The 288,358-nt window shown below is 42.8% G+C and overlaps 1 protein-coding gene, 1 long non-coding RNA gene and 3 pseudogenes across 4 annotated transcripts in view; 1 reads left to right on the top strand and 4 right to left on the bottom strand.

Moving 5' to 3' along the window:
* The first annotated feature begins 613 nt into the window (after positions 1-613).
* Positions 614-230,966, top strand: LOC119542515 (annotated as a pseudogene).
* Positions 26,692-27,298, bottom strand: LOC119541676 (small ubiquitin-related modifier 2). The gene has a single exon (XM_037845781.1). It carries the CDS (start codon positions 27,204-27,206, stop codon positions 26,919-26,921), a length of 288 nt encoding a protein of 95 aa, XP_037701709.1. The 5' UTR covers positions 27,207-27,298; the 3' UTR covers positions 26,692-26,918.
* On the bottom strand, positions 39,503-45,078 carry LOC119541528 (annotated as a pseudogene).
* On the bottom strand, positions 104,495-124,866 carry LOC119541529 (annotated as a pseudogene).
* A 43,812-nt stretch (positions 230,967-274,778) lies between the features above and the next one.
* LOC119541678 overlaps positions 274,779-288,358 on the bottom strand; it is a 24,157-nt gene continuing 10,577 nt past the window's right edge. For 2 of the 3 annotated variants that reach the window (XR_005218312.1, XR_005218311.1), the window contains exons 2-3: positions 285,065-285,303; positions 280,459-282,110 (exon numbers count right to left, since the gene is read on the bottom strand). This is a non-coding gene — a long non-coding RNA (uncharacterized LOC119541678). Of the gene's footprint in view, positions 275,550-280,458; positions 282,111-285,064; positions 285,304-288,358 lie in introns of those variants that run through there. The other variant, XR_005218313.1, reaches the window with a different exon arrangement.

Genomic DNA, 288,358 nt, shown 5'->3' on the forward strand with positions numbered 1-288,358 from the left:
GATATCAACACCCCTTTTCAACATGAAGAAATTAGAATGGTCATTGCCCAAAAATCCCTGAAGATTGAGAAAATGATCAAACCAGAGGGAGGAGTTGCAACAGAGAGGTTTAGACTTAACAAATGATTGTCTAGTTAATCATTATACAGATATTTCTTATCCTAGTGTATTAGGAATGCCAGAAGGAAAAACCTAAATTGTCGATCTGTATTCCATGCTATACTTTGAAATTTGCTCTATAATTATCTATTAAATTGTATTTTGAAATTTTTCACTTTTCTGTATATCTGTTATATTTCACAAAAAAAAAGTTAAAAAAAATGCCAAGGAACCTGTGGCGCCCTTACTTTGTCTCTGAGTTACGCGATGAACGGGAAAATATTTCTCACCAGGACTTTCCTTGTCCTTTGGAGTTGGGAAAACTCTCTCCTGACTTGGGGGAGGAGCGGGGTGGGGGTGGGGGAGACAGGCTGACGCCCACCCCCGCAGGTCCGCCCCTCCAGGGCGCGTCCTGACCGCCCATTGGGCCTCCCGCCGACTCATTTGCGTGGGGCGAGGGGGCTGGGCGGGTCTCAGCCCAGCAATCCCTGGGCCACCGCAGGGACCCGGGCTCAGAGCGCGAGGGCGCCCAGGCAAGCAGCTGCGGACCCCGATCCCGGCCCTGACCTGCCCCGGCTATGTACGACCCCGGGCGCGGCTGGAGCCTGTCCTTCGCGGGCAGCGGCTTCCTAGTTTTCTACCACTTCGGGGTGACCCACTGCCTGAGCGAGCGCGCCCCGCACCTCCTCCGCGACGCCCGCATGTTCTTTGCCTCCTCGTCCGGGACGCTGCACTGCGCCGCCTTCCTTGCCGGGATCCCGCTGGGTGCGTCTGGGCCGCCGCCGAGGCTCCCAGGGAAGAGGGCTCCCCGGGAGAGGGCCCCCCGTGAGGCTGGGATTGGAGGAGGGCACAGCGGGGGCTCCCGGGGCTGCCCCTCCCGGACAGATGCATCCTCCGCGGCGCCCTCCCGCCTCGCGCGGGGCGCTCTGTCGCCGGCCAGAGAGGGGGGGCTCCTGGAGGGTTGGTTCTTCCGAGTCCGGGATCCATGAGTGGTCGGGGCCGGAGCGAGGATGCAGGAGTCAGGGACGCTCACGCTTTACCCCCGCCCCAGGACGGAAACCCGGGTCTTGTGGCACCCACTCTGGAAGCGCTGGCCAGCTGAGCTGCCAAAAGGCCGCCCTGTCCTGGGTCCGACTAGGAGGGGAGTTTGGCCCGGGTCCCAGGGTGGGCACCTCCTTCCCTCCGGGGACTGCAGGGCCTGGAGTCACCCCTGCCCCATGCGGTCGTCCCCTTCCTGAGGCCCAGCAGCTGCTGGGAGTGGGCCACCCTTGGGATTTGGGGTCGTGACCACTGGGGAGTTGTGGGGGAGGAAGGGAATTGGGAGAGAAAGTTTTCTCCTCTCCCTCCTTCAAAAGTTTGAGGGACCCTTCCTGGGGGTCACTGGACATCCCCCATTGTCTTCTGTAATCTCCACTGACCCGGGTGTGGGGTTTGCGCCTGGCTGGCCCAGCTACTAGGGGGACTCTCCCCACCCCACTCCCGCAAACAGTTGCAGATGTGCCACAGGTCTGCCGGATGACAGGGGGCAACGCCTGCGTCAAGTGGCAGGGTGGAGCTCTTGGCACCTAGAGGTCCCAGGCAGGAGGATAATGCCCCTTGTTAGCCCCCATTTATCTGGGCTTCCTTAACAAATGTATTCTTTGTTCTGGCTGGTGACTGCTGTATGGAGGAAGGCACAGCCAGCAGGGAGCGACTTTGGTCCTAGGATGTCCCCTGGGCAGATGTGCAGTCTTGCCATTGGGCAAGAGCAGTGAGCAGACCCTGGGCAGACCCAGAGGTGGGGATTGGGAGAGGCTGCCCTGGCTGTCAGCCTTCCCCAGCCAGGGGGAGAGGAGCAAGGGGTAGGAAGTGTGGCATCAGGGGAGGATTAGCCTGGCCTCAAGGCATGTCTGCATGTCCTGGGCTTTAGCAATGACAACAGCCACCCTTGTATCCCAAGGTGACCCACAGGCACCCACCTGGACCAGTGTTTAATTAGGACAAGGTCTGAAAGTGCTGGGAGCAAGAGGACAGTTCCAAAGGTCCCCTACAGTGTAGGGGGGCTCCTAAATGGGGAGAGGACTGGTGGGCTGGGGCCATGCCTGGCAGGGCCTGGGGGAGGCTCAGGACCACTAGGTCCCTGGAGAGTGGATCTGCAGTTTTGACCAGGAGCTGCTACCAGTGTTCTGGGAGACCCAGGTTCCCGACTTCACCCCTTGTCTCAAAGAGGACTGTGCACCGGGGACTCCTGGGTGCTGCTGAGGAGCATTTCCCAGGGACCGTGACCTAGAGCACACCTGAGCTGTGCTGACATGGCCTGGAAGGATGGGGGGAACCAGCTGTGGGCAGTTCTTTCTCCTCTGCCAGGCTCAGCAGGGCCCTGCATGGAGGGAGAGCTGGGAGAGGTCGGAGTTGAGTCAGGACAGGGAGGAGGTGAGGTCTGTCCTGCAGCAGCCCAGGATTTATGGCTGCCCAGGTCTCAGGCTTGGAGAGGGGCCCTGCAGGCCAGACAGATGGGCCAGGCCAGTGAGGGAGGGCAGAGGGAGGCTGAACATGCCCCATGCCCACTGGACAGGCTGCTGGTTCTAGTGTCAGAGGCTTTCGGTTAGCACCAGTGTCGAGGAGCCCCCTTTGGGACAAGCACCTTACAGACAGCATCTTATCTAATCCTTTCTGACCCCAAACAGTAGATAAATACTCTCCCATCTTCAAGAGGCAGTGTGAACCTTAGAAAGATGGTAACATCACTTGTTGAGGACACTCAGCTAATGAGCTGGTGGAATCAGGATTCTAACTCAGGTCCAAGCCTGCATTCTTTCTCCTGCACCCTGCAGTGCTAAATGAAGCTCTGGTGCCAAGGAGTCCCTGGCTTCTGTCTTGTGGGGAATGGGGATGGGGGCTGCTTACCTGGGCCTGTGGCAGTGGGGGCTCATTCCTGTGGCAAGAGCTAGAGCAGCCCTGTCTGATAGAAATACAGTGCAGGCCATGTGGATAACTGTACATTTTCTAGTGGCCACACTGAGAAAACTAAAAGACTAAAAGATGCAAGTGAAACTAATATTAGTAGTATATTTTGTTTAACTCAATATATCCAAAATATTATCATTTTCATATGTAATCAAACTTAAAATGTGATTAATGAGATATTTTATACTCTTTTGGGAGTGTCTATGCCTTTGATATCAGGTACATGTTTTATACATCCCAGTTTGGACCAGTCACAGTTCAAGGACTCAGCACTGGCTACCGTATTGCTCAGCACAGGTGGAGAGAAAAGTGGGGCAGCCTGCTTGCTCTAAGGCTTCATCTGTGGTACATTTTTGTGTGTATTTGTCTTCTGCCACCAGATCGGATCTTACAGATCCTCGTGGATTTCATCCAGAATGTCAGGAAACGGAACTTTGGCGTTCTGCACCCATCCTTCAATATGAGCAACTACCTTCGGGAGGGACTCCACAAACACCTCCCGGCCAACATCCACCAGCTCGTCTCTGGCAAAATGTGCATCTCACTCACCAGATTGTCTGATGGGAAAAATGTGCTGGTGTCTGATTTTCAGTCCAAAGAGGAAGTTGTAGACGTAAGCTGTTTACTTCCCTGGGTGGTGTGAAGTTTAATTCTGGGAGCAACACAGAGAGGGATGTCCTAGGCCCCCTACCTCATCTCATGAGATACAAAGGAAGTTGGCTGCATGTGATGCTGGGTTGTTGTTTGTCCAAGAGTGGCATAGACTATGTGTTCATCAGGGGGTCTGGTCTGTAGCATCTGTTAACCCTGAATATTCTAGGACAGTGTCAATTTCAAGTAATCCCTACTCATCCTTCAAGATTTGGCTCATGACCACCACTTACAGGAAACTTTTCCAGGGTGTGGTCCTCACCATGACACAGTCTATACATGCTCCATCATGAGGACACCTTCTAGACTGAGGCCACACAAGGGTGGTGGCATTTCTTCTTTGCCTCTGTTCTCAGGTCCCAGAACAGAGATCACCTGCAATATCAAAATACCATTTAATTTGGTGGATGCTTAATAGATCTTTTTGAGATGGCAGCCTTGCCCCCTGTAGCAGCCCTGTAGCATGTCAGCAGCCCATTTTTGCCCTCTCTTGTTTCTGGAAGCTTTTGATGGGCAGCCAGCACCTGTCCATTCCTACATGGCAAGCTCTACATGAATCAGTGTTCCATCATGCTTAATTCTCTCTAACATGGCACAGCTCAAAGAGTTGGTCCTTGTAGCGACAGAATCACCTGGGAGTTGTTAGAAATGCAGAATCTCCAGCACCCACCCCAGACTGGCTGATCAGAATCTTGGGAGTGGAGCCTGTTGTCTACAAGCTCTCCAGATAATTCTGATGAACATTGGTATTTGAGAAGCCCCCCAGTCTATCCTCTTCTCAATCTGCCAATGAGCCAGTAACTCTTGATCCTGTCTCCAGTGGCCAGCACAGCTGTCTTGTGGGGAACAGGGGCTGGAAGTTTAAATCCAGCACAGATTCTGTTGCTAAGGAGCTTACACTGTGGGGAGGACCCATACACCAGAAATTCATGTCCTATGTTGGTTCATCATTCACTCAACCCATTTAACAAAGCACCTCCCATGTGCAAAGAGGGTTTTCAGCTTTGTTGCCTGCTTGTTTGGAGAAGGCTTATAAGAAGCCAGGGGGGGAAAAGGCAGGCAGACTGTGTTCTGGCTGGTGGATTCACTCCTTTGTGTCTTTATAGGTCTTGGTTTGTGCCTGCTTCATCCCCTTCTACTGTGGTTTAATCCCTCCTACCTTCAGAGGTGTGGTAAGTCTTCTTGTTGGTGGTTGCTAGTGCTGAGTCCCAGGTCCCTGGGCTTTTCCTTAAAGGTGTGATTGCACAGCTCCTTCCTGCCAGACACCAGGCTCAATGCCACCCCACCCTTTCCCCAGTTCCCAGACATGGAGCCTTGTGCTTCTCAGCATTGCAGAGAAGCCACAGCTGTTCCCCCTCCAGGCCTCCTGGGCAGCCAATATTTGGTATAATTAATTACCTGGCTACCTGTCAGGTAAGCTGGCTGATTTACTTAATCTTTACCCAAGCTGTAAATACAGGTTCCCAGTGGCCGACTTAAAGTATAAGATGCTTTTCAATATGCTACATGTGTAAGGTAGAACTTCATTCTTAAGGGGAAACATAACAGTTACATGTTTTCTAAACCAAAGGACTGTACGTCTGGCTTCACACAGCTTTTTGTCTTATTTTGTTTCTCTACAGTGTGGTGCAAAACAAAGTTTAAGCTCTAAAATCTTAGCATTTTAGGGACATTTATGAACTTATGGGAATAGTAGCAGAATACCAGATACAGGCCTGTTTGTGGAATAAGCAGAGCCAACTTGCAGAGAGAGCTCACATTTATCAGTCAGCTATTATGAGCCAAGTATAGCCGATCTCAGAATTCATAGGAGCTATGTTCTCTGAAGTCTCCAGAATGTTGCACTGGCCAGGACTGAACCACTGTCCCTAGGGGAAATGCGGGGGTTATGTTCCTGGGATCCTTTGGTCACAACCTTCTCTCCACCTTACCTTGTCCTAGGTGTGTATCTATTTAAAGACACCTTATATCTTTTGCTTCCTCCTGAAATTTGCATAGAATGATTCCCTAGGACATTCTTTGATTCACTGCATTTTAGATACTGCCCCCCTTGAACCCCATCTTCAGACAGTGCCATTGCATTCAGGACACTGTAGAGCAGTATTTGAAGAAGGCTTCTGATTGTCAAGATGAGTAAGTTTAATCAGCAACCACAATTAGATGGAGGTAAAGGGAGCTCATTAAATTAGGAGCTGGTTTATTAACACTGAACTCCCAGCTTCAAGGAAGCTTATCCAAGGCACCTATTTTCTCTGAAAAGCACATTACAACTTTCTTGCACTTAGGAACACTAGACAGCACTTCAGCACTAGGCTGCAAAAGCACAAGAAATGCAAAAAGTGTGGCACTAAATATATCGTAAAAAAGACACTTGTTTACAGTGTGAGACCTGAAACAGAGAGGCTGAGCACAGCCTTCCTGGCCATCCCCTGGGAAAGAGAACATCAGACATTGCCAAAGCACCAAAAAGGAGTCCATGAATAAGGAGGATCAGCTACATTTCATGGGCAGTATCTTATTCAGTACTTGCCACTAAAGGGAGATGTGGTTATTCATCCCATGTGATGGGGGGGTGGGGGGAATCAAGAATCAAGGATACCCAGGACTGGCCTGGAGTCAGGAAGGTTGGAGCCTGTGTCCCACCACCCCCAGAGGAGGGGGTCTGAATTAGTCCACCTGGAGGGCAGCTGGTCTCCTCCACTCCCAGTCCCACGAAGCTCAAGTCACCACAGGGCACTGACCAGGCCACAGAGGGCTCAAAGCATGGTTTGGATCCTGGTGTTGCCACAACATGGCCTGGCCCAGGCACAGCCCCATGTTCTGCCAGTGGCTGCACATGGATGTTCTTATTTCCCCTAGAACTAGGCACAAGGGCACCCAGCAGCCTCTTGCTTAAGACCCCTGACTTCCCACCACTCAGTTCTGGCTCTTCCTCCTGGTTGAGAGTTTTGAGTCCCTTCAGGGTCTGACTTTGTCCTTTTCAGCCCAAGCTGTTGGTCAGAAGATGCTGGTAGTGTTGGAATTTGGTTCAATTCAATACATAAGTGTCCTGACTGATTCCTGGGCCATGCCAGGGGTGAAGAAACAGGAGTCGAGTTGATCTCCAGGCTGGACTAGGCTTTGGGTCTGGGCCGGGCTACCTGGCAGCATTATTCTAGGCAGTGGTTTTCAACCAGAGATGATTCTGTACCCTTTACTCCCACTGCCATCATCACTGGGCTGTCAGAAGTGGGGGGCTGCTACTGGCATCTAGAGGATAGGGGCTGGGGATGCTGCTTAACATTCTTCAGGGCACAGGACAGCCCACACCACAGGCTTACATGACCCAAATGGCCATAGTGCCAAGATCAAGAAGACCTCTTAACCCTGTTCTAGGGAGGGAGGTCATGAAATCCCACTGTCCAAGAGCAGGAAAGCACTTTAGAGACCCTCTCAGCTCATACATTAATACAGGTATAGGCCATATGTCTGCAGAACAGAGGCATTAATTTACACTCTCAGGGTGTCACTCATGGCCCAGATGCACTGTCATCCCTGTTTACAGGGAGAAAACCCAGGTCTAGCATGAGGATGTGGCTATTCCAAATCTTCACAGGCTCTGCATGACACACAAACCTAGAACTGAATTCCTGCTCTCCCACTTATGAGATGGGCCACTTTGGACAAGTGTCTTAACCTTTCTGAGATTGACTTGTCAGATGTGGGTTTATAGCACAATATCACACAATTGTTTTGGAATTGAATGTGACAAGGCAGATAAAGTGCTTCACACAGAGTCTGGCATATATAAGTGTTTGGTAATGCAGGCTATGATGTTATTACCTTTCCCCTCCCACAGGCCACTCTGGCCAGAGCTGATATGCAATCACCATTCAAAGATAGTCATGTAAACCCTGCAGAAAAGTACAACAGGCCTTTCTTCAGAATCCACTGAGCAAACTCAGAACATTACTGTAGGAAACTTCAAAATGGAAGGAAAATTTTTATGTGGTAGAACAACTGGGCTTGGAATATGCCTTAAGTAAAAAGTAGTAAATGTTGCTTCCTCCATCTTCAGAGTCAACTAGACTTCTGACATTTAGTTCCACATTCCCATAGGCCGGTAAGGTTTGATGCCTTCCTACATCTTCCAGAGAAATTGGGTGGCTATGACTTTGAAGATGTTACTGTGTACATATGTGATAATTTTGATACTCAAGAGAAGTCTCCCTTAATGCTGAAAACATGTGTAACTATGGCAAGTTCTTTTCTGGACCTCATTACAGCCAAGCTCTGACATTCTCCATTTGGAAGGACAAGCTGAGGAACATGTTCTAGTTCTAGTGTTTGAAAGCAGTTTTCTGGGAACATCCTGACAAGCAGGTGGGCTGGTTGTGGTTTGGGAATCATTCTAGACACCAATTCCACAGGTAGAAACTCTGTCCAATTGTAACGACAACTGCCTGTCCCAACTTGGCTGTGGGCAATATGATTATTTAAAGATGTAGATGAAGGAAAACTCATCCTCAAAATGCCACTTAGTTGGAGGATAAGAGGGCATCTCCTAGGGGTCATCTGGGTCCTGGCTTCACTATTTCATTTAAGTCTCAATGTCTCCCAAAGTGATGGTCATCTGTATAGAAGACCCATAGAGGTTGAGTATCCAGACCAAGATTTCCCAAGCATGAAGGGGGTTTGCCTTTGAACCCAGGACCACCTGTCTCCTGTAAGGCAGTGGCTGGGTCTCCATCAACTCTCTCCCCAGTCCCCCCAGGGCCCATCATTCACATGCTTCCTGTAGGCACATTACAGAAGGCACTTGAATGAATGCCCCCCTGGGCATAGGACTTGGCTAGCAGATGGTGGGTGGCCTCCAGCCTCCATCTTGCCTCTTGGCCAAGCACCTTTGTGCATTGTACAAGCTACATAACAGTTCAAGGCAGTCCTGAGTGCCTGGCACAGAAATTCTCAGTAAGGATTTGTTCAAAGATTGATTAAGTGTGATTCTAAAGCCCCTGGTCTCCCACCACATCGTCTGCTGGGAACTCTGAGAAGCCTCTATAGTCAGGAAAACGTATGAGTCTCTAGCCCCAACTTCCCTGCTACCTGTCCTCATTTCCTCCCTTAACAGCAATACCTGGATGGAGGTTTGACTGACAATGTGCCTTTCACTGATGCCCACACAACCATCACTGTGTCCCCCTTCTATGGGGAGCATGACATCTGCCCCAAGGTCAAGTCCATGAACTCTCTTCATGTGAACATCAGCAAGCTCAGTCTGTGCATCTGCTCAGAAAATGTCTCCCTTCTGTTCAGAGCAGCATTCCCCCCAGAAGTCAAGGTGAGTGGTATATGTGAGTGTGTGCATGTGTGTGCTTGTGTGCACAGTTCTTTTGCCTCCCTGTTTGCCAGGAGTTACCAGTTGTTGTATATTCAAATAAATAGAAACAATCATTGAAAAGCTGAAGTGAAAAGCAAATAGCTTGTCTCAGAAGCTCAATGGTTCTCCACCCCACTCCCTGTTGGAATCACCTGGGAACACCTAGCCACAACTAAAGCTCAGACCACACTCCTAGAGATTGTGATTTAATTGGCCAGCAGTAAAGCCTGGGCATTAGAATTTTTTTAAGTTACCCAGGTGATTATTATTTCTGGCTGTTCTGGTTTGCTCAAGCTACCAAAATGCAAGATATCATAAATTGGTTTTTCAACGGGAATTTATTAGGTTGCAAATTTACAGTTCTGAAGCCATAAAAGTGTCCAACTAAGGCATCAACAAGAAAGCTGATGGCATCCAGAATACCTCTTTCAGCTGGGAAGGCACAGGGCTGGTGTCTGCTGGTCCTTTGCTCCCAGGTTGTGTTGCTTTCAGCTCCTGTGCATCCTTGCTTGTTTCTCCCAGGGCATTTCTCTTTAAGCATCTGGGGGTCCTCTCTTAGCTTCTTTGGGTCAAACTTTGTATTTCATCTCTTGGCTTCACTCCTGGTTCTGGTTTCAATGGCTGTCTCCAAAATGTCTCTGGGCATTTTCTCTCTAAGTGTCTTTGAGCTCACTTCAGAATGTCTCTGTCTTTTATACTCTCATAAAGGATGCCAGTAAGCTAATTTAGATCTACCTTGACTGGGCAGGGTCACATCTCCATGGAAATAATCTAATCAAAAGATTCCATCCATAATAGGCCTGCCCCACAAGATTGGATTAAAAGCACATGGCTTCCCTGGGGTACATAATGGATTCAAACCCACACAGTGGCCATGGTCAAGAGACACAGCATTCAGTTGTTTAACCCCTTTGAATCATTTTTGTTTGAGCATGATTTCCACCTGAACAGAGTAGGGCACTGACAGTCTGTGCTCTCAGAGAGAAAGAGCCTAGGGCAATACAATATATACCAACAGCTGACACTCCTGGGGAGAAGGAAGCCTGTACAGCGTAACTGTTTTCTTTGTTTAGTTTCTAGAAATCAGTCATTAATGGAACCACCCCCCATGGTTGCTGCCCTTGCCCTCAGGGAGCAGGGGAGGGTCATCCAATTAGGAGAAGAGGCAGCTGCTGTTGGATGCGTGATAACTAGGACAGGTTCTGACATGTGTCAGAAGAGAGGCTTGTCCCACGGACAAAGGGAGCACAGAAAAACATGCCGCTGTCCTGCCTGGGCTTCCACAAAAGGCTCCATGGAGGAGGCAACATCTGAGCAAAGTCCCACTGATTAGAGAAAGTGCTGTCTCCTGGGAGCACAAAGTCATTCATTCAACTTTGTGGTGGCCCTCTAGGCACATGCAGGGGCTCAGGATTTGAAGAGTTCTTCATTGCATCACTGCAGTCTTCAGGTGATGCTTAATAAATGGTGTATACACATTCTTCTCTGCAGTTACCTTGTTTGGTTTGCTCCCAGGTACTTGGAGAGATATGCCTTCAAGGATATTTGGATGCCCTTAGATTCTTGGAAGAGCAGGGTATGTATGCAGCCAAAGTCAGATGATCCCTTTTAGCAGGTTTTCTTGTTGCTGGTTTTTGGAAACAGAAGACTGAACTTCAGTTACATCTCCCAGGACTCAGTGATTTCATGCCAGTCTTGCTCAATCTGTGTATTAACTAAATGAGATAGGAAACTTTTCCCCACTTTGTAGATGAGGAAATGGAAGCATGGAGAGGTGAGCAAGGACCACATGGTCCTGAGGTGCAGGGCTGGGATTTGACACCAGGAACTTAGACCCCCAGGTCTCTTCCTCCTCCTGTGGGTCACTTCATCTGCAGGCATTTATGCTTGTTTCCCTTTCCTGCTTGGATGATAATGAACCTTTCATTTAACAGGGAATTAAATTGAAAAGAGTTTCTGGACTGTTGTCAGAATGATGTAATCAGAATGGCTGGCTCCAGCCAGGTGGGGGTCATGCCTGGTAAACTAGTTCTCCTACCCAGGGCTGGATGGCAACTTTGAGTCATCTGAGCTCTTCCAGAATCTGGGAACCTTAGAGGGGAGGCAACTATTAGATGTCTTTGGAGCTACTATTCTTGAATACTAAAAGTTGGGTGGATTACTGGTTTATTTATTGATCCTCTGGATTAGGTTTTGGCTAAGATAAAGGACACAGTGTGATCAAAAGGACATATAGCTAATCTGCAATGTCCATGGATTCTGTGTTTGCAAATTCACCTACTCATTAAAATGAGCAGGTAACCCTGAAAGCATCACTAGCGACACTTTTGTGGTCATGCACGGTGATGTGCAGAGAGGTGTAAGATTTGAGTGGCCCGGCTCACACTTTCCCAGCTGAGGTCAAACAAGGTGCACTCAGCACCCTTTTCTCAGCTCATAATGCAAATGAATGTCCTTTTCGCAGTTTATTTAGTGCCATGTCTTTTTGCATCTTTGTTCTTACTTTTGGAGAGTTCACTTTTTAAAATGACCCTAGAGGTGTCTAGTGTCCCTGAGCACAAGCAGGCTGTGATGAGCCTTACAGAGAAACTGTGTTAGATCAGCCTCATTCATGCACAAGTTCTTGTGCTGTTGGCTGTTAGCTAATGTTAGCAACTGAATGATATAAATTAAATAAGGTGTCTTTTATCAGAAACAAAACAAGTTTATGGACTGATCTATTGCTCACAGGAACCTAAGCCTGTGTATCCCCAGGAGAAGCAATTCATTGTTTGCTAACTCAGTGTTGGTAGTGACATTATAGAACTTACATTCTATAGTAATGAGAAGCACACACATGAGGTGTGACTTGGGGAAGAAGGTGACGGCACTCAGGAGCAGCCCCTGGTCTTTGACCCTGAGGCTGGTTGGAGAGTTGAACCACATGCAGCCCTGGACATCTCTACCTGTCAGGGACCACTTCCTGGTACTGGCTACTGAGTCCCAGCACCTAGGACAGTGCCAGGCCTGCAGGCTGCCCCCTTACCTAGGGCTCCTTCTGTTTATTTCCCCAGCAGGTTGCTCTGAGTGGCAAGAAAAGAGTACCACCTTGGACATCAGTCCTGGGTTCATTTCCAGGCTCTGCCATGTACTGGCTGTGTGACCTTGGGCAAGTCACACAACCTCTCTGTGCTTCTGATTCCTCAGCTGACAAATGGAGATGATGATAATGATAGAGGTTGAACGGCTGCTATCAAGCCTGACTATGATGTTCCTAGCTCAGGGCCTGAGACAGCTTAACCAGTGGGTCAGTTATTAGAAATTTCAGTTAACAGTTTCCTCTGTGTTTCTGCCTAACCTCCAGTTCAGTGGGTGGGTGAGTAGGTAATAGTCTCTGTTTCCCAAATTATCCTGATGGGTTTGTTGCCCCACTTCTTTCATAGGCATCTGCACTAGGCCAGGGCCAAGCCTGAATTTACCCTCTGAAGAGAGAAAGTCCAAGGTTATTGCTCCCTGTGAGGAAAACATGAGCCAGGAGGCTCCCTGGGAGGCAGCTGCCTCGGAGATGTGGCCTGAGGGAGATGAGCTGCTGGAGACCCTGTGCCCCAAGCTCCTTAGAGGTACCATCTGTTCAGGGGCTGGGAACAGGCACAGGAGGCTGTGATCTGTGGATGTTTGGAGGCAAGAACAGTTTCCTGTGTGTTGTGGAGGTTGGTGATGCTGCCAAGTCAGGAGTGGGTGGGGCAGAGCAACCAGGGACAGGCTGACTTTGGGCCACCACCTCCCACAGGCACAGGCAGGGTCCCAGACCACCACCTACCTTAGGCACAGACCTTCCACCTGTCTAGGTAATGGGCTGAGTCTCCCCACGGGGTCATGACTTGAAGGAAAACTCACACTAGCTGAGCACATTTTGTCTTCACCCATGAGGACCCTCACATCCTCCCCACCTGGCCCTCTGCTCCCCTTCCTGCCAGCACCACCCATGGCTCCTGAGCTCCAGCTGCTCTGCACCCATGGGTGTTCTGCCTTGGGGCCTGGCTCATTCTTTCTGAGTGCTGCTCCAGTCACTGCTCTCTGCCCACTGACCGATCCCAGAGCCTCCTTCCTCAAGATGACTCTCCTAATTTCCCCTTTCCTCCAGATGCACACTTTTAAACCTCCATGGGAAGGTGGGATATTTCATAAAGTCAGCAAATATTGGATGGACTGGTACATGGATGTATAAGCCAGCTTCCATGTCAGCATCTGGAGAAAGAAAAGGATGCACTGAGCACAATTCCTTGCCTTGAGGCTCTAATGATCTAATAGATGAGAAACAGCAACTGCTCAGGGTAATATGATTTGAGGCATCATGAGGTGATCGCTGGAAATAAAAAACAGTGGGGGCTCTGGGAAGAAAGAGATCAATACAGGTGAGAGGTGCAAGGAGAAGCTCATAAAGCAGTGGGTATTTGAGAGAGAAGTTCACTTATTCCTCCAAACCCATTTGTCAGTGTGAAAGAGAGTTGTTTGTTGGAAACCTGGGGGCCATCTAGGGGCTCTTCTGGCCTGTGTTCCCAGTTTGATTGAGACAAGCCCTTACCGTGAGTGGGAACAGCCCATTTCTCACTGGGAATGCTTCTGACTCGGGCTCAGCCTTATCTTGCCAGTTCTGCTATGACAGACACCAGAGACTGGCTGGGTTCCTCCACATGAACTTGTCTCACAGTTTTTCAGACTAGTAGCCTGACATTGAGGTGTTAGCAGGCCTTGCTTTCTCCCCCGGAGTCTGTAGTGTTCTGGCAATCCTCTGGCTTTGGCTATTTCTCTGTTTCCTTGTGTTTGCTCCTTGACTTCCATTAACTTCTGCCTTCTACTTCTGGGACCAGTTTCCTTGGCTTATAGGGACTTCAGCCTCATTGGATTAAGGTCACCTGTACTTAGTTTGGGCACCTTAAGAAGTAACAGCATCTGCACACCCACAGGACTGGTAATAAGGATTTCAATATGACTATTGTGGGGGATACAATTTAACTCCCCTCAGGATGCCAGGACTATTTCATGGAAATTTCAAGCACTACTAGGGTAAAAGGGTTTGTTTTTTACCCTGGTGGGAGACATGTCTTACATGGTGTGACCCAATTTCTTGTTCAGCACTGAGTGAAGCAATGAAGGATGCAGATGGCCATATGAGTGACATGTGGAACTTCTTCCCTCTGAGGATAATGTCCTATATGGTGCTACCCTTCATGCCACCTCGGGAGTCTGTGGTTGCTCTTGTCGAGAGGTGAGAATTTCATGTGCTCTGAGTCTCCCTCAGGGGTTGGTGTGAGGATGAAATGAGATAGCACAGGTCAGGCCCTCAGCCTGGGCATGGCTCCCAGCCAAGCAGGACAGACAGAGGCCCTGCTGAGTGGAGCTCACAGTCTATATGGAAGGCCCCAGAAAGGTGCCTAACTGTCCTCCTGGAGACATGAGTATCCTATCACCTGGCACAAGCTCAGAGACTTCCTGGAGACATAAACTGGCCATGGCCTCATGCAACATCTGCTCCAGCCCCTCATCACCACTTGGGGAAACTGAGGCCCAGAGATGTTGGTGCCTCAGCTCTTAGGGCACAGAGCTGACTAGAATGTTAAATCACATTAACATGGTAGAATATACACAATCTCTTCTTTCATTCTAGGCATAATTTGTTTATGTGATTCATACTCAGCAAGGGACATGGAAATGTTAAAGGAAGATGTGGATAGAACTTATTATTGGGGCTCCCTCAGGAACAGGGTGACAGCATGGTCAGGCACATGGCTCAGGAGTCAGACAGCCATGGTTCAAATCTTAGTTCCATGAGTGACTGTAGCCGTGTGACCTGAGACAACTGAATCTCTCTGTGCTGCAGTTTCCTCAACAAGAAAACATGGGTGATAAGAGAACTCCCCTAGATCAAGGGCAGTCATGAGAATCAATGGGTAGGATGCATGATGTTCATCCTGTTGTAGTGAATTTTTATTTTCATATAATAGTAATGACAGCAAAAAGTTGCTGATAGATAAGAGAGTTTGGGCCTTAGAAATAGGCAGACCATGGTGCTACAGGGAAGTTAATCAGTCTCAAGTATCAGTTCTCTCATCTGACAGCTGGATAAGAAACCTTACCTCTTTGGGGTGCTAGAATATGGAACACACTTGATTTTTTTAAAAGCAATTGTTCTGACTGACTGAAATAGGAATTGAGCTTAGAAATATCAGGAATTTGTGGTGGGGTTGGGGAGGCTGTTGGGAGTCCAGGAAATGGTGAGCAAAAGTGCATAAAAGTTGGAGGGGGTCTGAGTGCTGACCCACTGGCTGAGCAGAGCCTACTGGACCCTGGGCCTCCAGTGCACTTGCCCTTTAGACAACTAACATTTAAGCTGTTAAAATCTCAGACTCGGGGCTCCCCAAGGAGTAGGGACTCATTCCTAGGGAAATGCTGCTGAAAGCGAGAATGAGCTGACCCCTCAGCAGGATCTCAAGGACCGCCTGGAAGTTTGTGCCCTGTGCAGGGCAGGGGTCAGGCCTTCCAGTTGGCTTCCCTTGCTGGACTCGCATATGACCAAGTAGGGCTTGAAGAGGGGGGCGGTATCTTGACCACAAGTACTTTCCACCAGCTGCCATATTGCCACACTTTTCTACAAGAGAAGTAGAAACTAGGAAAGCCCAGGACTTCTTCTTTCATTTCCATGAAAATACAGTGAACTTCCTGTATCAAAGTGATCTAAATTTACTTTAGGGCTTTTTGTTAGGCTTATCTTTGTCATTTAACTGCAAATTCACCTTCTTGGATTTAGGTTAGAGGTGACTGCAGCAGTTTGCCCAGACTAAGGGTACTGTTTAAAGAAGTCTGCATTTGATTTTGGGTTGTTGTCTTCTTTTTGTTTTTGGCTTGTCTTCGTGCTGATACAGTGAACAGCTCTTGCATGTGTGCACATGTGTGTGCAAGCGAAAGCATGCTGGCAGTGGTTTTGGATTTATACTCATAGGCCAGTGCTGTGGTTATGAATGTATACACATTGAGTGCATGCTTGTGTGTGCACGCGTGAGCATGCTGTGGTGTTTGGGGGTTCTTTTTATAGGTTTATTTGTTTTTAAATTTTTTTAGTGAGAATTTGCATGTTATAGAACAATCATGCATGAACTACAGGATTCCCATACACCACACCACCACCACCATCTTGCAATGGTATGGAACATTTGTTATAATTCATACATTTTTATAGTTGTACTATTAATTAAAGTTTAACTTAAGTCTTACAGTGTAGTGTAGTTCCATGGATTTTTTTCAATTTTTATTCTGTTGCCATATATACAATCTAACATTTCCCCTTTTAATCATATTCAGATATATAGTTCAGTGCTGCTAATACGTTCACAGTGTTGTGCTACCATCACGACCATCCATTACAAAAACATTTCCATCATTCCAGATAGGAACCCTGTTCATTTTAAGCCTTAACTTCCCATTCCCTTTCCCCACCCTGTCCCTTTGTAACCTACATTCTATATTCTAGGCTCTGATTCTACGAGTTTGCTCATTCTAATTGTTAAAACTCGGTGAGATCATACATTTGTCCTTTTGTGTTTGGCTCATTTCACCCAACATGATGTCTTCAAGGACTTCATTCCTTTATATGGCTGAATAATATTCTATTTTGTTTATATGCCATATTTTATTCATCCATTCATCAGTACATACACACTTGGTTGCTTCCATATTTTGGCTATTGTGAATAATGCCACTATGAACATTGGTATCCAAGTATCTGTTTACCTCCCTGCTTTCATTGTTTTGGACATATATCCATTAATGGGATTGCCAAGTCATATGGTAGTTCTAAACTAACTTTCTGAGGAATTGCCATACTGTCTTCCACAGTAGCCACACCATTTTACAGTCCCACCAGCAATGAATGAATGTTCCAATTTCACAACATCCTCTCCAACACTTATTTTCTGTGGGTTTCTTTTTTGTTTTTTCAGTTTTTATTGAGATTGTTCACATACCATACAACTACCCAAAGAACCAAAGTATACAACAAATTGCCTATAGTACTATCATACACCTGTGCACTCATCACTACAATTAATATTTTCTTTCAATTTTCAGAATATTTTCATTACTCCAGAAAAGAAATAAAGACAAAAATATGAAACTCCAATCCTCTGATGCCCCTAACTACCCTCACTCCATTATTGATTCATAGTTTTGTTATAGTACATTTGTTACTGTTGATGAAATAATGTTATAATATTACTAATGGTAGTATATAGTTTGCAATAGGTATATTTTTTTGCTATATGCTCCTCTATTATTAACTTCTAGTTATAGTGTCATACGTTTGTTCTAGTTCATGAGAGGAATTTCTAATATTGTACAGTTAATCATGGACATTGTCCACCAAAAGATTCACTATTTTATACATTCTCCTCTTTTAGCTTCCAACTTTCCTTCTGGTGACATATGTGTCTCTGAGCTTACCCTTTCCACCACCTTCACACACCATTCAACATTGTTAGTTATTCTCATAACATGCTACCATCACCTTTGTCCATTTCCAAATGTTTAAGTTCACCCTAGGTGAACATTCTGCTCATAATAAGCAACCACTCCTCATTCTTTAGTCTCATTCTATATCCTGGTAACTGATATTTCATGTTTATGAGTTTACATATTATTATTAGTTCATATCAGTGAGACCCTGCAATATTAGTCCTTAGTGTCTGTCTTGTTTCACTCAATATAGTGTCCTCAAGTTTTCTTCATCAATCCATTTTTTAAGACATTCCATCCTAAGGAAACAATTGTTGGCTCCCTGTATAGTCACATATTTATGTATTCAGCCCCATTGCCACTATCTATATGAGGACATTTCCATTTCTTTCATGGGAAAGAGTCAAACAAGGTAGAGAGACAAAAAAAAAGAAAACAGAAAGAGAGAAAAAGAAACAAGACAGCTAGAAACCAACAAAAGGAAAGAAAGCATTAAACTAAAGTAGAATAGTCAGACAACATCACCAATGCCAGGAGCACCATACCCTTCCCTTATGTCCCCTCCTCCCATATGCATTTAGCTTCAGTATATTGCCTTTGTTATATTAAAGGAAGCATAATACAATGTTTCTGTTAATTATAGTCTCTAGTTTGCATTGATTGTATTTTCCGCTCAATCCCACCCTATTTTTAACAACTTACAATGTGGAAATTCATTTGTTCTACCTCATGTAAAAACATATTTGTACATTTTATCACAGTTGTTGAGCATCCTAGGTTTCACTGAGTTATACATTCCCAGTCTTTATCTTTCGTCTTTTGTTCTAGTGTCCCACATGCTCCTAACCTTCCTCTTTCAACTATACTCACAGTCATCTTTGTTCAGCGTACTTGTAGTGCTGTGATACTATCTCCAAAAATTGTGTTCCAAACCTCTCATTCCTGTCTTTTCCTTTCTGTCTGCAGTGCTTCCTTTAGTGATTCCTGTAGAGCAGGTAACTTCTTCACAAACTCAGTCATTGTCAGAGAATATTTTAAGCTCTCCCTCATATTTGAAGGACAGTTTTGCCAGATATAGGATTCTTGGTTGGTCGTTTTTCTCTTTCAGTATCTTAAATATATCATCCCACTTCCTTCTAGCCTCCATGGTTTCTACTGAGAAATCCACACAGTCTTATCAAGCTTCCTTTGTATGTGGTGGATAACTTTTCTCTTGTTGCTTTCAGGATTCTCTCTTTATCTTTGATGTTTGATAATCTGATTATTTATTGTCTTGGTGGAGACTTATTCAGTTATATTCTATTTGGAGTATGCTGCACTTCTTGTATCCACAATTTCATGTCTTTCATAACAGATGGGAAATTTTCATTATTTCCTCCATTATTTCTTCTGCCCCTTTTCCCTTCTTGTCTCCTTCTGGGACACCCATGACACATACATTCCTGCATTTCATTTTGTCCTTAAGTTCCTGGAGATGTTGCTCATATTTTTCCATTCTTTTCTCTATCTGTTCTTTTGTGTGTAGGCTTTCAGGCACATTGTTCTCCAGTTCCTGAGTGTTTTCTTCTGCCCCTTGAGCTCTGCTGTTGTATGTTTGCATTGTGTCTTTCAGCTCTTGTGTTGTGCCTTTCGTTTCCATAGATTTTGCCAGTTGTTTTTCAAACTTCCAATTTTTTTCTTATGTATGCCAGTGTTTTCATTATATCATTCATCTCTTTTGCCATATCTTCCCTAAACTTTTTGAATTGATTTAGTATCAGTTGCTTAAATTCCTGTATCTCAGAAGTGTAAGTTTTTTCCTTTGACTGGGCCATAACTATGTTTTTCTTAGTGTAAGCTGTAGTTTTCTGTTGTCTAGGCATCTGATTTCCTTGGTTACCCAACCAGGTTTTCCCAGACCAAAATGGGCTCAGGTTTGTCTTAGAAGATTGGTACACCATGTGAAGCCTTAAGTCACTGTGCTTTTCTGCCAAGCAGGTGGTGCCTGTCAGCCTGTAGCTCCAGACTGGTGTAAGGATGTATGGCCTATAGCTCCTTTCCCCCAGGCTCTGCGGTCTGGTTCTGAATGGAAGGCATGTAGTAGAGCTTGGCACCACTGGCTTCCTCTTAGGGAAAATACACCCACTAGAGTGAGGTCATTTATATTTGAACAGACTCTCTGCCTGTGCTATCTCCACCCTTGTCTGGTCAGAGTACTGGGAACAGTGCTTTCTGCACTGAGCCAAAAGGGACAGAAAGCTACCTTCAGGGCCAGTCCATGGCCACCCTCTGGCTCTCCAAGGTCAGTCATCACCAAAAGCCTCTGTCTGCTTGTTGGGGATTCATATCTTGTACTGAGCAGTCTGTGTTTGTTAATTGAAACCCCAGTTGGAGCTGAGCTGACCTATATTTACTTGCTCAGAGAGTTCTAATCTCTAACACCATGAGGCTTTGCAGTTCAGGCAGTGGGGGAAGGGGACTCCTGGCTTGGATCTGCAGTTTTTACTTACAGATTTTATGCTGTGATCTCAGGCATTCCTCCCAATTCAGGTTGGTGTATGATGAGTGGACAATCATGTTTGTCTCCCCACAATTATTCCACATTATTTACTAGTTCTTCCTGGTTGCTTATTAGTTGTTCCAGGGGGACAAACTAGCTTCCACTCCTCTCTATGCTGCCATCTTCTTCTGTGGGTTTCTTTATAATAATAGCCATTCTAAAGGGTGTGAAATGATATCTCATTGTGGTTGTTATTTGCATTTCTCTGATGGCTAATGATTTTCAGCATTTTTTTTTTTTTTTGTGCTTTCTGGCCATTTATGTATCTTCTTTAGAGAGATGTCTATTCAAATCTTTTGCCCATTTTTAAATGAGTTCTTTGTCTTTTTCTTAAGTTGAAGGATTTCTTCATATATTCTGGATCTTAAACTTTTATCAGATGTGAGGTTTCCAAATATTTTCTCCCATTGTGTGGGTTTTTGTTTTACTTTCATGATAATGTTCTTTAAGGCTCAAAAGTTTTTAATTTTGATGAGGTTCCATTTATCTATTTTGTCTTTTGTTGCTTGTGCTTTGGGTAGAAAGTCTAAGAAGCCACTGCCTATCTCACAGTTTTGAAGATGCTTCCCTATGTTTCCTTTTAGGAGTTTGATAGTCCTAACTTATATTTAGGTCTTTGATCCATTTTGAGTTGATTTTTGGATATGGTATCAGGTAGAAGGGTCCTCCTTTTTTTGGCACATGGAGATAAAGTTTTCCCAGCATCATTTGCTGAAGAGACTATTCTTTCCCAATTGAGGGCCCTTTAAAACCTTGTCAAAAATCAGTTGGCCATAAACATGAGAATTAATTCCTGAACTCTGAATACAATTCAGTTGGTCTATATGTCTGTCCTATTGCCAGTACCATGTTGTTTTGTTGACTGTGGCTTTGTAACAAGTTTTAAGATTGGGAAGTGTGAATCCTCCAACTTCTTTCTTCTTTTACAAGATGGGTTTACCTATCCAGGGCCCCTTACACTTCCATGTAAATTTGGTGATTGGCTTTTCCATTTCTGAAAAGAAGGTTGTTGGAATTTTGATTGGGATTGCATTGAATGTATAAAATTCTCTGGGTAGTGTTGACATATTAATGATATTTAGTCTTCCAATCCATGAACATGGAATGTCCTTCCATTTATTTAGATCTTGATTTCTTTTAGCAATGTTTTGTAGTTTTCTGTGTACAATTCCTTTACATCCTTGGTTAGGTTTATTCCTAGATACTTGTTTCTTTTAGTTGCTCTTGTGAATGGAATTCTTTTCTTAATTACCTCTTCCATGTGTTCATTGTTTATGTTTAGAAACACCGCTGATTTGGGGGTAATGATCTTGTACCCCAACACCTTGCTGAATTCATTTATTAGCTCTAGGAGCTTTGCTGTGGATTTCTCAGGATTTTTTGTGTTTAGGAACATATCATCTGCAAATACGGAAATTTTACTCCTTCCTTTCCAACTTTGACGCCTTTTGTTTCTTTTCCTTGCCTATTTTCTCTGGCAAGAACTTCCAGTACAATGTTGAACAACAGTGGTGACAATGGGCATCCTTGTCTTGCTCCTGATCTGAGAGGGAAAGTTTGTGATCTTTTACAATTGAGTATAATGTTCTCTGTGGGATTTTTTTTTTTTCCTTGTTTTTGACTATTTTGATTCTCATTAGAATTCTCTAGAGAGCAGTTTGGGCAAGTTTCATAATCTTAATATTCTCTGCTTTCTGAATTAAGGGCTTTTGGGGATTTCATTTCAGGAGTGGGAATAAATGTTTGCTGAATCAACCACCCTTTCTCCTTCAATCTCTTATAAATAGTTGCCTAGGGATGGAAGTGTGGAGACTTCGGAAATACAATTTACTTCCAAAAGGAATTGCTTTTTGCTGTTGGGAGAACTATCAGATATCAGGGTTACTCCTTCTTTTTTTTTTTTTTTTTTCATTATTAAATTATTCTTTTTGTTTTTCTTTATTAAATTATTCGTTTTTTATCATCATTTTATTGAGATATATTCACATACCACGCAGTCATACAAAACAAATCGTACTTTCGATTGTTTACAGTACCATTACATAGTTGTACATTCATCACCTAAATCAATCCCTGACACCTTCATTAGCACACACACAAAAATAACAAGAATAATAATTAGAGTGAAAAAGAGCAATTGAAGTAAAAAAGAACACTGGATACCTTTATCTCTTTGTTTTCTTCCCCTATTTTTCTACACATCCATCCATAAACTAGACAAAGTGGAGTGTGGTCCTTATGGCTTTCCCAATCCCATTGTCACCCCTCATAAGCTACATTTTTATACAACTGTCTTCGAGATTCATGGGTTCTGGGTTGTAGTTTGATAGTTTCAGGTATCCACCACCAGCTACCCCAATTCTTTAGAACCTAAAAAGGGTTGTCTAAAGTGTGCGTAAGAGTGCCCACCAGAGTGATCTCTCGGCTCGTTTTGGAATCTCTCTGCCACTGAAGCTTATTTCATTTCCTTTCACATCCCCCTTTTGGTCAAGAAGATGTTCTCCATCCCACGATGCCGGGTCTACATTCCTCCCCGGGAGTCATATTCCACGTTGCCAGGGAGATTCACTCCCCAGGGTGTCTGATCCCACGTAGGAGGGAGGGCAGTGATTTCACCTTTCAAGTTGGCTTAGCCAGAGAGAGAGGGCCACATCTGAGCAACAAAGAGGCATTCAGGAGGAGACTCTTAGGCACAAATATAGGGAGGCCTAGCCTCTCCTTTGCAGCAACCGTCTTCCCAAGGGTAAAACTTATGGTAGAGGGCTCAACCCATCAAACCACCAGTCCCCTATGTCTGTGGTCATGTTAGCAACCATGGAGGTGGGGTAGGCGAATACCCCTGCATTCTCCACAGGCTCCTCAAGGGGGCACTACATCTTTTTTTTTTTAACTTGTTTTTCCTTTTTTTTTTTTTTTTTTTTAACTTTCCCTTCTTTTTTAAATCAACTGTATGAAAAAAAAAGTTAAAAAGAAAACAAACATACAATAAAAGAACATTTCAAAGAGACCATAACAAGGGAGTAAGAAAAAGACAACTAACCTAAGATAACTGCTTAACTTCCAACATGTTCCTACTTTACCCCAAGAATGTTACATAATATAGCAACATTTCTGTGAACTTGTTCCTACTATATCCATCAGAAATTAACAGACCATAGTCATTTCTGGGCATCCCCAGAACGTTAAATAGCTTATCTGTTCTTCTTGGATTATTGTTCCCCCTTCCTTAATTGCTCTCTACTGCTAGTTCCCCTACATTCTACATTATAAACCATTTGTTTTACATTTTTCAAAGTTCACATTAGTGGCAGCATATAATATTTCTTTTGTGCCTGGCTTATTTCGCTCAGCATTATGTCTTCAAGGTTCATCCATGTTGTCATATGTTTCACGAGATCGTTCCTTCTTACTGCCATGTAGTATTCCATCGTGTGTATATACCACATTTTATTTATCCACTCATCTGTTGAAGGACATTTGGGTTGTTTCCATCTCTTGGCAATTGTGAATAACGCTGCTATGAACATTGGCGTGCAGATATCTGTTCGTGTCACTGCTTTCCGATCTTCCGGGTATATACCGAGAAGTGCAATCGCTGGATCGAATGGTAACTCTATATCTAGTTTTCTAAGGAACTGCCAGACTGACTTCCAGAGTGGCTGAACCATTATACAGTCCCACCAACAATGAATAAGAGTTCCAATTTCTCCAGATCCCCTCCAGCATTTGTAGTATCCTGTTTGTTTAATGGCAGCCATTCTAACCGGTGTTAGATGGTATCTCATTGTGGTCTTAATTTGCATCTCTCTAATAGCTAGTGAAGCTGAACATTTTTTCATGTGTTTCTTGGCCATTTGTATTTCCTCTTCAGAGAACTGTCTTTTCATATCTTTTGCCCATTTTATAATTGGGCTGTCTGTACTATTGTCGTTGAGTTGTAGGATTTCTTTGTATATGCAAGATATCAGTCTTTTGTCAGATACATGGTTTCCAAAAATTTTTTCCCATTGAGTTGGCTGCCCCTTTACCTTTTTGAGAAATTCCTTTGAGGTGCAGAAACTTCTAAGCTTGAGGAGTTCCCATTTATCTATTTTCTCTTTTGTTGCTTGTGCTTTGGGTGTAAAGTCTAGGAAGTGGCCGCCTAATACAAGGTCTTGAAGATGTTTCCTACATTATCTTCTAGGAGTTTTATGGTACTTTCTTTTATATTGAGATCTTTGGTCCATTTTGAGTTAATTTTTGTGTAGGGTGTGAGGTAGGGGTCCTCTTTCATTCTTTTGGATATGGATATCCAACTCTCCCAGCCCCATTTGTTGAAAAGACCATTATGGCTCAGTTCAGTGACTTTGGGGGCCTTATCAAAGATCAGTCGGCCATAGATCTGAGGGTCTATCTCTGAATTCTCAATTCGATTCCATTGATCTATATGTCTATCTTTGTGCCAGTACCATGCTGTTTTGGCAACTGTGGCTTTATAATAAGCTTCCAAGTCAGGGAGTGTAAGTCCTCCCACTTCGTTTTTCTTTTTTAGAGTGTCTTTAGCAATTCGAGGCATCTTCCCTTTCCAAATAAATTTGATAACTAGCTTTTCCAAGTCTGCAAAGTAGGTTGTTGGAATTTTGATTGGGATTGCATTGAATCTGTAGATGAGTTTGGGTAGAATGGACATCTTAATGACATTTAGCCTTCCTATCCATGAACATGGAATATTTTTCCATCTTTTAAGGTCCCCTTCTATTTCTTTTAGTAGAGTTATGTAGTTTTCTTTGTATATGTCTTTTACATCTTTGGTTAAGTTTATTCCTAGGTACTTGATTTTTTTAGTTGCTATTGAAAATGGTATCTTTTTCTTGAGTGTCTCTTCAGTTTGTTCATTTCTAGCATATAGAAACATTACTGACTTATGTGCATTAACCTTGTATCCCGCTACTTTGCTAAATTTGTTTATTAGCTCTAGTAGCTGTATCGTTGATTTCTCAGGGTTTTCTAGATATAAGATCATATCATCTGCAAACAATGGCATTTTTACTTCTTCTTTTCCAATTTGGATGCCTTTTATTTCTTTGTCTTGCCGGATTGCACTGGCTAGCACTTCCAGCACAATGTTGAATAACAGTGGTGACAGCGGGCATCCTTGTCTTGTTCCTGATCTTAGAGGGAAGGCTTTCAGTCTCTCACCATTGAGTACTATGCTGGCTGTGGGTTTTTCATATATGCTCTTTATCATGTTGAGGAAGTTTCCTTCAATTCCTACCTTTTGAAGTGTTTTTATCAAAAAGGGATGTTGGATTTTGTCAAATGCTTTTTCAGCATCTATTGAGATGATCAATTTATTTTTCCCTTTCGAGTTTTTAATGTGTTGTAATACATTGATTGTTTTTCTTATGTTGAACCATCCTTGCATGCCTGGAATGAACCCCACTTGGTCATGGTGTATGATTTTTTTAATGTGTCTTTGGATTCGATTTGCAAGTATTTTGTTGAGGATTTTTGCATCTATATTCATTAGGGAGATTGGCCGGTAGTTTTCCTTTTTTGTAGCATTTTTGCCTGGTTTTGGTATTAGATTGATGTTAGCTTCATAAAATGAGTTAGGTAGTGTTCCATTTTCTTCAATGTTTTGAAAGAGTTTGAGTAAGATTGGTGTCAGTTCTTTCTGGAAAGTTTGGTAGAATTCCCCTGTGAAGCCATCTGGCCCTGGGCATTTATCTGTGGGAAGATTTTTGATGACTGATTGGATCTCTTTGCTTGTGATGGGTTGGTTGAGGTCTTCTATTTCTTCTCTGGTCAGTCTAGGTTGTTCATATGTTTCCAGGAAATTGTCCATTTCTTCTACATTATCCAGTTTGTTGCCATACAGTTGTTCATAATATCCTCTTATAATTTTTTTAATTTCTTCAGGATCTGCAGTTATGTCACCTTTTTCATTGATTATTTTGTTTATATGGGTCTTCTCTCGTTTTGATTTTGTCAGTCTAGCTAAGGGCTTGTCAATCTTGTTGATCTTCTCAAAGAACCAACTTTTGGTGATATTTATCCTCTCTATTGTTTTTTTGTTCTCTATGTCATTTATTTCTGCTTTAATCCTTGTTATTTCTTTTCTTGTACTTGGTTTAGGATTGGTTTGCTGTTCATTTTCTAGCTTCTTCAGTTGATCCATTAGTTCTTTGATTTTGGCTCTTTCTTCCTTTTTATTTTATTTTATTTTTTTTAAACAAGAAGTTTATTTAATCAACAAGACGCTTGACTTGAAGGGAAAACTATCTAGGATTCATTTCTTGTAGAGTAATTTATCCCTACTTAAAGACAGATTGCCCTACATGTAACAGCTACGTACAAAAAAGTTATAAAATTGTCCTTGGTTTTACAATGATAAATGAAAAACATTAAAATTCTCCAATCGAACAAGGTATGCAAGGATTTTTTATGTTGTTGGTTTTTGTTAACAGTGAGAGCAAAATAACTTACTGGAATATAAAGATAAGAGTTGAATGAGCATGCCACTAATGGAGAAAGGGGGTATTTTCACAGAACCAGTATTTTTTTTCCCCATCCTATCTCCATTTGATGTCAATCAAAACATACCATTGGCCATTTAGTAAAAAAAAAAAAAAAAAACAAAAACAAACAAACAAAAAAAAAACAGCAATATGCTTGTGCACATACACCAGTTACTTTATGTACAATAAAGGAATGGGGAAGGGAAAAATGAAAGAATAGAGAAAACTATACTGTAGTAGTCAGGATGTGGTGGAACCAAATTGCAGTTTTTCTAATTGAGAATGTATTCTTGGTGTGTAGGAACAGAGTTCTGGAGTAAAGTAGCAGGCTCCCTTTTTAATAGACACCTCCTGTCTGCTGCTGGAACACATCAATTGTATCTTCATCCTCCATTTCCAACTGTGCAGGTGTGTCTGTTTCATTGATTGGCTGCCCGTCAAACCGGAATCTGATCTGCCTCATTGACAAACCCTGTCGTTCACAATAGGCTTTCATTAGTTTACTAAGTGGTGTATGCCTCTTAATCTTAAACTGCACCACAGAACCATCCTGCCCCGCCACCTTCAAATTAATATGATCGTTGTTCTCAGTCTTGACTCCTTCCTTGGGTTTTTCGTCGGCCATGACGAGAGCCGGGGTCTCCTCAGCTGCCGCTTCACAAAAGAGGTACCAGGTCCACACCGAACGAGCACACAAGCAGCACCAGAAGCGGCAGAAGAAGGCCTTTCTTCCTTTTTAATATATGCGTTTAGTGCTATAATTTTCCCCCTTAGAACTGCTTTTGCTGCATCCCATTGGTTTTGGTATGTTGTGTTCTCATTTTCATTCGTCTCTATATATTTAGCAATTTCTCTTGCTATTTCTTCTTTAACCCACTGATTGTTTAGGAGTGTGTTGTTTAACCTCCAGGTATTTGTGAATTTTCTAAGTCTCTGATGGTTATTGACTTCTAATTGTATTCCATTGTGGTCAGAGAATGTGCTTTGAATAATTTCAATCTTTTTAAATTTATTGAGGCTTGTTTTATGTCCCAGCATATGATCTATTCTGGAGAAAGTTCCGTGAGCACTAGAAAAGTATGTGTATCCTGGTGATTTGGGATGTAATGTCCTGTATACGTCTGTTAAATCTAATTCATTTATCAGATTGTTTAGGTTTTCAGTTTCCTTATTGGTCTTGTGTCTGGTTTATCTATCTATAGGAGAGAGTGATGTGTTGAACTCTCCCACAATTATTGTGGAAACATCAATTGCTTCCTTTAGTTTTGCCAGTGTTTCTCTCATGTATTTTGTGGCACCTTGATTGGGTGCATAGACATTTACAATTGTTATTTCTTCTTGCTGAATTGCCCCTTTTATTAGTATGTAGTGGCCTTCTTTGTCTCTCAAAACATCCCTGCATTTGAAGTCTATTTTATCTGAGATTAATATTGCTACACCTGCTTTCTTTTGGCTGTAGCTTGCATGAAATATTTTTTTCCATCCTTTCACTTTCAGTTTCTTTGTGTCCCTGTGTCTAAGATGAGTCTCTTGTATGCAACATATTCATGGTTCATTTTTTTTTTATCCATTCTGTGAATCTATATCTTTTAATTGGGGAGTTTAATCCATTTACATTCAACGTTATAACCGTGAAGGCATTTCTTGAATCGGCCATCTTATCCTTTGGTTCATGTTTGCCATATTTTTCCCTTTCTCTATTAATATCCTTTATTGTACCCATACCGAATCTCTTTAGTACTGAACCTTTCTCCAAGTCTCTCTGTCCTGACTTTGTTTCTCTGTCTGTAGGGCTCCCTTTAGTATCTCTAGTAGGGCTGGTCTCTTGTTAGCAAATTCTCTCAGCATTTGTTTGTCTGTGAAAAATTTAAGCTCTCCCTCAAATTTGAAGGAGAGCTTTGCTGGATAAAGTATTCTTGGCTGGAAATTTTTCTCACTCAGAATTTTAAATATATCGTGCCACTGCCTTCTTGCCTCCATGGTGGCTGCTGAGTAGTCACTACTCAGTCTTATGCTGTTTCCTTTGTATGTGGTGAATTGCTTTTCTCTTGCTGCTTTCAGAACTTGCTCCTTCTCTTCTGTGTTTGACAGTGTGATCAGTATATGTCTCGGAGTGGGTTTATTTGGATTTATTCTATTTGGAGTTCGCTGAGCATTTATGATTTGTGTATTTATGTTGTTTAGAAGATTTGGGAAGTTTTCCCCAACAATTTCTTTGAATACTCTTCCTAGACCTTTACCCTTTTCTTCCCCTTCTGGGACACCAATGAGTCTTATATTTGGATGTTTCATATTATCTATCATATCCCTGAGGTCCATTTCGATTTTTTCAATTTTTTTCCCCATTCTTTCTTTTATGCTTTCATTTTCCATTCTGTCATCTTCGAGGTCACTGATTCGTCATTCAACTTCCTCTAGTCTTGTACTATGAGTGTCCAGAATCTTTTTAATTTGGTCAACAGTTTCTTTAATTTCCAGAAGATCATCCATTTTTTTATTTAGTCTTGCAATGTCTTCTTTATGCTCTTCTAGAGTCTTCTTGATTTCCTTTATATCCCGTACTGTGGTCTCATTGTTCATCTTTAGTTCTTTGAGTAGCTGCTCTAGGTTCTGTGTCTCTTCTGGTCTTTTGATTTGGGTGCTTGGGCTTGGGTTATCCATATCGTCTGGTTTTTTCATATGCTTTAGAATTTTCTGTTGTTTTTGGCCTCGTGGCATTTGCTGAACTTGATAGGGTTCTTTTAGGGTTTGTAGACCTATTGAAGCCCTTATCTCTAATTTATCAGATCTACAGCTTCGTGGAGTACACTTTCTCTAACTAACAAGCAGGTGGCGTCCACTAGCCACCTGTTCTCCACAAGCCAGTTCTCCCCTGCTTAGCCTTTGTGGTGGGTGGGGGAGTGAGTCTTGTGGGGCCCAATTGGTGTACCAAGCTTGCGTGTGTAGTTGGTGTTGCCTGCCCTGTATGTGGGGCGTGTTTCTGGGCAGTCGGGGAGGGGGGGTGGCCCTAACAATCAAATCTCCCTGATGATCCTAGAGTTTTAAAGCTGCTGCAATAGTCTAATCCTTCAGTTCAGTCCTGCCACAGTTTGTCTCTGCCACTGACCCACAAGTCCTTGGTATTGGCGTATGGCTCCTGAGGCTTGCAAGTGGGCCCCTCTTACAGACTGTGCACCCCGGGTCCTCTGTTGAGGGATGACTGTGCTATGTCACAGGTGAGTGCCATCCCCCCAGGGCAGTTCTGGGCTGCTGAGCTGTGTAGGGAGGCTCCCAGTCTGCTGAAATGATGGCTGAATGGGGCTTTGTTAATTCACACTGCTCCACCTTCCCAACTCTGGGACAATCAGCTGAGGTTGCAGGGAAGGCTAATGTCCACGCCAAGTTTTGTGGTGTGTGCCTGTTATTTGAAGCACTTCCATCACACTGGGTTGTCTGGGGCATCTTTGGGCTATGGGGCTGGCGATAGGCAGGAGTGTTTCCTGTCCACCAGGATGGTGGCTGTGAGCGGACACCCCCCTTTTCTTGGGAAGTTGTGGTGTTTAGTGAATTTTCTCAGCCACTGGATTATTGCCTTTTGTCTCAGAGCTCTCTTAGTTCTGCTCTTGACTTGATGTGCCCAAATTGCAATTCTTTGAAGCTTTCTGTCTGTGGGATTTTTATATATGTTTTCTCATGTTCAGAAAATTTCTTCTATTCTGAGTGTTCTAAGTGTTTTTATCATGAAGGGTTTTGCCAAAAGCTTTTTCTGCATCAATTGAGGTGATTATGTGGTATTTTCCCCTCATTTTGTTTATGCCATGTATTATATTAATTGGTTTTCTTATGTTGAACTGCCCTTGTATATGAGGGATAAATCCTATTTGGTCATGGTGTTTAATTCTTTTAATGTGCTGTTGGATTCAGTTTGCTAGTATTTTGTTGATGCTTTTGGCATCTATATTCATGTATTTGTCTATAGTTTTCCTTTCCTTAAGGTATCCTTATCTGGCTTTGGTATGAGGATGATGTTGGTGTCATGGAATGAATTAGAAGTGTTCCCTCCTCTTCAATTTTTTGGAAGAGTTGGAACAGAATTGAAGTTAATTCCCATGTGGATACACATGGTCCTGAGCTTTTCCTTGCTGGGAGCTTTTTGCTTACAGACTCAATCTCTATAGTATTTGGTTTGTTGAGATCTTCTATTTCTTCTTGGGTCAATGTATGTACTTGGTGTGTTTCTAAGAATTTGTCCATTTCATCTAGGTTATCTAATTTATTGGCATGCAGTTGATCATAGTATCCTCTTACTGTCCTTTTATTTCTGCAGGGTTGGTAGTAGTCCCCCCTTTTCATTTCTGATTTTTGTTATTTGTATCCTATTTTTTTCTTTGTCTTAGCTAAAGGTTTGCCAATTTTATTGATCTTTTCATGGAACCAACTGTTGGTTTTGTTGATTCTCTCTATTGTCTTTTTGTTTTCTATGCCATTTATCTCCACTCTAATCTTTGTTATTTCCTTCATTCTGCTTACTCTGGGTTTAGTTTGCCCTTCTTTTTGTAGCTCTTCCAGCTTTAATGTTAAGTCTTTGATTCAAAGTTTTTCTTCTTTTTCAATATAAGCATTTAGAGGTAAGAATTACCCTCTCAGCACTCCCTTCACTACATCCCAGGAGTTTTAGTAGGTTGTATTTTCATTTTCATTTGCCTCAAGATATTTCCTAATTCCTCTTCTGATTTCCTGTTTACCCTATTGGTTGTTTAAGAGTATGTTTGATTTCCACATATTTGTGAATTTTCCATTTCTCCCTCTGTTTTTGATTTCTACCTCATTCCACTGTGGTTGGAGAATATACATCTATAATTTCAATATTTTTAATTCATAGATTTCTGTTTTGTGACCCAACATATGGTCTATCCTGGAGAATTATCCATGTGTACTTGAAAAGAATTTGTATTCTGTTTTTGTTGGGTGAAGTGCTCTATGTATGTCTGATAGGTCTAGTTGGTTTTGAGTATCACTCAAACCTTGTACTTCCCTACTGATCTTCGGACGTTCTATCCACTATTGAGAGTGGTGTATAAAAGTCTCCTACTATTAATGAAGAACCATCAATTTCTCCCTTCAAACTGTCACTATTTGCTTAATATATTTTGGGGCCCTGCTCTTAGGCGCATATATATTTATAATTGTTACATCTTCCTTTTGAATTGTCCCCTTTATCAGTATGTAATGACCATCTTTGGCCCTCATAATGGTTTTTAACTTAAAATCTAATTTATCTGTGATTAGGAAAGCTTTATGGACCACACTCCCCTTTGTCCAGTGAATGGATGGATGAGTAGAAAAATAGGGGCAAAAAAAAAAGGCACCCAGTGTTCTTTTTTTACCTTAATTGTTATTTTTCACTTTAATTTTTATTCTTATTATTTTTGTGTGTGTAATAATGAAAATGTTCAAAAATTAATTTTGGTGATGAATGCACAACTATATAATGGTACTGTGAATAATTGAATGTATGCTTGTATTACTGCATGGTATGTGAATACACCTCAATGAAAATGAATTTTTAAAAAATCTAATTTATCTGATATTAAAATAGCCACCCAGCTCTATTTGGGTTATGACTTGCATGGTGTATTTTTTCCATCCTTTCACCTTCATCCTACTTGTATAGTTGATTTTAAGGTGAGTCTCTTGCAGACAGTGTGTAGTTGTGTCATGCTTTTTTATTCATTCTCCAAATATCTGCCTTTTGAGTAGAGAGTTTAATCCATTTACATTTCAAGTCATTATGGATAATGCAGGATTTCCTCTGCCATTTTGGTATTTAGCCTTTGTAAGTTTTATACTTCTTTTGTCCCTCACTTCCATTAATGCCTACTTATCTATTTGAATTTTTTGTGTTGTATCCTATTGAATGCTGTCTCATTTCTATCTGGATATATTTTACATCTGTTTTCTTTGCAGTACCCATGGGGTTAAAATTTAACATCCTAAGTATTTAACAATCATATTTGGTTTGATACAAACTTAAATTCAACAGCATATTTTTCCTGTACTCCTCTATCACCCCATCAGGTTTTCTGTACTTGTTATATTGTATGTCCAAAATCATAGATTTATCATTACTGTTTATGCATTTGCATTTTAGCACCCATAGGAAGTAAGAAGTGGACTTATATACCAAGCAACACACTACAATAACACTGGAATTTGCAATTACTCAAATGGTTACCTTTACTGCCAGCTCCAGTCTGCTCTTGAAACCCTCCTGGGCATTTTTTCTTATCAATTATTGTTGTCTTTAACTCAAATAGTTCTGTTTGGTTCTTTTAAAAATTTCTGTCTCTTTACTTAGACTCTCATATTGCTGACTCATTGTTTTCCTGATATCCTTTAGTTCTTTCTCTGTAGTTTTTCTCATCTCCTTGAGCATTTTAAAGATCATTTTCTTAAAGCTTTAGTTCAGTGTGTCACATTCTTGTCCTCTTCTTAGGTGTTTTCTGGATTTTTATTTTCTTTCACAGGATGGGCCATCATTTTCTGTTTCATTGTTTGCCCTTTTTTTTTGCACACTGTGCATTTTAATATTTTAAAATGTTTACTCTGGGATTTATCCCCTCTAATGTCTGTTTCTTGGTTTTATAACCAGCTGGTAATAAGATAGGAATTTTCTTGAGCTTCAACCCTCCTATCAGGAAAGTCTGCCTAAGATGAATGCAATGTGCAGGGTTTTGCTATCTTTCATGGCCTCCATCTAGTCCTGGGCTTTTGATTGTTAGTTGTTTTGGAGTTCCCCTGTTTCCCATGGAACAGAGCTCTCCTGGATGTCTGAAGTCCACAGGTCTTTCCCCCAGACTGTCCATCTCTGTAGTTTTTTACACTCTTTGTCTCAAGCTACTTTTTCCTGGAGGGCAAATTTTGGAAGGAGGACACAATGGAGAGGACTTTCCCAAGCCAGTTCTTTCCTAGCCAAAAGATGTCCAGCGACCCACAAATGGGGTGCAGACCAGTTCCAAGGTGCCCTAGGGATGGGATCAGGAAGGGTGCTAAGAGCTTCCCCAATGGCTCTGCAAAGCTGAGCTCTCCTGGCCTGCTCAGCAGAGGCAGCCATTCAACTAATTATACCCCTCAGCCCTGGGGAAGAACAGCTTCTCCAAGTCTTCACCACCACAGCCCCTGTTGGGGTGGGTTGAAACAACAGCTGCCATTAAAGCTGGTCTCCCAGTGATCTGAATTTGCTAAGAAGCTGTGATCAGTGATCAGCTGTGCCCACCTCTGGTCATAGGGAACAGGATTTTTATGCCACTTTCTGACATCAGTGATCTAGGCAGGGACTGGACCCCAAGGCGGTGTCTTTTGTGAGAGTGGGGGATGGGCACTGCAATTTATCAGCCTCTTCCTCCTTCACTTCCCTAGATGCTATACAGTGTTCTTCTGCCCTCTGGAGTTTCAAAATAGTTGTTCCAAACAGTTCCAGCCTGATTAATAGTTGTTTTGGTGGTGGGACTGAGCCCTGGAATTACCTACACTGCCAACTTCCCACATTCCTGCCTTTGGGACTTTGGGCTTTATTCCTACAGGCTGGTGACATGGTTCCCGGATATTCCTGAGGGCATCCAGTGTCTGCTGTGGGTGACCTGCCAGATTTATTCTCATATGGTGGCTTGTCTGCTCCCCACTTCCAGGTAAATCATCTGACTGTAAGTGTGGGGGCTACAAAGGCACCCCCTTCCTCTGGGCAGAAGACCCTGACATTCCAGAAACCTTTTGCTGAGCACATGATTGGTGGTGAGACCCTTGTCTGCTAGTGGAAGGATCCTCTGTCTTGGGGTGGCAGCTAGGTGAATCAGAGGTCACAGTGCTGACAATGGTAATCAGCACCTCATGGAGTGCCAAGGAGTCCTGCAGAGAGATGTAGGAAGACTTCCTATAGGAGGAGTATTTTGAACCCAGTCTTGATGGCAGCATAGGACAGAGCTGGATGATAAAGCAGGGGAAGGACATCTCAGGCAGAGGGAGCAGGATGAAGGTCAGAGATTGTCAGTAGTCTGTGCTTTGCTTACAGGACACAGCTCTGGATGCCTGCAGCCCAGGGAGGGTGGTGTGGCAGGGATCAGCCAGGCTTCTCAGGATGGGTGAGGGGGAGCCAGCTAATGTGGATTCCCCTCTGGGGGTAGAACCTGGCAATCTGCATCCTTAACAAGTGGCCCGCCCAGGCAATGCGGCCACATTCTGAATTCAGAAAAATGCCAATGCAGAGCAGGAAGTCCATTCTGAAGATGTGGGGACTGAACATTATCCTGAAAATCATGGTGTCTGTTCCTGACCTCTTCAATGGGGAGGATCCTTACCTCAGGAAGTGGGGCCTGATTGTTTTCCTTGTTTTTAGGATTATTGGCATCCATGGGAGGGTTTAAATGGTGAATGTGAGGATTTGGTTTACACTGTGAAGTGGAGGGTGGATTACAGGGCCCACCTGGCAGCAGAGGCTCCAACCAGGGGACTGCCACCATGCCTGGGCAAGGGCAAGAAGCACCTGGTCTGCATAAAAGGATGGGGGAGGCTGCCATAGACTTTAGGGAGAGCCTTGGGCAGTTGCATTCTGAGGGAGTGGTGACAGCCAGCCAGCAGTAGTCTGTGTTGGTGGTGGGTGGTGGCAGGCTGCAATGTGATGCTGCTGGTGAGCTGGTTTGTGTGGATGCAATGGATAGACCCATTCAATTGGTGGGCTTGCTGGTGGATGTTCAGTGGGTGATGTCTAGGGCACTGAGAGGACAAGGATGGCCATGTCACCCCAGCACATGGAGTGGCAGGAGCTCTGTGTGGGGGCTGAGTTTTCGTGGTTAAGAACTCAGTGTCAAGTGGGTCGACCTAATCTGTGATGGAAGATATCAGAGCTGCAGGAACAGCAGCTAAGCTGGCTTTCTTCCTGTGGTTCAGATGCCGATCTCCAGCACCAGAGCACCGGCCTTTCACACAAAAACCAGAACATGACTGACTGATGGCCTCCCAAGACCCCTGTGAGCCTGGACACCTGTCCTGTGGACTGTCCATTAGGGCACAAGCTGAGGCCACACAGTGATCCATCTTCCAATGTGGTCTGACCTTCTTAGGCAGCAAAGTAGCTGCCAGGGTGGGAGGGCTGGAAAAGAGTTTCTCAGTCATTTCTGGAGAAGAGTTTAGGAAATTCTTTAAAGGGTGATAAATCTAACCAACTTTTGTAATTTTACCTATCCTGGGCCTTTTAATGAGCTGATGCCTCAGATATACAGAACACTGGCTTCTGCACTCAATTTACTGTTTATCAAAGACACATGTAATGGAAGTCTTTTTATGAAAAACTAGGAAGATACTTTATTATAAGTGGAAGTCTACCTTTCCTGGAAAGCTAACATGTAAGTGTGTGTGTCAGTTGGTCAGTTGCTTGGAATATGCCACCTCAGGAACAAGCAAGAGGGGTCCATTGCTGGCTCAACATCACAGCCCTGTTAATGTACTGACCAGTGTGGGGTTCCTAGAATGGCTGGTGTTTGGACAGGTGGGTCCTCTTCCTGGGGACTGGGCTGGCCTTGGTCTTTGTACACCCCTGGGGTTGGAAGGAAGAGAGTGGCATGATTCTACTTCCCCATATAAGAGAGGTTCTGGGCAGCATGAGGGTTGTGATGCTTCTCCAAGTAGGGCTGCCTGCAAGTCAGAGTCCTGCCTGTCAGTACTAAAGAAATAATTTTTTTCCATTTGAAAACCTCTATTTTGACCTAGCTAAAATATTAAAGGATCCTGTATAAAAAATTAGGAAATTTTATTATCTGTTGGGTTGTGTATTGTGTGAAGCAGTGAAATGTTAATAGAATAGGAGATTGAAAATCCCTACTGAGCAGAGAGTCATCTCAGAATGCCAAGCTTAAACCAAACAGAAATGAAGCAACAACTCTCCTTTCTACTTGTCCTCTCAGACGTGAACTTGGCTTATTTCCTGTGACTTCTGACCTGTGTCATTTTCCCATCCCATACTCCCAAACAATAACCTTCTCTCTGTCCTCTCTAGTCCTCCAGCTTTATTGACAAAGAACACTTGATTCAGGGAACTGACCTTTGCCCCAGGTATAATGTATTATTAGCAAACTTAAGGTAATGTTACTCAAAGTGAAGTGGGTGTGGATTTTCTTATTTATGTCCTTGAGTAGGACAATTAAAAAAGGATACACTCAAACTCCTAGGTATTGGCAAAGTCAAAACTCTCACCTACATTGTGCAGCAAAAGAAAACCAGTTGGGAAATTCCAAAGTAAGAGGTTCTGATAAAGGTGTGAGGAGGTGTTACAAGTGCTTAGGCCATAGGTAGGGGATATTCACCCTTAGTTGTGTAAGTATCCTGGCATTGAAGAACTAGTAACTTCTTAGAAAGACCTTCATCAAGAAGCCACATAATTTAAATTCAAAGTGGTTCCAGGGTAAACTCTTGAGAACACATCCTCTTTTCTGTGATTAGATTTTGGACTCCTTGAATGCATGGGTTACTTGTAAAAACAGGGGCCTAAAAGCCTCCCCTTCAGGGGCAGAAGTCTGACTTTCAACTCTGGCTCCTTATTTCATGATGGTCTGAGTGAGGGGCCAGGCTCTCCAAGCTACCCAGGCCTCAGAACAAAGCAATTGTCACCTCTCTGGGATGGACGGGGGGGGGGGGGGGGGGGGGGGGGGGGGGGGGGGGGGGGGGGGGGGGCGGGCATTAGCCAATCCTGACACCTCCTGGAGCCCTCAGCCTAAGTTCTTGTAACATCTCTTCACACCTTTATTGGAAACTCTTACTCTGGAATTTCCCAGCAGATTTGCTTCTGTTAGAACCTCATCATGGGTCATTAGCAGTTGTAACTAAAGTTACCAGTATTCATAATAAGCAAATTATTTATGTACAGATATATACACTAGCTTTGTGAAGGTTATCAAGAAAGAAAGACATTAAATGGCTGATAGTACTAAAGGGACTCATTTTCTTTCTGGTTTTTGAAATACTCTTTACAATGGGCATATGGTTTGTTTTTTATAAATGTGCACTAAGACAAGGAAGTGTCATACTCTTTGAGAAGTGGCCAAGACTTCCCTCTGCACCTGAGCCTTAAATGCTACCCCATCCCACCTCCTCCAGCTGGACCCATGAGGCTCTTCTGTCCTGCCACCTCCACCACTCCTGGACTGTGGCATCTCTCTTCAGCAAATCCAAATATTCTTTGGTTTCTCCCACCTTCCCAAATAAAGGCTTCTTCTAATTTAAGGGTACATGCACACTCGAATATTCCACTATCAAGAACAAACATTTCTATTATATTTGATGTGAGGGATCAATAGTCTTTGGTTAACAAACAGATTGCAAAACTTGAAGAAGAGTATTGGCCAAGTATGGTTAAAAATAAATAAAATTATATTGGTGTCTATGTATATATGGGTATATAGATAGAAAAAAGACCAAATGTATATATTCTGGAATATTTACACAGGTTATCATTTTATGATTACTCATAATTATATTTTACTCATACACTTTGTTTTCTAGATTTCTATGTTGAACATGTATTACTTTTAAAATCAGCATATAACTCATAATAAATGTGATTTTTCAATTGTGATATGTTTTCACACACACAAAAATAACTGGCATCCAACAGTTGTCCTGAGGTGAAGCAAGTCACCTTATCAAAAAATTGTTGCAAATATTTTCACCTATGTTAAAAATTAATGTTTATCCTGAACATGAAAACCTGTAACAAATTTAATTTTATAAAACTCATTACTTGTAGTTTTCCCTGTGCAAAGATCAAAAAACAATTTACAAGTAACTAATATTTATCAGTCATGACATAATTCTGGATCATCATCTCCACACCAAACCAGATGCTCCTTTAATTTTAAACCCATCATCAGAGACCAAGAGAATCATTTAATTTTATACAAATTTCCATGTGCCAAAAATGAAAGACCCAAGAGAAACCAAAACAAAACCCCAGGACTGACACCAATGTTCAGTAATGCTGATTAAATAGTGGCCCAAAATGCCATTGATGAAAAATAAAATAGTGGCTATATATTATTGAAATGAAATCCAAGTGGTTTAACCCTTTGGCATTAGGAGTCAGGATTTTTCCAATTGTGTGAATACACACTTCCTATGTGCCAAGAACAGAGAAAGTTGACATGTCAGTACAGAAAGGAAAAGAGCTACCATTTGCTGAAACACCCAGAGAATTGGCTTTGATAGCAACTTCTTACAAGTTTAGGCAAAAAAACAAAAAAACTGGTTACTAGCTGCTTGTGTCATCAATTTAAGTAGAGGTGACTGAGACTTAAGGTTAATGTAAAAATTTAGGGGGGTGGGGAATGTATGTTGCAGCAAGTCTTATCTTAAAGCAAAAACAAGAAAGTATAAAAGTACCCACCCATGCTTGCCTACACCATAGTCAGAGAGCTGTGCCATTAGGATGGGCAGAAAATATCCTGATGCACACTGGTTTTTTTCTCATAAGAAGTCAACAAAATGAATCTTTACCTACTTGAACTGCAGGGGAAGGATCCCAAGAATGCAGAATATCAGAATATAACTTTTAGTGGAGTACCGTCAGCCTTTGTGCTGATTTATTGAACAAACCACACTTTATTAGGAAAATAAAAGAAAAAGACATAGAAAGGACCATACTTCTATATTTCATTTACAGTGTTTGAGTTCCAGAAGGACTGTATAATGGAAGCAGAATTCAAATAAGAAATGATGCCAATCAAGTGTCAAATTCTCATTATAACTTTCTTAAAAAGCTGTTTTCCCCCATATAACTATTAATAACAAAGAAACATAAGCTGTGAAGGTACAGTTCAGAAAACAAAAACAAAGAAATGATTGACATTATTGTGACCAAGATGTTTAGAAAACAGTGAGATAAGAGACAAAAGATTTTTAAACAATCCTTTGGATTTCAAAAAACTTCTTCATGTGGTAGATTTCTCCCAATGTCATGGCAACCAGAACAAGAGCTTCAAAGAAGGGCCAAAGGACCACTCTGCTGTTTGTGTTCTCATTGATCACTCTGTGTGTATTATTCCAAACTCCCATGTACTCCTGTTCTTGTTTTACAGCTGTCATTGCCACTGCTAGTTCATTAATCATTTCTTCTAGCTTGTTCTGGTGAACTTTAGTTTCCAGCTCTTATCTTTTTGGGGCCTCCCCAATATTGGTGGAGAACATCACTCTCTTCGAAGTATTGGTGGACATCCTGTTGCTAAAACAATACTCATATGTTCCATCCATGTGAGCAGCAAATCTGTATTTCCCACTGGATTCCTGGTCTTCTTTATAAATTTTGTTATTGCCAGGCCTTGTAATCACCATGAGATGTCCAAGAAGCCACCCTCAGCCACCTCAAAGATGAGAACCTTCTTGGTGCCCAAGGTGACCCACTCAAAGAAGCAGGAATGTGACCTCCAGAGCAGCTGCCACCACCATCACTGCCTTCTCAGCCACCACCACCTACATAAATGTTATTTTTAAAAATCTTTCCATTGTCTTTATATCCATTTCAAGTCCCAGCCAGGGTTGTCCAGGGAACAGAACCAATAGGATAAATGTGTATATCTATTAAGAGATTTAGTTTAGGAAACTGGCTGATGCAATTGTGGGGGCTGACAGTCTGAAGTTTGTAAGGCAGGTCAGCAGGCTGCAAATGCAGGCAGGACTTGATAGGGAAGACTTAAAGGAGAAATTGTACTCTGGGAAACTTCAGTTCTTTGTTCTGTAAGTGTTCAACTCATTAGCTGAAGCCCACCCCCATTACTGAATCTTTTACTGAAAGTCAACTGATTGCAGATGCTAATCCTATCTACAGAATGTCTCTGCAACAAGGGAACACCAGGGTTGGGATATACTTGGAGAGTGAAGCCAACAGGATGATATAAGCTAACACATGGAAGGTGTTTGGCACGGACCATGCACAGAGGAAGTGCCTGATAACTTTAGCTGTCATTGTTATCATTGTCAGCATCTTGGTTACTTCTCTCCCTGCCATCTGCCATTCTGCATATGGGGAGGAGGTGGTAAGGACTTTGGAGTCACATTTTAACAATAGGAAGGGATTCACTGGCCCAGCTTCTGTGAAGCCCACCAGTGGACTACTATGTTTTGGCCAAGGGGGACCCTTATGTTGATGAGGGTTTGAGGATGGGGAAAAGAGACAGGCACTTTCCAAGAAATGGGAGCATATGGGGAGGTGGTTCTGAGCATGTCTTGGAGTTGGCCATGTGGATGAAGGACATACACAGGAACAGCTGGATAGAACTTTCCCAAAAGTGCTGTCAGACACCAGAGCCAACACCAACCTCGGGTCAGAGTGATAAGGGATGACACCTTGAAGCTGTCTCAGAGACAGCTGGAATTTTTAAGGGATTCCTGCAGAGAAGGTGAAGTCAGAGTGGAATAGAGGAAGGACCAGGTGATCCAGCCTCCCCTACCCATGGCCTCCCAGGCTTGGGGTTTGAGTTCATTAAGAGAACCAGGGTCACCACTGAAACTGCCTTTCCACCTCTGACTGGGCCAGGTCACATTCTCAGGAATACTGGTGTCCCTGCAGATGTTACCAGGTGGTTTTTATCACATAGGATATGGTTCAGCTGCATTAACAAGAAGCTCCAGAAGTTTACTTCTCCCTCATGCTCTGTGTCCATCAGACCTGGCTGGGGCTGCTTTAAGTTGTCTTCACTCCCAGACCATCATTTGGAGGACCACAGATCACCATGGAGGGATGAAGGGAATATGGTTCTTAAGGTTTTCACCCAGAAGTGATGTACATCCCTCCTGCTTATGATGTGTTCATGAGAGAAAGTCACATGGCTGGGTCACAGGAAGGCTGTTCTACCCTGAGCAAAAGAGGAGCAGTAGAAATGCTGGTGAACAGCACCACTGAAGGCCGCAGACAACTTGCAAACAGGAACAAGGAAAACATCTATGATCCAGTAAATTCAGGAAATATCAAGTTAAGGCAAGTTAAAGAGAGATAGCTACAGCAGGACTTCTCAGAGCCTTCATTGTGCTAATGTACACTGGGACCCTCAGGACAGTGTTTGCCTCTCCCACCCTGGCCCAGTGTCTGGCACACACTGTGTCAGCTGCCAATCCTCCCCCTTCTTCAAAGCAATATCTGTCTGATGTGAGCAGTGGCACAACCCACACATGTCATTGGCTCTCACCTTTTCTTCTGAGGCAAAAGTTCAATAGATGGGGAGAAGCATTTTGCTAGGTGACAGTGAGGTAAAAGAGGGGATGTTTATGGTTCACTGTGACAGCACCGAGGGCAGGGCCCCAACAGAAGTGGTGCCAGGTGACTCTTCATAAAATGTCATGGTGGATGCATGAGTGTGTGAGAAAGAAACAAAGACTCAGAGTGACAGAGAGAGAGGGGAGGAAGGAATTCATACCAGAGAAGTGTGGACCCAGATCCTGTGCTGGGTTCCAATGCTGCACCCACTGCTTACACACTCCGGGCAAAGATTAACCTCTCCACGTGGCTGCTCAGTGGGTCACAGCGGGAGTGTGTGCACAGAGGGTGAGTGGCATGTAGGCATCTGCTAAGGGAACCAGGATAAACTAGTCCTGAGCCTCCAAAACTCCCCACCTGTCTGCACACACAGCCCCAGCACGTGATACTCACAGTGCTTGCTTACAAGTGATTTGCTAAAGAGGAACCTTTCTGTCACTATCATAAATGAAAAAGCCTTACCATGTGCCATGAATCCAAGACAATCATACAACAAAACTACAAGGAAGTAAAGCAAAGACCTTAAATTCTATTTCAATACTGGTGCCTGTTTAAGGGAGATTAAGTGTCAAAGGGACACTAAGGAACCCCTGACATCAACTGAGATTTTTACCCTGATTCAGGGGATTAAAGGGAAAGCATTTCTCTCCAAGACCTTCCCTGTTCTTTGGAGTTAGGTGTGGGACAGAGATCAACTGCATGGGGTGGGGCAGAAGCTGGTGCCCATAACGGGTCTCAGCCTGGGAATCCCCAAGCCTTGGCGGGACTCCAGGTTCAGGGCGCACCTATGCCAGACTGAGCAGCAGCAGAACAAGACCCCGGATGACCTGTCACCACCATGTATGACCCTGAGCATGGCTGGAGCCTATCCTCAGGCTGTGGCTTCCTGGGTCTCTACCGTGTTGGAGTGACCCACTGCCTGAGCGAGTGTGCCCCGCACCTCCTCTGCGACACCCGCGTGTTCTTCAGCTCCTAGGCCCGGGCACTGCACTGTGCTGCCTCTCTCTGGGATCCTGCTGGATGTGCCCAGAATGCCTCTGAGGCTCCCAGGGGAGGGGGCACTCCCAGGACTGGGGTGCACAGTGGGCCTGGGATTGGAGGAGGGCACAGAGAGGGCTCCCAGGGCTGCTCCTCCCAGACAGATGCATCTTCCGCAGCGCCCTCTCGCCTATAGCCTGGCCATCTGAAGCCAGCCTGAGAGGTGCATGCCTGGGAGTGGCTTCTTCCCAGCTGGAACCCTTCATGGTCATGGACTGAGCTTGGATCAGGGATGTTCAGGTCTTTACCCACCCCCCCAGGACTAAGACCCCAGCCTATCCGGACTGATAAGGAGGAGGGAGTGGGGACTGGGATGAGGCTAGTCCCTGCAGTCTCAGCAGGCCCAGCACCTACTCTGGAACCTCTGTGTGGGCTGGGATGCTGAAAGACCATTTTGCACTGGCTCCCACTGGGAGGGGATAAGCCTGGGTCCCAGGATGGGCACCTCCTGGAAGGCCTGGGGCCATCCCTGCTCAGCACAGTCACTGTGAACCATCCCTCTGGGAACAGGTGACCCTTCAGTGTCTTCCAGAGGATAAAGAGCAAGGGTCAGGAAGTGTGACCTCAGGGGAGAGTTAGCCTGGCCTCAAGGCATGTCTGCATGCACTGGGCTTTAGCAATAACAGCCACCCTTTTAGGTCAAGGTGACCTGCAAGCACCCATATGGATCAGTGTTTAATTAGGACATGGTTCTCATACACTGGCTGACCCAGGAGCTAAGACACTGGTCCTGCAGGGTAGGGAGACTCCTAACTGGGCACACAACAGGTGTGTGCTGGACTGAGCCTGGCAGGGCCTGGGGGAGGCTTAGAACCACCATGTCCTTGGAGAATGGTTCAGCAGGTTTTGCCAGAAACTTCTCCCTGTGTCCTAGGAGACCCAGTTTCCCAACTTCACCCACCCATCTCTAAGAGGGCTGTATCCAGGTGACTCCTGGGTACCACTAAGGAGCATTTCCCAGGGGCTGTGGCTTAGAGTGCACCTGAGCTGTGCTGATGTGGCCTGTAAGGACTGGCAGAACCAAATTTGGGCATTTCTCTCTCCTCTGCCCAGCTCAGTGGGGCCCTGCAGGAGGAAGAGCTGGGAGAGGAGGTCAGACTTGAATCAGGACAGGGAGGAGGTGAGGTGTGTCCTGCTGCAGCCCACGATTTATGGATGCCCAGGTCTCAGGCTTGGAGAGGGACCCTGCAGGCCAGGCAGATGGGGCCAGGCCAGTGAGGGAGGTCAGAGTGGGGCTGAACATTCCCCATGCCCACTCAACAAGCTGCTGGTTCTGGCATCAGAGGCTTTCAGTTAGCACCAGTTATTCTTGCAGAGCCCTCACTGGGTCACACACCTTACAGACAGCATCTTATCTAGTCCTTTCTGAACCCAAATGGTAGATAAATATTGCTCCATCTTAAAGAGGGCATCTGAACCTTAGAGAGATGATGACATCACTTGCTGAGGGGACTCAGCTAGTAAGCTGGTGGAACTGGGATTCTAACTCAGGTCCAAGCCTGCATTCTTTCTCCTGAACCCTATGGTGCTAAACAAAGCCCTGGGACCAAGGAGTTCCTGGCTTGTGGCTTGTGGGGAATGGGGATGGGCACAGTATACCTGGGCCTCTGGAAGTGACAAAAGCTGGATTGGCTCTTTCCAATAGAAAATACAGAGCACATCACATATATCATTATGTGTTTTCTAGTTACATTGACTTAAGTAAAAGACACAGCAATTAATATATTTTGCTTAACCCGACATATTCAAAATGTTATCATTTTCATATGTAATCAATATGACACAAGATTAACGAGATATTTCACATTATTTGGGTGTGTGCCAAGCCTCTGAAATCAGATATGTGTTTTCCATATCTTGGTTTGGACTTCCACATTTCAAGGGCTCAGCACTGGCTACTGTCTTGGACAACATGGGTGGAGAAAAGGTCAGGAAGCCTCCTTGTTCTAAGCCTTCACCTGTGGTACATTTTTGTGTGTATTTGTCATCTGCCACCAGGCTGGACCTTACAGATCCTTGTGGACCTTGTCCAGAGCTTCAGGAAACAGAACCTTGGCATTCTTCTCCAATCCTCAACATAAGCAAGTACCATGAGAGGACCTCCACAAACATCTCCCACCATTATCCACCAGCTCATCTCCAGCAAAATGTGCATTTCACTCAACAGAGTATCTGACAGGGAAAACATGCTGGTGTCTGATTTTTAGTCCAAAGAGGAAGCCATGGACACAAGCTGTTTACTTCTCTGGGTGTTGTCAAGTTTAATCTTAGAAGCAACACAGGGAAGGTTATCCTAGCTCCCCTACCCCGCCTCATGAGATTAAAAGGAAGTTGGCTGTGTGTGATGCTGGTTTGATGCACACCCCAGAGCAGCACAAACTCTGTGTGCATCAAGTGGTGTGCTCCATAGCATCTGTAAACCCTGAATATACCAGGACAGTTTCAATTTCAAGTAATCCCTACCCATCCTTCAAGATGTGGCTGGTGACCACCTCTTCCAGGGAACCTTTCCTGGGTATGGTCCTCACCTTGGCACAGTCTATCTATGCTCTGTCATGAGGAGGACTTCTAGACTGAGGTCCCACAAGGGTGGGATCATAACTTCCTTGCCTCTGATCCAGGGCCTAGTCAGAGAAGGTCACCTGAAATATCAAAATACCATTTAATCTGGAGGATGCTTAACAGGTCTGTTTGAGACAGCAGCCTTGCCTCTAACCAGCAACCCAACAACACCTCAGCAACCTGTGTTTGTCCTCTCTTGTTTCCGAAAGTGTTTCTAGGCAGCCAGCACCTGTCCATTCCCACATGGCTATCTCTCCATGAATCAGTGCTCCATCTTCCTTAATTCTCTCAAAGTGACACTTTGAGTTTGACTCAAAGTGTGGCCCTTGTAGAGGCAACCTTACCTGGGAGCTTGTTAGAAACGCAGAGTCTAGGGCAAAACCTCCAGACCTGCTCTATCAGTATGTCAAGGGTGGAACCCTGAATCCTGGTGTCAACAAGCTCTCCAGATTATTCTGATGAATATCAGCAATTTAGAAGCCCCCAGTCTAGCCCCTTCTCAATCCATCAATGAGCAGTTGCCAGCATGGCTCTCTTGTGGAGAAAAGGGGCTGGAAGTCTAAGTCCAGCATAGACACTGTTGCAAAGGAAGTTACACATCCTGAAATCCAAGTCCTATGTTGGTTCTGTAAGAAAGGGTTAAGTTTAGCTTTCACACAAAGGCAACATGGAATAGGGAAAATGGAGATTCAGTGGCAGAACTGGTATAAGCTGGCTCTGTGGTAAGGGGAAGGAGAGAGACAGAGCCATGACATATGCCTAGAATCAGCACCAGCTCCTTATATGGGAAAAGTAACCGGGGTTATTGGAATGGAAAGGATGTGGGGTATAATCAAAGGTGGGAACTCTCAGGGAGAAATTTAAACTAGTTAACTCTGCCTGAAAGGCTGTACAATTTAATATCCCAAAGGCAGACTAATTAGCTCTCTCAGATAGGCCATACCCTCTGAAGTACCCAGCCAATGGAGAAACAGGGGAGGGCCTTGCATGTTAAGTTGAAGATAAATTTTGCTGTGTTCTATTGTTTGCCATGCCTGCCTCATTTCTGGCTGTGAGTCACTTCTTGCAAGATTGTAAATAAATTCTTTCCTTCTCCACAAATGGGTAAGCATTTATTCCTTTTTGCTTGTTTCTCACAACTTGGGGGCTCATCTGGGATCTGAAGCATGAGAGGGACCCCCAGGATGGAAGAAGGGAAGGCATGCCCCACCATTTGAGTGGTCTTGGACTCCATTGTTGGGGGCACACCTCTGACTGCTGATGAGACCAACAATCAGATGCTTAGGTCTTCCAATTGTGGACAAGAAAAGGGGAAGGAAAAACGTGCCTCACAGTGACCAGGTGTCTCTATGGATAGACCAAGGTAAAAAAAAAAAAAAAAAAAAAAAAAGGACTATTAAGCATTGTCTTGGTGGTTGAAACATTCTGATGAATCTGAGGCTGATCCTAAGGGGAAAATGCCCAGACAAGGCTCAGATTGGGGAATAGAGGCAGCTGGCTAGCCAGGAATAAAGGAAAGGGGTACCTTTTTGGTCCCCTGGGAACATTCCTCTGAATAGTCCATTGGGGAAGATGTTGAAACATCAGGCCAAAAGTGATCAGACCAAGAGAAAGATAAAAGAAAAATGATCAAATATTGTTACATTTAGACAAAAGAAAACATTTTGTTGCCTAATGTATTCTGGCCAAAATATGAGGCAGATAAGCATTGGCTCTGTGCTGACCTCATGCATTATGTTGATGAATGAAAAGAAACCTTTTTCCAAGGAGGAATCTGACTATGCCATGTGCTGGCTGTGCAGAAAGTTAAAACCCCAGACCCAGAGACTGAAAGAGGGGGGATTTGTAGCATGGGGTTTGTGTAATTTTCTATTTGTATACTTAAGTAATGTGGGGCTGAATAGGTATTGGTGAATACATTTGCATATTTTAGTGTGTTGTTTAATTAAGTCTATTTAAGGCACGTGGAAGCTGTGTTTAAATTTCCTTAATATGTGCATTCAGGATGCACAGGAAGTTGTATGCACATTTTCTAGGACTGTGTATTTGGATGCATTCTGAGAGTTGAAAATTCATGTATCTAATGGAAGTTAGGGTTGTATGTTTATACAGGGATGTGGGATAATTGTATTTGTATGGAATAGAAGCATGTAATATGATTCTGTAGAAGTCTTTGAAACTGTGGGAGTTTGTCAGTGTATAATTCAGGACTTGGCAGAAATTTCCTGTGTACTCATCTATAGTAAACTGGAGATATTTCTTTGTGTCTTTGTAGTGTACACTAATTTGTGTGTACTCTAGATGGGCAAGTGTGTGCAGGTTCACAATAGTGTGGAGAATGAGACAACTCTTTACTTAAAAGTGAGAAAGACTGTGTATGTGTAGAAGTTTTCTGTGTATACATAACAGTAGTGTGTTAGCTGTACATGCTTGTAAATGGGCAAAATGTGTGCATGTTTTTTATGGTTATAGGTGTGTATATAAACTGTATGTGTCTGTCTGTGTTCCAGATTTATAAGGGGCCATGTGTCCTTGTGATTCATGGTATGGTTTTGATAATATATTTTGGACAAAAGCAAAAAGTTCATACTCAAAGTACAAGTGGATTATATGCACATATTCCTGTAAAAGGGGTTGAGGTTCACTAAAGCTGAATCAAATGAACTTAGGACAGTAAGTGGTGCATATCTCTTTCCAGCTCTGTGCTTGGTGATATCAGATTGCTAGCTTGAATTTGGCTCTGGGGAGAATAGAGACACCACATATATTGTCAAATGCCACACATCAAGGCTTGTCCTCCTCTCCCTGGAGAGTGGGTTATTACTCATCTAACAGAAAACCCTGTATGTGTGTTCAAGGTGTATGTAAATAAAGTATATTCAGGCATCACTAAACTAGGTGTACTAAAGACTGGATTTTGTGGGGTGTTTAAGAATGGTGAGCCTTTTTGTGTTCATTAATCTTGGGTTATTCTAAATTATTATTGTCCTTTAGTCTAATTGTTCCATTCTTTTTGACCAGTAAATAGCCTTAAATGTTGGTAAAATCTTGCTGCTCTTCATGCAAATGAGTTCAAGAGTGTCTGTACCTGAAGGAGGTATTAGCAGTTTTACAGCAGGGGAGTCATTGGGGGGTACAAGCCATGTGTAATTTAATACTTAGGCAATTTGGATGTGTAGGCCTTTATACAGTCGCTAAACAAATATATTAATGGTGTATAATTTGTCAAAAGATTAATGAAAAGGTCTTAAGAAAGCAGGTACAAGGGGGAAGAGAGCCAGACCTCATACCATTCCAAAGCATTCAGGTTGATTACACTGAAATGACTCCAAAAGTTTGGCTAAAGTACATTCTGGTAATTTTCCTTTTCCCAGGAAGACTGAAGAAATCCCTTCCCTATACACAAAAAGTCTCTTCCTTAAAAATTATATACTGGCTTAGTCTTCTACTTTATCATCCCTCAGGCATTGTGGTCTGCTGGCTCAGACCCCACCTCTCGAATTTGCTGTACATTCACACCAACCCAGCAGCTGGGTCCTAATCAAGTCGTGGAAAGAATCTAAACTTCAACTGATCTGGGAAGTAACCTATCAAGTCTTGCTGATGGTTGAAATGGCAGTCCAAACAGCAGAAAGAGGTTGGACTCATTACACCCAAGTAAAGGGACCGAACAAGATGGTAAGTACCCAACCACTCAGCCCAAGTCCTGGAAAGTAAATCCTACCTCAGATGCCCTGAGAATCACTCTAAAAAGAAAGCATATTGGAAGGGAAGAGGGGGGTGGGTCAAATTTTGTGCTTGCATAGTACCTTATGTTCAGTCTAAACATGACATTATTATATAAGTTGTAATATTTCATGTTCAAAGTGTAACAAGTTCCAGCAAATTGATTATAAATGTATTTGTGGGCTTAAAATCCCAATCTGTGCAGTTCAATGCTTGTCAATTAATTAACTGTGGGAATTTAGAAAATCAGCAACAACTGAGGGAGGAACATAAGAATTTACTGTCCAAATAGAGAGCAAGATTGTTGGGGGTGGGAGGAGGGGCAAGATGGTGGCATAGAGAAGAGTAGAAGCTAAGTAGTCCGCCTGGAACAACTACAAAAAACCAGAAACAACTAGTAGATAATCCAGAATAACTGCAGGGGGACAAACGAGACCATCCACTCATCATACACCAACCTGAATTGGGAGGAATGCCCAAGAACACAGCATAAAATCTGTAAGTAAAACCTGTGGAACCAAGTCATGGGAACCCCTCCCCCATAGCCTGAGCTGCAAAGCCTCGTGGTGCCAGAGAGAAGCTCTCTCCCAGAAAGTGAATATAGCTCAGCTGAGCTCCAACTAGGGTTTTAAGTAGTGAGTGTGAACTGCTCACTACAGGTACGCATCCCCAAAAAACAGACAGAGGCTTTGGGTGATGACTGACCTGGGAGAGCTGGAGGGTCGCCTTGGACTGGATCTGAAGGGGACTATCTGTTTCTTTTTTGGCTCAGTGGAGAAAGCCCCAGTCATTTTCAGTTTCCAGGGCTGTGAAGCGGAGAAGGGTGGAGAAAGCACAAGCAGAGAGAGAGACCATAGAAATGCTAATGACCTCCACCTGGGGGCTCTGTCTTCTCTAGGAGGAAAGGGGTGGGGCCCTTTCCATTCAGAACCAGACCTCAGAGCCTGGGGGAACACGGCCACACCTACTCATGCCAGTCAAGAATTATAGGCTAACAGGCATCATCTGCTGGGCAGAAAAGCACAGTGACCCAAGGCATCAAAGGGTGGAGCAATTTTCTAAGACACACCCACAGGGAAACCAGATACTGAATATTTCTTCCCTCTGGGACCTGAGCCTGTTCTGGTCTGGGAAAACCTGATTTGGATAACCAAGGAAACCATGCCTAGACAACAGAAAATTACAACCTACACTAAGAAAAACAAAGTTATGGCCCAGTCAAAGGAACAAATGTACACTTCAACTGAGATACAGGAATTTAAACAACTAATGCTAAATCAAATCAAAAAGTTTATAGAAGATATTGCAAAAGAGATAGAGGCTGTAAAGGAAGCACTGGGCATGTGTACGGCAGAAATCAAAAGTTCAAAAAAACAACTAGTAGAATCTATGGAAATGAAAGGCACAACACAAGAGATGAAAGACACAATGGAAACATACAACAGCAGATCTCAAGAGGCAGAAGAAAACACTCAGGAACTGGAGAACAAAACACCTGAAAGCCTACATGCAAAGGAGCAGATGGAGAAAAGAATGAAAAAATATGAGCAACGTCTCTGGAAACTCAAGGATGAAACAAAGTACAATAATGTACGTATCATTGGTGTCCCAGAAGGAGAAGAGAAGGGAAAGGGGGCAGAAGCAATAATAGAGGAAATAATTAATGAAAATTTCCCATCTCTTATGAAAGACATAAAATTACAGATCCAAGAAGCGCAGCGTACTCCAAACAGAAGAGATATGAATAGGCCTACGCCAAGACACTTAATAATCAGATTATCAAATGTCAAAGACAAAGAGAGAATCCTGAAAGCAGCAAGAGAAAAGCGATCCATTACATACAAAGGAAGCTTAATAAGACTATGTGCAGATCTCTCAGCAGAAACCATGGAGGCAAGAAGGAAGTGGTGTGATATATTGAAGATACTGAAAGAGAAAAACCAAAACCACCAACCAAGAATCCTGTATCCAGCAAAGCTGTCCTTCGAATATGAGGGAGAGCTCAAAATATTTTCTGACAAACAGACAATGAGAGACTTTGTGAACAAGACACCTGTCCTACAGGAAATACTAAAGGGAGCACTACAGGGTGATAGAAGACAGGAGTGCATGGTTTGGAACACAATTTGGGGAGATGGTAGCACATCAATGTAAGTATACTGAACAAAGGTAACTATGAATACGGTTGAGAGAGGAAGGTGGGGAGCATGTGAGACACCACAAGAAAGGAGGAAAGCTAAAGACTGGGACTTTGTAACTTGGTGAAATCTAGGGTATTCAACAATTGTGATAAAATGTACAAATATGTTCTTGTACGAGGGAGAAAAAGCAAATGTCAACCTTGCAAGGTGTTAAAAATGGGGAGGCACTGGGGGAGGGATGCAATCAGCATAAACTAGAGACTGTAACTAATAGAATCATTGTATTATGCTTCCTTTAATGTAACAAAGGTGATATACCCAGGTGAATGCAGATAAGAGGGGGGGATAGGGGAGGCATGTTAGACACTTGACATTGGTGGTATTGTCTGATTCTTTATTCTACTTTGATTTAAGGTTATTTTTCCTTTTGCTGCTTCTTAGCTGTCTTTTTTTTTTCCTCTTTCTTTGCCTCTCTACCTTCTTTGACTCTCCCTCCTGCCTTGTGGAAGAAATGTAGATGCTCTTATATAGATAGTGGTGAAGGTGGTGGACACATAAATGTATGACCATGCAGAAAACCATCGATTATTTACTTGGGATTGAATGTATGGTGAGTGAACAAAACCATATTAAAAAAAAATGGGTTGATGACAAAACCTCGAGGGCAATATACTGAGTGAAATAAGCCAGACACATTAGGGCAATTATTGCAGGGTCTCACTGATAGGAACTAATTATAATATGTAAACTCATAGACATGAAATATAAGGTACCAAGATATAGGACGAGGCTTAAGAATGGGGAGTGGTTGCTTAGCATGAGCAGAATGTTCAATTAGGATGAACTTAAATGTTTGGAAATGAACAGGGGTGTTGGTAGCAAGATGTGAGAATAACTAACAGCGCCGAATGGTGTGTGAATGAGGTGGAAAGGGGAAGCTCAGAGTCATTTATGTTACCAGAAGCAAAGTTGGAGGTCAAAAGGTGGGAATGTATAAAACTGAATCCTATGGTGGGCAATGTCCATGATCAACTGTACAAATACTAGAAATCACTTCCATGAACCAGAACAAATGTATGACAATACAATTAGAAGTTAATAATAGAGGGGCATATAGGGAAGAACTATATACCTATTACAAACTATATACTACAGTTAGTAGTATTTCAACATTTTTTCATAAACAGTAACAAATGTACTATATCAATACTACGAGTCAACAATTGAGGGGGGTTGGTTAGGGATAGGGGAGGATCAGAGTTTCCTTTTCTTTTCTTTTCTTTTTTCATCTTTCACTTTATTTCTTGTCTGGAGTAATGAAAAGTTTCTAAAAATTGAACAAAAATTAAGTGTGATGGATGCACAGCTGTATGAGGGTACCCAGGGGCAAGTGATTGTACACTTTGGATCTTTGGATAATTGCATGGTATCTGAACAATCTCAATAAAAATGAAAAAAAAAAAAAAAATTAGAGCAATTGTCAACAACAAAAAAAAAACCTAATGAAATTCATTTTATATTTTAAAAAAAAACAGTACATCCAGTTTCTTGTCACTTATCAATAGGTCACTGTTTGCTTGTGAAAAATGTTATATATAATGAGCTCTCTATCAATAATCTTGAAATATTTTTATTTTAGAGATTGAAAATTGATAGTTTATTCAGATAGCTCTACCTGGATTTAACAATGCAAAACAAATGTCATAATCAAGATTTGGTAAACAGATTTCAAACTAAAAGCTTGTGGTAAGGAATGAAATTGAAAGCACACACCCATTGATTAAATCATACATTTAGGGATGTTGTTATAAAAGTTAATAGGCAACGTGCATAGCACCACCCAAGAAGCTGAAGACAAAAAGCTTTTGTGATGCTAAATGTCACATGTCTGCCCCTGAAGGAGAATGGGAATAGAGATGCTGAGGTCATTTGAGAATCCTGGATCTACATTTGTAAAATTGGAGGCTGGGAACAAGAGCAAACAAGAAGCCCACAATGAAGTGCTTAGTTTCTGTAATATTTTATTTCCTTTTCCTCAGTCAGTAAAGTGAGGATTAAGTGAACTAGTTGTTATCTGTACTAGTTAAATCATGAGCTATTTTAGAATTGTAATCCAGAGGTTGTTTTACATTTGCATTTGTACTTTTAGCCTTTTAGTCTATAAAGCAGAAAAAAGAGGTGTTGGTCTCTTTTACACTGTAATAAGTATGAGATCTTACTGTAAAATACTAAATATCCACAGAAAAGTAATATAACCAGATATTTTATGTGCTAATCATGAGTATTTGAACACTTTTGATACATTCTGAATAAATTGAACAAGTAATTCTAAGATCCTTGTGTGAAGTTGTTGACCATATTTTTTACCCTGTCTACTTATTTGATTTTTGAAATAAAGATGTTTGTCCAAACAAAACAAAACAAAATGAAACAAAACAAAACATTGTTGGGGGTGGTGGTGAACATTTGGGAGTATAACTGATGAGTCACCTAACCTCTGTTACTCATGGAACACTGTTTGGTGGATGACACAGTATAAGGGATGGGTCTCACCCACATCAGAGGGAAAACCATCAAAGGAAATTTGGCTAGTTGGAGTAGACACAAGATATCCTCCAGTGTGTCAGAAATACTTTATCTTGTTTTTGCTGGTGGTGACATGATATAGACATTGGCATAGACACAGACCTAAATATAATAATATAGATGATATAAACATAGTTATAGATGATATAGTTATAGAAGCAGATACAGATACAGGTGCAGGGCCAGCTTCATGGTTTTGCAACTGGACAGTCACCCAGGCCTACACTGGGAATTTAATGCCCTGTGGGCATCATCTTGAAATTCTTAATAATTTTATCTTTGAATTTGTATTTTGTGAATGATGCTCGATGAGATAATTGAGCACACTTGGGGCTTGGAGCCTCAGCTAATGACTGATCCCAACTCATGCATATCTCTAGGAAAAAGTCTCAGCTGCACAATTCTGTATCCTCTGGTGTCCAGCCTTGCCCAATGTACCCTTTCTCATCCCTTTCCATCAACCATGGAGGCCTGGACACAGATGCAAAGAGAGTCAGAGCAGATACTCATGCCCCATGTCATCTCAGACTGGAGCATGGCTGAACCATTCTTGTCCCAAGGTGGCAGCATCACAGCACATTCTGCATGTGAATCAACAAAGACAGGCCTCTGGCCCATGTCCAATTCATTTACATAGTGCATCCAGAAGTGGAGGTCAAATACTGTAGGGAAAACAGGCTTGTGGGAAGGGGAGATCCCTGATTTGACTTCCCTGCTCCATCTCCCAGCTGAGAGAATGGGAAATGGGAAGCCTCCAGGCTGCTAGAGTTGCATGGTAGGTCCTCTGGTCTCCTGTGAGGGTCTGCATTCATCCCATGACCATCCCAATGTACAGGAGAATGTGACCTTAAACTAAAAATTGAAATGACTGTTGAGAGACCATAGGGAAAAGGGAAAATCTTTATATTTAAGTACCTTTAATGGCATTTTTTCCCAGCTTGTTAAACAAGAATCCCAACATTTTATTTTTGCACCAGGCCACACAAATTTTTTATAGATATGTATGTAAATATTATTGTTATACACTTGAGATTTGAGTATGCATGTTACACCTAAATAACAATTTACTGTCTGTATGTATGCTATGCCTAAATATAAGTATAAAAATGGATTTATTGACATGAATTAAGAAAGGAATGTATGAAAAAAAGAACCCATGATTCCACTAAGAAATTGAAAGAATGAATGAATGGATGAATGAATTATAGAAAGAGGAGAAATCTCTTCTTTCCAGGAAAGTGGAAACTAATTAATGTAAAACTAATTATTGCATTATTAAATCATGATTTTGTAGTCATCACTGTAATAATTAATTCAGGTAACTAGATCATGGAATATTAAAAATGTTGGGTGAAGTTTTCTCAGAGAAAATTATTTGTTTTCAATTTCAGTACATGCACTTACAGATTACTTATCAATTACAAAGAGAATGGCCATTTACTGACATTGTGTGCCTCCTGATATGATGAACTGAGTATGGCACAGAATCACTTATGCACTACTCCTACCAAAACCAAAAATTCATATTCTGAATCTAATAATGGGGAACAAGCTAGAAACCTAAGTTGACAACATTCTGTAAAACAACTGTACTCTTCAAAAATGTCAGTGTCATGAAAGACACACAAAATAGAGGCTGAAATGACTGTTTCAAATTAAAAGAGAATAATGAAATGCAATGTGTGATTCTAGATTGGATATTGGATCATTTATGTAAATGCCGTAAGGAATATTATTGGAACAGTTGATAAAACTTGAATATGGGACCTATATTAGATAATAATATTGAATGAAATTTAAATTTTCTGTATTTGAAAACTGCATTGAGGTATAGAAATCAACATCCTTTTTCTTAATAGGAATATGATGAAGTACATGGGGTGAAGAAACATGATGTCAGCCTCTTATATTCAAAAGAACCTAAAAATCTTGGTAAAACTAATGCACAAGCAAGTGTATATGTTCTTAGAGAAAGAAAGAAAATGTGGCAAAATTCACAATTGGTGAATGTAGTTGATGATATATGCATTCATTGTTATATTTGTTTTCCACTGCTGCCACAGCAAATCACCACAAATTGGAGTAAAACTGCACAAATTTATCATCTGACCATTTTGTAGGTGAAAAGTCTGATGCAGAAGTCACTAAGTTAAATCAAGGTATCAGCAGGGCTGCATTCCTTTCTGGATACTCTAGGGGAGAATATGTTTCTTTGCCTTTTCCAGCTCCTATAGGTTGCCTGCATTCCTTGGCACATGGCCCACTCCATCTTCAAATTTAGCAGTAGCAAATCAAATGTTTCTCTCATCACCTCTTCCACTTGAAGGACACTCATGATTACATTATGAGCACCCAGATAATCCAGGATAATCTTCTCAGAAGATCAGCTGATTAGGGACCTTAACTCCATGTGCATCCTCTACTTCCCATGTTCATATTGCCAACTTATTCACAGGTTCTGGGGGTTAGGATCTGGTCATCACTGGGGGACTTTTATTTTCCCTACACAGTTGTATTACTTCTTCTCACCTTGCTATAGGTTTCAACATTGTCAAAATAAAAGCATCCCAAGAGGCCTAGAAAATGTTGAGGAAAAAATGTTATGTTTACACCTACAAACATGATTGCAAAGTGAATTTTGGCTCAGGTTGTGTCAAGTGTGTAGCCTGAGAATAGTGGGGCTATATTAACATGATTGCATACATAGAAGGAATCAACAAACTAAGCTACTAGTACAACTAAGTGAGTTTAGCAAGGCTACATGACACAAAGTCAACAAGCAAAAATCAATTATCTTTTATATAGTACCAACAAACAATGAGATATTGACATTTTAAAAACTCCATTGACAATAGCATCAAAAAATATGAAATGCTTAGGAATGAATCTAACAAAATGTGTGCAGGATTTGTACACCAAAAACTTTGAAACTTTGAGAAAAGAAACAAGAAAGCCTAAAGAAATGGAGAGATGGACTCAGTTAATGGATTTGAAGATTCAACATTGTTAAGATGTCCTTTCTTCTCAAACTCATCCATAGAGTCAACACAATCCCAAACAAAATTCTAGAAGGTGTTTTGTAGAAATTAACAAATTTGTTCTAAAATTTATATGGAAATGCAAAGAAGCCAGAAAAGTCAAAAAAATTTCAAAAAAGCAATAAAAGTTGGAGGGCTCATTCACACTACTTTATTTCAAGACTTACTAGACTTACTATAAATCAACCTACCATGAAGACATAAATTAAGACAGGAAATTCCATCAGGAAAGACATATAGATAAATGGAAGAGTATAGAGATCCCAGAAATATATGCAAACATACATGGTCAAATGACTTTTGACCAGAGTATTCTTAAAGATCAGAAAACAAAAAAGCTCTGGAGCTAAAAGTATCCATAAAAGCCTGGGCTTTCACTTGGGTAGGGAACACCCTATGTCTGGAGACGTGGAAGAATAGGGTGGTTGACACTTTGTTCTGAAGAGGCTCTTCCTAAATAAAGTGGTTCCCCAAGGTCCAAGTTCTCTAGCCTCTGAGATCCCCAGGACAACTGATGCTGTGGGGACCAAGCTGGGGTCTCTATCCCTGGTGCTGAACACCGGCTGCTTCCTGGGTGCTGTCCTGGCAGTTACAGGCTGGCGTCCCAAATGGGCCTCTGAGACCACAAATAGGGGTGTGCCTGGTTTTGTTTTCTTTTATTTTCTGTCTTGATGACTGCTTTCCAATTAGAACTATCACATATTTAATGTAACATATTTGTTTATTATGGAAGATAATGAACATATTCAAAATTGCAGTAATATAATGAACTCTAAGTACCCATCACTTAGTGTCAATTAATCAACTCATGTTTTATCAACTCCCACCACCCCTTACAACCAGATTATTTTAAAGCAAATCCAAGATATTCTATCACTACGTTAATAAATATTTCCACATGGACCTCTAAAAGATAAGGATTCTCTGAAAACATAATCACAATATGTGAACACAACTAAAACATACTGATTATTCCTAGACATCACCACATGTCAAGTTGTGTACATGATCAGGTTTCTGGCTGGAATGAAAATGTCAGAGGGGTTGAAGAAGCTTCCTGAGTATGCCAAGTGAGGCCAGAACTTCATGAGGGGGCAGAGGTCACCCCTACAGCATCAGGTTGCCTCCACCCAAGATTGGCACATGCAGTCCTCCTTGCCACAGAGAACACTGCGAATGCCCGAGGCACAGGGTGCAGACTCAAGAAGGTGGTCACACTCATGGGGTGAAACTTGAGGACCATGGAGCCCAGGAATTACAGGCTCCAAACATGCTCCTGTCCAGAGAAGTCTGGGCCAAGTCTACTTAAATCCTGATCTCTACAGGATAGTCCCAAGCATCAGTATTTCTCCCCAGAATTCCAATGAAAAGTCAGGGTTGAACCACAGTCTGACCTTCACTTGAATAATCACTTCACCGCTGAATGGCTGTGTGATCTGACAAGTCACTTCACCTCTCTAAGCCTTAGGTTCCTTGGTTTAATTTACCATGGCCCACCCCTATCCTACCTTTATACCTTCAGTTTTCCTTCCTGGAGTGACTTTCTGGTCAATCTAAATTATACCTCTCAGAAAACAGTTCCTCTTTGGCTGAAATCATCTTTTCTCCCTCTGAACTCTGTGGCATAAACTGTCTGTGTTCATCAACTGCCTGGGATCAGAGCAGAGCTGGAGGGCACTTAGCAAACAACTGGTCCAACCCCCAGATTTTAAGAGAAGGAAATGAAAGAACTGACTGAGCAATGGATTTGCCCAGTGTCATAGAGTAGGAGCACAAAGAAGCAGCGATATTCTAGGTCTCTTTCTCCTGCCTGAAGCACACACTTGGGCATTTCCAACTCCAGCACTCATCAGTTAACAAAAGCACCAGTTTCCTCACCAACAAAAGGGGGAGAATAATGCCAACCTCCCAGGATAGCAGTGACAATTAAATGAGATAATGGGCTTTGTAAACTGTGAGGGAATATGAACTTGTGAGTGTTTCACTGTTACCCTCACAGAGACTGGAATAGTAGCATATGAATCTCTTTGGGAGGGATCTGCCTGAGGCAACAGGAAACACCAGAAGACACTTGCTACTCAGAAACCAGACTAAGAAACTTGCAGCCAGCCCAGGAATGTGGCCTGAGGATGGGGGTTCCAGTCCCAGGACCCATGAACTGTCAAGGCCCCAGGACTCTAGCCATTAGCAAACTTGATGGGAGGCCATGGTGCAGGAGCCACAGACACTTTGTGTTTCCTCTGTGTTTCACTCCTCACTGCCCCTTTTCTGAATATTACTGTCTGTCCTTTGATATTTGCTGCAGCCTGGAAGGGGCATTTCATTTTCTCTAATAAACATTCCACTAGCAGAGAGGTAGCAGAGGCCAGTTCAGTCCCTGTGGATCCTGGAGAGGGGTGCAGGGCGGGGGGAGAGACTCCTGCATGCCATCACTCTCTGTCCCCTCTTCTCCCTTTTGTGATGCCCCAGGCCCACAGGCCCTCCCTGATCCTTGCACTCACTCATGCTTCACTCACCCCTTCCCTCCCTGCTCTCAACCCTTGCATGACTGCCCCAATCCCAGCTCCTCATCATGGCTCATAGTGCCCTCCATGCCCAGCCACTGCCCACTCCTGTCCCTTGTCTCCAGGGTACTCTCTAGTTCATGAGGCTCCAGGCACTGGGCTGCTTTCTATCCCTCAAACAGTTCAAGTCCATTCTTGTCTCAGTGCCTTTGCACTCAGTATTCCATTTGCTTGTAAAACTCTTCCCCCAGGTCCCTGCCTCTCATTCTCAGGGTGAACTCAAATAGCATCTCCACAGGGAAGTCCTCTGGACCACCCTCTCCAATTTACCTCTCCACCCCCACCACCATACTCACCCTAGTCTCACAGCACTATCATTCCTTGAAACAATCTTATTTAGCATCTGCCACACCACCCCCACTCCACAAGAATGAAAGTTTTGTTCACAGGTGTGTCCCAAAGCCTCTAACGCATGAAGTGTAAGCTGAGTGAATGAATGAATGAATGATGACTCATTATCTCTTTGGTTCACATATTTCTTCCTTTGTTCCTCTTTCCCTGGCTCATGCTTCCATTTCCCTACCCTCCCCATCTCTACTTGGATTCGGCATCTCCTCAGCACCTGGCCAGGGGCACATTGTTCATTCTGGTCTGATGTCAGGAAGAACAATGACCCTCAGGAGGGTCCAGTGCCCAGTAACCTCTCTACACAAGAGACAGAGAGAAAATGGGAAGGGGTGGAGGCATTGCTGGACCATAGAAATTCCTAAGGAATTGGAGAGAGGATCTGTGGTGGGTGGAGTGGGGGCACCCCACAACAGCACATGCAGCTGCTATTCAGAAAATACCGTGACCACTCTTGCTCCTTCCACCCTCCCATCTCCTGCCAGAGTCTCCCACTGGATGGACCAAATAGGAAGTCAGATACCAAGGCTGCCAAATGGGGCAGATGTGCAGTAACCCCTTGAGGGCCACTGCAGTACAGGGAAAGACAGAAAGATCCAAATGTGGGAAGCCTGTGCCCCATCATACCCACTGGCTCCCTGACCTCTGATCTGGGCATCTGGCCTTTTCTCATCTTCTGTAAAGGGCTCTGCAAACATAACTCTAAGATACCCCAACACTCTTTCTAGCAGATGGTGTCCCCAAACCTCCACTGTACAAAAATTATGGAGCCAATATGTCTGCAAGGTAACCCAGGCACACAATCTCCAAGGGACCCACCAGCAGGCCAGACCTCTATGCAAAGAGAATTACCTGAGCCTCAAGTAACAGAGGGCTCCTTAGGGGTGGGTGGGACCCCTTCCCACTACTAGGATAAGACTCTGAAAGGAAAGAGGACCCTTTCACTGGGCTCTGTCCAGGAGACAGTCAGAGACAGGCCTCACTTGGGCCTGAATCACTCAAACTGCAGGGGACAGATATGAGCACAGAGGATGAAGCCTGAACAGGGGCAGAAGAAGCCAGCACCAGGTGGGCCCAGCCCAGCACCCTCAGGTCCAATGGGCATCCAGAGGCTCCAGGGTTGATGCTGCAGGAGGAGCTGCTCCAGCCTGGAGGGAATCCACTTCCAGGGGCCTGGGCACAGGAAGGCTGCAGGGTGGTCAAAACCTATTAGAGCAAGTTTTGAGAGCCTCAGGGCTCCCTGAAGGGAAAGTGAAGACAGGGTGGTGCAATCCTGCCCCCAGCCCTGAGTCACTCTTCTCCCAAATTCTGGCTGAGCTGTGAGTGAATAAATCTTCTGGGTGTGGGCACTCCTCTGGTGGCTTTAAAAAGTGGCAGCCCTCCAGCCATTGGGAGAAGCAGGTGAGGGGCTGTTGGGGAGAGAGGAGCCAGCCTGGCCTGGGCTGATGTGAGGAAGCCTGGAAGAGGGACCCAGCAGAGCAGGGAAACAGCCCCTTGTGTACCTCACCATAGTGATGCCACCAGGCAGCTACCAGAGACTGAACTACATGGTTGGTCAGCTCACATGTCCAGCACCCAGGAGAGCACACAGCACATGTGCAGATGGCTGTGCAGATAGATGGACAGAGGGATATGGGTGGGCAGGTAGAGGATGTGGAATGCATCACCCAGGGTCCATTGAAACCATGGTGCCTCCCCCCACACAGCACAGTCCCTCCTGCTCCATGCTGTAGCACCCAAGGCCCAGGCCTGCAGGGCTTTCTGCCCACCTCACCTGATTCACCCCAGCCAGGCCTTCATCCTGGTATAGATGTCAAAGGCACAGCTCCTCAGCAGGCCCTGCACCCAGCTGAGGTCTGCAGGCATCTCAGGGAGCCAGACCACCACCCTGGAAGATGGACCAGCCCCAGCAATGCCTGGGAATGCCCCTGAGTGCAGACAGCCAAGCCCACTCTTCCCAGCACCCAGATCAGAGCCACAGGGTCCCTGAGCCAGGACACCATGCCCACAGGTGATGGGAGGAATGACAGAGGCACCTGCAGTGGTGTGATGGGTCAGGGAGGACCCAGGATTGACTTGAACTTGGTGGAAGCAGCTGGGCCCTTGGGGTCATCAACTCCACAAGGCCCAGTGAGTGGGAAGCCAGTGGGGGGCAGGCCTGGGGTGCACCCCAGCTCCCCCGCTCTTTAACTTCATGGCCTGGGCAGGTCACAGAAACACTCTGAGCCTCAGTTTCCTCATGTGTCATATGGGGACATAACTCCATGGGCTCCTGCCTACCACCCCTCCCCACCCACACACAGCCCCCTCCATGGCAGCTCCTAACTTCCTCCAGCTCCCCAGCCTGTCCTTCCCCTCCTCTCCTTCCTGGCCCAGCTCAGGCCAGTACTTCTTCCCCACATCACCTCTTGCCCCCACCTGCACCCTTTCAGCCACTCCCTCCAGGCAGCCTAGGGTCTTCCTGAAACATACCTGATTATAGATCTCTCTTGAGGAAAACTCCCCCAAGGCTTTCAGGCCTCACCAGGCTGAAACATCTTCCCTTTCTGCACCTTGAATGGGCTTACTCCTTCCTGCCCCAGGGCCTTTGCACATACTGCTCCATTTCTTGGAAGGCTTCTCCCTTCCCTCCATGCCTAGTGAACTTCTACTCATCCTCCAGATCATGGCTCCAAATTCATCAACTCTGGGCAGACTTCCTGACTGAGAACCCCAGTGTGAACTGTCCCAGCTCACAGGCAGTGTAAACCTCTCCTGGGGAGCTCTAGACATAAGTGTGGATGCAAAGGTGTATGTGTGAGGATTTGTGAGCATGAAGGGCCATGAGGCCAGTGATGGGATCTGAGTCTATGCTGCACCCTAGACCCCAACCAGTGCTTGACCCCTGATGGGCTCAATAACTCTTGGTGGAATGAATGGAGAAATGATGAAGAGTGATACATTCATCACAGAGTTAGAGCAGTGCAGGCTTAACCACAGCCGCTCTATCCTGGAAGGGCCTCATTTAATGGGAAAGGAACCCAAGGATCAGAGAGGTCAGGAGATCTGTACCCAGCCACACAGCACATGTGAGCCAAACCCACTCCTAGGAACAGCACATTATCTCTGAGTCCCCGACAGATGCAGAGATGGCCAAAATGTCACAGAGACAGGAAGGAACAGAGCCAGTCTGCCCCATATTTCCATACCTGCTACCCCACTACCTCTGCAATGGACCAATGTTTCAGAGGAGACCACCAGGGCACCAGGTCACACACCAAACACCATACAGGGCTGGGAGAGCAGCCGGGCCCAACACCTGCCCTCCCAGCTCTGCACACCAGAGTGTCAGCCACACTTCCTGCCATGGGGGCTGGTCTCCACCACAACCCTGGCCACAAGCCAGCCCTTTCCCAGGACCCCTGGCCTGGCCTTACCTTCTGGTCCTAAAGCAGACAAACTCAAAGTCAGCATGCAGGGTATCAGTAGGTAGTGCAGCACCCACCCAGGCCCCGACTGTGAGAATTGGGCCCAGATGCCAGGGTCCCTCTCACATGCTCTCCTCAGTGCTACAAGAGAAGCCCAGCATGGCCCAGTACACATGGTGGCCATGGATGGGAGCCCCAACCCTGATCCTGGCTCCTTCCATTGTCACCCTGAGGGCAGGTAGCCAGAGCAACCCAGAATCTCACACAGTCCACAAAGGGTGCCCCATTCTGCAGAGGAAGTAACAACTGTTGGTCAAGCCCCTACGATATGCCAGTGGGAAGCCAGGCCCTCATCATGGAGTACCTCACCACTGGCCATACAATGGGCATGGTGGGCCCTTTACACAGATGAGGAGACTGAGGGTCAGAGTGGAGAATTCACTTGCAAAACAACCATTGCCAGGATGCAGTAGGGCCAGTATAGACCCAAAGCCTGTCAGATTCTGAGCTCTTCCACCCTCCTGCTCCTCTGGGAAGTCTGTCTATGGACCCCAGGATGGAACACAGGCCCCCATCATTTTATCTCTGGATAAAAGTAACACACTGTTGTCATTAACAACAGCAGCTGCAGCTCTGACCACAGTGACCATTTTGGAATCCCTGTTCACTGACCTGACCAGAGAAGAAGAGACCAGCCTAAGAGCCCATGGGCCATGAGGGGGGCACACAGAGCAAAACTGGGCCCCTGACCATAGCTAAGGGCAAGACCCACACAAGCAATCTCAGCCCTGGCCCCTGAAGCTTAGATACAGCCTGTGGGTTGGATCCACCCCTATTTGCTGTGTGTGAGGACAAGTCCCTTACAGGAAACTAGGTTCCCTTCCCTGTAAAATGGGGGTACCTGCAGGGCCTACCCACCTGAGCAGGTGTAAAGATTAAAGGAAGCCTGTAAGGGGCAGCCCCAGCCAGGTACCAGGTCCCTTCCCAGAGAGGGGCTGGCTGGAGGCAGCTCTCTGGTGCTCCTGGGTTGCTGCAGGGATGCATCCAGGGCTCCAGAGTCCAGAGCTGGGACCACACAGGCTCAGTGCAGATCCAGACCATCAGGCCTCTCCTGCCACCATCACAGGGGCTGCAACCCTGGACAGGTGCCCTCCTTATCCCACTCCTGTTGTCCACACCTGATGTACCTGCTCTGCCTTCAGCTGTCATCTCCACTCCTCCCAGACTCTAGCCTCTTTGGCTTCTCCCTCCCATCTTAGTTCAGGAAACTCCAGGCCTAGAACTCAGAGCAGCAGGGAGCTCTGCAAGGGAAGGGCCACCCCACCCACATACACCAACTCAGGGGCTCCCCACTTCCCTCCTGCAGCTTTTGAGGCCACTTGCCTGGCCCTCCCAGATGCCCAAACCTGAGCTCATTTCTGCTACCCTGCCCCTCAGCCTCTGTGCTACAGCCACATGACCTCTCAGCTCTCTTCTCTCTTCCCCAGGGCCTCTGCACATTTTTCCCCTTTGCCTACAGGCTGCTCATCCCCTTCTCTTTGCCTTGATGACTCCTTACAAGTTTCACTTACATGCAGCTCAAACTCGCCCCTACCACTATTACCTGTGACAATGGAACCTGTTCTTTCCTGTGACATTTTTGTCACCATGAAGGGCAGCAGGCTGAGGGTTCAGAGCAAAACTAATGCCTCTGCTACCTGCTAGCTGTGTGACCTTGCACAAGTCACTAATCCTCTCTGTGTGTTTCTTCTTCCTCATGTGACCAATGGAGATATTTTGCAACCAGACTCAGGGTGTTTTGTGGAGGAAGAAATGAGTCCAACTCTAACTGGGAAGTCCAGAAACCTCTGCTTGGGTCACTCCTACATCCTCCAGCCCCTTCTGCATTTTACAGGGTGGAGGGCAGAGACCTGGCTTTCTTGGGCTCAGATATGGGTTTGAATCCCAATCGCAAGCTTGAGACCTTGGTGAGACCCTTGTTCTCTCTCTCTCTCTGAACTTCAGTTTCTCCATCAGTGAAACTGGATAGAGATTATACCCTGGATGCTGGATGGCCCAACAGGCAAAATATCCCTGGTGCCACATCTGGCACTCAGAAGGTGCTCAGAAGGGCTGGGCACATGTCAGGTTCTCAGCCAATGCTTCTTCCTGCACTGCTTGATTTGGGTTCTAGCCCAGGGCATTGAGGATGAGGTCTGAAGCCTGAAAAGCCACCTTGAAAACAAAATCTTATGGGATCATTTCCAAACTTTCCAGGCCAGAAGACTTCTCTGGCCCAGCCACCAACCATGAGCATGCACACACACACACACACACACACACACACACCTCCTGCCACACTGAGATGCCATTCCCTCAAGGCACTGCCTCTCTCCCTGTGCTCTTCTCTGCCTAGAATGGCCTCTCTTTTTCGGTCTGCAACCTTGCCACACTCTTCATAACCTGTAAAAGCCTAGGTCATCTGTCACCACCTCCAGGAAGACTTCCTTGCCCTCCCAGGCTAGGTCTGGTGCCCCTCTGGGCTCCACTGCACTGGCTGCCCTCCCTCTGGGCACCATCTCCCTGAGGACAGGGTGGGACCTGTGTGTCATCCCTCTCTGGGTTGCTCAATCAGGGTAAACCCAGATCAGAAGCTGTGGAGAGAAAGTGGGCCCAGGTCCACTGGAGGCAGTGTCCACCTAGGGTTCACAAGGGCTGGAATCCCCCTCTGGTTTTCAGTTATGTGGGGATCAGTCACCTACTGTGCCTCTCCAGGAATCTCAGGGCATCCAGGTAGCACACAGGGCAGCTTGGGTGGGAAGACCTGTGCCTGCCCCCCGAGCTTGAGGTCACAGACTAGGGAACTGCCATCAACCAGAGGTGATCGGCTCAGCCTACACTCCCCAAGTGACCCAGTCAGCATACCCAGGGACACAGAGACCTCAGCTCTCTCCAGGAGGGGTGACAGGAGTGCAGGTGGGACTGACCACTCAGGCAGCTTCCCCCCATTTCACTCCCCTCCTCTGAGATGCTCTTGCTCAGATCCCCTCCCCCACCCCAGTTCCCTCCCCCAGCCTGGGGTGGCTGGGACATCACCTGGCACTGGCAGGTCACAGGTGCCCTTTGCTCCTTCAATGTCTATTTCCAGGACCAGCCTGAGATGGAAAGAGGAACCCAGGAGCCACGACTGCCCATCTGGGTCAGAGCCCCTCTAGTGGAGACCTTGGAAGGGGGTCTGTGTCCCCTCACTGTGTGACCTCAGGACAGCTGTGCCTCCTCCCTGGGAATCACTATTTCCTTGACTGGAAAATGGGGCTGATGTTTTCTGCAACTCGGGCTGTGCAGAAGCTCAGAGTAAGTGACCATGACCTTGTTTTCCCAACTGTAAAGCCCTCTGCAAACATGAGAGGTTGAAGAGATGGGGAGGCCAGGGCACAGGTGGGGCAGAGGAGTGTGATATGACAATAACCTGTTTGTGTTAAATTACCCAATTTCCAGAAACAACAAGGGGTGAAACACAGGAAATATCTGTCTGTGGCTCATCTTGTCAGCTTGAGCCTTGCCTCAACAATGTTGGTCAGTTGGATGACATGAGGGCAGCAGGGGAGAGCATGGGACTTGGCAGGCTGGGTGGAGTCCTGAGTTTCCCACTTGCAGGCTGTGGTACTTTGAACAAGTCACTGACCTCTCTGTCCTCCATGTCCCCACCCTGAGAAAGGGGGATGACAGCAGAGAGCACAGGGCCAGCTCTGGCTGGAAGTCAAGCTCAGCAGAGGTAGTATTAGTTTGCACTCTTGCTGGAGGTACCAGTCTTAACTCAACCCTCATCCAGGGAGGGAAACAACATGCAGGACATGGCTGAGCCCACACTCTGGAGGCCAGTCCTGCTCAGCCTCCCCTTGGCTGTGTGAATCAGGACATGTGGACTCACTGCCCTGAGGCTCAGGGAGGTCCCAGGAACACAGAGCCAGACATACAGGGCTCTCAGTCATGGCCAAGCCCCTGTACCCTGTGAGGGGCTACCAGATCTACCTTGGCTTGGTGGTGAAGAGAGAGAAAGGAAATGCACAACCCAAGGAGCATTGCCATGTGCCAGGAAAGCCAGGGACCTAAGGATCTCTGGCAGCCAGCACCAGAACACCATGGTCTTTGGGGAGAAAGCATTGTCTTCATGACTTTGGAATTCTCCTAGCATCAAAACTGGTGTATTCTGGATGCAGATACCTTATTGTACAGAATGTAGGGGCTGTTATATCTCTATAGGTGGTCTCTGTAAGGCAAGCATATTTTTGAGTGATTGCTGTACATTGTATGTGGAAAATTGTAAAAATGAAGGATACCTTTCTTCAGAGAATGTATTCCTGCTTTTGTAATGTACCCTGGGAAAATAGAAATCCAGGATGATCTCCATCCAATTTTAGGGATTGGGATCATTCAAAGAAAGCTGTGGACATTTGGAACAATTATCAGTTCCAGAATTAGTGAAGCTGTCCCATTCAGCCAAATTCTCACCTCCCTAGGACTTCATATCCTGGATGCAGCCTATGCACAGCCAGATTCTCGTATCCATGGATTTGAGCCTCTGCTCTGCCAAGTGGGCAGTAAATTGTTATATAGAAGATAGCATGAAAGAAAGTGTGTTCCAGTAGATAGAATTAAAGACTATAATGACAGGGATATGAGTTATGCTCACAATATAGTAACTTACTTTCCATTCCAATTTTTAAAAGTAATTTAACTTGTGTGTTTAAGCTCCCATTAAATTGATGGCAAAAAATCTTTTTTTGTTAACAATGTGCCTTGAAATCACTGTTTGACAAGTAATATATTACCAGAAAGTATTCTTATTTCACCCTGCATTATAATCCCTCTAGAAAAGGATCTATGCATCATTTGATAATGTTGGCAAAAGAAATGAAGATATGATTGTGAATGATATGGAAAATACCATGTCGCTCTTCTGTAATTCAGTGTTATGAACTCACCTTGAATGTTCAATTGATTAATAGTCCATTTATATCAATGGAATGATGAATGAAAGAAAGTTTCAGAGAAAGCACAATAGCATCCTATTTATGAAGATGGCAGGAAAAAATAAGAGGGTAAAAGAACTTAGCATGCAAAATAAGACTATATTTCAAAGTAGTCAACAGAATTGCAGGAAGTACCTATAAGAAGAAAAAGTTGGTCCATTTATATCATATGAGGACTTGAAGTTTGATTAAGGGACTTTTAGCATAAATAAATGAAAATAATATTTTACCAATTTAGGTCCCTTTTTAAGGACCTCATTAACAAATGGTGGCAGAGACAGAAAATATACAGTTTTTAAAGAAAGGTTTTATATATCTATATTACACTACAAAAAAGCAATAATCAATATACATATAGATATACATGTAGAGAAAGAGATTGATTTATACACACACATGTTTGTATATGTGGTTAGTCATAAAATTTTGAGTTGCTTTTCTGTAAGTCAGTGTTATGAACTCACCTTGAATGGTCAATTGGTGATACAAGCTTCTTTTTTTGACATGGATATCAATGGGATGGATTTATGTTTTTATCATCATTAGTTGCTTTGATCCTGTTCAGTAGAGAATGCCTCTAGCTCAGGAAAACCATGAGGTTGAGCAGAAACAGAATTCCAATTTAATGACATATTCTTATTTCTCCACTTATGCTCTCCAGTCCAAAGAGCATTCTGCTAGAACTTTGAAAAATAAAATTGCATTTTATAAGGAATAAAGATAGGGAATTTTTATTTATCATATGTGATAATATATAATGAAAAATGCAAGAGAATTTATCTGAGAGTGGTTTGTAATCCCTAAGATGCTGTGAGAATAGTTCTCTATTCTCATGCAGTCTCTCTTGGACATAGAAGACTTGATCTTTTCTTGGCTTGTGGAGAAAGCTGCACCTATGGTAATGATTCTGAAACACAAATCCTGCCATAGTTCTGAAAATTCAAGAAACAGCATCTAATTATTATAGGTTTGTGGCTGTCATGTAGTGTGCCATAGTGCCATAGTGAATTCCTATACATTTTGCTTCAAATCTCACCCTATACTTACTAGAGATAATGTTTCAGGGTTTTTCTAAGGCTCTGTTCTATCAAATATAATGGTGGACTAAGAATCCAAAGTTCAAATCTGCTTGGAGAAGGAAATGGGATAATATATGTACACAGGGCCAGCAAAGTCTGAGGCACGTAAGACCAGTCAACAAGTATCAGATTCATCATCAACTAAGGGATTTGAGTATTAACAGTTAACCATTATTTGAGTAATGTTCAGCAAATTACAAAATTCTCTAAGTGTCAGGTTCCTCATATGTATCATCAGCATTATTAAAGCAACTTCACAGTATTGCTGAGAATATTATTGCATACAGATCAGGGATATCAAAACCTTCACCCCCCCCTTCCTCCCCACCCACTGTCTTAACCAGCTGTACCATTAGGGACCACAGTGTCACACTGAACATTTACAGAATGAATTAGTCACTTTTGTAGTTTGCTAATGCTGCCAGAATGCAAAACACCAGAAATGGATTGGCTTTTATAAAGAGGGTTTAGTTGTTACCCAGTTACAGTCTTGAGGCCATAAAGTGTCCAAGGTAATGCATCAACAATCAGTTACATTCACTGGAGGATGGCCAATGGTGTCCAGAAAACCTCTGTTAGCTGGGAAGGCATGTGGCTTGTATCTGCTCCAAACTTCTTGTTTCAAAATGGCTTTCTCCCAGGACATTACTCTCTAGGCTGCAATTTCTCAAAAATGTCACTCTTAGTTGCCCTTGGGGTGTTTGTCCTCTCTTAACTTCTCTGGAGCAAGAGTCTGCTTTCAATGGCCATCTTCAAACTGTTTCTCATCTGCAGCTACTCTCTCAGCTGCTGTGCATTCTTCAAAGTGTCCCTCTTGGCTGTAGTTCCTCTTCAGAATGTCACTCTCAGCTGCACTGAGTTTGTTCTGTTTGTCGGCTCATTTATATGGCTCCAGTGATTTAATTTAGACTCACCCTGAATGGGTGGGGTAACACCTCCATGGAAATTAGACAATCAGAGTCATCACCCACAGTTGGGTGGGGCACATTTCCATGCAAACAACCTAATCCAAACACTCCAACAATCCCCAGTAATATGCCTGCCCCACAAGATTGCATCAAAGAATATGACTTTTTCTGGGGGACATAATACATTCAAACTGGCACAGTCACCAAGTATTTAAATGCTCAATCTGCTGTGCCTATCTTAATGCCTGAAATAATAGGACTTGGCAATTTCATACATGTGAATTGCATGACCCATTTAATGCCAGTAGTGTTTTATAGTGATCTACTTTTAAAAAGCAAGGTATATTCAACTGTTTTATATACCATTCCAACATTGTGTTTAACATTTCTGTTGTTGAAGGAATAAAACTAACACTTTAGTAAAAAAAAAAGTCCAGTAATCAAATATATATATATATATATATATATATATATATATATATATATATAAATCATATGAAGAAACAGAAAAGCATGGCTCATTCACAGGAAAGAAAGCCAGAGTATGCCAGTAATCACCTCTGAAAGAGCTCATACATTGGAATTATTAGGCAAAGACTTCAAATATACCAGATTAAATATATTCAATGATGTAAAGGAATCCATTTACAAGGAACTGAAAAAAATTAGGAAAATGTCTGAGCAAGATAAAGAGATAGAAATTGTTAAAAAGAACAAAACAAATTTTGGAGGTTCCAAGTACATTAATTGAAGTAAAAACACTCATTATATGTATCAAAAAGCAGATGTGAATAGGCAGAAGAGAGAATCACAGAACTTGAAGATAAGACAATAGAAGTGATTTATTGTAAGGAGTTGAGTGAATAAATAATGAAGAAGTTGAGCAGAGCCAGAGGAACCTTTGAGACACTATCAAGATTAGCAACATAAACACCTTTGGAGTCCCAGAAGGACAAGAGAGAGGGAAAAGGGTACAGAAGAAGTATTTGAAGAAAAAATGGGTGAAGCATTCCCCAATCAGATGAAAGTCTTTAATATACACATGCAGTAGCTCAATCAACTCAAAGCAGAATAGACTTTGAGAAATCTACACTAAGACACATTGTAGTAAAATTATCAAAATCCAAAGCAAATTGAGGATTTTGAAAGCAGCAAGAGAGAAGCAACTTCTCAAATGATATTAATAACAGATTTATCAACAGAAACCATGGAGTCCATAAAAGAGTGAGATGGCACATTTAAATCTTTACATAAAAGAACTGTCAACAAAGTGTTCTATATCTGGCAAAATTATCTTTCAAAAATAAAGGAGAAATGCAGACATTTACAAGTAAATAAGACTTGTGAGTTCATTGCCAAAAGAATTGTCCTACGAGAAATATGAAAATGACATTACACAATGACTTGAAGACACAAAAAGAAATAAAGAACACTCTGAAGGGTAATAGATGTGTAAATATAAAATACTGTATTATTAAACTTTTTATATGTAGCTATTTCACTCATATATGATTTAACAGAAAAATATCTAAAAAGTTCGTTATAGATATGTGGTAATGGGCAGATGATGTATAAAAATTTACTCTGAGACACTAACAATACAATTGCAGAAGAATGGAAATATACAGAAATATAGAATTTGAATACTATTAAAATTACTTTCATACCATCAACCTATGTTGTTATTAGTTTAAAATGTCCATTGAGTTTATAAAGATAAACATTAGGAAAATAACTAAAAAATATAGAGAAAATGAAAGAAGAAGGGAATCAAAATAGTACACTATAAAATAGCAACTAAACACCAAAAAAGCAGTAATGGAATAATTGAGGAATAAAAAACATAAAAGATATAAAGAAAACAAATAGCTAAATATCTGAAGGAAATTCTTTCTTCTAGGGTATTACCTTAAAAGTCCATGGATTGAAGATGATGGAGTGGTGACATGTGGGTTTTAGTTACTCCTCTGGGGCAGCTGGAAGGAACCCAGGAACTGTGTGGAACAGCAACCTCAGGGAAATCTGTGATCAGTCACACATTGTACAACAGCCTGAAATAGGTGGAGCATCTGAGATTGCAGTAAAACCTATAAGTTTCCCCAGCCAGGGGGCGGGTGCCACACCCCACCAGTCATTGCAGACTGTCTTGTAGCTCATTTCCTGAGGGAGGAGGAAGCAGTCTGTACTGGGAACTGGGAGGGAGGCTCAACCCAGCCTCATTTGCAGAATTGATTAGCCAACTCAGACTGCTGAATAAAAGCTCCAACCACAGATAAACTGAGACCAGAGGCTAGAGAATCTGGGAGCAATCAACACAGTGGAGAGGAGACAGGGTTAGCAAAAACGGAAAAAACAAGGTCTTTCAGAGTTGGGGGTGCTCAGAGTACAGAGAAGTGCTGGGCTCTAACAGAAATGAGCACATATGCAAATCCAGGAAGCTGGGACCCTTCTCTGAAAAGCCAGTTTTTCTCCTTTCTTGTTTCCTCTTCTCTTCCTCTCCATCTCCTTTTCTTTTTGCATTTCAATAGCCCATCAGATCTCCTCTGTCAATCCAGCCCCCCTGCAAGGAAATAATTAGAGTTTTCTCAGAGTAACTATAAACAGGAGGAGATAATAGCCAAAAGTCTTATCTTTAAATAGCCTACACTGGGACTGGCAAAACTTGGGGTCTCAGGAAAGGCTTTCTTTTTCTGTGTGGGTTTTTTTTAACAACTCTTGTAAGTAGCCTGTTACAGAAATCCTCAAAGATTTGCAACTGGCAACAGGAACAGGCAAGAGTGGAGGTAAGATAGCTCTTAGAGACAAAGCAATGAGTCTAGTAGGGAAGAGGATTCCTAAATGGCATAACTTCCCCAAGAAAACGGGAGGGCAAGGACCAGCTCAGGTGGCCAGCCCTCCTTCAGAGAACTCAGTGTTCAGGGGCTGGAAAACAGAAACCAGCTTGAGTCAGCCATGTCCCAACAGGGATAAGGTCTTCAGAGAATTAAAGGCACCTGTGACACCTCTTTACTCTGGTGGGGCAGCTGCAGGTTCACAAGCACTGCCTGCTGGACAGAATAGGAAAAGCACAGAGTCTAGAGGCTTCACAGGAGGGTCTGACAATCTGCAGATTCTTATTCTCATGGAAACTCCATACCCTCCTCCTGAGACTTGGGCCTGTTTGGACTGGGAAAATCTGATTGGGGTTGATCATATCTGAAGAGACTCTCACAAAAAGGTTACATAGATGTACAGCAAGAACCAGAAAAACAAGAGGTGAAACACTCTGACCAAGTAAATGGAAGCTATGGTAGAGGTTTAGAATAAGTTGATGAGTGCCAAAGAACAGATAGAGAACAAGGCAAAGCAACAAGAGAACCCTAGGTAAAAGAGGGGAAATGAGCTCCAGAATAAACTAATCAAGAAAACCAGATGCCTAGACAGCTTATCATTACAAGCCACACCAGGAAACAAGAAAATATGGACCAGCCAAAGGAAGAAACTAGCACTTTGACTGAGACACAGGAATTGAAACAACTAATTAATAACCAAACAGAACTCCTAAATCAATTCAAAAATCATGTTAAAAATCAATTCAATGAACTGAGGGAAGAAATGGCAAAAGAGATGAAATATATAAAGAGGATATTGGGCAAACATAAGGGGGAACTCAAAAGTATGAAAAAGCAAATGGCAAAACTGGGAATGAAAGTCTCAATAGAAGAGATGAAATACACAATGGAGATTTAAAACATCAGATTTGAAGAGACAGAAGAAAGGATAAGTGAACTAGAAGACAAAACAACTGAAAGCTTACACATAAAGGAACAGATAGGGAAAAGAATGGAAAAATATGAGCAGGATCTTATGGAAGTGAATGAGAAAATGAAGCACATGAATATATGTGTTATGGGTGTCCCAGAGGGAGAAAAGAAGTGAAAAGGGGCAGAAAGAATAATAGAAGAAATAACCACTGAAAATTTCCCAACTCTTATGAAAGACATAAAACTACAGATTCAAGAGTTACAGTGTACCCCAAACAGAATAGATCCCAAGAGACCTACTCCAACACACTTATTGATCATTCTGTCCAATATCAAAGACAAAGAGAATTCTGAAAGCAGGTAGGGAAAAGCAATCCATCATATACAAGGGAAGCTTGATAAGACTATGTACAGATTTCTCCACAGAAACCATGGAGGTTAGAAGACAGTGGTCTGAGATATTTAAGACACTGAAAGAAAAATTCTATACCTAGCAATGCTGTCTTTCAAAAATGAGTGAGAGATCAAAATATTTTCAGACAGACATACACTGAGAGAGTTTTGAATAAGAAACCTGTGCTTCAAGAAATACTAAAGGGAGTGCTAAAACACTAATAGAAAAAGAAACAAGAGAGAGGCTTGGAGAACGGTGTAGAAATTAAGAGTATCAGGAAGGGTAAAAGGAGAGAGACAGAAAAAAATAAGATATGACATACAAAATACAAAAGACAAAATAGTAAAAGAAAGTGCTGCACTAAGAGTAATAACATTAAATGTCAATAGATTAAATTCCCCAATAAAAAGACATAGACTGGCACTATGGATTAAAAAACAACATAGGACTATATGCTGTCTACAAGAAACTCACCTCATACACAAGGACAAAAATAGGCTGAAAGTGAAAGGTTGGATAAAGATATATCACACAAACAACCAGAAAAAAGCAAGAGTAGCTTTATTAATATCAGAAAAATTATATTTCAAATGTAAAGCATTTAACAGAGACAAAGGACACTATATATTAATAAAATGGACAACTCATCAAGAAAATATGAGAATCATAAACATTTATGCACCAAGTCAGAGTGCCCTTAAATGCATGCTGCAAACACTGTCAACACTGAAGGGAGAAGTAGATACCTTTACAATGATAGTTGGAGACTTCAATGCACCACCCCACCAATGAATAGAACATCTAGACAAAGGAAACAGAGATTTTGAATTGTATGATAAATGATCGAGACTTCACAGACATTTATAAAACACTACACCTCACAATAGCAGGATATACTTTTTTTTCAAGTACTCATGGATCATTCTCTAGGATAGACCACATGTTGGGTCATAAAGCAAGTCTCAACAAATTTAACAGAATAGTTATTATACAAAACACATTATCAGACATTAATGGAATGAACTTGGAAAACAATAACAGGCAGAAGGTTGGAAATTCACAAATATATGGAGGCTAAATAACACATTCTTAGACAATAAGTGGGTAAAGGAAGAAAGTACAAGAGAAATCTCTAAATATCTTGAGTCAAAAGAAAAATGAAACCACAACATACAAAAATGTTTGGGATGCAGCAAAGTCAGTGATAAGAGGAAAATTTATTGCCCTACATGCCTATATTAAAAGAGAAGAAAGAGAAAAAAATGAGGAATTAACTGCTTACCTGGATAAACTAGAGAAAGAACAGCAATCTAACCCCAAAGCAAACAGAAGGAAAGAAATAACAAAGGTTGGAGTAGAAATTAATGAAACTGAGAACAGGAAAACAATAGAGAGAATCAACAAAAGTAGAAATTGGTACTTTGTGAAAATAAATAAAATCAATGGAACCTAAGGTAGACTAACAAAAATAAAAAGAGAGCAAATGCAAATAAACACAAATAGAAATGAACAGGGGGACATAACAACTGACCCCACAGAAATAAAGGAGATAATGAGAGGATACTATGAGCAACTAAATGCTGATAAACTAGACAACCTAGATGAAATGGACAACTTCCTATAAAAAGCAGGAACAACCAACATTGACTCAAGAAATAGATGACCTCAACAAACCAATCACAACTAAGTGATTGAATCAGTCATCCAAAAGCTCCCAAAGGAGAAAAGTCCAGGACCAGATGGCTTCACATGTGAATTCCACCAAACATTCAAGAAAGAATTTCTACCAATCCTGCTCAAATGCTTCCAAAAAATGGAAGATGAGGGAAAGCTACCTAACTCATGCCATGAAGCAAACATCACCCTAACACCAAAGTGAGACAAATAAATCACAAAAAAAGAAAATTATAGACCAGTCTCTTTAATGAATATAGATGCAAAAATTCTCAACAAGATACTCACAAATAGAATCCAGCAGCACATTAAAAGAATTATACAACTTGATCAAGTGGGATTTATTCCAGGTATGCAAGGCTGGTTCAACATAAGAAAATCCATTAATGTAATGAACCACATCAATAAATAGAAATGGAAGAACCACACAATCAACTTGATTGAGGAAGAAATGGCTTTTGACAAAATTCAAGATCGTTTCTTGAAACTACTTCAAAGGATAGGAATAGAAGGAAACTTTCTCAATATGGTAAAGGCAATATATGAAAAACCCACAGCTAATGTACTCAATGAGGAAAGACAGAAAGCTTTCACTCTACGTCTGGGAAGACAACAGGGATATGCACTGTCACCATTGTAATTGAACATGGTGCTGGAATTTCTAGCTAGAGCAATTAGGCAAGAAAAAGAAATAAAAGGCATCCAAATTGGAGAAGAAGAAGTAAAACTTTCACTGTTTACAGACAATGTGATCCTCTATGTAGAAAATCCAGAAAAATCTATAGCAAAGCAACTACAGCTAATCAATGAATACTGCAAAGACAGAGGTTACAAGATCAACATGCAAAAATCAGTAGTTACCCTATACACAATAATGAGGTACAGGAGGAGGAAATCAAGAAAAAAAATCCATTTACAACAGCAACCAAATGAATCTAGTATTTGGAATAAACTTAACCAAGACCACAAAGACTTATACAAAAAAAAAACTGTTAGAAACTGCTAAAAGAATTTGAACAGGACTAAAAAAATGGAAGAACATACTGTGTTCATGGATTGGAAGACTAAACATAGTTACAATGTCAATTCTACCTAAACTGATTTGTAGGTTCAATGCAATACCAATGAAAATCCCATCAACTTGTTTTCCAGAAATAGAAAAATGGATAACCAAATTTATTTGGAAAAGCATTGTGCCCAAAAAAACAAAAATATCTTGAGAAAGACAAAGGAAGTGGGTGGTCTTCCACTACATCACTTTGAGGCATACTACAAAGCAGCCATGGTCAAAACAGCATGGTACTGGCATAAAGATAGAAATACTAACAAATGGGATCAAATTGAGTGTTCAGAAATAGACCCACTAATCTATGGCCATTTGATCTTTGATAAGGCAATCAAGTCAAATCAACTGGGACAGAGCAGCCTCTTCAATAAATAGTGTTTGGAGAACTGCATATTCATATCCAAAAGAATGAAAAAGGACCCTCTCTGATATACAAATTAACTCAAAAGGGATTAAGGATCTAAACATTAATGCTAAGATCATAAGACTTTTAGAAGAAAATGTAGGGAAATATCTTAGGGATCTAGTGATAAGAGGTGGCTTCCTAGACCTTACACCCAAAGTATGAGCAATCAACAAAGAAATAAATAAATCGAATCTCCTCAAAATTAAACACTTTTATGCATCAGAGAACTTTGTCAGAAAAGTAAAAAGGCAGCCTACTCAATGAGAGAAAGTATTCAGAAACCACATATCAGGTAAGGATTTAATATCCAGAATATATAAAGAAATCTTACAATTCAACAAGAGAAAGACAAACAACCCAATTAAAAATGGGCAAAAGTTGTGGATAGACACTTTTCTGAAGAGGAAATACAAATGGCTCAAAAACATATGAAAAGATGTCTAATTTAACTGGCTATCAGGGAAATGCAAATCAAAACCACAATGAGATATCCTCTCACACCTACTACGATGGCCATTATCAAAAAAAAAAAAAAAAAAAACAGAAAATTACAAGTGCTGGAGAAGATATGGAGAAAGAGGCACACTTATTCACTGTTGGTGGGAATGCAGAATGGCACAGCAACTCTGGAAGGAAGTGTGGCCATTCCTCAGGAAGCTAAGTATAGAACTGCCATATGACCCAGCATTTCCATTACTAGGCTTATACCCAGAGGGAATGAAAGCTAAGACATGAACAGACATTTGTAAACCAATGTTTATAGTGGCATTATTCAGATTGCCCAGAGATGGAAACAGCCCATATGTCCATCAACAGATGAGTGGATAAACAAACTGCGGTACATACACACAATGGAATATTACACATCTGTAAGATAGAAAAAATTCATGGAACATACAATAATATGGATGAACCTTGAGGATGTTATATTGAGCAAAGTTAGCCCAAAACAAAAGGATGAATATGGTATGGTCTCACTAATATGAAATAATATTAATAAGCAAACTTTGACAGTTAAATCTGAGAACACAGGTTATCAGGAGATAGAAAGTTAGTAGAGATCAGGCATTTCATAATGAAGGATTATAGAATGTTCAACAGGATTGACTGTGTAGATCCAGAACTGAAGAGTGCAGTGTGTGTGATGGTAGCACAGTACTGTAGGTGCACTGACCAAGGATGCCTGTGAGTAGGGTTGAGGGAGGAGGGCTGGGGGCATGTGTGATACCAGAGGGAATGATGGATGATAGAGACTGGGACTGTGTAGCTTGGAGAAACCTAGAGTCATCAGTGATGGTGACTAAATACATAAATGTAAAAATGTTTTTACACAGGGGAGAAGAGCTGAATGATAACCTTGCAGGATGTTGAAAAGAGGGGTACTAGGGGAAATAATACAACCAATGCAACTGGAGTCTGGGTTTAACAATAACATTGCAGTATACTCCCACTAAATATGACATGGACAATATACCAATGCTGAATGTCTGGGAGGGAGGGGTGTAGGGAGGGGTATGGGGTTCTTGGTAGTGGTGTTGTTAACTGATCCGATTGCTGTATTTTATTTTATTTTTACTTTTACTTTTATCCTTTTTACTATTCTTTTGTTTCAATTCTTTTTTTGAGTAATGAAAATGTTTAAGTGCTAATTGTGATGAATGCACAACCATATGATGATACTGTAAATGATTGTACACTGTGGATGATTGCATGGCATTTGAATATATACCTACAAAATTGCAAGGGAAAAATAGAGGAACACAAGTGTTGGAGAGAACTAGGAGACAGAGATATTTGTATTCACTGTTGTTGGGGAAGTAGAATGGTTATAGCCTATCTGGAGGAATGTACAGTGGTCCCACAAGAAGCTACATATGTGTAGGTTTGAAGGTCCTGAAACCTCAGTATGGGGTGTATTCTTGGAAGATCAGAGAGCAGGGACACAAATGGACATATAGCACTAGTATATAGGGCAGCAGTATTCACTATTTGCAATAGATGGAGGTGGCCTGAGTACATTGATGAACAGAATGGTGAACTGCAGAGTATGCATACAATAGACTATTGAGTGGCTACAAGGAGAAATGAAGCTGTGAGACATGCAGCTAGGTGAATTGATCTGGAGTACAGCATTTTGAGTGAAGAATGTCAGAAATGGGAGCACAAACATTATAATGCCTCACTAATATGGAATAACTATAATGTGTAAACTCTGAGAATTGAATCTTAGAGAACAGCTTATCAGGGAAATGCTTATTTTAATGGTCCCTAGATGGTAAACTCTTACAGCAGTCACATCTATTCCTGAGTTGTAATGGCTATATCTAAATCCTATGATGCTGAGCTCCTTGTGTATGACCTGGTTGGTCTCTGGAACTTTGGGTATCTGTGTGACACATGAGACTTGGAACTAGAACTTGGCAGCTAAGAATGTCAGTATTACCTCACATGGCAACTGTTGAAAAAGCTGAAAAAGAATTCAGACTTTAATTAGAGACATGAACAAAGAGAATCTGGTTAGGACTAAGGCAAATCAGGCCCAAGGGTAAAGGATGATACTGACTGGGTTTTAAAACTTCAGCTTATGTGTGAGACCAAGGGAGGAGATGTTTATCTGGTGCAGGATCTATATTTTCTGAAGCACACTAGATAATTTAACTTGTGTGATCAGTTTGTTTGAAATTCATAGGTTCATGGAGCTTTGAACAGGAAGAGGAATTGGGTGAGATTGTACAGGCTAGGGTGAAATCCTGACATATCCAAGAGTGATATGGGCAGAGAGTACAAGTGTATTTGTGGAGCCCCATGAGGAACTGAAGAGAAATGCAGAAGTGTTAGACTTCTCCACCTGGGCTATTGCTGATTTTCCCACAAACATTGAGGACTGCTAATTTAGTGGGCTGAGTCCTTGATCTGGTGGCCTTCCTCTGTGAGGTTAGTTGCTGCAAGGGAGAGGCTAAGCCCACTTAAAATTGTACCTAGGACACTAGTGTTTATGGAGAGTGTATGCATGATTTGCAATAGGTGAACATGGCATAAGGGTACATCAACTGAGGAACAGAATGGTGAAACTTTGTGTGTACACGCAATGGAATATTGAGCAACTGCAAGATGGAGTGATGCTGTGAGACATGCAACAAGGTGAATGGAACCTGTAGACAGCATTTTGAGTGAATTACACCAGAAACAAAGGCAAACACTATAATGCCTCACAATATGGACTAACTACAATGTATAAACTCAGAATTGAACCTTAGAACACAGCTTATCAGGGGAATGCTTATTGTAATGGTCCGTAGATTGTAAGCTCTTACAGCAGTAACATTTATTCATGAATTTTTATGGCTATCTCCAGATTCTGTGATGCTGATCACTTTGTGTATAACCTGATCGATTCCTTGAACTTTGGGTGTATGTGTGACACCTGAAACTCAGAGCTAGACCTTGGCAGATATGAATGTCAGTATTAGAACCTGACAAAGATCAGTCAGCCATAGATCTGGGGGTCTATCTCCGAATTCTCAATTCAATTCCATTGATCAATATGTATATCTATGTGCCAGCACCATGCTGTTTTGACAACTGTGGCTTTATAATAAGCTTCAAAGTCAGGGAGTGTAAGTCCTCCCACTTTGTTTTTCCTATCTAGGGTGCCTTTTGCAATCTGAAGAATCTTCCCTTTACAAATAAATTTGATAATTAGCCTTTTCAAGTCTCAAATTAGGTTGTTGGAATTTTCATTAGGATTGCATTGAATCTGTAGATGAGTTTGGGTAGAATTGACATCTTAATGACAGTTAGCCTTCCTATCCATGAACATGGAATATTTTTCCATCTTTTAAGGTCCACTTCTATTTCTTTTAGTAGAGTTATGTAGTTTTCTTTGTATAGGTCTTTTACATCTTTGGTTAAGTTCATTCCTAGGTTCTCGATTTTTTTTAGTTGCTATTCAAAATGGTATCTTTATCTTGAGTGTTTCTTCAATTTGTTTATTTCTAGCATATAGAAACATTACTGACTTATGTGCATTAATCTTGTACCCCACTACTTTGCTAAATTTGTTTATTAGTTCCAGAAGTTGTATCATCAATTTCTCAGGGTATTCCAGATATAAGATCATATCATCTGCAATGACAGTTTTACTTCTTCCTTTCCAATTTGGATGCCTTTTATTTCTTTGTCTTCCCAGATTGCCCTGGCTAGAACTTCCAGCACAATTTTGAATAACAGTGGTGACAGCCAGCATCCTTGTTTCATTCCTGATCTTCGAGGGAAGGCTTTCAGTCTCTCACCATTACATGCTATGCTGGCTGTGGGTTTTTCATATATGCTTTTTATCATATTGAGGAATTGAATCAAAGATCTCAATATAAAAGACAGTACCATAAAACTCCTAGAAGATAATGTAGGGAAACATCTCCAAGACCTTGTATTAGGTGGCCACTTCCTAGACTTTACACCCAAAGCACAAGCAACAAAAGAAAAAATAAATAAATGGGAACTCCTCAAGCTTAAAAGTTTCTGTACTTTAAAGGAATTTCTCAAAAAGGTAAAGACACAGCCAACTCAATGGGAAAAAATTTTTGGAAACCATGTATCTGACAAAATACTGATATCTTGCATATATAAAGAAATCCTACAACTCAATGATGATAGTACAGACAGCCCAATTATAAAATGGGCAAAAGATATGAAAAGACACTTCTCTGAAAAGGAAATACAAATGGCCAAGAAACACATGAAAAAATGTTCAGCTTCACTAGTTATTAGAGAGATGCAAATTGAGACCACAATGAGATATCATCTCACAGCAATTAGAATGGCTGCCATTAAACAAACAGGAAACTACAAATGCTGGAGAAGATGTGGAGAAATTGGAACTCTTATTCATTGTTGGTGGGACTGTATAATGGTTCAGCCACACTGGAAGTCAGTCTGGCCGTTCCTTAGAAAACTAGATATAGAGTTACTCTTTGATCCAGTGATTGCACTTCTTGGTATATACCCAGAAGAACTGAAAGCAGTGACACAGACAGATATCTGCATGCCAGTGTTCATATCAGCATTATTCACAATTACCAAGAGATGGAAACAACCCAAGTGTCCTTCAACAGATGAGTGGATAAATAAAATGTAGTATATACACATGATGGATGTTCCAGTTTGCTAATGCTGCTGAAATGCAAAACACCAGAGAAGGATTGGCTTTTATAAAAGGAGGTTTATTTGGTTACACAGTTACAGTCTTAAGGCCATAGAGTGTCCAAGGTAACACATCAACAATCAGGTACCTTCACTGGAGGATGGCCAATGGAGTCTGGAAACCTCTGTTAGCTGGGAAGGCACGAGGCTGGTGTCTGCTCCAAAGTTCCGATTTCAAAATGGCTTTCCCCCAGGACATTCCTCTCTAGGCTGCAGTTCCTCAAAAATGTCACTCTTAGTTGCACTTGGTGTATTTGTCCTCTCTTAGCTTCTCTGGATCAAGAGTCTGCTTTCAATGGCCATCTTCAAACTGTCTCTCATCTGCAGCTCCTGTGCTTTCTTCCAAGTGTCCCTCCTGGCTATAGCTCCTCTTCAAAATGTCACTCACAGCTGCACTGCATTCCCTCTGCCTGTCAACTCATTTATATAGCTCCACTGATCAAGTCACACCCTGAATGGGTGGGGCCATGCCTCCATGGAGACATCTAATCAGAGTTTTCACCTACAGTTGGGTGGGGTGCATCCCATGGAAACAAATTCCAATCTAATCACTAAAATGTCTGCCCCACAAGATGGCATCAAAGATAATGGCATTTGGGGGACATAATACATTCAAACTGGCACAATGGAATACTCTGCAGCAGTAAGAAGGAGCGATGTTGTGAACCATATGACAACATGGATGAACCTTGAAGACATAATGCTGAGTGAAATAAGCCAGGCACAAAAAGAGAAATATTATATGCTACCTCTAATGTGAACATTGAAAAATGTAAAACAAATGGTTTATAATGTAGAATGTAGGGGAACTAGTGATAAAGCACAATTAAGGAAGGGGGAACAATAATCCAATAAGAACTGATAAACTATAGTGAGTAAATTTAATGTTCTGGGAATGCCCAGGAATGACTATGGTCTGTTAATTTCTGATGCATATAGTAGGAAGAATTTCACAGAAATGTTGCTATATTAGGTAACTTTCTTGGGGTAGAGTAGGAACATGTTGGAAGTAAAGTAGTTATCTTAGGTTAGTCGTCTTTTTCTTACTCCTTTGTTATAGTCTGTTTGAAATGTTCTTCTAGTGTATGTTTTTAAATTTTTTTATTTTTCATTTTTTATACTGTTGATTAAAAAAAGAGTTAATTTAAAAAAAAGGAAAAATAATATGCAGCGCCCCCTAGGAGCTGGTGGAGAATGCAGGGGTATTGGGCTGCCCCACCTCAATGATTGCTAATGTGCTCACAGACATTGGGGACTGGTGGTTTGATGGGTTGAGCCTTGTAGCACAGGACTTGCCTTTGGGAAGACTGTTGCTGCAAAGGAGAGGCTAGGCCTGCCTATAATTTTGCCTAAGAGCCTCCTCCTGAATGCCTCTGTGTTGCTCAGATGTGGCCCTCTCTCTCTAGCTAAGCCAACTTGGCAGATGAAATCACTGCCCTCCCTCCTATGTGGAATCAGACACCTGGGGGAGTGAATCTCCCTGGAAACTTGGAATATGACTCCCAGAGAGGAGTGTAGACCCAGCATCATGGGATGGAGAACATCTACCAAAAGGGGGAAGTGAAAGGAAATGAAATAACCTTCAGTGGCAGAGAGATTCCAAATGGAGCTGAGAGATCACTCTGGTGGGCACTCTTATGCACAATATAGACAACCCTTTTTAGGTTCTAATGAATTGAGGTAGCTGACAGTGGATACCTGAAACTATCAAACTACAACCCAGAACCCATGAATCGTGTAGATGATTGTATAAAAATGTAGCTTATGAAGGGTGACAATGAGATTGGGGGAGCCATATGGACCACATTCCCCTTTGTCTAGTTTATGGATGGATGAGTAGAAAAATGGGGGAAGGAAAAAACAAGCAAAGACACCCAGTGGATGATTATGATGGTGCCATAACATTTTGAATGCAGTGAGATAACCCTGAAATATATATCTGAATATGATGAAAAGGGGAAATGTAAGATTGTACATACAGTAACAAAATAAAAACTGCGGTCGCGGTTACTGCTTCTAGGGGGAGGGGCGGCCGGTAGCTGAGCCCTCAGCTCTCGGGGCTGCTTAAAGGGTACCGGCGGCGGGGGCTCTTTCCCGGAGGCGAGGGCGAGGCGGAGGACTTGGCCGGGTCCTCGGCGGGAGGCGTGCAAGGTGTGGAGGGCGGCGATAAGGACAAGACACTCTTCATCCAGTAGGAGTATGCGCCAAAAAGATTTATTCAGGGGTGAATACAGGTTATATAGGCTGGTAAGAAGGGCAGGGCTGAAAAGGAGGTGAAGCAGCCTTAAATGGCAATACTGAAGGGAGAGGGGCTAGGATTGGTTCTGAGAGGACGCAGGAGCCGTTGCAGTGGGGCGGGGGTTGTTCTGACCACGGTGCATGCGCGCTGGCGGTGGCAGGAGTGGCCTTGTCACAAGGGAGTGTGTGGGTAAGATAAGGAAGTGGGGAAAGGGCAGTTGGGAGAAAGGCGGTTTCCTCCGGCAAGCCTCCCCTGCCAGTGGCATTTTGGGTGAGGAAAAGGGAGCTGCCTTGACCTCGCTCCCCAGGCTCGGGGGGGCTGCAGAGGGCACTAACGCCCGTACCTACTACCCTCCCCAGGGGGTGATCAGGTCCCCTGGCCCAGGCCTGGCAAGCCGAGGTGCAAGCTCAGTCACCCGCAAAAACTTTTTAAGGAAATTCATGGAATTACAGTATATAGTGAACCCTAACTAAAATCATGAATTTTAATAGTACTGTTGTAAAAGTATACTATCATTAGTTGCAATTGGTATTCCATATCAAAACAAGGCTTTGGTAGGGGGTGGTATATGGGAATCCTGTGTCTTATGCATGATTAGTCTGTAAAACCATAATTTCTCTAAATTAAAGAAAAAAAACCCCACAGTCATGGGCCTTTGCCCAGACATACTGAATCAAAATACATAGGAAATAGAACCTAGAAATCTGGATATTAAAGAACTACATGGGTAATTCTTTGGGCCACAAGCTTTAAGAATCCCTGGCTTGTTTCACTCTGTTTCCATGTCATTCTTTATCACTAGATTTTGCACACTGTCTGCTGAATGAATGATTGGATTGATGAATGAAGCCCCTTTGTTTATCTAGTCTCCAAAGTCTTTGAAAACAGTGGTCTCCAAACCTGTCTTTGAGGAACCTGGTCAGAAATGGGGTGGAAGGGGTGCAGAGCAGCAGAAGGAGTTGAGGAAGGGGTGGAGGTAGCCAGGGTGGCACCAGGTGGTGTGGGACTAGGATACAGGATGGATAAAAGCAGTCTGGACAGCCTGCACAAAAGCAGAAAGGTGTGCAGGGCCAGCTCTGGGGAGAGGCATCAAGGACTGGGCATGGCTAGAGAGGCAGGTGGCAGGAGCATGCACTGCCAGGAGGTGGAAGAACTGGGCCATCAGTTAGCTGTGGGAGCCCAGGAAAGTCAGACTTTCCCTAAGTGTCAGTGTTCTCCCTAACAAAATAATGGGATGGCTGGTTCTAGAATGGTTTAAAAAATCTGATTAGATTTTGCACTAGCAAGTAATAAGTCCTTGGTGTCTGCAGGGATTTATCACATACAGGATAGTCAATTGTCAAGGTAAAAAGGGATGAGCTCCCACTGAGCAGTTTTGAAAATGGGCTTTATAGATAGACTTATGAATGTTAGCTGTGATTTTACCACTTCTAAGCTGTGTGGCTCTGGACAAGACTCACACTTTTCTGGGCTGATTTCCTTTCCATGAAATGGAGGTAGTAACAGTCTCTGCCTCTTGGGGTTGCTTGGAGGATCACTGAGTTAATATAGAAAAAGATGTACCTGGCTCTGAGAGAACCTGGGCACTGTTGTCTCTGAAACCATGAGCCAGAAACCATGCTGAGTGCTTTTCATAAATGGTCTCATTTACCATCACAGTAAGGAGGAAATATTACTGCCAGCCTTTTTATTTACTTTTTTTTATATAATAAATTTTATTTTGAAATAAATTCAAACAAACAGTACAAGCCCCATACATAGAACTCCAGCATAACCCAACCCCCCTCTCCCTATACCCCGATCCACCACCTTTAACATCCTGTCACACCACCTTTTCTTTCTTTCCCTCCCTCTCTCCCTCCCTCCCTCCCTCCCTATCATCCATCATCTATTGCTCTGTCCTCTGAACATATGAGAGCATGCTGCATATATCCTTGAACAAACAATATAATTCATGTATACCTTTCCCATGGATAAGAACATTCTTTTATGCAATCCCATTAAGTGCAGCTAAGAAGTTGAAGAAATTCAACATTGATACAAAGGTTACATTCTATATTTCCTTTTTTTCCCTTACGTCCCATCTGTGTCCCTTTCAGCCTTCTCTCTTCCATCCTCAGATCCCATCCAGGATCATCCTTGGCATTTAATTGTCATCTATTTAGACTTTTTTCAATTGTGGAAACACATATACAGCCTAAATCTTCCCATTCCACTCTTCCCAGCATTCCATTAGTGGGATTAATCACATTTAGAATGTTGCAATGCCATCACCTTCCCATCATACATTTCTAGGAGTTTCCCTTCACTCCAAACAGAAACCCTACACTCATTTCTTAACTCCTCATGGCCCCTTCCCCCACTTCTTGTAACCCATACTCTACTTTTCATCTCTATGTTCATGTTCTCTGACATTTCCTTTGTGTTTACCATGGGGCTTAAATCTAACATCTTAAATCCATAACATTCTTGTTTTTCTTTGATACAACTTAACTTCAACATGACATATAAACTATGTTCCCATACTCCATCATTCCCCCACATTTATGTAGTTCTTGTCAAAAATTACATATTTTACATTGAGCCCAAAACCACTGATTTATCATTCCAGTTTATGTATTTTAGATCCTGTAGGAAGTAAATAGTGGAGTTACAAATAAAAAATGCAGTAGTATTAGTATTTATATTTACCATATGATCTTTACTGGAGATATTTATTTCTTCATGTAGTTTCAGTCAATTTTTTAGTGTCCATTCCTTTCCGCCTGCTCAACTCCCTTTAGCATTTCTTATAAGACTGATCTACTGGTGATGAAGTCCCTCAGCTTTTGATTATCTGGGAATGTTTCCATCTCCCCCTCATTTTTACCCTCCAGGTGTTTGTGAATTCTCCAAGTCTCTGATGGTTATTGAGTTCTATTTGTATTCCATGGTGGTAAGAAAATGTGCTTTGAACAAATTCATTTTTTTTTAATTTATTGAGGCTTGTTTTTATGTCCCAGCATATGGTCCATTATGGAGAAAGATCCATGATCACTAGAGAAGAATGTGTGTCCTAGTGACCTGGGATGTAGTATTCTGTATATGTCTGTTAAAATTCTATCTATATCTCCTTTCTTTGTTTCTCTGTCAGTAGGGCTCCCTTTAGAATAAAAGACCTGAAGTAGGGCAGGTCTTTTATTAGCAAAGTCTCTCAGCATTTGTTTGTCTGTGAAAAAATTTAAGCTCTCCCTCAAATTTGAAGGAGAAGTTTGCAGGGTAAAGAATTCTTGGTTGGAAATTTTTCACTCCCAGAATTTTAAATATGTCATGCCACTGCTTTCTTGCTTCCATGGCGATCACTGAGTAGTCACTACTTAGTCTTATGTTGTTTTCTTTGTATGTGGTGAATTGCTTTTCTTTTGCTGCTTTCAGAACTTGCTCCTTCTCTTCAGTATTTGACAGTCTGATCAGAATATGTCTTGGAGTGGGTTTATTTGGATTTATTCTATTTGGAGTTTGCTGGGCATTTATGCTTTGTGTATTTATATTATGTAGAAGGTTTGGGAAGTTTTCCCCAACAATTTCTTTGAATACTCTTTCTAGACCTTTACCCTTCTCTTCCCCTTCTGGGACACCAATGAGTCTTAAATTTGGATGTTTTATTTTATCTATCATATCCCTGAGGTCCATTTCAATTTCTTCAATTTTTCCCCATTCTTTCTTTTGTTCTTTCAGTTTCTGTTCTGTGGTCCTTGAGGAGGCTGAGTTGTTCAGCTTCCTCTAATCTTGTATTATGAATATTCAGAGTCTTTTTAGTTTGGCCAACAGTTTCTTTAATTTCCATAAGATCTTCTATTTTTTTTATTTACTCTTGCAATATCTTCTTTATGCTCTTCTAAGGTCTTCTTTATGCCCTTTATATCCTGTGCCATGCTCTTCTTAATGTCCTTTATATCCCATGCCATGCTCTTGTTGTCTGTCTGTAGTTCTTTGATTAATTGTGCCAAGTACTCTGTGTCTTCTGATCTTTTGATTTGGGTGTTTGGGTTTGGGTTCTCCATATCATCTGGTTTTATCATATGCTTTAAGATTTTCTGTTGTTTTTGGCCTCTTGGCATTTGCTTTACTTGATCTGTAATTTGTCACAACTGCAGCTTTGTGGTGTACACTTTAACAAGCAGATGGTGTCCATGAATCACCTATTCCCCTCAAGCCAGTTTTCCCCAACCTTGTCCCTGCAGTGTGGAGGGATCCAATTCCCATGGGGTTCAACTGGTGCACTAAATTTCGGTGTGTTGGTGCTGTCTGCCCTGAATGAGGGCCGTGTGTCTGAGTAGTTAGGGAGGGGGAGCAGCCTTAATAATCAAACCTCCCAGGTGTTCCTGGAGATTCAAGGCTGTTGCAAGAGTCTAAGCCCTCATTTCGGTCTCACCACAGACCATTTTTGCCACTGACCCACAAGTCCTTGGTATTGGTGTAGGTTCCCTGGAATTTCTGAGTGGGTCCCCATTCCCTGCTGTGCTCTTCCAGAACCTCTGCTGAGGGAGGTTTGTGCCACATCACAAGTGTGCACTGGCCTCCAGGGAAGCCCTGGGCTGCTGGATCATGGAGGGGTGTTCCCAGCCCATTTCAAAGATGGCTGAATTGGATGTGTTAACTTCCCCCTTTCCACAGAGCTCCACCCTCCCAGCTCCAGGACAGTCAGCCATAGGTGTATTAAAGGCCACTGTCCATAGCTGATATTGTGGCAAGTGCAGAGTGCTACAGGAAAGACTCTCCATCACACTGGGTCTCCCGATGTGGCTCTGGGCTTTGGGCCTGGACTGGGCAGGAGTGTCCCCCACCCACCGGGGAGATGGCTGCAAGTCATACAGTTTTTCATCCTTTTGGCTCCCCTTTGCTCCCCTGGCCCCAAGACACCCAGTATCAGGTGTGGGAAGGGTTATCCTCCACACCAGACACCGGGCATTAGCCCAGCCTGCTCCCACCATGCTTCGTTGTGCAGCTCTCCCAGTCACATCCGCAGCTGCTCCCAGGCTTTTTTTTTCCCAACCCACCATTTCCCTACACTGCAGCATGGCTGAGGGACTTTCAGCTGACTCACTGACTCATTTCAGTATGCAGACTCCCAGTTTCACAAAATGCACAGTACCTGTGGATTCAGCAGACCTTGCCTGGCTGGTGCATCACTGGAACTGGTGTTCTGGGTCACTTTCTGGCTTTCATCTAGCAATTTTCATGGAGGTGTCTTTCTGCCCTGTCTCACCTAGCCACCATCTTAGGTTCTGACCTACGGCCAGCCTTTTATAAAGGAGGAAACTGAGGCTCAGAGAGAGAAAGTATTCAACACAAGTCCCACAGCTTGCAAACCAGGTGGGACCTGAACCTAGGAGTGTCTGACACAGGCCACACTTTGCTACTTCCAAATTCTGCTCAGATGTCACAGGGATTAGGCAGAGGGTAAAGTAGACAATGGCTCAGCAGCCTCTCCACCCTGGATTCCCCTCATAGGGTGATTTTAAAGGAGTGGGAGGTGGTGTGAGGAACTGACACACAGAAGGCTTCAGCTGCCATGTATCTGCACAAGAGAGTTCAAATGCTGCCCTGCTGCTCCCTGGTAGGACCCTCTGGATCATTTATAAGTAATTCCACAGGCTGGAACTTTTAAAGCTCACCCAGTGTCTGGCCCAGTGCCCACACACCCAGCTCCTGGGGTCTAGTGAGGCTTGGCCACCAAAGTGAGGCTTCTGTTGTCCCACTGATCCCCACTCATACTCAAAAGGTGATATTAGGTGTGAAATCCCTGAAAAAGAATATCTAGAAATTGGTAAATTTTAAGCACAAGGGAAATAAGTTGGATACTTATTCAAAATTCATTCCTGAGCCACAATCTCCTGGTCTTTCTAATGAGGATGGGAACACTTCCTGAGGCATAATGTTATACTGAGGATTCAGTGAGATAAATCATGGGGCCAGCACACCATGATCACACACAGAAAACAGATTTCTTTCCCCAAGTGATCTTCTTGTCACTTTTGTCTCAGTATTCTTCTGTTGAGTATGCCTCTTGTAAACTACAACCATGAGGTTGCCCTGCAGAGCATGACAGGAGCATGAGGCAAATATATGTGAGTGTGCTGTGTGCCTGACACCAGGCCATGGTGGGAGAGAACATCAGTAAAACAGTCATGGGCTTTACCCCCAAGCAAACACTGTCTTCTGTGGGTCCCAGTGTACATTGACATATTAAAGTCCTGCTGTAGATATCTCTATTTATCTTGCCTTAACTTGGTATTTCTTGAATTTATGGGATCATAGTTCCTTTCCTTGTTTCTGTTTGCAAGTTGTCTGTGGCCCTCAGTCATGCTGTTCACCAGCATTTCTGTTGCTCCTCTTTGGCACAGGGTAGAACTGCCTTTCCATGACCCTGCCCTGGGACTTGCTCTCATGAACACATCATGAGCAGAAGTGATGTGTTTCACTTCTGGGTGAAAACCTTTAAGAACCGTATTCCCTTCACCCCTCCACGGTGATATGTGATCCTCTACATGATGGTCTGGGAGTAAAGACAACTTACAGAAGAGCTCTAGCAGGTCTGATGGACGTGGAGCATGAGTGAGAAGAAATCCTTCTGGAGCTTCTTGTTAATGCAGTAGAACTAAGCCTACCCTAAGTGATAAAAACCACCTACTAACATCTGCAGAGAAACCAGTCTTCCTAAGGATGTGGTTTATGGAGTCTGACATGACCCAGTCATAGGTGGAAAGACTATTTCAGTGTTGACCCTGGTTATCTTAATGAACTTGAACCCTTGCTGTTTCTCTTTTCTGCTCTGGCTTCATCGGCTCCCAAGGATCACTTCAATATTCCTGTTGCCTCTCACAGTGGACCGAGGGGTGGCCTTCCTTCCCCTTATGACCTGAGAATGATGTTGTGTCTTGTGTCTGTGACAGCATCTTCAGGGAAGCTCTGTCCAGTTCTGCCCATGGATATCCATGGCCCACATGGCCAACCCCACATCCATGCTAAGGATGACCTGCTCATGTCCTCCCATTTCTTGAAAAGTGCCCATCCCTGCTCTTCTACCTTCACCCCTTCCCCAACACCTGGGTCCCCCTTGGCCAAAACTGACTTGCTACATGGTGGGTTTCACACAAGTTGGGCCTACAAATTCCTTCCTATCATTAAAATGTGGCTCCAGAGAAAGTCATTGCTGCCTCTTCCCCATGTGCAGAAAGACAGATGGCAGCAAGACAAGTAACCAAGGTGCTGACCATGATAACAATGACAATGAAAGCTATCAAGCACATCCTTTGTGCTGGGTTCTGTGCAAACACCTTCCCTGTGTTAGCTTATTTCACCCTGCTGGCTTCACTCTCCAAGTATATCCCAATTCTGGTGTCCACTTGCTGTGGAGGCATTCTGTAGATGGGATTAGCTTCTGCAATCAGCTGACTTTTAGTAAAGATTGAATAATGTTGATGAGCCTCTGCTAATGAGTTGAACAGTTAAAGAACAAAAAACTGAGGTTCCCCAGAGTACATATTTTCCTTTAAGTCTTTCCTATCAACTCCTCCTTATGTTTCCAGCCTGCTGACCTGCCTCACTAGCTTGAGACATGCCAACACCCAGAATTGCATCAGCCAATTACCTAAAATAAATCTCTTAATAAACATACACATATATTCTATTGGTTCTGTTTCCATGGAAAACCCTGTCTCCTATTGGGAAAGAATATAGAGACAATGGAAAATTTTTAAAAATAATTTTTATTGATGGTTATATTTTGATTATGAATTGAGATATGTTCATCATAGAAATCTAGAAAGTACCTAAGCACAATGAGTAAAATATAATTATAAATAATCATAAAATGATATCCATTGTAATTAATCTGGAATATATCCTTGAAGCCTTTTTCTATATATACCCAGATACTATAGACACCAACATGCATTTATTTTACTTTATTTTATTTTTAACAAAACTGGGTTTTGCTGGTTTGAATCTATTATGCTCCCCACAAGAGCCATGTTCTTTAATGCTATCTTATGGGGACAGACACTAGACTTTACATTAGGATGGGAAATTTTGATTAGGTTATTTCCATGGAGATTTGACCCAACCAGTTGTAGGTGAGAACTTTCATTAGATCTTTCCCATGGAGATGTGACACCACCCATGCAGGGTGGGTCTTGATGAGTTTACAGTAGTCCTTTCAGATAGCTCACAGAGAGCAGGAGCTCAGAGAGACTGAAAGAGACAGTTTGGAGAGAAGCTAAGATATGCAATCCAGAGTTTGCCCCTGGGAGAAGCTAAGAGTTGACACAAACCCAGTGGCTTGGAGATGCTGGGAGATGAAGACAGAAGAATGTTTGCAAATGCTAAGCTAAGAGATGAAATCTAGAGTTTGCCCTGGAGAAGCTGAGAGGACTTCCAGAAGCTAAGAGAGAGAAACACCCCAGGAGGACCAAGCTGAGAGAATCTAAGAGAGACAGAAGCCCAGAGACATTTGGGAGTAAAGTCATCTTGAAATGCAACCTGGGAGCAAAGGACCAGCAGACACCAGCCACATGACTTCCCAGCTGACAGAGAGGTTCTGGATGCCAGTGGCCTTCCTTCAGTGAAATCATCCTCTTGTTGATGCCTTAGTTTGGACATTTTTATGGTCTTAGATCTGTAAATTTGCAACCTACTAAATACCCTTTATAAAGCCAATCCATTTCTGGTATTTTGCATAATGGCAGCTTAAGCAAATTGGAACATGGGCCAAAACTCTTCTTCAAGTTTTGCCATCTATTTCTTTACAAAGGAACATCGATCCCTGACATCAATATACTTGAAGTTGGTTAATCTTGATAGTGGAATGTTCCAGAGTATTAATGTATCATAAATTAGAAGGAGGCTTTATATGGGAAGGTGGGAGATGCATAAGAATGTTTGGATTTGCTGAGGAGAGAAGCCTCAGTCCAGGAGAGGTCAAGGCAGCAGGAGAGCAGAGCTTGTGGGTCTGGCCAGAGAAAGAGGGATGGGGTAGCATTTGAGGCACAGGTGCAGAGGGAAGTCTTGGACACTTCTCAAAGAGTATGACACTTCCTTGTCTTAGTGCACATTTAAAAGTATCATAAATAAAATGCTCATTGTAAATCAGAAATAAAATGAGTTCCCTTTAATACTATCTGCCATTTAATAACTTCTTTCCTGATAACCTTCACAAAGCTAGTGTATATATCTGTCTATGCATAAGTATTTTGGTTATTATAAATTCTGGTAAATTTAATAACACCTGCTAGTGACCCACAATGAGGCTTTAAAAGAAGAAAACCTCTTGGGAAATTCCAGAGTAAGAGATTCTAGTAAATGTGTGAGGGGATATTACAAGTGCTTAGGCTGAAGGTGTCCAGGAGGTGCCAGGTTTGCCTGATCCCTACCCCTGTCCATCCCAGAGAGGGGAAAAGTGCATTGTTCTGGGGCCTGGATAGCTCAGAGGGCCCATCCCCTCACTCAGACCATCATGAAATAAGGAGCCTGAGTTCATACTTGGACTTCTGTCCCAAAGTGGAGGCTTCCAGGCACCTGTTTTCACAAGTACCCCCTGCATTCAAGGAGTCCAAAATCTAACCACAGTCAAAGAGGATTTGCTGTCATGACTTTCCCCTGGAATGACTGAACTTAAATTCTGTGGCTTCTTTATGAAGGTCTTTGTAAGAACCTGCTAGTTCTTCAATGCCAGGATACTTACACAGGTAAGGGTAACTTATCCCCTACTTATGGCCTAAGCACTTGTAACACCTCCTCACACCTTTATCAGAACTTCTTCCTCTGGAATTTCCCAACTGGTTTTCTTTTCTTAGACAATGTAGACAAGAGTTGTGATTTTCTTTGCCAATACTTGGGAGTTTGAGTGTATCCTTTTTTAATTGTCCTACTCAAGTGCATAAATAAGATAAATCACATCCTCTAAACATTGAGTAATATTACTTTAAGTTTGCTAATAATTCATTACACCTGGGCAGAGGTCAGTTCCCTAACTCAAATGTTCTTTGCCAATAAAGGTGGAGGAGTAGAGAGGACAGAAAGAAGTTCATGGTGTGGTAGTGTGGAATGGGAAAAAAGACACAAGTCAGAAGTTGTGGGAAATAAGCCAAGTTCACATAATAGAGGAGCAGGGGAAAGGAGAGTTGATGCATCATTTGTATTTGGCTTAAGCTTGGGGGCTTTTGAAGTCATTCTATTAACATTTCACTGCTTCATGCAATACACAATCCAACAGGTAATGAAATTTCCTTACATTTTTATGCTAAATCTTTTATCTAATATTTTAGCTAGGTCAAATTAGCTGATCTCAAATGTAAATAATGTATCTCTTTAATACCACCTGACAGGCAGTACTCTGACTTGCAGGCCTCCCTAGTTGGAGAAGCATCACAACCCTCATGCTGCCCAGAACCTCTCCTATATGGGGAGATAGAATCATGCTGCTCTCTTCCTTCCAACCCCAGGAGTGCTTAAAGGCCAAGGCCAGCCTGTCCCCAGCCAGAAGGATCCAACTGTCTAAATACTGGCAATTCTAGGACCCTCATACTGAACCATCCATTAAGATGGCTGCAAAGCAGAGCCAGCAATGCACCCTACCTGTTTGACCTCCAGGTGGCATGTTTCAAGCAACTGACTCAACTGACAGACACACTTACATATTAGCTGTCCAGAAAAGATAGACTTTCACCTATAACAGAGTATATTCCTTGTTTTCAATATAAAGAACTCTATTACACGTGTCTTCCATAAACAATAAATTGAGTGCAGAAGCCAGCATTCTGTACATCTGAAGCATCAGCTCATTAAAAGGCCCTGGGTAGGTAATATTACAGAGTTTGTACATGGGTGTTTATGGTGGCAGTATTCACAATTTGCAATGGATTGATCTGGCCTAAGGGTACATCATCTGATGAATGGAATGTTGAAATGTGATGTATATGTGCAATAGAATATTGAGAGGGTGGAAGAAGGAAAGAACATGAGACACATGCAACTAGGTGAATGGACCTTGAGGACAGCATTTTGAGTGAAATAAGCCAGGAACAAGGCAGGGAGCCTCTGCCTTGGGGTGGCAGCTGAATGAATCAGAGGTTACTGTGCTGAAAATGGAAATCAGGGCTGCACAGTGTTTATAGGAGTCCCCACAGAGAGAAGTGGGGAGCTTTCCTGTAGGAGGAATCCTATTGAGTTCAGAGTAGGACAGAGCTGGATGGTAAAGCAGGGGAAGGGAATCTCAGACAGAGGGAGCAGGATGAAGGTCATATTATAAGAAGTCACTAATATGGACCCACTATAATGCGCATACTCTGACAATTGAGTCTGAGACACAGGTTATCAGGAGAAGGCTTATTGTAAATAACCCTAGATTGAAAGCTCTTACAGCAGTCACACCTATCCCTGAGTTGTAATGCTTATGTCTAAATTGTGAGATGCAGAGTTCTTTGTGTATAACCTGGTCAGTCCCTGGAATTTCAGGTATTTGTGCAACCCCTAAGACTCAGATCTAGAGTATGGCAACTATGAATATCAGTATTATCCCATACAGCATCTGTTGGAAAAGCTGAAAAAGAATTCAGACTTCAATCAGAGATATGAATTAAGTTGATATGGTTAGGAGTAAGTGAATCAGCCAAAAGGGTAAAGGGCAATACTGAGAGTGTTTTAAAACTTCAACTTCTTTGTGAGACCAAAAGAAGAGATGTTTATTTTGTACAAAATCTATATTTTCTGTAGCACACTGTATAATTTAACTTGGATGGTCACTTTATTCAAACACCATGATGATATGGAACTTTGAAAGGGGAGTGAGATCTGATTAGTTGGTAGAAGTTAGAGTGAAGCCCTGATATATCCCAAAGTAAATTTGGCAGAGAATAAAAATGTATTTGCAAAGCCCCCTTGAGGGACTGGGGGAAAAATGTGGAAATATTAAACTTCCCCACCTGAGGAATTGGTGATATTCTCACAAGCATTTGGGACTAACAATTTAGAAGGCTGAGACCTCAATCTTTGCACTTGCCCTTATGAAGTTTGTCACTGCAAAGGAGACACTAAGCCTACTTATAATTGTGCCAAATAGTCACCCCCTGAAAACCTGTTTTGTTGCTCAGATGTGTCCTCTGTCTCTAAGCCAACTCTGCAGGTAAACTCACTGCCCTCTCCCCATATGTGAGACATGACTCCCAGGGGTATAAATCTCCCTGGCAACATGGGACATGACTCAAAGGGAGAAGCCTGGACCCAGCACTCTGGGATTGAGAAGGCCTTCTTGACCAAAAGGGGGAAGTGAAACCAACAGAAAATAAAATTTCAGCGGCTGAGAGATTTCAAAGTGAGATGATAGGTCATTCTGGTGATTAATCTTATGTGTTATATACATATCCCTTTTCAGATTTTGTATATTGGAATAGCTAGAAGAAAATACCTGAAACTCTTGAACTGCAACCTAGGAGCCTTCATTCTTGAAGACAATTGTATAACTATATACCCTCCATGGTGTGACTGTGTGATTGTGAAAACCTTGTGGTCACACTTCCTCAGCCAGTGTATGAACAGATGAGTAGAAAAATGGTGACAAAAAATTAAATGAATAACAGGGGGAATGGGATGTTTTGGGTGTTCTTTTTTACTTTTATTTTTATTCTTATTTTTTTTTTTGGAATAATGAAAATTGTTCAAAAATTGTGGTGATGAATGCACAACTATATGATGGTACTGTGAACAATTGATTGTAAACTGTGGATGATTGTATGGTATGTGAATATATCTCAATAAATCTGAATTTTAAAAAAGCCAAAATAAAAGAAGAAACAAAAAAAAGAAAACATCAACTCCAAATCAAGGGCAGCCATCTTACAACAGTACCCTCAGTCGGGGTCAATTGCCAGAGCCACCTCTAATGTAATATGACGCATTACCAGAAGTTGAGTTTGGAAATTGAGGACAAAGATAAGCCTAACAGAAGCCCTAAAGCAAAGGTAGACCAGTTTGACACAAGGCAGAGCAAGGGATTTACATGGAAATAAAAGAAAAACACCTGGGCTTTGCTGGTTTCTACCTTTCTTAAAGAGAATTGTGGCAAGATGACAGCTGAGGGAAAGTATCTTGTGGTCAAGATACCTTAAACTTCTTCAAACCTCATTAATTATGTGTGAGCCCAACAAGGCAACCCATTGGGAAGACCTGAGCCCCACCCTCCACAGACACCCAATCCCCAAACTGAAAAAGCTGCCCCACACAGCAGCCTTCAATAAATGCCTGAACTCCCCCCACCTCCACCACCTAGGAAGACGACTGTCCCAGACACAGCCAACTCTGCGGGGGTGGGGAAGGGATTTGGAATGTTCTTCAATAGAAGAGACCAGAGTTGGATTTTGAAGCGGGTATGCATAGGCTCTAAAAATGGGCTGAGGAATATTCCAGACCAACTGAGTTGTGAAAAAGAAAGCAAACACCAACATAATACTGAGGAAAGCTGAAGGAAAATAAATGCCCAAGTTCCAAAATGTACATGTTGTTGCCTTTTGTCCCTCTCAAGATATCATGAATTACATCATGAAATAAAACTGCAGACCCAAAAGATAGGATATATCTATAGTTGCAAGAAGAAAAGAGCTGGGTGGGGCAGGGGCTTACCAGTGAGCAAGAAAGTTCAATAGATTACTGGAAACCATACAGAAGGGATGGCACTAACAATAAAACATGGTCAGCAAGGACCTCTGCACTAATCACAGACAGCTTGTGTTTAATGCCAGATGAAAACCTGATGGTTCCTCTCTGAAGAAACCAACCACCAATCTGGGGAAATGCAACACTTCTAATATGGAGGTGGATCCTGAACAGACATCCCTCCTTATGGCAATGGGAAGCCCTTAGACTGTCAGTCACTGCTTAACTAATCCCAGCAAAGGAAACTCTACAAGGTGGCACCACAACTATGCTCACACTGAACTCACTTGCTGGAAAACAGAATTTCTGTCATCACAGCAAAGTCTAAACCCACAATCCTCTATGTGTACATGTCAACTGAGGATCACCAGGTACATGCCAAGGACAAGAAGCATGAAAGAGAATGAAGAAGATAGGGAAAAAAAAACTGATCCAAGAAGAAAAAGAGAAAGGATAATTTAGAGAACAGCAAAGAGGCTCCAGGAGAATATTACCTCCATGAAACAAGAACCAAATGCTAAGAAAAAGGAAGAAGCAGTGACTAGAAGGGGCTCTTAGAGACTAAATTATGTTGACTGAAATTAAAATTATCCAATTGGAGCAAATGGAACATCAAATTTGAAAAAAAAATCTCCCTGAACAAAGTCAATATGACAAGGAGAAATGAAAATTATTGAGAATAAACACAGAGGCAGGTTTCTAACAGAAGATATTAAATATATTAATGATAACTGGGAGAGAAAAGAAAGAAAATGGAGAAGGAAAATTTATAGAAATAACAGAAGATAATTTCTCAGAGCTGAGGAACAGGCAAAAGACTTTAGACTGAAAGGCTCCACTGATTATCCAGCTGAATGAATGGGGAAAAAAAGAGCCACAATAAGACATACTTCATAAAATTTCAAATTATAACAGGTATAAAGTCCTAAAATCCAGAACCCTCATTAGCAATTCTGGATGAAACAATGGTTCAATTTTCTGTGAGGGAATTATTTTCAGTCTAAAATTTGGTATCCATCCAAACTACCAGTCAAATGTGATGGCAAATAAATACATTTTTGGACATACACAATTTCAAAATGTCTACTTGGAAATTTCCTTGAGTACCTACTCCAAAACAAGAAGAGATTAATCCAAAGAAAAAGGAAGGCTGGGATCCATGAAACAGTGAGTCAAACCCAGGGAAGCACAGGATGAATCTGTGTGGCAGATCCAGGGGCCTGGCCCAGTTGGGAGCCAGAGGTCAGAGGGTGCTGGGAGAGAGGTCCCAGGACAAATGGGAGAATCAGAATTTCCAGGTTGTCCACAAAACCCTGCTTATGGGTCAGCTCATTCTCTTTTTCAGTAGCATTTTCCCAGAAATCAAAGTTCCTACTCTTTGAGGAGCCCTGAGTCAGATTTTAACAGCTTTCTTCTTAGTTTTCTTAAGAGCAAGTCCCCTGGAGGCTTAGGGGTCTGGCAGGCTCTTCCCAGCAGGCAGGTCAGTACTCATACCTCCTGAAACCTTTAGGATCTTTGGTCTCCATTTCCTGGATTCCCTACAGCATACTTCTCCCCCTACCCCATTTCCTGCCATTTCTAAGATTTTCAGACAGTCAGAACTATTGTTTTCTAAAAAGTCAGGTGCTTTCTACATTCATGCAAACCTTCAAGGTAGGGTTTCTTACCCAGATACCACAGATGAGAGACCAGATATTGAAGACAGGTTAACTTGCCTGAGGTCACAGGGCTGCACCCTCATCTGTCCATATATAAAGCCCATACTCTCTTGTCACCTACTTTTTTGCTATCATTACTACTATTTAAAACTGAAAATCAACTACAGTGGCACAAACTTCACATGTGTTACCCCATTGTTTCTCTCAAGCACCCTTGGTCTAGAGGAGTTCCAGCAGCCCTGTTTTCTACTTGAGGAAACTGCAGCACAGAGAGGTAAATTCAGCGCCCCCAGATCACACAGCTGTGGTCAGTGATGAATCCAGGATTTGAAGCTGGGAAGTCCCAGCCCTGAGACATTTGGTTGACTGTGCCCAAGCAACAAGTTCTAGGAGCATCATTCTTTAACCTTTTCATGTCCTTTGCTAAATCACATAAACAAACTATGGCTAGAGTTAAAGAAGGGAGTGCCTGTACTCTGCCAAGTTAACCTGATTTAACATTCTAGTCAGCTCTGTGTCCTCAGAGCTGTAACTCCAACTTCTTTGGTCCTCAGTCTCCCCAGGTAATAATGAGGTATGAGAGCAGATGCTGTGTGGTCACAACTGGTTCATCAAGTCTTCTGGCTGGTTTCTGAGCTTGTGCAAGGGGACAGGGTGCTCATGGCAGCCAGGAGGACAGAGGGGCACCTTTTCAGAGCCTTCCATATAGACTATGAGCTCTGGTCAGCAGGGACTCTTCTGTCCTGCTGGGCCAGGAGCCATGCATGGCTGAGGGCCTGACCTGTGGTATCTCATTTCATCCTCACACCAAACCCTTAGGAAGAGGCAGAGCACATGAAATTCTCACCTCTGGACAAGAGCAATCACATACTCTAGAGGCAGCATGCAGGGCAGCATCACGTAGGACATTATCCTCAGAGGGAAGAAGTTCCACATCTTACTCATGTGGCCACCTCTGTCCTTCATTGCTTTGCTCAGTACTGAACAAGAAATAGGGTCACTCCATGTAAGACATGTCTCCCACCAGTGTGAAAACCAAGCCTTTTTACCCTAGTAGTGCTTGAAATTTCTATGAAATTCCTGATGGGAATTGAATTGTATCCCCCACAAAGACATGTTGGTTTCTTAACTCCCAGACCTGTGGGTGTGAAGATGCTATTATTAGTCAAGATGCCCAGATTTTGAATGAGGGCAACCTTAATCCAATGAGGCTGAAGTATTTATAAGCCAAGGAGATCAGATAGGTGGGACAACTGTGCTGGTGTATGATAACCACCACAAGCTCTTCCTGTGCCTGTGAGAAGTGGGGCCCAGGACCTGGCTTGTGTCTGGTGTGTGTTGGTGTCTCTGAGCTCAGCCTGTGCCTGTGGGAGGTGGTGGCCCTGAGCTCACTTTGTCCCTGGTCACTTTGCCCCATCTCTTCCCAAATAGGCCACATCATCTTCCTCCACAACACACAGGAAAGAAACCCTTTTCTCCTCCAAACATCCACAGAAAACATTGACTTTCACCTGTCTCTGCCCCCTGAAGAGCTGGAAACTTTAGCAAGCTCCATCAGCTCAGCTCTCTTGGTTTGCATCTCAAAGGCAGCTGCCTCCCAGGGAGCCTCCAGGCTCATGTTTTCCCCACAGGGAGAACTGACCTCAGACATTCTCTCTTCAGAGGGTAAATTTAGGCTTGGCCCTGGCCTGATGCAGATGCCTATGAAGGGTGTGGGACAACAAGGCCATCAGAATAATTTGAGAAACAGAGACTGTTACTTATCTTCCTACCCACCCACTGAGCTACAGCATAGGAAAGCAAACACAAGGGGAACTGCAGTCCTGTTCTTATCTGAAATTCAAGGAGGGGCAGGCATTCATAATGAGGAAAAAGCAGTGAGGGTCTCTGAAGCCAGAAAGATGGGAGTTCAGCTCCTGGCTCCCTCATTCACAAGCTGTATGAGCTCTTTATCCATACCTGGATTCATGCAGATGACAGATAAGGGTTATAGTTAATTTCTAATAGCTGACCCACTGGCTAAGCTGTCCCAGGCCCTGAGCTAGGAACATCATAGGCTTGATAGTAGCCATTTGACTGCTATTATTATCATCTCCATTTGTCAGCTGAGGACTCAGAAACACAGAGAGGTTAAGTGACTTGCCCAATGTCACACAGCTAATATGTGGCAGAGCCAGCAAATGAACCCAGGATTGATAATGAAGAAGGCACACTTTTCCATCACACTGCCTTGCCTCAGTCACCTACTGATGAAATAAATGGAAGGAACACCAAGTATGGGGGCAGTGTGCATGTGAGACACTGTCCTAGGTGCTGGGATCCAGTATTCCACACTGGGAAGTGGTCCCTAACAGGTAGTTTGAGATGCCCAGGGCTGCACCTTGTTTATCTCTCCAACTACCCTCAGGGTAAAAGAACAGGGGCTGCTACTGAATGCTTGCACATTGTTCCCCTTGTTAGATCTCACATGTGTGCTTCCCCCCACACTCCATATCCTCTGTGACATCACTTTCCCTCAGACACATTTTAAATACTTGATTCCCAGAGGGATAGGACATCAGGACAGCAGCTCTCTGTCCTCTGCAGAGCACCTGGAGGGCCAGCATGGTCAGGAATCTTCCTTCAATCTTTAAACTCAAACCCAGCTCAGAGGCTATGTGTGCTTGGTCCCCCACCTGTCTTCAAAATTACTAGGAATTGCTTATACATCCTTTCTTCCAAACTGCCCTTGCTCTGATGTGGACACCAAGGCCCAGGGAGAGAAAGGTTTCTCTAAAATCACTGAGTTGGGAAATAGCAGAACTGAGACCAAAAATTATGCCCACTAAGTCCACTTACATGGTACCATGAATTTCATATCCAGCCATAATTGCCTTCCCAAACTCCAGACCCCAATACCTGTCAGGCAAGGATGCCCCTGGAGCACCTCTCACCCTGTGTGTCCCACAGAGAGCACACCAGGTCTTTTTGCAAACCTGCTCCCTCCTGAGAGACCTACACCTGTTAGAACCAGAAGCAAGCCTCTAGTCACAATTTCATCAACAGATCAATCCACAAACTTGTTTTATGTGTGGTTTTCTTTAAGGACTCCTTATTTAATATATATTGTCAATTTGCCAATGTTGAGGTCATGGCCAACTGCACAAGAACTCATGCCTGAACAAGGGTGATCTAACACACCTGTTTTCTCCATAAGGCCCACCACACTCTGCTTACACTCAGTTGTCTGGGCTGTTCTTCAACACTACAATTGAGGGCCATGTTGAACAGTGAAATCTCCAAAAATAAGCACAAAAATGCAAAAGACATGGCATTAAATAGACTGTGAAAAGGACACTTGTTTGCAATATGAGCTGAGAAGAAGGCTCACCACTTTGCCTGACCCCAGTTGAAAACATGCACATCAGACCACTCAAATATGCCAACTCTTTTATATGCATGAGCTCTAAAATGTTGCTTATACTTCTCTTGTTGTTACCAGCACATTTTACTGAGCAGGTGAATTTGCAAACACAGAATCTGTGGAGAATGCAAATTGTATATATGTCCTTTTCACCATAATGTCTCCTGTATGTTGGTCAAAATTAACCCAGAGGACTGGTAAAGCGATGAAGAATCCAACCAAGTTTTAGTATTCAAGAAAAGTAGCTCCAAAGACACCTAATGTTTGACTCCACTCTAGTGCCTCTAGAGCCTGAAAGGGCTGGGATGACTCAAAGATGCCATCCTGCACTGGGTAGGAGAAATAGTTTACCAGATGTGACCCCCACCTGCCTGGAGACAACCATTCTGATTACATCATTATTACAACAGAATTGAACTCTGTTCAATTTCATGCCCTGTTAAATGAAAGGCTCACTCTGGCTCAAGCAGAAGAGCAAAAGAATCCTAAAATCCTGCAGATGAGGTGAACCTGTGGGAGGAGGAGCTGTGGGGTCATAAGTTCCTGTGGTGAATACCAGCCCTGCCCCTCAATGCCACATGGTCCTTGCTCACCTCTTGATACTTCCATTTCCTTATCTATAAAGTGGGAAAAGGTTTCCTATCTCAATTAGCAAATGCATGGGTTGAGAAAGAGTGGTGCAAAAGCTCTGAGTCCAGGTAGAGGTAACTGAGGTTCAATCTTTGCTTTCCAACTGCCAACAAGACAGCCTGCTAAAGTGGCTCATCTTGTATCCCAACCCATACCCTGCTTTTCCAAGAATCTAAAGGTGTCCAAATATCCTTGTAAGCATATGTCTCCAAGTTCCTGGAAGCAATTCAAATAAAGTAATTGCACAGAGGAATTTGTTAAGTGCCATTTATTAAACATCACTTCAAAACTGCAGAGATGCACTGAAGGACCATTCAAGTCCTGAACCTATCAGGTTCTCAGTGAAGCTGTGCTGGTTTGAATGTATTATGTCCCCCAAAATGTCCTTATCTTTGATGTGATCTTGTGTGGGCAGAGGTATCAGTGTTGATTAGATTGTAATTCTTTGAGAGTTTCCATGGAGATGTGCCTCACCCAACTTTGTGTGATGACTCTGATTGGATAGTTTCCATGGAGGTGTGAACCCACCCATTCAGGGTGGGTCTGAATTAGTTCACTGGAGCACTATATAAGCTCACAAAGTAGGAGTGAGCTTGCTACAGCCAAGAGGGACACTTTGAAGAATGCACAGGACCTGAGAAAGGAGCTGCAGATGAGAAACAGTTTGAAGGTGACTGTTGAAAGCAGACTTTTACTCCAAAGAACCTAAGAGAGGAAAAAATGCCCCAAAAGCAAGTCAGAGTGACCTTTTGGAGAGAAGCTGAAGCCTAGAGAAGAACATCCTGGGAGAAAGCCATTTTGAAACCAGAACTCTGGAGCAGATGCCAGTCACATGCCTTCCCAGCTAACAGAGATTTTCCAGACACCATTGCCCATCCTACTGATGGTACCAGATTGTTGATGCATTACCTTGCACACTTTATGGCCTTAAGACTGTAACTGTGTAATGAAATAAACCTGCTTTTATAAAAGCCAATCCATTTCTGGTGTTTTGTACTCTGGCAGCATTAGCAAACTAGAACAGAAGCTGAACAGAGGGTTTTGTGCTCCTGGGAGACTGCATTACCTCTAATCTGTGGGATGTGGCATGGATGTGACCTTGTCCATGGAGCCTACAGTAGAAGCCCAGGCAGAACAGGGCTTGTTTTTCTGGGATGGCATTTTTCCTGGGACAAGATTTCCTTTTGACATGTCAGGCCCTGTCAGTTATCACTGGTCCAAAAGCAGCTGCCTCTTCTGCTAACTGGATCACCCTCCCCTACTCCCTGCAGCCAAGAACAGCAACTGTGGGGTAAGGTCCTATTAATAACTGACTTCTATAAACCACACAAGAAAACCAGTTCTTTTGGACAGCCTTCCTTCTCTTTGGAGTTGTCAGATGTTAGTATGCAAAGTATTGCATAACCCTCTTTATCTCTCAGAGGACCAACTGTCAGTAAACATAGTCTATGTCTTCCTCTATTATCTTGGTGGAAGGCATGTTCAAAAAAAATCAAAGAGGTTGAACCACCAAATTCTGTGGTTCTTGACCATAGCCACAAATAATAATTTTTTTGTAACTTAAGAAAAAGATTGAAATTCTTAGGCTTCACTCCTGGCCAATGACACCAACAGACACTTAGAGTGGGGTCTGAGCTTCAGTTGTGTTCAAACATTCCCAGGTGATTCCAATGGGCAGCAGGATTGAGAATCTGTTAGTTTCTGGTACAAGCTATTTGTTTTTCACTTCATCTTTTCAATGACTATTTCTGTTCATTTGTATATAGAAAACTAGTATCTCCTTGCAGACAGGAAAGCAAAATAACTGTGTGCACACACACAGATGCTCACACTTACCACAAACAACTCTTTCATGCACCACTCACCTTGTGATCTGCAGGGAATAATGCTCTGAAGAAAAGGTAGGCATTTTCTGGTCAGAGAAACAGACTGAGCTTGCTGATGTTCACGTGAGGAAAGTTTGTGGACTTGACTTTGGGGCAGATATTGTGCTTCCCATAGAAGGGGGACACAGTGATGTTTGTTGTGGGCATCAGTGAAAGGCACACTGTCAGTCAGACCCCCATCCATGTATCACTGTTAAGGGAAGAAATCAGGATACATATTGCTGGAAGTTCCGGGCTAGAGTTTCATGTGTTTTCCTGGCTATGGATAAAGGCTTCTCAGAGTTGCCAGCAGATGATGCAGTTGGAGACTAGGGGCTTTGGAATCACACCTAGTCAACCTTTCAAGAAATCTTTACTGAGTACTTCCATGCTGGACACCAAGGTTGGCCTTGAGCTGTTGTGTAGTTTGTTCAGTGCACAAGGGTGCTTGGCCAAGAGGCAAGATGGAGGCTGGAGGCCACCCACCATCTGCTAGCCAAGTCCTAAGTCCAAGTGGGTGCCCACCCAAGTGCCTTTTATAATGTGCATAAAAGCAGTATATAAATGAGCAGCCCCGTGGGCACTGGGGAGAGAGTTTGTGGAGACCAGGCCTAGAAGAGACAGGTGGACATGGCTTCAAATACAAACGTCTTTGGTGCTTTGAAAAACTCTGTGAGTTTTTTCCCTCCATACCTTGAAAATGCAGATAGTCTTCTCCTTGAGAGATATCAAGACTTAAATGAAATAATAAATCTGTGACCCAGACAGACAACAAAACATGTCCTTTTATACTTTAGCTTCAGAAGTGGCATTTGAGCAAAATATGCTTGGGATGGCTTTTCCTCCTATATCCTAAATTGTCTTGTTTCCCATAGCCAAGATGGAATAGACAGGTGTTGCTATGATTTGGATAGAGTTTCTATCAGTGGAATTGGTGTATAGAATGATTCCCAAAACACAACCAGCTCACTTAATTGTCAGGATGCCCACAGAAGAATTATTTCAAAACACTAAAAAAATGGAACATGTTCTACCTTGCAAGTGGAGAAACTTTGTGGCAGAGCTTGGCTAAAAACATGTCCAGATAAGAACTAGCTATGACTAGTCATGCTTTGGTCATTAAAGGAGACTTCTCTGGAGTTCAAAAATTATCAGGTAGGCACACAGTAACATCTTCAAAACCATAGCCATACAATTTCTATGGAAGATGGAGGAAGGCATCAAAAATCTCACTGCCATAAAAAAACTTTGAACTAAATGTAAGAAATCTCTTTTAAGACAGAGGAGGGAGAAGACCATGTGGACTATATTTCATTTAAGGGATAAACCACAATCTAATTTCTTCCCCTTCCATTTTGAAGTTTTATCCACTAAAATTCTGAGTTTGCTCAGGGGACTCTCAAGAATGAACTGTTGTACTTTTCAGCAGGGCTTAAGTGAGTATACTAAATGGGTGATTGTGTAAAAGCTATGGCCAGAGAGGCCTGGAAGAAGGGAAAGGTAATAACATCATAACCTGCATTACCAAACTCTTATATGTGCCTGGCTCTGTGCAAAGCACTTTATCTGCCTTATTGCATTCAATTCCAAAACAAGTCTATGATATTGTGCTACAATGAACCCACATCTTACAAGTCAATCTCAGAAAGTTTAAGACACTTGTCCCATGTGGCCAAGCTCATAAGTGGGAGAGCAGGAATTCAGTTCTAGTTTTGTGTGTCATGCAGAGGCTGTGAAGATTTGGGACAGCCACATCCCCATGAAAGACCTGGGTTTCTTCCATATAAACAGAGAGGACAGTGCATCTGGGCACTGAGTGAAGCTCTGAGAGTGTAAATAAATGCCTCTGTTCTGCAGATGTTTGGCCTATACCTCTATTAACCTGTGAGCTGAGAGGCTCTCTAAAGTGTTTTCCTGCTCTTGGACAGTGAGATTTCATGACCTCTCCCTAGAACAGGGTTAACAGGTCTTCTTGATCTTGGTACTATGTCCATTTGGGTCATGTAAGCCTGTGGTGTGGGCTGTCCTGTGCCCTGCAGAACATTAAACAACATCCCCAGTCTCTGTTCTCAAGCTAGTAGCAGTCCCCCAGCTGTGACAACCAAGTGGCAATGGCAGTGTTGCAGAATCATCTCTGGTTGACAACCACTGCCTGGAAGAATGCTGTCATGTAGCCCAGCACAGACCCAAAGCCTAGTTCACAACCTGGAGATCAAATGGACTCCTGTTTCATTGTCCCCAGTATGGCCCAGGAATCATCCAGTGCACCTATTTGTTGAATTGAACCAAATCCCAATACTATCAGCAGCTTCTGATCGAAACCTTCAATTGGAAAGGACAAAGATCCTTGAAGGACTAAACTCTCAACCAGGTGGAAGAAAGAGAACTGAGCACTGGGCAGTCAGGGGCCATCAGCAGGAGGCTGCTGGGTACCTTGGTGCCTAGTTCTGGGGGAGATAAAAACATCCATGTGCATCCACTGGAAGAAGAAGGGACTGTGCCTGAGCCATGCCATGTTGTAGCAACACCAGGAGCCAAATCATGCTGGGGGACTCCGTGTAGGGCACTCCCTGGGGAGCCCTATGCTTGCCGGGACTGGGAGCAGAGGAGACCAGCTGCCCTCCACATGGACTAATTAGACCTCATCCTGTTTGGGGGTGGGGCACAAGCATCAGCCTTCCTGATTGTGGGCCTGGATTGTGGTCAGTCACTGGGTGTCCCTGATTCTCAGTTTTCCCACCAAGTCACATGGGATAAAAAATTACATGTCCTCCTTAAGTGAGAACTGAATAAGACAATGCCTATGTAATGTGTGCCTCTATTGAAGTGGGAAGAGAGAGGGTCTCTAAATTGCTTTCATGCCTTCAAACAATGGGATTTCATGAGTTCTCTCCTACTACAGGGTTTCTGCACCTTGGCATTTGGATCAGATAAATATGTGGTTGGGGCTGTCCTTGGCATGCCCTTTAGCATATTAAGCTGCATATTAACATTCTCAGTTTCCCTACCAGTAACATGGGATGAATAAATGCATCTCCCTTTAGTGGCATGGTGTTACGGTGCCCGCGAGTTAAGGTACGAGACAACCAAACAGAATTTAAAGAGCCTTTATTAGTTAGCCAGCTGGCGGCTGCCACCTGTCACTCCGTGCAGGGAGTTTGGTAAGCAGCAGCTGCCCGACCAGAGAGTGCTTGAGACTTATATAGGCAGAAATCACATCCTGAAAATGCAAGCAAGCTACTTTGACAAAAGCAGAGTTGGTGGTTAATTAATGGGTGCTTAAGATCTTTAGCAGCCTTGAGAAATTTTCTCAAGGCTGGTGCAATGGTTAATTATTGGAATGGTTACGCTTGGCTAATGCATACATCCGCAAGTCTCACTCCCTAAAACGGCACAGTTTCACTCCCTTCCTCTCAAGGCTTTAATGTTTACTTTGCAGTCATTATCGGTTGAGGGGGAAGGGGACTCTCTTGTTACAGATTAAGAGGAGGGAGCCCACTTCACAGTTTCCCTGCCAGTAACATGGGATGAATAAATGCATCTCCCTTTAGTGGCATGGAATGAATAAGATAATTCCTATGAAAGAGAGTCAAACCTCACTACTCATGGATTCCTGTTCCTGGCACTTTTGTGGTCATTTGTAGATATGCATAGAGAAGGCAAATTGACCATGTGCATGTTCCCAAGCTGAGGTTGAGGAAGCTGGCACTCAGCCTTCTTGCCTCAGCTTTCATAGTGTATTCAACTGTCCTTACCACCGTGTATATAGGGCCGTGTTTTCTTTTTATTTTTGTCCATTTTCTGGGTGTTTCCTCTTAAAAGGCCCCCAGCATAGTGCTGAAGTGCTGAGTGCTCAAGTGTTCTTGAGTGCAAGAAAGCTGCAATGTGCCTTTTGGAGAAAATGCATTTCTTCCACAAGCTTTATTCCAGCCTGAATTCAAGTGCTGTTGGTTGTGAGTTCAGTGTTAATGAACCAATACCTTGTTTAAAGGACTCCAATTACCTGCACCCTCCCCATGGGGTTGATGATTAAACTTCCTTAAATTTATATTCAGAGGCCTTGTACAAATGCTGCTCTAAAATGTCCTGAAAGCAATAGTATTATTTGTAGATTGGTCTCAAGGGGGACAGTCTTCAAAAGGCAGTGAATCAGAGAATTTCCAGGGAACCACTGTATGTAAGTTTAAGGAGGAAGCAAAAGGGATAAGGTGGCTTTAAACAGAAAGACACATAAAACAAGGTTGAGTGGTTGTTATAGCCAGAGGCTCCCAGGAACCGATCTCTCCATTTCTTCTAGGGGCAGTGGTTTATTATTGCCCAGTCACTGCATGAGAGACTTCAAAGAATATAACTACTGTGAATGTTGAGACTTGAATATACTCTCATAATAGGTAGTTCATAAATGTGAGTTGTCTTTACAACTTGGTTCTGCTTATCTACAAACAGGATTTTATCAAATATTCTGCTACTCCTCCCATAAGTTCAGGGACATCTGTAAAATGCTAACATTTTAGAGAGTAAACTATGCCTTGCAACCCAAAGTGGCAAAACAAAGTAAGACAAAAACCTACATAAGGCCAGACTTTTTGGTTAAGAAAATATCTTTCTATTTCCTGTAAGAATCAAGCTATGCCTTACATGTGTAATGCATTGCAAAGCATCTTCTTATACTCTAATCAGGCCACTGGGAACCTATCTTTGATGCTTGGGTAGAGATAAATGAAATCAGCCAGCTTACCTGACAGGTACCCAGGTAATTAATTATACACAAAGTAGCATTTGTGGCTGAGGAGGCCAGAAAGGGGGCCAGCTGTGGTTTCTCCTGTGGAAGGTTGAGATGCACAAGGTTCTGCATCTGGGGACTAGGGTGGGATGGAAGGAGTAATCCCTGAGCCTGGTGCCTGGCAGGAAGGAGTTGTGCAATCACACCTTTAAAGGTAAGCCAGAGACCCTGAATCAGCACTAGGAAACCCTGTTAGACTTACCACACCTCTGAAGATAGGAAGAATTAAGCCACTGTAGAAAGGGTTGAAGCAGGAAAAAACCAAGACCTATGAAGACAAAAGGGTGTGACTCCAACAGCTGGAACAGAGTCTGCCTGCTTTTATTTCCCTGGGCCTCTTATAATCCTTTTCCAAACAAGCAGGCAACAAAGCCCAAAATTCTCTTTGCACAGAGGAGGTGCTTTGATCAATGGATTGAGTGAATGATGAACCAATGTAGGACTTGGATTTGAGGTATATGGGATTTCCATATGCATTCAGCTCCTTAACAATGCTGTGCTGGTCTTAAACTTCCAGCCTCTGTTTCCCATAAGAGAGCCATGCTGGCCACTAGAGACAGGACCAAGAGTTACTGGCTCACTGACAGATTGACAAGGGGCTAGACTTGGGGCTTCTCAAATGTCAGTGTTCATCAAAGCATCTGGAGAGCTTGCTGACACCGATTCTAGGCTCCACCCCTGAGATTCTGATATAGTGGTTCTGGGGTGGTTGCTGTAGAGTGTATATTTCTAAGAACCCCCAAGTGATGCTGCCACTGCTTCTTCAAGGACCAGACTTTGAGTCATACTGTGTTAGAGAGAATTAAGCAAAATGGGACACTGATTCATTGATAGCTACTCATTTGGGAATGGAAAAGTGCTGGCTGCCTAGCAAAAGCTTCTGGAAACAAGAGAGGACAAAACAGGGCTGCTGCTTCTGTGGGGGTGATTGCTGTCTTATACAATCCTGTTAGGCACCACCCAAATTAAATGGCATTTTGATATGCAGGTTATTGTCTCTGTGCTGGGCCCTGGGGACAGAGGCAAATAAGATATGCTCCCACACTTCTGGGGCCCCACACCAGAAGGTGCCCTCATAACAGAGCATGTATAGAATGTGTCAGGCTGAGGAACACACTGTGGAATTGTTCCCTGAAGGAGGTGTTTATGAGCTGAGTCTTGAAGGATGGATACAGATAATTTGAAATTGAAACTGTCCTGAAATATTCAGGATTTACAGATGTTACAGAACATAACACCTGAGACACACAGAGTGACACTGCTCTGGGTCATGCTCCAGATCACACACTGACAGGTTCCTTTGCATCTCCTGAGGCAAGGCAGGTAACCTACAACACCCCACTCTGTGTTACTTCCAAAACTAAACTTGACAACACCCAGAGAAGTAAACAGCTTATGTCTACAAGTTCATCTTTGGACTGAAAATCAGACACCAGAACATTTTCCCCATCAGACAATCTGGTAAGTGAGATGCACAGTTTCCCAGAGACAAGCTGGTGGACATTGTATGGGAGGTGTTCTTGGAGATACACTCTATGGTACTTGCTTATGTTGAAGGATGGGTGGAAGATGCTAAGTTTTCTTTTCCTGGTTCTCTGGACTAGGTCTCTCAGCATGTGCATAGTATATTCTGGTGGTAGGAGACAAACATAGAGAAGAATATACCACACTGGAGTCATGCTATGCTTTGTGGCAAGGCCAGGTGAAGCTGACATCAAGGAGACTTACAGCCTTTGTTTCCACCTTCATTTTCTAATATAGTATCCAGTAGCCATATGTGGCTAATGAACCCATGTTATGTGTCTAGTCCAAACTTAGATGTTTAAAATAGGCATCTTATTTCAAAGGCTCAGCAAGAAAAAAGGTCATAAGGGAGATGTAAAACATCCCCTGCAAAGTCCCCCCTTGGTATCCTCTTGCTTGGAACTCTGGAGGATGATAGAGACTGGAGAAGTATGCCCCAAACTCTGATCAAAGAAGAAGAAATGTAATCTCCATGATCAGATAGGTGTCCTTCTTGACATGCCAGTTCAGACCATGACCCTCATTGGTCCTGCACAGCTTGGGAGTCTCACTGAGGCAGCATGGCCCAGATTCTTCTGCCACAGGTGCAGAATATAGAGTCACTCACAGCAGTGAGTTAGAACCCCATGAAATCCATGCATAGGAACCCAAGTCTGCAGAGACCCAGGGGGCAACATAACCAGCTAAGGGACACCTGGAAACAAAATAAAAGTGAAATGTGGCAGATCTCTTGGAAAGAGGTGTACACACTGAGTCCAGACTCTGGTAAGAGAACTAAACTTTTCTTTACTGATCCACCTTTCTGGATTAACAACATCTGAGTCCCCAAGGTGGGATACTATAACACAGGAAACCAGAGGCAGAAAAGTCTTAAAGGAAAACAAAACAGTGGGAGGTGTAACTTAATTCCTGTATGATAGGACATGTCCCAGAATTAAAAATTGTAAGGAAAGATGCCACTGAAGAGGGAAAGAATTTAAGCAAATCATATTAACTTGAGAGACAATTGTGTACAAAAACATCAGAATGGATAATGCTTCATGGAGAAGAAAGGGAGGAAATGAAGCTTTTTCCTGGACATGAAACCAATGCATGGAAAGAGCAATTTTAAAAATTGTACCTAATATCCAGGGTGAGATTAAGATGAAGAAGGCCTGAGAAAATGTGAACAGATTAATAGGTGCTTCTCAAAAGGACAAGAATGAGTTGGACCAGTCTTCAAAGAAGAGCCTTAACACAAAGCTAATCACCCATAAAACCCTGGAGAAAAAGGAGAAATTGAGATTCAGAGTTGACACATCAAAATAGTCATATTCCAAGACTTCAGCAAAAAATTATAAGCCATTCTAAGAAGCAGGAAGATATGGCTCAGTCAAGGGAACAAATGAAATCTTCAGAGGAGACACTGTATTTGGAAGAACTAATCAAGCAAGTTCAAACAGATGTCCTAAATCATTTCAAGGAGATGAAGGAAAATATGTATATGGAGCTAAAAGATATTAAAAAGACAACGTGTGTGCATAAAGAAGAATTCAGAAGTTTAAAATGGAACACAACAGAAATTATGGGGATGAATGGCACCATAATGAAGAGTAAAAATACACTAGAAGAGGAGAAAGAAGATGGTGGCATAGAGAGGAGTGGAAGCTGTTTAATCCCCCAGAACAACTAACAAACAGTCAGGAACAACTAGAAAACAATCTGGAATAACTGCGGGGGGACAAATGTGACCATCCTCTCATCATACACCAACCTGAATTGGAAGGAATGCCCAAGATCACAGCATAAAATCTGTAAGTAAAAACTGCAGACCCAATCTGGGAGCCCCCTCTCCCCATGGCCTGAACTGGAAAGCCTGGTGGTGCTAGAGACAATACTCTACCAAACCACAAAGCCTTGTGGTGCTAGAAAGCAGCACTCTCCCAAACTGCAAAGCCTCTCTGTGCTAGAGAGCAGCATTCTCTGAGCTAGTGAAAATAGCTCAGCTGAGCTCATACTGGGGTTTTAATTAGCACATGTGGACTGCTCAATACAAGTTATGAATCCCCAACAAGCAGACAGAGGCTTTTGGTGATGACTGACCTTGGAGAGCTGGAAGTCCTCTCTGGGAAGGAGGAGGAGCCCAGAGGACTGAGTGCTGTCTCTGGCCAATGGGTGAAACTGAGGGGGGCCACAGACTGACCCTGAAGGGGGTCTTTATGTCCCTTTTTGGCTCAGCAGAGAAAGCCTCAGCCATTTTCAATTCCCAGTGCTCAGACCCAGACAAGGGTGGAGATAGCAGAATCAGAGACTATTCAAATGCAAATGACATCTCCCCTAGGGTACATCTTCCCTAAGAGGAAAGAGGCAGTGCCAAGCTCTACTACTAACCTTCCATTCAGGACAAAACCTCAGAGCCTGGGGGAAAAGAGCCATGGGCCACAACTCCTTACATCAGTCTCGAGCTACAGGTTGACACATTCCACCTGCTGGGCAGAAAATCACAGTGACCTGAGGCCTCACAGTGTGCATCAATCTTTGAAGACATCCTCAGGGAGACCTGAAGCTATTGCTCCCTTCCAAGACCTGAGCTCATTCTGGTCTAGGAAAACTGATTGGTGTAACCAAGGAGGCCAGATGCCTAGACAATAGAAAACTACAACTGACACTTGGAGGGGCAAAGTTATGTCCCAGTCAAAGGAACAAACTTACACTTCTACTGAGATACAGGAATTTAAACAACTAGTGTTGGATCAATTCAGAAAGTTTAGGGAAGATATGGCAAAAGCAATGAAACATATAATAAAAACACTGGGCATACATAAGGTAGAAATTGAAAGTTCAAGAAAACAACTGACAGAATCTATGGAAATGAAAGGCACAACACATGAGATGAAGGAAACAATGGAGACACACAATAGCAGATCTCAAGCAGCAGAAGAAAACACTCAAGAACTGGAAAATAAGTCACCTGAAAGCCTACACACAAAAGAACAGATGGAGAGAAGAATGGAAAAATATGAGCAAGATCTCTGGGAACTTAAGGACAAAATGAAATGCAGGAATGTACATGTCATTAGTGTCCCAGAAGGAGAAGACAAGGGAAAAGGGACAGAAGCTCTAATAGAGGAAATAATCAATGAAAATTTCCCATCTCTTATGAAAGACATAAAATTACAGATCCAAGAAGTGCAGCATACCCCAAACAGAATAGGTCCAAATAGGCCTATACCAAGACACTTAGTAATCAGATTATCAAATGTGAAAGGTAAAAAGAGAATCCTGAAAGCAGCAAGAGAAAAGCAATCCATCACATACAAGGGAAGCTTGATAAGACAATGTGTGGATTTCTCAGCAGAAACCATGCAGGAAAGAAGGAAGTGGGGTGATATATTTAAGATACTTAGAGAAAAACCACCAACCAAGAATCCTATATCCAGCAAAACTGCCCTTTAAATATGAGAGAGAGCTTAAAATATTCTCTGACAAACAGACAATGGCAGAGTTTGTGAACAAGATACCTGCTCTACAGGAAACACTAAAGGGGCCACTACAGACAGAAAGGAAAAGACAGGAGTGAGTGGTTTTGAGCACGATTTTGGGAGATAGCACAACAATATAAGTACACTGAAGATGACTGTGAGTATGGTTGAAAGAGGAAGGTTATGAGCATGTGATACACCAGAAGGAAAGAGGAAAGATAAAGACAGGGACTGTAAAACTCAGTGAAACCTAGGGTGCTCAATGATTGTAATAAAAGGTACAAATATGTTTTTACATAAAGTAGAACAAATGAATGTCAACACTGCAAGTGTTAAAAATGGGGTTGGATTGGGGGAAAAGTACAATCAATGCAAACTAGATACTACAGTTAATAGAAACATTGTATTATGCTTCCTTTAATAAAATACAGGCAATATACCAAAGCTAAATTCATATGGGGGGACACGGGAGAAGGGTATGGGACTTTTGGCATTGGTGATGTTGTGTCTCTTTATTCTACTTTAGTTTAATGCTATCTTTACTTTTGATTCTTCCTAGCTGTCATGTTTTTTTCTTTTTTTTCCACTCTTCCTTTTTTTTCTTTTTCTCCTGTCTCTCTACCTTCTTTGACTCTTCCTCCTCCTTCATGGAAGAAATGGAGATGTCATTATACAAATAGTGGTAATGGTGGTGAATACATAAATACATGACTATCCAGGGAACCATTGATTGTTTACTTAGGATGGAATGTATGGTGCGTGAACAAAACTGTCTTAAAAAAATGGGTTGATGAAGAAATCTTGAGCACACTATATTGAGTGAAATAAGACAGACACATAAGGACAAATATTGCAGGGTCTCACTGATATAAACTAATTATAATATGTAAACTCATAGACATGAAATGTAAGTTATCAGGATATAGAATGAGGCTAAAGAATGGGGAGTGGTTGCTTATTATGAGCAGAATGTTAAACTAGGGTGAACTTAAACATTTGGAAATGGACAGAGGTGATAGTAGTACATTGTGAGATAACAGTGCTGAATGGTATGTGAAGGTGGTGGAAAGGGGAAGCTCAGAGTCATGTATGTCACAAGAAGAAAAGTTGGAAGTTAAAAGTTGGGAATGTGTTAAACTGTGAATCTTGTGGTGGACAATGTCTGTGATTAACTGTACAAATATAAGAAATCTCTCCCAGTAACTAGAACAAATGTATGACACTATAGCTAGAAGTTAATAATAAAGAGGCATACAGGAAAAAAATATATACCTATTGCAAACTATATACTACAGTTAGTAGTATTTTAGCATTCTTTCATCAGCAGTAACAAATGTACTATACCAATACTATGAACCAATAATGGAGGGGGCATTGTTAGGGTTATGGGAGGATTTGAGTTTCCTTTTTTTGTGTGTCTTTATTTCTCTTCTGGAGTAATGAAAATGTAAAATGAAAAAAAATTAACTGTGGTGATGGATGCACAGCTGTGAGATGATACCATCAGCAAGTGATTGTACACTTTGGATCTTTGGATAATTGTATGGTATGTGAAGAATCTCAATAAAAATGGAAAAAAATACACTAGAGAGAAGAGGGGCAAGATGGCAGCATAGACAGGTGTGGCATTTAGTTAGTCCCCTGGAGCAACTAGTAAGCAACCAGGAACAACTATTAAATAATCTGGATCTACTGCTGGGGGACAACCATGACAGTCCACACATCAGGCACCATCCTGGATTGGGAGCAATGGCTGAGATCCCAGCACAAAATCTGTAAGTAAAAACTGCAGAACCACACTGTGATTCCCCTCCCAACACAGCAGGCTGAGCTGCAAGACCTTGCTGTGGGAGAAAGCAGCATTCCCAGAGCACACGAATATAGCTCAGCCTACCTCCAACTGGAGTTTTAATTAACAAATGTGGACTGCTGAATACAAGCTACAAACATAGATAAACCCCTAACAAGCAGCAAAGTACCCTGAGGCAGCTACCAGTGGAGAGGAGGTGGGGCTGAGAAAAAAACTAATTTTTTTAGAAAAAGAAAAATACAGAGGCTTTTTAAGATGACTGACTTTAAAGAGCTAGAAAATGCCTGTACCCCAGGAAAGGGAGTCCATAAGAGCAGGTGCTCTCTCTGACCAATGGGCAAAACTGGAGGGCCATGTACTGGCTCTGAAAGGGGGTTTTCTTTCCCTTTTTTCTCTCTCTCAAACTGAGTGGAGAGAGCCTCAGCCATTTTCAGTTCACAGTGCTCTGACTCAGACAGGAGTGGAGTTAACAGAGTTAGGGAGACAAAGGAGTACTTCAAATGCAGAAGATAGAGCTTCTTAGGGGCTGTATCTTCCCTAAAAGGAAGGAGATGGGGCCCAGCTCTAGTGCTGGCCCTCCTTTCAGAACTCAGACTCCAGGGCCTGGGGGGAAACTATCGAAACAGAAACCACCTAAGCAGGGATTTAAAGGGGCCACACCTCCTTATACCAGTTGGGAGCAACAGGCTGACAGGTGCCACCTGCTGGGCAGGTTAGGAAAAGCATGGCAGCTAGAGATCTCACAGGAATATCTGTCAATCTTCTAAGACACACCCTCAGGGAAACTTGACACTGAATGTGGTCCCATTCCGAGACCTGAACCCGTTCTGGCCTGGGAATCTCTGATTGGGGTAACCAAGGAAACCAGATGCCTAGACAAAGAAAACCACAAATTACATGAGGAAAAACAAAGATATGGCCCCATCAAAGGAACAGACTTACACCTCAATTAAGATACATTTGAGATACTGTGCCACTTTAATGAAACAATCAACTAAATATTTTCAAAGTAATATGTTAAATCAATTCAAACACCAAGTCAATAAGTTGAGTGAAGATGGGGCAAAAGAGATGAAGGATATAAAGAAAACACTGGGTGAACATAAGGTAGAAATTGAAAGTTTGAAAAACAACTGGCAGAATCTATGGAATTGAAAGGCACAACACAGGTGATGAGAAACACAATGGAGACATACAACAGAAGATTTAAAAAGGCAGAAGAAAACACTCAGGAACTGGAAAACAAGACACCTGAAATCCTACACACAAAAGAACAGATAGGGAAGGGAAGGGAAAATATGTGCAACAGCTCAGGGAATTGAATAACAACATGAAGTGCATGACGGTATGTGTCATGGGTGTCTCAGGAGGAGAAGAGAAGGGAAAAGGGGAAGAAGCAGTAATAGAGGAAATAATCAATGAAATTTTCCCATCTCTTAAGAAAGACATAAAATTAAAGATCCAAGAAACACAGTGTACCCCAAACAGAATAGATCTGGATAGACCTATGCCAAGATGCTTAATAATCAGATTATCAAATGTCAAAGGCAAAGTGAGAATCCTGAAAGCAGCAAGAGAAAAGCAATCCATCACGTACAAGGGAAGCTTGATAAGGCTATGTGTGGATTTCTCAGTAGAAACCATGGAGGCAAGAAGAAAGTGGTGTGATATATTTAAGATATGAAAGAGAAAAACGGCCAAGCAAGAATTCTATATCTGGCAAAACTGTCCTTCAAATATGAGGGAGAGTTTAAAATATTCACTTATAAACAGACAATGTGAGAGTTTGTGAACAAGATACCTGCTCTACAGGAAATACTAAAGGGAGCACTACAGAAAGATAGGAAAAGAGAGAAGTGAGAGGTTTGGAGCACAATTTTGAGTGATGGTAGCCAAACAATGTAAGTACACTGAACAAAGATGATTGTGAGGATGGCTGAATGAGGCAAATTAGGAGCATGTGGGACACCAGAAGTAAAGAGGAAAGATAAAGACTGGGACTGTAACTCAGTGAACTCTAGAGTGTACAAAAACTGTGCTGAAATGTACAAATATGTTTTTACATGAGGGAGAACAAATGAATGTCAACATTTCTAAGTGTTTAAAATGGGGTGGTATTGGGGAAAAAAATACAATCACTGCAAACTACAGATTATAGCTAACAGAAACATTGAATTATGCTTCCTTTAATGTAACAAAGACAATATACCAAAGCTAAATACCTATAAGACGGGATATATAAGGGAGAGTTATGGGACTCTTGGCATTGGTGATGTTGTTTGACTCTTTTATTGTAGTTTAGTTTAATTCTGTCTTTCCTTTTGTTGCCTTTTAGCTGTCCTTTTTTTTTCTTTCTTTTTCTTTTATCTCTCTACCTTCTTTGACTCTTCCTCCTTCTTTGTGGAAAAAATTGAGATATCCTTATATAGACATTGCTGACGGTGGTGAATGCAAAAATATGCGACTATACAGGGAACCATTGTTCACTTAGGACTGAATGTATGGTGGGTGAAGAAAACCATCTTAAAAAAACAGGTTGATGAAGAAACCTTGAGGGCACTATATTGAGTGAAATAAGTCAAACACAAAAGGACAAATATTGTATGGTCTGACTGATATGAACTAATTATAATACGTAAACTCTTAGACATGAAATGTAAGTTACCAGAACATAGAATGAGCCTAAAGAATGGGGAGCAGTTGCTTATTATGAGCAGAATGTTTAACTGGGTTGAATTTAAGTGTTTGGAAATGGACAGAGGTGATGGTAGCACATTATTGTGAGAATAAGTAACAGTGCTGAATGGTGTGTGAAGGTGGTGGAAAGAGGAAGCTCAGAGTCACATATGTCTCCAGAAGGAAAGCTGGAGGTTAAAATATGGGATTGTATAAAAGAGTGAATCTTGTGGTGGACAATGTCTGTGATTAACTGTACAAATATTAGAAATCTCTTTCTTGACCCAGAACAAATGTATGACACTACAACTAGAAAATAATAATAGAAAGGCATATAGGAAAAATATATATGCTTTTGCAAACTATATACTAAAGTTAGTAGCATTTTAACATTCTTTCATCAACAGTAACAAATGTACTATAACAAAACTATGACTCAATAATGGAGGGGGGATTACAGGAGGATTTGGGTTTCCTATTTTTTTGGTCTTTACTTCTTTTCTAGAGTAATGAAATGTTCTAAAAACTGAGAAAAAAATTAACTGTGTTGATAGATGCAGAGCTGTCTGATGGTACTGTGAGCAATTGATTGTATACTTTGGATGATCATATGGTATGTGAACAATTGCAATAAAGTTGAATTAAAAAAATACCCTAGAGACATCCTACAGCAGATTTGAACTGGCAGAAGAAAGAATCAGTGAGCTAGAAGACAGGAAAATCACAGTCATACAGTCAGAGGAGCAGACAGAAAATGCATCAAAAACTTGAGCAGTGTCTCAGGGATTTGAAGCACACAAATAAGTGTGTTATATTTGTCCCAAAAGGAGAAAAGAAAGGGGAAAGAGATAAAGACTATTTCAGGAAATGATGAGTGAAAATTCCCTAACTTTTACAAAAGATCTAAATATACAAGTCCAAGAAGTAGGACATACTCCAAACAGAATAAATCCTAATGGTCCTACTCTGAGACACATACTAATCAGAATGTCAAATGCCAAAGAGAGGGAGGGAGTTCTGAAAGCAGGAAGAAGGAAGCAATTCATTGTATACAAGGGATATCAATAAGACCAAATGCCCATTTCTCAGAATCCATGGAGTTAAAAAGGAAATGGTAAGTTATTTTCAGGGTACTTAAAGAGAAAAATCGTTAAGGTGAAAGTTCTTTATGTGACAAAATTTTCCTTCAAAGATGAAAGATAAGAATATTCCCAGATAAACAGAAAGAGTCAGATCAATAACAAAAGACCTGCCCTACAGAGTTATTAATGGGAATTCCACAGTTTGAAAGAAAAGAAAGGAGAAAAATGGCATGGAGTAGTAGTTTTACTTAAAGGGTAAATGTAAAACCCAGTCATGCTCTATCCTTAATATACAATTCTACTCTTTAATTCCTATAAGACTCAGAATACAATTTAGCAATTGTATGATAATGGACCCACAAGCTATAAAGAGGTAATGTGGACCAAAACAAACTAAAGAGGGGAAACAGATGGGTATAGGAGCAGAGAATGTGTATGCCATCCAAGGTAAATTGGTATCCTCTAAATTTAATAGCTTATAGATGTAGGTTGAATAGTATAAACCCCAGGGTAACCACATAGAAAATATTTTAAAAATGCATAGAACCAGAAATGAAAAAGGAGTAAGTCAGATATATCACATAAGATCAAGTCTACAGAAAATGAGGTTGCAATAATGGAATGGAGAGATACAAAAGATATGCCATACAAAACCCAAAGGATAAAATGGCCAAAATAAGTACTGTCTTTACAGTAATAAACCTGAATGTTAATGGATTAATCTTGCCAAACAAAAGACACAGATTGGCACAATGAATGAAAAACAATGATCCAACTTTATGATGTTTACAACAGATTTATCTTAGAAAGAAAGACATGACTCAGTTGAAAGTGGAAGGATGGAAAAAAATATTCCATGTAAATAGTATGCAAGGAAGAGCTGGGGTAGGTCTACTAACATCAGACAAAATACACTTTAAGACAGAAACTGTTAGACAAAGAAGGACACTATGTATTAACAAAAGGGACAATCTACCAGGAAGAAATAACTGTTATAAATATTTATGCACCTAATCACATTGCCTCAAAATTCATGAGGCAACCCTTGCAAATTGAAGGGAGAAATAGACAATCTCTAAATTAATACTTGAAGTATTCAGTTCAGCATTCTCATTGATAGGCCATGAAGAAGAAGATCAATAATGAAACAGAGAACTTGAATAATATGGTAAATGAACTAGTCCTAACAGTCACATACAGAATATTGTACCCCTAAAAAGCAGGATATACATTCTTCTCCATTGCACATGGATCATTCACCAGGTCAGACCACATATTGGGTCACAGAACAAGTCTCAATAAACTTAAAAAATTGAAACTATACAAAGCATCTTCTCTGATCATAGTGGAATGGAATTGGAAATCAATAACAGGCAAGCACCTGGAAAATCTACAAATATACAGAAGTTAAAGAACACACTCTAAAAAATGGTGAGTCAAAGAAGAAATTCTAAAGGAAATTAGTAAATATCTTGAGTTGAATAAAGATAAAGATAAACCACAAGAAAAGAAAATTACAGACCAAGCAAAGAAGCAAGAATCCTCCACAGAATACTTGAGGATCAAATCTAATAGCACATTGAAAGAATTATACAGCATGTTCAAATGGGTTTTACCCCAGGTATGCTAGGGTTGCTCAGCATCATTAATCAATTAATGTGATATACTACATTAAGAGAATAAATGGGGAAAAATGCATGATCATCTCAATTGATGCAGAAAAGGCATTTGTCAAAATCCATTCTTTTCTTGATAAAAAATACTTAGTAAAATAGGGATAGAAGGAAACTTCCTCAAAGTGATAAAGAGAATATATGAAAATCCCACAGCTGACATCATACTCAATGGTGAAAGACAGAAAGTTTTCCCTCTAAGATATCAAACAAGACAAGGAAACTCACTGTTATCACTGTTAATCAACACCTTACTGGAAGTTTCAGCCAGGGCAATTATGCAAGAGAAAAAAATAATAAAAATCATCCAGATTGGAAAGAAAGAATTAAAGTTTCCACTCTTTGCAGATGGCATGATACTATATATCAAAAATTCTGAAAAATCTACAACAAAGCTACTAGAGTTTACAAATGAATTCAGCAAAATGCTAGCCTTTAATATCAACACACAAAAATCAATAGTGTTTCTAGACTAATAATGAAAGATCTGAGGAGGAAACCAAGAACATAATTCCATTTACAGTAGCAACTGAAAGAATCAAGTGACTAGGAATAAATTTAACCAAGGATGTTAAAGACACGTACATAGAAAACTGCAAAAATATTGCTAAGAATAATCAAGGAAGACCTAAAAAATAGAAGGACGATTCCAAGTTCATGGATTGGAAGACTGGAAATTGTTAAGATCTCAATTCTACCCAAAATAATTCACCAATTCATCTCAATCCTGATCAGATTCCAGCAGCCTACTTTGCAGAAATGGAAAAGCCAGTTCTCAAATTTGTTTGGAAGGGCATTGCGTGTTAAAAAGCTGAAATTATCTTGAAAAAGAATAAATTTGGAGGACTCACACTGCACGAATTTTAAGTTTACTATATTTAAAGCTTATTATATTTATTATTATATTATGTTTGTTATATTTTAAAGCTTATTATATTTTGGATGCATTGGGTTAAACAAAATATACTATTAACATTAGTTTCACCTGCATCTTTTAGTATTTTACTTTTGTCAGTGTGGCCACTAGAACATGTGCAGTTATCCACATGGCCTGCACTGTATTTGTATTAGACAGGGCTGCTCTGGCTCTTCCCACAGGAACTAGCCCCCACTTCCACAGGCCCAGGTAAGCTTCCCCCCAACCCCATTCCCCACAAGCCAGAAGCTAGGGACTCTTCCGCAGCAGAGCTTCGTTTAGCACAGCAGGGTGCAGGAGAAAGAACGCAGGCTTGTTAGGATATAGGTTCCACAAGCTTATTAGCTGAGTGCACACAGCAAGTGATGTCACCATCTTTCTAAGGTTCAGATGGCCTCTTTAAGATGGGACAATATTTATCTACTGTTTGGGGTCAGAAAGGATTAGATAAGATGCTGTCTGTAAGGTGCTTGACTCAGAGGGGGCTACTTGTCAGTAACTGGTGCTAACCGAAAGCTTCTGATGCCAGTTGACTGGGCATGGTGCACGTTCAGCGCAGTGCACCGCCCCAGCAGAGGCGCCAAAGAACATGCGGGCGTCGCGGAGGAGGTGCGGGGCGCGCTCGCTCAAGCAGCGGGTCACCCCGACGTGGTAGAGACCCAGGAAGCCGCAGCCCGCGAAGGACAGGCTCCAGCCGCGCTCGGGGTCGTCCATGACGGCGGCTGTCGATCCCGGGGTCACGGCCGCTGCTGCTCTGTCGGGTGTTGGCGTGGTCTGAGCCCCGCATCCCCACTGCGGTCCACAAATTCTGGGGCCCTGGCTGGCCCCGCCCCACCTACTCGCCCCATGCGAATGAGCTCCAGGCCCCTCTCCGAAGCCGGGAGAGTATTTCTCTAACTCCAAGGATAAGGAAGCTCCTGGAGACAAATGCTTTGCCTTTGATCCCCTAACTTAGGGAGGAAGTCTCAGTTGGCGCCACTGGATTCTTAGTGTGTCTTTGACACTTGATAATCTCCCTGAAGACGGCACCGGTATCTAAATAGAATTTAAACTCTTTGCTTTGCTTCCTTGTCTTCTGTATGGTAGTCTTGGATTCATGGCAAGTGGTAAGGCTTTTTCATTCATGATAGTGACAGGAAGATTCCACATTAGCAATTCACTTTAGCAATAGGAACACTGTGAGTATCACGTGCTGGGTGTGTGTGCAGACAGGTGGGGAGTTTGGGGGCTCAAGACTATTTGACCCGGGTAGCCTTAGCACGTGCCTACGTGCCACTCTTTTCGTATGCATAGTGGCCATTAGTGTATCAACTTTAGAGAAACGTCTATTCAAATCCTTGGCTCATTTTTTCAATTTTCTTGTGTTTTTGTTCTTGAGTTGTAGGAGTTCTTTATATATTCTGGATATTAAAACCTCATCAGATACATGGTTACCAAATATTTTCTCCCATTCCATAATTATCTTTTCACTTTCTTCTAATGTCATTTAATGCAAAAACATTATAATTTTTATGAAGTCCCGTTTATCTATTTTTTCTTTTGTTGCTGGTACTTTTGGTATAAAGTCTAAAAATCTATCATCTACTACAAGGTCCTGAAGACATTTCCCTCTATTTTTTGGAAAGTGTTTTATAGTAATAGCTCTTATATCTAGGTCGTTGGTCCATTTTGAATTAATTTTTGTATATGGTAAGATGTAAGTGTCCATATTCATTCTTTTGCCTGTGAATTTCTAGTATCCCCAGCACCATTTGTTGAACAGACTATTCTTTCCCCCATTGAATGGACTTGGCATCCTTGTTGAAAATGAATGGGCCATATACATGTGGCTTCTCTGCACTCTCAATTCTGTTCCACTTGTCTATATATCATTCCTCATATTGGTGTCACACTAGTTTAATTACTGTAGCTTTGTAGTAAGTTTTGAAATAAAGAAGTGAGAGTTGTCCAACTTGTTTTCTTCTTTCTGATTGTTTTGGCCATTTGGAGTCCCTTGCAATTCCTTACGAATCTGGGGATAAGCTTTTCCATTTCTGGAAAAAAAGAAAAAGAAAAGGGCTGCTGGAATTTCCATAGGGATGGCCTTAAATTTGTAGATTTCTTCAGGCAAAATTGATATATGAACCACATTAAATCTTCCAATCCATGAACATGGTATGTCTTTCCATTTATTTAGGTCATCTTTAATTTCTTTCAGCAGTATTTTGTAATTTTCACTGTACAATTCTTTCACATTGTAGTTTAAATTTATTTCCAGTTATTGTATTCTTTCAAACGGTATTATGATGGAAGTTCTTAAAAAATTCTTTTCCGGATTATTCATTACTGGTATATAGGTATACAACTGATTTCTGTGTGTTTATCTTGTATCCTGTCACTTTGCTATATTCGTGTATTTGTTCTCATAGCCTTGTGGATTATTTGGGATTTGGGGATCATGTCATCTTTGAATGGGTGTAATTTGAGCTCTTCCTTTCCAATTTGGATGCCTTTTATTTCTTTCTCTTGTCTGATTGCTGTGGCTAAAACTTCCAGTACAATGTTGAATAACAATGGTGACAGCAGGAATCCTCACATTTTCCTGATCTTAGGGGAAAGTTTTCAGTCTTTCAACATTGAATGTGATATTAGCTGAGGGTTCTTCACAAAGTCCCTTTATCATGCTGAGAAAGTTCCCTTCTATTCCTAGTTGTCTGATTGTTTTTAATAAAAGGATGCTGGATTTTCTCAAGTGCCTTTTCTACATCAATTCAGATGACCATATAGTTTTTTCATTCATTCCATTCCTGTGCTATATTTCAGTGATTGATTTTCAAATGTTGAACCATCTTTGCATTCTTTGAATAAATCCCTCTTGGTCATGGTACTTTTGGATTCTGTTTGCCAGTTTTTTGTGGAGGATTTTTGCATCTATATTCATAAGGGATATTGGTCTGTGTGTGTGTGTGTGTGTGTGTGTGTGTGTGTGTGTGTGTGTGTGTGTGTGTTGGTGATGTCTTTAGCTTACTCTGGTATCATGGTAATGCTGGCATTGTAGACTGAGTTAGGAAATGATCCCTCCTCTTCTATTTCTTGTAAAAATTTGAGAAAGATTTGTGTTAAATGTCTAAATGTTTAGTTGAATTCAGCAATGATACTACCTGGTCCTGGGCTTTCTTTTGGGGAGTTTTTGATTACCAGTTCAACCTAGTTACTTGATATAGGTCTATCGCAATTTTCCATTTCTTCTCATTTCAGATTAGGTAATTTGTATATTTCAACAAGTTGGACATTTCATCTAGATTTTCTAATATTGGGCATATAATTCTTCACAGTACTTTTTCCTTTTTAATTCTTTGAGGTTGGTAGTAATGTCCCCAAATTTATTCCTGAGTTTAGTTATTTGTGTCCTCTCTCTCCTTTGACTTGTCAGTTTGGCTAAAAGTACATCAATTTTATTGTTCTTTTCAAAGAATCAACTTTTGGTTTTATGATTCTATTCTTTTTCTCTTTTCTATTTGATTTATCTCTGCTCTAATATTTACTATTCCATTCCTTCTATTAACTTGGGGTTTACTTTGCTCTTCTTGTTCTAGTTTCCTTAGATGTGAAATTAGATTATTGATTTGTGATCTTTTTTCATGTAGGCCTTTAGAGGTATAAATTTTCTGCTGAGCACTGATTTCACTACATCATGTAAGTTTTGCTATGTATTTTTTGTTCTTCTTGTTCTCCTCAGATATTTCCCTTTTGATTTCTACTTTCCCTTTTGATTTCTACTTTGAACAGCTGGTTGTTTAATAGTGTGTTTTAAATTTCCACATATTTGATCACTTTATAGTTTTTCCTCTGTATTGATTTCTACCTTTATTCCATTGAGGTCTGAAAAGATACTGTGCTGGTTTGAATGTATTATGTCCCCCAGAAAAAGCCATATTCTTTGATGCAGTCTTGTGGGGCAGACATAATAGTGGGGATTAAGTTGGAACTTTGGATTAGGTTGTTTGCATGGAGATGTGCCCCACCCAGCTGTGGGTGGTGACTCTGGTGGGATACTCCCATGGAGGTGTGGCCCCACCCATTCAGGGTGGGACTTGATCAGTGGAGCCATATAAATGAAGTGACTCAAAGAGAAGAAACGGAGTGCAGCTGTGAGTGACGTTTTGAAGAAGAGCAAGCTTGCTAGAGAGGAACGTCCTGGGAGAAAGCCATTTTGAAACCACAACTTTGGAGCAGACGCCAGCCACGTGCCTTCCCAGCTCACAGAGATTTTCTGGACGCCATTGGCCATCCTCCAGTGAAGGTACCCGATTACTGATGTGTTACCTTGGACACTTTATGGCCTTAAGACTGTAACTGTGTAGCCAAATAAACCCCCTTTTTATAAAAGCCAATCCATCTCTGGTGTTTCGCATTCTGCAGCATTAGCAAACTAAAACAGATACTTTGTATAATTTCAGAATTTTAAAATTTATTATGATGTGGTTTGTCACCTAACATATGGTCTATTCTGGAAAATATTCCATATTCAACTTCAGAAGTATGTGAATTTTGCTATTGTTGCATGGGTTGTTCTAGATATGTTCAATAGGTCTAATTGGTTTATAGTGATGTTAAAGTCCTCTCTTTCGTTGTTTATCTTCTACAGTATATTGTATCAATTATTGAAATGAGTGTGTTGATGTTTCCAGCTATTATAGAACATTCTATTCCTATCACTTTTGTCAATTTATGCATCATATATTTGGGGCTCTCCTGTGAAGTGCATATATGTTTATAATCATTATATCTTCTCTCTGTGCACCCACCCACCTCCCGACCTAATCAGCTTCCTGTTAGGGTTTGCCTGCCGGTTCCTGTCGCCTCCTCGCCCCAGAAGCCCTAACGCACCAACCGACTTGCCACAGAGATGGCGACCCCGTTGAGCGCTCCCGACCAGGAGCCATAGAAGCGGTGGGCGCCCTGGAGAGGCGTGGGGTGCGTTCGCACAGTGGGTCATGCCCATGTGGTAGAGACCCAGGAAGCCAGAGCCGGTGAAGAACAGGCTCCAGCTGCCCTCCTCCTCCAAGAAGCGGCCCATGGTGGGTGGGACCGGAAGGGCAATCTGTCACATTGGGGCCTGGATGGGGCATCAGAGGTCAGAAAGATTTAGAGTCAGGGATGGGCCAGGATGTGGCTCTCAGAGAGGGAGCCCCAGGGAAGGCCCAGGTGCCCCTGTGCAGCCCCCCACTCTGTCCCCGCCACCCCAGCTAATGAGGTTCTGGCCAGTGATCCCCACTCACCCCCTAGGTGTCTGGGGGTGGCCCCAGGTGTGGCTGCAGGCTGTCAGCGCCCCGGCACCGCCCTTCAAGCCTGCACTGGCTCCAGATGGCTGTCCCACATTTCCAGGTAGCTGGATCCTGGGACCTGGAGCCCAATCTTGGTCTGATCTCTGGCAGTCTTGGCGAAAACATCATTTCCACCCCCATTTACAGCCAAGGATCTGAGGCTCATGGACGGAAAGTGACAGCCAGGGAGTGGCAGCGCTGCACCCACCACACCTGGCCGTAAGGGTCAATCTAGTCCTAATTCGGCAGCTGTCCTGGTGCAGGGACCGGACAGAGATGTGGGCGGCAGGAGGTCTGGGCTCCAGGCAGCACCCCGGCTCCTGGATAATGTTCCAAAACTCTTCACCCTCTCTGGACTGTAGTTTTTGAGTATAATGTGAGAGGCTACGAATCAAGGACCCACAAAGCCGTTTCTGCTCTGAGGCTGCCCCCGCAAACCCAGACCCACCATCAAATGCCCAGATGTGGGGGGAGGGGTTGTCAGGGCCAGCGGCACCAGGGGCCACCTGCAGGCAGAAAGCTTTCTTTGCAGCCACCAGCTGAGCTCACAGCTGTGGATATAGGGGTCACCACGTCCACATGCAACCAGGAAGACCCAACTTGGAGAGGCTCAGGCACCAACACAGCCAGGAAGCTCTGATAGGCCAAATAACTTCCCCCACAACACTGTAAATAGGACAGCAGCTCTGGAAACCAAGACAGGAGCACCGAGGGAAACTGAATCCCCCAGATAAAGTCCCCTATGTGTCCAAATGGTGATGCAGAGGAGGAAGCTGATGACACAGTTGACTGCAGTGGGACACAGATGACCTTATGTCCTCCTCTCCCCTAGACATCCTGGGGTGTCCCTGGCTGGGGAACTGGGGGAGCCTGACAGGATGGGGCACTCCATGAAATACAGCCTTGGAAGTGACGGGAAAAAGCAGAATGAGGTTTTTTTTTTTTTTTTTTTTTTTTTTATCATCATTTTATTGAGATATATTCACATACCACGCAGTCATACAAAACAAATTGTACTTTCGATTGTTTACAGTACCATTACATAGTTGTACATTCATCACCTAAATCAATCCCTGACACCTTCATTAGCACACACACAAAAATAACAAGAATAATAATTAGAGTGAAAAAGAGCAATTGAAGTAAAAAAGAACACTAGGTACCTTTGTCTGTTTGTTTGCTTCCCCTACTTTTCTACACATCGATCCATAAACTAGACAAAGTGGAGTTTGGTCCTTATGGCATTCCCAATCCCACTGTCACCCCTCATAAGCTACATTTTTATACAACTGTCTTCGAGATTCATGGGTTCTGGGTTGTAGTTTAATAGTTTCAGGTATCCACCACCAGCTACCCCAATTCTTTAGAACCTAAAAAAGGTTGTCTAAAGTGTGCGTAAGAGTGCCCACCAGAGTGATCTCTCGGCTCGTTTTGGAATCTCTCTGCCACTGAAGCTTATTTCATTTCCTTTCACATCCCCCTTTTGGTCAAGAAGATGTTCTCCATCCCACGATGCCGGGTCTACATTCCTCCCCGGGAGTCATATTCCACGTTGCCAGGGAGATTCACTTCCCTGGGTGTCTGATCCCCACGTAGGGGGGAGGGCAGTGATTTCACCTTTCAAGTTGGCTTAGCCAGAGAGAGAGGGCCACATCTGAGCAACAAAGAGGCATTCAGGAGGAGACTCTTAGGCACAAATACAGGGAGGCCTAGCCTCCCCTTTGCAGCAACCGTCTTCCCAAGGGTGAAACTTATGGTAGAGGGCTCAACCCATCAAACCACCAGTCCCCTATGTCTGTGGTCATGTTAGCAACCATGGAGGTGGGGTAGGCGAATACCCCTGCATTCTCCACAGGCTCCTCAAGGGGGCACTACATCTTTTTTTTTTTTTTTTTTTTCCTTGTTTGTCTTTTTTCTTTTTTTTTTTTTTTAACTTTCCCTTCATTTTTCAAATCAACTTATGAAAAAAAAAGTTAAAAAGAAAACAAACATACAATAAAAGAACATTTCAAAGAGACCATAGCAAGGGAGTAAGAAAAAGACAACTAACCTAAGATAACTGCTTAACTTCCAACATGTTCCTACTTTACCCCAAGAAAGTTACATACTATAGCAACATTTCAGTGAACTTGTTCCTACTACATCCATCAGAAATTAACAGACCATAGTCATTTCTGGGCATCCCCAGAACGTTAAATAGCTTATCTGTTCTTCTTGGATTATTGTTCCCCCTTCCTTAATTGCTCTCTACTGCTAGATCCCCTACATTCTACATTATAAACCATTTGTTTTACATTTTTCAAAGTTCACATTAGTGGTAGCATATAATATTTCTCTTTTTGTGCCTGGCTTATTTCGCTCAGCATTATGTCTTCAAGGTTCATCCATGTTGTCATATGTTTCACCAGATCGTTCCTTCTTACTGCCGCGTAGTATTCCATCGTGTGTATATACCACATTTTATTTATCCACTCATCTGTTGATGGACATTTGGGTTGTTTCCATCTCTTGGCAATTGTGAATAATGCTGCTATGAACATTGGCATGCAGATATCTGTTCGTGTCACTGCTTTCCGATCTTCCGGGTATATCCCGAGAAGTGCAATCGCTGGATCGAATGGTAGCTCTATATCTAGTTTTCTAAGGAACTGCCAGACTGACTTCCAGAGTGGCTGAACCATTATACAGTCCCACCAACAATGAATAAGAGTTCCAGTTTCTCCACATCCCCTCCAGCACTTGTAGTTTCCTGTTTGTTTAATGGCAGCCATTCTAACCGGTGTTAGATGGTATCTCATTGTGGTCTTAATTTGCATCTCTCTAATAGCTAGTGAAGCTGAACATTTTTTCATGTGTTTCTTGGCCATTTGTATTTCCTCTTCAGAGAACTGTCTTTTCATATCTTTTGCCCATTTTATAATTGGGCTGTCTGTACTATTGTCATTGAGTTGTAGGATTTCTTTGTATATGCAAGATATCAGTCTTTTGTCAGATACATGGTTTCCAAAAATTTTTTCCCATTGAGTTGGCTGCCTCTTTACCTTTTTGAGAAATTCCTTTGAGGTGCAGAAACTTCTAAGCTTGAGGAGTTCCCATTTATCTATTTTCTCTTTTGTTGCTTGTGCTTTGGGTTGTAAAGTCTAGGAAGTGGCCTCCTAATACAAGGTCTTGAAGATGTTTTCCTACATTATCTTCTAGGAGTTTAATGGTACTTTCTTTTTATATTGAGATCTTTGGTCCATTTTGAGTTAATTTTTGTGTAGGGGGTGAGGTAGGGGTCCTCTTTCATTCTTTTGGATATGGATATCCAACTCTCCCAGCCCCATTTGTTGAAAAGACCATTATGGCTCAGTTCGGTGACTTTGGGGGCCTTATCAAAGATCAGTCGGCCATAGATCTGAGGGTCTATCTCTGAATTCTCAATTCGATTCCATTGATCTATATGTCTATCTTTGTGCCAGTACCATGCTGTTTTGGCAACTGTGGCTTTATAATAAGCTTCAAGTCAGGGAGTGTAAGTCCTCCCACTTCGTTTTTCTTTTTTAAAGTGTCTTTAGCAATTCGAGGCATCTTCCCTTTCCAAATAAATTTGATAACTAGCTTTTCCAAGTCTGCAAAGTAGGTTGTTGGAATTTTGATTGGATTGCATTGAATCTGTAGATGAGTTTGGGTAGAATTGACATCTTAATGACATTTAGCCTTCCTATCCATGAACATGGAATATTTTTCCATCTTTTAAGGTCCCCTTCTATTTCTTTTAGTAGAGTTATGTAGTTTTCTTTGTATAGGTCTTTTACATCTTTGGTTAAGTTGATTCCTAGGTACTTGATTTTTTTAGTTGCTATTGAAAATGGTATCTTTTTCTTGAGTGTCTCTTCAGTTTGTTCATTTCTAGCATATAGAAACATTACTGACTTATGTGCATTAATCTTGTATCCGCTACTTTGCTAATTTGTTTATTAGCTCTAGTAGGTGTATCGTTGATTTCTCAGGGTTTTCTAGATATAAGATCATATCATCTGCAAACAATGACAGTTTACTTCTTCTTTTCCAATTTGGATGCCTTTTATTTCTTTGTCTTGCCGGATTGCCCTGGCTAGCACTTCCAGCACAATGTTGAATAACAGTGGTGACAGCGGGCATCCTTGTCTTGTTCCTGATCTTAGAGGGAAGGCTTTCAGTCTCTCACCATTGAGTACTATGCTGGCTGTGGGTTTTTCATATATGCTCTTTATCATGTTGAGGAAGTTTCCTTCAATTCCTACCTTTTGAAGTGTTTTTATCAAAAAGGGATGTTGGATTTTGTCAAATGCTTTTTCAGCATCTATTGAGATGATCAATTGATTTTTCCCTTTCGAGTTTTTAATGTGTTGTAATACATTGATTGTTTTTCTTATGTTGAACCATCCTTGCATGCCTGGAATGAACCCCACTTGGTCATGGTGTATGATTTTTTTAATGTGTCTTTGGATTCGATTTGCAAGTATTTTGTTGAGGATTTTTGCATCTATATTCATTAGGGAGATTGGCCGGTAGTTTTCCTTTTTTGTAGCATCTTTGCCTGGTTTTGGTATTAGATTGATGTTAGCTTCATAAAATGAATTAGGTAGTGTTCCATTTTTTTCAATGTTTTGAAAGAGTTTGAGTAAGATTGGTGTCAGTTCTTTCTGGAAAGTTTGGTAGAATTCCCCTGTGAAGCCATCTGGCCCTGGGCATTTATTTGTGGGAAGATTTTTGATGACTGATTGGATCTCTTTGCTTGTGATGGGTTGGTTGAGGTCTTCTATTTCTTCTCTGGTCAGTCTAGGTTGTTCATATGTTTCCAGGAAATTGTCCATTTCTTCTACATTATCCAGTTTGTTGCCATACAGTTGTTCATAATATCCTCTTATAATTTTTTTAATTTCTTCAGGATCTGCAGTTATGTCACCTTTTTCATTCATTATTTTGTTTATATGGGTCTTCTCTCTTTTTGATTTTGTCAGTCTAGCTAGGGGCTTGTCAATCTTGTTGATCTTCTCAAAGAACCAACTTTTGGTGATATTTATCCTTTCTATTGTTTTTTTGTTCTCTATGTCATTTATTTCTGCTTTAATCCTTGTTATTTCTTTTCTTGTACTTGGTTTAGGATTGGTTTGCTGTTCATTTTCTAGCTTCTTCAGTTGATCCATTAGTTCTTTGATTTTGGCTCTTTCTTCCTTTTTAATATATGCGTTTAGTGCTATAAATTTCCCCCTTAGCACTGCTTTTGCTGCATCCCATAGGTTTTGGTATGTTGTGTTCTCATTTTCATTCGTCTCTATATATTTAGCAATTTCTCTTGCAATTTCTTCTTTAACCCACTGATTGTTTAGGAGTGTGTTGTTTAACCTCCAGGTATTTGTGAATTTTCTAAGTCTCTGATGGTTATTGACTTCTAATTGTATTCCATTGTGGTCAGAGAATGTGCTTTGAATAATTTCAATCTTTTTAAATTTATTGAGGCTTGTTTTATGTCCCAGCATATGATCTATTCTGGAGAAAGTTCCGTGAGCACTAGAAAAGTATGTGTATCCTGTTGATTTGGGATGTAATGTCCTGTAGATGTCTGTTAAATCTAATTCATTTATCAGATTGTTTAGGTTTTCAATTTCCTTATTGGTCTTCTGTCTGGTTGATCTATCTATAGGAGAGAGTGATGTGTTGAAGTCTCCCACAATTATTGTGGAAACATCAATTGCTTCCTTTAGTTTTGCCAAAGTTTCTCTCATGTATTTTGTGGCACCTTGATTGGGTGCATAGACATTTACGATTGTTATTTCTTCTTGCTGAATTGCCCCTTTTATTAGTATGTAGTGGCCTTCTTTGTCTCTCAAAACATCCCTGCATTTGAAGTCTATTTTATCTGAGATTAATATTGCTACACCTGCTTTCTTTTGGCTGTAGCTTGCATGAAATATTTTTTTCCATCCTTTCACTTTCAGTTTCTTTGTGTCCCTGTGTCTAAGATGAGTCTCTTGTATGCAACATATTGATGGTTCATTTTTTTTGATCCATTCTGCGAATCTATATCTTTTAATTGGGGAGTTTAATCCATTTACATTCAACGTTAAAACCGTGAAGGCATTTCTTGAATCGGCCATCTTATCCTTTGGATTATGTTTGCCATATTTTTCCCTCTCTCTATTAATATCCTTTATTGTACCCATACCGAATCTCTTTAGTACTGAACCTTTCTCCAAGTCTCTCTGTCCTGTCTTTGTTTGTCTGTCTGTAGGGCTCCCTTTAGTATCTCCAGTAGGGCAGGTCTCTTGTTAGCAAATTCTCTCAGCATTTGTTTGTCTGTGAAAAATTTAAGCTCTCCCTCAAATTTGAAGGAGAGCTTTGCTGGATAAAGTATTCTTGGCTGGAAATTCCTCTCACTCAGAATTTTAAATATATCGTGCCACTGCCTTCTCGCCTCCATGGTGGCTGCTGAGTAGTCACTACTTAGTCTTATGCTGTTTCCTTTGTATGTGGTGAATTGCTTTTCTCTTGCTGCTTTCAGAACTTGCTCCTTCTCTTCTATGTTTGACAGTGTGATCAATATATGTCTCGGAGTGGGTTTTTTTGGATTTATTCTATTTGGAGTTCGCTGAGCATTTATGATTTGTGTATTTATGTTGTTTAGAAGATTTGGGAAGTTTTCCCCAACAATTTCTTTGAATACTCTTCCTAGACCTTTACCCTTTTCTTCCCCTTCTGGGACACCAATGAGTCTTATATTCGGACGTTTCATATTATCTATCATATCCCTGAGGTCCATTTCGAGTTTTTTTCAATTTTTTTCCCCATTCTTTCTTTTATGTTTTCATTTCCATTCTGTCATCTTCCAGGTCACTGATTCGTTGTTCAACTTCCTCTAGTCTTGTACTATGAGTGTCCAGAATCTTTTTAATTTGGTCAACAGTTTCTTTAATTTCCATAAGATCATCCATTTTTTTATTTAGTCTTGCAATGTCTTCTTTATGCTCTTCTAGGGTCTTCTTGATATCCTTCATATCCCGTACTAGGGTCTCATTGTTCATCTTTAGTTCTTTGAGTAGCTGCTCTAGGTGTGTCTCTTCTGGTCTTTTGATTTGGGTGCTTGGGCTTGGGTTATCCATATCGTCTGGTTTTTTCATATGCTTTATAATTTTCTGTTGTTTTTGGCCTCGTGGCATTTGCTGACCTTGATAGGGTTCTTTTAGGGTTTGTAGACCAGTTGAAGTCCTTATCTCTAATTTATCAGATCTACAGCTTCGTGGAGTACACTTTCTCTAAGTAACCAGCAGGTGGCGTCCACGAGCCACCTGTTCTCCACAAGCCAGATCTCCCCTGCTTAGCCTTTTTGGTGAGTGGGGGAGTGAGTCTTGTGGGGCCCAATTGGTGTCCCAAGCTTGCGTGTGTAGTTGGTGTTGCCTGCCCTGTATGTGGGGCGTGTTTCTGGGCAGTCGGGGAAGGGGGGTGGCCCTAACAATCAAATCTCCCTGATGATCCTAGAGTTTTAAAGCTACTGCAATAGTCTAATCCTTCAGTTCAGTCCTGCCACAGTTTGTCTCTGCCACTGACCCACAAGTCTTTGGTATTGGCGTATGGCTCCTGAGACTTGCAAGTGGGCCCCTCTTCCAGGCTGTGCACCCCGGGTCCTCTGTTGAGGGATGACTGTGCTATGTCGCAGGTGAGTGCCGTCCCCCCAGGGCAGTTCTGGGCTGCTGGGCTGTGTTGGGAGGCTCCCAGTCTGCTCAAATGATGGCTGAATGGGGCTCTGTTAATTCACACTGCTCCCCCTTCCCAGCTCTGGGACATTCAGCTGAGGTTGCAGGGAAGGCTAATGTCCACGCCCAGTTTTGTGGTGTGTGCCTGTTATTTGAAGCACTTCCGTCACACTGGGTTGTCTGGGGCAGCTCTGGGCTATGGGGCTGGCGATGGGCAGGAGTGTTTCCTGTCCACCAGGATGGTGGCTGTGAGCGGACACCCCCTTTTCTTGGGAAGTTGTGTTGTTTAGTGAATTTTCTCAGCCACTGGATTATTGCCTTTTGTCTCAGAGCTCTCTTAGTTCTGCTCTTGACTTGACGTGCCCAAATTTCAATTCTTTGAAGCTTTCTGTATTGAGCTTCTTAGAGTAATTGTTTTAGAAAAAGCAAAAAGGATTTAAAAAAAAAAACAAAAAAAAAAAACGGCCCTCCTCAGAGATCTAATGGGTTATTGAAATGCTAATAGACAAAGCAACCAGGGCCATTAAGGAAAAGTGCCCAGGGCAGAGAGATCAGCCTTGCTTCGGGATTTGCATATGCGCCTCAAGGCCTGATCTCCGCCCTTCCCCTTTCTGTGTTCACCAGAACTCCAAAAATCCTCTGCTTTTATTTTGGAGTTTTTCGTGTTGTTTTTTTTCTATGCCTGTCTCCTCTCTGCTGGGCTGGCTGCTCTCAGAGTCTCTGGTGTCTGGCCTCAGTCTATCTATGGTTGGAGTTTGAGTCAGTAGAATGAGTTTCCGTTAAGAGCAGCCACTGCAATTCTCCCTTCTCCTTCCTGGAGCTGACAGCCCCTCCTCCCCCGGGACTGAGCCTGGCAGGGAGGGGCGCGGGTCCCCTGGCCGCAAAAACTTACAGATTTCGCTGATCTCAGCAGTTCCACGTTTTCATGAGTGTTGTATGAAGTATGCCCAAAGACAGATTGCTCTGTGGTGTCCAGTCCACGCAGTTCCTGGCTTTTTACCTACTTTCCTGGAGGAGTAACTAAAACATACAGCTCACCAGTCTGCCATCTTGCCCCGCCCTCCCAGAATGAGGTTTTATTGCATGATGCCATTTATGCAAACATTAAAATAAAATCCCTCCAAAAGCATTACTATATATATATATGTAATGGGTAACTGCCTGGGAAGGTAGTTGGAAGATCAGACATTAGATATTCTAGGGAGCAGGCCTGTGGGGAGCAAAGATGGGTAAAGAAGGGATATGAAAGAAATAAAACAGACAATGTGCAACTGATGGACTGAAAGGAAGGGTGGGGAGAGTCGGGGACTACACATCTGGGAAGAAGCAGCAGTGCTGGACTCAAACCCAGGGCAGCCTGGCTTGGGTCTGACGCTCAGGTCCCTTCCTTCCTGTCTCCTCAGGACAAAGGAAGGAGCAGACAAGTGGGGCAGACCCTCGGGAATCCTCCTCCACTGAACAGAGGGACTGGGGGTCTCTTTCTATGGCAGCAGGGGGTGGGGGATAAGGAGAGATTCTGTGGGGGACCCTGAACTTGGCAATGCACATTTACAAGTCTTTTCCCCCTCCCAGGCTCTGGACTCAGCACTTTTTCTGGATTATCTCATTTAACCTCCACAAGAGCTCTGTGGGATCCATAGGGTTCCTAACTGCATTTTACAGATGAAGAAACTGAGACAGGAACCAGGAACCCCAGAGAGCTCAAGCAGGACATGGCTCAGCTGGGCCTTTGCAGGCCTCCTTGCTTCCCTAAGACATGCTCATATTTTTCCATTCATTTCCTTATCTGTTCTTTTCTGTGTAGGACTTCAGATGTCCTGTCCTCCAGTTCATGACTCTTTTCTTCTGCCTCTTCAAATCTGGTGTTGTATGTCTCCATTGTGTTTTTCATCTTTTGTATTGTGTCTTTCATTCCCATAAGTTCTGCCAATTATTTCTTTTCACACTTTAGAGTTCTTCCTTATGTTTGCCCAATGTCTTCTTTATTTCCTTCATCTCATTTGCCATCTCTTCCCTCAACTCATTGATTAGATTTTTGGATTGATTTAGGAGATTTGCTTGATTAATAATTAGTTGTTTCAATTCCTGTATCTCAATTGAAGTGTAAGTTTGTTCCTTTGACTGGGCCATTTCTTTGTTTTCCATAAGATGACCCCAAATTTTTTGTTATCTAGGCATTGGGTTTCCTTGATTACCTCAATCAGATTTTCCCAAACCAGACAGGCCCAGGTCTCAGCAGGATGGTAAAATGAGTATCATGTTTCCCTGAGGAGCAGGTTGTCTGACTTTCCTGTGAGGTCTCTAGACTCAGTGCTTTTCCTATCCTTCCAAGCAGATGATGCTGTCATCCCACAGCTAACCACTGGTGTAAAGAGGTGTGGTCCATTCTCAGTGGACCATGTTCTGGCCGGGGGCTGAGAGTGTCAGAAGCCAAGCTTAAGTTGTTTCTGCTTTTCCCACACCAACCAGGCCCTAAGGTCTGAATTCTCTGAGTCAGGGCAGCCACTTGAGCTGGGCCCTGACCCCCTTTTCTGAGGAAGATACACCCCCAGGGGGTTATCTTCTCCACTTGATTTCCTCCTTTGTCTCTCTGACTCTCTAACTCCACCCTTTCCTGGGTCAGCACTCACAATTACAAATGCATGAGGCTTTCTCTAATGAGCTACTTGGAATTGGAAAAAAGGAAAAAGAGCAAAAGCCCCTTTTCAGAGCCAGTCCACAGCCCCCCCAGTTTTGCTGGTCAACTGATGTTGGTCTCTGGTTCTCTATGCCCCTTTTCTTGGGACACAGCCATTTTCCAGTATTCTGAGCTCAGCCATCTCCAGAATCCTCTGTTTCTATTTATTTGTGCATTTTTTTCCTTCAGCCCTGCTTCCTCTCTACCAAGAGGAAACTCAGGTTCTTGCTTGCTCTGGATTTATCTGTACTTGTAGCTTGTATTCAGTAGTCCAAATTTGTTAATTAAAACTGTGATTGTAGTTTGGTTGTTCTATATTCCCTGCCTCCCAGCAGAGACTGCTTCTTTCTCCCAAAACATAGTTTTTCAACTCAGCCTGCTATGCCTGTGGGGGACACAGCTCCACAGTTTGGGGAGCATTACCTACAGTTTTTCTGCTGCAATCTCAGCTGTTCTACCCATTCCAGGTGTATGATATGTTAACAGTCACAGATGTTCCCCAACAGTTGTTTCAGACTATTTACCAGTTGTTCCTGGCTATTTACTAACTGTTCTAGAGGACTAAATAAATTCCACACTTTTCTATGTGGTCACATTTTTCATGGGCCCTGACATTTTTTTTTTTTCAGTAGAACAAAGGTTTATTTCTCATTCACATTACATGCTGATAGCAACTTTACCTTTGCTCTGCAAGTCTTCTTTATTCCAGATATTAGAGTAAGAGAGAAGTCCCTTTCTATTCAGGCAGAGGAAAAGAGCAAGAAGATTGGTTGAAATGTCATAATGACTGCTTAGAATTCACATTTCATTGTCCAAAACAGATCATTTGGCCTCTTGATGTCAATGGGGGGTAAACTCTTCTTCCAGGAAGGCACTGAGCCACATGGTGAAAGGTGGGACTAAATAAGCTTCATTGTTGTGCTACCATCTCCCAAAATTGTGTTCCAAACCATGCACTCCTGTCTTCTATCACTCTGTAGTGCTCCCTTTAGTATTTCCTGTAGGGCAGGTGTCTTGTTCACAAAGTCTCTCATTGTCTGTTTGTCAGAAAATATTTTGAGCTCTCCCTCATATTTGAAGGACAGCTTTGCTGTATATAGGATTCTTGGTTGGTGGTTTTTCTCTTTCAGTATCTTAAATACATCACACCACTTCCTTCTTGCCTTCGTGGTTTCTGCTGAGAGATCCACACATAGTCTTATCAAGCTTCCTTTGTATGTAGTGGATCACTTTTCTCTTGCTGCTTTCAGGATTCTCTCTTTGTCTTTGACATTTGATAATCTGATTATTAAGTGTCTTGGCATAGGCCTATTCATATCTCTTCTGTTTGGAGTACGCTGCGCTTCTCGGATCTGTAATTTTATGTCTTCCATAAGAGATGGGAAAATTTCATTAATTATTTCCTCTATTATTGCTTCTGCCCCTTTTCCCTTCTCTTCTCCTTCTGGGACACCAATGATACATACATTATTGTACTTTGTTTCATCCTTGAGTTCCCAGAGATGTTGCTCATATTTTTTCATTCTTTTCTCCATCTGCTCCTTTGCATGTAGGCTTTCAGGTGTTTTGTTCTCCAGTTCCTGAGTGTTTTCTTCTGCCTCTTGAGATCTGCTGTTGTATGTTTGCATTGTGTCTTTCATCTCTTGTGTTGTGCCTTTCATTTCCATAGATTCTACTTGTTTTTTTGAACTTTTGATTTCTGCCTTATATACACCCAGTTTTTCCTTTACAGCCTCTATCTCTTTTGCAATATCTTCTCTAAACTTTTTGAATTGATTTAGCATTAGTTGTTTAAATTCCTGTATCTCAGTTGAAGTGTATGTTTGTTCCTTTGACTGGGCCATAACTTTGTTTTTCTTACTGTAGATTGTAATTTTCTGTTGTCTAGGCATGGTTCCTTGGTTATCCAAATCAGGTTTTCCCAGACCAGAACAGGCTCAGGTCCCAGAGGGAAGAAATATTCAGTATCTGGTTTCCCTGAGGGTGTGTCTTAGAAAATTGCTCCACCCTGTGATGCCTCAGGTCGCTGTGCTTTTCTGCCCAGCAGGTGATGCCTGTTAGCCTATAATTCTTGACTGGTGTGAGGAGGTATGGCTGTATTCCCCTAGGCTCTGGGGTCTGGTTCTGAATGGCCCTGACATGTTTTTTAAAGTGATTGTATATGGAGAGGAAATTTTTAGATATTGACTTAAAAATGTGCAAAGTATTATGTATTAGTCAGGGTACTCCAGAGAAACAGAACAGATGGTTCTATATACACAGATATATAGATATCTACATATCTATCTATATTGATAGATAGAGATAGAGATAGACTGAGAGAAGACAGAGATGTAGAGACAGAGTTAGAGGGAGGTTTTTTATACAACAGGCTTATGAGACAGTGATTAGGGGCTATAAGTCCAAATTCTGAAATGCAGCCTGCAAGCTGAAAACATCAATGAAAGTGAAGGTGAATTCTCCAGGAGAAGCTGGCTAGTGTTAGTTGAGTCAGAAATTCTTGTTTTTAACTTTTGAAATCATTAGTTATGGATTTTAAGACCTCCAACTAATTGGATTATGAAACTCCCCAAAATTGCTAAAAGCCAAATACTTTGTTGATTGTAGATGCAATCATTCATAGGTGCAATCAATTGATCATAGATACAAATTCATCTATGAAATACTCTCACAGTAACAATCAGGCCAGTGCTTGCTTAACAAAAACACCCAGACAACACAACCTATACAAGTGGACACATGAACTTAAACAACACAGAGTACATGATTTTTCAAGAAACTTTTGTGATCCATGAGCAAAACTTTTGGATGACTGATCCAGACTAGTTTGGAAATAAAAACCATGTAAATGAAAAAAAAAAAAAAACAAAGGCTATATAATCAGCAAGTGCTATAGCAAGGGAGACACCCACCATCATTGGTGTTTGGCAGAAAGTCAAAGACAGACAAAGGAGCATAAAAGCTTTATAATGGAAAAAAGGGATGACTTCAGGTAAGCTCTGAGTAAAGGTTGTGGCCATGGGAAAGCTGGAGATAGGCTAACTAGAAGCATCTTATGTGATTGGTAAGGGGAGCATACTTGGATCTCTATGGTTGGTGTTAAGTTGGAAGTGGCAGCAAAAGATAGGGAAGCTGGCAGTGGCTAAGTCCTGACTGCTTGGGGCCAATGGCTATAGACATTGTTTGGCTTCTTGAACATGTTGCTGCAGATTGTGGGTCAGAGTCCTTATCTTTATTTTTTTTTTTTATCATCATTTTATTGAGATATATTCACATACCACGCAGTCATACAAAACAAATTGTACTTTCGATTGTTTACAATACCATTACATAGTTGTACATTCATCACCTAAATCAATCCCTGACACCTTCATTAGCACACACACAAAAATAACAAGAATAATAATTAGAGTGAAAAAGAGCAATTGAAGTAAAAAAGAACACTGGGTACCTTTGTCTGTTTCCTTCCCCTACTTTTCTACACATCCATCCATAAACTAGACAAAGTGGAGTTTGGTCCTTATGGCATTCCCAATCCCATTGTCACCCCTCATCATAAGCTACATTTTTATACAACTGTCTTCGAGATTCATGGGTTCTGGGTTGTAGTTTAATAGTTTCAGGTATCCACCACCAGCTACCCCAATTCTTTAGAACCTAAAAAAGGTTGTCTAAAGTGTGCGTAAGAGTGCCCACCAGAGTGATCTCTCGGCTCGTTTTAGAATCTCTCTGCCACTGAAGCTTATTTCATTTCCTTTCACATCCCCCTTTTGGTCAAGAAGATGTTCTCCATCCCACGATGCCGGGTCTACATTCCTCCCCAGGAGTCATATTCCACGTTGCCAGGGAGATTCACTTCCCTGGGTGTCTGATCCCACGTAGAGGGGAGGGCAGTGATTTCACCTTTCAAGTTGGCTTAGCCAGAGAGAGAGGGCCACATCTGAGCAACAAAGAGGCATTCAGGAGGAGACTCTTAGGCACAAATACAGGGAGGCCTAGCCTCTCCTTTGCAGCAACCGTCTTCCCAAGGGTAAAACTTATGGTAGAGGGCTCAACCCATCAAACCACCTGTCCCCTATGTCTGTGGTCATGTTAGCAACCATGGAGGTGGGGTAGGCGAATACCCCTGCATTCTCCACAGGCTCCTCAAGGGGGCACTACATCTTTTTTTTTTTTCCCTTTTTTGTCTTTTTTCTTTTCTTTTTTTTTTTTTTAACTTTCCCTTCTTTTTTAAATCAACTGTATGAAAAAAAAAGTTAAAAAGAAAACAAACATACAATAAAAGAACATTTCAAAGAGACCATAACAAAGGAGTAAGAAAAAGACAACTAACCTAAGATAACTGCTTAACTTCCAACATGTTCCTACTTTACCCCAAGAAAGTTACATAATATAGCAACATTTCAGTGAACTTGTTCCTACTACATCCATCAGAAATTTACAGACCATAGTCATTTCTGGGCATCCCCAGAACGTTAAATAGCTTATCTGTTCTTCTTGGATTATTGTTCCCCCTTCCTTAATTGCTCTCTACTGCTAGTTCCCCTACATTCTACATTATAAACCATTTGTTTTACATTTTTCAAAGTTCACATTAGTGGTAGCATATAATATTTCTCTTTTTGTGCCTGGCTTATTTCGCTCAGCATTATGTCTTCAAGGTTCATCCATGTTGTCATATGTTTCACCAGATCGTTCCTTCTTACTGCCGCGTAGTATTCCATCGTGTGTATATACCACATTTTATTTATCCACTCATCTGTTGAAGGACATTTGGGTTGTTTCCATCTCTTGGCAATTGTGAATAATGCTGCTATGAACATTGGCGTGCAGATATCTGTTCGTGTCACTGCTTTCCGATCTTCCGGGTATATACCGAGAAGTACAATCGCTGGATCGAATGGTAGCTCTATATCTAGTTTTCTAAGGAACTGCCAGACTGACTTCCAGAGTGGCTGAACCATTATACAGTCCCACCAACAATGAATAAGAGTTCCAATTTCTCCACATCCCCTCCAGCATTTGTAGTTTCCTGTTTGTTTAATGGCAGCCATTCTAACCGGTGTTAGATGGTATCTCATTGTGGTCTTAATTTGCATCTCTCTAATAGCTAGTGAAGCTGAACATTTTTTCATGTGTTTCTTGGCCATTTGTATTTCCTCTTCAGACAACTGTCTTTTCATATCTTTTGCCCATTTTATAATTGGGCTGTCTGTACTATTGTCATTGAGTTGTAGGATTTCTTTGTATATGCAAGATATCAGTCTTTTGTCAGATACATGGTTTCCAAAAATTTTTTCCCATTGAGTTGGCTGCCTCTTTACCTTTTTGAGAAATTCCTTTGAGGTGCAGAAACTTCTAAGCTTGAGGAGTTCCCATTTATCTATTTTCTCTTTTGTTGCTTGTGCTTTGGGTGTAAAGTCTAGGAAGTGGCCGCCTAATACAAGGTCTTGAAGATGTTTTCCTACATTATCTTCTAGGAGTTTTATGGTACTTTCTTTTATATTGAGATCTTTGGTCCATTTTGAGTTAATTTTTGTGTAGGGTGTGAGGTAGGGGTCCTCTTTCATTCTTTTGGATATGGATATCCAACTCTCCCAGCCCCATTTGTTGAAAAGACCATTATGGCTCAGTTCGGTGACTTTGGGGGCCTTATCAAAGATCAGTCGGCCATAGATCTGAGGGTCTATCTCTGAATTCTCAATTCGATTCCATTGATCTATATGTCTATCTTTGTGCCAGTACCATGCTGTTTTGGCAACTGTGGCTTTATAATAAGCTTCAAAGTCAGGGAGTGTAAGTCCTCCCACTTCGTTTTTCTTTTTTAGAGTGTCTTTAGCAATTCGAGGCATCTTCCCTTTCCAAATAAATTTGATAACTAGCTTTTCCAAGTCTGCAAAGTAGGTTGTTGGAATTTTGATTGGGATTGCATTGAATCTGTAGATGAGTTTGGGTAGAATTGACATCTTAATGACATTCAGCCTTCCTATCCATGAACATGGAATATTTTTCCATCTTTTAAGGTCCCCTTCTATTTCTTTAGTAGAGTTATGTAGTTTTCTTTGTATAGGTCTTTTACATCTTTGGTTAAGTTGATTCCTAGGTACTTGATTTTTTTAGTTGCTATTGAAAATGGTATCTTTTTCTTGAGTGTCTCTTCAGTTTGTTCATTTCTAGCATATAGAAACATTACTGACTTATGTGCATTAACCTTGTATCCCGCTACTTTGCTAAATTTGTTTATTAGCTCTAGTAGGTGTATCGTTGATTTCTCAGGGTTTTCTAGATATAAGATCATATCATCTGCAAACAATGACAGTTTTACTTCTTCTTTTCCAATTTGGATGCCTTTTATTTCTTTGTCTTGCCGGATTGCCCTGGCTAGCACTTCCAGCACAATGTTGAATAACAGTGGTGACAGCGGGCATCCTTGTCTTGTTCCTGATCTTAGAGGGAAGGCTTTCAGTCTCTCACCATTGAGTACTATGCTGGCTGTGGGTTTTTCATATATGCTCTTTATCATGTTGAGGAAGTTTCCTTCAATTCCTACCTTTTGAAGTGTTTTTATCAAAAAGGGATGTTGGATTTTGTCAAATGCTTTTTCAGCATCTATTGAGATGATCAATTGATTTTTCCCTTTCGAGTTTTTAATGTGTTGTAATACATTGATTGTTTTTCTGATGTTGAACCATCCTTGCATGCCTGGAATGAACCCCACTTGGTCATGGTGTATGATTTTTTTAATGTGTCTTTGGATTCGATTTGCAAGTATTTTGTTGAGGATTTTTGCATCTATATTCATTAGGGAGATTGGCCGGTAGTTTTCCTTTTTTGTAGCATCTTTGCCTGGTTTTGGTATTAGATTGATGTTAGCTTCATAAAATGAGTTAGGTAGTGTTCCATTTTCTTCAATGTTTTGAAAGAGTTTGAGTAAGATTGGTGTCAGTTCTTTCTGGAAAGTTTGGTAGAATTCCCCTGTGAAGCCATCTGGCCCTGGGCACTTATTTGTGGGAAGATTTTTGATGACTGATTGGATCTCTTTGCTTGTGATGGGTTGGTTGAGGTCTTCTATTTCTTCTCTGGTCAGTCTAGGTTGTTCATATGTTTCCAGGAAATTGTCCATTTCTTCTACATTATCCAGTTTGTTGCCATACAGTTGTTCACAATATCCTCTTATAATTTTTTTAATTTCTTCAGGATCTGCAGTTATGTCACCTTTTTCATTCATTATTTTGTTTATATGGGTCTTCTCTCTTTTTGATTTTGTCAGTCTAGCTAGGGGCTTGTCAATCTTGTTGATCTTCTCAAAGAACCAACTTTTGGTGATATTTATCCTTTCTATTGTTTTTTTGTTCTCTATGTCATTTATTTCTGCTTTAATCCTTGTTATTTCTTTTCTTGTACTTGGTTTAGGATTGGTTTGCTGTTCATTTTCTAGCTTCTTCAGTTGATCCATTAGTTCTTTGATTTTGGCTCTTTCTTCCTTTTTAATATATGCGTTTAGTGCTATAAATTTCCCCCTTAGCACTGCTTTTGCTGCATCCCATAGGTTTTGGTATGTTGTGTTCTCATTTTCATTCGTCTCTATATATTTAGCAATTTCTCTTGCTATTTCTTCTTTAACCCACTGATTGTTTAGGAGTGTGTTGTTTAACCTCCAGGTATTTGTGAATTTTCTAAGTCTCTGATGGTTATTGACTTCTAATTGTATTCCATTGTGGTCAGAGAATGTGCTTTGAATAATTTCAATCTTTTTAAATTTATTGAGGCTTGTTTTATGTCCCAGCATATGATCTATTCTGGAGAAAGTTCCGTGAGCACTAGAAAGTATGTGTATCCTGGTGATTTGGGATGTAATGTCCTGTAGATGTCTGTTAAATCTAATTCATTTATCAGATTGTTTAGGTTTTCAATTTCCTTATTGGTCTTCTGTCTGGTTGATCTATCTATAGGAGAGAGTGATGTGTTGAAGTCTCCCACAATTATTGTGGAAACATCAATTGCTTCCTTTAGTTTTGCCAATGTTTCTCTCATGTATTTTGTGGCACCTTGATTGGGTGCATAGACATTTACGATTGTTATTTCTTCTTGCTGAATTGCCCCTTTTATTAGTATGTAGTGGCCTTCTTTGTCTCTCAAAACATCCCTGCATTTGAAGTCTATTTTATCTGAGATTAATATTGCTACACCTGCTTTCTTTTGGCTGTAGCTTGCATGAAATATTTTTTCCATCCTTTCACTTTCAGTTTCTTTGTGTCCCTGTGTCTAAGATGAGTCTCTTGTATGCAACATATTGATGGTTCATTTTTTTTTTGATCCATTCTGCGAATCTATATCTTTTAATTGGGGAGTTTAATCCATTTACATTCAACGTTAAAACCGTGAAGGCATTTCTTGAATCGGCCATCTTATCCTTTGGATTATGTTTGCCATATTTTTCCCTCTCTCTATTAATATCCTTTATTGTACCCATACCAAATCTCTTGAGTACTGAACCTTTCTCCAAGTCTCTCTGTCCTTTCTTTGTTTCTCTGTCTGTAGGGCTCCCTTTAGTATCTCCAGTAGGGCAGGTCTCTTGTTAGCAAATTCTCTCAGCATTTCTTTGTCTGTGAAAAATTTAAGCTCTCCCTCAAATTTGAAGGAGAGCTTTGCTGGATAAAGTATTCTTGGCTGGAAATTCCTCTCTCTCAGAATTTTAAATATATCGTGCCACTGCCTTCTCGCCTCCATGGTGGCTGCTGAGTAGTCACTACTTAGTCTTATGCTGTTTCCTTTGTATGTGGTGAATTGCTTTTCTCTTGCTGCTTTCAGAACTTGCTCCTTCTCTTCTATGTTTGACAGTGTGATCAGTATATGTCTCGGAGTGGGTTTTTTTTGGATTTATTCTATTTGGAGTTCGCTGAGCATTTATGATTTGTGTATTTATGTTGTTTAGAAGATTTGGGAAGTTTTCCCCAACAATTTCTTTGAATACTCTTCCTAGACCTTTACCCTTTTCTTCCCCTTCTGGGACACCAATGAGTCTTATATTCGGATGTTTCATATTATCTATCATATCCCTGAGGTCCATTTCGAGTTTTTCAATTTTTTTCCCCATTCTTTCTTTTATGCTTTCATTTTCCATTCTGTCATCTTCCAGGTCACTGATTCGTTGTTCAACTTCCTCTAGTTTTGTACTATGAGTGTCCAGAATCTTTTTAATTTGGTCAACAGTTTCTTTAATTTCCATAAGATCATCCATTTTTTTATTTAGTCTTGCAATGTCTTCTTTATGCTCTTCTAGGGTCTTCTTGATTTCCTTCATATCCCGTACTAGGGTCTCATTGTTCATCTTTAGTTCTTTGAGTAGCTGCTCTAGGTGTGTCTCTTCTGGTCTTTTGATTTGGGTGCTTGGGCTTGGGTTATCCATATCGTCTGGTTCTTTCATATGCTTTATAATTTTCTGTTGTTTTTGGCCTCGTGGCATTTGCTGACCTTGATAGGGTTCTTTTAGGGTTTGTAGACCAGTTGAAGTCCTTATCTCTAATTTATCAGATCTACAGCTTCGTGGAGTACACTTTCTCTAACTAACCAGCAGGTGGCGTCCACGAGCCACCTGTTCTCCACAAGCCAGATCTCCCCTGCTTAGCCTTTTTGGTGAGTGAGGGAGTGAGTCTTGTGGGGCCCAATTGGTGTCCCAAGCTTGCGTGTGTAGTTGGTGTTGCCTGCCCTGTATGTGGGGCGTGTTTCTGGGCAGTCGGGGAGGGGAGGTGGCCCTAACAATCAAATCTCCCTGATGATCCTAGAGTTTTAAAGCTACTGCAATAGTCTAATCCTTCAGTTCAGTCCTGCCACAGTTTGTCTCTGCCACTGACCCACAAGTCTTTGGTATTGGCGTATGGCTCCTGAGACTTGCAAGTGGGCCCCTCTTCCAGGCTGTGCACCCCGGGTCCTCTGTTGAGGGATGACTGTGCTATGTCACAGGTGAGTGCCGTCCCCCCAGGGCAGTTCTGGGCTGCTGGGCTGTGTTGGGAGGCTCCCAGTCTGCTCAAATGATGGCTGAATGGGGCTCTGTTAATTCACACTGCTCCCCCTTCCCAGCTCTGGGACATTCAGCTGAGGTTGCAGGGAAGGCTAATGTCCACGCCCAGTTTTGTGGTGTGTGCCTGTTATTTGAAGCACTTCCGTCACACTGGGTTGTCTGGGGCAGCTCTGGGCTATGGGGCTGGCGATGGGCAGGAGTGTTTCCTGTCCACCAGGATGGTGGCTGTGAGCGGACACCCCCCTTTTCTTGGGAAGTTGTGTTGTTTAGTGAATTTTCTCAGCCACTGGATTATTGCCTTTTGTCTCAGAGCTCTCTTAGTTCTGCTCTTGACTTGACGTGCCCAAATTTCAATTCTTTGAAGCTTTCTGTATTGAGCTTCTTAGAGTAATTGTTTTAGAAAAAGCAAAAAGGATTTAAAAAAAAAAAAAAAAAAAACGGCCCTCCTCAGAGATCTAATGGGTTATTGAAATGCTAATAGACAAAGCAACCAGGGCCATTAAGGAAAGGTGCCCAGGGCAGAGAGATCTGCCTTGCTTCGGGATTTGTATATGCGCCTCAAGGCCTGATCTCCGCCCTTCCCCTTTCTGTGTTCACCAGAACTCCAAAAATCCTCTGGTTTTACTTTGGAGCTTCTCGTGTTGTTTTCCTTCTATGCCCGTCTCCTCTCTGCTGGGCTGGCTGCTCTCAGAGTCTCTGGTGTCTGGCCTCAGTCTATCTATGGTTGGAGTTTGAATCAGTAGAATGAGTTTCCGATAAGAGCAGCCACTGCAATTCTCCCTTCTCCTTCCTGGAGCTGACAGCCCCTCCTCCCCCGGGACTGAGCCTGGCAGGGAGGGGCGCGGGTCCCCTGGCCGCAAAAACTTACAGATTTCGCTGATCTCAGCAGTTCCACGTTTTCATGAGTGTTGTATGAAGTATGCCCAAAGACAGATTGCTCTGTGGTGTCCAGTCCACGCAGTTCCTGGCTTTTTACCTACTTTCCTGGAGGAGTAACTAAAACATACAGCTCACCAGTCTGCCATCTTGCCCCGCCTCCCATAATATCCTCTTATAATTTTTTTTTTTAATTTCTTCAGGATCTGCAGTTATGTCACCTTTTTCATTCATTATTTTGTTTATATGGGTCTTCTCTCTTTTTGATTTTGTCAGTCTAGCTAGGGGCTTGTCAATCTTGTTGATCTTCTCAAAGAACCAACTTTTGGTGATATTTATCCTCTCTATTGTTTTTTTGTTCTCTATGTCATTTATTTCTGCTTTAATCCTTGTTATTTCTTTTCTTCTACTTGGTTTACGATTGGTTTGCTATTCATTTTCTAGCTTCTTCAGTTGATCCATTAGTTCTTTGATTTTGGCTCTTTCTTCCTTTTTAATATATGCGTTTAGTGCTATAAATTTCCCCCTTAGCACTGCTTTAGCTGCATCCCATAGGTTTTGGTATGTTGTGTTCTCATTTTCATTCGTCTCTATATATTTAGCAATTTCTCTTGCTATTTCTTCTTTAACCCACTGATTGTTTAGGAGTGTGTTGTTTAACCTCCAGGTATTTGTGAATTTTCTAAGTCTCTGATGGTTACTGACTTCTAATTGTATTCCATTCTGGTCAGAGAATGTGCTTTGAATAATTTCAATCTTTTTAAATTTATTGAGGCTTGTTTTATGTCCCAGCATATGATCTATTCTGGAGAAAGTTCCATGAGCACTAGAAAAGTATGTGTATCCTGGTGATTTGGGATGTAATGTCCTGTATATGTCTGTTAAATCTAATTCATTTATCAGATTGTTTAGGTTTTCAATTTCCTTATTGGTCTTCTGTCTGGTTGATCTATCTATAGGAGAGAGTGATGTGTTGAAGTCTCCCACAATTATTGTGGAAACATCAATTGCTTCCTTTAGTTTTGCCAGTGTTTCTCTCATGTATTTTGTGGCACCTTGATTGGGTGCATAGACATTTACGATTGTTATTTCTTCTTGCTGAATTGCCCCTTTTATTAGTATGTAGTGGCCTTCTTTGTCTCTCAAAACATCCCTGCATTTGAAGTCTATTTTATCTGAGATTAATATTGCTACACCTGCTTTCTTTTGGCTGTAGCTTGCATGAAATATTTTTTTCCATCCTTTCACTTTCAGTTTCTTTGTGTCCCTGTGTCTAAGATGAGTCTCTTGTATGCAACATATTGATGGTTCATTTTTTTTGATCCATTCTGCGAATCTATATCTTTTAATTGGGGAGTTTAATCCATTTACATTCAACGTTAAAACCGTGAAGGCATTTCTTGAATCGGCCATCTTATCCTTTGGTTTATGTTTGCCATATTTTTCCCTCTCTCTATTAGTATCCTTTATTGTACCCATACCGAATCTCTTTAGTACTGAACCTTTCTCCAAGTCTCTCTGTCCTGTCTTTGTTTCTCTGTCTGTAGGGCTCCCTTTAGTATCTCCAGTAGGGCAGGTCTCTTGTTAGCAAATTCTCTCAGCATTTGTTTGTCTGTGAAAAATTTAAGCTCTCCCTCAAATTTGAAGGAGAGCTTTGCTGGATAAAGTATTCTTGGCTGGAAATTCCTCTCACTCAGAATTTTAAATATATCGTGCCACTGCCTTCTCGCCTCCATGGTGGCTGCTGAGTAGTCACTACTTAGTCTTATGCTGTTTCCTTTGTATGTGGTGAATTGCTTTTCTCTTGCTGCTTTCAGAACTTGCTCCTTCTCTTCTATGTTTGACAGTGTGATCAGTATATGTCTCGGAGTGGGTTTTTTTGGATTTATTCTATTTGGAGTTCGCTGAGCATTTATGATTTGTGTATTTATTTTGTTTAGAAGATTTGGGAAGTTTTCCCCAACAATTTCTTTGAATACTCTTCCTAGACCTTTACCCTTTTCTTCCCCTTCTGGGACACCAATGAGTGTTATATTCGGACGTTTCATATTATCTATCATATCCCTGAGGTCCATTTCGAGTTTTTCAATTTTTTTCCCCATTCTTTCTTTTATGCTTTCATTTTCCATTCTGTCATCTTCCAGGTCACTGATTCGTTGTTCAACTTCCTCTAGTCTTGTACTATGAGTGTCCAGAATCTTTTTAATTTGGTCAACAGTTTCTTTAATTTCCGTAAGATCATCCATTTTTTTATTTAGTCTTTCAGTGTCTTCTTTATGCTCTTCTAGGGTCTTCTTGATTTCCTTCATATCCCGTACTATGGTCTGATTGTTCATCTTTAGTTCTTTGAGTAGCTGCTCTAGGTGCTGTGTCTCTTCTGAGCTTTTGATTTGGGTGCTTGGGCTTGGGTTATCCATATCGTCTGGTTTTTTTCATATGCTTTAGAATTTTCTGTTGTTTGTGGCCTCGTGGCATTTGCTGAACTTGATAGGGTTCTTTTAGGGTTTGTAGACCTATTGAAGTCCTTTTCTCTAATTTATCAGATCTACAGCTTCGTGGAGTACACTTTCTCTAACTAACCAGCAGGTGGCGTCCACGAGCCACCTGTTCTCCACAAGCCAGTTCTCCCCTGCTTAGCCTTTTTGGTGAGTGGGGGAGTGAGTCTTGTGGGGCCCAATTGGTGTACCAAGCTTGCGTGTGTAGTTGGTGTTGCCTGCCCTGTATGTGGGGCGTGTTTCTGGGCAGTCGGGGAGGGGGGGTGGCCCTAACAATCAAATCTCCCTGATGATCCTAGAGTTTTAAAGCTGCTGCAATAGTCCAATCCTTCAGTTCAGTCCTGCCACAGTTTGTCTCTGCCACTGACCCACAAGTCTTTGGTATTGGCGTATGGCTCCTGAGACTTGCAAGTGGGCCCCTCTTCCAGGCTGTGCACCCCGGGTCCTCTGTTGAGGGATGACTGTGCTATGTCACAGGTGAGTGCCATCCCCCCAGGGCAGTTCTGGGCTGCTGGGCTGTGTAAGGAGGCTCCCAGTCTGCTGAAATGATGGCTGAATGGGGCTTTGTTAATTCACACTGCTCCACCTTCCCAGTTCTGGGACATTCAGCTGACGTTGCAGGGAAGGCTAATGTCCACGCCCAGTTTTGTGGTGTGTGCCTGTTATTTGAAGCACTTCCGTCACACTGGGTTGTCTGGGGCAGCTCTGGGCTATGGGGCTGGCGATGGGCAGGAGTGTTTCCTGTCCACCAGGATGGTGGCTGTGAGCGGACACCCCCCTTTTCTTGGGAAGTTGTGTTGTTTAGTGAATTTTCTCAGCCACTGGATTATTGCCTTTTGTCTCAGAGCTCTCTTAGTTCTGCTCTTGACTTGACGTGCCCAAATTGCAATTCTTTGAAGCTTTCTGTATTGGGCTTCTTAGAGTAATTGTTTTAGAAAAAGAAAAAAGGATTTAAAAAAAAAAAAAACGGCCCTCCTCAGAGATCTAATGGGTTACTGAAATGCCAATAGACAAAGCAACCAGGGCCACCAAGGAAAGGTCCACAGGGCAGAGAGACCAGCCCTGCTTCGGGATTTGCATATGCGCCTCAAGGCCCGAGCTCCGCCCTTCCCCTTTCTGTGTTCACCAGAACTCCAAAAATCCTCTGCTTTTACTTTGGAGCTTCTCGTGTTGTTTTCCTTCTATGCCCGTCTCCTCTCTGCTGGGCTGGCTGCTCTCAGAGTCTCTGGTGTCTGGTCTCAGTCTATCTATGGTTGGAGTTTGAATCAGTAGAATGAGTTTCCGATAAGAGCAGCCACTGCAGTTCTCCCTTCTCCTTCCCGGAGCTGACAGCCCCTCCTCCCCCGGGACTGAGCCTGGCAGGGAGGGGCGCGGGTCCCCTGGCCGCAAAAACTTACAGATTTCGCTGATCTCAGCAGTTCCACGTTTTCATGAGTGTTGTATGAAGTATGCCCAAAGACAGATTGCTCTGTGGTGTCCAGTCCACACAGTTCCTGGCTTTTTACCTACTTTTCTGGAGGAGTAACTAAAACTTACAGCTCACCAGTCTGCCATCTTGCCCCGCCTCAGAGTCCTTATCTTTATACACAGTCTGACTGTTGTCCTATTTGTACCTTTAGTCCCCAACTTTTCTCATGCTCTCTTCCAAGAGATTGATGAATCCAGGGAAAGCTAGAGATACACACCTATATTGCTTAAAGCTTAATCAGATGTTGTCATGATCCACCTTATTGCAAGAGCTTGACTTTTTGTTGTTGTTGTCATCACTGAAAACATCTATACAGAAGCATTTGAAATTCTAACAATGCAACATACCAGCATCATGATCAGCATAGAAAAACAAGACCAGTGAAATAGTCTCTGTACCATGCTTCAGAACCAGAAACTCCAATTGTGCAACCTGGGCCAGAAAAACAAATCCCACAGGCCAGGAGGATTATCCTTAGTGATCCAAATAACTTTTCCCTTAAGGCTGCTACACATTCTTATTTCATTTTTCAAAGCACAAGAGTAATTATTAGTAATGATCAGGTGTCACCATGACCAATCAACAAGAAATCTAAAGCCAGTGATTTGAGACTGACCTCTAATGCATCTGGGGCAGATGTGGTATCATTAATAACATCTGCCAGAGTTACTAATAGTGTTCTTACAGTCTTTTCTACTGATGGGTCACAGCTCTGAGTGTTGCATAAGTAGTCAGTCAATATTCCCTTGGGTAGTGGGCCTGAATAAAAAGAAGTGGTCTCAATTTGGATCTTGAGAATGAGTCAGAATATCCAGCCTTGGTTAATTGTAGAGTTATGGTCTCTGTGTACAGACAGCTCTCAGAATACTACTCCTAAAGTGCAAGAGGTGTTAGTCTGGGGCAAACCAGACCAGGCATTCTGGCCACAAAGTAAGTAATAACTAATGGAGTCATATGGAGATCCAGGAAAAGAGGAGTTGTTCACAAGAGGTCAGAACAAAGGCCTTACATTAGCTGGGTTATATATTTGGATCTCTATTAGTCTCTTCCAGGTGGCAAGTATTTGGTTCATCACCCTTCATAGGTTATTTATTCAAATTCTGAATCACCTAGGTTCTGAGTAATAGAATATAGGAATTTGTTCTTTTCCTGGGAGAGAAAGACACTAAGAAAGTGTCAAGTTGATTTGCTTAATGTCATTTGTCCCATGTAGATGTAAGTGCAAACACCACTGGCTGTATATCTTATGGCCTCATTTGATGAAACCAGAATATCCCATGGATATTATACCGGGAGGCATAGATGGTGATTTATGGCATATCAAGCAACCAGTAAGATTGATGACAGTGGCTACTGTTTGGGATAATCTGGGAATGGCTTTAGAATGAATATGTTGTGTTCTAACATTATAATAATGGAGTAAGAAAAGAGAAAAAGAGCCATTATGGGTGGCAACCATCAGAGGTCTACTGTGGTGGCTTGGAGCTATGTACCCAAGAAAAAGATATTCCTAAACTCATTGCATTCTTGTGTGTGTGAACCCATTGTAAATATGACCTTTGATGAAGTTACTAAAGTATCATCCAAATGAATCAGGATGGGAGTTTATCTGATTATGGGAGGCCATGTACAGAGGGCCACAGACAGACAAGCCATGGGAAGCAAGAAGCTGGAAGTCAGTGGGATCTGGAATAGAAGCAGAAAATGCCACCATGTGCATCACCATGTGATGGAAAAGTAAAGGACCAAGGACCACCCTCAGCCAGTCCCAGAACACCACAGTCTCCTGAGGGAAGGTCTCAACTTGTCAATGTCCTGATTTTGGACATCTTCTAGCCTCAAAACCATGAGCCAATCAATAAATTCCCATTGTTGAAGTCAACCCATTGTATAGTATTTTTTATCAGCTAAGAAACTGAAATAACTATAAAAAATGAGAGGAAGAATGAAGATAAGCAAGCCAACAAAAAATGAAAGAATTGGAGAGAGGTCTTGGGCTGACATCTTGGGTGGAAGCTGTCTACTCTCTGGGACCATCTGCTTGTCCTGAAAGTTTTGGGGTAGCTGTCTGCTTTCAATGATTGGGTATGTCTACCAGATCTCTGAAAATCCTCAGTTTGAGGTACCATTTTGGAGTAGCTTTTTAAATATATGGAATTCTGAATTGCTTCTTTAGTTGTGCAAGATGAGCCCAAGGATTTGCTCTCTGGAGTTCCTCTGATTTTGCTAACAGTACACAAGAAGTTATTTTCCAATAAGGTTCAAGAGCAATTTTTCTCTAAGTCTCTTTTAATAGATGAAATCTCCTGGTTGAGGATCATGAAGAGGCTGTTTAGAAGATGCTGTTGGAAGGCAGCCTTAACCTACTGGTGAAATAACTGGTTATAGAGCAAGGCCCTTGCAATAGTTTGCCAAGTGCATTAAATTTGCAGAGGTGGTATCCCCAAACAGGAAGGAATGTTTTTCATACAAGGGCCCAAGGGTGAGAGTTAAGGGTGTGGTGATATGAAAAATCTGTGGGTTAATTGAAATACCCATTACCCTATGTGTATGTTTACCCCCCAATAGAAATTGAGCAAAAGTGACAGTGTTGAATGTAGAGAGGGAACAACCTGTAACTACCAGGAGTGGATGAGATTGACCAATTATATTTAAAGTCAGTTCACCTTGAGTCTTTAAGGCTAAGTTAGGATAAATGTTGCTTTTTTGCTAATCAGAATATTGTCTTCAATCAAAATTGATGGATTTTCTTTGCCTTGGTTTTTCATTTGTAAGATGGGACAATCTTTTCTTTTCCTAGTGTCCCTCCTGCTTATAATATCTACAAGTGTCTTCCTCAGTAGGTGGCTGGTTGGGAAATGGACTACCTAGCTGTTTGTTCTGCAGGGCCACTAATTTTCTTTGGGTCTTGTCTTGTTTTTGTTCTAAAGCCCTTACAAAACATTCTGACTGGTGTTATAGTTCAGATAAAGAGCTATTTTACATTCTAATTTCTGTTTTTGAATTTCAAATTTCAGGTTTCATTCTCCTGACAAAATGAGATGAAAGGGCTCCTATTACATCAGCACATTCTTAAACTCTGAAATATTGTCTGAAGGTATGTTCCAGACTATCCTGAAAATCTCCTGTAGTTTAACCTTTTCTCTGATAGAATTATGGTGCAATCATTCTTTAAAAAATTATGCATGTTTCAGGACTAGCTTTTAGGTGATTCTGCCCTAAATTTGGGGGAATTTTTAATCCCTCTGGATGACTGTAAAAGAGAGATCCTTTAGTTTCCTTTCCAGATGAATCCAGTCACCTTTTCTCATCCAGGTTTAGAAATTATGGCTCCCACCAGTATGTCTGTGAGTTGATATATATCAAGTAACTCTGGATCATAAGAAGTCAAAGAATTCTAAAATACTCTATGAATATTTGCTGGGCTTTGGTGGGCTTAGGGAATTCTTTGATTATAACTCTTCAGCTCAGCTCCAAGATTTCATAACAATTTGGCCTGCAAACTTGGCTCCTGGGATGGGTGACCCTATAGAGACAACTTGTATTTGGGAGTCTGAGGAGTGTTATTGGGAAATGGTAGGGGAGCAGGACAAGGTGAAAGGAGGGTGAAGCTGATGGAGGTATAGCAGGAGAGAGATCAGAAGGTGAAGGGGGAAAACTGGATAGAGGGAGGCAGGTGGAGGACAAGGAAGGGGAGGATGTTTTAGGGAAATTGGTTTGGTTTTGCTTAAATTTGTAAAATTTATTAATCTTGGCTAAATAACCTTTAGGGAAGCATTTTTTGATTCATAATTTGGTTTGGATACCTCTACAAACCAACCCCAAAGAGCTTCCCATTGGTCATGAAAAATCTTATTGTCTTAAGGTTTTAAGGATCCTCTCAAATGAATGATTTTGTTCAAGTCAAATATTTCCAAGCCAGGCCACTAAAGGCCCAAATCATTCTTGAGGAAGTTATGCCATGTAGAAAGAGAGGCTCAAGAATTAGGATTGTAATGAGAGTGCATGTAAGAAGGAGGAGCTTTTCCCTGGAGGACAGGATTTAGACTTAAGTGGCCCAATGAGAGCTGGCAGTGGTTTCTAGAATTTTAAGACTTATGCACCCTCAGTCTTGGGACCCCAACCTGACATTTGGCTGCCTCCAAAATAACCCCCAAAGTCTGCATCCTCTGGCAGGCAGAAAACTAGAGACAGCACTCCCTCTGGATCAAAGCTGAGCACTCAGAACCAAAAATTGAGACCAGGGAAGAACCTTATCTGGTCTTATTTGTGACTGACAACAAAGTTTGTCCAAGTGGACTTCAGTCTTTTGAGAACTGCAGACTCATTGGTCTGTGAGGTCAGTTCAAACAACAGGCTTAGAGGACCTGGGTGTCTGTGCTCTCCTATGATTCACCTTCTTAACACAATTAGCAATTTTAGGCAGTAGAACACAAAACACTAACACAAAATACAGCAGTAATGGAATACCCTGATATCCCAAGGATGCCAAAAACTTGGAGAATGATAACAAAAACCTGGGTACCAGAAATAGGATGAACAGCTGAGGAATTCAATGTAAAGAGAGCAGAGTTCAGGCCTGGTGCTGACTCACCACATGGGCCCAGATTTGACAACCATGCACAGCAGGGAACAGGGTGTCTCAGAGATACCACACCTGGTGCAAGGCTGGGTTCTGTGGTGGAAGGCCGTATGACCAGATCTCATTGGAATTTCCTGATAACTGTGGATATAAATGGAGAACACCTGTATCAGTCAGGGATCTTCAGTGAAACTGAACCCACAGAATATAGACATAGAGATGTGTGTGTGTGCATGAATATACATATATTATATATGTGGAATATATGTATGAAATATACAGTAAGGAAATAGCTCTAACAATTATAGGGTTGGAAAAGCCCAAAATCCATAGAGCAGACCCAAAGCAAGAAATTCTAGTAAGAGCAATGTAGAAGTCTTCTTGTCTAAATTTCTTAGTCTGCAATCTGAGGAAGGAGTAGGGGGTGTGATCATCAGGCAAACTTTCCCTGTGATCCTTGGAACCCAAAACTCTAGCTCTTAAGACCTACAACTGATTGGATGAGGCTCACCCCCCTATTGAGAGTAATCTCTTTTGCTTATAATAGATGCTAATCACATCTATGAATTACCACAACAATAATGAGGCCAGTATGTGGCCAAACAACTGGACACCATAACCTTGCCAAGCTGATATATGAACTTACTCATCACACACAGCAATTGCAAACAAACAAAGGCTATTTATTCAGAACAATGAGGTAAACCACCTTCTCTGGCATTTGGCAGAAACTCAAAGGCAGGCAGAGGAGGGTTAAAGGTTTATAATGGAAGAAAGAGAAGGCTTCAGGTTGGATCTGACTGGAGATTGTTGACAATAGAAATGATCTAGTGTGAGGAGCAGAATGAATAAATAATGAAGAAATTGAACAGAGCCTGAGGGACCTTTGAGATAGCATCAACCTTAGCAACATAAACACCATTTGAGTCCCAGAAGGACAAGAGGGAGAACCAAGGGTTCTATATCTGGCAAAATTATCTTTTAAAAATAAAGAAGAAATTCAGATATTTACAAGTAAATAAAGTTGAAAGAGTTCATTGCCAGAAGAACTGTCCTATAAGAAATGTTAAAGAGAGTCCTTCCAGCTGAAACAAAATGACATGAGACAGTAACTTGAAGCCATAAGAAGAAATAAAGAACACTGATAAAGGTAAATACATGGGTAACTATAAAAGCCTGCATTATTGTACTTTTATTTTCCCCAAAATATGATTTAACATGAAAATATGTAAAAATAAAATTATAGGGCTGTGTGACTGGGCAGACAATGTATAAAAATTTACTCTCAGACACTACCAATATAATTGAGAGGGACAGAGATAAATTAGGAATAGAAAATTTGAATACTACCAAAACTAGGTTGGTACTATGAACCTAAGTGTTATTAGATTAAGATGTCCATTTTATTTACAAAGATAATCACTAAGAAAATATCTAAAAAATATTTTAAAAAGGAAAGAAGAAGGGAGCCAAAATAGTACACTACAAAATGTTACGGTGCCCGCGAGTTGAAGTACGAGACAGCCAAACAGAATTTAAAGAGCCTTTTATTAGCCAGCTAGCAGGCGGCTGCCGTCTCTCACTCTGCACAGGGAGTTCAGCAAGCAGCCCCTACCTGTGTGCGCTGGTGCCTTATATAGACAGAAACCGTATCCTAGAAACGCAAGCAAGCAAGCTATTCTAACAGAAGCAGAGTTGGCAGCTTAGCTCTTGATCACAAAAAACAATTACACAAAGAGTTTCACTTGGAACGGGAGCAGTTATTGATCATACAAAACAATTTCACAAAAACAATTTCACAAAGAGTTTCACTTGGGACTGGAGCAGCTATTGATTATTAAAGGGTTACAAAAAGTTTCACTTGGACCTGGAGCAGTTATTGTTAAAAGGGTTACGCTTGGCTGATGCATGCAACCGCAGCTTTGCCTCCCCTAAACAGTAAAGTTTTGATTTCTTTAACTGGTACAGGCCCAGTCTCACTCCCCCCCCCCCCCCATGGCCTAATGCTGTTTACACAACACTATTGCTTTGCAGATGTTTTGGGATTAAGGGAAAGGGACCCCAGTTCATTCCCCACTGGTTTTTAGGGAGAATCAAATCATTGTTTCTTCTGAGGATAAAACCATGAGTTTACTAAGGATTTTAAAGTTTTGGTTCCCTGTGACAGTGCTGCGGTTTTTACTGTGGCTGCTCTGGCTACTTTCAGCCGAAGGAGTACCGGCACTAATACTGGTCCTCCTTGCTTGACTCGACTCGTTGGAGGCTAGTTAGCCCGAGGAGCTTTCTACCTCCCTCGCCAGAGTAGTACAGAGGCACAAGAATTAGCATAAGGAGAAGTAGATAGGGGGAATTGAGGGGACTGGAAACATGTTTTTTGTCTTTGAAAGTTACCTAAAGTCTTGATACATATAGGCACAATTTCCACATTTTTTTTTCCCCAACCACTAGGAATTCTTCCAAAACTGCTGTGGTTTAAAAGTAACAGGGTTATAGCTTTTAATTGCACAATTTTTAGTAGGAGCTTTTGGCCTTTTATTCCCTGTGACCCTTAACAGACGGTTTACATTTTTTATGGGGCTATAGTTTTACAGCCCTAATTGTAACAGAAATAATTATTGTTTTTTCACATGCTGCTGAGGTACTTTCTTGTGGACAGATATAGTGCTGACTATCTTATAGTCCCTGTTTCAAGTTTAGGTTTCTACAGTTAAAGCCTTGCAATTTCGCACGTCCCCCACTTAGGTACGTATTGACCGCTTTCGGTAAGTTCCAGTTTACTTTAAAGAGTCAACCGTAGGAGTTCCTGTTCTCGCGGCGTTAGGTTTCAGGTGGTGGGCGCGGATGGTGCAGTGGTTGTTTCTGGAGTTATACTGCAAGGCCTGTAAGGACTTGAGAAGTTTAGAGTTAGTTAAAAGGGCAAGCTGTTCCTCCCCTATTTTGGGGAGAAGTGGGGGTGGCCTGCTGAACATGGCTTTATATGGGGTAATATCTTTTACATAAGGAGTGCATTTAGCTTTGAACAAGGCAAACAGAAGGAGGCTCACCCAGTTTCCGCCAGTCTCTATTTTTAGCTTGGTGAGGGTGTCTTTAAGCATCCGATTTATTCTTTCTACCTGCCCTGAGCTTTGCAGTTTGTAAATGCAGTGTAACTTTCATTCAATTTCTAATGCTCTTGCCAAATTTTGAGTAATTTGGGCTATAAAAGCTGGACTATTGTCAGACCCCATGGCTATCGGTAGGCTAAACCGAGGGATAATTTTGGCTAATACTTTCTTAGCTACTACCTGAGCTGACTTTGACCAAGTTGGGTAGGTTTTAACCCATTCTGAGAAGGTGTCCACCAGCACAAGTAAGTACTTGTATTCCCCTGGTCCAGGAGGCAGTTCCGTGAAGTTTATTTCCCATTGCTCTCCTGGGAGTTGACCTCTTAGGTGGTGACCGGGGGCAGCAGGGGTACTTACATGACTTGAGTTGACTTGAGCGCAGACGTGACATTTTTTGTTTACCTTCTTTGCTACCTGAAAAAGCTTAGGTATGTAAAAGTCAGTTCTTAGCAGTTTAGCTAATTTTGTCCTTTCCAAGTGTGTACTTTGATGCATTTGGAAAATTAAGTCTTTTTCCAGTGCTTTTGGTAGGAGGATTCTGGAGTAGCTGAATATTGGGGTAGTTTTTAGTACCCGGGGCGGTAGGAGGGGCAAAACTTGAAGAGGCCCCACTGGTTTTAGGGCTGCTTTTTGGCCGTCTGGTTGGCGAAAGCATTTTTCTTGGCTTTGGGTGTTTTTTTTTTTTTTTTTTTAGAGGTTAGGAGACCATGTTCTTGGTAGATGGTTTCATGCACATGTGCGGTGGCAAACGCATACTGGCTGTCTGTGTAGACAGTTAGGCCAGCCTGCCGCAACCGGATTGAGGCGCTTTGAAAGACAGGCTATGACCTGACCCATCTTCATGGCCCCAAGCGCTGTGTTAACACTCCTTTTGCTGCCCTTTGTGCCTTGGCTACATGCAGCTGGAACGACTTTTTGAGATTTGGGAGTGTTAAGGCTGGGGCCTGAGTGCATGGCCTTTTTTAGAGTCTGAAAGGCTCCCTCCTCCTTACAGAACACGCATTGGTTTTGGCCTAGAGGGGGCCCTCTTCGTCCTTCTTTTTTCACTGGACAGTCTATTACCTCCTCCCGACTTTTCTTTGAATTTCTGGTTTCTTTCTTGGTTTTTATTCCACGCCTGGTTTTCACTTACAGCAAGTAGGACCTTTGCCATTTTTGTTTAAGTTTTTGGAACTTTTCTTATTATTGAAGACTTGTTGAGCAACCCCCCCACCAACTCGCTTAGTACTTTTCCTTCAAAGCCTTCTAACTTTTGTAACTTTTTCCTTATTTTGGGGGCTGACTGGGTGACAAAAGCAATATTAATTGCTCGCCTGTTTTCTGGCGCCTCCGGATCTACAGGGGTATATAACCGGTAAGCTTCCTGGAGGCGCTCTAGAAAAGCGGCAGGGGACTCTGGTCCTCTGAATTACCTTAGCTGCTTTGGACATATTTGTAGGCCTCCACGCTGCTGCACGGAGAGCCCCCATTAGAGTCTGGCGGTACCGTTTGAGAGCCTCCTTGCCTTGATTAGTGTTAGGGTCCCACCGGGGTCGGGTGAAGGGAAAAAACAGCTTCTAGGCGGTCTACTTCCGTGGTTGGCAGACCGTCTGGCCCCACGACTAGTTTCCATTCTTGGGCACGGATTTTCTCTCTCTTCTGACGTGAAAAGGCTTTGCAGAAGTTGTTGACAGTTGTCCCATGTGGGCTGATGGGTAAAGAAAATGGACTCTAACAAAAAGATTAGTCCTTGGGGGTTTTGACCCTCTTGTATCCCCAGCACCTAAAACAGTAGGTGCTCAATAAATATAAATTGAAGCAATTAATATAAAGTATATTGTCTGGGTTTTTGTCCAGAATAAATACCAAAAGTTTTAGCTGGAGCAGGGTTGGATGGAGAGACCAGAAACTAAATTCTGGGTCCCTCCTTGAGGAGGGGGTTAGCAGCAGGGACCCCTGCCCAGCCCGGTGAGGTAGAGCAGCCGGGCCCCAGCATTAGGGGCCCGAACGAATAAAGGACTGAGTCTCTCCCCGAGGGGCATGGCGCCTCAGGCCTGGCTTCAGGTGGGCCGCGGTGCCGGGAGTTCAGAGGGGGGCACATGTAAGAACACTGGGTCAGAGTTTTATTTAATGAACCTCTGTGATAATTTTTCACTGGAAGGAGAGTACTTTTTTCACACAAAGTCAAGGGATGAGGATCTGATTCAAACAGAATTTTGTTGGATTACTTATTCCAACATATTTGAATTTGAATGCAGCTTGCTAGGTTCACCATTAGTAACATTGCACAATTACTTTATGTCATTTAAGAACCATGGAAGAGCAATTTTATGGATTTCTAAACATGACATAAAAACATGACTGCATACTTACTATTTATTGCACATTTCACTTCCTTGAAAGAGTAAAAAAATTCCAAGTTGATGGATTTTATAAAGTAGATGGCAACTTAACATTTTACTGTATTTTACATTCACTTTGCTAAACAAAAGCCTTTAAACAGGCCACAAAACACTGCAACAACACATTTACTTCCTAATAAAACAAACCTTTTTAATAACATTGAAGTAAAATGGTTTCATTTTTGCATTAAATGATATACCATGAACTTCTGCAATATAAAACCACTTTAAAAATGAGTATTAAAAGATATTTACAAACTTCGGAGTGGGAACAAGGGGTCCTCCTGAACTTAGGGTAGGGGGGGAACCTGAACTATTTCTGGAAAGGGCCCCACACCAGGGGCAGAGGGTCCTATGGAATAAGGTGGGGGCCGTGATAAGGGGGGACTATCCTGTGGGGGTCAAGGACTGGGGGCCTTTTGGGTGGCCCTTTAGAATGAGCACATCTTGCTTTTTGGACTGTTTAGGTTTTGAACAATTTTAGTCCCAGGGAGCCGAGTGGCAGCCTGTGCCTCCCTGCCCTCAGGTGGCCTGCTTCGCCCCCTGCCCAGGGAAGTGGCCTCTGGCCCCCAGCAGGGTTCCCGTAAGGACATGCAGCACTTGTACCATTATGGTGCCTCAGACATAGACAGGTGGGCTCCAGCGGGACAGCTGTCACCTGGTGGGTCAGCTCCAGCACAGCTCAGTCACAGGGACGAGCGTGAGGCTTACCGTGCCCCATGGGGAGCCCCTGCTCCCACCCCCACCTCCTGGCTGAATGCAGAGAAGCCACTTGTCTTCACTAACCTCCCCCCACCCCAACCTCGGCCTTTCCATGTGGCTGTTTCTGATGCCCAAATATGCTGTTCAGTGGGGCTCTGGCCGACACTCCCCAACAGTGGTCTGCTGTTTCTAGAAAGTACAAAAGGATTCTCTGAGGTCAGAGGCTGCAAGACGAAAAGCAAGTGGTGTCACTAAGAAAAGATGAGCCACTCTTTAAGCACCAAGCCAGCAGTCAACACCACCTCCCAGGGGGCTGGCATGTCTCCAGGATCTGGGAACACACTGGCTCCTGGACACCCCTGGATGTACAAGCAGACAGATGTCCTGCGACCCATGACGGAACAGAAATACCAAAAACAAAGGATGCTGGGGACCACTCCCTGGCTCGCATACTTAGGGACCCATCTCTGCTCTTTCTCCAGTCAGTGTCCAGCTGGTGACTGCTGATCATCGACAAATAATTCACTGGTGGCCTGTTTCACAGGAGAAAGCTTGTGCCCTGGCCAGAGGCAGGTCCTGGCACCTGCTCACCACTTCAGTGCTTGTTTCCCAGAGCTCAAACCATGGGGATAGGCTTGCCCACCTGGCCCACCAGCAGGAAGGCAGCACCCGAGTCTGTAGCCACGCGCCGCTGCCTGCAGACAAAGGGCCTGTTCACCCCCACCCCAGCCCTCCTGGAGCCTGTGGACAGCAATATGCAGAAAAACTGATTAAGCCATTTGGGGCGGTCAGTGAGGATGCCGATCCAGGTTTCAATATAGGGAATCTGATCCGGGTGTCTTGCACTCCCATAAATGACTCTTCGAACCTGAAAGGTAATTAGCAAATTTAGAGTGCCCTCGGGGGGGGGGGGGGGCAATTAGAATCTGGAAAGGTTGGCCATTTGAATTTGTAAAGGGTCCGGAGAGTTCCTGGGTTAACAGTGGCTCCCAACCCTGCAGCTTGTTGCTGGATGTCCTGGAAATTTTTTAAGAAACACTGCAACAGAGAGCAAGAAAAAGCAGACAGACACTGACCCATTGCGGGACTGACAGTTGACAAAACAGAAACAGAACAGAACAAAGACACTAACAACAAAACACAAAACAGAGACTAACCAAAACCTGAACCTGATGCCACCGGCCACCATCATGGTCCGAGGCCGGGTCTTGGAGTTATGGCTGCGTCCAGCCCTCCTAAAGACCCTAAAGGGGTACCCCACCAGACCAGATTAGAGATCTCTTACCATTGTGGGCCCACGTCCAGATGGCAGATTTTTGAATTTCGAGGCTTGACCACTCGGTTCTCCGCCGGGACTGAGGAACGTCTCTCAGCGCGCGCCCCCTGGGGGAGGGCCGGTAGTCAGACCTTTGTCTCAACTTATGAGCCTCAGCAAACGCTGAGATAAATCTCGCTGGGGCCTCCAAATGTTACGGTGCCTGTGAGTTAAAGTATGAGACAGCCAAACAGAATTTAAAGAGCCTTTTATTAGCCAGCTAGCAGGCGGCTGCCGTCTCTCACCCCGCGCAGAGAGTTCAGCAAGCAGCCCCCTCCTGTGTGCGCTGGTGCCTTATATAGACAGAAACCGTATCCTAGAAACGCAAGCAAGCAAGCTATTCTAACAGAAGCAGAGTTGGCAGTTTAGCTCTTGATCACAAAAAACAATTACACAAAGAGTTTCACTTGGAATGGGAGCAGTTATTGATCATACAAAACAATTTCACAAAAACAATTTCACAAAGAGTTTCACTTGGGACTGGAGCAGCTATTGATTATTAAAGGGTTACAAAAAGTTTCACTTGGACCTGGAGCAGTTATTGTTAAAAGGGTTACGCTTGGCTGATGCGTGCAACCGCAGCTTTGCCTCCCCTAAATGGTAAAGTTTTGATTTCTTTAACTGGTACAGGCCCAGTCTCACTCCTCCCCCCCCCCCATGGCCTAATGCTGTTTACACAACACTATTGCTTTGCAGATGTTTTGGGATTAAGGGAAAGGGACCCCACTTCACAAAAAAGCAATTAAATACTAAAAAAGCAGTAATTGTGTAACTGAGGAACAAAAAATATAAAAGACATAGAGAAAATAAATACATAAATGGCAGAAGGAAATTCTTTCTTTTCAGGTATTACCTTAAATGTTTATGCATTAAACTCCCTATTTCAAGACATATATTAGCAGATTGGATGAAATAGCATGAGCCATCTGTATGCTGTCTACAAGAGACTCACTTTAGGTAGAAAGACACAAAGAGATTGAAGGTAAAAGTGTGGAAAAAAAGATATTCCATGCAAACAATAATCAAAAGAGAGACACATAGGCTATATTATTCTCAGAAAAAATAAATGTTAAGAGAAAAAATATTACAAGAGACACAGAGGGTATATTACATTTTGATAAAAGGTTCAAGTCAGAGAGAAGATACAATGATTATAAACATATATGCACTTCACAAGAGAGCCCCAAATATATGAAGCAAAAATTGACAGAAGCGATAGGAATAGATAGTTCTATAATAGCTGGAAACCTCAATACACCCATTTCAATAATTGATACAACATGCTGTAGAAGATAAACAAGGAAAGAGAGGACTTGAATGTCACTATACACCAATTAGACCTATTGAACATATGTAGAACACTCACACAACAATAGCACAATTCACAGATTTCTAAAGTTGAACATGGAACATTTTCCAGGATAGACCATATGTTAGGCCACAAATCACATGTGATGGTTAGGTTCATGTGTCAACTTCACCAGGTGATGGTACCCAGCTGTCTGGTCAAGCAAGCACTGGCCTAACCATTGCTGTGAGGACATTTGTAGCTGGTTAATAAAACAATGGGCTGGTTTACTAAATCATCAGTCAATTGGCTACAGCTGTGGCTGATGACTTCAATGAACAGTGTGTCTTCCACAATGAGAGAATGCGGTTGGCTGGATTTAATTCAATCAATCAGTTGAAGACTTTTAAACAAGACAAATAGAGGACACTCACTTCTTCAGCTGACCAGTGAAGCATTTCCTGAGGAGTTCATCAAACATCTTCATTGGAATTGCCAGTTTGCTGCCTGCCCCATGGAATTTGGACTCATGTATACCCACAGTTGCATGAGTCACTTTTATAAATCTTGTATTCATAGATATCTGTCATTGACTCTGTTTCCCTAGAGAGCCCCAACTAATACAACTTGGTACCAGGAGTGGTTCTTGAGAAACAGAATCTTAAAATGGGCTTTTACAATTTGTTTTCTACTTTGACTAGATTCAAAGGTACTAATGACTCTGTGTCCAGTAATCAAGAGGGCACTGAGAGTCCATGGCATGGGTTGGCAAAGGAGATATACAAAATAGCATCATTTGATTCTCCTAATTATACTCTTGTATGAAGCAAGGTTCTGGGTGACAGTGTTTTTGACACCTTCACAGAGTTTTGCAGAATTATGAGGTATAATAATATTGGTTGGCTGCTCTTAGATACATTGGATAAAGTTATAAGAGAAAGGGATGAGCTAAAGTCTTCAAATTTAAAACTTAAACACTGTATGACAGATATAAACGTTTCTATGTGTGCCCTGAAAGAAATCTTATTTCCTGTGGCTGCAGACTTGAGATTTCTGAAAACCAGATGCAGGCTGTCATTGTGCAAGTAGTAGATTTACAGTGTAAACTAAAATCTCAACCTCTCAGGGTGTCTGTTGTTAAAGTAAAGGCACTGATTGGAAAAGAATGGGATCCTGAAACTTGGGATGGGGACAAATGGATTGATAATAATGGCAGTGAGGACATTGGAACCCTGGATTCTGCTGAGTCATGGTTAGATTTACTTGTAGAGGGCTGTCCTGAATAAACAGCTTCCCCACCTCCAGTCTGCCCTAAGGGGCCTGCCATTCAACTTCCACCTAAAGAGATTAACCCTTCAGTGCCTGCTAATCCTGTAATCACTTCCCCTGAGGAAGCAGCCCTCACTCCTCTGTCTGGAGAGATTAATGCCATTTTAAGATGAAAATGCAACACAATGTCCTGAGGCAAATGGCTTGGGGGATATTTCTACTTCTTTTCATGACCCACCCCCACCACCAGTCTTTGCTTCAAGATATATAACTAGACTAAAATCCCAACAGGCCCTGAAGGGTGAGGTACAAAGTGTGACCTATGAGGAAGTACTCTATACTCCAAAAGAACTGTGAGTTTTCAAAGTTATACAGACAAACCAGGGAAATATATGTGGGAATGGATATTAAGGTTGTGGGATAATGGTGAAAGAAATATAAGGTTGGGTCAGGTTGAATTTACTAATATGGGCCCACTAAGCAGAGATTCTTCATTCAGTGTTGTAGCTCAAGGGATTAGAAAGGATGTTAACAGTTTGTTTGGGTGGTTGGCTGAAACACAGATCAAAAGGTGGCCAGCAGGGGAGAACCTAGAAGATGGCAGCTAGGTGAGACAGGGCTAAGGAACACCTCCCTGGAAAACACTAGATAAGGACCAGAGAGTGACCCAGAATACCGGTTACAGCGATGTGCCAGCTGGACGAGATCTGCTAGTTCCCAGGGGCTGTATACTTGGTGAAACTGAGAGTCTGCATTCTGAAACGAGTGAGTAAGCTGGCTGTAAGTCCTGCAGTTGTGCAGCGATCTGGGGAAACCAGGGTTTGGTGTCTGGAGACCAATGGGCTTTTTTAATAAAAAAGAAAAAAGAAAAAAGGAGAAAAGCCAGGAACAGCTGCAGTTGCGATCAGCTGCAGGTGCGATTGTGGGAGACACACAGTAAAACACAGCAAGAGGGGGCTGGGCCGGCCTCTCGGTGTCTGGCCTGGAAGATAGCCTGCTGCAGATATCTCTGGGGCTTGGGGAATGGAGCAGAGAGCTAGAAGCTGAAAGAATTCCCGGGGCTAGCAGCTCACTCCTGGGAGGGCTGGATAAACTCCTGCCTGGGGCTGTGCCCACAGCCCAGAGCCCTGCCAGTTGTCCCGGAGCTGGGAAGGAGGAACTGTGCAAGGAGGGGGGTGTGGAGACGCCCCATTTGGCCATTTTTGCATAAGGCTGAAAGCGAGCCAGCTCAGCTCAGCGGCCCAGGGCTTCCCTTGAGGGACGGTGCACACTGATGACATAGCACAGCATTACCCCACCAGAGGTCCTGGAGGATTGTGGCTGGGTGGGGGGACCTGCTCGGAGATCCCAAAGACACTATGCCAAGTCCAGTGGTTTGTGGGTCATCAAGAGGGAGCGGCTGGTGCTGAAATGAAACGAAGGCTTGGACTCTTGCGGCGGCCTTGAATCTCTGGGAACCAGGGGGATTTGAATATTGAGGTTGTCCTTCCTCCCTGACCCCCCGTACAGGCACCCCATATTCAGGGCGGACAGCTCCAGCAACACACCCAGGCTGAGTTCTCCGGCTGGACCCCACAAGAATCATTTCCCCATATAACGTGGGAACAAGGTGGAGAACTGACTTGAGAGGTATAGGTGACTCACAGACACCATCTGCTGGTTAGTTAGAGAAAGTGTATGTCACCAAACAGTGTTTCTGAAAAATTAGATAGTTTTTTTTTTTTTTTTTTTTACAAATTAAAAGAACCCTGTCGAGCAGAGCAAATGCCAAGAGGCCAAAAACAACAGAAAATCTCAATGCATATGATAAAACCAGACAATATGGAGAATCCAATTCCAAACACAAAAATCAAGTTATCAGAAGAAATGAAATTCCTCACAGAATTAATCAAAGAAACACAATCGAGGAACAAAAGCATGGCAAAGGATTTAAAGGACATCAAGAAGACTATGGCCCAGGATATAAGCTACATAAAGAAGACCCTAAAAGAGCGTAAAGAAGACATTGCAAGGCTAAATAAAAAAATAGAAGATCTTATGGAAATAAAAACTGTTGGCCAAATTAAAAAGACTCTGGATATTCACAATACAAGACTAGAGGAAGCTGAACAAATATCTCAGTGTCCTAGAAGTCCACAGAACAGAAAATGAAAGAACAAAAGAAAGAATGGAGAAAAAATTTAAAAAATCGAAATGGATCTCAGGGAAATGATAGATAAAATGTCCAAACTTAAGACTCATTGGTGTCCCAGAAGGGGAAGAGAAGGGTAAAGGTCTAGAAAGAGTATTCAAAGAAATTGTTGGGGAAAACTTCCCCAACCTTCTACACAATATAAATACACAAAGCATAAATGCCCAGCGAACTCCAAATAGAGTAAATCCAAATAAACCCACTCCAAGACGTAGTCTGATCAGACTCTCAAATACTGAAGCGAAGGAGCAAGTTCTGAAAGCAGCAAGAGAAAAGCAATTCACCACATACAAAGGAAACAACATAAGACTAAGTTGTGACTATTCAGTGGCCACTATGGAGGTGAGGAGGCAGTGGCATGACATATTTAAAATCCTGAGAGAGAAAAATTTCCAACCAAGAATACTTTATCCAGCAAAACTCTCCTTCAAATTCAAGGGAGGGCTTAAATTTTTCGCAGACAAATCCTGAGAGACTTTGCCAATAAAAGACCCGCCCTACTTCAGATTCTAAAGGGAACCCTACCAACAGAGAAACAACAGAAAGAAGAAAAAGACATAGAGAATTTTAACAGAAATATATAGTACCTTACATCCCAAAGCACCAGGACACTCATTTTTCTCTAGTGATCATGGATCTTTCTCCGGAAGAGACCATAAGCTGGGACATAAAACAAGCCTCAAGAAATTAAGTAAAAAAAAATTGAATATACTCAAAGCACATTCTCCAACCACAATGGAATACAAATAGAAGTCAATAATTTTTGAACTGTAACTCCATTATTTACTTCCTACATGATATAAATTACACAAACCCTAATGACAAATCGGAGGTTTTGAACTCAATGTAAAATATGTAATTTTATACAACTATATAAAGGCAGGGGAATGGAGGAGTATAGGAACATAGTTTATGTGTCCTATTGAAGTGGAGGTGGTATCAAAGAAAAACAAGATTGTTATGGATATAAGAGGTTAATTTTAATCCCCACAGCAAACACAAAGAAACTATCAGAGAATGTAAACATAGAGATAAATTGTAGAGTTCAGGTTAAGAGAAATGGGGGAAGAGGCAATGGGGAGTTAAGAAATGAGGGTGGAGTTGCTGTTTGAGGTGAAGGAAAATTTCTAGTAATGGATGGTGGGAAAGAGCATTACAACATTATATAGGTGATTAATCCCACTAATGGAAGGCTAGGGAGGGGGTGGAATGGGAAGATTTAGGCTGTATATATGTTCCCAACAACTAAAAAAAAAAAAAAAAAGACAGTCTAAATAGATGATTGAATGCCAAGGATGAACTTGGATGGAATTAGAGGATAGAGGACATGTGGCTCAAAGGGACACAGTTGAGACATAAGGTAAAGGAACTATAGAATGTAAGCTTTGTATCATTGTTGAATCTGTTGTACTTCTTAGCTGCGCTTAATGGGATTGCATAAAAGAATGTTCTTGTTCATGGGAAGTGTATACATGAATTATAGTGTATGTTCAAGGATGTGTGCAGCTAGCTGTCATATGTTCAGAAGACAGAGCAATAGATGATGGATGATAGGGAGGGAGGGAAAGAAATAGCGATGTGACAGCATGTTAAAGTTGGTGGATTGAGCTATCAGGGGAGGGGGGTCAGGGTATGATGGAATTCTTTGTATGGGTTTAGTATTATTTTTGCAACTGTTCCTATAACTTTGAATTTATTTCAAAATAAAAAAAAAATGCAAAAAAAAAGGTGGCTAGCATTACCAGAGGTTGAAATGCCAGAACTGCCCTGGTAAAATGTAGAGGAGGGGATTCAAAGGCTTAGAGAGATTGGAATGTTAGAATGGATTTATCATGGAAGACCTGCTCACACACCCCAGGAATGTCCAGAGGACACATCTTTTACCAGGACTGTGAGGAATAAATTTGTGAGATATTTCATGGATTATTAGACATTGGTTCAGAAGTGACATTAATTCCAGGAGAACCAAAACATCACTCTGGTCTACCAGCCAGAGTTGGGGCTTATGGAGGTCAGGTGATCAATGGAGTCTTAGCTCAGGTCTGTCTCACAGTGGGTCCAGTCTGTCCCTGGACCCATTCTGTGGTTATTTCCTCAGTGCCAGAATGCATAATTGGAAAAGACATACACAGCACCTGGCAGAACTCTCTCATTGGTTCCCTGACTCATGGAGTGAGTTCTTTTATGGTGGGAAAGGCCAAGTGGAAGCCACTATAACTGCCCCTGCCTAGCAAAATAGTAAATCAGAAGCAATACTGTATTCCTGGAGGGATTGCCAAGATAATGCCACTCTTAAGGACTTGAAGGATGCAGTGGTGGTGATTCCCACCACAACCCCATTCAACTCTCCTATTTGGCCTGTGCAGAAAATAGATGGGTCTTGGGGCTTTACCAGGTGGTGACTCCAACTGCAGCTACTGTTCCAGATGTGCTATCATTGCTTGAGCAAATCAACACATCTGCTGATACCTGGTATGCAGCTATTGATCTGGCAAATGCTTTTTCTCAATAGCTGTTAGTAAACACCACCAGAAACAGTCTGCATTCAGCTGGCAAGGCCAGCAGTTTACATTCACTCTGCTACCTCAGGGTTATATCGACTCTCCAGCCCTATGTCATAATATTGTCTGCAGGGATCTTGATCATTTCTCCCTTCCACAGACATCACACTAGTCTATTATATTGATGATATCATGTTGATTGGACCTAATGTGCAAGAAGACAAGAAAACTGCAAAAATGAGCCAAGGATTTCAATAGACATTTGTCTAAAGTTGATATACTAATGGCCACTGTGTATACGAAAGAGTGGCATGTAAGCACCTGCTAAGGGAACCTGGGTCAACTAGTCCTGAGCCTGCCAAACTCCCCACCTGCCTGCCCTCCCGCCCGACCACACACACATACCCACACCAGCACCTGATACTCATGGTGCTTGCTTACAAGTGAATCGCTAAAGTGGATCGTAAATGTAAAAGCCTTACCACTTGCCCAGAATCCGAGACCACCATACAGAAAATTATAAGGAAGCAAAGCAAAGACTTTAAATTCTATTTAGATACCGGTGCCTGCTTCAGGGAGATTATTAAGTGTCAAAGGCACGCTAGCAACCCAGTGGCACCAGATGAGAATTCCTCCATGATTTACTACGCGATGAAAAGGAAAGCATTTCTCTCCAGGACCCTCCTTCCTCTAGGAGTTAGAGATACACTCTCCCGATTTAGGGATAGGTCACGGGGCTCATTTGCATGGGGTTAGGGGCGGGGCAGGGCCAGCCGGGGTACGTCTCAGCCCCAGAATTTCTGGGCCGCAGTGGGGATGCGGGGCTCAGAGCACACCTGTAGAGCAGCAGCGGCCGTGACCCCGGGACCGACTGCCGCCGTCATGGACGACCCCGAGCGCGGCTGGAGCCTGTCCTTCGCGGGCTGCGGCTTCCTGGGTCTCTACCACGTCGGGGTGACCCGCTGCCTGAGCGAGCGCGCCCCGCTCCTCCTCCGCGACGCCCGCATGTTCTTTGGCGCCTCTGCAGGGGCGGTGCACTGCGCCACCTTCCTCGCCGGGATCCCGCTGGGTGCGCCCGGCCGCCTCCGAGTCTCCCGGGGGAAGGGGCTTTCCCGGGACGGGGGCGCCCCGTGGGGCCGGGGTTGGAGGAGGACACAGCGGGGGCTCCCGGGGCTGCCCCTCCCGGACAGACGCATCCTCCGCGGCGCCCTCCCGCCTCGCGCTGGGCGCTCTGTCGCTGGCCCGGGAAAGGGCGCGCCTGGGGGTCGGTTCTTCCGGGCGCGGAACCCTGAGCGAACCCGGCCGGAGCTGGGCCTTCCCGAGTCCGGGACGCTCACGCTTTAACCCCCGATCCCTCCCTGGACCGAAACCAGGGTCCTCCCAGGGCGATAAGGAAGAAGCGGTGGGGCCCGGGGGCGGGGGATGGGGCAGGTCCAGATGGGCACCTTCTTCCCTGGGCCGCACGCGGTCGTCCCGACGAGGCCTCTCGGAGCCCAGCAGCCGCTGGGAGTGGGCCACCCTTGGGTGTCTTCCAGGACAGACCTGATTTGGGGTCATGACCAGCGGGGTGTTGTGGTTGGTGGAGGAGGTGGGGAAGTGGAGAGAAAGTTGTCTCCTCTCTCTTCTTCAGCATTATGCGGGACCCTTCCTGGGGACTGTGGGTCCTGGACATCCCCCATTGTCTCCTCTAATCTCCAATGACCTGGCTGCCCACACCTCTAGGGGCAATCCCCTCACCCACACCCACCCCCCAGGCAAACATGTGCAGATGTGCCATCCGCCTGCCCAGTGACCAGGGAATAGAGCCCAGGACCAGTGGCAGGGTGAAGCTGTTGTCACCTAAAGGTCCTTAGAAAAATAATGCCCCTTATTAGCCCCCGTTTATCTGGGCTTCCTTAACAATGTACTCTTTGCTCTGCCTGGTGACTGCTGTGTTGGAGGAAGGCACAGCCAGCAGAGAGGGACTTTGTTCCCAGTTGCCAGGAATCCCCTGCCACACAGTGCAGTTTTGTGGGCTGCCTGGTCTCAGCGTCCCCTCCAGTGCAGGGGGACAGAGGAGGTGTGGACTGGGGCTGTGACTGGCAGGGCCAGGGGGAAGCTTGGGACCATTAGGTCCCTGGAGAGTGGATCTACAGGTTTTATCAGGATCTGCTTCCCATTTCTAGGAAACCCAGGATCCTTACTTCACCCTCTGTCTCAAAGAGGACCGTGCATCAGGGACTCCTGGGTATCGCTGAGGAGCATTTCCCAGGGACCGTGACCTAGAGCACACCTGAGCTGTGCTGACCTGCCTGGAAGGATGGGGGGAACCAGCTGTGGGCCGTTCTCTCTCCTCTGCTGGGCTCAGTGGGGCCCTGCATGGAGGGAGAGCTGGGAGGGGTCAGAGTTGAGTCAGGACAGGGAGGAGGTGAGGTCTGTCCTGCTGCAGCCCAGGATTTATGGCTGCCCAGGTCTCAGGCTTGGAGAGGAGCCCTGCAGGCCAGGCAAATGGGACCAAAACAGAGAGGGAGGTCAGAGGGAGGCTGAACGTGCACCATGGCCACTCGACAGGCTGCTGGTTCTGGCATCAGAGGCTTTCAGCACCAGTTACTGAGGAGGAACCCCCTCTGGTTCAAGCACCTTACAGACAGCATCTTATCTAATCCTTTCTGACCCCAAACAGTAGATAAATATTCTCCCATCTTAAAGAGGCCATGTGAACTTTAGAAAGATGGTGACATCACTTGCTGAGGGCACTCAGCTAATGATCTGGTGGAATCAGGATACTAATTCAGGTCCAAGCCTGCATTTTTGGACCCTGTGGTGCTAAATGAAGCTCTGGTGCCAAGGAGTTCCTGGCTTCTGTCTTGTGGGGAATGAGGTTGGGGGCAGCTTACCTGGGCCTCTGGAAGTGGAGGCTCATTCCTGTGGGAAGAGCCAGAGCAGCCCTGTCTAACACAAATACAGTGCAGGCCACATGGATAATGGTACACTTTCTAGTGGCCACACTGACAAAAGTAAAAGACTAAAAGATGCAGGTGAAACTAATGTTAGTAGTATATTTTGTTTAATCCAATACATCCAAAATATAATAAGCTTTAAAATATAATAAATATATTATAATAGTAAATGTAATAAGCTTTAAATATAGTAAGCTTTAAATTCAGGAAATGTGAGTCCTCAAAATTTGTTCTTTTTCAAGATAGTTTTGGCTTTTTGATGCACATTGACCTTCCAAACAAATTCGATAATTGACTTTTCCATTTCTGAAAAGTAAGCTGCTGGAATTTGATCAGAATTGAGGTGAATTGGTAAATCATTTTGGGTAGAATTGACATCTTGATGATTTCCAGTCTTCCAATCCATGCATGTGGAATGGCCCTTACACTTTTTTAGGCCTTCCTTGATTATTTTTAGCAATACTTTTGCAGTTTTCTATGTACATGTCTTTAACATTCTTGGTTAAATTTATTGCTAGTCATTTGATTCTTTCAGTTGTTACTATAAATGGAATTATGTTCTTGATTTCCTCCTCAGATCTCTCACTATCAGTCTAGGAACGCTGTTGATTTTTGTGTGTTGATCTTAAAGGCCAACACTTTGCCAAATTCATTTATAAACTCTAGTAGCTTTGTTGTAGATTTTTCAGAATTTTCTGTATGTACTATCATGTCATCTGCAAAGAGTGAAAGCTTTAATTCTTCCTTTCCCATCTGGATGATATTTATTTTTTTTTCTTTCATAATTGCTCTGGCTGGAACTTCCAATAAGATGTTGATTACAAGGAAGTCAGCTTCCTTGTCTTGTTTGATATCTTAGAGGGAAAACTTTCTATCTTTCACCACTGAGTATGATGTTAGCTGTGGGGTTTTCATATATTCTGTTTATCACATTGAGGAAGTTTCCTTCTATCCCTATTTTACTAAGTATTTTTTTATAAAGAAAGGATGCTGGATTTTGTCAAATCCCTTTTCTGCATCAATTGAGATGATTGTGCATTTTTCCCATTTGTTCTCTTAATGTAGTGTATCACATTAATTGATTTATTGTGCTGAACAACTGTAGCATACTTGTGATAAAACCCATTTGAACATGCTGTATAATTCTTTTAATGTGCTGTTAGATTTGATTTGAAAGTATTCTATGGAGGATTCTTGCTTGTTTATTTGGTCTGCAATTTCCTTTTCTTGTAGTTTGTCTTTATCTGGATTTGGTGTTAGGGTGATGTTGACCTTTAGAATGAGTTAGGTAGTGTTTCTACCTTTCAAACTTTTTTGGAAATTTGCTTTTGGAATGTTTTGTAGAATTCACCTGTGAAACCATTAGGTCCTGGGCTTTGGTTTGTTGAGTGGTTTTGGTGACTGATTCAATCTCTTAAATTGTACTTGTTCTGTAGAAGTCTTCTATTTCTTCTTAAGTCAGTGTAGGATGTTTGTGTGCTTTTCAGAATTTGTCCATTTCATTTAGGTTGTCTAATTTGTTGGCTTACAGTTGTATTCTCCTATGATCCTTTTTATTCCTGTGGGGTCAGTAGTAATGTTTCCCATCTCATTTATGATTTTGTGTTTTCTATCTTTTTGTTTCTGTCAGCCTAGATAATTGTTTGTTGATTTTATTGATCTTTACAAAACCAACATTTAGTTTTGTCAATACTTTCTATTGTTTTAAAACTCAATTTCATTTATTTCTGCTGTAATCTTTGTCATTTCTTTCCTTTTGCTTGCTTTGGATTAAGTTTACTGTTCTTTTTCTATTTCCTCCAGGTGTGCAGTTATGTCTTTGATGTTTGTTCTTTCATCTTTTTCAGTGAAAGTTGTTAGAGCTGTAATTTCCATCTCTTGCATTGTCATTTCTACATCCAGAAAGTGTCAATATCTTGTGTTACTCTTTTCATTTGACCCAGGATATTTGCTGATTTCCTTTACATAATTTATTCTTTGACCCTCTGACTGATTTTTAGTGTGTGTTCTTTAACTTCCATATATTTATAGATTTTTGAGGTGCCTGCCTGTTTTTGATTTCCAATTCCATTCTGCTATGGTAAGAGAAGATGCTTTGTATAGCTTCAATATTTTTAAGTTTATTGAGACATGTTTTGTGAACCAATATGTGGTCCGAGCTGGAGAATGATCCATGTGAAATGGAGAAGATTGTATATCCTGCTGTTTAGGGGTACAATATTCTGTATGTGACTGTTAGGACTAGTTCATTTATCATATTATCCAAGTTTTCTGTTTCATTATTGATCATCTGTCTCAATGGCCTGTTGATGAGAATGCTGTACTGAAGTTCCCAAATATTATTTTAGAGGTTATCTATTTCACCCTTCAATTTTGCAAGGGTTTGCCTCATGAATTTTGGGGCAATGTGGTTAGGTGCATAAATATTTATGACTGTTATTTCTTCTCAGTAGATTGTCCCTTTTGTTAATATATAGTGTTCTTCTTTGTCTAGCAGTTTTGCTCTTAAAGACTGCTTTGTCTGATATTAGTAGATCTACCCCAGCTCTTCCTTACATACTGTTTACATGGAATATTTTTTTCCTTCCTTTCACTTTCAACCAAGTTGTGTCTTTCTTTCTAAGATGAGTCTCTTGTAAACAACATATAGTTGGAACTTGTGTTAGAAACAGATTTGTACCTGGAAAAAAACAAAGGCTTACCTGATTGTGGAGGAGAAAAGAAATTTATTTTCATTTTTGCAAGAGCAGGCCCAGGACCAAAAGAAAATGGAATGGTTGGCATTCTGAACAAAGGAAAAGCAGCATAATTTATTTCTTAGGCCCAACATGCAGGTCCCTCCTCTATTTCCCCATTGGATGGGAACTCCCAGAGGTTAAGCCTATCCGAGAGAGCTGACTAACCTGCCTTTGATTACACCTCATATTCCTTCACATTTCAGCAACCTTGGTTGTTACTTGTTTTTACCCAGATAAGGAGCTGGCATTAACTTTAGGCTTACACCAGAGGCCCTTTCTTTCCCTCTAATCACAGAGTCAGTTTGTGCTAGTTGTCTTTAGCTTTTATTTCCCCTATTCCACATCACCTTTATGTGAAAGCTAAACTTAACCCTTTTCTTACAGATTTCCCCCCTTTCTTTTAAACTTCTCTTAGTTTTTACATTCTAGTTTTTCAAATTTGTTAAGAGTTTGTTATATTCTTTATTATAGGGGTCTTCCTCTTTGAGGGGATATAGGTTGTTTTGCTTATACTGCATGGACATTTGTTTGGTTAGGAGAGTTATAATGAGTTTTTGAGCTAACCCTTGGGCACATGGAATGATGCAGCCTTCAACTGCTGTGAGTACCCCAGCTGAAATGATAAGAGAAGTTAAGATGGATAGTGTGACTCCTTTTCATTTTTTGAATCAGTTTTCCAACCATCACATGAGTGGGTTGTTAATGTCAGAGTTTCCTGCTAATTCCTCAGATAAGGCTGTTAAGCCCTATAAAGCCTTGGTGATGGTTCCATCTGGTGCCATATTTTTGGGGATAATCATGCAACAACTATCCACAATTATAACACAGACACTTCCATTTTTAGACAGCATGATCTCTAGGGCCATTCTATTTTTTCCATGCCATTTTGCTAGTAGCATTTAGCTGTCCCACTATTCCTTTAACTACATCTCTGGTGTTAACTGATAAATTTTTGCTGATATAACATATATATAATTAATCCAATTTACATTTTTGTTAATAGTGACCCACCAGAATAAAAATGATTCAAACCCTGCAGCTAGTTGATTTCTGGCTTTAAATTCATTTCAGATTCCCCCAGGGAAGTTCTATATTATTTAGGCAAATTCATTTATTAAAGGAGCCAGGTGTATTTCTTTTCTTTCTCTCCTGCTGGTTTGGCATTGTTTTGTTTTTTTTTTTTCTTTTTTTTAATGCCAGGGTGAATGAGATAGCCAGTTGAACCAGAGCACAGGTCCCTCCCCACTTTTTAGGTAAGGTTGGCCAGAGGATGCTCTTTCCGCAGTACCACCAGAGGTTTGCACAAGGTTTGGTTAAACTGCAGAAATTGCCAGCACTAACCTTGCTTATGTTTCACACTCATGTACACAAGGTCATGGTTTTAAGATTTTGGAGCCCTTATTCCCATTTAAAGAGACAGGCAGAGTGGTTTCCTGGACCAAGGTGAGAAGCTGGTACAGCCTTGACATTTCCCTTCTAGACTGGAGGGAAGAGAGAGGACAATGTGCTACAATTTTCACCAGAAATAGCATTTTGAAAGAGGAGTACTATATGCTTAACTCCTTTTTATGCTTTCCCATACCTAATGGAAAGGACATGATTTGGGTAGTGGGTTGGCCTGTTGCAGAAGCATAACAACCACTTTTGTTTAGACCCTGGACTGTATATTTGACTTATTCTACCCAGGCACTTGTATTTTCAGAACCTGTTTCTATTTTTATGGTCGGCTTTAAGTTTTTTGCCTTGAATATTTTAATGACTTTGAGATCATTTTGAATTGGGGAGCTGGTCTCCAGCCAAGTTTTCCCTGATGTTGCTGACAGACTAACTGGAGAAGACATTTTTGGGATTGCATTTGTTGGGGAGGGGAGGACCTCTTTATGGAACATTTCCAGAGGGTCCTCACCAGTGATATTTGTTCCCATTTTATATACTCTGTTAATTAGGCTGTCTGCTTTATTGACAGTTAATACTACTGGGTTGCACTGAAGGTTTTTGCTGTCTGGTTTGGCACTACCTTTGTAAAAAGTTATTTTAATTTTTAGTAAGCTTCACTTTCCCCATGCCTCTGCAGTCCACCCTTTATACTGGGTGGTTCACCATATATTTTTTATCTGGGGTAAAAGAATATGATGTTATACTTTCTTTTATTTCTATTCCTGGACAAAGGTACTTATTTTTCCTACTTAGCTCCTGCTGATGTTTTAAATTTCTGCAGGGTATTACCTGGCAAGTGTTAAACTGCACAGTTTGGGAATTTAGGCTCTTGGTTACTGTTATTACTAAGATTTTTGGCAAGGTTTATTGTTGGAAACACCATAATTAATATAATTATTTTTATTTTTAGGCTGAGCCTGAAACCCCTCATCTGTTAGTTTTTGGTACGATTAGTAAAATACAGGGTTTGATTCACCCCTTCCCCTTTTCCTGATTATACCCTCCCAGTTACTGCTTTTTTAGAGTGATCCTTAAGAGATCTAAGGTTGAAGTTATTTTTTAGGATTTGGGCTGAGTTGCTGAGTACCTATTATCTGGTTTAGGTACTGGTCCCTTCACTCAGATGTAATGAATCCAGCCTCTTTCTGCTGTTTGGACAGCTGTTTTAGTTGTCAGCAATACTTGATAGGATTCTTTCCAGACTGGCTGAAGTTTGGACTCCTTTCATGACTTGATTAGGACCCAGCTGCCAGGTTCGTGATGATGGATGGCAAATTTAAAAGGTGGGGTCTGGGCTAGCAAGCTATGATGCCTGAAGGATAATAAAGTGGAAGACAGGGTCAGTATATAATTCTTAAGGAAGTGTTTTTTTTTGTTTGTTTGTTTTTTTGTTTTTTTTTTTTAATTTAGGGAAGAGAGTTTTCCAGTCCTTCTGGGAATAGGCAAACCAAAAAGCATTTCATAAGGGGAAATTCCCAGTTCTTTTCTAGGGGCAGTTCTAATCCTTAATAAGGCTATAGGTAAGCACTTGATCCAGGGTAACTTTGTTTCCAAGACTAATTTAGAAAGATGTTTTTTAGCATTTGATTCATTCTCCCCATTCTCCCAGAGGATGGCAGACATCAGGGTGTATGGAAGTTCCAGGTAACACCCAAGCTTCCCATAATGTTCTGCAACACTTGGAAGGTAAAGTGGCTACCATTGTCTGAATCTATATTTTCCACTAACCCATAATGGGAAATGATTTGTTCAAGGATAATTTTAGAAGTTTCTGATGCTATAGCTGAGGCTAGAGGATAGGCCTCTGCTTATTCTGTTAAATGATCTACAATAACCAGAATATACTTTATTTGACCTATTGGGGGCATTTCAGTGTAATTAATCTGAATACTCTAAAGTGGTCTGAGGCTTGTTTTTTTCCCCATATACTTGTTTTCTTAGGACTTTTTATTAATCCTTTGGCAAATTATGCATCATTCACATATTTGTTTGGCTACAGTATAAAGGACCACACATTCAAAATGCTTAAGAACAAGATTACACATGGCCTGTACTCCTCCAATGACTCCCCTGGTGTAAAAGTGATAATACTGCCCCCATTATTTGTTTATTCAACATTTGTCTACCATCTGGAAGGAGCCGTTTCCCTTGATCATTTAAGGTTGCTACTAACTGCTCCAGTTCTTTCATTTCTTTTGCCAAGAATGTAGGGACCCCAAGCTTTTTGAGAATGGAGGTTATTAGAATCATTAACTTTAAAGGGGGACAGAAGGAGGCCTCCTTAGTCTTTTCATTCACTAATCTATTGCCTTTTGCCTTAAAATTATGACCTGTCTGGTGTCCATTTACATGCACCACCATTATTTTTTTAGGCAAGAGTAGATTAGCTAACACCTGTTTTACCAATTCCTCATGGACCAATTTTTTTTTCTATTAGGACCACCCCACATGTTGGGATTTGGGAATTAGCCAGCTATTTCCAATGCCCCTTTAAAGGTTAGCCTCCCACTTTCCTCCACCAGGAGAGTGGCTGCCACAGCAGCCTGAACCCATCCAGGTTACCCTCCAGAGACACGGTCTAAAATTTTAGAAAGGAAGTCTACAGGTCTTTTCTGGCCTCTCCAGGTTTGAGTCAGTACCTCTAAGTCTGTTTTTGTATCCACTGTAACAAACAGGCAGAAAGGCCCCTTGAGGGAGAGGAGGGCTAGAACAGGAGCCCACACTAGTTCTTGTCCAAGCTTCCTCCCCTCAAAGGCCTCCATCTCCCCTCCCTCCAATTTAATCTGTCAGGCTCCTCTTTTAACAGTTCCTGGCACAGCCTCCTAGCCCGAGATGCACAAGAATCCACCCACAATCCACAGCACCCTATCAGTCCCAGAAACCTCCCCAGCCCCTCCTTCTTTCTTTAAAATTGGGCACTCCCTTTTGAAATGACAAGGTTTTCCATAGTGATAGCACCCTGCAAAGTTTTTTGTTTTCCTCCCTTCTTCTTTCCAACTGACTCAACTTTGTTTGCCTCCTCCTTGCTTCATTCCTAATCTTTCCTTGACCATGTGGTTAACTGCACTCATCATGACCTTGGCTTTCTGCTTCTGCTTTTCCTCCTCCTTTCTTACAAGCACTTTCTGAGACTCTTTTAATAACTCCTCTAATGGCTTATTTAGCTATCCATTCATTTTCTGGATTGTTTTCTGAATGTTAGGCCGAGACCCCCTCACATAGCTGATTTTTAACATTCCCTGGGCCACAGGGTCATTAGGGTTCATTCCTGAATACTTCCTCTTAAAGGTATAGGGGCTTGGTGGGGTTCTGTTCCCTTACCCTTCTTTCCTCACTTTTTGGAAATGGAAAATTTTATATATCTTTTTTTTTTCACATTGTGCTAATCCCTTCTTTAGCAGTTGGTGGGTTGCGTCCAGCAGAGCAGTAGGCACTGATTGGCCTTCTGGCTCCCCAGGGGCTTGGGTTGGTTCTACTGTGCACTTAGAGCCTGGCAATTCCTGCCCCATGACAGGAGGGGGGGACATAGGGAGGAGGGAGGTTCAATAATGGGTCCCAGGTATCAGTTTTTAAAATTTAGTCTTTGGGTTTGGGGTTTTAACTTTTATAGACTAAAAACAGGTCTCTTTTCCCTGCAGCCAGCCCATGACACAGTTAGATTCCTCCTTAGAGAAATGTTTTTTTTTTCATTAACAAAAATTACAAGGTTGGCACAAGGCCAATCCTCATCTGCCCTGTATTTTGGCCAGAATACATCAGGCAGCAAAATGCTTTTTTTTCCCCCAAATGTAACAACAATATTTGAACATTTTCCTTTTATCCTTTCCTTTGGTCTGATCACTATTGGCTCAATGTTTTAACATCATTCTCAATGGACTATTCAAAGGAATGTCCACAGGGGACCTACAGGTATCTTCTTCCCCTTTTCCCTGGCTGGCCAACTGTTTCTGTTCCCCATTCTGAGACTTGTCTGGGTATCTTTCCCTTGGGATCAGCCTCAGACTCATCAGAATGTCCTGACCACCAAGGCAATACATATTAGTCCGTTTTTTCTTATCTTGGTCTATGCACAGTTACCTGGTTGCTGCAAGGCACATATTTTCCTTCCCCTTTTCTTGTCTACAGTTGGCAGACCTAAGCATCTGACTGTGGGCCTCACCAGCAGTCAGAGGCAAGCATCCAATGACAGAGTCTGAGACCACAGGAATGGCAGGGCATGCCTTCCATTCTTCTGTCCTGGGTGTCTCCCTTGATGCTTTGGATCCCAGATGAACCCCTAAGTTGTTAGAAACAGAGTTGTACCTGGAGGAAAACAAAGGCATACCTTATTGCGGAGGAGAAAAATTTATTTTGTTTTTGCAAGAGCAGGCACATGAACAAAAGAAAATGGAATGGTTGGCACACTGAACAAAGGAAAAAGAGCATAATTTATTTCCTAAGCCTAACATGGAGGTCCCTCCCCTGTTTCCCCATTGGCTGGGTACTCCAGAGGTTACAGTTTATCTGAGAGAGCTGATTAACCTGCCTTTGATTACACCTCATATGCCTTCACATTTCAGTGACCTTGGTTGTTACTTGTTTTTACCCAGATAAGGAGCTGACATTAATTTTAGGCTTAAGTTAAAGGCCCTTTCTTTCCCTCTAATCACAGAGTCAGTTTGTGCTATTTGTGTTTAGCTTTTATTTCCCCTATTCCCATCACCTTTATGTGAAAGCTAAACTTAACCCTTTTCTTACAATTGTTTTTTAGTCATTGTGCCAATCTGTGTCTTTTGCTTGACAAGATTAATCCATTAGCATTCAGGTTTATTACCATAGAGGCAGCACTTACTTCAGCCATTTTATCCTTTAGTTTTTATATGTCATATATTTTGCATCTCTCCATTCCATTATTGCAACCTCATTTTCTGTGGAGTTGATCTTATGTGATGTATCTGGCTGATCTCTTTTTCATTTCTGGTTCTGTGTATTTTTAAAATACTTTCTATGTGGGTACCCTGGGGTTTGTTTGTATTATACAGCCTACATCTATAAGCTACTAGTTTTAAAAGATACCAGTTTAGCTTGGAGAGCATACACATTCTCTGCTCCCATAACACATCTGTTTCCCTTCTTTTGTTGTTTTTGTTCCACATTACCTCTTTATAGTTTGCATGTCCATTATCAGGAAAAATGCCTTTTTCTTGTTTAGTTGTATCTGACTTTTATAGGATGTAAAAAATAAAGTTGTATATTAAGGATAGGCTATGATTGGGTGTTGCATTTGCCCTTTAACTTACACTTATTGAAGAGCTTATTTCTTCATACTGCTCCATGCCATTTTCTCCTTTCTTTTCTTTCAATCTGTGGAACTCCACCAGTAATTCTTGTAGGGCATGTAATTTGTTACCAATGTGACTCTTTCTGTTTATCTGGGAATATTTTAAACTCTCATTTTTGAAGGACAATTTTATCACATAAACAACTTTGGCTTTGCAATTTTTCTCTCTAAGTACCCTAAATATACCATACCATTGCCTTCTTGCCTCCATCATTTCTGAGAAATAGACACTTGGTCTTATTGACAATCCCTTGTATATGATGAAATGCTTCCTTCTTCCTTCTTTCAGAGCTCTCTATGTTTGGCATTTTAACATTCTCATTAGTATGTGTCTCAGAGTAGGTCTATTAGGATTTATTCTGTTTGGAGTACATTGCACTTCTTGGACTCTTGTATTTAGGTCTTTTGCAAAAGTTAGGGAATATGCATTCACTATTTCCTGAAATAGTCTTTATCTCTTTCCCCTTCTTTTCTCCTTCTGGGACACACATAACACACATATTTGTGTGCTTCAAGTCCCTGAGACACTGTTCAAGTTTTTTTATTCTTTTTTCTGTTTGCTTCTCTGACTGTATGATTGTGGTTTTCTTGTCCTGTAGTTCACTGATTCTTTCTTCTGTGAGTTCAAATATGCTGTTTTATGCCTCTCATGTATTCTGTCTAATTCAATTTTATTGAGATTGTTCACATACCATACAATCATCCAAAGTGCACAATCAATTGCCCATGGTACCATCAGACAGCTGTGTATCCATCGTGAAAATTGATTATTTTGGTTTTTAGAACATTTTTATTACCCCAGAAAAGAAATAAAAAGAAAAAAGGAAACTCAAATCCTCCCATACCCCTAACCATCCCCCTCCATTATTGACAAATTGTATTGGTATAGTACATTTGTTACTGTTGATGAAAGAATGTTAAACTACTGCTAAGTGTAGTACATAGTTTGCAATAGGTATATTTTTCCCTATATACCCTTCTATTATTAACTTCTAGTTACAGTGTCATACACTTATTCTTGTTCATGAAAGAGATTTCTAATATTTGTACAGTTAATTTAACATTGTCCATTGCAAGATTCACAGTTTTATACATTCCCATATTTTAACCTCCAACTTTCCTTCTGGTGACATATGTGACTCTAAGCTTCCCCTTTCCACCACATTGACACACAATTCAGCACTGTTCATTATTCTCACAATAATGTGCTACCATCACCTCTGTCCATTTCTAAACACTTAAATTCAACCTAGTTAAACTTTCTGCTCATAATAAGCAACTGCTCCCCATTCTTTAGCCTCATTCTATGTCCTAGTAACTTATATTTCATGTCTATGAATTAACATGTTATAATTAATTCATATCAGTGAAATGATACAACTTTTGTCCTTTTGTGTCTGACTTTTTCACTCATATAGTGCCCTCAAGGTCTCTTCATCAATCTGGTTTCTTTTTAAGATGGTTTTGTTCACCCACCATATATTTCATCCTAAGTGAACAATCAATGGATCCTGGTATAATCATGTATTTAAGCATTCACCACCATCACAACTGTATATATAAAGACATCTTAATTTCTTCCACAAAGAAGGAGAAAGAGTCAAAGAAGGTAGAGACAAAAGAAAAAGAAAGAAAAAATATGACAGCTAAAAAGCAACAAAAGGAAAGATAGAATTAAACTAAAGTACAATAAAAAAGTCAGACAACATCACCAATGCCAAGAGTCCCATAACCATCCCTTATATCTCCCTCTTATAGGCATTTAGACTTGGTATATAGTCTTTGTTACATTAAAGGAAGCATAATACAATGTTTCTGTTAACTATAGTCTCTAGTTTGCATTGATTGTATTTTTCCCCATTACCCCCCCCCATTTTTAACACCTTGGATGATTGATATTTATTTGTTTTCCCTTATGTAAAAACATATTTGTACATTTCATCACATTTTTTGAGCACTCTAGGTTTCACTGAGTTATACAGTCCCAGTCTTTATCTTTTCTCTTTCCTTCTGGTGTCCCACATGCTCCTAACATTCCTCCTTCAACCATACTCATTGCTGTGCTATAATCACCCAAAATTGTGCTCCAAACCTTTCACTCCTGTCTTTTCTTTTCTGTCTGTAGTGCTCTCTTTAGTATTTCCCATACAGCAAGTATCTTGCTCACAAACTCTCTCAATGTCTGTTTGTCAGAGAATATTTTGAACTCTCCATCATATTTGAAGGACAATTTTGCCAATATAGGATTCTTGGTTGGTGGTTTTTCTCTTTCAGTATCTTTTATCACCCCACTTCCTTCTTGTCTCCATGATTTCTACTGAGAAATCCACACATAGTCTTAACAAGCTTCCTTTGTATGTGATGTATTACTTTTCTCTTGCTGCTTTCAGGATTCTCTCTTTGTCTTTGATGTTTCATAATCTGATTATTAAATATCTTCATGTACATCTATTCATGTACATCTATTCTGTTTGTGGTATGCTGCACTTCTTGGATCTGTAATTTTATGCTTTCATAAGAGATGGGAAATTTTCATTGATTATTTCCTCTATTGTTGCTTCTGCCCCCTTTCCCTTCTCTTCTCCTTCTGGGCCACCCATGATGAATACTTTCATGCACTTCATGTTGTCATTCAATTCCCTAAGACATTGCTCATTTTTTTCCATTCTTTTCCCTGTCTGTTCTTTTGTGTGTTGGATTTCAGCCATCTTGTTCTCCAGTTCCTGAGTGTTTTCTTCTGTCTCTTGAAATGTGCTGTTTTATGTCTCCATTGTGTTTTTTATCTCTTGTATTGTGCCTTTCCTTTCCATAGATTCTGCCAGTTGTTTTTTGAAACATTCCATTTCTACCTTATGTTTGCTCAGTGTTTTCTTTATATCCTTCATCTCTTTTGCCCCATCTTCCCTGAACTTATTGACTTGGTTTTTTAATTGATTTACCATTTTTCTTTGAAAATCTTTGATTGTTTCATTAAATTGAAACAGTATCTCAACTGTATCTTAATTGAGGTATAAGTTTGTTCCCTTGGGCCATATCTTCATTTTACCTAGTGTAATTTGTAGTTTTCTGTTGTCTAGGCATCTGGTTTCCTTGGTTACCCAAGTCAGATTTTCCCAGACCAGAACAATTCAGGTCTCAGAATGGGGCTATACTCAGTGTCAAGTTTCCCTGAAGTTATGTCTTAGGAGATTGACAGTCTTTCTTGTGAGGTCTCTAGCTGCTGTGCTTTTCCTAATGTGCCCAGCAGGTAGTGCCTGTCACTCTGTAACTCCTGACTAGTGTAAGGAAGTGTGGCTTCTTTAATTCTCTACTTAGGTTGTTCCTGTTTTGACTCTTTTCTCCCAGTCCCTGGTGTCTGAGTTCTGAAAGGAGGGACAGTACTAGAGCTGTGCCCCTCCTTCTTCCTCTTATGACAGATACATCCCCTAGGGAGCTATCTTTTGCATTTGAATTAATCTCTGATTCTGTTAACTGCACCCCTGTCTGTGTCAGAATGCTGTGAACTGAAAATGGCTTATGCTCTCTCCACTGAGCCACTAATGTTGAAACAGAAAAAAGGGAAAGAAAGCCACCTTTCAGAACCAGTCCATGTCCCCCCAGTTTCACCTGTTGGTCAGAGAAAGCACCTGGTATTCTGGGCTCCCTTTCTGGGGAACAGGCATTTTCTGGCTCTCTAAATTCAGTCATCTTTAAAATCCTCTGCATTTTTCCTTCTCTTTTTAATTAATTTTTTTTTCCATCAGCACCAACTCCTCTCCACTGGGGGTGACCTCAGGGTACTTTGATGCTTGTTAGGGGTTTCTCTGTTTCTAGCTTGTATTCAAGAGTCCACATTTGTTAATTAAAACTGCAGTTGGAGGGGTGGCTGGAAGATGGCAGCATAGAGAGGAATGGAAACTAGTTAGTCCTCCTGGAACAACTAATAAACAGAAAAACTAGTAACCCTGGAATAACTGTGGGGAGACAAACATGACTGTCCACTCATCATACACCAACCTGAAGTGGGAGGAATGCCTGAGATCACAGCATAAAATCTGTAAGTAAAAACTGTGGACCCACACAGAGAACTCCTCCCTCACAGAAGCCTTGTGGAGCTAAAGAGCAGCACTCTCTGAACAAGCAAATACACCTCAGCCTAGCTCCAACAGGGGTTTTAATGTTAACTGCTCAATACAGACTGTGAATCCCCAAGAAGCAGACAGAGGCTTTTGGTGATGACTGATCTTGGACAGTCAGGGGTTGTATCTGTCTCAGGATGGGGAGCCCAAAGGATTGGGTGCTATCTCTGTCCAAGGGTGAATATGGGGGTTTTCTGTCCCTTTGTCTCTCTCTCTCAACCTGGGCAGCTCAGTGGAGAAACTCTCAACCATTTTTGGCTCACATTACTCTACAGTAGAGAAAGCCTCAGCCATTTTAAACTTGCAGCATTCTGACCCAGACAAGGGTGAAGATAGCAGGGTCAGAGAACAAAGAATCTATATGCAAATGACCTCTTTCTAGGGGGCATATATCCCCAAGAGGAAAGAGGTGGGGCCCAGCTCTACTACCCACTTCCATTGAGGAAAAGACCCCAGAGCCTGGGGGAAAACAGGCCATGGCCACACCTCATTACACCAGTCTTGAATGACAGGATGACAGGTGCCACCAGCTTGGCAGAAAAGCACAGGGTGTGTCAATCCTCTAAGACACACCATCAGGGAAACCAGATACTGAATATTTCCTCATTCTGGAATCTGAGCCTTCTCTCATCTGGGAAAACCTGATTGGGGTGGCCTAGAAGATCAGATGCCTAGATGACAGAAAACTGCAATCTACTCTAAGAAAAATGAAGTTATGGCCCAGTCAAAGGAACAGACTTACACTTCAAGTGAGATACAAGAATTTAAACAACTAATGCTATATCAATTTAAAAAGTTTAGAGAAGATATGGCTAAAGAGATAAAGGCTATAAAGAAAACACTGGACATACATAAGGCAGAAATCAAAAGTTTGAAAAAATAACTGGCAGAATCTATTGAAATGAAAGGCACAAGAAAAGAGATGAAAGACACAATGGAAACATAAAACAGCAGATCTTAAGAGACAGAAAAAAAAAAAACACTCAGGAACTGGAGAACAATGCACCTGAAAGCCTACACACAAAAGAACAGATAGAGAAAAGAATGGAAAAATATGAGCAACGTCTCTGGGAGCTTAAGGACAAAACAAAATACAAGAATGTAGGTATCATTGGTGTCCCAGAAGGAGAAGAGAAGGGAAAAGGGGCAGAAGCAATAATAGAAGAAATAAAAAGAAAATTTCCCATCTTTTTTTTTTTAGAGTTATTTTATTTTATTTATTATTTTTCTTTTTTTATCTTCATTTTATTGAGATATATTCACATACCACGCAGTCATACAAAACAAATCATACTTTCGATTGTTCACAGTACCATTACATAGTTGTACATTCATCACCTAAATCAATCCCTGACACCTTAATTAGCACACACACAAAAATAACAAGAATAATAATTAGAGTGAAAAAGAGCAATTGAAGTAAAAAAGAACACTGGGTACCTTTGTCTGTTTGTTTCCTTCCCCTATTCTTCTACTCATCCATCCATAAACTAGACGAAGTGGAGTGTGGTCCTTATGGCTTTCCCAATCCCATTGTCACCCCTCATAAGCTACATTTTTATACAACTGTCTTCGAGATTCATGGGTTCTGGGTTGTAGTTTGATAGTTTCAGGTATCCACCACCAGCTACCCCAATTCTTTAGAACCTAAAAAGGGTTGTCTAAAGTGTGCATAAGAGTGCCCACCAGAGTGACCTCTTGGCTCCTTTCGGAATCTCTCTGCTACTGAAGCTTCTTTCATTTCCTTTCACATCCCCCTTTTGGTCAAGAAGATGTTCTCTGTCCCACGATGCCAGGTCTACATTCCTCCCCGGGAGTCATATTCCATGTTGCCAGGGAGATTCACTCCCCTGGGTGTCTGATCCCATGTAGGGGGGAGGGCAGTGATTTCACCTTTCAAGTTGGCTTAGCCAGAGAGAGAGGGCCACATCTGAGCAACAAAGAGGCATTCGGAAGGAGGCTCTTAGGCACAACCATAGGGAGGCCTAGCCTCTCCTTTGCAGCAACCGTCTTCCCAAGGGTAACACCTATGGTAGAGGGCTCAACCCATCAAAACACCAGTCCCCTATGTCTGTGGTCATGTTAGCAACCATCGAGGTGGGGTAGGCGAATACCCCTGCATTCTCCACAGGCTCCTCAAGGAGGCACTACATCTTTTTTTCCTTGTTTTTCTTTTCTTTTTTTTAACTTTCCCTTCTTTTTTAAATCAACTGTATGAAAAAAAAGTTAAAAAGAAAACAAACATACAATAAAAGAACATTTCAAAGAGACCATAAGAAGGGAGTAAGAAAAAGACAACCAACCTAAGATAACTGCTTAACTTCCAACATGTTCCTACTTTACCCCAAGAAAGTTACCTAATATAGCAACATTTCTGTGAACTTGTTCCTACTATAGCCATCAGAAATTAACAGACCATAGTCATTCCTGGGCATCCCCAGAACGTTAAATAGCTTATCTGTTCTTCTTGGATTATGTTCCCCCTTCCTTAATTGCTCTCTATTGCTAGTTCCCCTACATTCTACATTATAAACCATTTGTTTTACATTTTTCAAAGTTCACATTGGTGGTAGCATATCATATTTCTCTTTTTGTGCCTGGCTTATTTCGCTCAGCATTATGTCTTCAATGTTCATCCATGTTGTCATATGTTTCACGAGATCATTCCTTCTTACTGCCGCGTAGTATTCCATCGTGTGTATATACAACATTTTATTTATCCACTCATCTGTTGAAGGAAATTTGGGTTGTTTCCATCTTTTGGCAATTGTGAATAATGCTGCTATGAACATTGGCGTGCAGATATCTGTTCGTGTCACTGCTTTCCGATCTTCCGGGTATATACCGAGAAGTGCAATCGCTGGATCGAATGGTAACTCTATATCTAGTTTTCTAAGGAACTGACAGACTGACTTCCAGAGTGGCTGAACCATTATACAGTCCCACCAACAATGAATAAGAGTTCCAATTTCTCCACATCCCCTCCAGCATTTGTAGTTTCCTGTTTGTTTAATGGCAGCCATTCTAATCGGTGTTACATGGTATCTCATTGTGGTCTTAATTTGCATCTCTCTAATAGCTAGTGAAGCTGAACATTTTTTCATGCGTTTCTTGGCCATTTGTATTTCCTCTTCAGAGAATTGTCTTTTCATATCTTTTGCCCATTTTATAATTGGGCTGTCTGTACTATTGTCATTGAGTTGTAGGATATCTTTATATATGCAAGATATCAGTCTTTTGTCAGATACATAGTTTCCAAAAATTTTTTCCCATTGAGTTGGCTGCCTCTTTACCTTTTTGAGAAATTCCTTTGAGGTGCAGAAACTTCTAAGCTTGAGGAGTTCCCATTTATCTATTTTTTCTTTTGTTGCTTGTGCTTTCGGTGTAAAGTCTAGGAAGTGGCCGCCTAATACAAGGTCTTGAAGATGTTTTCCTACATTATCTTCTAGGAGTTTTATGGTACTTTCTTTTATATTGAGATCTTTCATCCACTTTGAGTTAATTTTTGTGTAGGGGGTGAGGTAGGGGTCCTCTTTCATTCTTTTGGATATGGATATCCAACTCTCCCAGCCCCATTTGTTGAAAAGACCATTATGACTCAGTTCAGTGACTTTGGGGGCCTTATCAAAGATCAGTCGGCCATAGATCTGAGGGTCTCTCTCTGAATTCTCAATTCAATTCCATTGATCTATATGTCTATCTTTGTGCCAGTACCATGCTGTTTTGGCAACTGTGGCTTTATAATAAGCTTCAAAGTCAGGGAGTGTAAGTCCTCCCACTTCGTTTTTCTTTTTTAGAGTGTCTTTAGCAATTCGAGGCATCTTCCCTGTCCAAATAAATTTGATAACTAGCTTTTCCAAGTCTGCAAAGTAGGTTGTTGGAATTTTGATTGGGATTGCATTGAATCTGTAAATGAGTTTGGGTAGAATTGACATCTTAATGACATTTAGTCTTCTTATCCATGAACATGGAATATTTTTCCATCTTTTAAGGTCCCCTTCTATTTCTGTTAGTAGAGTTATGTAGTTTTCTTTGTATAGGTCTTTTACATCTTTGGTTAAGTTTATTCCTAGGTACTTGATTTTTTTAGTTGCTATTGAAAATGGTATCTTTTTCTTGAGTGTCTCTTCAGTTTGTTCATTTCTAGCATATAGAAACATTACTGAATTATGTGCATTAATCTTGTATCCTGCTACTTTGCTAAATTTGTTTATTAGCTCTAGTAGCGGTATCATCAATTTCTCAGGGTTTTCTAGATATAAGATCATATCATCTGCAAACAATGACAGTTTTACTACTTCTTTTCCAATTTGGATGCCTGTTATTTCTTTGTCTTGCTGAATTGCACTGGCTAGCACTTCCAGCACAATGTTGAATAAGAGTGGTAACAGCGGGCATCCTTGTCTTGTTCCTGATCTTAGAGGGAAGGCTTTCAGTCTCTCACCATTGAGTACTATGCTGGCTGTGGGTTTTTCATATATGCTCTTTATCATGTTGAGGAAGTTTCCTTCAATTCCTACCTTTTGAAGTGTTTTTATTAAAAACGGATGTTGGATTTTCTCAAATGCTTTTTCAGCATCTATTGAGATGATCAATTGATTTTTCCCTTTTGACTTGTTAATGTGTTGTAATACATTGATTGATTTTCTTATGTTGAACCATCCTTGCATGTCTGGAATGAACCCCACTTGGTCATGGTGTATGATTTTTTTAATGTGTCTTTGGATTCGATTTGCAAGTATTTTGTTGAGGATTTTTGCATCTATATTCATTAGGGAGATTGGCCGGTAGTTTTCCTTTTTTGTAGCATCTTTGCCTGGTTATGGTATTAGATTGATGTTAGCTTCATAAAATGAGTTAGGTAGTGTTCCATTTTCTTCAATGTTTTGAAAGAGTTTGAGTAAGATTGGTGTCAGTTCTTTCTGGAAAGTTTGGTAGAATTCCCCTGTGAAGCCATCTGGCCCTGGGCATTTATTTGTGGGAAGATTTTTGATGACTGATTGGATCTCTTTGCTTGTGATGGGTTGGTTGAGGTCTTCTATTTCTTCTCTGGTCAGTCTAGGTTGTTCATATGTTTCCAGGAAATTGTCCATTTCTTCTACATTATCCAGTTTGTTGCCATACAGTTGTTCATAATATCCTCTTATAATTTTTTAATTTCTTCAGGATCTGCAGTTATGTCACCTTTTTCATTCATTATTTTGTTTATATGGGTCTTCTCTCTTTTGATTTTGTCAGTCTAGCTAGGGGCTTGTCAATCTTGTTGATCTTCTCAAAGAACCAACTTTTGGTGATATTTATCCTCTCTATTGTTTTTTTGTTCTCTATGTCATTTATTTCTGCTTTAATCCTTGTTATTTCTTTTCTTCTACTTGGTTTAGGATTGGTTTGCTGTTCATTTTCTACCTTCTTCAGTTGATCCATTAGTTCTTTGATTTTGGCTCTTTCTTCCTTTTTAATATATGCATTTAGTGCTATAAATTTCCCCCTTAGCACTGCTTTTGCTGCATCCCATAGGTTTTGGTATGTTGTGTTCTCATTTTCATTTGTCTCTATATATTTAGCAATTTCTCTTGCTATTTCTTCATTAACCCACTGATTGTTTAGGAGTGTGTTGTTTAACCTCCAGGTATTTGTGAATTTTCTAAGTCTCTGATGGTTATTGACTTCTAATTGTATTCCATTGTGGTCAGAGAATGTGCTTTGAATAATTTCAATCTTTTTAAATTTATTGAGGCTTGTTTTATGTCCCAGCGTATGATCTATTCTGGAGAAAGTTCCATGAGCACTAGAAAAGTATGTGTAGCCTGGTGATTTGGGATGTAATGTCCTGTATATGTCTGTTAAATCTAATTCATTTATCAGATTGTTTAGGTTTTCAATTTCCTTATTGGTCTTCTGTCTGGTTGATCTATCTATAGGAGAGAGTGATATGTTGAAGTCTCCCACAATTATTGTGGAAACATCAATTGCTTCCTTTAGTTTTGCCAGTGTTTCTCTCATGTATTTTGTGGCACCTTGATTGGGTGCATAGACATTTATGATTGTTATTTCTTCTTGTTGAATTGCCCCTTTTATTAGTATGTAGTGGCCTTCTTTGTCTCTCAAAACATCCCTGCATTTAGAGTCTATTTTATCTGAGATTAATATTGCTACACCTGCTTTCTTTTGGCTGTAGCTTGCATGAAATATTTTTTTCCATCCTTTCACTTTCAGTTTCTTTGTGTCCCTGTGTCTAAGATGAGTCTCTTGTATGCAACATATTGATGGTTCATTTTTTTTGATCCAATCTGTGAATCTATATCTTTTAATTGGGGAGTTTAATCCATTTACATTCAACGTTATAATCGTGAAGGCATTTCTTGAATCAGCCATCTTATCCTTTGGTTTATGTTTGTCATATTTTTCCCCTCTCTCTATTAATATCCTTTATTGTACCCATACCAAATCTCTTTAGTACTGAACCTATCTCCAAGTCTTTCTGTCCTTTCTTTGTTTCTCTGTCTGTAGGGCTCCCTTTAGTATCTCCAGTAGGGCATGTCTCTTGTTAGCAAATTCTCTCAGCATTTGTTTGTCTGTGAAAAATTTCAGCTCTCCCTCAAATTTGAAGGAGAGCTTTGCTGGATAAAGTATTCTTGGCTGGAAATTTTTCTCACTCAGAATTTTAAATATATCGTGCCACTGCCTTCTTGCCTCCATGGTGGCTGCTGAGTAGTCACTACTTAGTCTTATGCTGTTTCCTTTGTATGTGGTGAATTACTTTTCTCTTGCTGTTTTCAGAACTTGCTCCTTCTCTTCTGTGTTTGACAGTGTGATCAGAATATGTCTCGGAGTGGGTTTATTTGGATTTATTCTATTTGGAGTTCACTGAGCATTTATCATTTGTGTATTTATGTTGTTTAGAAGATTTGGGAAGTTTGCCCCAACAATTTCTTTGAATACTCTTCCTACACCTTTACCCTTTTCTTCCCCTTCTGGAACACCAATGAATCTTATATTTGGACGTTTCATATTATGTATCATATCCCTGAGGTCCATTTCAATTTTTTCAATTTTTTTCCCCATTCTTTCTTTTATGCTTTCATTTTCCATTCTGTCATCTTCCAGGTCACTGATTCATTGTTCAACTTCCTCTAGTCTTCTACTATGAGTGTCCAGAATCTTTTTAATTTGGTCAACAGTTTCTTTAATTTCCATAAGATCATCCATTTTTTTATTTAGTCTTGCAATGTCTTCTTTATGCTCTTCTAGGGTCTTCTTGATATCCTTTGTATCCCGTACTATGGTCTCCTTGTTTATCTTTAGTTCTTTCAGTAGCTGCTCTAGGTGCTGTGTCTCTTCTGATCTTTTGATTTGGGTGCTTGGGCTTGGGTTATCCATATCATCTGTTTTTTTCATATGCTTTATAATTTTCTGTTGTTTTTGGCCTCTTGGCATTTGCTGAACTTGATAGGGTTCTTTTAGGGTTTGTAGACCAATTGAAGTCCTTATCTCTAATTTATCAGATCTACAGCTTCGTGGAGTACACTTTCTCTAACTAACCAGCAGGTGGCATCCACGAGCCACCTGTTCTCCACAAGCCAGTTCTCCCCTGCTTTGCCTTTGTGGTGGGTGGGGGAGTGAGTCTTGTGGGGTCCAATTGGTGTACCAAGCTTGCGTGTGTAGTTGGTGTTGCCTGCCCTGTATATGGGGCGTGTTTCTGGGCAGTCAGGGAGGGGGGGGTGGCTCTACCAATCAAATCCCCCTGGTGATCCTAGAGTTTTAAAGCTGCTGCAATAGTCTAATCCTTCAGTTAAGTCCTGCCACAGCTTGTCTCTGCCACTGACCCACAAGTCCTTGGTATTGGCGTACGGCTCCTGAGACTTGCAAGTGGGCCCCTCTTCCAAGCTGTGCACCCCGGGTCCTCTGTTGAGGGATGACTGTGCTATGTCACAGGTGAGTTCCATCCCCCCAGGGCAGTTCTGGGCTGCTGGGCTGTGTAGGAAGGCTCCCAGTCTGCTGAAATGATGACTGAATGGGGCTTTGTTAATTCACACTGCTCCACCTTCCCAACTCTGGGACAATCAGCTGAGGTTGCAGAGAAGGCTAATGTCCACGCCCAGTTTTGTGGTGTGTGCCTGTTATTTGAAGTGCTTCTATCACACTGGGTTGTCTGGGGCAGCTGTGGGCTATGGGGCTGGTGATGGGCAGGAGTGTTTCCTGTCCACCAGGATGATGGCTGTGAGCGGACACCCCCCTTTTCTTGGGAAGTTGTGGTGTTTAGTGAATTTTCTCATCCACTGGATTATTGCCTTTTGTCTCAGAGCTCTCTTAGTTCTGCTCTTGTCTTGACCTGCCCAAATTGCATGTCTTTGAAGCTTTCTGTATTGGGCTTCTTAGAGTAATTGTTTTAGAAAAAGAAAAAAGGATTAAAAAAAAAAGGGCCCTCCTCAGAGATCTAATGGGCTATTGAAATGCTAAGAGACAAAGCAATTAGGGCCATTAAGGAAAGGTCCACAGGGCAGAGAGATCAGCTTTTCTTCGGGATTTGCATATGAGCCTCAGGGCCTGAGCTCTGCCCTTCCCCTTTCTATGTTCACCAGAACTCCAAAAATCCTCTGCTTGTATTTTGGAGTTTTTTGTGTTGTTTTTTTCTATGCCTGTCTCCTCTCTGCTGGGCTGGCTGCTCTCAGATTCTCTGGTGTCTGGTCTCAGTCTATCTGTGGTTGGAGTTTGGATCAGTAGAATGAGTTTCTGATAAGGGCTGCCACTGTAGTTCTCCCTTCTCCTTCCCGGAGCTGACAGCCCCTCCTCCCATGGGACTGAGCCTGGCAGGGAGGGATGTGGGTCCCCTGGCCACAAAAACTTACAGATTTCGCTGATCTCAGCAGTTCCACATTTTCATGAGTGTTGTATGAAGTATGCCCAAAGTCAGATTGCTCTGTGGTGTCCAGTCCACACAGTTCCTGGCTTTCTACCTACTTTCCTGGAGGAGTAACTAAAACATACAGCTCACCAGTCTGCCATCTTTTATGAAAGACATAAAATTACAGATCCAAGAAGTGCAGCATAGTCCAAACAAAATAGATCTGAATGGGCCTACAGCAAGGCACTTAATAATCAGATTATGAAACATCAAAGACAAAGAGAGAATCCTGAAAGCAGCAAGAGAATGCAGTCTATCACATACAAAGGAAGCTTAATAAGACTATGAGTGGATTTCTCAGCAGAAACCATGGAGGCAAGAAGGAAATGGTGTGATATATTTAAGATATGGAAAGAGAAAAACTGTCAATAAGAACCCTATATCCAGCAAAAATGTCCTTCAAATATGAGGGAGAGTTCAAAGAATTCTCTGACAAACAGACAATGAGATAGTGTGTGAACAAGATACCTGCTCTACAGGAAATACTAAAGGGAGCACTACAGACAGAAAGGAAAAGACAGGAGTGAGAGTTTTGGAACACAATTTTGGGTGATGGTAGCACAGCAATGTAAGTACACTGAACAAAGAGAACTATGAATATGGTTGAAAGAGGAAGGTTAGGAGCATGTGGGACACCAGAAGAAAAAAGGAAAGATAAAGACTGGGACTGTATAACTCAGTGAAAACTAGAGTGTTCAACAATTGTGATAAAATGTACAAATATATTTTTTTATGTGGGAGAACAAACAAATGTCAACCTTGCAAGGTGTTAAAAATAAGGATGTATTGGTGGAAAAATACAATCAACATAAACTAGAGACTTTAATTAACAGAATCATTATATTATGCTTCCTTTAATGTAACAAAGGCAATATGCTAAAGTAAATGCAGATAGAAGGGGGGATTGGGAGGGGTGTGAGATTCTTGGTATTGGTGGTGTTGTCTGACTTTATTCTACTTTGATCTAAAGTTATCTTTCCTTTTGCCATTTCCTAACTGTCATGTTTTTTTCCCTCTTTCTTTTTTCTTTTTCTTTTGCCTCTCTACCTTCTTTGACTCTTCTTCCTGGTTTGTGGAAGAAATGTAGATGTCCTTATATAGATAGTGCTCAGGGTGATGAACACATAAATATGTGACTATACAGGGAAATATCAATTATTTACTTAGGATGGAATGCATGGCGTGTGAACAAAAAAATGGATTGATGACAAAACCTTGAGGGCAATACACTGAGTGAAATAAGCCAGACACATAGGGACAAATCTTGCAGAGTCTAACTGATAGGAACTAATTATAATATATAAACTCATAGACATGAAATATAAGTTACCAAGATACAGAATGAAGCTAAAGAATGGGGAGTGGTTGCTTAATATGAGCCAAATGTTCAACTAGGATGAACTTAAATGTTTGGAAATTAAGAGAGGTGACGGTAGCAAGTTGTGAAAATAACTAACAATGCTAAATGGTGCATGAATGTGGTGGAAAGGGGAAGTTCAGAGTCACGTATGTCACCAGAAGGGAAGTTGAAGGTTAAAAGATGGGAATATATAAAACAGAAAACCTTGTGGTGGGCAATGTCCATGATTAACTGTATAAATATTAGAAATCTCTCATGAACCAGAACAAATGTATGACACTACAACTAGAATTTAATAATAGAGGGGCAGATAGAGAAAAATATATATATACCTATTGCAAACTATATACCACAATTAGTAGTATTTCAACATTCTTTCATAAACAGTAACAAATGTACTATACCAATACTATGAGTCAACAATGGAGGGGGTGGTTAGGGATATGGGAGGATTTGAGTTTCCTTTTCATTTTTTTCTTCTTTGCTTTTATTTCTTTCTGGGAGTAATGAAAAACATTCCTAAAATTGAACAAAAATTAATTGTGGTGATGGGTGCACAGCTGTATGATGGTACAATGGGCAATTGATTGTACACTTTGGATCTTTGGATAATTATATGGTATGTGAACAATCACAATAATTTAAAAAAAAACCAGTTGGAGCTAGGCTGAGCTATATTTACTTACTCTGGGGATGCTGCTTTCTCCCACAGTGAGGTCTTGCAGCTCAGTCTGCCATGTGGGAAGGGGGATCCCAGTGTTTTCCCATAGTTTTTACTTACAGATTTTGTGCTGCAATCTCAGCCGTCCTACCCAATCCAGGTTGGTGTATAATGTGTGGACAGTCACAATTGTCCCCCAGCAATAGTTCAAGATTATTTACTAGCTGTTCCTCATTTTTTATTAGTTGCTCCAGGGGACTAACTAAATTCTACACCTCTCTATGCACCATCTTGCCCCTCCTCTCTCTAGTGTATTTTTTAAATTAAGTTTAGTTTTGTTGAAATATATTCACATACCATACAATCATCCATGGTGTACAATTAACTGTTCACAGTACCATCATATAGTCATGCATTCATCAACCTGATCTATTTTTAAACATTTTCCTTACATCAGAAAGAATCAGAATAAGAATAAAAAAATAAAAGTAAAAAAGAACACCCAAATCATGCTCCCATCACACCCTACTTTTCATTCAGTTTTTATTTTGTTATTTTTTCATATTTTTAGTGAGATTGTTCACATACCATACTACTATCCAAAGATGCAAAGTATACAATCAATTGCCCATGGAACCATCATACAGCTGTGCATCTATCATCACAACTATTTTTTTTTTTCAATTTTTAGAATGTTTTCATTACTCCAGAAAAGAAATAAAGACCAAAAAAAGAAACCCAAATCATCCGAACCCCCTAACCACCCTACTCCATTATTGATTCATAGTTTTGGTATAGCCCATTTGTCACTGTTTATGAAAGAATGCTAAAATACTAACTGTATTTTATTCAGCACCATTGCCACTATCTATATAAGCATATTTCCATTTCTTCCACAAAGAAGGAGGAAGAGTCAAAGAAGGAAGAGAGACAAAAGAAAAAGAAAAGAGAAAGTGAGAGAGGAAAAAAACAAAACCATGGCAGCTAGAAAGCAACAAAAGGAAAGATAGCATTAACCTAGTTTGCAATAGGTATATATATTTTCCTATATGTCTCTCTATTATTAACTTCTACTTACAGTGTCATACACTTGTTCTATTTCATGAGAGAGACTTCTAATATTTGTACAGTTAATCATGGACATTGTCCACCACAAGATTCCCTGTTTTATACATTCACAGCTTTTAACATCCACCTTTCCTTCTGGTGACATACATGACTCAGAGCTTACCCTTTCCACCACCTTCACACACCTTTCAGCACTGTTAGTTATTCTCACATGATACCATCACCTCTGTCCATTTTCAGACATTTAACTTCACCCTGGTTGAACATTCTGCGCATAATAAGCAACCACTCTCCATTCTTGAGCCTCATTCTATATTCTGGTAACTTATATTTCATGTCTATGAGTTTACATTAGTTCCTATCAGTGAGACCCTGCAATATTTGTCTTTATGTAACTGACTTATTTCACTCAATATCGTGCCCTCAATGTTTCTACATCAACCCATTTTTTAAGATGGTTTTGTTCATACACCATACATTCCATCCTAAGTAAACAATTGTTGGTTCCCTGTATAGTCATGTATTTATGTATTCAGCACCATTGCCACTATCTATATAAGCATATTTCCATTTCTTCCATAAATAAGAAGGAAGAGTCAAAGAAGGTATAGAGACAAAAGAAAAAGAAAGAGACAGAGAGAGAGAAAAAAAAACAAAAACATGGCAGCTAGAAAGCAACAAAAGGAAAGATAGCATTAACCTAAAGTAGAATAAAGAGTCAGACAACATCACCAATGCAAGGACCCATACCCTTCCCCTATCCTCCCCCATATGCATTTAGCTTTGGTATATTACCTTTGTTATATAAAAGGAAGCATAATACAGTGTTTCTGTTAATTATAGCCTCTAGTTTGCATTGATTGTATTTCCCCCCACAATCCCACCCTATGTTTAACAACTTGCAATGTTGACATTAATTTGTTCTACCTCATGTAAAAACATATTTGTACCTTTTATAACAATCATTGAGATCCTAGGTTTCCCTGAATTATACAGTCCAAGTATTTATCTTTCACCTTTTGTTCTTTTGTCCCACATGGTCCTAACCTTCCCCTTTCAACCATACTCACAATCATCTTTATACTTCAATATACATACATACATACATTGCTGTGCTACTATCTCCCAAAATTGTGTTCCAAACCTCTCACTCCTGTCTTTTCCTTTCTGTTTGCAGTGCTTCCTTTAGTGTTTCCTGTAGAGCAGGTATCTTGTTCACAAACTCTGTCATTGTGTTTGTTTGACATATTTTAAGCTCTCCCTCATATTTGAAGGACAGTATTGCTGGATATAGGATTCTTGGTTGGTGGTTATTTTTTATCTTCATATCTACTATCATCCATCTTAAAACATATCACCCCCCTTCCTTCTTGCCTGCATGGTTTCTATTGAGAAATCCACACATAGTCTTGTCAAGCTTCCTTTGTATGTGATGGATCACTTTTATCTTGCTGCTTTCAGGGTTCTCTCTTTACCTTTGACATTTGATGATCTGATTATTAAGTGTCTTTGCAGCGGCCAATTCAGATCTATTTTTTGGGTGTATGCTGCACTTGGATCTGTAATTTTATGTGTTTCATAAGAGATGGGAAGTTTTCATTGATTATTTCCTCTATTATTGCTTCTGCCCCTTTTCCCTTCTCTTCTCCTTCTGGGACAACAATGACATGTACAGTTTTGCTTTTCATTTTGTCCTTAAGTTCCTGGAGAAGTTGCTCATATTTTTCCATTCTTTTCTGTATCTGTTCTTTTGTGTGTAGGCTTTCAGTGCATTGTTCTCCAGTTCCTGAGTGTTTCTTCTTCTTGCAATCTGCTGTTGTATGTTTCCATTGTGTCTTTCATCTTTGCTGTGCCTTTCATTTCCATAGATACTGCCAGTTGGTTTTTAACTTTTGATTTCTACTTATGTGTGCCCAGTGTTTTCATATGCTTCATCTCTTTTGTCATATATTCCCTAAACTTTTTAAATTGGTTTAGTATTAGTTGTTTAAATTCCTGTATCTCAGTTGAAGTGTAAGTTTATTCCTTTGGGCAATAACTTCATTTTTCTTAGTGTAGGTTGTAGTTTTCTGTTGTCTAGGCATGGTTTCCTTGGTTATCCCAATCAGGTTGTCCCAGACCAAAACAGGGTCCAGCCCCAGAAGGATGAAATATTCAGTATCCACTTTCTGTGAGGGTATGTCTTAAAAAATTAGTCCACCCTGTGAGGCCTCAGGTCACTGTGTTTTTCTGCCTAGCGGGTGGCATCTGTCAGCCTGTAACTACAGACTGTTCTTTTGTGTGTAGGAGGTGTGGCCTGTGGCTGTTTTGCATCAGGTTCTGGGGTCTTGTTCTGAAAGGAAGGCAGCTAATAGGGCTGGTCCCCTCCTCTTTCCTCTTATAGAAGATAGATCCCCCAGGGAGAAGATATTAGCATTTCAATGGTCTCTGTCTGTGCTATCTCCCCCCTTGTCTGGGTCAGAGCACTGGGAACTGAAAATGGCTGATGCTTTCTCCCTGAGCCAAAACAGAGACAGAAACCCCCCCTCAGGACCAGTCTGCAGCCACCCTCTGGCTCTTCAAGGTCAGTCATCACCCAAAGCCTGTGTCTGCTTGTTGGGGTTCATAGCTTGCTTCAAGCAGTCCACATTTGCTAATTAACACCCCAGTTGGAGCTCAGCTGAGCTATATTCACTTGCTGGCAGAGTGCTGCTCTCTAGTACCATGAGGATTTGCAGCTCAGGCTGTGGGAGAGGGGTGTCCCAGCTTGGATCCACAGTTTTCACTTACAGATTTTATGCTGTCATCTCAGGCATTCCTCCCAATTCAGGTTGGTGTACGATGAGTGGATGGTCATGTTTGTCCCCCTGCAGTTATTCTGGATTATTTACTAATTGCTTCTGGTTGTTTATTAGTTGTTCCAGGGGGACTAACTAGCTTCCACTCCTCTCTATGCTGCCATCTTAGGACCTCCCTCTAGTGTATTTTTAATCTCCATTATGGTGCTGTTCATCCCCATAATTTCTGTTGTGTTCTGTTTCAAACTTTTGAATTCTTTTTGCACACACATTGTCTTCTTAATATACTTTAGCTCTATATACATATTTTCCTTCATCTCTTTGAACTGATTTAGGAGATCTGTTTGAACTTGCTTGATTAGTCCTTCCAAATACAGTGTCTCCTCTGAAGTTTTCCATTTGTTCTCTTGACTGAGCCATGTCTTCTTCTTTCTTAGAATGGTTTATAAATTTTTGCTGAAGTCTTGGAATCTATTTTGATGTGTTAACTCTGAAGATCAATTTCTTCCTCTTCTCTGTGGTTTTATTGGTTATTAGCTTTTTCTTAAGGCTCTTCTTTGAAGACTGGTCCAAGTCATACTGGACCCTTTGAGAAGCACCTGTTAAACTGTTCTCATTTTCTCAGGTCTTCTTCATCTTAATCTTGCCCTAGATATTAGGTACAATTTTTAAAATTGCTCTTTCCATGCAATGGTTTCATGTCCAGGAGAAAGCTTCCTTTCCTCACTTCCTTCTCCAGGAAGCATTATCTGTTCTGATGTTTTTGTACACAATTGTCTCTCAAGTTAATACAATTTGCTTAAATTTTTTCCCTCTTCAGTGGCATCTTTCCTTACAATTTTTGATTCTGAGATGTGTTCTATCGTACAGGAATTAAGATACACCTCCCACTGTTTTGCTTTCCTTTAAGACTTTTCTACCTGTTTCTTCTCTGTTACAGTATCCCACCTTGGGGACTCAGATGTTGATAATTCAGAAAGTGGATCAATCAAAAAAAGTTTAGTTGTTTTACCAGAGTCTGGACTCAGTGTATACACCTCTTTCCAAGAGTTCTGCAACAGTTTCCTTTTTTGTGTTTCCAGGGGGTCCCTTAGCTAGTTATGTTTCCCCCTGGGTCTCTGCAGATTTGGGTCCCTATACCTAGATTTCATGGGGTTCTAACTCACTGCTGTGACTCTATATTCTGTATCTGTGGCAGAAGGAATCTGGACCATGCTGCCTTGGCAAGAGTCTCAAGCTGTGCAGGACCAATGAGGGTCTGGGAAGTATATCTCCTATCTGATCATGGAGATTACATTTCTTCTTCTTTAATTCAGAGTTTGGGGCACACTCCTCAAGTCTGTATCATCCTCCAGAGTTACAAGCAAGAGAATACCAAGGGGGACATATGCTAAGCCTTTGAAATCAGGTGCCTATTTTAGACATCTAAGTTTGGACTAGACACATAACAAGGGTTCACTGGCCATGTCTGGCTGCTGGCTACTGTATTAGACAATGAAGGTGAAGGCAAAGGCTTTCAGTCTCCTTGATGTTTGGCTTCATCTGGCCTTGCCATAAAGCATGCTGTGTCTTCAGTGTGATACATTCTTCTCTATGTTTCTCTCCCACCACCAGAATGTACTATACACATGCTGACAGAACTAGCCCAGAGAACCAGGAAAGAGAAACTTAACATCTTCCACCCATCCTTCAACATAAGCAAGTACTGTAGAGAGCATTTCCAGGAAGACCTCCCAATGTCCACCAGCTTGTCTCTGGAAAACTGTGCATCTCACTCACCAGATTGTCTGATGGGGAAAATGTGCTGGTGTCTGATTTTCAGTCCAAAGATGAACTTGTGGACATAAGCTTATTACTTGTCTGGGTGTTGTCAAATTTATTCTTGAAAGTAACACAGAGTGGGGTGTTCTCAGATACCTTTCCTGTCTCATGAGATGAAAAGAAACTTGGTGTGTGATGCTGATTTGGTGCATGATCCAGAGCTGTGTCAACTGTGTGCTTCAGGTGATATGTTCCATAGCATCTGTAAACCCTGAATATTTCAGGACAGTTTCAATTTCAAATATTCCATACCCATCCTTCAAGACTCAGCTCATGACCACCTCCTTCAGGGAACATTTCCAGAGTGTGTCCCACACCCTGACACATTCTACACCTGCTCCATAATGAGGAGGCCTTCTAGGGTGAGGCATCACAAGTGTAGGATCATATCTTATTTGCCTCTGTCCCCAGGGACCAGCACAGAGAAGATAAACTGCATATCAAAATGCCATTTAATTTGGGTGATGCCTAACACAGGACTGTATAAGACAGCAATCTCCCCCACAGAAGCAGCAGCCCAGCAGTGCTGTTTTGTCCTCTCTTGTTTCCAGAAGCTTTTGCTAGGCAGCCAGCACTTGTCCATTCCCAAAAGAGTAGCTATCAATGAACCAGTGTCCCATTTTGCTGAATTCTCTCTAACACAGTATGACCCAAAGTCTGGTCCTTGGAGAAACAGCAGCAGCATCACTTGGGGGTTCTTAGAAATATGCACTCTACAGCAACCACCCCAGAACCACTGAATCAGAATCTGGGAGGCAGAGCCTAGAATCTGGGTGTTGGCAAGCTCTCCAGATGCTTTAATGATCATTGGCATTTGAGAAGTCCCCAAAATAGCCCTTTGTCAGTCTGTCAGTGAGCCAGTTACTTTTGATTCTGTCTCCAGTAGCCAGCATGGCTCTGTTTGGGGAAACAAAGGCTGGAAGTTTAAGACCAGTACAGCAGTATTGTTTAGGAGCCAAAAGTATGGAAAACCCATATACCTAAAATCCAAGTTCTGCATTGGTTCATTATTCACTCAATTCATTGATCAAAGCACATCCTCTGTGTAAAGAGAACTTCCTGCTTTGTTGCCTGCTTGTTTGGAGAAGGATTATAAGAGGCCCAGGGAAATAAAAGGCAGGCAGACTCTGTTCTGGCTGGTGGATTCACTCCCTTTTGTCTTCACAGGTCTTCATTTGTACCTCCTTTGTCCCCTTCTACTGTGGTTTAATCCCTCCTTCATTCAGAAGTGTGGTAAGTCTCCCTTACAGGGGTTGCTAGTGCTGATTCAGGGTCCCCAGGCTTACCTTTATAGGTGTGATTGCACAGCTCCTTACTGCAAGGCACCAGGATGAGTGTCTCCTCTCCCTTCCTCACCCTAATCCCCAAATGCAGAACCTTATGATTCTCAGCCTTTCACAGGAGAACCTACAGCTGGCTCCTTCCAGGCCTCCTGCAACTTTGTGTATAATTAATTACCTGGCTACTTGTCAGGTGAGCTGGCTAATTTAATTCATCTTTACCCAAGCATCAAAGATAGGTTCTCAGGGGTCTGATTAAAGTATAAGAGGACACTTTCCAGGGGGTGGGGCAAGATGGCAGGTTGGTGAGGTGTATGTTTTAGTTACTCCTCCAGGAAAGTGGGTAGAAAGCCAGGAACTGCATGGACTGGACACTGCAGAGCAATTTGACTTTGGGCATACTTCATACAACACTCATGAACACGTGGAACTGTTGAGATCAGCGAAATCTGTAAGATTTTGAGGCCAAGGGACCCATGCTCCTCCCCGCCAGGCTCAGTCCTGTGGGAGGAGAGGCCACAGTGCTGGGAATGAGAAGGGAGAACTGCAGTGGTGGCTCTTATTGAAAACTCATTCTACTGATCCAAACTCCAATCACAGATAGACTGAGACCAGACACCAGAGAATCTGAGACCAGCTAGCCCAGCAGAGAGCAGATAGGGATAGCAAGAAACAGCAAGAAAAGCCCAAAAAGAAAAGCAGAGGCTTTTTGGAGTTCTGGTGAACATAGAAAGGGGAAGGGCAGAGCTCAGGCCCTGAGGCTCATACGCAAATCCCAAAGAAAAACTTATCTCTTTGCCCTCTGGACTTTTCCTTAATGACCCTAATTGCTTTGTCTCTTAGCATTTCAACAACTCATTAGATCTGTGAGGAGGGCCCTTGTGTTTTTTTTTAATCTTTTTTCCTTTTTCTAAAACAATTACTCTAAGAAGCCCAATACAGAAAGCCTCAAAGACTTGCAATTTGGGCAGGTCAAGACAAGAGCAGAACTAAGAGAGCTCTGAGACAAAAGGCAATAATCCAGTGGCTGAGAAAATTCACTAAACACCACAACTTCCCAAGAAAAGGGGGGGGGGGCGTATGCTCAGCAGACTGGGAGACTCCGTACACAGTCCTGCAGCACAGAACCACCCTGGGGGAATGGCACTCACCTGTGATCCCTCAACAGTCATCCCTCAACAGAGGACCCGGGGTGCACAGCCTGGAAGAGGGACCAACTCACAAGTCTCAAGAGCCATACCAAGGACTTGTGGGTCAGTGGCAGAGACAAACTGTGGCAGGACTGAACTGAAAGATTAGACTATTGCAGCAGGTTTAAAACTCCAGGAACACCAGGGAGATTTGATTGTAAGAGCCACCCCCCTCCCTGACTGCCCAGACATGCCCCATATAGAGGGTGCACAAAACCAACTACACACACAAGCTTGTCCACCAATTGGACCCCACAAGACTCAATCCCCCACTCACCACAAAGGCAAAGTGGGGGAGAACTGGCTTGAGGAGAACAGGTGGTTCATGGATGCCACCTGCTGGTTAAAGTGTACTCCATGAAGATGTAGATCAGACAAATTAGAAATAAGGATTTCAATTGGTCTACAAATCCTAAAAGAACCCTATCAAGTTAAGCAAATGCCAAGAGGCCAAAAACAACAGAAAATTTTAAAGCATATGAAAAAAACCAGATGATATGGATGTCCCAAACCCAAGCACCCAAATTAAAATGTCAGAGGAGACACAGTACCTCTGTGTCTAATCAAAGAACTACAGATGAACGATGAGACCAAGGCATGGGATATAAAGGACATGAAGAAGAGCATGGCACAGGATATAAAGGACATCAAGAAGACCCTAGAAGAGAATAGAGAAGACATTGCAAGAGTAAATAAAAAAACAGATGATCTTATAGAAATTAAAGAAACTGTTGATCAAATTAAAAAGATTCTGGATACTCATAGTACAAGACTAGAGGAAGTTGAACAATGAATCAGTGACCTGGAAGATGACAGAATGGAAAATGAAAGCACAAAAGAAAGAATGGGGGAAAAATTGAAATGGACCTCAGGGATATGATAGATAATATAAATCATCCAAATATAAGGCTCATTGGTGTTCCAGAAGGGGAAGAAAAGGGTAAAGGTCTAGGAAGAGTATTCAAAGAAGCTGTTGGGGAAAACTTCCAAAATCATCTAAACACCATAAATACACAAATCATAAATGCCCAGTGAACTCCAAATAGAATAAATCCAAATAAACCCACTCTGAGACATATTCTGATCAGACTGTCAAATACTGAAGAGAAGGAGCAAGTTCTGAAAGCAGCAAGAGAAAAGCAATTCACCACATACAAAGGAAACAGCATAAGACTAAGTAGTGACTACTCAGCAGCCACCATGGAGGCAAGAAGACAGTGGCATGACATATTTAAATTTCAGAGTGAGAAAAGTTTCCAACCAAGAATACTTTATCCAGCAAAGCTCTCCTTCAAATTTGAGGGAGAGCTTAAATTTTTCACAAACAAATGATGAGAGAATTTGCTAACAAGAGACCTGCCCTACTTCAGATACTAAAGGGAGCCTTACAGAGAAACAAAGAAAGGATAGAGAGACATGGAGAAAGGTTCAGTACTAAAGAGAGTCAGTATGGGTACATTAAAGGATATTAATAGAGAGAGGGAAAAATATATATGACAAACATAAACCAAAGGATAAGATGGCTGATTCAAGAAATGCCTTCATGGTTATAATGTTGAATGTAAATGGATTAAACTCCTCAATTAAAAGATATAGATTTGCAGAATGGATCATAAAAAATGAACCATCAATATGTTGCATACAAGAGACTCATCTTAGACACAGGGACACAAAGAAATTGAAAGTGAAAGGATGGAAAGAAATATTTCATGCCAGCTACAGCCAAAAGAAAGCAGGTGTAGTGATATTAATCTCAGATAAAATAAACTCTAAATGCAGGGATGTTTTGAGAGACAAAGAAGGCCACTACATACTAATAAAAGTGGCATTCCAACTTAATCCTCACTATGTCTGCCCCATAAGATTGCATCAAAGAATATGGCTTTTTCTGGGGAATATAATACGTTCAAACTGGCACACATATTATCATTCAAACTGTACAATCAGTTGTTCACCATATCATCATATAGTTGTGCTTTCATCACCACAATAAAACTTTGAAATTTTCATTACTCCAAGAAATGAAATAAAAATTAAAATAAAAAAGAACATACAAAATATCCCATTTCCCTCCTCCACTCATTGTTCATTTACTTTTTCAATACAGTTTAACTGAGATATATTCACACACCCTACGTCATCCACAGTGAACAATCTTTTATTCACAACACCATCATACAGTTGTACTTTCCTCACCAGAATCAATTTTTGAACTTTTCTTTACTCCAAAATAAAAATAAAAGCAAAAAAGAACACCTAAATCTTCCATCCCCTCCATCTCATGCTATTCTTCATCTAATTTTTGTCCCCATTTTCCCACTCATCTGTCCATACACTGGATAAAGGGAGTGTGAGCCACAACGCTTTCATAATCACACAGTCACACTATGCAAGCTATATAGTTATACAATCCTTTTCAAGAATCAAGGTCACTGGGTTGCAGTTTGACAGCTTCAGGTATTTCCCTCTAGCCATCCCAACACACTAAAGACTAAAAGGTGATATCTATATGGTGCATAAGTATACTCTCCAGAGTGACTTCTTGACTCCACTTGAAAGCTCTCAGCCACTGGAAGCTTATTGTTTCATCTCTCTTCTGCCTTTTGGTGGAGAAGTTCCTCTCAATCCCAACAGTGCTGGGTCCAAGCTCATCTCCAGGAATCAATTTTCACATGGCCAGGGGGATTCACACCCTTGGGAGTCATGTCCCACATAGCAGGGAGGGCAGTGAGCTCACCAGCTGAGTGTGTTTAATGAGAGAGAAGTTCACATCTGAGCAACAAAGAGGCTCTCTGGGGGCGGGGGGTGGATTGGAACAATTCTTTATTCAATTTTATTGAGATATATTCACATACCACACAATCATCCAAAGTGTACAATCAGTTGTTCACAGTACCATCACATAGTTGTGCATTCATCACCCCAATCTATTTTCTGAACATTTTCTTTGTACCAGAAAAAAGTGAAAATAAGCATTAAAAATATAAATAAAAAAGAACACCCAAATCATCCCCCCATCCCACCCTATTTTTCATTTAGTTTTTTTGTCCCCATTTTTCTACTCATTCATCCATACACTAGAAAAAGGGAGTGTGATCAACATGGATTTCACAATCACACTGTCACCCCTTGTAAGCTACATTGTTATACAATCATCTTCAAGAGTCAAGGCTAGTGGGTTGCAGTTTGATAGTTTCAGGTATTTGCTTCTAGCTATTCCAATATGTTAAAACCTAAAAAGGGATATTTATATTGTGCATAAGAATGCCCACCAGAATGACCTCTTAGCTCCATTTGGAGTCTCTCAGCCACTAAAATTTTATTTCATTTTATTTTGCATACCCCTTTTGGTCAAAAATGTGTTCTCAATTCCACCATGTGGGGTCCAGATTCATACCCAGGAGTCATATCCTGTGTTGCCAGGGATATTTAACCCCTGGGCATCAGGTCCCATGTAGGGGGGAGGGCAGTGAATTCACCTGCTGAGGTGGCTTAGTTAGAGAGAGAGAAAGAGGGCCACATCTGAGCAACAAAGAGGCACTCAGGAGGAGACTCAGGCACAATTATAAGCAGGTTTAGCCTCTCCTTTGTAGTAACAAGCTTCATAAGGTCAAGTCCCATTATAGAGGGCTTGGTACACCAAGTCATCAGTCCTCAATGTTTCTGAGAACATCAGCAGAAACATCTAAATGAGGAAGCCCAACACCTCTGCATCTTCCCCCAGCTACTCAGGGGGGCCCTGTATATACATTTTTATTCTCTGTCCAAATTACTTTTGGATGTGTCTCTATTTCACAATAACCTATGCAAACCTACCATGTCTCACTTCCTATTAAAAGTTCCATGTAATTATGTTATTTGAACAAACTGTGTGAGTTAAATTGTTTAGGAACTATACATTTGCACCAACTAAACATATCTTCCCTTGGACTCACATGGAATTTGAAGTTTTAAAACACAGTCAGTATTGTCCTTTACCCTTTGGCTCAATTTGCCCTGGTCCTAACCACATCTACTTCATTCATATCTCTAGTTGAAGTCTGGCCTCTTTTTCAGGTTTTTAAACAGTTGCTATATGTGCTAATATTGACATTCATATTTTCTGAGTTCTAGCTCTGAGTTTCAGGTGTCACACAGATACCCAAAGTTCCAGAGATCGATCAGGTTATACACAAAGGGATCAGCATTTCAGAATCTGGAGATAGCCATTACAATTCAGGAATAGATGTGACTGTTGTAAGAGCTTACAATCTAGGAACCATTACAATAAGCATTCCCCTGATAAGCTGTGTTCTAAGGTTCAATTCTGAGTTTACAGATTGTAGTTAGTCCATATTGGTGAGACATTAGTGTTTGCCTTTGTTTCTAGTGTAGTTCACTTAAAATGCTGTCTACAGTTTCATTCACCTTGTTGCATGTCTCACAGCTTCACTCCTTCTCACAGTTGCTCAGTATTCCATTGTATGCACACACCACAGTTCACCATTCTGTTCCTCAGTTGATGTACCCTTAGGTCACCTCCACCTCTTGCAAATCATGCATACTTTCTGCATAAACACCAGTGTCCTAGGCACAATTTTAAGTGGGCTTAGCCTCTCCCTTGCAGCCACTAGCCTCACAGGGGAAGGCCCCCAGATCAAGAGCTTGGCCCACTGAATTGGCAGTCCTCAATTGTTGTGGGAAAATCAGCAATAGCCCAGGTAGAGAAGTCCAACACTTCCACATTTCTCCTCAGCTCCTCATGGGGCCCTACAAATACACTTATACTCTGCCCATATCACTCAGGGATGTGTCAGGATTTCACCCCAGCCTGTACAAACTTACCAAATCCCCCTTCCCATTCAAAGCTCCAGGCACCTATGGTTTTCAAACAAACTGATCATGCAAGTTTAATTATCTAGTGTGCTTCAGAAAATATAGATCCTGCACCAGGTGAACATCTCCTCCCTTGGTCTCACACATAAGTTGTAGTTTTAAAACCCAGTCAGTATTGTCCTTTACCTTTGGGAATGATTTGCCTTAGTCCTTAGCAGAATCTCTTTGCTCATGTCTCTAATTAAAGTCTGAATTCTTTTTCAGCTCTTTCAACAGTTGCTGTGTGTGGTGATACTGACATTCTTAGCTTCCAAGCTCTAGCTCCAAGTCTCATGTGTCACACAAATACCCAAAGTTCCAGAGACCAACCAGGTCATACACAAGGAGCTCAGCATCACAGGACTTAGATATACCCATTACAACTCAGGAATAGATGTGTCTGCTCTAAGAGTTTACCATCTAGGGACCATTACAATAAGCATTTCCCTTATAAGCTGTGCTCTAAGATTCAGTTCTCCGAGTTTACACATTATAGTTAGTCCATATTGTGAGGCATTATAATTTTTGTCCTCTTGTTTCTGGTGTGCTTCCCTCAAAATGCTGTACTCAAGATCAGTTCACCTAGCTGCATGTCTCACAGCTTCATTTCTCCTTGTAGCCACTCAATATTCTTTTGTATGCATACGCTACTATTCACCATTTTGTTCATCAATGTACTCTTAGACCACCTCCATCTATTGCAAAGAGTGAATACTGCCATCATATATACCAGAGCATAAATGTCCATTTGTGTCCCTGCTCTCCAATATTCCAAGTGTATACCCCATACCGAGTTTGCAGGACCTTGAAACCTACACATGCCTAGCTTCTTGTGGGACTACTGCACTGTCCTCCAGATAGGCTACAGCCTTTCTACTTCCTCAATAACAGTGAATACATACATCTCTGTCTCCAAGTTCTCTCCAGCACTTGTGTTCCTCTCTTTATTTTTACCCTGCAACTTTATAAGGATATGTTCAAATGCCATACAATCATCCACAGTATACAATCATTTACATTGTCATATGGTTGTACATTCATCACCAAAATTAGCACTTAAACATGCTATTACTCAAAAAAAAAAAGAATTGAAACAAAAGAATAGTAAAAATGATAAAAGGAAAAGTAAAAATAAAATGAAATGCAGCAATAGGGTCAGTCAACAACACCACTACCAAGAATCCCATACCCCTCCCTACACCCCTCCCTCCCAGACATTCAACTTTGGTATATTGTCCATGGCACATTTAATGGGAGCATGCTACAATGTTATTGTTAAACCCAGACTCCAGTTGCATTGGTTATATCTTTCCCCTAGTACCCATCCCACAAGATTACCATTCCTCTCTTCTCCCCTGTGTAAAAACATTTTTATATTTGTGTATCTAGTCACCATCACTGACCACTCTAGGTTTCTCCAAGCTACACTGTCCCATCTCTGTCATCCATCATTCCCTCTGGTATCACACATGACACCAGCCCTCCTCCCTCAACCCTACTCACAGGCATCTGTGGTCAGTGTACCTACAATACTGTGTTGCCATCACACAGCACTGCACTCCCCATTTCTGGATCTACACATTCAATCCTGTTGAACTTTCTATAGTCCTTCAGCATGAAGTGCCTGACCTCTAACAACTTGCTATCTCATGTTAACTTGTGTTCTCAGTTTTAACTCTCAAAGCTTACTCATTAATGTTAGTTCATATTAGTGAGACTGTACCATATTTGTCCTTTTGTATCTGGCTAACTTCACTCAACATAATGTCCTCATGGTTCATCCATGTTATTGTATGTTCCATGACTTTGTTCTGTTTTACAGCTGTGTAATATTCCATTGTGTGTATATACCACAGTTTGTTTATCCACTTGTCCATTGATGGACATCAGGCTGTTTCCATCTCTTGGCTATCATGAATAATGCCACTATAAACATCAGTTTACAAATATCTGTGTCTTAGCTTTAATTCCCTCTGGGTATATGCCTAGTAACGGAATTGCTGGGCCATATGGCAGTTCTATACTTAGCTTCCTGAGGAATGGCCACACTGCCTTCCAGAGTGGCTGCACCATTCTACATTCCCACCAACATTGAATAAGTGTGCCTCTTTCTCCATATCCTCTCCAGCACTTGCAATTTTCTGTTTTTTTTTTTTTTTTTTTTTTTGTTTTTGTTTTTTGTTTTTTTGGATAATGGCCATTGTGGTAGGTGTGAGGTGATATCTCATTGTGGTTTTGATTTGCATTTCCATGATAGCCAATGAAATTAAACATCTTTTCATATGCTTTTGACCCATTTGTACTTCCTCTTCAGGAAAGTGTCTATGCATGTCTTTTGCCCATTTTTAATTAGGTTGTTTCTTTCACTTGTTGTATTGTAGGGTTTCTTTATATATCCTGGATATTAAATCCTTACCTGATATGTGGTTTCTGAATATTTTTTCCCATTGTGTAGGTTGTCTTTTTACTTTTCTGACAAAGTATTCTGATATATAAAAGTGTTTACTTTTGAGGAGACCACATTTATCTCTTTCTTCTTTGAATGCTCATGCCTTGGCTTTAAGGTCTAGGATGCCATCTCCTGTCACTAGATCCTTAAGGTATTTCCCTACAATTTCTTCTAAAAGCCTTATGATCTTAGCACTAATGTGTACATCCTTAATCCACTTTGAGTGAATTTTTGTATAAGATGTAAGAGAGGAGTCCTTTTTTCATTCTTTTTGAAATGGATATCCAGTTCTCCAAACACCATTTAATGAAGAGGCTGCTCTGTCCCAGTTGTTTTTGCTTGACTGCCTTATCAAAGATCAAATGTCCATAGATGAGAGGGTCTATTTCTGAACACTCAATTTGATTCCTTTGGTCAGCATATCTATCTATATGCAAGTACCATGCTGTTTTGACCACTGTTGCTTTGCAGTATGCTTCAATCAAGTAGTGAGAGACCACCCACTTCCTTCATCTTTCTCAAGATATTTTTGGTTATTCCAGGCACCTTTCCCTTCCAAATAAATTTGTTTTTTTTCTATTTATGCAAAGCAAGTTGATGGGATTTTAATTGGTATTGCACTGAATCTATAAATCAGTTTAGGTAGAATTAACATCATAAGTATGTTTAATCTTCCAATTCATGAACATGGTATGTTCTTCCACTTTTTTAGGTCCTGTTCAAATTCTTTTAGCAGTTTCTCATAGTCTTTTCTATAAAGGTCTTTCATGGCCTTGGTTAAGTTTATTCCAAATGCTAGGTTCTTTTGGTTGCTGTTGTAAGTGGATTTTTTAAATTTCCTCCTCCTATTGCTCATTACTTGTGTATAGGAAAACTACCTATTTTTGCATGTTGATCTTGTAGCCTGTGTCTTTGCTGTATTCATTGATTAGCTCTAGTAGCTTTGCTATGTATTATTCTGGATTTTCTACATAGAGGTTCATACTCTTTGTAAACAGTGAAAGTTTTACTTCTTCTTCTCCAATTTGGAAAGTTTTATTTCTTTTTCTTGCCTAATAGCTCTAGCTAGAACTTCCGGCACAATGTTGAACAACAGTTGTGACAGTGAGCATCCCTATCTTGTTCCTGATCTTAGAAGGTAAGCTTTCAGTCTTTCCCCACTGAGAACAATGTTAGCTGTGGGTTTTTCATATATTGTCTTTATCATATTGAGAAAGTTTCCTTCCATTCCTATCCTTTGAAGTATTTTCATCAAGAAAGGATGTTGACTTTTGTCAAATATATTTTCTTCCTCAATCAAGATGACCATGCGGTTCTTCCATTTTGATTTATTGATGTGGTGTATTACATTAATTTATTTTCTTATGTTGAACCAGCCTTGCATACCTGGAATAAATCCCAGTTGATCAAGGTGTATAATTCTTTTAATGTGCTGCTGGATTCAATTTGTGAGTATTTTGTTGAGGATTTTTGCATCTATATTCATTAAAGAGATTGGTCTATAATTTTCTTTTTTGCATGTGTGGTATCTTTATCTGACTTTGGCGTTAGGGTGATGTTATTTTCATGAAATGAGTTAAGTAGCTTTCCCTCATCTTCAATTTTCTGAAGCATTTGAGCAGGACTGGTACTAATTCTTTCTTGAAAGTTTGGTAGAATTTACATGTGAAGCCATCTGGTCCTGGGCTTTTCATCTTTGGGAGGTTTCTGATGACCAATTCCATCAGTTACTTGTGATTGTTATATTGAGGTCATCTATTTCTTCTTGAGTCAATGTTGGTTGTTCATGCTTTTTTAGGAAGTTGTCCATTTCATCTAGGTTGTCTAATTTATCAGCATTTAGTTGCTCATAGTATCCTCTCATTATCTCCTTTATTTCTGTGTGTTGAGTTGTTATGTACCCTTTTTCATTTCTGATTGTGTTTATTTGCATCCACTCCCTTTTTTATTTTTGTTAGCCTAGCTTAGGTTCTATTGATTTTATTTATTTTCACAGAGGTAAGTTTCAGTTTTGTTGATTCTCTCTATTGTTTTCCTGTTCTCAATTTCATTAATTTCTACTCTAACCTTTGTTATTTCTTTTCTTCTGTTTGCTTTGGGGTTAGCTTGCTGTTCTTTCTCTAGTTTATCCAGATGAGCAGCTAATTCATCATTTTTTTCTCTTACTTCTCTTTTGAAATAGGCATTTAGGGCAATAAATTTTCCTCTCAGTACCACCTTTGCTGCATTCCAAAAGTTTTGAATTGTTGTGATTTCATTTCTCATTTGCCTCAAGGTATTTAGTGATTTCCCTTGTAATTTCTTCCTTTACCCACTCATTGTCTAAGATTGTGTTATTTGGCCTCCATATATTTGTGAATTTCCCAAACTTCTGCCTGTAATTGTTTTCCAAGTTGATTCCATTATGGTCAGAGAAGGTGTTTTGTATAATATCAGTTCTTTTAAATTTTTTGAGACTTGCTTTATGACCCAATGTGTGGTCTATCCTAGAGAATGATTCATGAGCACTTAAGAAAAATGTGTATCCTCCTGTTGTAGGGTGTAGTGTTCTGTGTCTGTGAAGTCTAGATGATTTATCGTACAACTCAACATCTCTATCTCCTTATTGATCCTCTGTCTAGATATTCTATCCATTGGTCATAGTGGTGTATGGAAGTCTCCAACTATTATTACAGAGGTATCTACTTCTCCCTTCAGTATTGACAGTGTTTGCTGCATGTATTTAAGGGCACTCTGACTCTGTGCATAAATATTTATGATTGTTATGTTTTCTTAATGAATTGTCCATTTTATTAACATATAATGGCCTTCTTTATCTCTTAATTGTTTTACATTTGAAGTCTAGCTTGTCTGATATTAATAAAGGTACTCCAGCTTTTTTCTGGTTGCTGTTTGTGTGATATACCCTTTTCTGACCTTTCACTTTCAGCCTATTTTTGTCCTTGTGTCTGAAGTGACTTTCTTGTAGACAGCATATAGATGGATTTTGTTTTTTAATGCATACAGCCAGTCTGTGTCTTTTTATTGGGGAATTTAATTCATTGACATTTAATGTTGTTACTGTAAGTGCAGTAATTGCTTCTACCATTTTGTCTTTTGGATTTTATATGTCATAACTTATTTTTTCTCTCTCTGTCTCTCCTTTTACCTTTCCTGATAGTCTCAATTTCTACACTCTTTTCCAAACTTCTCTCTTATGCATTTTTCTATCAGCTTTTAGCACTCCCTTTAGTATTTCTTGAACCACAGGTCTCTTACTCAAAACTCTCTCAGTGTATGTCTGTCTGAAAATACTTTGATCTCCCCCTCATTTTTGAAAGACAATTTTGACAGTTATAGAATTCTTGGTTGGCAGATCTTTTCTTTCAGTATCTTAAATATATCACACCACTGCCTTCTCACATCTATTGTTTCTGTGGAGAAATTTATACACAGCCTTATTGAGCTTCCCTTGTATGTGATGGATCACTTTTCCCTTACTGCTTTCAGAATTCTCTCTTTGTCTTTGATATTGGACAGTCTCATCAGTGAGTGTCTTGGAGTAGGTCTATTGGGATCTATTCTGTTTGGAGTATGCTGCACATTTTGAATCTATAGTATTAAGCCTTAATAAAAGTTGGGAAATTTTCAGTGATTATTTCTTCTATTATTCTTTCTGCCCCTTTTCCCTTCTCTTCTCCTTCTGGGACACTCAAAACATGTATATTCATGTGCTTCAAGTTGTCATTCATTTCCATAAGACCCTGCTCATATTTTTCCATTCTTTTCCCTATCCATTCCTTTATGTGTAGGCTTTCAGCTGTCTCTTATCCTTTCTTCTGTCTCTTCAAATCTGATGTTGTAAATCTCTGTTGTGTTTTTCATGTCTTCTACTGAGTCTTTCTTCCCATAAGAGTCTTTCTTCCCATTTGCTTTTTCATACTTTCAAGTTCCTCTTTATGTTTGCCCAATGTCCTTCTTTACATATTTCATCTCTTGCCATGTCTTCCCTCAGCTCATTGAATTAATTTTTGACTTGATTTTTTAATTGATTTGAGAGATCTGTTTAGTTATTAATTAGTTGTTTCAATTCCTGTATCTCAGTTAAAGTGTTAGTTTGTTCCTTTGGCTGGTCCATATTTTCTTGTTTCCTAGTATGGTTTGTTATGTTAAGCTGTCTAGGCATCTGGTTTTCTTGATTAATTTACTCTGAGGCTCATTTTCACTCTTTTACCTAGTGTTTTCTTGTTGGTTTGCTTTGTTCTCCTTCTGTTCTTTGGAATTCAGTTCAACTTATTCTAGACCTCTACCATAACTTCTGTTTAGTTGATCAGAATTTTTCACCTTTTGTTTTTCTGGTTCTTCCTCTACCACTATATAACCTTTTTCTGAGGGGGTCTCCTCAGATATGATCATCCCCAATCAGATTTTCCCAGTCCAAACAGGCCCAAGTCTCAGGAGGAGGGTATGATGTTTTCCTGAGAATAAGAATCTGCAGATTGTCAGACACTCCTGTGAAGCCTGTAGACTCTGTGCTTCACCTATCTTGTTCATCAGGTGGCACTTGTCAACCTGCAGCTCCCACACCAGTGAAAAGAGGTATCACAGGTGACTTTATTTTTTATTTTTATTTATTTATTTTTGGCTTTTATAAAGGGTGTTTATTTGTTTAACAAGTTACTGTCTTAAGGCCATAAAGTGACCAAGGTAAAGCATCAACAAAGGGTTCCTTCACTGGGGAAAGGCCATTGGCATCCAGAAAACCTCTGTTAGCTGGCTCACAGGTGCCTTTAATTCTCTGCAGACCTTGTCCCTGTTGGGGACATGGTTGACTCAAGCTGGTTTCTGTTTTCCAGCCCCTGGGCACTGAGTTCTCTGAAAGAGGGCTGTCACCTGAGCTGTGCTCTGCCCTCTCCTTTTCTTGTGAAGTTAAGCCATTTAGGGAATTCCCTCACTCACTAGACTTATTGCTTTGTCTCTCAGAGCTATCTTACCTCCACTCTTGCCTGGTCTAGAAACCAATTGCAAATCTTTGAGGCTTTCTGTAATGGGCTACTTAGAATAGTTGTTTTCAAGAAAGAAAAAAAAAACAACAAAAAAGAAAAAGAAAAAGAAAAAAGAAAGGTCTTTCCCTCACCCCCAAGTTTTGCCAGTTCCAGTATAGACTATTTAAAGATAAGATTTTAGGCTATTATTTCTTCCTACTGAATCGTTACTCTGAAACAACTCTAATTCTGTCCTTGCTAGGGGTCCAGTTTGACAGAGATCTATGGGTTACTGAAATTCAAAAAGAAAAGGAGTTGGAGAGCAAGAAAAGAGGAAACAAGAAAAGAGAAAAACTGGTTTTTCAGAGAAGAGCCCCAGCTTTCTGGATTTGCGTATGTGCCCTTTTCTGTTGGAGCCCAGTCCTTCTCTGTATTCTGAACACCCCCAACTCCAAAAGTCTTCATTTTTTTCTGTTTTTGCTTGCTCTCTCTCCTCTCCACTGGGCTGATTGTTCCAGATTCTCTAGTCTCTGGTCTTAGTTTATTTGTGATTGGAGCTTTCATTCAGCAGTCTGAGTTTGCTAATCAATTCTGCAACTGGGGCTGGGTTGAGCCTCCCTCCCAGTTCTCAGTACAGACTGCTTCCTCCTCCCTCAAGAAACCAGCTACAAGGCAGTCTGCCGTGACTGGTGGGGAGCAGCACCTGCCATCTGGCTGGGGAAACTTACAGGTGTCACTGCAATCCCAGCTGCTCCACCCATTCCAGACTATTGTATGATGTGTGACTGATCACAGACTTCCCTGAGGTGGCTGTTCCACACAGTTCCTGGTTACCTTCCAGCTGCCCCAGAGAAGTAACTAAAACCCACTCATCACCACTCTGCCATCTTCAATCCATGGACTTTTAAGGTAATACCCAAAAAGAAAGAATTTCCTTCAGACATTTAGCTATTTGTTTTCTATATGTCTTTTATGTTTTTTATTCCTCAATTACTCTGTTACTGTTTTTTCTTGGTATTTAGTTGCTTTTTTGTAGTGTACTATTTTGATTCCCTTCTTTTTTCCTTTTTGTTATACTTTTTTAGTTATTTTCATAATGGTTATCTTTGTAAATACAATGGACATTTTAAACTAATAACAACCTAGGTTGGTAGTACCAAACTAATTTAAGTAATATTCAAATTTTCTATTTCTACATATCTCTGTCCTTCTGCAATTACATTGTTAGTGTCTCAGGGGAAATTTTTATACCCTGTCTGTCCATTACCACAGATCTATCATGCTTTTTTGTTGTTGTTGTTTTTTCACATATTTTCCTTTTAAATCATATACAGGGGAAAATAATTACAAACCAACAGTATAATAATACAGTATTTTATATTTACACATCTAATTACATTTATCAGTGTCATTTATTTCTTCTTATAGCTCCAAGTTACTGTCTAGTGTCATTTTGCTTCAGCCCAAAGGACTCCATTTCACATTTCTTGTAGGACAGTTCTTTTGGCAATGAACTCTTTCAACTTTTATTTACTTGTAAATGTCAGAATTTCTCCTTTATTTTTGAAAGATGATTTTGCCAGATATAAAACACTGGGTTGACAGTTCTTTTACATAAGGATTTAAATATGTAATCCCACTGTCTTCTGGCCTCCATGGTTTCTGTTGATAAATCTGTTAGTATTATTTGAGAATTACTTCTTTCTTGCTGCTCTCAAAAACCTCAATTTCCTTTGGATTTTGACAATTTTGCTACAATATGTCTTGGTGTAGATCTCTCAGAGTCTATCCTGCAGAAAAATATTATAGTATTTTCCATATCATTCTCAATTGTATCCTCATTTTTTTTTGCCAACATTATACATTGAAATACAATGATGCATAGATCATTTTCCAGAGAGGTTACAATGCAGGGTGAAATAAGAATACTTTCTGGTAATATATTACTTGTCACACAGTGATTTCAAAGCACATTGTCACAAAGAAAGATTCTTACCATCAATTTACTGGGAACTGTATTACACAAGTTAAACTACTTTTCCAAGTTGAACAGAAAGTAAAGTTACAAAATTATGAGCATAACTCATGTTCCTGTATTATACTGTTTAATTCTATCTGCTGGAACACACTTCCTTTTAAGGCTGCCTTCTATATAACAGTTTACTGCCCACATGGCAGAGCAGAGGCTCAAATTCATGGATATGAGAATCTGGCTGTGCATAGGCTGCATCTAGAGTTATGTAATCCTAGGGAGGTAAGAATTTGGCTGAATGGGACAGCTTTGCTGATTCTGGAATTGATTACATCTTCAAATGTCCATAGTTTTCTTTGAATGGTCCTAATCTCTGAAATTGGATTGAGATGATCCTGGATTTCTATTTTCCCAGGGTACATTACAAAAGCAGGGAAATATTCTCTGAAGAAAGATATCCACCATATTTACAATTTTCTGCATACAAAGTCTAGCACTCAATCAAAAATATGCTTGCCTTACAGAGACCACCTGTAGAGATATAACAGCCCATACATTCTGTACGATGAAGTGTCTGCATTCAGAATATATCAGCTTTAATGCTAGGAGATGTCCCAAATCACCAAGACAATGCTTTCTCCCCAAAGACCATGGTGTTCTGGTGTTGGCTGCTGGAGATCCTTAGGTCCCCGGCTTTCCTGGCACATGACAATGTTCCTGGTGTTGTGCATCTCCTTTCTCCCTCTTCCACCCCAAGGCCAAGGTAGGTCTGGTAGCTCCTCACAAGGTATACGGGCTTGGCCATAACTGAGAGACCTGTGTGTCTGGCTCTGTGTCCCTGGGGCCTCCCTGAGCCTTGGGGCAGTGAGGCTACATACCCCAATTCACACAGCCAAAGAGAGGCTAAGAAGGACTGGCCTCCAGAGAATGGGCTCAGCTGTGTCCTGCATGTTGTTTCCCTCCCTGGATGAGGTTCTATTAGGACCAGCACCTCCAGCAAGAGTGCAGACCAATGCTACCTCCAAGCTTGACTTCCAGTCAGGGCTGCCCTGTGCCCCCTGTTGTCATCCCCATTTCTGAAGGGGGACACTGGGGACAGAGAGGTACAGTGACTTGTTCAAAGTCACACAGCCTGCAAGTGGTAAACCCAGGACTCCACCCCAGCCTGCCCCAGTCCCAAGTTCTCCACTGCAGCCCTCAAATGTGGTCCAACTTACTTACCATTTTAGAGGCAAGGCTCAAGCTGACAAGAAGATGAGCCACAGACACATATTTCCTGTGTTTTGCCCCTTGGTGTTTCTGGAAAATAGGTAATTTAACACAAACAGGTTATCATCATAGCACACTCCTCTGCCCCACCTGTGGCCTGGCCTCCCCATCTCTTCATACCTCTCATGTTTGCAGAGTGCTTTACAGTTGACAAAACAAGGTCATTGTCACTTACTCTGAGCCTTCCCACAGAAAGTATCAGCTCCATTTTACAGACAAGGAAACAGTGGTCCCCAGGGAGGTGGTGCAGCCATCCCAAGGTCACACAGTGAGGTCACATAGAGCCCCTTCCACAGCCCCCACTAGAGGGGCTCTGACCCAGGTGGGCAGCCATGGCTCCTGGGTTCCCCTTTCCATCTCAAGCTGGTCCTGGAAGTAGACATTGAAGGGGCAAAGGGCACCTGTGAACTGCCAGTGCCAGGTGATGTCCCAGCCACCTCAGGCTGGAGGAGGGAACTGAGGTGGGGGAGGGGGTCTGAGCAAGAGCAGCCAGTAAGGGTGTCTCAGAGGAGAGGAGTGAAATGGGAGGCAGAAGCAGCCTGTGTGCTCCTGTGGCCCTTTCTGGTGAGAGCTGGGGTCCCTGGGTCCTTCTGACTGGGTCACTTGGGGAGTGTAGACTGGGCTGGTCACCTCTGGTTGAAGGCAGATCTCTGGCCTGTGGCTAATAGCTCAGGGGATGGGTACAGGCCTTCCCACCAGAGCTGCCCTGTGTGTTGACAGGTAGTGGCCGACCACTGCAGACAAGGCTCCCCGGATGCCTTGGGATTCCTGGAGTGGCGCAGTAGGTGACCTACACCCACATAGCTGACAACCAGAGGACAGTTCCACCCCTGGTTAGCCCCAGGTGGATGCTGCCTCCAGGGTGTGGGTGCATTACGGACCTGGGCTCACTCATTCTCTTCTGCAATTTCTGCTCTGGGCTTGCCCTGATTGGGGGAACCAGAGAGGGATGACACACAGATCCTGCCCTATCCTCAGGGAGATAGGGTCCCTGAGGGAGGGCTTCCAGGGCTGTGGGAGCACATAGGGGGCACCAGACACAGCCTGGGGGCAGGGGAAGAAGGCTTCCTGCAGATGGTGACAGATGAGCAGGGCTTTGGTTATGAAGAGCATAGCAAGGTTGCAGACAGAAAAGGAGAGGCCATTCTAGGCAGAGAGAACAAGAGTGCAGTAACAGAAGCAGGTGCCTTGAGAGAACAGTAACTCAGTGTGGCAGGAGATATGTATGTGTGTGTGTGTGTGTGTGTGTGTGTGTGTGTATTTGTGTATGTATGTGTGTCCATGTGTGACCACAGTTGGTAGGTAGGCCAGAGAGGTCTTCTGGCCTGGAGACCTTGGCTGTGATCCCACATGTTCGTGTTGTTGAGGTGTTTTTTCAGTCTTCAGACCTTGTCCTTGATGCCCTGGGCTAGAGCCCAAAACAAGTAGTGCAGTAGGAAGCATCAGCTAAGAACCTGACATGTGCCCAGCCCCGGGCCCGGCTTACATATGTATCTCACTGAATTCTCAGAAGAACTGTATGAAGCAGGTCACAATGCTCCCCTTTCACAGGAAGGGAAACTGCGGCAGAGGGCAATTAGGTCAGCTAGCTTGCATGTATTGGAACCAGGATTTGAACTCTGGATTGTGTCTTTGGGGCCTGGGCTCTGATTTGTCTCTTGAAAGGGACAGGAAACAGGGAGAAGAGCCAGGCTGGGGGAGTGCAGGAAGGGGTGATTTGGGATGAGCCTGGAGTCCTTCCCACAGCAGGTCACTAGAGCTAAGTTTGGGTGTTGGGGGTTGAGGCTGGCATGGACAGTGTGGACATTCAAAAGGTGTCATTTTCTCTGTGACCTTCTGGAAAGGCTGACCTGTCCTATACACCCTGCCTCCACTGCCCCAGGACTCACCAAGGAGCCAGTGCTGTGAACTTTGGTGTCTGAGGAGCCCCTGTCCACAGCTGTTGGAACCCAGGATGTCAGCTGTGACCAAGACAAGAAGGCAGGCCTGGCTCTGAATTGGGCAGTGCCCAATGTAGTGGTCAAGGTTGTGCCCAACTTAAAAGCAGCTTTCACCAGAACTGGAGGCTGGTACTGCCCCTCCCTCCCTGTACTTATCTCCTACCAGGTACCCCCCACTTGAGGGTCTTGGCCAGGGCCCCACCTCATGGTGCTCATGGCCCAGAGGAGGGCAGACCCCCCAATTTCTGAGAACCTTCTCAGTGCCAGCTGTGGCACCAGGGACATTTTGCATGATGTGCCCTCCAGCCCTCACCACAACCTGGGTGTAATCCTTACCCAGTTTCACTGATGGGGAAACTGAAGCTCAGAGAGAGAGAACAAGGGACTCACCAAGGTTTTGAGCTTTTAATTGGGGTTGAAAACCATATCTGAGCCCAAGAAAGGCAAGTCTCACCCTCTACCCTGAAAAGGGCAGGAGAGGCTGAAGGATAAAAGAATGACCCACACAGAGGTTTCTGGTCTTCCCAGATACAGTTGGAATTATTTCATCCTCCAAAAAACACTCAGAGGCTTGTGAAATATCCCCATTGTACACATGAAGCAAAAGCAACACTCAGAGGCTAAGTGACTTGCATCAGGTTACAGAGCTAGTAACTGGCAGAAGCAGGAGTATTGCTCTGAACCCTCAATCTGCTGTCCTTCTTGGAGACACAAATGTCACAAGTGCAACCACAGGAAAGAACAGGGCTCCACAGGCACAGGTAATGGTGGTGGGGGTGGGTTTATGCAGCATGTAAGTGAGACTTGAAAGGAGTTGTCTAGGAAAAGAGAAGGGGATGAGCAGCCTGTGCACAAAGGGGACAGATGTGCAGAGGCCCTGGGGAGGAGCTGAGAGGTCCATAGCAGTAATGAGTTCAGGGGTGAAGGCCTGAGAGGGCCAAGCAGTTGACCTCAAAAGCTGCAGGAGGGAGGTGGGGAGCCCCTGAGGTGGTGTATGGGGATGGGGTGGCCCTTGCCTTGCAGAGCTCCCTGCTGCTCTGAGTTCTAGTCCTGGAGTTTCCTGAACTGAGATGGGAGGAGAAGCCAAAGAGGTAGGAGGCTGAGAGGAGTGGAGATGACAGCCAAAGGCAGAGCAGGTACATCAGGGGTGGAAAACAGGAGGGGGATAAGAAGGGTGCCTGTACAGGGCTGCAGCCCCCACAATGGTGGCAGGATGGCCTGATGGCCTGGATCTGCACTGAGCCTGTGTGCTCCCAGCTCTGGACTCCTAAGCCCTGGATGCATCCCTGCAGCCACTGGGGAGCAACAGAGAACCACCTCCAGCCAGCCTCTCTCTGGGAAGGGACCTGGTACCTGCTGGGGCTGCCCCTTACAGGCCTCCTTTAATCCTCACACCTGCCCAGGTTAGTAGGTCCTGCAGGTACCCCCATATTACAGGGAAGGGAGCATAGGTGCCTGGAGGAGACTTGTGCTCAGATGCACAACAGATAGGGGTGGATCCAACCCATAGGCTGTGTCTGGGCTGCAGGGGCTGGGGCTGAGGTTGCTGGTGTAGGTCTTGCCCTTAGCTGTGGTCAGGGGCCAGTTTGCCCATGTGCCCCTCTCATGGCCCACGGCTCTCAGGCTGGTCTCTTCCACTCTGGTCAGGTCAGTGAACAGGGATCCAAAATGGTCACTGTGGTCAGAGCTGCAGCTGGTGTTATTAATGACAACAACATGTTACTTTTATAAAGGGGGGCATGATGGGGGCATGTCTTCCATCCTGGGGTCCATAGACAGACTTCTCAGAGGGACAGGAGGGGTGGAAGAGCTCAGAATCTGACAGGCATGGGGTCCATACATGCCCTACTCCTTCCTGGCAATGGTCTTTGCTCAAGTGAGTTCTACACTCTGACCCTCAGTCTCCTCATCTGTGTAAAGGGCACACCATGCCCATTTCATGGACAATGGTGAGGTATGCCAGGCTGAGGGTCTGGTTTCCCACTGGCACATGTAGGGGCTTGACCAATGGTTGTTACTTCCTCTGCAGAAGGGGGCACCCTCTGGGGACTGTGAGAGCTTGGGAGTGGCTCTGGCTGCCTGCCCTCAGGGTGACATTAGAAGGAGCTGGCTGCAGGGGTGGGAGGGGCTCCCATCCATGGCCACCATGTGTACTGGGCCATGCTTGGTTTCTCTTACAGCACAGAGGAGAGCATATGAAATGGACCCCGGCATCTGAGCTCAATTCTCACATTTTGGGCCTGGGTGGGTGCTGAAGTACCTGCTGCTACCCTGCATGCTGCCCTTTGAGTATTTCTACTTCCAGAACAGAAGGTAAGGACAGGCCAGGGATTCTGGGAAGGGGTGGCTTATGGCCAGGGTTGTGGTGGAGACCAGCCCCCATGGCAGGAAGCATGGCTGACACTCTGGTGTGCAGAGGTGGGAGGGGAGGGGCTGGGCCAGCTGCTCTCCTGCCCTGCCTGGAGTTGGCTGTGTGTCCTGGTGCCCTGGTGGTCTCCTCTGAAACATTAGCCCAATGGGGAGGTAGTGGGGTAGCAGGTATGGAAATGTGGGGCAGCCTGGCTCTGCCCCTTACTGTCCATGTGATGTTTGGTCCATCCCTACATCTGTTGGGGCCTCAGAGATAATGTGCTGTTCCTAGCAGTGGGTCTGGCTCAGCTTTGCTGGGTGACTGGGGACAGGTCTCTTGACCTCTCTGATCCTTGAGTTCCTTTCCCATTAAATGAGGCCCTCCCAGGTAGAGTGGCTGAGGTTAAGCCTGCACTGCTCTAAATCTTCAATGAATGGATCACTCTCCATCATTTGTCCATTCATTTCACCAAAATTATTGAGCCCATCAGGGGTCAAGCCCTGGCTGGGGGAGAGGGAGCAGCATAGACCCAGACCTCAATACTAGCCTCATGGTCCCCTCATGCCCACAAATCCCAACACATACACCCTTGCATCCACACCTCTGTCTAGAGCTCCCCAGGAGAGGTCTACACTGCCTGTGAGCTGGGACAGTTCACACTAGAGCTATCTTGTCAGGAAGACTGCCCAGAGGAGATGAATTTGAAGCTATAACCTGAAGGGTGATTAGGAGTTCACTAGGCATAGAGGGAAGGGAGAAGCCTTCCAAGAAATGGAACAGTATGTGCAAAAATCCTAGGGCAGAAAGGAGTATGTCCCATTCAAGGATCAGAAAGGGAGGCTGTTCCAGCTGAGGCCAAGAGCTGGAGTGCTCCATGAGATGGGGCCCAGGAGCCTGGTGAGGTCTGGAAGCCTTGGGAGTTTTCATAAAGAGAGGGCTCCAGTCAGAGGTATGTTTTAGGAAGGTCCTTGGCTGCTTGGATGCAGTGGCCAAAAGTGTGTAGGTGGAGGTGAGTGGCAACATGGGGAAGAAATACTGGGTTGAGCTGGGCCAGGAAGGAGAGGAGGGGAAGGACAGTCTGGGAAGCCAGAGGAGGTTAGGAGCTGCCATGGAGGGGTCTTGTGGAGTTGATGACTCCAAGTACCCAGTTGCTTCCACCAAGTTCAAGTCCATCCTGGATCCTCCCTGACCCATCATGCCACCACAGGTGCCTCTGGTTCCGAGCTGCTATGTGGGGTTGGGCAGCACTGCTTGGGCCCTCTGAGCCCCACTCCCATTACTTGTAGGCCTTGTTCCTTGGCTCACAGTGCCCATGACTCTTCTCTGGGCCCTGGGGAGGGTGGGCGTGGCTGTCTGCCCTCTAGGGTATTCTCAGGCATTGTTGAGGCTGGTCCATCTTCCAGGGTAGGGCCTGGCTTCCAGAGATGCCTGCAGACCTCAGCTGGGTGCAGGGCCTGCTGAGAATCTGGGCCCTCGACATCTACTCCAGGATGAAGGCCTGGCTCAGGTGACTCAAGTGAGGTGGGCAGGGAGCCAGAGGGTCTGGGCTTTGGGTCTTACATCAGGAAGCAGGAGGGGCTGTGCTGGGTGGTGTGTGGCACCATGTGTATTAGTTAGGGTTCTCCTTGGAAATAGAATCAATGAGAGATGTCTCTTATTATCAAATTGTAAAAGTGACTCACGCAACTGCGGGAGCGCACGAATCCAAATTCTGCAGAGCCGTCAACAAGCTGTCAACTCCAAGGAAGACGTCCGACGAACTCCTCGGGAAACAAACCGACAACTTTGACGAACTCCTCAGGAAACGAACCGGCAACTTTGACGAACTCCTCAGGAAAAGAACCAACAACTTTGACAAACTCCTCAGGAAATGAACTGGCAACTTCGACGAGCTCCTCAGGAAAAGCTTCACTGAGCAGCTGAAGAAGAAGTGAAGGTTCTCTAACCGTCCGGCTTATAAGCCTCCAACTGATCACCGGGACCAAATCCAGCCAATTGCATTCTCTCACTGTGGAAGCACGCCCCTTGATGAGTCATCAGTCAGCTGCAGTCAATTGACTGATGATCGGACAAACCAGCCCGTTGGTCCACCAACCAGCCTCAAATAGCCTCACAGCAATCGTCAGGCCAGTGCCCACTTGACCAGACAGCTAGGCCACCCAGCCAAGTTGACACATGAACCCAACCATCACACCATGACTTCCCTAGACCCTGGGCAATGCATTCCACATCCTCAACCACCCACCCATGTCCCTCTGTCCATTTACCTGCACAGCCATCTGCACATGGTTTTGTGCACTGCTTGGTGCTGGACATGCGAATAGACCAACCATGTAGTTCAGTCTCTGTGAGCTGCCTGCTGTCATCACTATGCTGAAGTCTACAGGGAGCTGGGTCCCTGCTTTTCCAGTTCCCTCCTTCCAGGCTGTTCCCCTGTCCCCACATCAGCCCAGGTAAGGCTGGCTCCTCTTCCCCCACCAGCCCCTCACCTGCCTCTCCCACTGCTTCTCCCCCATCCCCAGCCATTTTTAAAGCAAGGAAATCAGTGCTGCCCCCCAGGAAGTGCCCACACCTGGAAGCTTTATTCACTCACAGCTCAACCAGAATTTGGCAGAAGAGTGACTCCGGGCTGAGGTGGGGATTGCCCCATCCTGGCTTCACTTCCCCTTCAAGGAACCCTGAGGCTCTAAAAACTTGCTCTAATGGGTTTTGACCACCCTGCAGCCTTCCTGTGCTCAGGAACCTGAAAGCAGGCCCCCCTCCAGCCTGGAGCAGATCCTGCTACAGCATCAACCCTGGAGCCTCTGGATGCCCATCAGGCCTGAGTGTGCTGGGCTGGGCCTGCCCAGGGACAGGCCTCTCCTGACCCTGTTCAGGCTTCATCTTCTGTGCTCACATCTGTCCCCTGGGCTTTGAGTGATTCAGCCCTGAGTGAGGCCTGCCTCTTTCTGTCTCCTGGAGCTCAGAGACCAGGGGAATGGTCCTCTTTCCTCTCAGAGTCTTATCCTGGAAGCAGAAAGGGGTTGCACCAGGTGCTCTGGAGCCCTCCATTCCTTGGGGCTCAGGTACATCTCTTTGGGTAGAGGCCTGGCCTGCTGTTGTGTCCCTGGGGCACTGTGTGCCTTTGTCACCTTGCACACATATTGGCTCCATAATTTTCATACTGGGGAGGTTTGGGGATGCCATCTCCTGGGAAGAGGGACTGAGATATGTCACAGAGTAATGTTTGCAGAGCCCTTTAGAGAAGATAAGAAAAGACCAGATGCCCAGATCAGAGGTCAGGGAGCCATTGGGTATGATGGGACAGAGGCTTCCCACACTTGGATCTTTCTCTGTCTTTCTCTGTCCTGCAGTGATCCCCAAGGGGTTACTGCACATCTGCCCCCTTTTGCAGCCTTGGTCTCTGACTTTCTATTGGTCCATCCAGTGGGAGACTCCAGCAGGAGATCGGTGGTGGGTGGAAGGAGCAAGAGTGCTCACAGTCTTTTCCAAATAGCAGCTGCATGTACTGTTGTGGGGTGCCCCCAGTTTTCCCACCACAGACTCTTCTCCCAATTCCTTAGGAATGTTTATGGTCCAGCAATGCCTCCACCCCTTCCCATTTTCCCTCTGCCTCTCAGGTAGAGAGGATACTGGGCACTGGACCCTCCTGCAGGTCACTTCCTGATTTCAGAGCGAAATGAACAGTGTGTCCCTGGCCAGGTGCTTAGGAGATGCGGAATCCAAGCAGAGATGGGGAGGGTAGAAAAAAGGAAGCATGAGCCAAGGAAAGCGGAACAAATGAATAAATATATATACCAAAGAGATAGAGACATCATTCAATCATTCATTCACTCAGCTTTCACTTCAGGAGTTAGAGGCTCAGTATACAGCTGTGAACAAAACTTTCCTTCTCATGGAGGAGGGTGGTGCAGCAATGCTAAATAAAGTTGTTCCAAGGACTGATAGTGCTGTGAGACTGGAGTGAACATGACATTGTGGGTGGAGGGGTAAAATTGGAGAAGGTGGTCCAGAGGACTTCCCTGTGTAGGTGATATTTGAGTTGACCCTGAGGATGAGAGGCACGGACCTGAGGGCAGAGTTTTACAAGCAGATGGAATACTGAATGCAAAGGCCCTGAGGCAAGAATGGAGTTGGTGTGTTCAAGGAATAGGAAACAGCCTGGTGCCTGGAGCCACATAAATGAGGGGTTATCCTGGATAGAAAGGGCAGAGGTGGGCAGCAGCCAGGTGTGGAGGACACTGTGAGCCATGATGAGGAGTTGGGATTGGGGCAGTCATGGGAAAGTTGAGAGCAGGGGAGCAAAGGGGTGAGTGAAAAGTGAGTGAGTGCATGGAGTTAGGGAAGACCTGTGGGCCAGGGGATCGAAAAAGGGAGAAGAGAGGGCAGAGAGTGAGGGTGTACAGGAGTCTCTGTACTCCTACACCCCTGTCCAGGAGCCACTGGGGCTAAACTGTCCTCTGTTGCCTCTCTGCTGGTCGAATATTTATTAGAGAAAATGTAATGCTTCTTCCAGGCTGCATCAAATATCAAATGATAGGGAGTAATGTTCAGAAAAGAGGGAACAAGGACTGAAAAATCAAGACAGAACATGGAGGAGCTGTGGGTCCTTTGCAGTCCCTGCACCATGGCCTCCTGTCAAGTTTGCTAATGGCTTGAGTCCTGGGGTCTTGAGTATTCCTGGGTCCTGGGACTGTGACTCCTGTTTTCAGGCCACATTCCTGGGCTGGCTACAAGTTTCTCACCCTGATTTCTGAGTAGTAATTGTCTGCTGGTGTTTCCTGATGCCTCGGGCAGATCCCTGCCAAAAGAGATTCACATGCTGCTATTCCAGTTTCCATGAGGGTAACAGTGAAACTCTCACAAGTTCATATTCCCTCACAGTTTACAAAGCCCATTATCTCATTTAATTCTCACCGCTACCCTAGGAGGTTATTATCCTCCCTTTTTTGTTGGTGAGGAAACTGAAGTGTGTGCTTCATGCAGCAGAAAGAGGCCTAGATTATCATTGCTTCTTCCTGCCCCTACTCTGTGACACTGGGAAAATCCATTCCTTAATCAGTTCCCTCATTTCCTTGTCTTAAAATCTGGGGGTTGGACCAGTTGATTGCTAAGTGTCCTGCAGCTCTGCTCTGATCCTTTAACACAGACAATTTTTGCCACAGAGTTCAGAGGGAGAAAAGGTTATTTCAGGAGGGGGATAGCAACAGAGGAACTGCTTTCTGAAATGGCTCTTTACAGATACTTATAATTTGGGTTGGCTAGAAAGCCATTCCAGGAGGGAACTGAAAGTACAAAGGTAGGATAGGGGTGGGCCATGGCAAATTAAACAAAGGAACTTGTGGCTCAGAGAGGTGAAGAGACTTGACTTAGGTCACACAGCCATTCAGTGATGAAGTGATTATTCAAGTACAAGTCAGTCTGAGGTTCAACCCTGACTATTCACTGGGATTCTGGTTAGAAATACTGATGCTTCTGACTATACTGTAGAGATTCTGATTTAGCTAGATTTGGCCCAGACTTCTCTGGGCAGAAGCGTCTTTGGAGCCTGTCATTCCTGGGCCCCATGGTACTCAAATATCACCCCATGAGTGTGACCACCTTCCTGAGTCTGAACCCTGTGCCTTGGGCTTTCTCAATGTCCTTTGTGGCAAGAAGGACCGCATATGCCAATCTGGGGTGGTGGTGACCTTATAACATAGAGGTGACCTCTGCCCCCTCATGAAGTCCTGGTCTTACTAGGCATCCTCAGGCAGGTTCCTTAACTCCACTGAGCTTTTCATTCCATCCAGTAACCTGATCACGTGTACAAACTTGATAGGTGGTGATGTCTAGGAATAATCATTACATTTTTGTTATATTCACATCTGATTATGTTTTCAGAGAATCCTTATCTTTTAGAGGTCCACATGGAAGTATTTATGAATGTATTGATAGAATATCTGTGATTTGCTTTAAATAATCTAGTTGTAAAAGGGTGGTTGGGAGTTGATCAAACATGAGTTGATTAATTGAGAATGAGAGATGGGTACTTTGAAGTTCATTATAGTATTGTAATTTTGAATATATTTGCTATTTTCCATAATAAACAAATACATTACATTAAAAATTTGCTATTTCAAATTGGAAAGCAGTCATGAAGACAGAAAATAAAAGAAAACAAAACCAGGCACACCAGGGTCCCAGTGGCCCCTTTGGGAGAACAGCTTTTAACTGCCTGGCTATACTTATTCAGCACCGTGGACACCACCAGGGAGCAGCCGGTGTTCAGCACCAGGGTTAGCGACACCCAGCCATGTCTCCCCAGCATCAGTTGTCCTGAAATTCTGAGAACTGAGGGTCTTGGGGAACCACTTTACTTAGGAAGAGCACTTCAGAACAAAGGGTCATCCATGCTTTCTTCCATGCTTCCAGGCATAGGGCGTTCCCTACCAAAGTGGAAGCCCAGGCATTTGTGGACAGTTTTAGCTCATGAGAAACTTTTTTGTTCTCTGATCTTTAAGGATATCTTGGTCAGAAGGCATTTGACCATGTATGTTTGCTTATATTTTTGGGATTTCTATACTCTTCCATTATCTACATGTCTTTCCTTATATGAAATCCCTGTCTTAATTTATATCTTCATGGTAGGTAGCTTTATAGAAAGTCTTGAAATAAAGTAGTGTGAATGAGTCCTCCAACTCTTAAATTCTTTTTTGAAATTGTTTTGATTTTTCTGGCTTCTTTGTACTTCCATATAAGTTTTAGAACCAATTTGTTAATTTCTACAAGATACTTTCTAGGATTTTTTTGGGGATTGTGTTGACTCTATGGATGAATTTGAGGAGAAAGGACACCTTAACAATGTTGCATCTTCAAATCCATTAACCTGGTCCCTCTCTCCATTTCTTTAGGGTTTTTAAATTTCTCTTCCCAAAGTTTCAAAGTTTATGGTGTACACATCCTGCTCATATTTTGTTAGATTTATTCCTAAGCATTTCATGTTTTTTGATGCTATTGTCAATGGTGTTTTTAAAATGCCAATATCTCATTCTTTGTTGCTACTATATAAAAATACAATTGATTTTTGCTTCTTGACTTCATATCACGTAAACTTGCTATACTCACTTCTCAGTACTAGTAGCTTAGTTTGTTGATTCCTTAGGGTTTTCTATGTATGTAATCATGTTAATAGATATTTTTCCTTTTGTTTTCATTTTGACAATATTGAAACATATAGCAGGGTTAGAAGTAATACAACTGTGTAGAGAAAATAAAAGTCCCCCAGTAATGACTGAATCCTAACCCCCAGAGCATACGAACTTGTTGGCAATATGAATCTGGGAAGTAGAGGATGCAGATAGAATTATGGTTCCTAATCAGCTGATCTTCTGGGAAGATTATCCTGAATTATCTGGGTGGGCATAATGTAGTCATGAGTGTCCTTCAAGTGGAAGAGGTGATGAGAGAAACTTCAATTGACTACTGCTAACTTTGAAGATGGAGGGGGCCATGCACCAAGGAATGGGGGCAGCCTCTAGAAGCTAGAACAGTCAAGGAAACATATTTTCCCATACAGTACCCAGAAAAGGAATGCAGGCTGCCAACACCTTGATTTAACTGCATCAGACTTTTGACCTACAAAATGGTCAGATAATTAAGTTGTGTTATTTTGAGCCAGTTTGTGGTGATTTGCTATGGCAGCAATGGAAAACCAAATATAACAATAAATGTATATACCATCAACTACATTCACCAATTGTGACTTTTGCTGTATTTTATTTCTTTCTCTATGAACATAGACACTTGCTTGTGTGTTAGTGTTACAAATATTTTCTTAGCACCATCTGAATGTAAGAGGCTGACATTATGTTTCTTCACCTCTATATACTTCAGCATATACCTATTAAAAAAGGATACTGATATATGTACCCCAATGCAGTTTTCAAATTCAGAAAATTTAAATTTCATACAATATTATTATCTAATATATGTCCCATATTCAACTTTTGTCAATTGTCACAAAAATGTCCCTTATGGCATTTACATAAATGATCCAATATCTAATCTGAACTCATACATTGCATTTCATTACCAAATCTCTTTATTCTCTTTTAATCTGAAACAGTCATTTAAGCCTCTATTTTGGGTGCTTTTCATGACATTGACATTTTTGAGGAGTACAGTTCAGTTGTTTTACAGAATGTTGTCAGCTTAGGTTTTTAACTTGTTCCCCATTATTAGATCCAGGATATGAATTTTTGGTTTTGGTAGGAGTATCACATAAGTGATCCTGTTTTGTACTCAGTTCATCACATCCAGAGGCACACAGTGTCAGTAAATAGCCATTATTGGTGCATTTATTTTAATCAGTTGGTTAAGATGGTGTCTGCCAGATTTGTCTACTATACAGTTATCCCTTCTTTTTTGTAATTGGTAAGAAATCTGTGAGTACATGTGCTGAAACTGAAAACAAATGATTTTCCCTGAGAAAACCTCACCCAACCTTTTTAACATTCAATGATCTAGTTACCTGAATTAATTATTTCAATGATGACTATAAAATGATGATTTAATATTGCCATAATTAGTTCTACATTAATAGTTTCCACTTTCCTGGAGAGAAGAGATCTCTCCTCCTTCTATAATTCATTCATCCATTCATTCATTTTTCCTATTTTCTTAGTGGAATCATGGTTTCATTTTTTCACACATTCCTTTCTTAATTCATGTCAATAAATCCATTTTTATACTTATATTAAGTCATAGCATACATACATACAGTAAATTGTTATTTAGGTGTAAGATGCATACTCAAATCTTAAGTGTATAACAGTAACATTTACATACCTATTTATACAAAATTTGTGTGGCCTGGTGCAAAATTAAAATGTGGGGTCTCTTGTTTAACAAGCTAGGGGAAAATGCCATTAAAGGTACTTAAATATAAAGCCTTTCACTTTCCTCCATGGTCTCTGTCTCAACAGTCATTTCAATTTTTTTATTTAAGGTCACATTCTCCTGTACATTGGGATGATCATGGGATGAGTGCAGACCCTCACAGGAGACTAGGGACCTGCCCTGAAACTCTGTGAGCAGCCTGGAGGCTGCCCATTTCCCCTTCTCTCAGCTAGGAGATGGACACATCATGCCCCATCTGGGAGCAGGGAAGTCAGACCAGGGATCTCCCCTTCCTACAGTCCTACAGTATTGTGACCTCCACATCTGGATGCACTAGGTACATGAATTGGATGTGTGCCAGAGGTCTGTCTTTGCTGATTCACATGCAGAATATGCTGTGGTGCTGCAACCCTGGGACAGGGATGGCTACAACAATGCCCCAGTCTGAGATGACATGGGGCATAAGTGTCTGCTCTATCTTTGTGCCCATGTCCAGGCCCCCATGGTCACTGGGCAGGGATGAGAAAGGAGACATTGGGCAAGGTCAGGCACCAGAGGATGGGAAAATGGACAGCCAATACCTTGTCCTAGAGAGATGCAGGAGTTGGGATAAGTCATAGGTGAGGCTGCAAGCCCCACGAGTGTGCTCGATTGTCCCATCCAACATCACTCACAAAATACAAATTCAAAGATACAATTATTAAGATTTCAAGATGATTTGCACAGAGTATTAAATCCCCAGTGTGAGTCTTGAGTGACTGCCCAGTTGCAAAACCAGAAAGCTGGTCCTGCACCTGTATCTGTACCTGTACCTGTATCTGTATCTGTATATATATCATCTATAACTATACTTATATCATCTATATCATTTTACTTAGGTTTGTGTCTATGCCAATGTCTATATCATGCCACCACCAGCAAAAGCAAGATAAAATATTTCCAACACCCTGGAGGATATCTTGTGTCTACTGCAACTCAACCCACCTCCCATCTGGAATTCATAATTATTCTGACCTCCATCAGCATAGATTAATTTTGCTTGTCCTTAAATTTTATATAAATGGAACTACACATGTAGTCTATTGTGTTTGGCTTCACTTGCTCATCATTTTGACTGTGAAACTGATTAAAGACATTGCATGTAACATTAATTCTTTTTTATTGCTTTGAGTAAGTATTCCATTGTTTGGATGTGGCACAATCTATCCATTCTACTGCTGGTGGACATTTGGTTTGCTTCCAGTTATGATGGTTTAGCCTTTGGGAACACTTTTAAGCTGTCACCTGTGTCCTTTTCACCTATCCCATACTTTTTAAACAGTTCCTTCCTTTTTGTCCCAACAGGATATTTTAGGCTCCTTTCATGCTTTCCTTGCTCAGCCATGGAATCAACCTTTCCCCCAAGAAGTCCTGGTTTCTTTTGGTGGGAAAATATAAATATTTAGAAACCAAGGTCTAGATGCTAGGTGTGCCTTGTACTCCTGGGATGTATTTGCCTAGAGACTTTCCCAGTCAATGGAAGAAACACATAATTTTAAAATCATAAATTCATCCTGATGTCTCTAATTCCAACCCCAAACCACAGGGCTATTCCTTGCCTTCTTCCATAATTACAGTCCTCACTGGAAACATCAGTATATACATTCATTTGCTTAATTCTTCTAGCCTTCCTGTAGATGCCCTTGTGCCATTACACTGATTGTTTTTAATAATGTCAGGGTGCTTAAAATGCTCTCTGCCCATGTTCTAGTTTTGTTCAGCATCCACAAACATCCTGTGTCAGTGTTCACTGCTCTTTCCTCTCTCTGCTCATGGAGGACACATTCTGAAGCCTCTCAGCCCATCTGTGTCTCCCTGGCCAACTTGCAAAAGTCTGAGTCTAGAGTAAGAAGGAAAGAAAGCAAATAGGTCCTATCCATTTGCTTTGCTCCAGATTCTTGCTGGTGTGGTTATCTCCTCTCGGACTTCCAAATGTAGGATTTTGAGGTAGAGTTTACTGTTCTTAGTTGATTAATCAGGGATTTAGAACAGGGCTGTATCTCTTTCATCAGTGGGTTCCCCCAGCCCCAGGCAGACAGTAGAAGCTTAATGTGTGTCTATTGAGTGAATGATTGGATGGGAGTTTGTACTAATTTAATTGTTCCTAAATTGTGGTTTGCATCAGAGGAACAATATTAAATGCAAATTTCTGGGCCCTATCTCAAGATAATCTGTCTCTAAAGGGTGTGGGTTGCCTCCAGAACCTGCAATGCAAACATCTCTCCACCCACAATCCTCAGGATCCTGAAGCATTGTTTTCATAGCACCAATCATGACTTCAAATCATCTTGGTTAGTTTTTGGTCATCTCTCTGCTGTAGTCTAATGTAAGGTCCAAGTGAACGAGTCTTTTTCTTGTCTTCCTCCTTGATACATCTCAGGAATCACATTTGTGAGGCAGTTTTGGTCCAAAAATGAGGGACAAAGTCAAATACCAGGCATCAAAAAGTTTATTGAGATAAGCTGCAGGATGGTCCTGAGTCAGCAGGGAAAGTCTGCCCAAGAACCACCTGGATCAGTGGTGGTATTCTCTTTTTATATGGCCTTTTGTCCACTAGAAAGTTACATGGTGTTTGGACATGTAAGATATGTGACATTTAGCCAATAGGGAATTACAGTAATTTACCTTGTAACTTTTTGCAGTGCCTGGTTTGCAGATTCTAACAGGAGAGGTGAGAAAGTGAGGGAGTAACTTGTGGCATGAAGTGGGAGAAAGGATGGGAAGGGGTGATGGACTTTTAACAAGGGCAGTAAAGTTGTGGCATGAAATGGGAAAGGAAGTGGGGGTAGGAAGTGAAAAGCTTAGCAAGAATGGTGAAGCAGTGAGCAGAAAGGAGGAAGCTGCAAGGGGGAGGAGACAGCAACAGACAGCTTGGCTTTATATCAAAAGAAATGGAGGAAGGGTCCAAGAGTCAGAACTAACAACTTTCAGATCAGGTTTTCCAAAAATATTTGTTGAATGAATGAATATATCCCTATGGTCACTTTTCTTTTCTTTTCTTTTCTTTTATTGAGATTGTTCACAAACCATACAATTATCCAAAGATCCAAAGTGTACAATCAATGGACCATGGCACCATCATACAGCTGTGCAGCCATCACCACAATTAATTTTTTTTCAATTTCTAGAAAATGTTCATTACTCCAGAAAAGAAATAAAGACAAAAAAGGAAAATCAAATCCTCCCATACCCCTAACCACCCCCATCCATTATTGATACATATTATTGGTATAGTACATTTGTTACTGTTGATGAAAGAATGTTAAAATACTACTAACAGTAGTATACAGTTTGCAATAGGTATATTTTTTCCTATATGCCTCACTATTATTAACTTCTACTTATAGTGTCATACATTTGCTCTAGTTCATGAGAGATTTCTAATATTTGTACAGTTAATCATGGACATTTTCTACCACAAGATTCACTGCTTTATACATTCCCATCTTTTAACCTCCAACTTTCCTTCTGGTGACATATGTGACTCTGAGCTTACCCTTTTCACCACATTCACAGTCCATTTAGCACTGTGACTCATCCTTACAATGTGCTACCATGACCTCTGTCCACTTCCAAACCTTTAAGTTTACCCTACTTGAATGTTCTGCTCATAATAAGCAACCACTCACCATTCTTTAGCCCTGTTCTATATGCTGGTAACTTATATTTCATGTCTATGAGTTTACATATTGTAATTAGTTCATATCAGTGAGACCCTGAAATCTTTGTCCTTATGTATCTGTCTTATTTCACTCAATATAGTGCCCTTAAGGTTTCTTCATCAATCCATTTTATAAAGACAGTTTTGTTCACACACCATACATTCCATCCTGAGTAAACAATTGATGATTCCCTGTATAGTCATGTATTTATGTATTCACCACTATCACCACTATCTATATAAGGACATCTCCATTTCTTCCACAAAGAAGGAGGAAGAATCAAAGAAAGTAGAGAGACAAAAGAATAAAAAGAATTAGAGAAAAAAACCATGACATCTAGGAAGAAACAGAAGGAAAGATAGCATTAAACAAAAGTAGAATAAAGAGACAACATCACCAATGCCAAGATTCCTATAACCCTCACCTATGTCCCCCCATATGCATTTAGCTATGGTATATTGTCTTTGTTACATTAGAGGAAGCATAATACAATGTTTCTGTTAACTGTAGTCTCTAGTTTGCATTGAATGTATCTTTCCCACAATCTCACCCTATTTTTAACATCTTGCAATGTTTTAATTCATTTGTTCTCCCTCATGTAAAAACATATTTGTACCTTTTATCAAATCATTGAGCAACCTGGGTTTCACTGAATTTACAGTTACAGTCTTTATCTTTCCTCTTTCCTTCCGGTGTCCCACATGTTCCTAACCTTTCTCTTTCAACCATTCTCACAGTTATCTTTGTTCAGTGTACTTACATTGCAGTGCTACTATCTCCTAAAATTGTATTCCAAACCTCTTACTCCTGTCTTTTACTTTCTGTCTGTAGTGCTCCCTTTAGTGTTTCCTGTAGAGCAGGTATCTTGTTCACAAGCTGTCATCGTCTGTTCATCAGAGAATGTTTTAAGCTCTCCCTCATATTTGAAGGAGAGATTTGCTGGATATAGGATTCTTTGTTCATGGTTTTTCTCTTTTAGTATCTTAAATATATCACCCCACTTCCTTCTTGCCTCCATGGTTTCTATTGAGAAATCCACACATAACCTTATCAAGCTTCCTTTGTATGTGATGGATTGCTTTTCTCTTGCTGTTTTCAGGATTCTTTATCTTTGATGTTTGATAATCTGATTACTAAGTGTCTTGGCATAGGCCTATTCAGATCTATTCTGTTTGGGGTATGCTGCACTTCCTGGATTTGTAATTTTATGTCTTTCATAAGAGATGGGAAATTTTCATTGATTATTTTCCTTCTGCCCTTTTCCCTTCTCTTCTCCTTCTGGGACACCTATGACATGTACATTCCTGCATTTTGTGTTGTCATTCAATTCCTGGAGATGTTGCTCATATTTTTCCATTCTTTTCTCTGTCTGTTCTTTTGTTGCAGACTTTCAGGTGTCTTATCCTCCAGTTCCTGAGTGTTTTCTTCTGCCTCTTGAGATCTGCTGTTGTATGTCTCCACTGTCTTTCATCTCTTGTGTTGTGCCTTTCATTTCCATAGATTCTGCCAGTTGTTTTTTCAAACTTTCAATTTCTACCTTATGTATGCCCAGTGTTTTCATTTTATGCTTCATCTCTTTTGCCATATCTTCCCTAAACTTTTTGAATTGATTTAGCATTATTTGTTTCAATTCGTGTATCTCAGTTGGAGTGCAAGTTTGTTCCTTTGAATTGGCCATAACTTTGTTTTTCTTAGTGTAGGTTGTAGTTTTCTGTTGTCTAGGCATCTGGTTCCCTCGGTTATGCTAATCAGGTTTTCCCAGACCAGAATGAGCTCAGGTTTCAGAAGGAGGCAATAGTATCTGTTATCCTTGAGGGTGTGTCTTAGAAGATTGATATACCCTTTGAGGCCTCAAGCTGCTGTGCTTTTCTGCCCAGCAGTTGGTGCCTGTCAGCCTGTAGCTCCAGAGTGGTGTAAGGAGGTGTGGCCCCTGGCTGTTTTCTCTCAGGCTCTGGGTCTGGTTCTGAATGGAAGGTGGGTAGTAGAGCTTGGCACCACCTCTTTCATCTTAGGGAAGATAAACCCCCTGGGGAGATATCATTTGCATTTGAGTAGTCTCTCTGACTTTGCTATTGCCACCCTTATCTGGGTCAGAGTGCCAGGAACTGAGAATGGCTGAGGCTTTCTCCACTCAGCTGAAAAAGAACAGAAAGCCCATCTTCAGGGCCAGTCTGAGGTCACCCTCAGTTTCACCCATCAGCCAGAGATAGCACCTGGTCCTCTGGGCTTCCCCTCCCTCCCAGAGAGGTCCTTCAGCTCTCCAAGGTCAATCATCACCAAAAGCCTCTGTCTGCTTGCTGGGAATTCACAGCTTGTATTGAGCAGTCAATATTTGTTAATTAAAACCTCAGTTGGATCTCGGCTGAGGTATATTTGCTTGTTCAGAGAGTGCCACTCTGTAGAACAACAAGGCTTTGCAATTTGGCCTTTGATGAAGGAGGGGCTCTCAGCTCAGATTCACAGTTTTTACTTACAGATTTTATGCTGGGATCTCAGGCAATTCTCCTACTCAAGGTTGGTATATGATGTGTGGACAGTCATGTTTGTCCCCCAGTAGTTATTCCAGATTATTTGCTAGTTGTTCCTGGTTGTTTATTAGTTGTTAAGAGGAACTAACTAGCCTCAACTTCTCTCTATGCTGCCATCTTCTGACTCCCTCTATGGTCACTTTTTGTTGGAAAATTTCATGAGTCTGTGTTGAGTGCCTGCTGAAATTCAGAACCAGTAAATTGAATGAATGAATGTATCCATGGATGGCCTGCTCTCAGAGGGCTGGAAGGAGGAAAATGAGGAGGAGGAGGGTATGGGACACTGGGAGTGTCAGTGGGTGGCAGGGACAGTAACAAGGTTGAACTGTGAAGTGGGCTTTGTGGCACTGTGTCATCTTGGCTTCAGAGAGCAGCCTCCTCATGCTGGGCAAGGCCATGATGTCATTCCTGAGGTGCCTAGTTCCCAGGGGCTGGCTGGGGGTGAAGCTCCACCAGCAGGCACTGTGACATCACAGGGGTGGAGCCTGAGGGGCAACTTCCAAGCACCAGCCTGGGTGGGTGGCGCCATGACTTCACACCTGAGGAGTCTGAGCTCTGCTTGAGATAAGGCGCTACCTGGGCACTGCCCTGACACCATGCCTGAGGGGCGCAGCTCCTCCTGCCTGCCTGGGCCAGTAACGCCATGTGGTCCCACCCATGAGGCCTGAGGGGTGGCGGAGATATGGTGGAGAGAGACCGAGACACCCAGTCCCCAAGTCCTTCAAGCACCGCAGCAGGTGGCTACCACCCTTCTATGCTGAGAAGATGGAGAAGATCGCCAACCTCCCGGTGCGGCCCAGTGACCCATGGATCATCACCTGCCCCAAGTCTGGTGAGCTCTGCGGCAGCCGCATACATGCCGAGTCACTAGATTTCTTGGAATCTCAGTTTTCTCATGACAGATGCAGGATTGCACCCAATTGGTTCATTTAAGTCAAGTTCTAAGATGTCCCCCAGGTGGAGAGACTGATGTCTTAGATTTCTTTGTATGTGAGTGTCCCCGCATGGGGAGTGTTGCAAATGAGATGATACTGTCTTCAAGGAGAGGCAGTTACACTGTGGAAACCAGGCTGAAAAACCAACAGATGAGGCAAGCAGGACATTCTCAGGGCCAGGTCATGACCCAGGAATGAGAGATGAGGAAGGAAGTCTTGGGAGACAGCCTGGAGGAGGTGTTTGGAGTCTGGATTTTGAGGGCTGGTCAGACCACAAAGGTTGAGCTCAGTGGTCATTGGTGTGGGAGAGCCCCAGCTATTTCCTGCCTCTGCCTTTTGCTCTTGTTTGATCCAAAAATAGTAAGGGGTGGGGTTTCTATGGTGGGACCCTTCACCTGGAAGTGAGAATAGGGAGCCAGTGTCCTTGATCTGTCCCTCAATAGTTTGTGAACTGAGCATATGTGTCTCTGTGAGTATGTAGTAAAGCCCAGTTGGAAAAGGTTTTGGTTCCTGGGTTCACCATCCACTGGCTTTGGTGGCCTTGGACAGTTAATCCCTGAGTCATATCTTCATGTGTTTAGTGGGATGATAATAACAGCTACCTAGGTTTTTTTCTGAGAATCAAGTGAGGAAAGCATTAAGTAAGCTGATGTTAGATTTCCTGGATCACTATAAGCATTTTACAGATGTTGGCTGTTGAGGTGTATTTGTTCTGGCACTGCTGCATGAGCAGCTCTCAATGCTGGGTCTCTGAAAGCTGGGATCCTCACCTTGATTTCTCCATCTGTATAACAGCATGTGACTGTGAACTACCACTTTCCTCTTTGAGCTTCCATCCCCTCATCTGAATCATGGGGATTATTCTGATATTCTGAGAACTGGAAGACAGTGTATGTGACAGCACCTGGAAAGGTGGACCACTCCAGCAGGCACTCAACACAAGGTGACTTCCCTATCTTATGTCCATTCTCATGGGGTTGTCCTAGGGGATTTTTCAGTGTCTGTTGGGAGAATACATCCCAGCCCTGATGTGGGCTGGAGCTCCAGGTGGGCAGTGGTCCTATAGGGAGCCCCCAGGTCCTGTAGAATAGGTCCTGCTCTTTTAGGTTGAACTTTCAGAGCTCAGCTGTTGCTGTTTCAAATGAAGCTGTCTAGATTCTAGCCATAAAGTGTTGATACCCTGTGGTGGGGGGTGTTTGATTCACTGAGGCACATAAATACTCCTGTTTATTTCTGCTTCTTCTTGAAACTTCAGTAAAATGAAAATAAAGGAATAGAAACCTCTGCCCCCATGAGAATGAGACAGTTAGTGACTGAGGATCCTATTTTTGGAAGATCACTTGAGGGTGGTTGAGTGGTAACCTAGCAGGTTGAGAACCTACACGCCTGCAGAGGGGAAGGGTGGCAGTCAGGTGGAGGCAAGTCCAGCTGCAGAACTTCAGAAAGGCAGGAACTGGATGCATCTGATACCTGAGAAGATGTTAACTGAGGTGTGGGATTGAGAACAGGAGGCACTTTCAAGGGCAGGTTTCATCTTTTGGGAAGGTGATCCAGGGAGGCTTTGGAGTTTGGGGATTTCAGCACAGCTAAATGCTGGAATAAAATCTATTATTACAAGGGGTTTATGTGAAAGCAGCACATTGCAAGGTGAGATTCCTGCCCTTTTTCTACCTGTCGGTGGCCCACCCCATATTACAGTCCCCAGGCAGGAGACTGGAGACATCCTCTCTGGAGAAACTGACCCACAGAAAAGACCTACAGATATTTACATTTGGAGTCTCCCATGGAAATGTCTGGATCGCCCCTGAGAAACCATCTAGGATGGGTGGTTTCACACACACATACAGCCCTACTGTCAGCAAGCCCCACTCACCCACTGAGGCTGCCACCAGTGTCCATTCTTACTTGTGAATGGACATTTAAGGACCACCAGGTACTAAAGCCTGTAGCAGGAAAGACAGAGACCTGTCCAAAGAAAACAAAAATGAAAATATCAGGAATAAGGAACACAGGACTCAAAACAGTGTCAGGAGAGAAGAAAAACTAAGAAACCAGAATGACACCAACCAAAAAACCCACACCCACTCATAAATCTTAGTAATGTCCTCAGGAAATTGAGGCAGATATGCTTTTACTATAGAGAGGAATAATAAAAGATCGTGAACTGAGCTCTTGGGAATTACAAATAGTTGAAATTTTAAAAAACTCAGTCAACTGAAGAAATGTTCCATCAGGTAGAACAAAAAGACAACACAAGAGCAAGTAGGAGCAAAAAGATAAGACAATTAGATTATCTGGGAATTTTAGAATGAAAGAACAGTGAAAACAGAAAAGAGAATATTACTGAAACCAAATTCCTAAAACTCAAGGATGTGATTTAAAAGGTCTCTCCTATTGTATAACAGGGAAACAATAAAAGACCACAGTGAAGCATGTGAAGGGTAAAGAGATCTCCAAATTCCAGGAAGATAAAAATGGGTCACACTCAAAGGAGTGACAACCAGGACCTCAGAATTCCCAACAGCAAAATGGGAAGCTGGAATCCAGTAGCAGTGACTTCAAAATTCTTAAAGGAATGTGATCTCTAGCCTGAAATTTTATAGTTAGCCACATAGTAAGTCAAGTTTGAAGTGGAAATAGACAGTTGGACTCATACAAGTTCTCAAAACTCTAAGTTCTGATACACTCTTTTTCCAGAATCACCTGGAGGACCAACACCCCCCCCCCCCCAAGAGTGGGCCAGGGCAACAGTATCTAGGAGGGTACATATAAAGGAAACAGGGCACCAACCTCAGTGAGGTGGAGGGGACCCCAAGAATCTGTGCAGCACACTCAGTCAGGGACAGCTCCTCCAGGCAGGAGTGTGGGAACCTGGGTGCAAGGGGCTGTGTCTGCAAGAAATGACTGGAATTGAGAGGTTGCCCATGTATCTGGCCCTACTGAGAGGATGTTTTACAGAGTTGCAGAATGAATATTAATAGCCAGCTAGGAAAACCACACAAGCAAAGAAAGGCAGTTATTCACTCTAGATAATGCCAAAATGTATGAGAAAGGAAGTGTAACCACTACATGGTGAATGTTACACAAAACACTATCTTAAACTCGGTATTAGATCAAAACGTGTATTGGGGCTGTCTTGGTGATCTGCATGGGAGGATGTGGAGGAGGGAGGCTTAGGTGTGAGGGAGGGTGTCCAAATTCTCATTCGTCCTAGAAAATCAGTTGACCATTTAAAATTTACAGATCACACAATAATGGTATTAACACATTATTTAGAAAATTTGAGACTATACATCAGAAGAACTGGCAGATGATTTCCCATACTCCCTCAAGGTGTTACTTAAAAATTCACATTTCTGGGTGGGAATGGAAGTGCAGTGAACTCCAGGACTTAGTCCTTCCACAAAAACAAATTTTACACAAGCAGGAATTGTCTAAAGCAACTATTTTGAAACTCCAGGGATAGAATAACACTTTACAGCCTCCAAGGAAGAGTGGGAGGAAAAGGCAGTTAAATTGTGGTAAGTAACAGTAAATTGCTCTGTCTGCATGGCAGCTGCTGGCACCCACCCCTACTGTAGTGGCAGGTTGCCACAAGATCCAGTCCCTGGCCAGCTGCTGGAGACAGAAAAGGACATAAATATCCTTTTCTGCAGGAACAAGTTTGGGCATGGCTTATCACTGATCACAGCTTTTTTGTTTTAAATGAAATTTTATTGGGATATATTCACATACCATACAATCATCCAAAGTGTTCACAGTATCATCACATAGGTGTGCATTCATCACCACAATCAATTTTTTGAACATTTTCATTACTCCAAAAAGAAGAGTAAGAAAAAAAGTAAAAATAAAAGTAAAAATGAACAGCCAAGACATCTCATACTCCTCCCTCCCCCTGTTATTCATATACATTTTCCCCCTTTTTATACTTATTTGTCCATAGACTGGATAAAGGGAGCATGAGCCACAAGGTTTTCCCAATCACTTAGGCACACTGTATAAGCTATATAGTTATACAGTCATCCTCATGAATCTAGGATACTGGATTGCAGTTCAACAGTTTCAGGCATTTCCTTCTAATTATTTTAGTACACTGAAAAACTGAAAAGGGATATCTATATAATGCATAAAATTAACCTCCAGAATGACCTCTTGTCTCCATTTGAGATCTCTCAGCCACTGAAACTATTTTGTTTAATTTCTCTTCCCTCTTTTGGTCAGGAAGGCTTTCTGTATCACACACGATGCTGGATCCAGTCTTATACCTGGTAGTCGTGTCCCACATTGCCAGGGAGATTTACACCCCTGGGAGTCATGTCCCATGTAGGTGGGAGGGCAGTGTATTTACCTGCCTAGTGGGCTTAGATGGACATGGGCCACATCTGAGCAACAAGAGGTTCTTTGGGGGTGATTCTTAGGCACCATTATAAGTAGGCTTAGCCTCTGCTTTGCTGTAACAAGTTTCATAAGGACAAGCCCCAAGATCAATGACTTGGCCTACTACAATGATAGTCTCCAATGCTTGCAAGAATATCAGGAATTTTCCAGGTGGGGAAGTTCAATGTTTTCCACATTTTTCCCGAGGCCCTTAAGGGGGCCCTGCAAATACTTCTTACTCTCTGCCCAAATTACTCTGTTATGTATTAGGGTTTCACACTAACCCATACAAAACAACCCTCACCCTCTATTCAAGGTTCTATGGAATTATGATGCTTGAGTAAACTGACCATACAAGTTAAGCTATATAGCACGCTGCAGAAAGTATAGATTTTGCACCATATATGCATCCCTTCCTTTGGTCTAATACAGAAGTTTAGATTTTAAAACACAGTCAATATCACCCTTTAAACCAGTGTGCAATGTCCACCCATGTTCCTGTTCTCAGTTCTTTCAAGCATATACCCAATAACAGGGCCACAGGACCATATGGGCAACCCCAGTGTTAGCTTCCTGTTGAACCAACATGCTACCCTCCAGCTGGGCTGTGCATTCTACTTTTCTTCCAACAGGGAATAGATACATCCCTCTCTCCACATTTTCTCCTGCACTTAAATCCCTCTGTTTATTTTCTTAACAGTTTTATTTACACACTATACAATCAACCCTAAATAAACAATCAGTGATTCCCAGTATAATCACTTAATTATGCATTCACCACCACAATCTATATAAGGATATTTCCATCTCTTCCCAAAGAGAGAAGAAAATGGAAAAATGACTAAAAATACAAAAGATAGAAGAAAAATTAAAATATACAATGGAAAGACACCACCAAGAATCCCATATCAATCCCTAACACCCCCTTCTTATAGATATTTAACTCTGGGATATTGCCTTTGTTACAATTAGTGGTAGCATCTTACAATATTCCTCTTTCAACCATACTCACACTCATCTTTGTTCAGAGAACTTACAATGTTGTGTTCCCATCACACACTATTATTCTATCCATTCCATTTCTGTATCTATGTAATCAATCTTCTTGAATATTCTGTACCCCTTCAGCATCAAATGCCAGATCACTAACCTCTTTCTGTCTCCTATAACTTGTGTCCTCAACTCTCCAATTTCACTCAACAATGTTAGTCCGTATTAGTGGGACCACACAGTATCTGTCCTTTTATTTCTGGCTTATTTCACTCAATGTAATGTCTATTGTGCACCATTTTGTCTTGTATTTTATATGTCATATGTTATTTTATTTTGATATTTTCATATCTCTTTTTACCCTTATTGTTGGTCTTCATTTCTACACTCTTCTCAAAATCTCTCTGTCCTGTCTTTTCCTATCTTTCTTTAGTTCTCCCTTTAATATTTCTTGTAGAGCAGGTCTCTTGTCCACAGACTCTCTCAGTGTCTTTTTGTCTGAAAATATTTTAAATTCTCCCTAATATATGAAGGAGTTTGGTGGATATAGAATTCTTGGTTGGAAGTTTTTCTCTTTCAGTATCTTAAATATATCATACCATTGCTTTCTTGTCTCAGTGGTTTCTACTGAGAAATCCACACAGTCTTATCATGCTTCCTTTGTATGTGATGGATCTCTTGCTGCTTTCAGAATTCTTTCTTTGTTTTTGACATTTGATAATCTGATTATTAAGTGTCTTGGAGTTGGTCTACTCAGGTCTATTCTGTTTGTGGTATGCTGTGCTCATTGGATCTGTACTTTTATGTCTTTCATAACAGATGGTAAGTTTTCAGTGATTATTTCCTACATTATTCTTTCTCCCCCTTTTCCCTTCTCTACTTCTTATGAGACACCCATGGAACATATATTCATGTGCTTCATGTTGATATTCAGTTCCCTGGGACCCTGCTCATATTTTTCCATTCTTTTCCCTAGCTGTACATTTGTGAGTAGGATTTCAGATGTTCTGTCCTCCAGTTCATGAACCCTTTCCTCTGCCTTTTCAAATCTGCTGTGTTATGTTATCATTGTGTTTCTCATCTCTTGTACTGTATCTTTCATTCTCATAAGTCTTTTCTTTACTTTTTTAAAAAATTCAGTTTTTTGAGACATATTCATACAATACAATCATCCATGGTGTACAATCAACTGTTCACAGTACCATCATACAGGTGTACATTCATCACCCCAATCTATTTTTGAACATTTTCCATATACCAGAAAGAATCAGAATAAGAATAAAAAGTAAAAACAAAAAACATCACCCTGATCATCCCCTCCATCCCACCCTATTTTTCATTTAGTTTTTGTCCCCAATTTTTCTACTCACAATCCATACACTGGATAAAGAGAGTGCAATCCACAAGGTTTTCATAATCACACTGTTACCCCTTCTAATCTGCATTGTTATACAATCATCTTTAAGAGTCAAAGCTACTGGATTGGAGTTTGGTAGTTTCAGGTATTTACTTATAGCTATTCCAATACATTAAAACCTAAAAAGTGTTATCTATATAGTGTGTAAGAATGCCCACCAGAGTGACCTCTCAACTCCATTTGAAATCTCTCAGCCACTGAAGCTTTATTTCATTTCATTTTTCATCCCCCTTTTGGTCAAGATGTTCTCAATCCCATGATGCTAGGTCCAGATTCATCCCCAGGAGTCATATCCTGCATTGCCAGGAGATTTACACCCCTGGGAGTCATGTCCCACATAGGAGGAAGAGCAGTGAGATCACCCACCAAGGTGGCTTAGTTAGAGGGGGCCACATCTGAGCAACAAGGAGGCACTCAGAGGGAGACTCTTAGGCACAATTATAAGCAGGTTTAGCCTCTCCTTTGCAGTATCAAGCTTCATAGGGGCAAGCCCCCCCCCCCCCAAAAAAAAAGAGAGCAGATGCAAATAAATTCAATCAGAAATGTGAAAGGAAACATAACTACTGACCCATAAGTTTTGACAATTGTTTTTTCAAACTTTCAACTTCTTCCTTATGTTTGCATAATGTCTTCATGTCCTTCAACTTTTTTTTGCCATATCTTCCCTCAACTGATTGATTTGAGTTTTGAATTGATTAAGAAGATTTGCTTGATTCATAATCAGCTGTTTCAGTTCCTGTATCTCAGTTGAAGTGCAAGTTTTTCCCTTTGACTGGTCCATATCTTTGCTCTTCCTAGTGTGATCTGTAATTGTCTGTTGCATCCGGTTTCCTTGATTACCCCAATCACTTTTTCCCAGAACAATCCAGTCCAGGCCTCAGGAAGAAGTTGTATTCAGTTTCAGGTTTCCAGTTCTATGCTGCAATCTCAGCCATTCTACCAAATTCCTGACTGGTGTATGATGTTGTTATTGAATTATTATCTAGTTGTTCCTGGTTATTTACTAGTTGCTCTAGGGAATTAACTAAATTCCACACTTCCCTATGCTGCCATCTTCACTACTCACAGCTTTTGATTACCAGATTTTGATCACTGGGTCTGAGTTTTGAGAGCAGTTATTGTTGCATTCCATCCTGGATAAAGGCAGCAGCAGTCATTGTTTCAACCCTTCCTGGTCGGGGAAGAAGCAGTGGAGATTTAAAGATGCAGAGCTTCCTCAGGGGACATTTAGCTGAGTTCCTGCATTTCCAGGAAAGCTCAGCTTTGGGGAGCCATCAGAGAAGCTTTTGGTGCCCTTCCTTGGTGCATGCCCCAGACAATTTAGAGCTGGGCCACACCCCTTTCATGGTTTCCTGGCCTTGGATTGGCTGGGAAAGAGTGACCTGGGAAATTCCCCTCCAGGAAAAAGCAGCTTGAGTTAATTAAATGAGTGTAAAATCTATAGAGCTGGACAGTCTGGGACAAAGACCTGCTGCATGAGCAGAAGATAATGTAGATGATGGCTCAGAAGCCTCCTAACTGTGGATTCCTCACTTCCAGTAATTTTAAGAGGATGGGGGCTGAGGAGCTGGCATACACAAAAGACTTCAGCTGCCAGATATATGATGGATCACTTTTCTCTTGCTGCTTTCAGAACTCTCTTTGACTTTGGCATTTGATAATCTGCTCATTAAGTGCTTGGCATAGGTCTAGTTGGATCTATTCTGTTTGGGGTACTCTGAACTTCTTGGATCTGTAATTTTATGCCTTTCATGAGAGATGCAAAATTTTCAGTGATCATTTCCTCCATTATTGTTTCTGCCCCTTTTCCCTTCTCTTCTCCTTCTGGGACACCTATGACATGTACGTTCATGTGCTTCATGTTGTCATTCGGTTTGTGAGATGCTGCTTGTGTTTTTCCATTCTTTTCCTTACCTGCTCTTTTGTGTTTGGGGTTTCAGATATCCTGTCCTCCAGTTCATTAATCTTTTCTCCTGCCTCTTCAAATCTGCTAATGTATGTCCCCATTGAGTTTTTTATCTCTTATATTGTGACTTTCATTCCCATAAGTTCTGCCAATTGTTTTTTTTTCAGACTTTTGAGTTCTTCCTTATGTTTCCCCAATGCCTTCTTTATATCCTTCATATCTTTTTCCATATCTTCCCTCAGCAGTTGATATGATTTTTTTCAGCAGCTCATTACAGTGTTTCATCACTCTAACAGTCAATAAATTCTTCCTCGCATCCAGCCAAATCACCTATGCTTTAGCCCAAGAATTTTCTTCTTACTGAAACCTACAAGTACATGAGTAATTGAAAACACCTTAACATCAAAACCATTCCATCAAAGTACTATCTATTTAATGGACATGATGTGTTTTATGCAGTTTGTCAGACTTCTGTCAATAAAAACAGAAATAACATAGGCAGCATAGTGGTGCAGGTCACTAAATGCTAATTGAAAATAAACTGAAAAAATTAAAATATGCTTAAAAATATGTTTAGCAGTAGATTTTGGATATTTTTCACACAGAGGGGTACTGGATACAGGAAACAAGCAATTTTCTGACTGGTTTCTTCAGAGCCAGTCAAGAAATATTGCAGTCTGCAGTCTTAGTCTTCTTCCTCCCCAATCTTCCTACATGTTTGCATATTGATATTTGTTTGATTTCCCAATTAGTGATAGAAAGCTCAACAACCAAAATAGGCAATTGAAGCAACAAATCAGTGTGATTAAGTTTCAGATAAAGAATAATCAGTAAGTCTATCACTCAAATGTTGTACATTATTTAGATGGGTTTTCTGCCCATCTTTATTGGATAGAATAATGGTTCTCAGCTCTAGCCTACACATTGGAAACACCTGGGGAGCATATTAAAACTATCAACATTCCTAAAAAATTGCGAGAAAGTTTGCTTTAATAAGAATTAGGAGGTGATATCCTGCCATTATCTATAACTATATTTAACCTACATCTATATCTACCCATATTTTATTGAGGTATATTCACATATCATACAATCATCCATGCTGTACAATAAACTGTTCACTGTACCATCATATAGATGTGCATTTATCACCCTAATCTATTTTTTTAACATTTTCCTTGTACCAGAAAAAGTAAAAATAAGAATTAAAAATAAAAGTAAAAAAGAACACCCAAATCAGCCCCCCACACTATTTTTCATTTAGTTTTTGTCCCCATTTTTCTAATCCAGCAATACACTGGATAAAGGGAGTGTGATCCATAAGGCTTTCACAGTCACATTGTCACCCCTTGTAAGCTATATTGTTATACAATCATCTTTAAGAGTCAAGGCAACTGGTTTGCAGTTTGTTTCCAGTATTTACTTCCAGATATGCTTGGTCCAGATTCATCCTCAGGAGTCATATTCTGCATTGCCAGGGATATTTACACCCCTGGGAGTCAAGTCCCACATAGGGGGGTGGGCAGTGAGTTCACCTGCCAGATTGGGATAGCCAGAGAGAGAGACACATCTGAGCAGCAAAGAGGTACTCATGGGGAGACCCTTAGGCACAATTATAAGCAGGTTTAGCCTCTCCTTTGCAGTAACAAGCTCCATAAGGGCAAGTGCCAAGATAGAGGGCCTGGTATACCAAACCACCAGTCCTCAATATTTGTGAGAACACTGGCAACAATCCAGGTGAGGAAGTCCAACACTTCTGCTGCCCACCAGCTCCTCAGAGGTCCCTGCATATATATTTTTATTTTCTGTCTAAACTACTTTTGGATGTGTTGCTATTTCACATTAACCTGTACAAACCTACCAGGTCTTACTTCCTATTCAAAGTTCTATGTAATTATGGTATTTGAACAAACTTTATGAGTTAAATTGTTTAGGAAATATAGATCCTGCACCAAAAAAAACAATCTCTTCCCTCAGTCACATATGGAAGTTGAAGTTTTAAAACACAATCAGTATCATCCTTTACCCCTTGGCCCAATTTGCCCTAGTCCTAAATAGATCTGCTTCATTCATATCTCTAACTGAAGTCTGTACTCATTTTCAGCTTTTAAGACAGTTTCTGTATGCACTAATACTGATATACATACCTGCGAACTCTAGTTCTGAGTTTCAGGTGTCACACAGATACCCAAATTTCCAGGGATTGATCAGGATATACACAATTGGATCAGCATCTTGGAATATGAAGATAGCCATTACAGATCAGGAATAGACGTGACTGGTGTAAGAGCTTAGAATCTAGGAACCATTACAATAAGCATTCCCCTGATAAGCTGTGCTCTAGGATTAAATTACGAGTTTACACATTGTTTTTAGTCCATATTGGTGAGGCATAGTGTTTGCCTTTGTTTCTGGTGTTCTTCATTCAAAACGCTGTCTACAGGAACCATTCACCTCATTGCATTGCATGTCTCACAGCTTCACTCCTCCTCACAGTTCCTCTATATTCCATTGTATGCACAAACCACAGTTCACCATTCTGTTCCTCAGTAGATGTACCTTTAGGCCACCTACACCCATGGTAAATCATGTATACTGCCTCCAGAAACACCAGTGTGCAAATGTCCATTCATTTCCCTGCTCTCAGATCATCCAGATATATACCCCCGTATTGAGGTTGCAGGACCTTATGGCACCCACATACTTATCTTCTTGTGGAACCATCACACTGTCCTCCAGAAAGGCTACTCCATTGTGCTTCCCAACCAACAGTAAATACATACATCCCTGTTTCCATGTTTTCTCCAGCACCTTTATCCATATTTATAAATCTTCCTACAATTTTATAGCTATATTCATATACCATACAATTATCCACAGTGTACAGTCATTCACAGTATCATCCTATAGTTGTGCCTTTATCACTGCAGTTAGCACTTGAACATATTGATTACTATGAAAAAAGTTTGTTTTTTTCTTTTTTAATTTTTTTAAATGAATAAACCAAAAAGATAAAAAAAAGAAAAATAAAATGTCATACAATACAATTGTAGGGTCAGACAACAGCACCACTACCAAGAATCACATAACCCACCATTATATCCCCCTCTCATACACAGTTAGCTTTGGTATATTGCCTTTGTTACATTTAATGAAAGCATATTGCAGTGTAACTTGACCATAGACTCCAGTTTGCTTTGATTATATTTTCCCCCATACACTCCCCTTTTCAACACTCTGCATGGTTGACATTCATGTGTTCTCCCACATGCAAGAACATTTTTATATTTGTACATTTAGTCACAATCATTGACCACTCCAGTTTTTGCTAAGTTAAACATATCCAGTCTATCTTCTATCTTTACCTTAGGTGTCATACATGACCTTAGCCCACCTCCTCCAACTTTACTCACAAACATCTTTGTTCAGTGCACTTCCAATATTGTGCTACCATCACACAGTATTATGCTATCTATATCTGGATCTATACAGTAAATCCTGATGAACATTCTGTAGTTTTTCAGCATCAAATGCCCAATCTCTACCTTGTTTCTACCTCCTGATAGTCTGTGTTATCAACTTTTAACTCTCATAAAGTTTTCTCATTAATGTTAGTTCATATTAGCAAGACCATACCTTATTTGTCCTTTCGTTTCTGGCTAACATCACTCAACATAATGTCCTCAAGGTTTAACCACATTAATATATGTTCTGTGTCTTTGTTCTGTCTTATAGCTGTGTAATATTCCTTCATGTATTTGTACCAGAGTTTATTTATCCACTCATCCATTGATGGACATTTGGGCTGTTTCTATCTCTTGGCTATCATGAGTAACGCCTCAATAGACATCAGTTTGCAAATGTCCATTTGTGTCTTAACTTTTAGTTCTTGTGAGTATACACCTAGTAATGGAATAGCAGTGTCATATGGTAAATCTGTACTTAGCTTCCTTAGGAACCACCACACTGTCTTCCAGAGTGATTGCAACATTCTACATTCCCACCAACAGTGAATAAGTGTATCTCTTTTTCCACATCCTCTCCAGCACTTGTAATTTTCTGTTTTTTGGATAGTGGACATTCTGTATGGTGTGAGATGATATCTCATTGTGGTTTTGATTTTCATTTCCCTAATAGTCAGTGAAGCTAAGCATTTTTTTTTTCATATGTTTTTGAGCTATTTGTATTTCCTCTTCAGAAAAGTGCCTGTCCATGTCTTTTGCCCATTTTTAAATTGGGTTGTTTGTCTTTCTGTTGTTGAGTTGTAGGATTGCTCTATATATTCAGGATATCAAACCATTATCTGATGTGTGGTTTCCCAATATTGTCTCCCATTGTGTATGCTGCCTTTTTATCTTTCTGACAAAGTCCTTTGATGTACAAAAGTGTGTAATTTTGAGGAGATCCCATTTGTCTATTTGTTCTTTGGTTGTTCATGCTTTAGGTGTAAGATCTAGGAAACCACATCTTACCATGAGATTTTTAAGATATTGACCTACATTTTCTTTTAAGAGTTTTATGGTTGTAGCACTATTGTTTAGGTCTTTGATCCATTTTGAGTTAATTTTTTTATAAGGTGTGAGATAGGAATCCTCTTTCATTCTTTGGGAAATGGAATCCAGTTCTCCAAGCACCATTTATTGAAGAGGCTGCTCTGTCCCAGTTGCTTTAGCTTGACTGTCTTATCAAAGATCAATTGTCCATAGATGTGAGAGTCTATTTCTGAACACTCAATTTGATTCCATTGGTCAGTATATGTATCCTTATGCCACTACTATGCTGTTTTGAGCACTGTAGCTTTGTAATATGCTTCAAAGTCACAAGGTAGTTTGAGACCTCCCACTTCATTCCTCTTTCTCAAGATATTTTTGGCTATTTTGGGCACCTTACCCTTTCAAATAAATTTGATTATTGGTTTTTCTATTTCTGCAGAGAAGAAATAGAAAAGTTGTTGTCGGGATTTTAATTGGTACTGCATTGAATATATAAATCAGTTTATGTAGAATTGACATCTTAATTATATTTAGTCTTCTGATCCATGAACACAGTATGTTCTTCCAATTTTTAGGTCCTGTTCAATTTCTTTTAGCAGTTTTTTATAGCTTCTCTGTGTAGGTCTTTTGTGGTCTTTGTTAAGCTTATTCCTAAATACTTGATTCTTTTCGTTGCTATTGTAAATAGAATTTTTTTCTTGATTTTGTCCTCTTGTTGCACATTACTTGTGTATAAGAACACTACATATTTTTGCATGTTGATTTTGTAGCCTGCCACTTTGCTGTATTCATTGATTATTTCCAGTAGCTTTGCTGTAGATTTTTCTGGATTTTCTACATATAGAATCATGTCATCCACAAAGAGTGAAAAGTTTTACTTCTTCCTCTCCAATTTGGATGTCTTTTATTCTTTTTCTTGCCTAATTGCTCTAGCTAGAACTTCCAGCCCAATGTTGAATAACAATGGTGACAGTGGGCTTCCCTGTGTTGTTCCTGATCTTAGAGGGAAAGCTTTCAGTCTTTCCCCATTGAGTATGATGTTAGTGGTGTGTTTTTCATATGTTGCCTGTATCATATTGAGAAAGTTCCCTTCTATTATTAACCTTTGAAGTGTGTTCATCAAGAAAGGATGTTGAATTTGTCAAATGCCTTCTCTGCATTGATTGAGATGATTGTGTGGTTCTTCTGCTTTGATTTATTGATGTGGTGTATTACATTAATTGATTTCCTTGTGTTAAACTGGCCTTGCATACTTGGAATAAACCCCACCTGGTTATGGTGTATAATCCTTTTAATGTATTGCTGGATTTCATTTGTGAGTATTGCTGAGGATTTTTGCATCTATATTCATTAAAGAGACTGGCCTATAATTTTCTTTTTTTGTAGTATCTTTGTCTGATTTTGGTATTAGGGTGATGTTGACTTCATAGAATAAGTTGGGTAGCTTTCCCTCTTCTTCATTTTTTTTTGAAGCATTTAAGCAGAATGCATCCTAATTCTTTCTTTAATCCGTGGTAGAATTCACATGTGAAGCCATCTGGTCCTCCTTTTGGGGAGCTTTGTGATGACTAACTCAATGTCTTTACTTGTGATTGGTTTGTTGAGGTCATCTATTTCTTGTCAAGTCATTGTTGGTTGTTTTTGGTTTTCTAGGAAGTTTTCCATTTTGTCTAAGTTATATAACTTGTTAGCATATAGTTGCACATAGTATCTTCTCATTATCTCCTTTATTTCAGTAGTTATGTACTCTTTCCCATTTCTCTCTCTTTCTCTCTCTCTCTCTCTCTCTTTTTTTTTTTTTTTTTTTTTTTGGTTAGCCTATCTAGGGGTCCTTCAAATGTATTGAAAACCAACTTCTGGTTTTGTTGATTCTCTCTATTGTTTTCTTGTTCTCAATTTCATTTCTTTCTACTCTGATCATTGTTATTTCTTTCCTTCTGTTTGTTTTGGGATTAGTTTGCTGTTCTCTTTCTAGTTCCTCCAGGTGAATAGTTAATTCCTCAATTTTTGCTCTCTTCTCTTTTAAAATATGCATTTAGAGCAATAAATTTCCCTCAACACTGCCTTTGTTGCATCCCATAAGTTTTGATATGGTGTGTTTTCATTGTCATTTGCCTCAAAGTATGACTAATTTCTCTTGTAATTTCTTCCTTTACCCACTGATTTTCTAATATTGTGTTATTTAGCCTCCATATGTTTGTGAATTTTACAATCTTCTGCCTGTTATTTATTTCGAACTTCATTCCACTATAATCTGAGAAAGCGTTTTGCATAATATCAATATTTTAAAATCTGTTGAGACTTGCTTTGTGGCCCAATATGTGGTCTATCCTAGTGAATATTCCACAAGTACTTGAGAAAAGTGTGTATCCTGATGTTTTGAGGTGTAGTATTCTATAAATATCTTTCAAATCTATTTCATTTATTGTGCAATTCAACATCTCCATTTCCTTATTTCTAGATTCTCCATTTCTAGATGTTCTGTCCATTGATGAGATTGGTGTATTAAAGTCTCTGACTATTATTGTAGAGGCATCTACTTCTCCTTTAAGTTTTCTCAGCGTTTGTCTCATGAATTTTGGGGCACTCTGGCTTGGCACATAAATATTTATGATTGCTATGTTTTCTTGATGAATTGACCCTTTTATTAATATATAGTGTCCTTCTTGTCCCTTTTAATTATTTTACCTTCGAAGTCTAGTTTGTCTGATATTAATATAGCTACTCCTGATTTTTCTGGTTGCTGTTTGTATAATATATCTTTTTCCAACTTTTCACTTTCAGTCTATTTTTGTCCTTCTGTCTAACATGAGTTTCTTGTAGATGATATATAGATGGATCCTGTTTTTAATCCATTCTGCCAGTCTGTGTCTTTTTATTGGAGATTTTAATCCATTATTATTTAGTGTTATTACTGTAAGGGCAGTATTTTTTCCATCATTTTGTCTTTTGGAGTTTATAAATCATGTCTTATTTTTTTCTCTCTCTCCTTTTACCCTTCCTGATAACCTTCATTTCTACACTCTTCTCCAAACCACCTCTCCTGTCTTTTCCTATCAGCCTGTAGCACTCCCTTAAATATTTCCTGTAGCACTGATCTCCTATTTACAAACTCTCTCAGTGTCTGTCTGAAAACATTTTAATCTCTCCCTCATTTTTGAAGGACAGTTATGCTGGCTATAGAATTCTTCTCTTTCAGTGTCTTACACATGTCATACCACTGTCTTCTTGCCTTCATGGTTTCTGCAGAGAAATCTGTACATAGTCTTATAGAGCTACCCTTGTATGTGATGGATTACTTTTCTCTTGCTTTCAGAATTGTCTGTCTTTGATATTGGAAAATCTGATCAGTAACTGTCTTGGACTAGGTCTATTGGCATCTATTCTGTTTGGAGTACACTGTACTTCTTGAAACTGTAATTTTCTGTCTTTCATAAGAGTTGGGAAATTTTCAGTGAGTATTTCTTCTATTATTCTTTCTGTCCCCTTTCCTTGCTCTTCTCCTTCTGGGACACCCATACCATTTATGTTCATGTGCTTCATGTTTTTGCTCAACTCCCTAAGACCCTGCTCATATTTTTCCATTCTTTTCACCATCTGTTCTTTTGTGTGTATGAATTCAAATGTCTTATCTTCAAATTCACTGATCCTTTATTCTGCATGTTCAAATCTGTTGTATCCCTCCATTCTGTTTTTCATCTCCTTCATTATGGCCTTCATTCCCATAAGTTCTGCTATTTGCTTTCTGAAGTTACAAATTCTTCTTTAAGATTATCCAGTGTCTTTCTTATACCCTTCATTTCTTTTGCCACATCTTCCCTCATTTCATTGAGTTGATTTTTGAATTGATTTAGGAGATTTGTTTGAACATCTTTAATTAATTCTTCACTCAGTTCATTTAGAATTTGTTGCTTCAACTCCCGTATCTCAGTTGAACTATTAGTTGTTCCTTTTCCTGGTCCATATTTTCATGTTACCTTGTATAGCTCAACATCTTAAGCTATCTAGGCATCTGACTTTCTTGATTAGTTTATTCTGGAGCTCACTTTCACTCTTTTAGCTAGGGTTTTCTTATTGGTTGTCTTTGTTCTCTAATCTGTGTTCAGTTCAGCTTAACAATGGCATCTGTGCTGGACATAAACTTCCAACCCATGTTCCCCACAAGAGGCCATGCTGGCCAATGGAGACAGGACCAAGAGGTAATGGCTCATTGACACATTGGGAAGGGACAATACTAGGGAGCTTCTCAAATACCAGTGTTCATCAGAATCATCTGGAGAGCTTGTCAACAGGATCCACTCCCAAGACTGTGATATAGCAGGTCTGGGGTGAGTGCAGAGAGTCTGCATTTCTTACAACTCCCAGGTGATGCTGCTGCTACAGGGAACACCCTTTGGTTTGTCCCCTGTTAGAGAGAATTAAGCAAGATGGAACACTGACTCTTGGAGAGCTAGCCATACAGGAATAGACAGGTGCTGGCTGCCTACCAAGAGCTTCTGAAAACAAGAGAGGATGAAAATGGGCTGCTGACATGCTGCAAGGCTGCTGGCTAGGGGACAAGGCTGCTTTTTCAAAAAGACCTGTTAAGCATCCACCAAATGAAATGGTATTTTGATATTGTGGGTGATCTTCTGTGTGCTGGTCCCTGGGAACAGAGGCAAAGAAGAAATGCACCCACCTTTGTGTGGCCTCAGTCTAGAAGGCATCCTCATGATGGAGCATGTGTAGACTGTGTGGTGGTGAGGACCACACCCTGGAAAGGTTCCCTAGAAGAGGTGGTTATGAGCTGAGTCTTGAAGGATGGATAGGGATTACTTGAAATTGACATGGCCCTGGAATATTCAGGGTTAACAGATGCTACAGACAAGACCCCCTTGCGGTCGGGGTTACTGCTTCTAGGGGGAGTGGCGGCCGGTAGCCGAGCCCTCAGCTCTCGGGGCTGCTTAAAGGGTACCGGCGGCGGGGGCTCTTTCCCGGAGGCGAGGGGGAGGCGGAGGACGTGGCCAGGGTCCTCGGCGAGAGGCGTGCAAGGAGGGCGGCGATAAGGACAAAAACACTCTTCATCCAGTAGGGGTATGCGCCAAAGAGATTTATTCAGGGGTGATTACAGGTTATATAGGCTGGTAAGAGGGGCAGGGCTGGAAAGGAGGTGAAGTAGCCTAAAATGGCAATATTGAAGGGAGAGGGGCTAGGATTGGTTCTGAGAGGATTCAGGAGCCGTTGCAGCGGGCGGGGGTTGTTCTGGCCACGGTGCATGCGCGCTGGCGGTGGCAGGAGCGGCCTTGGCACCAGGGAGTGTGTGGGTAAGATAAGGAAGTGGGGAAAGGGCAGTTGGGAGAAAGGCGGTTTCCTCCGGCAAGCCTCCCCTGCCAGTGGCATTTTGGGTGAGGAAAAGGGAGCTGCCTTGACCTCGCTCCTCAGGCTCGGGGGGGCTGCAGAGGGCACTCACGCCCGTACCTACTACCCTCCCCAGGGGGTGATCAGGTCCCCTGGCCCAGGCCTGGCAAGCCGAGGTACAAGCTCAGTCCCCGCACCCCTGATGAACACAGAGTCTATTCCACTCTGGGGCATACAACAACCCAGCATCACATGCAGCCAACTTCCTTTGTATCTCATGAGATAGGGTAGGGGACCTAGGACATCCCTCATTGTATTGCTTCCAGAATTAAACTTGACACCACCTAGAGAAGTAAACAGCTTACATCTATGACTTCCTCTTTGGACTGAAAATCAGACACCAGAACATTTTTCCCATCAGACACTGGGCGAGCCAGACACACATTTTGCCAGAGACAAGCTGGTGGACATTGGCTGGGAGGTATTTGTGGAGGCCCTCTTGAAGGTACTTGCTCATGTTGAAGGACAGGTGCAGAATGCAAAGTTCTGTTTCCTGGTGCTCTGGATGAGGTCCACAAGGATTTGTAAGGCCTGGTGTGGTGGCAGAAAACAAATACACAAAAAATCATACCATAGATGAAGCCTAAGAGCAAGGAGGCTGCCCTGCCTTTCTCTCTGCCTGTGCTGTCCAATGAGGTAGGCAGTGTTGAGCCCCTGAAATGTGGTTGGTCCAAACTGAGATGTGTCAAACACATACACAATTTCAAAGGCTTAGCACACTCCCAAAAGAGTGCAAAATATCTCATTAATCACATTTTAAGTTTGATTACATAGGAAAATGATATTTTGGATACAATGAGTTAAACAAAATATATTACTAACATTAGTTTCAGCCACGTCTTTCAGTCTTTTACTTTTGTCAGTTTGGCCACAACAAAATGTACAGTTATGCACATGGCCTGCACTGTATTTCTGTCAGACAGGGCTGCTCTAGCTCTTGCCACAGGAATGAGCCCCCACTTCCATGGACCCAAGTTAATGGCACCCATCCCATTCCCCACAAGCCAGAAGCCAGAAACTCGTTGGCACCAGAGCTTCATTTAAGCACTGCAGAGTGCAGGAGGAAGAAGGCAGGCTTGGACCTGAGTTAGAACCTCGGTTTCACCAGCTTATTAGCTGAGTGACCTCACCATTTTTCTAAAGTTCAGACAGCCTGTTTAAGATAGGACAATATTTATCTACCATTTGGAGTCAGAAAGGGTTAGATAAGATGCTGTTTGTAAGGTGCTTGTCCCAAAGGGGGTTCCTCGTCAGTAACTGGTGCTAACTGAAAGCTTCTGATGCCAGAATCAGCAACCTGTCAAATGGACATGGGGCACATTCAGCCTCCCTCTGCCCTCCCTCACTGGCCTGGCCCCATCTGCCTGGGCTGCAGGGGCCCTCTCCAATCCTGAGACCTGGGAAGCCATAAATCCTGGGCTGCAGCAGGACAGACCTTGCCTCCTCCCTGTCCTGACTCAACTCTGACCTCCTCTCCCAGCTCTCCCTCCATGCAGGGCCCTGCTGAGCCCACAGGGGAGAAAGAACTGCCCATAGCTCATTCTGCCCATCCTTCCAGGCCACATCAGCACAGCTCAGGTGTGTTCTAGGTCATGGTCCCTGGGAAACGCTCCTCAGTGGCACCCAGGAGTCCCTGATGGACAGCCCTCTTTGAGACGGGGGGTGAAATAGGGATCCTGGGTCTCCTAGAACGTGGGGAGCAGCTCCTGGTCAAAACTGCAGATCCACTCTCCAGGGACCTAGTGGTCCCAAGCCTTGCCCAGCCCTGCCAGGCATGGCCTCAGCCCACCAGTCATCTGCCCAGTTAGGAGCCCCTCTACACTGTAGGAGAAACTGGGACCAGTGTCCTGGCTCCCAGGGTCAGCCAGCACTTTTGGACCTTGTCTTAATTAAACACTGGTCCAGGTGGGTGCCTGTGGGTCACCTTGGGATACAAGGGTGGCTGTTGTCATTGCTAAAGACCAGGTCATGCAGACATGCCTTGAGGCCAGGCTAATCCTCCCTGGAGGCCACACTTCCTGCCCCTTGCTCCTTTCCCCTTGGCTGGGGAAGGCCGACAGCCAGGGCAGCCTCTCCCAATCCCCACCTCTGGGTCTTCCCAGGGTCTGCTGCTCACTGCTCTTGCCCAATGGCAAGACTGAACGTCTGTCCAGGGGGCATCCTGGGACCAAAGTTGCTCCCTGCTGGCTGTGCCTTCCTCCAACACAGCAGTCACCAAGCAGAGCAAGAGTAAATTGTTAAGGAAGCCCAGATAAACGGGGGCTACTAAGGGGCATTATCTTCCTGCCTGGGACCTTTGGGTGCTAACAGCTCTACCCTGCCCCTCACCCCAGGTGCTGCTCCCTGTCATTTGGCAGACCTGTGGCACATCTGTACTTGTTTGCTGGGGTGGGCTGGGGTGAGGAGAGTCCCCCTAGAGGCGTGGGCCTGCCAGGTGCAAACCCTACACCAGGGTCAGTGGAGATTAGAGGAGACAATGGGGGATGTCCAGCGACCCCCAGGGAGAGTCTCTCAAACTTCTTAAGGAAGAAGAGGAGACAACTTTCTCTCCGAATTCCCCACCTCCCCCACAACACCCCAGTGGTCATGACCCCAAATCAGCAGGTCTGTCCTAGAAGTCTCCCAAGGGTGGCCCCCTCCCAGCAGCTTCTGGGCCCCTAGAAAGCGATGACCATGACCGCGAGGGGCAGGGGTGACTCCAGGCCCTCCGGACCCGGAGGGAAGAAAGTGCTCAACCTCGAAGGAGGGCCAAACTCCCCTCCTAGTCGGACCCAGGACAAGAAGGCCTTTTGGCAGCTCGGCTGGCCAGCGCTTCCAGAGTGGGTGCGGGAAGACCCGGGCTTCGGTCCTGGGCGGGGGTAAAGCGTGAGCGTCCCCGACTCCTGCAGCCTCGCTCCGGCCCCGAACGCTCACGGATCCCGGACCCGGAAGAACCAACCCCCTTGGAGCCCCCCTCCCGGGCCCGCGACAGAGCGCCCGGCGCAAGGCGGGAGGGCGCTGCGGAGGATGCGTTTGTCAGGGAGGGGCAGACCCGGGAGCACCCCTGTGCCCTCCTCCAACCCCAACCCCACGGGGGGCCCTCTCCCGGGGAGCCCGCTTCCCTGAGAGCCTCTGCGGCGGCCCAGACGCACCCAGCGGGATCCCGGCGAGGAAGGTGGCGCAGTGCAGCGCCCGGACGAGGCTCCAAAGAACATGCGGGCGTCGCGGAGGAGGTGCGGGGCGCGCTCGCTCAGGCAGTGGGTCACCCCGACGTGGTAGAAGCCCACGAAGCCGCTGCCCGCGAAGGACAGGCTCCAGCCGCGCCCAGGGTCGTACACAGTCGGGGCAGGTCAGGGTCGGGATCGGGGTCCACAGCTGCTTGTCTGGGCGCCCTCGCGGTCTGAGCCCGGGGTCCCTGCGGTGGCCCCGGGATTGCTGGGCTGAGACCCGCCCAGCCCCCTCGCCCCACGCAAATGAGTCGGCGGGAGGCCCAATGGGCGGTCAGGACGCGCCCTGGAGGGGCGGACCTGCGGGGGTGGGCGTCAGCCTGTCTCCCCCACCCCCACCCCGCCCCGCCCCCCAGTCAGGAGAGAGTTTTCCCAACTCCAAAGGACAAGGAAACTCCTGGTGAGAAATACTTTCCCATTCATCCCCTGATTCAAGGAGAAAGTGATGGCTCCACGGAGTCCTTAGCATCTTTTTTTTTTTTTTTTTAATATATTTTATTGTGAAATGTAACAGATATGCAGAAAAGTGATAAATTTCAAAATACAGTTTAATAGGTAGTTATAGAGCAAATTTTAAAGTGTAGTATGGGTTACAGATCCACAATTTCAGGTATTTTCTTCTGGCTTTTCTAATACACTAGAAACGAACGAATTATCTCTGTAATGATTCACTAGACAATCATTTTAAGTCCAAACTTCTCTTTTAGAACTCCTCCCTCTCATTTGATCATTTTCTCAATCTTTAGGGATATTTGGGCAATGATCACTCTAACTTCTTCATTTGAAAAGAGGCATGGACGTTATGGGATAGGGGAATGCAGCTGATTGATATTCTGGGAGAGACTAGTATCTCTAAGTTTCAGGGATCATCTGGCACAGGAACAATCTGCAGGTTTTAAGTATCTGGAAAATAAACTTAGTAAGTAAAACTTTTATAGATTCTGAGATAGAGCCCTGGATTTTCTGTAGGATTTTCAGAAAGACTGTTGGTCAGGGCTTGACATGCCCTTACAATTTGCAGTATCTGGCTGAAGCTTGCTTATGAGTAACCTCAGTATAATCACAGAGCTGGGCTTACATGGCCACAATAAATTTTAGAAGATTTCCATTGCTCCAAAGAGAAAAACCTCACACACCTTTTATTCCCCTGTTATTCACACTTCGCTTCAAAGTGGTACTTGTTACATTTGATGGAAAAACTTCAGATATTACTGTTAATTATAATTCATAGTTTGATTAGGTACATTTTCCCCCATATATCTCCCTGTTACTAACACCTTGTAATTGTAACATATATTTGACATAATGCATGGAAGAACATTCCTGTGTTTGTACTTTTAACCACCTTCATCATCTACAACAGGGTTCACTATGTGATAAGTTCCCTTATTTCATCCTCTAGCTTTCCTCCTAGTGATATACATGACCCTAAACTTCCCCTAGTAACGAGAATCACACACACAATTCAGCAGTGTTATTTACACATATGATAATGTGCTAGCATAACCTCTATCCATTTCAAAACATTTATAATCAGCCTTATTTAAAAATTCTGTACAAATTAAGCATTATTTACCCATTCTCTGTCCTCATTCTATCTTCTGGGAACCTATATTCTAAGTAATAACTCCTTGAGTTTGCTCACTATATTTAGTTCATATTAGTGAGATCATACCATATTTGTCCTTTTGTGTCTGGCTTATTTCACTCAACCTAATGTCCTCCAGGTTCACCCATGTTGTGGCATGCAACAGGACTTCCTTCCTTCCTATAGTTGAATCATATTCCATCACATGCATATACACATTTTGCTTATCCATTCATTGGTTTATGGACACTTGGGTGGCTTCCATCTCTTGTCAATTGTGAATAATGCCTCTATAAATATCAGTGTGCAAATATCTGTTCGCATCGCTGCTTTCAGTTCTTCTGTGTATACACCTAGTTTCAGGGTTGCTGGATCATATGGCAGTTCCATTCTCAGCTACCTGAGGAACTGCCAAAATGTCTTCTACAGTGGCTGCACTATTTTACATTCCCACCAGGAGTGAATAAACTTCCTGTTTTTCCACATCCTCTCCAACACTTGTAGTTTTCTGTTTGCTTAATAGTGTCCATTCTAGTAAGTGTGAAATGATATTTCATTGTGCTTTTGATTTGCATTTTCCTGTTAGCTAGTGAAGGTGAGCAACTTTTCATGAAAATTGGGTTCTTTGTCTTTTTATTGTTGAGTTGTGGAATTCCTCTATATTTCCTGGATATCAAACCCTTATTGAATATGTGGTTTCCAAATATTTTCACCCACTGCATAGGCTGCCTTTTCACTTTCTTGACAAAGTCCTTTGACGCACAGAAGTTTTTGAGGATATCCCATTGATCTATATTTTCTCTTTTTGCTTGTGCTTTGGGTGTAAAGTCTAATAAAGCATTTCCTACCACAAGGTATTGAAGATGCTTCCCTACATTTTCTTCTAGGAGTTTCATGGTCCTAGTTCCATTTTGAATTAATATTTGTATAAAGTATGAGGTAGGGGTATTTTTTCATTATTTTGGGTATGGATCTCTAGTTCTCCCAGCATTATTTGTTGAAGAGACTATTCTGTCCCAGTTGAGTGGACATGGCAGTCTTGTCAAATATCAATTGTCTGTAGATGTGAGGATCTAGTTCTGAACACTCAATTCAATTCCATTGGACAGGATATCTATCTTTATGCCAGTACCTTGCTGTTTAGACCACTGTAGCTTTGTAATATGCTTTAAAGTCTGGAAGTGTGAATCCTCCAATCTTGTTCTTCTTTTTCAAGATGTTTTTGGCTATTTGATGCCACTTACCTTTCCAAATAAATGTGATAATTGGCTTTTCCAATTCTGAAAGGTAGGCTGTTGGAATTATGATTGGGATTGTGCTGAATCTGTAAATCAATATGGGCAGAATTGACATCTTAGTGATATTTAGTCTTCAAATCTATGAACATGGAATGTCCTTCCATTTATTCAGCCTTCTTTAATTTCTTTAAGCAATGTTTTTATTTTTCCGTGTACCAGTCGTTTGTATACTTGGTTTAATTTATTCCTAGGTATTTTATTGTCTTGGTTGATAGTGTACATGGATTTTTTTTCTTGATTTCTTCCTCAGATGGCTCATTACTTGTGTATAGAAACACTACTGATTTTTGCTTGATGATCTTGTATCCCACCAATTTGCTGAACTCGTTTATTATCTCTAGTAACTTAGTTGTAGATTTTTTGGACTTCCAACCTATAGGGTCATGTCATCCACCAATAGTGAAAGTTTTACTTCTTCCTTTCCATTTTGGATGCTTTTATTTCATGTTCTTGCCTAACTGTTCTTGCTAGAACTTCTAGCAGAATGTTGAATAACAGTGGCAACAGCAGTCATCCTTGTCTTGTTTCAGATCTTAGTGGGAAACTTAACCACAGCTAGTCTAACCTGAAAGGGCCTTGTTTAATGGGAAGGGAACCCAGGAATCAGGAATGGGAAGGGGCCCAGCCACACAGCAAATCTGAGCCAGACCTGAGCCTAGGAGGAGCACATTGTCCCAGAGGCCCGAACAGATGCAGGGATGGGCCAAATGTCACACAGACAATAAGGGGGAGAGCCAGACTGCCCCACATTTCCATACCTGCTACCCCACTACCTCTGCATTGGACCAATGTTTCAAAGAAGACACTAGGTCACACAGCCAACCCCAGGTAGGGCGGGGAGAGCAGCCAGGTTCAGCCCCTCCCCTCCCAGCTCTGCTTACCAGTGTGTCAGCCACCCTTCCTGCCATGGGGGCTGGTCTCCACCACAAACCTGGCCATAAACCAGCCCCTTCCATAGACCCCCAGCCTGGACTTACCTTCTGCTGTGGAAGTAGACATACTCAAAGGGCAGTGTGCAGGGTAGCAGCAGGTACTTCAGCACCCACACTGGTCGTGACTGGGAGAAGCAGGTCCAGACGCTGAGGTTCCCCTCACATGCTCTCCTCACTGTTACAAGAGAAGCCCAGCATGGCCCAGTACACTTGGTGGCCATGGATGGGAGCCCCACCCACCCCTGCAGCCAGCTCCTTCAAATGTGACCCTGAGGGAAGGAAGCCAGAGCCACTCCCAAGCTCTCCCAGATCCCTGAGGGTGCCCCCTTCTGCAGAGGTAGTAACAACCATTGGTCAAGCCCCTACAACATGCCAGCAGGAAGCCAGGCCTTTGGCATGGGACATGTCACCACTGTCCATGAGATGGGCATGGTGGGTCCTTTACACAGATGAAGAGACTGAGGGTCAGAGTGGAGAACTCACCTGAGCAAGGACCACTGCCAGGAAGGAGCAGAGTCAGTATGAATCCAATGCCTGTCAGATTCTGAGCTCTTCCACCCCTCCTGCCCCTCTGGGAAGTCTGTCTATGGACCCCAGGATGGAACACAAGCCCCCATCATGCCTCCCTGGATAAGAGTAACACATCATTGTCATTAACAACAGCAGCTGCAGCTCTGACCACAGTGACCATTTGGGATCCCTGTTCACTGACCTGACTAGAGTAGAAGAGACCAGCCTGAGAGTCAGTGGGCCATGAGAGGGGCACACGGGGCAAAAATGGGCCTCTGACCACATCTAAGGCCCCAGCGCAGTTAAGTGCTGACACAGCCAGTGGGTTGGATCCACCCCTATCTGCTGTGTGTGAGGACAAGTCCCCTCCAGGCACCTAGGCTCCCTTCCTTGTAAAATGCAGGTACCTGCAGGACCTACCCAGCTGGGAAGGTGTGAGGATTAAAGGAGGCCTGTAAGGGGCAGCCTCAGCCAGGTACCAGGTCCCTTTCCAGAGAGGGGCTGGCTGGAGGTGGCTCTCTGGTGCCCCCTAGTAGCTGCAGGGACACATCCAGGGCTCTGGAGTCCAGAGCTGGGACTTCACAGGTTCAGTGCAGATCCAGGCCATCAGGCCACTCTTGCCACCATCGCAGGGGCTGCAGCCCTGGACAAGTGCCCTCCTTATCCCCCCACTTCTCGCCCACTCTCGATGTACCTGCTCTGCCTTCAGCTGTCACCTCCACTCCTCCCAGCCTCCTGCTTCTTTGGCTTCTCCCTCCCATCTCAGTTCAGGAAACTCCAGGACTAGAACTCAGAGCAGCAGGGAGCTCTGCAAGGCAAGGGCCACCCCACCCACATACACTACCTCAGAGGGCCCCCATCTCCCTCCTGCTTCTTTCGAGGCCACCTGCTTGGCCCTCCCAGGCCTCCACCCCTGAGCTCATCACTGCTATGGACCTCCCAGCTCTCCTCTCTCTTCCGCAAGGCCTCTGCACATTTGTCCCCTTTGCACGCAGGCTGCTTGTCACCTTCTCTTTGCCTGGACAACTCCTTTCAAGTCTCACTTACATGCTGCTTAAACCCACCCCCACTACAAATACCTGTGCCTGTGGAACCCTGTTCTTTCCTGTGGTTCCACTTGTGACATTTGTATCACCAAGAAGGACAGCAGGCTAAGGGTTCAGAGCAAAACTCCTGCTTCTGCCACTTGCTAGCTGTGTGACCCTGGGCAAGTCACTTAGCCTCTCTGTGTTGCTTTTTCCTCATATGTCCGATGGGGATATTTCACAATCAGCCTCAGGGTGTAATTAGGAGGATGAAATGAGTCCAATTCTTTCTGGGAAGTCCAAAATCCTCTGTGTGGATCATTCCTTTATCCTCCAACCCCTCCTGCCCTTTTCAGGGTGGAGAGCAAAGACCTGGCTTTCTTGGGCTCAGATATGGTTTTGAATCCCAATTGCAAGTTTGAGACCTTAGTGAGTCCCTTGTTCTCTCTCTCTGAGCTTCAGTTTCCCCATCAGTGAAACTGGGTAAGGATTACACCTTGATTGCAGTCAGGGCTGGAGGGCACAACATGCAAAATGTCCCTAGTGCTGTATCTGGCACTGAGAAGGTGCTCAGAAATCTAGAGGCCTGCCCTCCTCTGGGCTGTGAGCACCTTGAGGAGGGGCCCTAGCTCCAGGCCCCCAAGTGGAGGGCTCCTGGTGGGAGACAAGCACAGGGAGGGAGGGACAGTACCAGCCTCCAGCTCCCATGAAAGCTGCTCAAAGTTGGGCACATCCTTGACCACCACGTTGGGCACTGCCCAGTTCAGAGCCAGGCCTGCCTTCTTGTCTTGGTCATGGCCAGCATCCTGGGTCCCAACAGCTGGGGACATGGGCTCCTCAGACACCAAAGTCCACAGCACTGGCTCCTTGGTGAGTCCTGGGGCAGCAGGGACAGGGGAAGTATGACAGGTCAGCTTTCTGGAAGGTCACAGAGAAAATGACTCCCTCTGACTGTCCACACTGTCCATGCCAACCTCAACCCCCAACACCGAACCCCAGCTCTGGTGACCTGCTGTTGGACAGACTCTGGGCTCCTCCCTAATCACCCCTTCCTGCCCCTCCCCAGCCCAGCTCTGCTCCCTTTTCCTGCCCCTTTCAAGAGACCAATCAGATCTGAGACCCTGAAGATGCAATCCAGAGTTCAAATCCTGGTTCCAACACCTGCAGCCCTGGTGACTTAATCACCCTGTGCTGTTTCCCTCTTGTGCAAAGGGAACATTGTGACCTGTTTCATAGGGTTCCTCTGAGAATCCAGTGAGACCCATATGTAAGCCGGGCCCAGGGCTGGGCGTGTGTCAGGTGCTCGGCCGATGCTTCCTACTGCACTGCTTGCTTGGGCTCTAGCCCAGGGCATCGAGGACGAGGTCTGAAGCCTCAGGAAACACTTCGAAAACACGAACTTGTGGGATCACATCCAAGCTCTGCAGGCCAGAAGGCCTCTCTGGCCCACCTACCAACCATTAGCACGCACGCACGCGCGCGCGCACACACACACACACACACACACACACGTCCTGTCACACTGCATTACTGTTCCCTCAAGGCACCTGACTCTGTGCTCTTCTTCTCTGCCTATAATGGCCTCTGCTTTTCTATCTGCAACCTTGCCACACTCTCCATAACTGCGGTCGCAGCTAGGGGCGGGCACCCACGAAACCCTCTGCGGTCAGCGTTGCTTGGAGGGTACCGGCGGCGGCTCTTCCCGGAGGCGAGGGTGAGGCGGGGGACTTGGCCGAGTCCCCGGCGGAGGCGTGCAAGGTGTGGAGGGCGGCGAGAGAGGAACGCGAGACACTCTCCTTTCAGGGTAGTAGAACAAGCCTTTATTCAGGGGTGAGCACAAGTTATATAGGCTGGCATAGAGGGCGGGGGTTGTTTGAAAAAGGGGCGGGAGTTGCTCTGGCAACGGTGCATGCGCACTGGCGGTGGCGGGAGTTGCTCTGGCAACGGGGGTGGCGGGCAAGATAAGGGGGGCAGTTTTCTCTGGCAAGCTTCCCTTAACGATTGTATTTTGGGTGAGGAAATGGGGCCTGCATCCGGCCTCACTTTCTCAGGCCCGGGGGGCTGTGGAGGGCGCTACCGCCCGTGCCCACCACCCTCCCCAGGGGCTGATCAGGTCCCCCGGCCTAGGCCCGCCAAGTCGAAGCACGTAATCAGTATCCCGCACATAACCAAAGCCCAGCTCATCCGTCCCCACCTCCAGGAAGCCTTCCTTGCACCCCAGGCAGGGTCCGGTGCCCCTCTGGGCTCCCACAGCCCTGGCAGCCCTCCCTCAGGGCCCCATCTCCCTGAGGACAAGGCAGGGCCTTGTGTCATCCCTCTCTGGGTCCCCTGATCAGGCCAAGCCCATGGCAAAAGCTGCAGAAGAGAATGAATGGGCCCAGGTCCCTAATACACCAATGTCCTGGGGGCAGCGTCAATGTGGGGCTCACGTTGGAGCAGAATCCCCCACTGGTTGTCAACTACTTGGGGGTGGGTCACCTACTGCGCCACTCCAGGAACCTCAGGGCATCCGGGTAGACTTGTCTGCAGTGGTCGGCCACTACCTGCCAACACACAGGGCAGCTGGGGTGGGAAGGATGTACCCGCCCCCCGACTGGTGGTCACAGGCCAGGGACCTGCCATCAACCAGCGGTGACCAGCCCAGTCTACACTCCCCAAGGGACCCAGACGTCAGGGCTCAGGGACCCAGGGACCCCAGGTCTCACTAGGAAGGGCCACAGGAGTGCATGCAGGACACACTGCTCAGGCTGCTTCCCCCCATTTCACTGCCCTCCTCTGAGATGCCCTTGCTGGCTGCTCTTGCAGTTTCCTCAGTTCCTTCCCCCAGCCTGGGGTGGCTGGGACACCACCTGGCACTGGCAGGTCACAGGTGCACTTTGTCCCTTCAGTGTTCCTTTCCAGGATGAGCCTGAGATGGAAAGAGGAACCCGGGAGCCATGGCTGCCCATCTGGGTCAGAGCCCCTCTAGTGGGGCCGTGGAAGTGGCTCAGTCTCCCCTCATTGTGTGACTTCAGAGCAGCTGTGCCACCTCCCTGGGGACCACTCTTTTCTTGCCTGGAAAATGGGGCTGATGCTTTCTGCCCCTCAGGCTGTGTGGAGGCTCAGAGCAAGTGACCATGACCTTGTTTTGTCCACTGTAAAGCCCTCTGCAAACAGGAGAGGTTGAAGAGATGAGGAAGCCGGGGCACAGGTGGGGCAGAGGAGTGTGGTATGACAATAACCTGTTTGTGTTAAATTACCCCTTTTCCAGAAACAGCAAGGGGTGAAACACAGGAAATATCTGTCGGTGGCTCATCTTCTTGCCAGCTTGAGCCTTGCCTCTACAATGTGGGTCAGTTGGATGACACTCGAGGGCAGCAGGGGAGAGCACGGGTCTCAGCAGTCTGGGGTGGAGTCCTGGGTTTCCCACTTGCAGGCTGTGTGGCTTTGAACAACTCACTGAACCTCTGTCCCCAGTGAACCCCTGAGATATGGGGATGACAGCAGGGGGCACAGGGCAGCCCTGGCTGGAAGTCAAGCTCGGCAGAGGTAGTATTAGTTTGCACTCTTGCTGGAGGTGCCGTTTCCAACTCAACCTCATCCAGGGAGGGAAACAACATGCAGGACATGGCTGAGCCCACACTCTGGAGGCCGGTCCTGCTCGGCCTCCCCTTGGCTGTGTGAACCTGGACACATGGACTCACTGCCCTGAGGCTCAGGGAGGTCCCAGGGACATGGAGCCTGACATGTGGGGCTCTTGATCATGATCAAGACCCCATACCCTGTGAGGGGCTAGCAGACCTACCTCAGGCTTGAGGGGAAGAGGGAGATGGCCTGATAGTGGTTTAGAGAACATTTGTCTTTGTCAGGGTAGGTGTGGGGCCTGCCTGGGACTGGCACTGCAGGATGAGGGACAGGGAGGTGTCAGGCAGGGGTCCTACAGGGTAGCCTTGTGCACTGCCACTTCCCAGCCACGAACTCTTCCATATCGTCTTGCAAAACCATACCTACTGAATGTTTTTTTGGAACTTCTTCCTTGGGCTACAAATCTTCCCCTGTGATACACAGGTAAGCATGGTTCTGCCTGGTCAGGCCTGGCCACAGGGCACAGGGTGAGGGCAAATCCTGGTTCTGGAGGTCACTCTCAAAATGTCCTGAGCCAGCCCTCTGTGAGTGTTGGATGAACACCCCAGGGAGGTGGCTGGCTCCCACTGCTGGGCAAGCCCCCCTCATAGAAATCATGCCTGGGGGCTTGCCTGCTTGATTGGGTTGGGGGTCTCCCCAGGCCCTGCACTTAGTCCCTCTTGTCCTCACTCCTTTCATCCAGGCCATGAATTCATTCAGTTTCAAGGGAGAGGAAAGACCAGGAGCTTTGCAATCAGGCAAACATAGGCTCAAATCCCAGCTGCACGACTAACCAGCCTGTGTGACTTAGGGTAAGTCACTTAACTTCTCTGAGCCCTGGATTCTTCATCTTAAGAAAATGGATAGAATACCAATAATAGGAACAGGGCTCCTTGGGGAAATGACTCTGGGGCAGGGCGAGGACAAGGTGAGATTTGTGGTGCCAGGAAGCCAGGAAGTGACCAAAGACTGCTGGGGTCATACCTAAAGGACAGAGAGGCCAACTGAAAGGTGTGGTCATGGCTGAATTTGGCATAATTTGAGCATCATAAATAGCAGTGATGGGGTCTAGAAGGAGAGACCGTGACAGGGATTCTTGTGCGGTCACTTAGTGAGGGAGTGCTGTCTGGAGAAGGCGAGTAAGAAAAAGAATGGGGCAGGGATGTTGCTAAGCAGGGATGTGGTCTCAGCAGGAGACTGACTCTGGCCTGATCCCTCAGGGAGCTCTCAAGCATGAATGGCTGCACCCAGGAGGAGCAAGCAGGCCAGGTCTGGACCCTGGCAGATGTGAGCTGGTAGCTTCCAGAGGGGATGGGGCCATAAGCTCCTGGCCCAGTGGCTCCCATTCAGCCAAGGGCGACTCTGAGAGAAGGGGTGGGTGAGGCACTGGCGGCCAACACCTTAGCCACACATGATTGCACCAGCCTGTGAGGGGTCCTAGAGGCTCTGAATCCACTGCAGTCCACCCTGTGCACCATTCAGATCCACTCGCTTGCCACATTAAGTTCTCTCAATCCAGGCAATGCGTCTCAGGACTCAGGTTGGTCACAATTTCCAAACTTATGTGAAAAGTATTTGACAGATGCCTCACAGCCTCCCTCCCACCACTGAAGGTGGGCCTGAGCCAGCCCTGGTACCCACCATCCTCCTCCTCCACTGCCCATTTGAGGTTCCCTTCTGGCACCTCTGCTGGCCCCGATGGCTAAGACACCCCAGGGTGGTGAAAGAACAGCACAGAGTGAGGGGCCCTTGGCAATCACTGCTTCCCTTCCTTGTACAGCGATGAGACTGAGGCCCAGAGAGGGCAAGCGATTGCATCAAAGCCTCACAGCAAAGAAGAGGCAGAGCCAGGAGGGGCCTCGGGAATGGAAGGAGGTGGAGAGAGGCAGAGCAGAAGGTGCTGGGGTGGGGGATGGACCCCTTGGTGCCCACCCTGCCCCACTACAGGCCCCCTTTTGCCCTCAGGCCAGTTTCTTCCTAAGTCACTGCCCATGACCCCATGTGGGTTCCTCTTCACCAGGCAGCCAGACAGGGGTCAGTGAACCCTCAGGCTCTGAGCCTGGAAAAGTAGACACGTTCCATCCCTTAAATAGATGACAGTGAGACTGAGGGGAGAGGGGCTCACATCACACTTGGCTCCTAACAGGCACCCAAGGAACGTTAGCACTCAGCCCTTGGGAAGAAATGAGCTCATGTCAGTTTATCCAGAGAGCATGGCGTGGTCCAAAGTCTAACTCATCTTTTATCATTCTGTGGAGTGAGCCTGGTGACCCCAGACCACAGGCAGAGCATCCAGAAGGTGTGCTGGTCAGGCCATGGCCTGGCCTGGTGGCCCCAGGAGCAGACAGGGAGGGACAGAGAGGGACAGGTGAGAACTGCATGCAGGAAGCAGGGCTGGTTCACCTGCAGGCACACCCCAGCCAAACCAGACCCCTGAGAGAGGTCCACTGAACCCCCAAACCCCCAAACCCCATTCAGCCAGTCTCCATGGCCCATCAATTCTCCCTCCTCATTCTCTCTTGATTTGGTCCCTTTCTCTCTCCAGTCCAGCCCTTCTCCTCTCCCAAGCCCCTTCCCACAGCCTCCTGGCTGGTGTGCCCCCATCTCTTCTCCTCATTTCCCCAGAGGACAACCTTCATCTTCTGTGTATCCCCATGTTTTTCACGGAGGTAGGAGCCCTTCATGAGCTCCCTGCTGTCTCTGGCATTCTCTCATGCTCCTAAAAAATAAATCCTTTGCTGAATTCTCCTGGGTCCAGCACTGAGCTTGGACTCACACAGACCTGGGGGCCCATTCCCACCTGGCTTCTGGCTTCCCCCGGTAACCTGCAGCAAGCCCATCTCCACCCAGCTACTGGGTGTTTGTAGGGAGCACTATGGGCTCTGAGCACAGCACACAGGAGGCACCCACCCCTGCAGCCTCCATGCTTCTGCCTCCCGGAGCGATGGCAGAGCCCGTCCCACCTCGGAGCTATTTCCAGAGGTGGAGTCCAGCCAGAGATTCTGCCCCGGCCAGCTAGAGTTATTCATCACAGTTTATTTTGGGGGCAGCTAATTGTGTCCTGGTGGATCAGATGATCCTAAACCTCCTATCTGTGCCCCCCCATATCAGCTTAACAGCTTTCCCGGCTACCTGCCTTTCCTCCCAGAAGGTGGGTCAGTGCTTCCTTCTCAGCTTTGCCCCTTCTGAGATCCAGCCTGTGGCTGCTCAAGGCCTTCCTCCTTCCTGCCATGCTGGGACCCCTCTCACTGGCTGCAGATCTTGAGCTAAGCCCCAGCTCCCTCCTCTGTAAAAGAGGGGCAATAATACTCCTTAGCTCACAGAGTTCAGCATGTTCTCCATAGCGTTCACTATTATTAGTTATTGTTATCATTATTAAAGTCCCTGGTGCTCTGTATTTCTCGCTATTATATCATTTTCTCTTTCTGGATTAGAAATATACGTGTCTTGGCCTCCTTGCTATAAGCTTCCAGAAGGCAGGGACCACAAGACATTCATCTCTCTGTCCCCAGCAAACTTCCAGGCAGACCACAGTGTCAATATTAATTAATAATAAAATAATAGTAATACTAGAGGCTAGTTTCTTGAGCATCTACTCCATGCCAGAGGCTGTTCCAGACACCCCACAAGCTCCCTGTGCTGGGTGCTGAGGAACCTGCTGCCCCAGCAGGCATGGGGTGGAATTGGTGTCTGTCCTGCCAAACACCCTTTTTCCTATAAATTCATTATCTGGGCCCCCCATCTGCTGGACAACATCCGGGCCCTGTGGTGGTGGGCAGTGAGCTCCTTCTGCAGCCAGATCAAGAAGCAGCTACTGCCTGTTCCCAAGCTGCATGCAGCTGGGCGCCAAGAGCCTGAGAGCCCCTGTGAGCCTGCAAGCCTCACACCATCCCACCCTCTGGCTGGGCTCACAGACAGCCCACAGGGTGGAGCCGAGGTCCCTGAGGGCAGGGCCCTGGCCAGTCACCCAGCAAATCCCAGTGGCCTCTGAATGTGCCAGTAGGTGGTTGGAGGCACTTATGAAGGTGTTGGAGAAGGTGCTAGAATGGGGAGCCTGCAGACCCAACCTGGGCCAGCTCCACCCTGAGCCCACAGGGTGCAGAACTCCTGAACCATGTCAGGCATGAGGTTGCACCTCAGCAGTGGGGTCGCAAATTCCCATGAGAGGTGGAAGAAAGCCCCAGAGCCATGAACATACATGCACAGATGCACCATATTTTGACCACAGCATCAGGGACACCCCCAAGGCCTATCCCCACCTCAGGCTGAGAATACCAAGTCTCGCCCTCAGTAAACATGTTCCCATGCAGGGGAATCCTCTGAAGGTACTAGAGAACACTGGGGGAAATCATCTTCTGGTTTTCCAGACAATCCTATTTACAAACCAGGTTTTATGGTGTCGAATGCCTTTTTGAAATTGTCCAAAATTGGTGAATTGAGCATTTTCCCCTCTCCCCAGTGATGGTTCCTGCACAAGCTCCTGAGAACAACACGGATATGATGGATGCCAGGAGGGGATTCCCTGGTCAGGGAGATTGGGGCCTGCAATGGGGTGCTATTATGCTTTTAAAACAAATCTGTGTAACCAACATTTTCCCCTGAAGTCCACACTGGAGGAGGCTCAGGCCTCCACACTTTGTGCTGAGATGGATACGCTGCCCAGGTACTCAGTGCCGACCAGGTGCCCAGCACACAGATCATCATTTTACACATGTGGAAACTGAGGCTCTGTGAGGTTGCATGGCTGGCCCAGCTCACAGTTGGTTGTGGAGTCGGCATTCCACCTGAGGCCGGTCTGGTTCCCAGCTTGGGGAGGAGGCTGAGAACACCGGGGAAAGGGCCCAGGAGAAGAGGGGGAAGGGGGTCTCAAGGCTCAGCTGGAGAGCACAGGCAGGGGGTCAGGATTCTGGCTGCCACCTGACCCACCCTGGGCAGCATCTGAAGCCCCCCTGCATCCCCCCACCAGGTTTGGGAAGAATGTGAAAGGCCCTTTCTGCATCCCAAGGGCAGACCTACCTGGGCCAAATCTTTGGGCTCCATCATCTTGTAACTGTAGAGGTTTCCCTCCAGGCTCATCTCAGAGAGAATCCAGCAGCCTCTGTGCTAGAACAAGCCTTTGGAGGATGCTTGGAGGGACAGAGGGCTGCATCCTGCCCATGAGATGCCCTGGCTTCCAGCCAGGAGCCGGGCACACATATGCAGGAAAGGCGTCTGTGCCCAGGAACAAAAGGCCCAGCTGCTGATGACTCTGCATCTGCTCTGGCCTCATGGCTCAGGCATCCAGACACCACAGGGCATGGCGAACAGGGGGTGGGCAGGAGGCTGACTCCATACCACCTTCTCCCCATGGCCACGAGGACCCCTGGTCATAGGCCCCAAAAGCCGCCAACCCATGTCATGAACATACTGACTTCTCCTCCTCATTGGGAAAAAATGGAGAAGCTGCCCCTTGACTCTTTTTGTCAGGAGAGTCCCTTGATCCATTCACACCTGTCTGAAGGATAAGGCACATGATGCAAGTGAATGTGGAACCTTCACATGTTTTCTGCGTGAAACCCTTGTCTCAAAACGGTGCCCTCTTGAGCTTGGCTGGTGCTTCTTAGGAGCACCTCGAAAGCAAGGGACAGGTGGACTTACCAGGGTGGTCAGTGGTGAGTGGCCATTCCATTCTGCCAGCCCCACCCTGCCAGGGGAGGTGGAGGAAGGGGGTGTCTCCTCAGATGGGTTCAAAAAAGCGGGACACTCGCCCACAGCATGCCGAGATCGAGGTGGCAGGCCTGATGTTTGAAAGGATGAGGGGGCAGGAGAATTATCCTGGGTTGGGTCCGCAGGGCACTGAGCTTCCTATGCTGCAGCCTCACAGCTCCTGAAAAAGAAGCTGAGTGAGGGCCTCAGATGTCACTATGATTCCCACAAACACTTACACACCTGCCCTGGCCCCAGGCCTTACAGGTGACCTTGGCCCTGAGTCAAAGATTCCCTCTGCTTTACCCCCTTTGACCTCCAGAATACCTGGACAGGAGCCATTCTCGCTTCCTTCCCAGCAAGCCTGGGGAGCGGCCCACTACCCTGACCTCAGGCTCATCCTCTGCCCCTGCCAACCCCCTGGCCCCACCTGACTCTCCCCTGGGGTCCTCAGCAATTCCCACCCCCACCCCCCAGCCTCCACCTACTCTGTGGCCCTCTCGGGGGCCCCACTAAACCCTGGCTCTGCCCTTCTGCCTGCAGAGGCACCCTCACCTGCTGCTCACCCATCCTCCCACCTCCTTCAAACCCCTCACTGCCTTGTCTCACATGCCCCCCAGCACTGTCCCGTATGAGCTCCTGCGGCCGTCAGCCTCCTTAGATGGCCCTGGTCCCTGGCCCCACTGCCCTTCTCCACACCCATCTCTGACCCAGAGCACCTGACACGACCGTGCCCTCCACCCACCCCTCCCATGGTGCACCCTCACCTCAATATCCCCATCTGCTTCCCAACCCCAGATCCCAAACCACCGACCCTGTGGCTTTCCCACTGTCAACACCCCTTTCAGGCCTTGGCCCCTCCTTCCCCAGCTTCCACTGCATGGTGCACCACGACATCCTTAGCCCTGCAAACACCTTCTATCCCCCTGCTCCACTGTCCTTTGGTCACGCTGTCCATAGAAACCAGAACCCTCTCCATTCTTCCCCCAGAGCAAGTTGAAAGTTGGTGGAGAAAATAACACGTTCCTGGTGGGCCCATTTGCATTCATGACCACAGATCTCACATGGAAACTCAACACCCCAGACAACCCTCCACATCCTCAGGTGAACTCCCCCTCTCCTTCCCTCACCTGTCTGCACCATTCTTGAATCCCCATATCCCCCTCCACGCTCTCTGCCATGGACCTAACCTCAGTGCTTTAATAGAGAAAATAGAGGCGACCACACATGGCCCACCCCCTTTATGCTCCTGAGAAACCCACCTGCAGCTGCACCTGTGCTGATGCTTCCCACCCCCCTAGGCCAGCGGTCCCCTTTGAGCCCCCGTTCCTCCCCCTCCCCACTCAGAGGACTTATGTCAGCAATATTCCCTTCCTCTTCTCCACCATCCATGTCACCATCCCTTCTCCATCTCTCCCATCTGTGCTTGCACACCACCATCTTTTGGAAAGCCCTCTCTTGATTCCATCGCTCCTTCCAGCTTTGGCTCCATTCTCTGCTCCACTTCACAGCACCCACAGTTCCCATTCTCTCCTCAGCCCACTCCAACCTGGTTTTCATCCCCACCTGAGATGGTGTTCCCCACATTGGTAAAGCCAGTTACCTGTGCTTGCTGTTCTGGAGGCTGCTGTGATCCCATGCGCTCCTTCCCTGCAAGCATCTCCTCAGCCTCCATGGCTGGCTCCCATCCCCTTCCAACCTCCATGTGTGGGTGCACCCCAATCTCTGCCTTCTCTGCTTCTCTGTCTGTCCTCTCTTAAGTGGTCTCTCCCGTCCCATGGTATAAATATCTGATGACTCTCAAATTACCTACCTTACCTCTCCCCTGGGCTCCAGACCTGCACGCCCACCTGTCCACCTGCCACTTCCACCTGATGTCTAACCAGAGACTCAAGCTCACCATGATCAACAGAATAGCCATGTACCTCTCAAATTTTCCCCATTGCATCAAATGGCACCAGTATCTTTAGGTTGTTTGTTTCCTTCATCCTCACTGCCAGTACATTGGGAAGTCCAATTTTCTCTACCGCCAATTATATCTCAAATCATCCACTTCTCACTTTTTCCAGCTCTGTCCATAGTCCAAACTGCTATCATCTCCTGGACGACTACAGTACCTCCTAAATGGTGCCAACTCTGCTTCCACTCTCACCTCCCCAAGGGTCTGTTCTCCACAAGCAGCCAGAATAGTTTTGTATCCCATTTTGACTAGCACTCTAGCAGAGCTGATGGCCCCTTATCAGAATAAAGATTTTAAGCACATCAAATGAAATCCATATAATTACAAAGGAAACCACTTATTTTCAATGCAATTATCAAAACGTTTTTAATTGTAATAAAATAGTAGATGTACTTCTTTGTTTATGTGTTAGATAGGATCAACAGTAGATATAATAAGACATTGTAATTTCAAAGTAATAAGCATAAGATATTTCACAGTCTACAACAACTGTAATGTGATATAAACATACCTGGGATTTCTGTTAATAACAATTCACAGGTGCTTTGCATACCACTGTGCTTTGTTGCCTACATTTGTATTTGAAGGAAATACTAAATCGCAGGTAGGGGCCATGAAAATGAAGATATCATTCTTTTCCATCCAAGTCCAGGACCCACTGAATTCTGTTCATGCTTTGGAGTCCAGATCTTTCTAATATGTGAATCAGACCATGTCACTCCCCTGCCTAAACTCCCCAGGGCTTCCCATGACAACCAGAATAAAAGCTAGACTCCTTAGGACACCCTCCAAAGCCTCTGGGGGTCTTGCCCAGCCCCTCTCCTTACATGTTCCCTCCATCTTCCCCTTCTCTCTCCAACTTTCAGTCCCCTGGACCTTTATCCTGGTCCTGGAACTTGCCAATCTTATTTGGCCCTGCATGGAGCTCATATCTGCTTCCTTCTGACAGGCTCACACTGCGAGGCTCCTCCCCCTGACCCTGCAGTTCTCAGCTGCAAGGTCATGTATGCTGAGGAGCCCTCACTCACCACCCAGGCTAGACCTGCTACAGCCCCAACCCAGTGTCCTTCCACCAAGTTCTCTCGGTTTACCTTTTGCATGCATTGTCCTCTGTGTCTTAGTTTCTTGGCTGCTATGCCAAATACTACAAAATGGATTAAACAACAGGAACTTACTGGTTCAAGGTGTTGGAGGCAGAAAGGCTTGCTTCCTCCTGGAGTTGCTAATGTTCCAGTGGGTTCTCTGGCTTTGCTGTGACATGGTTGTGTCCTCTTCTTTCTCTTCTGGGTTCCCGCTGACTTCCAGCTTCCAGTTCCTCCCCATGGCTTTCTCTCTCTGTATCTGAATTTCTCCAGTGACCCAGATGAAGGCCCAACATCATCTTCAAGGGATCCCATCTACAGTGGGTTCATACCTACAAGAATGGGAATTAAGATTAAGAACCCAGCCACTGTGCTTGCCTCAGTGGAAGAACTTACAAGACCAACTCTAATACGACTCTGACTCCACCTGGAGTTAGGTCAGACTTCACAGATTAAAAGCACAGTCCCCATAAGACTGTGCTCACTTCAGGGGTCCCTGGGGTTACCCTCACTTCTGACCAAAAGGCTGCAAATTTGGGAGCTCCCACCACCACCTTGGGTTCAATAATTCTTCAGAACAACTTACAGAAGTCAGAAAAGTGCTATACTTACTATTATATTTTTATTATAGTGAAAAAAGAAGATACAAATCAGAAGCCAAAAGAAGAGGTGCATAGGGTAAGGTCTGAGAGGGTTTTAAACATGAAGCTTCTGTATCCTCTCCCCATGGATCAATAACATACATTGTGCATATCAATGTATATTATCAAAGTATATCATCAGTCATGGAAGCTCAATGGAGAATCCAACACCTAGAGTTATATGGGGTTTCCTTACTCAGCACAATTGACAGAATCCATGCCCAGGTGGTTGAACTCAATCTCCAGCCCCACCCCTCCCCAGAGGTTCAGCTGACAGATTGAGGCTCAAAATCCCAGTCCCTAAACATGTGGTTGGTTTTCCTGGTGTGACCAGCTCCCACCCCAAGACCCCCAGAGTGGCCAGCCCCACACTGAGTCATCTCTTTAGCATAGATTATCAGGTGTGGCCTGGAGCCCACCAGGAATAACCCTAACACTAACCCTGACACTGATGGAGACTGGTCAGCAAGTATGGTCCCCCAAAGGAAATGACAATTGGGTAGCAGCCTTAGGCCCAGGAAGTTCCAGAATTCAGAAATGGGGGAATCAGGGTGCCAGTGGCAGGCAGAGCCTGAAGGCCAGGATAAGGATTGAGAACTTTACCCTGAGGGAAAAGAGGAGTGGGGAATTACAAAATCAGATCCCCCATCTTAATCAGTTACTCCTGGACTGGATGGGAGGCAGTCAAGCTCAAGACAAGGAAACTCACTAGGAGGTTACTGCAGTCAGCCCCGCAAAACAGGGCACCAGCCTGGGGCACTGAACTGCAAAGTGGGGAACTGCAAAGTGGGGAACACGTACCGCTGAGGTGCATAGGGACAGGTAGTGTTAAGGAAATCATTTTCCAGATTCTTTCCTAAAATTATCATCCCAAGAACTCACTTGTGGTGGGAGTTAAAGTGTGACACCTGCGCTTCTCTCCCTCTTCCCTTTCCACAGTTTCTGCATCCAGAAGAAAGGCCATCATCTCCCACATCCCCATCCTTCCAGGGCGGCCCATGGGAGAGGGTCATTCAGGCATAAAACAGAGGGGTAGTTGGAAATACCAGGTCTTATGGGACTCTCCCGACTAGGTAACAAATCCTTTTGCAAGTCCAGGGACTTTTGATTCTTTGCTTTCCACAAAGGTGGGGGAGAACCTAAATGAGTTTTCAGTTGATAAGTCATTGCAAATCAATTCTCTTGACAGATTGCAATGTGATTTTTGGCCTATAACTAAGTTTGGAGAAGTGAGTGACCCTGCTGTTACAGACTCCCATTCCAATCCTTTACTTATGAGAGTGGCTTCTAAGCACTTGCATTATAAGAATCAAAGTTTGAGTAGAATTTATACTAAACCCTGTCTCAGCCTAGCCAATGAGTATCGCTCTTGCAAGGATACAGAACAAACAAGAAATGTAAACAAGCCCCAGTCATCTAACTAAAGAATGCATTTCTAATAAACACAATCTTTCTAATAGAATTAGATTGTTTTGACCAATTGTGTGCTGAGATTACACAATTGTGTATTGTCATTACTCAGTCCAGATGGAAAAAAAAGCTTCATATAAAGATATTTAGAGATTTATTTTAAGAAATTGGCTCAATCAGTTGTGGGGGCTGGCAAGTCCAAAATTCCCTAGGCAGACCAGCAGATGGAAATTCTGGTAAGAACTGATGCTGTTGTCTTGATTCTGAAATCTGTAGGGGAGGTCAGCAGGCTGGAAACTCAAAGGGGAGTTGTTGCTGCAGTCAAGTAATTGGATGAGACCCAGCCACCTTATGGAGAGTCGTCTCCGTTACTTAGAGTCAACTGACTGTAGAAGCTAATCCCATCTACAAAATACCTTCACAGCAGCATCTAGACTAGGGTTGTCCAAACTGCTGGATACCAGAGTCCCTTAGACAAGTTGACACATAAAATTAACCATCATAGAGCCATATAGTCACAGAAAAATTTCTAATTTTTCTATTTATTTTTATTACAGAGAAGTAATCCATAAAAAGTTTTCAAGCATAAAAATATGTTATATTGGTATAAAATTCTGTAATACAAGTGGGTGGCAACATGGTAAAGGACAAAAAATATGATGCAAAATTCTTTTTGCTGCTACAGATGAGGCTATTTGAGTCCTTTTAAATGCATGACAGTGACTTTGAGATCTTTGGGAATTAGATTCATCTCACATATTTAAAATTTCCCCATACACATATAGTATATATATAGACAGAGAGACTTAAAAATGTGGGCAAGGGATTATTTTAAGTGACAACTGACAGGTTCTGTGTAGATATATAGAGAGGTATATATTGATAGAGACAGGAACAGAGACAGAGATAGAGATAGAGATGGAGACAGAGATAGAGATGGATATGGAGATAGTGATGGAGATGGAGATAGAGGTGGAGGTGGAGAGAGAGGTGGAAGTAGAGATAGAGATGGAGACAGAGATGGAGACAGAGATAGAGATGGAGATAGAGGTAGAGGTGGAAATAGGGTGGAAGCAGAGATGGAGATGGAGATACAGATAGAGATGGAGATACAGATGGAGATAAAGATGAAGATGAAGATGAAAATGGAGACAAAGATAGAGAAATAGAGATGGAGATAGAGATGGAGGTGAAAGTGGTTGTGGAGGTGGAGATGGAGATGGAGATAGAGATGGAGATAGAGATAGAGGCAGAAATAAAGAAGGAGATAGAGATGGAGATAGAGATGGAGTTAGAGATGGAGATACACAGAGAGAGAGAGATTTCTTGTAGAAAC

The sequence above is a fragment of the Choloepus didactylus genome, chromosome 8 (assembly GCF_015220235.1).
Source record: "Choloepus didactylus isolate mChoDid1 chromosome 8, mChoDid1.pri, whole genome shotgun sequence".
In the NCBI taxonomy this organism is placed as follows: Eukaryota; Metazoa; Chordata; class Mammalia; order Pilosa; family Megalonychidae; genus Choloepus; species Choloepus didactylus.

What these genes read in the sequence shown, in the direction of transcription:
- LOC119541676 (XM_037845781.1), bottom strand. Translation starts at nt 27,206, where the DNA reads ATGGCCGACGAAAAACCCAAGGAAGGAGTCAAGACTGAGAACAACGAT.